Source organism: Prionailurus viverrinus, chromosome B2 (genome assembly GCF_022837055.1).
Source record: "Prionailurus viverrinus isolate Anna chromosome B2, UM_Priviv_1.0, whole genome shotgun sequence".
Taxonomy (NCBI): domain Eukaryota; kingdom Metazoa; phylum Chordata; class Mammalia; order Carnivora; family Felidae; genus Prionailurus; species Prionailurus viverrinus.
In genome coordinates, this window is record NC_062565.1 from 128,724,533 (window position 1) to 129,012,890 (window position 288,358).

The 288,358-nt window shown below is 38.7% G+C and overlaps 1 protein-coding gene and 1 pseudogene across 5 annotated transcripts; one reads left to right on the forward strand and one right to left on the reverse strand.

The window, feature by feature from the left end:
• Window positions 1–8,378: 8,378 nt before the first annotated feature.
• LOC125166371 (tubulin alpha-1A chain-like) lies at window positions 8,379–9,742 on the reverse strand (annotated as a pseudogene).
• Window positions 9,743–30,972: 21,230 nt separating this feature from the next.
• On the forward strand, window positions 30,973–172,546 carry ADGRG6 (adhesion G protein-coupled receptor G6). Of its 5 annotated transcripts, XM_047859927.1 has the most exons (26): window positions 30,973–31,531; window positions 39,242–39,342; window positions 98,117–98,458; window positions 102,312–102,935; window positions 111,193–111,261; window positions 113,498–113,581; window positions 119,208–119,293; window positions 121,972–122,024; window positions 122,994–123,056; window positions 126,146–126,288; window positions 129,538–129,649; window positions 130,987–131,051; window positions 131,499–131,709; window positions 132,944–133,115; window positions 134,527–134,667; window positions 137,040–137,159; window positions 138,820–138,865; window positions 140,511–140,617; window positions 144,350–144,477; window positions 145,433–145,701; window positions 147,363–147,459; window positions 150,039–150,322; window positions 163,752–163,853; window positions 164,486–164,638; window positions 167,219–167,264; window positions 169,636–169,767. In XM_047859927.1, coding segments are annotated over exons 1-25 (3,588 nt in total). In that variant the 5' UTR covers window positions 30,973–31,529; the 3' UTR covers window positions 167,233–167,264; window positions 169,636–169,767. The 5 variants fall into 5 exon arrangements, with proteins under 5 accessions (XP_047715883.1, XP_047715879.1, XP_047715882.1 ...); XM_047859923.1 differs by lacking the exon at window positions 167,219–167,264 and having other exon boundaries at window positions 169,636–172,546; XM_047859925.1 differs by lacking the exons at window positions 30,973–31,531; window positions 167,219–167,264 and adding an exon at window positions 31,870–31,948 and having other exon boundaries at window positions 169,636–172,546.
• The last annotated feature ends 115,812 nt before the right edge of the window (window positions 172,547–288,358 follow it).

Here is a 288,358-nt window from a genome sequence, read left to right on the forward strand (position 1 = left end):
AGTCAGCCTGATGTGGGAGGAAAATAGATCAAAGGGCTGCCTGCAACTAGTTTGCTCCAAAAGGCCAGAGGAATCCCTTTTAAGTAGCTTCTGATTCATGTATGCTATATTCTAATGGCCAAGTCCTTCCTCAGCTCTTCAGGTGTCAGGATGAAGTCCATAATGCACATACCTAACAGAGATTTTATTGACTCCCCTTGTACTCCCAGCAGGCTTGAAGGCATATATCCTGCCTTAGGAGCTTATATTTCAGTTGAGTAGACTTGAAATGACTCTTCCCTAAGACAAACTTGCAAGGCTTGTTTTGACTTAATATCAAGTCAAATGCATTTAGACTCCTAGATGATGAAGTGTGGCCATGAGACAGAAGTGGGAGGGTTACTTGGGTTTAAAGTCAAGAGATCTGGACTTTTAGGCCAAGTTTGTCTCAAACTTTCTAGATCACCTAGGGCAATCACTTTATGTATTCTAGCCTTTGACTTCTTTGCTAATAAAGCCCTGAATAAATAATCTTTAAATCTCTTTCAGTAATCTATTTCTACAATTCCAAGTGCAAATTATATAATTCCAGGCAACAATACTGTATGTAGGAACCTCTAAGCACTGTGCATCCTGTCCCTTGGAATGGTAGACTGAGGGATGGATGAGTCATAGATCCTATGGACAAGGGCTTACTTTCTATTAGGCAAACTCGATGTGCATCCAGTGTGGACCTGTGGCTATAGAACAAAGAGGGCTACATGTTCTAACAGAGGCCCAAGAAAAGTAAGACAAGAGTGTCTGGATATATTCATTGATTTTATGTCTTTTACTTTCTCAGGAACTGGAAAAAAGCCAAAAGGTCATTCATACCAGATTGATAACTTCTCCCTGACCTGAACCTCTGTTACTATTTCAATCTATATAGAGATATTTCTCTCTCTCTCTCTCTCTCTCTCTCTCACACACACACACACACACACACACATCACATCACATTGTACATCATGGGCAAGATGTGTTTAAATCGTGTTTTGTTTTGTTTTTATATTAACCAATGTTCTAGCTGCACAGGGGAAAATGGAACCTTCATCAGGGTTCTTCAGTTGCAAGCAGAGTAAACAGACTCTGTACAATTTAAGTAAAAGGGAATTTATTGTAAGTTGCTGAGATCACAGAATTAAAGAAGTATAAGACCCAGGGTAAGAAAGTTCAAGAAGCAGTTAGCTCCAGGGGTCCTTGTGGCCATAAAAACCCTATTGCCTTTATCAGTGAACCACCCAAACTAGAAGGTGTAAGCTCCAACAATCTTTTCTGACTTTAGGCTCAAGAGTCAAAATCCTTAGAAGACAAAAGCTCATTAGCATAGTTAAGGCTTTCGGCTAACCTTTTGGCAAGTCAGGGAGGGCACACTGTTTTGTGATAGCTCCAAGACTGCAAACAATGAAAGGCTATGGGAACTTCGGAGATGTAAATATCCAAGGGAAAAAAAGAGTGAATGGGTGCTGAGGAGTGGACACCAACATCCATCCACTGTAGTAAGCAATTTGAAGAAAGCCTGAATTTTTCTTTAATGACCAATCACCCTTGAAGTTTTCCTTTGCCAATGCAAAATGAATAAAACTTGTAGAGATTTTAGAAGAGAGTTTTATTCTAGCCCAAATTAAGATAGCTGCTCAGGAAACACAATCTTCACAAGGAAGAAAGTGCTCTGGGGAATGAACAGTTTTTACAGGAGTATATACCTTTTTACATCTTGTAAAAGCTCAAAAGGTTATAGATTATCATACGAGCAGGAATCACAAGATTTAAGGCAAGGCATGCAGGGAGTGGGAATATTGATCAATATCTTGAGACCAAGATGGTTTTCCTTTAGGGTACTCATTTACAAACAGGTGCACAATGTATGCTTGGTGGTCATAAATCAGGCTTATGGTTTAAACAAAGTTTATGTGCAGTCATGTTGACTTAGAAAGAAATCTAAAATGGCCACCCTTATACCTCAGGCCTTTAGAGAGCTTTTTGTCTCATCACCTTAAAGACCGAGGTTTGATTACTTTTTTCATTTATTTTTAAAATTAACGTTATTTTTAATATATCTGTGATTTTTTTTCAGATTTTTTTTGGTGGGTAAATGGATATTCCAGAAATATATACCATGTTTATTCTTGGCTGTCAGTAACCCTTAACACATCCTGTGAAGCTCCTGAGAACAATTATGGTTATCTAGGGAAAAGGAAATGTTAAGAGCTGATGCTGGTGTCAGAGAATCTACATTTGAATCTCCATTATCTACTTGGTGTACAACTTTAGATAAATCATTTGACTTCTTTGAGTCTCTGATTTTTAAAGTATAAAGTGCAAATAATCCCCGACTAATGTGTAACGAATATAAAACACATAGAACAGTTCCTGGTAGCTACAACATGTTAGTTATATTGTAGTTGTTACTGCATCGATCGATGATAGGTCAAAGGAGAGAGGTGAAATGTGTATTTTACTTTCTAAGGAACTGGAAGAAGTCAAAGACCTCTCAGGCAAGACTGATAATATCTTTCCCCTGTTTTAAAATGTTCCATAAAATGCGGGTTTCATCATTCTCTATTCTTCTTAGAATGTGCCATCTAGCCAGGTATATCTCATATTTCCTACTTATATCAACTGCAATACTTTTTGATGATAGTGTCTTTGCCTAGAAGTATGTTTCCTTCCCCCTGACCCTTTTCACATTTATCTCATTCATACATCCAGATGAATCACATCTTTCACTTCTTTTCAGCTTTCCAAAGAAGCTGGCCATCTGCTAAGTGCATTCATGGGATGTCAGTCACTAACAATTGAATTCCACAAAAAGGAAGAAATGGGAAAGAATTATATCTGAGGAGTCAGAGAACTCAATGTTGTTCTGGGCTTTTTCTTTTCTAAAGCGAATCAAACTTGAATATGTATCCAACTGTTTTAGCTTAGAATGTTCATGGAACAGAGATCAGAGTGGTCCCAGAGATGGTCATTACTTGTCATTCGTGTTCTGTTTCAGAAACCTCAGGACCTCCATGAACCACCCCCCACATAACTTTTCAGTATGTTATGGGCAATTTGAGAGGCTGCCTCTTTAGTAGCTCTGGGATCATTTATACCTTTCTCTTTTTTTTTTCTTAGTTAGGAGCTTCTGAGGCAGCAGAAGTCAGAGCTCTGGCTCCTTACTCTAACTCAGCAGTAAACATAAATAATCAATCACAGAAAAACAAAAAAGTCAACAGGTCGTCAGGGGTTTCACATCTTTGTATCCAGGCAGAATTCTCCTGGGATGATGATTTATACCCATATCAGCATTCTTATTTTTTAAAAAACAAGTTCATTATTCCCCTTTTATCAGTAATTTATTTTTCACTGATTTACTGATTTAGCTCGATGACATTTCATGCTTTTTTCTATCACCTGTTGTTGTTATTTACCTTTTAAGCCAAACGACTAAAAACTTCATTCTAAGACAACATTAAATTTACTTTATAGGATATTTAGAAATATATATATTATGTTTATTTATTTATTTTGAGAAAGAGAGAGCATGAACAGGCGGGGAGCAGAAAAAAGGAAAAGAGAGAGAATCCCAAGCATGCTCCACACTGTCAGCATAGAGCCCCATGCGGGGCTCGAACTCATAACCGTAAGATCATGACCTGAGCTGAAACCAAGAGTTGGACACTCAACCTACTGAGCCACCCACGCACCCCTTTACATTTTCTGTAGAAGCTCCCTGTCCAACCTGGGTCTTTACATACTTTTATCTCTAAGTATATACATCGTGTTTCCTACAAGAAACAAGACGCTTTTCAGTTTGCTCTGGTTTCCATTGTGACCACCGACTTGTACCGACCACCCACCAGATCCTTGTTTTTCATGCATAAAAAATTTTAAAACCACATGTTTCAGCGAACATTTCTGGTAGAAACTCCTACCTCGAGGGAGGGAAATTAGGTATTCTTTTGATTTATTAATTAGCCATTAGGCAAACGCATTTACGGGAATGCAGAGAAACACATGCTGCTATGACGTCCAGGTGGCTAAAGAAAAGTTTCCTGCAAACAGAATAAAAGGAAACAAAAGGAAACCTCATAGAAACCACATTTAGGGAAGTTCCAGAGGGCATATCTTTATTAGCCTCAAGTACAGAGACAGTATACAAATTTCTAGTGGAATTCTAGGCACTTATCAAAATATTCCTTTCACTCAACCCATGGGATATTTTAAGGAGGAATTTAATAACGACTTGGCCGTGAACAACTGTGGGGCATAGCTACCAAGTTAACATTCAGGTTTGTCAACACTTCAAAAAGCAAGTGTCCATGATGTGCATTTCTGTATACCTGGGAGGTACGTAAATGGTTTCTGTTTTGTTTTGTTTTGTTTTGACCTTGTAGTGCTCCAGACACAATCCAAGCGAAAGCCTTTACAGTCTTTTTTTTTTTTTCACATCCTCTTATAAACTATTCGGGTTCTGTATCGACATGGGCATGCTGTATAATAACAAGGTGCTGTTTTCTTTTGATCTTTTTAAGGATGACCACCCCCCCCCCCCAAATGTCACATTCCAGTTGCCATTGTGATATTTTTCTGACTCACACTAGAATGTAGCTGCAGGTTGTGAGCCACTTAAAATTGGTAGACAGAACTGATTTCCCAGGTGCTGGCAAAAGCCTTCTCCTAAAAATTACCTTTGCTAATATTATCAATTTTTGAAATTTTACCATTAGATATTTATCAATTTTGTTCCCTATGTGTTAAACTATAAGTACCCAGGGAAGAAAGCAGCTGTAACCCTTCTGGTTTTAGCACTTACTTATGGTTCTCTCAACTTTCTAGTTGGCAGTGGATTTTGATGAGGGGAGAGAGAGAAACAGAAAGACCGTGAGGTACCCTGGATCAGAGGCATGCAGGAGATGGTATAAGATAAAGAAGGAAAAAAAGGGGAGGCTTTATAAAAGGGAGATTAGTATGAATGTTCACTTTTTTTTAAGAGCTCATTTAATGCCACTTTCTCCCTGAAGTCTTTCTCGTGTGATCCAATCAGAAGCAAAATGGTGCCTCTCTCCTATCAAATCCAGGAGGATTCAGCAACCAATGTCATGATATTCACACATACTCCCTTGCACTGCAGTCACTTTTGCAAATGTTTGATCTCCTGATTTGTGAACACATGTATTTTGTAAATCTCTCTCCTTCTTTTCCCTCCACCCCCTGCTTCTAATTCATAAGAGAGTTGGCCTAAACCTGGAGCAAGTCATTTTCACAGTGTTTAATTCTGAAGTCAAGAGATGAGGAGAGAGAACAAAGTGTTCTCTTTCATGAGAACAAAGGATGCTTCCCTGAACTAGGACTTTAGAGAACCCTGTCAACACAGAGTCTGCCTTTGGCTATAAGAAAAGTATGCTCTACACCAGAAAACAGCCTGGCTTAAGTAAATGCTCTATATGACTAGATTATGTCCATTTGAGTAATAACAGTAATATTCATGTTGACATAGGTCTTTATCCTCACTGCAATATAGCAATTCTGGGATGATGTCTGGGGTTTGTTAATTCCTCTCTCTCTTTTTACATTTTCTGTTTCAATAAAGAATGAGTCATCTGAAGCTTAGACAAGTTAAATGACTTGTTTAAAGAGCAGAAAGTTCTCATGTCTGCAAAGCATACTATACCCAGAAAGGGAGAGTCGGATCACTTTAATATCATGAGTGTCTTATTGAACCTTTTTTTTCTTTTGCCTACGCGTCTTCCTCTATCTCATTTTATAATGACCATCTTTCTGTTTATCCAGATACAAGCTCAGAACCATTTTGTCTCTTTCTTTGTCCCCAGAAAGCAAGATCCTTCTCTTCTGTTTAAGGTCTGTTTCCTCGCCCAAACTACTGAAATATGCACACACTAATATCTTAACTTTCCCCCCCATTATCTACACTTGTCAGACTATTCTTAAAGTTTTGAATATTTTGCAACCTGCTTCAACTATCCATTGATAGATGTGGGATAAAATGCACATTCTACTTAGCAAAATCTTCAAAATATGGCCTCTTATTCCCCATCTCAAGAGTTGATTCCCTTACTTCACGTTGAGTCATCCAGGAAAAGAAGAATGTATCTTGGTCTTTACCAAAACAGGTCCGTGCTGTTCTAATTCTGTGCTCCTTCTCACGCTTTTCTCAGCCTCATTTCTGTATCTAAAACTTATTGAACTTCTTCCATAGCCTGAGGTCTGTTGTAAGTAGTGTTCATACATTATCTACTACTTACTTCTCACAACAATCCGATGACGTGAGTTTTCTTCTCCCCATTTTAGAGTTGGTACACAGAGTTTTAGTAAGCTTCCAGAGTTATAATGCAGGCAGAATGTGAATCTGCCTCTACCTGACTTTACAGTGATGCTCTTCATGTTTCTTCCTTTCATTTGGAATTTTTCCAACTTGCATACTTCATCTCAAATGCAAATATTTTGTTCCCCTTCTTACACTCTTTGTGTCGCATTGTATTTAATTGGCTGATGTCATTAAGGATTTTTGCAGCTGAACTTCTGGGGAATATTTGTAGGGTTTTTTGTCTTGTAATTTTTTTTTTCTTTCTGATTTTTCTGCCAGAGGAATAATGCAAGTTGGTACATATCCCCCTTTTTCATTTTCTGATAGCATTTGTGTAGGATTAATATTATTTCTTTTATGTTTGGTAGGATTTATCAGCCAATCCATCTGGGCTTGGAATTTTTTTTGTAAAAAGCATTTTAGTTATGAATTCAGTATTTTAATTGGCACTGGGACATTCAGATTTTCTGTTCCTTCTTGGAGTCAGATTTTAATAGTTTCTTTTGAGGAAGTTATCCATTTGATCTAAGTATTAATTTATTGGCATACAGTTTTTCATGTATGATCCTTTTAATATCTATGGAAAACTCTCTTTCATCTCTTTCATTCCTGATACTGATAATTTGTGTCTTTTTTTATTGATCAGGTGAGCTAGGGTTTTACCAATTTTATCAAAATTTTTAAAAAGCCACCTTTTTGTTTCACATATTTTCCCTATTGATTTACTCCTATTTCATTAATTTCCACTCTTTTTTTGTTTCATTCATTCTATTTAGATAGGGTTTTATATTAGCTTTTTAAGTTAAAATTTTATATCATTGATTCTAGATCTTTCTTCTTTTCTAAGATAAGCATGGGTTGCTACAAATTTCCCTTTGGCCCTGCTTTATTTTCATTCTACAATTTTGCTATTATGTGTGTCCACTAGCATTCATCTCAACATATTTTCTACTTCCCCTTTTGATTTAGTTTTTGGCTAATTTGTTAATTTGGTTTCTAAAAACTTATTTACTTTCCAAATTATTTAATTTCATAACATTTTGACAAATTTCCACATATGTTTATGTTTGAATTCAAGTTTCCTTTTGTTATTAAATAATACACTTTGTACAATTTCAATCTTTTAAATTTATTGACAGTTGTTGTATGGCCTATGGTCTGTATTGGCAAATACTCCATATATGTTTAAAAAGATTGATCTTCTTGGTTTATGTGGTGTCTTCTGTGTGTGTCAACTAGTTGGTTGATAGTGTCATTCAAGTCTTCTATATTCTTCCTGATTTTCCTATCTATTGAATACTGAGAGAGGAATATGAAAATGTTCTACTATGGTTTTAAATTTATTTCCTCTATTTCTCCTTTTATTTCTGCCAGTTTTGGGAGATCTGTTATTAGATGTATGTGCATTTACAATTGTTGAATTGACTCTTTCAACTTCATAAAATGTTTCACTTTTTTTGCAGTCACATTCCTTGGCTAGAAGTTTATTTTGTCTTATATCAATACAGCAACTCCAGTTTGCTTATGCTTGCTGTTTGCATGCACATTATTTTCTATCTTTTTTCTCTCAGCCTATTTGCATCTTTGTATTTAAGGGTGCCTCTTTTAGGCCACATGGCATAGAGTCCTGCCTTTTCAATCCAGTTTCACATTCTCTGTCTTTTATTTTGTGTATTTGGTCAATTCACATTTAATAAAATTATGTCTATTATGGACTTTAAGTCTGCCACTTTGTTGTTATTTTTATTTGTTTCATTTCTATTTTGTTCCTCTACTCCTCCTTTCCCTGCTTCTCTCTGTGTTGAGCAAATATTTTGCATCCTGTATTTACTTTTTAACATATATCTTGCCAATTTGTTAGTGGTGGCTCTAGGGATTATAAATGCTACTTTTATTTTTTAATTTTTTTTTTCACTTAAGACAGGGAATACTTTATTCAAATCCATGAGAGAAATGTACAGCTTGGATCTATAATGAAGCATTGTGTTTTAATGCATAGGTCAGAAATTGTATATTAGAGAATACACTGCTACATACAAATTAGCTGATCAGAGCACAACTTTTCAATATTCAAAACAGAATAAGCTTCCCTGTAAAAGCAGCACTTTTGTGACATTTTTAACTTTAGTATTCCTCTCCTTCCTCTTCACCCTCTCCTTCAACAGAATCCACACCAACCTCCTCATAATCCTTCTCAAGGGCCCATGTCCTCACGGGCCTCAGAAAACTCTCCTTTCTCTATGCCCTCACCCACATGCCAGTGAACAAAGGCACGCTTGGCATACATCTGGCCAAGCTGGTGGTCCAGGCGAGCCCAGGCCTCAGCAATGGCCGTGGTGTTGCTTAGCACACACACAGCTCTCTGTACTCTGGCCAGGTCTCCATAGGTACCACAGTGGGAGGCTAGTAATTAACACCAACTTTGAAGCCAGTGGGGCACCAGTCCACAAACTGGATGGTATGCTTGGTCTTGATGGTGGCAACGGCAGCATTGACATCTTTGGGAACCACGTCACCATGGTACAACAGGCAGGAAGCCATGTATCTACCATGGCGAGGGTCACATTTCACCATCTGGTTGGCTGACTCAAAGCATTCATTGGTGATCTCTGCTACAGAAAGCTGTTCATGGTAGGCTTTCTCAGCATAAATGACAGGGGCATATGTGGCCAGAGGGAAGTGGATGGGGGATAGGGCACAGGTTGGTCTGGAATTCTGTCAGATCAACATTCAGGGCTCCGTCAAATCTGAGGGAAGCAGTGATGGAAGACATAATTTGATGAATCAACCTATTGAGGTTAGTGTAGGTTGAGCGTTCAAAATCAAGATTTCTACCACAGATGTCATAGATGGCCTCATTGTCTACCATGAAGGCATAATCAGAGTGCTCCAGGGTGGTGTGGGTACTGAGGATGGAGTTGTAGGGCTCAACTACAGCAGTGGAAACCTGGGGAGCTGGGTAAATGGAGAACTCCAGCTTGGGCTTCTTGCCATAATTGGCAAAGAGACATTCCATCAGCAGGGGGGTGAACCTGGAACCAGTTCCCCCTCCAAAGCTATGGAAAACCAAGAAGCCCTGAAGACCCATGCTCTGGGTGGCCAGTTTCCGAATTCGATTCAAGACAAGGTCAATGATCTCCTTGCCGATGGTGTAGTGCCCTTGGGCATAATTATTGGCAAAATCTTCCTTGCCGGTGATGAGCTGCTCAGGGTGGAAGAGCTGGCAGTAGGTGCCAGTGCGAACTTCATCAATGACTGTGGGTTCCAGGTCTACAAACACTGCCCTGGGCACATGCTTGCCAGCACCCGTCTCACTGAAGAAGGTGTTGAAAGAGTCATCTCCTCCCCCAATGGTGTTGTCACTTGGCATCTGGCCATCGGGCTGGATGCCATGTTCCAGGCTATAGAGCTCCCAGCAGGTGTTGCTGATCTGAACACCAGCCTGGCCAATGTGGATAGAGATGCATTCACACAAGGTTGTTGCTTTGCGGCTGCGGAGAAGATGGCAGAGAGCAGGTGGAGAGGTTATTGCTTCTTACAACGCGACTCTTAGGCGGTGGATGTAAGAGAACCTCTACTTTTATTTATTTAAAAACCATTTTTTTAATGTTTATTTATTTTTGAAAGAGAGGGAGAGAATGTGAGGGGCAGGGAGGGCCAGAGGGAGAGGGAGACCTAGAATCCGGAGCACACTCCAGTCTCCAAGCTGTCAGCACAGAGACCGACGTGGGGCTCAAACTCACGGACCGTGAGATCATGACCTGAGCCTAAGTTGGACGCTTAACGTATGGAGCCACCCAGGTGCCCCTATAGCATGCTACTTTAACTTATCAAAATTTACCTATTCCACAATGACTGACTTCTAGTTGAATATAGGAAACTTCCAACAATATGGTTCTGTCTACCTCTCCCTTCTTTGCATTGTTTTCATCTATATATACCATAATTTCAACAATATAGTAATATACATTTGGTTTTAACTATGCACATATTTTTTTAAAGAAGCCAATAAAAAACCAAAAAATACATATATTTATATGAACTCACATGTCACGTACTTATCCTTTCCAGTGCTCTTTATTTCTCCTGTTATATCTGAAATACCATCTGCTGCAATTTTCCTCTGCTCTGGAAAACTTCCCATTTTAAATAACGCAGTTCTGCTAGCATTAATTTCTCTCTATTTTAATTGAAAAATGTCTTAATTATAGCTTTAATTTTGAAGAATAATTTCTCCATGAATAATTCTGAATAATTTTTTTTCTTTCACTACTTTTAATATGTCATCCCAATATCTAGCCTCCATTGTTTCTGATGAAAGGTTGAATGTTAATCATACTGTTATCTCTATGTACTATGTCATTTTTCTCTTACTGCTTTCAAACTTTCTATTTATTTTTGACTTTCATTAGTCTGAATTTGATGTGGCTGGATATGACTTTCTCTCTTTTTATTCCAGTTAGGTTTCACAGAGCTTCTTGGACTTGTTAATTTACGTTTTTCAACAAATTTAAGAAAGTTTAAAACATTTTTTCTTTAAATGTGTTTTTTTCTCCAGCCAATTTCTTTTAGTCCTTTCCTTCTGGGTCTCTGATTACATGTGTGCTGTATCAATTGATAGTGTCACAAGCTTTTTTCATTTTCTTCAATATTTTCTTCTTTTCTATTTGTCAGACGAGATAACTTTTCAAATACATGGGTTTTTTTTCTCTTGCATCATCTGAAATCTGCAGTTGAGTTTATTGCTAGTTTTTAAATTTCAGTTATTATATTTCTTTGATTTGGATTTTTCAGTTTCCTAAAAGTTTCCATTTCTTTTTTGGCATCCCTACATATTTACTCATTAATATGATTTTTTAAAATTATTTGGACAGATTTCCTTTAATTATTTGAATATATGTACAGTAATATTGTGAAGTTTATAACTATTAAATTCAACCCCTGGGGCCACTTTAAATTAGTGTCTATCTATATCTTTGTTCCTTGATTTTTCTGTATAACGCTTAAATTTTTTTTTTAATGTTTATTTATTTTTGAGACAGAGGGAGGCAGAGCATGAGCGGGGGAGGGGCAGAGAGAGAGGGAGACACAGAATCGGAAACAGGCTCCAGGCTCTGAGCTGGCAGCACAGGGCCCGACGTGGGGTGGAACTCGTCGAGATCATAACCTGAGCTGAAGTCCTACGCTCAACTGACTGAGCCACCCAGGCGCCCCTGTATAACATTTCTTTTATAACTAATAAATTTTAGTTGAAAATTAGACCCAGTGGCAGCTATGGAATCTGTTTTGCTTTTCTGAGGACCTTCAGATTTATTGCTTCGTAGCCTGTAACTTGCGTGGATTCAAATTACAAAACCTGTCTTCATGTAGTGTATTGTAACTGAGGTTTCTGCTGCTTAATTTTGTGGGGTTTTAGTTGCTGTCTTTTTTTTTTTTTTTTGGTTTGGTTTTTGTTTTAGTTGGCATCCTGGAAATCGCTATTGCTCAGGAAAAAAATTCATATGACAAAAGACGTGTGTGTGTGTGTGTGTGTGTGTGTGTGCGAGAGAGAGAGAGAGAGAGAGAGAGCACACCTGCGTGTGCACAAGTGACTTGTCTTGATTTTATCTCCAGTTTGCTTAATGAAAATTGACAGTTGAAGGACTATAATGCACTGAGAGTCTCTCCACTACACTGCCATGCCAATGGACTTTTTCTTTCCAAGTTGACATGTTTATCCGTTTCCTCATTCAGTCTTGCTTCCACTCCCAGATGGTGCCAAGGGGGTTCTAGGGTGCTGCAGAATCCATCCGGTCTACCCCACTCTGCTTCAAACAACAGGCTACTGGTTTGGGCCATGAGTGTTCTGCTTACACTGAACCACCTGAGCTCTGCCAACTCGGTTCAAGGTCTTCTGTTTGTAGTCTCTTCTATAAAGGCAGGATTTTATCACACTTAGAGGCCCTTCTTTATTTACTATGGTTCAACATTCTAACAGTGTGCCATACTGTCACCAAAGATGAAGTTGTTGATGTTTTTTATGACATTCTAGACTAGAAATCTGAAAACAATTTCAATCACCTGGAAAATATTCAAATAATAACAGACACCCAACACGTCGTAGTTTTCAAGGCATTGCCCCATCTCTTATTTAATGTGATCCACACAATATGTGGAACAGGTGCTGCTATAATTCTAATGTTACCAAAATTAAGCTAAATCTTCAAAGTCTTTTCAATAGTTACGATGTAGATTCACAGAATGCAAGAGACAATGCTTTAATATCCCCATGGTCCATGCCATACTCCATTCAACTTAGCTTCTCTGAAACTATGGCAAGGGTCCATATTAATTTTCATGCCAAAATTAATGCTTCTTTCATTTTAAACTGTTTCCAGAGACTTAAACATCGTAGGACTAGTAATTATATCAAAAAATATTAGTCTTATAAATCTTACAATTAAACCTAAAGGACAAATATTGAAAAAATATCCTTACGTTTTAAACTTAGATTAAATTTGAATCAGATAAATTTATATATAATTATAAAACATAAGTCTTACACTTACATTTATGTAACATATAGTTCATCAATTTAAGCCAAAATATTAATTTTACCATATCATTATTTTCAATATGAATATTAAGGAAAATACATAATGTAAATAATTATAAGCCTCATAATATATGCAAAGTAAAATGTGGCCAAAAAGAAAAAAATATGGTATAAACTTATTAATAAATTGTCTATAATGTCAGGGAGCAATTTGGGGTTAAGTTTGATTGAAGGAAAGAAATTTACATTTTTAGGAGTAAATTTAGTTGCATAAAAGAATAAATAACAAATTATCAAAACATTGTGGTCAATCCTTTATTTTAATGACTGGAGAGTATTTCGAAGACAAAGTAATACTAAATGTAATACTTTTGTTAACAATAACAGCTATTGTAATTTATTGAATCCTTAGTCTGTCCCCGGGTACATAATTAATAAATGTTTTATATTTACTGCTTTTTTTTTCCGTTAGGTCTAAAAAGGAAACTTTATTACATTGTTAAAATCTGATTAATAAATTTGAAAAGTGACTTTAAATATGAGCACACACATAAAAATAATCTTGCAGTCTGGGACTATCATTCCACTTTCCGTGAAATATTGAATAATATCTCTCATTAAGTTTTTCACACATGAGACGCTCAAGAAATGTTGATTTGCTAATAACTAAACATAAGAAATTCCCAGTTGCTTCATGACTCTTGCTCTGAGGGTTGCATACTAATAATTACAACAAATTATTTTACATTTTCTCATCTACTTTCATAATGATTCACTGAAAGGGTAATTTGTTCCTTAAAAGACAGTGACCATTCTAAATATGTTTGAAGACTAAATCTAACCACTTCAGAATATGACTTTATGTTTACTGTGTTAGTGCGATGAAAAAGACTGAATGAAACCCAAGCAGTGCTTAACAGGAATAGATTAATAGTTCTCTTGTGCTCCATTGGAATCAGTTCCTACCCAAAGCAATGACCTATGCCTTGATTATAAGAGTAAAAGCTTGTTGAGTCTAGCTGAGTTGGGAAAGCAAGATCTGTGATTCAGGGTCATTTGGGGAAAACATAAAAATGATCAGGCGCTCTCAGACATGAATCTTGTTAATTTTGGCACAGATTTCCTTCCATTTAAATCAGTGGCCAGATTAAAAAAAATATATATATATATAAGTATGTAAGCTAGTGTAGCAATTCTGTAGATCATAAGTAGTATTTAGCATTTAAACAGTAGCCATGTTAAATTTCACATATGTCTATGGGGATGCTGACAAAGTAAAACAAAAAAAAACAATTTGTGGTTGTGAATGGTGATTTCTTTGATGCCAGCCATAATTTTTTTAAATGGGTGAGGAGAAACTGATGATAGATTTATTAATGTGGTACAGAAACAATTAAGAAAATATCACTATGGGTACCGTTAAATATACTGTTTAAATTATTTTTAATAAAATACATTAAGAAATACTTTATTGGTTGAATTAGTTTGGATTCTAGACATAGTTGCCCATGCCCAAATGCACTAGCATTTTCCATGTCAAAATATTTTTTTTCCTGAAACTACCTATTAGCAGCTGTCTATGTGAGAATAGAGGGAGGATTGTGTTCACTTCACTCAAAGATTAATGATATTTTACAGCTTCAAAAGAAGTTTTTAATTCTGGCTTTCACAGCAGGCACCTCCTTCTTGTCTCCTTTAACTTTCCTGCCATTTTTAAAACATAATTATTCATTCTGTGGCCTATTAAAATGGTCTACAAAGCAAAAGTTTTTATTGGAAGTAAGATTTTGCTTGCTGTTAGCTCTGTAGAAGTACACTTCCCTCTTTCTCTCATTTACCAGGTAGCATTGTAATCATTCCAATCATTTTTTGTTTTTATTTTTGCTCAAATATTTAATGCTGGCTAATGGAGACAGGGAAAAGAAGCGAGAGAGAGGAGTTGAACTTGTTCTATTTTCCTCTAGCTTCTCCAAAAAATATGTCGCAACATTTCAATGATAAAAATGAAGTTCTGAAATAGTGAAATTCTTTTCCGCATCCACCATCTCTGATCTGTTATCAGAGCTGGAATCGGGTAGCAGAAGGCTCATCAACTTGTAATCCGCATGGTCTCCACCAGCACCGTCCTGTTTATGATCACCACTTAACTCCATCTCAAAAGCCTGGGGTTTACCGGCCACTTTGTAACGTTATGTGTGATTTCTGCAGGACACGCTCTAAAGCTTAAGAATTAAACTTTTAAAAATACATGTAACTATCAATCACAATCTCAGCAAGTTACTCTGTGGATGTTGATAAACTCATTCTAAAATGTATGCAGAGAGGCAGAAGACACAGACTAGCCAACACAAAGTTAAAGGAGATAAAGTCACAAAACTGACAAGACCTGATACTAAAAAGAGACAGTGATTAAGAGTGTGGTAGTAGTGAAAGAACTGACAAAGAGATCAGGGGCACAGAGGAGAGAGTACAGAAATAGACCCACATAAACATAGTAACTGATCTTTGACAAAGGAGCAGGTACGAGGGGGACGAGATACTCTTTCCAGTTAATGGTGCCAAAACGGTTTTTTGCCACATGCAAAACAACAACAAACATCAATTCTGGACACACCATACACCCTTCATAGAAATTAACTCAAAATAGATCACAGACCTAAATGTAAAACACAAAACATTAGTCTCCTAGAAGATAACATAGGAAGCATTAGATGGCTTTGGGTAGAAGGATGACTCTTTAGTTACAACACCAAAGGCACAATCCAGGAAAGACTTCATTACAATTAAAACTTCTGCTCTGCAAAAGACAATGTCAAGAAAACGAGAAGACAAGCCACAGACTGGGAGAAAATATTTGCAAAGGACACATTTCATAAAGGACTATTATCCAAAATATATAAAGAACACTTAAAGCCCAATTGTAAAACAACTCAATTAAAAAATGGGCCAAGTCCTTAACGGACACCTTAGCAAAGAAGGTATACAGATGAAAAGTTAATATATGAAAAAAATGCTCAATCATATGAAATCGGGGATATGCAAATTAAAATGAAATATCACTACATACCTATTACGCTGGTGAAAATCCAGAACGCTGATAAAACCAAATGCTGGCGAGGATATGGAGCAGCAGGAATCCTCATTCACTGCTGGTAGGAATGCCAAATGGTGCAGCTACTTTGGAAGACAGTTTGGCAGTTTCTTACAAAACCAAATACATTCTTACCATAAGATCCAGCAATAATGCTTTTTGATATTTATGCAAAAGAGTTGTAAACTCACATCTGCACAAAAGTCTGTACGTGGATATTTATAGCAGATGCTTTCATAATTGTCAAGACTTAAAAAGCAGTCGAGATGTCATTCAGGATGGCTAAAATAAAAAACACAAGAAACAACAAGTGTTGGCAAGGATGCAAAGAAAAAGAAACTCTCTTGCACTGATGGGAATGCAAACTGGTGCGGTCACTGTGGAAAACAGTATGGAAGTCCCTCAAAATGTTAAAAATAGAACTACCTTATGATCCAATAATTGAACTATTGGGTATTTACCCCTAAAATATTACAAAATTACAAAAACAGTAATTCAAGGAAATATGCATCCCTGTGTTTATGATAGTATTATTTACGATAGATGAATAAAAAAGATGTGATATATATATGTTATATATATAATAAAATATTATTCAACCATAAAAAAAAGAATGAAATCTTGCCATTTGCAATGACATGGATGGAACCAGAGGTATAATGCTAAGTGAAATAAGTCAGTCAGGGAAAGACAAATATTGTATGATTTCACTCATATGGGGAAGTTAAGAAGAAACAGGAAAAAAAATGAGCACAAGTAAACAAGAGAGAGAGAAATCAAGAAACAGATACAACTATAGAGAACAAACTGATGCAGAACATCTGGCTGGCTCAGCCAATAGAGCACATGACTCTTGATCTCAGAGTCATAAGTCCAAGCCCCACATTGAGCATAGAGCTTACTTTAAAAACAAAAAAACAAAAAACCCACACTAACAAAGTGACGGTTTCCACAGGGGAGGTGGTGGGGGGATGGGTGAAATAAGCAATGGGGATTAAAGAGTGCACTTGTGATGAGCACTGGGTGATATATGGAAGTGATGAATCATTGTATCATATACGGGGAACTAATATAACACTGTACATTAACTGTACTGGAATTAAAATTTAAAAGAAAGATGTCCTTCAGTTGGTGAATGAATAAACTGTACTATATCCAGACAATGGAATATTATTCAGCACTAGAAAGAAAGAAGCTATCAAGACATGGAAGAAATTTAAATGCATGTTACTAAGTGAAAGAAACCAACATGAAAATGTTACATACTGTATGATTCCAACTATATGGCATTCTGGAAAAAGCAAAACTATGTAGACAGTAAAAAGATCAGTGGTTGCCAGGGATTAGGGAAAGGAGGGATTGATAGATGGAGCACAGAGAATTTTTAGAACAATGAAAATACTCTGTGTGATATTATATAATGTATCCATTAGACATTATGTATATGACATTATGTATGTCATTATACATCAGTCCAAACTCAGAATGTATAACAAGAATGAACTCTAACATAAACTATGGACTTGGAGGCGATTATGATGTGTCAGTGCAGTTTCATAGTTTTAACAAATGTACCACCACTCTGGTGGGCGGTACGATAATGGGGAAGCCTGCGCCTGTGTGCAGGCAGGGGATAGATAGGAAATCTCTGTATCATCCTCTCAATTTTGCTTTAAAAAAAGTTCTATTAAAAATAAGGTTAATTGGGGGGCCTAGGTGGTTCAGTCGGTTAAGCATCCAACTTTGGCTCAGGTCATGTTCTCACTGTTCCTGAGTTTGAGCCCCACATCAGGCTCTGTGCTGATGGCTCAGAGCCTGGAACCTGCTTCGGATTCTATTTCTCCCTCTCTCTCTCTCTGCCCCTCCCCTGTATGCCCTTTCCCTCCCTCTCTCTCTCAAAAATAAACATTATTTTTTTTAAACAATAAGGTTAATTGATAAATTATGCCTTTGGAAGTGAAAAAAATAACATAACTTTGAAAGGAATGAAATTCTTTTTTTTAAGTTTATTTATTTATTTTGGAAGAGAAAGAGAGAGAGTGAGAGAGAGAGAGAGAGAGAGCAGAGGAAGGGCAGAGAGAGGAAGAGAGAGAGAGAGAGAGAGAGAGAGAGAGAATCCCAAGCAGGCTCTGCACTGTCAGCATGGAGCCCAACTCAGGGTTCCAACCCACGAACTTCGAGATCATGACCTGAGCTGAAATCAAGAGTCAAACAATTGAGCCACCCAAGCACCCCAAAAAGCAATGAAATTTTGATACGTGCTACAACATAGATGAAACTTGGAGACTTCATGCTAAGTGAAATAGCCAGACATGAAGGGGAAAATACAAGATGCACCTGGAATAAACAAAATTCATAGAGATAGAAAGTAGAATAGACATTGCCAGAGTCTGGGAGAGGTGAGAAAGAGGAGTTACTGTTTAATGGGTATAAAGTTTCAGCTTGGAAAGATGAAAAAGTTATGAAGATAGAAAGTAATGACGGTTGGCTCAGTCAGTTGAACATCCAACTTTGGCTCAGGTCATGATCTCATGGTTTGTGAGTTCGAGCTCTGCATCAGAATCTTGGGGTTCTCTCACTCCCTCTCTCTCTGCCCCTCACTTGCTCTCTTGCATTCTCTCTCATTCTCAAAAATAAGTAAACATTAAAAAAAGAAAGCAATGATGGTTGACAACAATGAGAATGGACTTAATGCCCGTGAACTATACACTTGGAAATGTTGAAAAGGTAAATTTGTGTTATGTGTACAGTAAAAAAATTGATATAACTCACTATATTCTTTTAACTTTAGTTTAAAAAGGAATTTTAGAATGTTTCAACAGAAGAGATAAGAAATTATAAAAAGCTATATGTAATACAAACGGCAAATATACAAATGGCACTTAAAGGGAATCATGAAAGCAAGTCTTGTAATTTTCTTGTCAAAAACAGGACTGGTTTATAAAGGACCCAGAAAAGGTAGTTTCTGGTGAAGGTATTGCTCACAAGATTATTGTGTTGGAAGGGTTTCAGTTCAAGTGTGCTGAATACCCAGTTTACTTGGTTTGTACATTTGTAGTAAATACAGAAACATCGAACAATCTCCAGTGGATTTGTCACACTTCCATAGTCCAAGATCTCCGTCTTGACTCCATGGCCGTCAGCCAGAACATGAACATTTGAGATGGCCAAATCTGTTACACCGCTATTCAAGGAATGCTTCCTACAAACTATACATAGGGTGGGAACATATGGACACTAAACAGAATCACAGAATCCAACTCGGTTTGATTTAACAACAAATTTTTGCTATTTATTCTGTTAGTGAATCTCGCCTTCTTCAGCGAGGGGATTTTTTTTTTCCATAGAAAGATCTGATTCTACTTCTAATTATTATTAATAATAATAGCTTCTGTCATCTCTAAGTTCCGACTCTGCCAAACATTTTACAAATAGTGTCTCTAAGCATAATAACAATTAGTGAAGGTGGGCATCGTTTATTCCCATTTATAGATATGGAATTGGGATCGAGACCGATGTTTGCCCAAGGCCACCTAATGAATGAGTGATAGAGTCCGGGTTTGTATTCCTGCTCCTGGGGTTCCCAACTGTGTGTTTTCCCACTGTGCTGTGCTTTCTACTGGAGTCCCAAGTTCAATGCTCATTCTGCTGGATCCAGGTTCTAGAACCTCTTGATTTCTTATTCTTTGAGAGTAAGGTAACTTTCAAAGGTAAGTTCAGTGAGTAGTTATTCTCTGGGCACCATTTTAAACAAATTTGACAGCTCATTCATTTTTTTAACAACCCTTATCTACAGTCTAGACCTGTCTTATTTTCAGTCATATTTCTTGGCCTGGAATTGTGCTTTCCTTTATTCCCAATTGTTCTGGCCCTACCAGGCAATTCAAACAAGAAAATTAGGTTCTCCAAGACCAGTATATAAAATACAAAGTTACCACTAAAGAAAAGAAAAAGAAAAGTTCAAACTCTGGCAATATTCCATACCAATTAGCATACTAAATATCAAAATCGATAATCAATGATCTAGTTTGAACTCAGGCAGGCATAACTTTTAGAGAAAATATATTCAAAAGTTTACAACATGTGAATAGATATCTTGGACTGAAAAATAATTTGTATAAATCTAATGAAAAAAGCTTATTTTTTCAAACAGTTGAAATTTTAAACTAGTCACCATTTTACTAAGGAATTTGTAGATTCAAAAATCTAAGATCAATTTTTCCTTCCTAAAAAATCCACAAAGTTGACTCTATATAGACTAATATGTCTACTGAGTTTTTTCTTTAAACACTAAGACAGGAATTTAGTCAACTGTGTACATGTTTGATGTATTTTGTGTGTGTGTGTGTGTGTGTGTGTGTGCGTGGCATTTGTTAGTGTTCCCAGAAATATAAGCAATATGCTGATTTTGATTTTTGTTTTACATCTTCGAGACTAAAACTTGAAACAAGAGCTGGTTATTTCAGAACCATTTAGTATCATTGCAATAAAATTTAGTAGGATGTAATTGTTATGTTTTAGAAACTAGCAAAGGAAATGGTAGCTATTGTTGTTCTTGACAACTCATATACTTATTTATGCACTGGGATGAGATTACAGCACATAGGTATGTTAAATAAAATGTGCTAAATAAAAAATATAAGGGGTGCTTAGGTGGCTCAGTTGGTTAAGCATCCAACTTTTGACTTTGGCTGAAGCCATGATCTCATGGTTGTGAGATTGTGAGATTGAGCCACAAGCTGGGCTGCACGCTGGGCATGAAACCTGATGAAGATTCTCTCTCTCTCTCTCTGCACCTCTGCCCCTTCCCTGCTCATGCTCTCTTTCTCTCTCCCTCCAAACAAGTGATATTAACTCCATCAATGTTAAGAACGTGCACTTAATTAAAAGGTATGGCATAGAAAAGGTATTATTTGTCTCGGAGTATAAATTCATTTGGCTCAAAAGGGTGAGGAGTTTACATATTCTGAAACTTACACTGTAACTGAGTTTTTAAGCATGGTTTTTGAAAAAAAAAAACAGAACAGATGTACTAAAATTCAACCTTTTAATTAATTCTCAATAAATGTGGTCAAGTTTATATTCTTCAATTCTTAAATAATCATTTCCACCATTGAACCCACCATTTACATTTTTTTTTCATGACCATGAAACATTGTATTATCAAACAAACTCCACCTTCAATGAGAGTTGGAGATACCTGTCCTCTGAAGATCAGTATGTGAGCCTGGAAAGCTAATGGAAGAAATAGTAGTCATTTCTCAAATGGAGGTCAAACCTAAATGCTTGCTGAGATAGAGACCACTAGCGAGCAAGCATTACTGTTTTCAATCCAGGAAGGCTCAGAAATGGGAGGCATGCAATTCCTTTGATGTCACAAGCGAGGTAGGTGACTGCTTTAGGATCTATATAAGGAGCAACTTAGGACCACAGACCTACTAAGAGGAAACATCAGGGGTAAAGGGGGATTCTGACTAAACCAACTTGACAGGATCCTTGTGCAGGAACGTTAGGATGATCAGATACTACCTGGGGAATGACAGGGATGCATAATTTGAAAAATTGGTTGTTTGTTCGCCTCTATATTTATTCTTGGCCATATACTATATGTGGCCACATATATTCATATCTAAATGAAATGGCATGATGTCTTTTGTGTTAGAGAGTGTGTTTATTTTTTTAATTAATTGGCTTTTCAAAAAAATTTTTTTAATGTTTTTATTTATTTTTGAGAGAGAGACAGAGGGTGAATGGGGGAGGGGCAGAGAAAGAGGGAGACATAGAATCTGAAGCAGGCTCCAGGCTTCGAGCTGTCAGCACAGAGCCCGATGTAGGGCTCAAACTCACAAACTGAGATCATGACCTGAGCTGGTCGGATGCTCAACTGACTGAGGCACCCAGGCACCCCATAATTAATTGGCTTTATTAATTAATTATTTTTCTCCAATTGTAGAAAACTATCTCAGATATTAAGCTCTGTAACAGTAAAGGATATTAGTATTGGTTTCACAAAGTGTTTGCTTCCTGTCCCTATTTGTTTTTCTCCCATGAGGAACCTGATTTTCCCCTCTCTCATGCACACACCCCCACATGAACACACACACTTACACTTTCCATTTAAATTCCTGGAAAATTACTTTGATTTAAAAAAAAATCACAGAAAACTTGTATAGAATCAACTCAGGAAAGCAAATACATAATAAAAACTATTCCTTCCTGTTTGCTTGTCTCTTTTTGGCCTGAGTTATGAGTATCATTACAATTCACATGCTATAACTATTGCTCAATACTTTTTTTTTTTTTGAGCAGCAGGCAAAAGTTTATTAGAGTAGAAGTTTAGGAAGTAAGAATAGTAGGAAAGCTCTCTTTACAGAGAGGGGACATTCAAAAGCGAATGCCTCTATTGCTTAATACTTTTGAAATGAAAAGATAAGATTGCCCAGATAAAATACGTTCCTTCAAGTTATTTAAATATCTTCGACATTTGATTGTATAATACTTTATCAATTCTTTCGATAACAGTTGTTACATCAGTCAGGATCAGCTAGATTATACCCTCGTAACAAATAGCCCCTAATCTTAGTGGCCTACAGGAACAAAAGCATATTTTACCCACTCTCTTCCCTAAAGGTTTGCTACAGGTCCAAACATCCTCACTCAGGAACGGATGAAATCAGTGGACGAAATCTCCACCCTTTTGTAATATTGCCAGTTGCTGCATCAGGAAGAGACAGTGACAAATTGCACTTTGCTTAATAAAAACTTCTGCCCCAAAGTGATATATGCCATTTATGCTCACATCCTATTTCCCAAAGCAAGTCCACATTACCTGGCCTGACATCCTAGGGAAAGGAAAGAGCACTCCTACCACGTGCTGAGAAAGAGAACCACCACCCTGGTAAACATCCCACAGCTATAGCATCTGAAAGTAGCAAAAGATCATGTATAATCATGTAAATTAACAAAAACACAGTCAATCCTATGTTGTCTTCATGATGCCAAGCATCAAAGAGCTCAGATGTCTGTTATGTAGGTTTGGACTAGATAAGAACCATGTCTCCTTGACTTCAGAAGTCTCTGGAGCCTGTTCCATGTTTTCCATTTCCATTCCCACAATATTTATTTTCTCACTTAGGGCTACTGCGGTCCTCCCCTGGCATAAATCTTCTCTACTATAGTCCATCCCAATTAATTTATAAACACTGCTTTCATCCTGTGGCTCCCTTGCCAACAAGCTGAACAAAAACAGAAGACAGTTAAAAATGAGTCAAACTCCTTAGTCTGACCCTCCAAGCCTCCCACAATCTGCCATCAATTAGTTTTTCACTCCTTATCAGCCTCCAGAATCTGTAACTGCAGCCAGACCATTTGCTCACTTGCCCTCAAATGTTTATCACCATTTCCTATATTGTGGCAAAAACAGTCTCACTGCTTCAAATTCTCGCTGTTTTCCTCTTGCACTGAAAATCAAACCTATTCTTTAAGACTTAATGGAACTTCTCACTCCTCTGTGAGAGGCTATTCTACCATTGCCAAGGCAGCTTGACAGAGATTTTTAGAAAAATCTTAGAACGCAATGCTTGTGTTAAATAATTAACTTTTATCAAGCACCTAATATATTGCAGGCAGTGTGACAGTTGCATTCTTAGATTGTTTAACACACATCTCACATTCACCATGTCCAAATCTGAATTCTTGATTTTCCCTCCTAAACCTGCTTCTCCCTCAGCCTCCTCCTTCAGGTGTTAGCAATTCCGTTCACTCATCTATAGAGGTGAGAACACCAGAATACTCCCCACCTCTGTTTTTCCTCATACTCTGTATCCAGTTATCAGCAAATCATCTCCAGAATATCACAAGTTGAAGAATTTCTCACAAATTCCATTTGTCACCCTAGTTCAAACCATTATTGTCTCTTTCTTTGATTATGCAGACTGCTAAATAGTCTGCTTCCATTTTTGAACTCTTTAGATTCTATTTTCCAATATGTCAGACCATACTTTTGTCTATTCAAAATTACTCCAGTATTTACTTATCCTCCAAAAAAAAAAAAACTCCAATGCCTGTTATATTGCCTGTAAGACAAAAAAAAAAAATTGGATTTTTGTTATCTCTCAGATCTCATTCCCTCTTTTTCCTTCAAGTCCTGCCTCTCTGTTTTCCTTGCTGTGATATGCAGGCCAAGCCCATCCTACCACAGAGCATTTGTACTTTCTTGTCCTTCTTGTTTGGAACACTCTCCCTTCATATAACTGCCTGGTTCTATTTTCCACTTAATTCAAGTCTCTTCCACGATGACCTCTTGTTCGAGAGGCTTTCTCTGACCACTGTGCAGAAAATAGCACCCGTCATCACAATCTCTTTTTTTTTTTTTAATTTGAAACAGAGAGAGAGAGAGTGCGCACGCGGGGGAGGGGGGGAGAGGGAGAGAGGGAGAGAGAAAATTCCCAAGCAGGCTCTATGCTATCAGAGTGGAGCCCAATGTGGGGCTGGAACTCACAAACACGAGATCATGACCTGAGCTGAAATCAAGAAACAGATGCTTAACGGACTAAGCCACTTAGGTCCCCCATCACAATGTTTTGAAACAACATCACAATGTTTTGAAACCTCTCCTTGCTTTTATTTCATGGAACTTATCACCACCTGTATAGCACTAATCTATTTTTCATTACATTACCATCTACCTCTCCTCCATACCAGGTGGAATTTAAGCATAATGAAAGCAGAGACTTTATGTTTGTTTATTGCTGTAATGACAGCACTTAATACTTGACATGAAGTAGGCAATAAATATTTTTCTTGATGAATGAATACATGAATGAAAGGGAAATTAATAATTACATGAATAAATGTGGCTCTTATTATTGCATTCATTTATGCTTGGTCTTCTTAAATAACGCAGGATTGTTTCCCAGTTTTTGGAACTGTGAAGTTTATATATTCAGCTGGATTCTCAGAAACACTAATTCTCACCATGCTAGTGAAGGCGGGTTTTGGAGTGCTTTTAACATTTATTTATTTTTGAGACAGAGAAAGACAGAGCATGAGCAGGGGAGGGTCAGAGAGAGAGGGAGACACAGAATCCGAAACAGGCTCCAGGCTCTGAGCTGTCAGCCCAGAGCCCGACGCAGGGCTCAAACTCACGGACCGCGAGATCGTGACCTGAGCCGAAGTTGGACGCCCAACCGACTGAGCCACCCAGGCGCCCCTGGAGTGCTTTTAAAAGCAGGGTGATACAATAGCCGAAACACCTGTATGCTTGTACTTCCTGGATCCATATCTTTTTTCCTTGCATTTCTTCTGACCAGACTACACTCAAACCTCTATGTAAATGCTCCAGGCAAGTATAGCTGCACTTGGTTTGGTTGGGCAGGGGTGTAAGTGTTGACTTAGAAAAAATTGCATTTAAGCTCTGGTTGCCTAGATGCTTTTAGGCCAAATGTCTGTATAACGCTGGCATGAAGACTAAAGGAGGTGCTGCATGTAATTATCTCAATAGAGTTTCAGGTGCATAGGCAGCTCCAATGGTGGTAATTGCTTTCAATCATATTTTTATTATGAGTGGAAGACTACAGAGCTGTCAGTACATGAAAGTCACAGCAGCCTACATGAACCACCGAACTAGGAGAGTCAGACTCACAATGTATGTCATGTCAGCTTTAAAACAATAACTAATTTGTTTTGATTGTATCACAGGAAACAAGGGTTTGCAGGAAGTAAACTCTAATGAACTTGATGTTTCTCTTAGACATTGATAGGAATGGATTATACAAAGGATAATTTTTGAGCACTTGAACAGAATGAAGTATTACTAAGAGCCAGTAAAAGCTCACCAAGAACAAGTCCTATCCTCAAACTTACATTCAGGGTTGAAAACCGAATGTCTTGATTGGTAAGTAGATTAGGAGAATATAAAAACCATATGAATTTTCTGACGTACATAGTGACCTGCGATCACGTGCGGGCTCCCGTTGAGGAAAATGTATAGGATCAGAGTAAGGCAAGACAGATAACTGGTCGAAAACGTGTGTCTTCCAACACTAATTATTAGTAAATCAGTACTACTAAGTAGCAGGCCCCTCGTGGAATCCCACAGGGCTTTGCTTGGGCCAGTGTTGTCATTTATAACTCCAATGTAGGAAATAGAATTATTAAATTTTCAGGTAACAAAACTCGGAAAATACTGCTGACAAGATTAATAAAGGAATCAAATTTCAAATTGTTTTCTACAAACTGATACACTGGTTTGAGTGCAACAAACTGACATGTGCTGTGCCCCCTCACGTGGGTTCAGATTATTGCCTTAGGGCAGGATGGGCTGTCTGACCTGGAACAGCTCATGTGAAAAGACATGGGGCCAACAGTGAGGAGAGGCCATGGGGGGAAGTACAGCACTGGAAGTCAGTCAGACATTGGTGTGGCCTCAGCTTTCTCTTGTTTGCTGTGTGATCCTGGGTAAGTTGCTCAACCACTTTGAACTTTAATTTCCTATCTTTAAATAGGAATAATAATCATTTGCCAAGCATTTGAATTTGTAGAGGCATCGTATTTTTGTGGGATTAACTTTTTGTTTTCTTTTTTCCCTTTATTTATTTCCCCTTCTGCTTCTTCCTGCACAAGCTTCTAGTTGCTGTATGTTCACAACTTCTGGAAATAATGGGGCAGAAAGAAGAAGAAGAAGAAGAAGAAGAAGAAGAGGAAGAGGAGGAAGAGGAGTAAGAAGAAGAAGGCGGCATTTAGGATCCCTGGTGGACTGGTTTTACAGACCCTAAAGCAGAACACCAAGAGAACTGACAGGATTGGAGGGATGAATGAAATGTTGAGACACAGCAGAGAAAGACAAGCTATCTCCCTTCTCAGGATAGAAAGGGAAGTAAGAGAGATTGTGGGCGTGTTAGAGTGCTGAGCCCTTTCTTTCCTGCCTGCCGCCTCTCTGATCTCTATGAGATCCCAGACAGGGGCCAAGGGTCCAGAATGGGAAGGGCCAATCAGGCCCATCAGGAAGTCAAGAAAAAGCCACAAACCTGGAGGGGCCTCACTGACAAGATTGATAACCTTTGCAGACTGATGACCAAGCACCGAGCAGGTTGATATCTGCTGACATAAATAAATCAAGGACCATATTTTTTTCTACTCTCCCTGCTGAAGAAATCAACTAGCCTGTTGAAATGGAAGGAATCGAACTGGTTAAGGCAGCATGAGAGATTAAAACAGAAATTGGACTGAAGAATTACTTATAAATTAAGATATATGTCTTGAACAACTAGATTTGTAGTCTAAAATTTATACACTCCCTGCCATGTAGTAGATCAACATAATAATAGGTACTCCTATTCCTACTATAATTATGTTATGTGGTTGCTCAAGTGGTCAACATTAACTTTTATTTAGACAAGAGTACTATCCAGTTCAGGAAAGGTAAGGATCTCACTGTTATCAAGGGCAACACGTAGAATCCACTTTGAGTACATTGTCAAGAGGGTTGATACTGGCTCCTGTTTTGATAGCAAAGGGTGAATCACATGTGTAGTGAGGAGTCAGGCACTGAATGGTTAAAATAGCCATGGTTGCGGAAACTGAATAAGGAAAAGCTGAGTGGAGAGAGATGATAGCTGTCTTCAGATATTTGAAAGGCTTTTTGTGGAAGATAGAATGTCCTTGTTCTGAATGGAAGCTGATGGCATGAATGTTTGATTCAATCAACAGAAAGAGGAAGTTTCTCATAGCGAAGTGTTCATCAATGCTAAGGATTCAAACAGATGTTCAATATTCATTTTGTCTGGAATGTTGTCAGAGGATTCCTGTGTGCAAAGGAATGTGGTCCTGGCACTTTCAGTTTTAGGATGATATATGAGGCAGGCAGAGGCAACCGATATTACCAAATTCCAGGAAATACGCGGGGTGCTCTGTATTGTTAGCTCACTGCCTGACGACCCCATGAGTTAAACATTGTAAGTATTATTACAAATCAGGTTTATAGTTTACATAGTAAACTACCAGACTTCATAGTGCTGATAAATTACAGGAACAAGTTTTGAACCCAGGTTGTTTCATTAAAAGATCATGTACTTTCCTCTTCACACTCTATTTCCCTAACATGCTCTTTTAAAGAAAAAGAACAAATCCTTAGTTTGAGGACAGAATTACCAAAATACACAGATTTTACTAATGTACTGATTAATGACAGGCACTGTCTCCAGAAATATTTTACCTATGATTCATGTAAACATATAGAAATAACAAAAGATACATTTATGAACGTTGTAATGTATAATAGCACACGTAAATACACATGGCTTTTAGACATTAGGTACATTTGTTTCAGTTACTATGATGGTTAATTTTTTTTAAGTTTATTAATTTATTTTTAGAGAGAGAGAGGGGGAGAGAGCATGAGCCAGGAAAGGGCAGAGAAAGAGGGAGAGAGATATAATCCCACTTGAACTCACAAACCATGAGATCACGACCTGAGCCGAAATCAAGAGTTGGCTACTTAACTGACTGAGCCACCCAGGCACCCCTATGGTGGTTAATTTTATATGTCCACTTGACTGGGCCATAGAATCCGGATATTTGGTCAAATGTTACTCTGGATGTTTCTGTGAAAATGTCTTTTAGATGAGGTTAACAGATCAGTAGACATTGAGTAAAGCACATTCCTTGCCATAATATAGGTGGGCCTAATCCAATCAGTGGAAGGTGTCAACAGAACAAAGACTAACCTCCTGCAAACAAGAAGGCACTCTGCCAGCACGCTGCCTTTGGACTTCCATGGCAACTCTTCCCGTGAGTGTCCAGTATGCTGGCCTACCCTGAAGATTTTGGACTTGTACCTCCATAATCATGTGGGCCAATTCTTTAAACCTCTCTTTATATGTGTATATACATCCTGTTTGTTCTGTTTGTCTAAATCACCCTAATACAGTTATGTCTATTTCCTTGTCTGCCCTTGTGTTTCCAGCTTTAAAATTCTGAGTGGAACAACCAGATGTATGAGTTTGGGAGCAGCTCACGCCTCATCGAGCCTTCAGATGAGACCACAACCGTAGCCAGTCTTGGGAGACACAGTGGGCAAAGCTGCCCTCAGATGTCTAAATCTGGGGACTGTGAAAGAGTAAATGTCATTGCTCAAAAGAAAATTCTATGAGTAGAACGTAAATGTCCTCGGGACATTCTGGCGTTAATAGAGACCGATTTGAATTGTGCAGTCCTCACATCTCTGGGTCTCATTTCCCTTTCTGTCACAAGGGAGCGCTGGACAGAGGAACTTCGGTTTTCCTTAAGTGCTAAATTCAACATCTCTATTAATTATACTGTTTATTCATCAAAATAAACATTGATAAAAGTCATAAGAAGAACACACCCTGGATTTTCAGGCCTCTGCATTTGGTGGCAGCATTCCAGCTTCCTTTCTGCCAGGAGCTGTCTGTGCTCAAGTCCTGCTCTGCTGCTGCTGCTTCTTTTTTTTTTTTTTCCACCCCAACAGTTTTCTATCACCAGCCAATCAATGTTATATAAATTTTTTGGCACCTCTTTGTGTGGCCTGTGCATGCATACGTGTGCATGCTCACAGTTCAAGTCGGGCTGAACTCTGGATGTGTATGTTGCCCTATCACCGGGAAGATTTGCCTCCAGCATTTCACAGATTAACTCCCGCAGTTCACAAGGGGAAGGGAGCTACTTTCCAAGTGTGAGTCCTTTTTTTTTCCCTCTTCTCATCTCCAAGGAGGTGTGTCCGGATCTTTTTGCCAGTCGGCTACTTTGTAGGAGCACTGGAATCCAGGCAGTGGACTTTCCCCAGGGAGCAACCGGATTTGCTTTGCAAATCGATTCTGCTGAATGAAATGTCATGGGAACACGTTCCCAGCCCCCCTGTTAATATCTCTTCAATTTTCCTATCTCTAAGTCCCAGAGGAGCAGTTCTGGTAGGTGGGTCTCAGCCAAAACTGTGCACCAGTCTGCCACTCGTTCTAAGTTTTGCTTTCTCGGGATCTCTATGCACCCACTTTCAGCCCCCCGAGTCTGTTCCTGCCTGCTATCACACAGTACCCACTCCCCTTTCAAATACTTCTTTCCAGAAGGGATGTGAACAGTTCAAATTAAGGGCAATGGCAAAGAGTTTAAGTATTATCACTCTATGGGTTATGGAGAGGCATTTAATGAAGAAGACTAAATTCTAAGCCCAAAGGATGAATCTCTGTTTGTGGCACTGAAGGCGGCAGCAGATCAGGGGCAGAAGGCGGTGGGTGTATTTGTCGTGGGTGCGGTGGTGGCCACTGCGACTGCCGCCTTCTCGGCCTCTTCTTAAGTCCGGTCTTCATCCTCCCTGGAGAAGGGTGTGGTGGGAGAGCATCCCCTTTCCCCCGCAGAGACCAGGGGATGCGGCGCCGGTATGGGGCGGCCGAGGTCGTTCGGAAGACAGACGGACTCCCCCTTCACTCCGATTATTAGAAAGAAAAAGAACAGAAGAACGAAGAAAGAAAGACTAGAGGAGAGAGGTGAAAGAAAGGAAAGGCAGAGACCAGGGAAGAAAAGGACAGAGAAGAACAAGGAAAGGGGAGAGAAGGAAGCCGGCGGCCCCAGAGCTTGGCGCAGGGACCCGCTGGGCTGGGGACACGGAATCCCAGCAGGCGGGCAGATGCCCACATCGCCGCCGCCGGCATTCCGAGCTTCTCTTTTCTTTTTTTTTTTTTTTTTTTTTGCGCAGAGTCTCCCGAATTCAGGGCTCGAGGCTTTCTGCTGACCTCGGGTCTGCCCCGTCCCCTCCCCCGCCTGGGAGCAGAGCCCGGCCCGACGCCAATCGCCCACCCCGGCCCGGCCCCCGCAACTTGCGCCAGGGTGCCCGTCGGGGGAGCGCCTCTCCCGCCCCGCAGCCGGACTTCTCCCTCTCTGCCCCGGGGCAGGCGATCCTGGGTGGGGCGGCCGCGCTTTGGGGACGGCCCCCGCCGCGGAGCGTCGAGACTGGGGCCGCCCCAGGGCCGCGCGGGGCCCGGCCAGACGCCGCGCGCCGCCTAGGCAGCCGCACCTGAGCCCCCCGCCCCCCCACAGCTCGGGCCGAGCGGACTGGCGCGGGGAGCAGCCCGGGCCCGCGGGCGGGGGTGGGGGGGGGTGGGGGACGAGAGCCCCGGCGCGGTGACCACGTGCCGCCTCCCGCGGGCGGGGGCGAGGACCTGCCGGGTCGGACCCCTCCACCCGCGCGCGGCCCAGATCAGCCCGCGCACCCAGCACCGGCTCAGGGGCAGCCCCGCCTGCCCTCACCTTCTCGCCCTAACTTTTCTTAAACTTGTCTGGAAGGAGGAACCTGCCGCCCTGTCCGCCCCCTAGCCGCCGCGATCCGCACTTGAACTCCGCAGCGCCGGCCTTCCACCTTGCGCCGCCCCGGGCGCGGGCGTGGAGTGGCTGCCGGGAAACCCCGATGAACTCTCCAGAAAGTGCGTGAAGGAGGGTCGGGCAGCCGCGCGCGGCTCGGCGCGGGGCGCGCGGGGTCTCCATCGGGGAGCTCGCAGCAGCAGAGCCGGGGAAGAACTGTGGACCATGACCGTGCGGCCCCTGCGGACCTTAATGCCAACATGTAAGTCTCACCTTTCAGCTGAGAATTCCTTCACACCTTTACCTGTATCTACCTCCTCCCCCCCCCCACCCCCCCACCTCAACTAAATGATTTTGCAAGGACTTCAACTGCATTGACAGAATAAACCGGTTTGTCTTCAGTTTGACCCCCGAGGCACCGAGGAGCGAGCAGGTATTGCCAGGCGGAGCTGTGACTTGCGTGTGCGGCTTCCTTTTTTTTTTTTTTTTTTTTCCAGCGAGAGGTAAACCTCACATTTGGGCGGTGTAAAGCGTAATAAAAAAGGGCAGGGCTTCAAGAATGGGGAAAACGTGTTTTCGAGTCAAATTAAACAAGGAGTAACCGGCGTCGCTCCTCCATCCAGGGGCCTTGCCCTGCCAAGAAAGAGCGCTCCTGGATCAACACCTGGGGGCTTGGAAGGTACTGGTTATACCGGGAAAATGTTGACTTTACACATTGTCACCCTTGACTGTAGAAGTTATTCTTGGATCTTTGGGTTATATGAATGGTTTAAAAAAAAAAAAACGCGCAGAAAAGTTTCTTGGTTGTCTTGTGTAGATTAAAAAGTAATGAAGGACTATGTCATTTTACGGGATGGGATGTGGGAGGCTTCTTGTCTGGAATTAGAAGCGGGGGATATAGGGTTATGAAGGGTCAGAGAAACCTAAAAGGTTTTAATTTTACGCAATTACCATCGAAGTTCTGAGGTTTCTCCAAGCGACCCCGCGAAAGGGCCGCTGAGCGCAGCCTGGGCCTTCCAGAATGGAAAAAAAGGAAGATAGTTCTAAAAAGGCCCTGTTTTTGTGTCTTACTGAGAAGCTGCCTTTTCTTGTAATATGTAATTTTCCCTCTGATGTTTTATTTAATCTTGGGCAGATACGCTGACATTTTACTCCCTTCCACTAACATCCAAGAGTTTCTAGAAGTTGATATTCATCCTTCCTCCTCCAGCTACCGGATCCTTATGTGTTTCCATCATAATTTCCTCTTTAGCTTAATACCTGGGTAGAGACTCGCGCCTCAGGCCCTGTCTTTCCCTTCCTTGCAACTTCTACCCAGCATTTTTAAAACAGGAAGTGTAGTACCCACAAGCCTAGCCCTCTGCCCCTGTGTTCCTGGTGGTTAGCAGTAGAATTAGAAAAGAACTACTTATTTTTATTAAAAGTGCGTGTGCAGTAAATCCACACCTGTGAATTTTAGGGTTTCATTTATGCCAGTGGATTCAGCGAGGTACAACATGAAATAATTTATTTTGAGATGCAGCCAACAGGCTCACAGGAGACTTGTTCTCATATACAGGCGACGCATTTTGAATGAATGTGAATTTGTGTTAAACTTCAGTTTTTCCTAAAAATATAGGAAGGCTTTTAACAGCAGATATTTGTCTAGCTTCCTTCAGCTTTCCTAGGTAATTTAGATCTTATGGGAAATGAAATAAACGTATGAATACCAATTTTTTAAATATAACATGAAACTGATCCACAGGTATTGTAAAAATTTCTCCATGAAATTATTTACTCCACTTGAATTCCACGTGTTTAGAAACTCTTATGTCATAGAGAGTCAAAATATGAACATTTGATCACATAAAATATAGTTTAATACCCTGATTTGAGTTTCTTTATGGAGCTATTCTGTCTGAAAGTTTTTCCATGTCTTGCCAGATCAAAATGGTTTCTTTTTTCCATTTTGCTGTTTATAAATCATATGGAATGGTTTAAGATGATCTGATTCTTTTTAGATATTAGTATGTCAGAATATATGGAAGTAATACCAACCTTTCCAAAGTAAACGTTCTTACTGTCTTGTTGAAAAATGCTAAAATGGGGAACACAAACGATATTATCTTTTAAATTTTTATTTTAATGGGTTCAAGCACACAAACTAAGGTATTTTCTGCCTATTCTGTGGGGGGAGAATGTTAATATATTCTTACATTCAAGTTATGAAGTTATAGATTTCATAAATATATTTGGAGTTGTACTGACTACATATTTTTCATATCCTAAGAAATTTAGTAGATTTAGCAAGACTTGTGTTAACTGATCTCAGGCTGCATGAAACTCCTGTTCCATTTATGGCTTATATAAATTACATGACACTGTGCTTTTCCAATGTGAATGGTGAATGAGGCTATTGTCTCTTGGCTTATGGGAAATATTAGAAGCTTGTAGTTTTACTGCCTAACTGGACACGTCACTCTGATTTCTGGAAATAATGATTTGAAAGAGAATCAGTTTATACATTAAAAATAAACTGACAACTACTTCCTTAAACTTGACCATTTTTCTAACTGCCCATCTCTTCCAGAGTTTATATTTCTGATGGGATGATTAAAAGTTTCTAGAGACTATTTAGACTTTAGACTAAATAGAATAAGGCTTTGTTCAATGTGTGTGGCATGCTTGGGCAAAAACCTGTATCTTTCCATTTCATTTCTGGTGGGATAGCATTATTGCATTATCTATATTGCATGGCATTAAGATGCACACTTAGTGCCTGGGGTGACAGCATGTAAAGGACATTTCAGTGGTAACTAAAACACCAATAAAACTTGAGCCTGGTTACCTGAGTATCATCTCACTTTCATTTAGAAGCATCACTCAGGATGCAATTATTTGGAATGCCTAGGGCATTCAAGATTACTGTATTTAAAATATTTATAGTGAATATGACAAAAGCTTAGCATATTTAGTATAGCATTTGTAAAAAGAAACCACAAATTAGGAAGAAAAATATTCCTATTGTGATTGACAACTACAAAAACAATTTGAACATGCCAGTCCAAATAAAGGAAACCCAAATGAGATGCTACTTCTACCAAACTGGCGATGACTAAGGCACTCATACTGATGGGAGTGTCATGAGATAAACATGGATACACTTCAGTGTAAATGTGTGTGGGTGTGTTTACATTTATTTGGAAATGATTTTAAACTGGGATGCCTGGGTGGCTCAGTGGGTTAAGCTTACAACTCTTGATTTCCACTCAGGTCGTGGTCTCACGGTTCTTGTGTTCGAGCCCAGCATCAGGCTCTCTGCTGACAGCGCGGAGCCTGCTTGGGATTCTCTCTGTCTCGCTCTCGCTCTGCCCCTCCCCCACTCGGGCATGTGCATTTGCTCCCTCTTTCCCTCTCTCTCTCGAAGTAAATAAATCAACATTTTAAAAAAATAAAGCATTTTAAATCTTCATAAAAGTTGCAAGAAGAATACGAAGAGTGCATGTATATTCTTTAATGTGGAATCACTTAGTGTAAATGTTTATCCCATTTGTTTTATTGTCCATCCTCTCCTCTTCCCTCCACCCTCCCCTCTCTGTACATGCACCACAATATTTTGCCTGAATCATCTGAAAGTAAGTTATATATGCCCGGGCTTCAGGGTTTACTTTTTTAATTGAACATTTTATTGAGATAGTTGTCGATTTACAGGCAGCTGGATGAAATGGTAGAGATCCTATGTACCTTTTACCCAGTTTCTCCCAGTGGTAACATTTTGCAAAACTGTAATACAGTATCACAACCAGGAGATTGATACGCTATCCTTTTTTCACATGGAGTGTATGTGTGTTTCTCAGGGTTGCCTTTTAATTTCACCCGGGGTACAAGCCATGGTGCAGTGGATGCTTCTGCTCACATAAGAGTCAAGATTTGTGCAGATTTGAAGAATAAACCTTTCTACCTTTTTGAAATGGGGGTGAGCCAAACTTAATAAAAGAACTTGAGTGATAGAATAGCACTTTTTCTTTTTGTTCATTGCTTGAGATCAGGAACATGATCTTTAACCAAAAGGAGAAATACAATTCTGCTTAGACTTGAATGAACCAAATTCTATTCTTTTCATTCTAGAAGAATTAAGGTACTCTCTTTGCCACTCCTCGCGGTCCTTTGTGAAAAGATTTGACATAGAAATACGGTTGGGATCTGAGGAATAATCTGTAATTCTGACTATTGCTAGTAATGATAGAATTAGTGCCGTGTCAATTTCTCCACTGATTTTAAATTTTCTTCATCAATTTCCCCTTAAGTTGGACTTTTAAGGAGTGAAAAGGTGGAAGACGTTCGGTTTTCTAGACTACAGATTATTTCAGTGATGCGTTTGGATTGAGTCACGTTCATAAGGGGTCATTCTGACATTAACAACAATTCAATAACAGGGTTAGGTTCTAAAGTTCCTGAAATAGGACTCAAACATATTGTATGTTGTGGCCTGTGCCGATTGAAAAGTGGAGCAAGTTTGCAATGGACGTGTCTTGGTTCTCAGGGACAGGTGAATTGGAAGCCAGGTGGCATCGGGATGTGTTAGCTCTCACACCACTGATTATGTGATCTTGGGCAAGTTGTTTAGTATTGTACTTTCTTTTTTCTTGCCTGTGAAATGATAGGTTTTATTGCTTGGATTTAAATTTCATGCTTAGATGGTTTTCAGGTGACAGAAGTCTATGTAGGACTCTCCTTTACTTAAAAATGTTCTTGGTCTCTTCAACAGAACTTTGAGGCTACGACTCGAGTAATACAAGATTGTATTATATTTTTTTGTAGCTCCTATTTAGAACCTTAGTAACCCTGATCTGGATTTTCCGTTCTTGTGAGAAAGTTATTTAAATCTCAGGGATGTGTCTTTGCTAAGCGATCCCCTGAGAAGACACATAGTGCTTTCCTTCCTCTGTTCTATTCTTAATTTGTTTGTTTCTGTTCTTCAGTAAACAGTCAAGTGGATGAAAGTTGACCAGTCATGAGGTTTAACTTTGGTTACGAGTGCTTGCCTTGTGCTGGGTTCCTTTTCAATATGAAGTGATGGAGTCTTGGGAACCAGAATGCATGAAGCCCTTGGTCATTATTTGCAGCTATTGTCTGAAAGGATACAGCTTCAGGATTGACTACGGAATCCCTAAATAAGAACCTGTTATAGCAAAAGAAAGTTGCGTTATGAAATAATACTCAATGTTGCCAAGCTAACAAAGATGATTCCTTAAGGATTTTTTTTAAGTTTATATATTTATTTTGAGAGAGAGAGAGAGAGAGAGAGAGAGAGAGAGAGAGAGAGAGCATGAGAGAGGCAGGGGAAGAAAGAGAGGGAGAGAGAACTCCAAGCAGGCTTCGTACTCTGAGTTTAGAGCCCAACACGAAGCTTGAACTCACGAACTGTGAGTTCATGACCAGAGCCGGAATCAAGAGTTGTATGCTTAACCGGATGAGCCACCCAGGAGACCCTCCTTGAGGATTTTTTAGAGAGCACATAAATTTGAGAGGAGACCATTCTCCAAGTATTGACGAAGGAAAATTGTCATGTGCCGTAGAGATTAAGAGGCTGGGAGTTCTCTCGAGCTGATATTCTCGAATATAAATGGTAGGGCCGGTAGCCAGGTTTGATTGCTCTGTCCCTTTATGTTTCTGGGCCTCAGTTTCCTCCTCTGTGGGATGTGAAGGTTAGACTTCATCTTTGATATTCCCAGCTCTAAACTTCTTTGAATATATAATTGTGTTTGTTTGTTTGTTTGTTTGTTTGTTTTAGAAGCATGCTAATTCATCCATGACCTGAATGGGAAACACCTCATTCATCCAAAATGAATGGACCCATTCTTCCAAATGAGTGAGCCTTTCATGTGATAGAAGTTTATCATCTCCCCTTTTTAAAACACTTACTAAGTGCCATGCAGTAGTGACTCTGTCTTTTCAATGGATGACATCCTATACACAGAAGAGAAAATAGTCTCAGCATTTTAAGGACTTGCCTCTAAAGTCACACAATAAGTTGAGGCACCAGGTTGTAACTCTGTGCTATTCCAAAGCTCACATCCATTCTTATTATATTATTATGATGTACTGTGGCATATTGCTTCCCATAAGCAGTAACATTGCTTCAAATTTCAAATATTTTGGATGGATGTATTTTAAAACATACCCTCCATCCAGAAAACTACTCCTCAGATCTTAAGCTTTACCTGGTTTAGAATTTCTATCAGGAACCAAGTGATGCTAGAAATTCTAGTTGGGTGAATATAAAAACATGGCATGAATATCAGGTACCGCTCAGAATTTCTGGATTAATGGCAGGCATGAGTAATCCATTTCATTTCTGTTCCCAGGTGATCCAGAAGTAGTCACAAAGTCAATTGATTGGTGTTAGTTTAAAACATCCTATGGTCCATTCTTGTTTAAGGCTTTTCTTTTGATTTTACTGTGGACAGAGTAACCATACTTACATTAGAATGCCCAGGGTAGTAGTAACAGTAATAGCTAATATTTGTTGAGCACTTGCTAGGCAAGTGTCAGGCACTGTTCTCAAAAGACATGCTCTAATTTCATCATCCAGCAGCTCTGTGGATTGGAGTTTCTGTTTTACAGGTGGAAAGTTGGAAGTGCAGGGAGGTCAAGTACATTTCCAAAGGGGTGCATAGTTTACAAGTAGCAAACCCTGGTCTAGCTCACTCTGGCGCCTGTTCGCCCTGCTATGTAGGTGGTCTCTAACAGTAAAGGATGGACTGGAAACATCAAAAGAAATCATTTGATGTCTATTTTTTTCTCCTTTGAGTATTTCCTTCCCTGCGTATCTGGTTTTGTGATTAGTATTATGTATTTTACTCCAGATAAGCAACCTTCAGGTAAAGAAGGTATTACTGTGATCCTAAAGTATCTGATTAGTTGTTTCTCTTTTTAGAAATAAAGATTCTCAACTGTCACCTGGAACCATGGAAACTCCCTTTAGAGACTTTTAAGATCAGGAGTTTTTGTTTTTATTATTGTTTTTGTTTTACTGCTATGTAACCATTTTCCTGCTTCATGGCTCTCTTGCTAACCAGTCCTTTTGTGGGCCCTTACGGTGGCTTGCTGCCCCATTCACTGACTTGTCTCTTTTGATGGAGGTGAGTCAATGAAAGGTTTCATACAACTGTTTTAAGCCAAGATAATATGGATGTTCCTGTCTAAATTATTGGTAGGTGCCATTTTGAGTTTAAAGACGAGACCACTGTAGAGTTAATTGTAGTTTCTATAATACTTGGTGTTTGGTAGCCACTTGAAAACATTGATAGCTATCATGTACAAAGTAGTTATTCTTTTTGGATGTTAATGCTTCATTGCTTAATTTAAAATAATTTTTTTAATGTTTATTTATTTTTGAGAGAGAGAGAGAGAGAGAGAGAGAGAGAGAGCGAGCACCAGCCAGGGAGGGGCAGAGAGAGTGGGAGACACAGAATCTGTAGCAGGCTCCAGGCTCTGAGCTGTCAGCACAGAGCCCGGTGTGGGGCTTGAATTCACGAATCATGAGATCATGACCTGAGCCAAAGTCGGACACCTAAGCAACTAAGCCATCCAGGCTCCCCTTCGTTGCTTAATTTTAAGGGAAAGAAGGCCATTGGGCACCTTATTTTCATTTTAAATTGTTTCCATTTGTAACACAGCAGATGTCATAAAACGAAAGCATTTCCTTGAAGTCTACATTTTTGGGAGATTATAGGAGAGGTTGATATAAAAATCCTCCGGGGTAAGATGGGCATGTGACTGGTGATGCTGAAGGTTGAAGCTGAAATTGCTTTATTTTTTGATTAATGAATTTGAATTATCTGAATATTTCCCCACCTTCATTGGGAAACCGCCTATTCTATAACGATTGCTTTTTTCCAATCTCTGCTGAAAACCTGCACTTTGACTGTATTGTCCTACTGCCTTACTGGATGCTGAATGTCCTGATGGTTGCTTTCTTCCATTGCAGGATGATTCACTCAGATCAAATGTGGAACTGTCGTTGGAAATGGAAGTCAAGTTCTCTTCCGTTCTTCATTGCTCTGTGTCTTGTGTATGTTCCTCTTTCAGGTGAGTAAGACCCTTTCTCTTTCAAACCCTGAATTTAAGAGTGGTCACATTGCTTTTAGTTTCAGTGTGCTATTCATTTATTATCTTTTTCTGTTTCCATTTCGGTCCTTACAGGCTTTTACTGCCCGTGGCCTCTCTGACTTCTGTACGAATAGTATGACTTTGATCATTGTTCTGTTTTCTAATGAGTGTATTTCTTTAATCTTTGCTGCATTTCTTTTAGCTGTATTTATTTGTGTAGCCCATATTGAATGATGAGATAGCTACATATCTGACATTAAAAATGTGCTAGCTGTTTCTTCAACCATTGAATAAATATACAATATTCAATTCTTTCTCTTTTCAAGTTTTCATAGAATCATTTATGGAAAGTAAAGACTTTACTGTTTTTATTTATCCTGATTTTCTTACCATGTTGCAGCATGAGATAGGAATTTGAAATTAAGTTTTTAGATCGTGAGGTTTATTTAGCTAGCCTAAAAGGATATGAAAAAGTTAATTTTAATTACAGTATTTTTGGAATAAAAATATCAAATCTGTGTAATTACAGTTTTTTTCTGAACTTTGAAATAAGGTCCTTTTAGTTATGGTTGCAAGCTACATTTTCTATCGTCAGCTAATTGTATGAATGAGCCAATCAGAACCTGAGGAATGGGAGTGATGTTTAAAAGTTAACTGTTTCTTCATTATCTGGTTTTGTTCCTGAGCAAACTGCATTTCTCTTAGGTCCATTTTCTTTTACTCTTTTTTTCTGTAATTGCTGTATTCATTCAGTTTACCATACTTGTTTTTAGAGGAAAATTGTTACTCATATAGTGTTATGTATTACATGTGCTTAATCAAGATTTTATACATTCCATATTTATGTTATATATCTATACATTATAAACAATACGTTTAATGAATCATGAAAATAGATTACTCTAAAATTGTTTATTCACAGGTTAAGAAATTCAACTTATGTTTAATATATAAATATTTCTTTGCAAGCCATCAAGTATTTTAAGAGTTTCAGCTACTCGGAAAATTCCTGGCACGTGGTTTAATGGCCTCAAAACAAAACAGATTCTTTGAAGTTTCTTTTTTTGTGTGTGTATTTGTTTCAATTCCATGATAAAGCCACTCTTTCTTTGTTTTACTTTCATTGCCAAAAGAGGAAAAAAAAACTTGTGAGGAGAACTGAAAATTAAATATACATTGGATTTCTTTGGTTACAGTGTTGAGCTTTTTCTTAGCTTTCAAAAGTGACTCACCAGGAACCCATCACATGATGTGAAGTAAGTTATGAGATTAAAATTAGTGGAAGTCTAGTTACTTTCATTTGTGTTAGGTCATGGCATTTGTCAATTTTCAAGGCTCCTTCAAACCTTAAATTGAGACTTTTATTTTCATGTCAGTGTTTTAATTGATATATCCACACTCATCATTTTAATCACTGGAATAAATGAAATGAAACACATGTTCTCAGACTAATTAAAAGGAGTCAGCTGACTGGGGCTTGGATGAGGCAAGGGAAGCACCTAGGTTGCAGAATTGAAGGAGGCACTCGTTATCAGGGTCTTGGGAAACAAAAGTCCTTACGTTTGTTTTTAAGTTACCGTCTCACACAAATCTTTTTTGAAACTTCCTTTCATTACTCCACACTTTATGTGTATCACGTAAGGCTTTGTGACAGACAATATCTGTGTTTACTCATGAAGCCAGAACACTTTCTACCTATTTATCTGGAACCATGACTCACTCACAATGCCACCACTTTACCCGTGAGGATCTGATACCACAAAAAATACGTTAGGGATTATTATTGGCATTTTAATATAAAATGTTTGCCTTACAGCTCAATGTAAGTTTCCCTAAAATAATGCATATCAAAACTTTAGATGTATGTAATATTCAGAGTCCTATCTTTAAGTCCTAGGGTAACTCTGAATAACCTGTATTTTTGAAGACCGTGTGGTGCGTACCTGTGATGTTGCATCACAGTGTATGCACCCTCTGACTCTTTCACTTCTCTGCGTGACCCCTATGTGATCTTTTGGAGTCCAGTGGCTTTTAATGGCATCTTGATGCCAAATCCAGTTTGTCAGCCCTGGCCCCTTTCTTGACCCTGGAGTCACCTCTATGGTTGCTTATATATATCTAAAATGGGTCTCAAACTTCACGTGTGCAAACAAGACTCTTGATTGCTACCTCCTGTCCCCAAATCTACTTCGCTTTCAAGCTGTATAATCCATACCACTACATCCTGCTGTTCTCCTCTTCACCTTACTATTTTCTAGACCTATTGGCCCACCTGCTTCTTGACCGTGCCTTCCTAGGACCCTCCTCTTCCTAAGCTGCACACACCTGGTTCTTTTTTTTTTTTTTTTTTTTGACACTCAGATCTTAATCATTACCACCTCAGATAAGCCCTCCTGTCCCCGAATTCAAAGATGCCCCTTTCCACTCTCTTACCATGTTACCCTTCAGTCATAATCTTTATAGATTTTGGTTGCTCCCTTGAGTGTTAATGTTTTGGTAATTTGGCTATGACAGCTAGAGCAAAAGGTTGGCAGAAAACCTCTTTTGATTGTTAAGATTGACACCTAGGTGAGAAGATTAAAAATTAGAATACTGTAGTTTAATTTGGATAACATCCTTAGTTCAATTCATATCATAGAATTGCAAGAAGTCTTCTGCTAGGTATGTTAATGTCTGTAGTTTCACGGGGCATTTACCAAGCAAGTAGTATAAAGTTTTATGCCCTTCAGTATTTAAAAAAGCAAGGTCTCTTGACAAGTGATGAATATAACTTTTAATAGGAACTACAACCACATTACGGCTGAATATTGAAACTAGTCCCACAGAAGCATAAATTAAAACAATAAGACACGATTTTTTAATACACTGGCTCTATACTATTTAGAAATGTTGATAATATCCACATCCAGTATTATTGCCTTTGTTGGGGAGAGGGCACATGCTAACATGGTTGGCTCTGTCCTTTGGGAGAGTTAAGTAGGCAACATTGTTTAAAAATTAAGAATTTGTATTTTCTTTAATATATCACTCCCCCAGAGTGTAGGTATCTATCTGACAGAAATTTTAAAAACAAACAAACATAATATGTAGAGAAATATATACCAGTATGTTAACTGTAACATTATAATAGCAAACATTGTTCTTCAACAGGGGAATGATTTTGTAAATTATTTTACATTAATACTATGAAATACTGTACAGTCATTCCAAACAATGTGGTCAAACTGTGTATATTGGCTTTGAAAGATGTCAGTGATAATGTTAAGAAACAAACTGCCAAACAGTATCCCAGGTTTGTAATAGGTTGTATTACAAAACTGAAATGTGTTATGTATGTGTACGTTTGTATCAGACTGTATAAAAATCATAGTAAAACATAGACGCATGTACACGTCAGGCTTTACAATGGGTCACCCTCAAGAGCATAGGTTGGAGCGAGAAGGGAGAAGGCAATGGAACTTTATACAGCTCAGAATTATTTGCCTTGTTACAATGAACGTTACTTTAATAACTTGGAAAAACAAACAGAAGAAAATCTGATAATTTTTTTTTTTTTAAAGTCACATTAAAAATGGCCAGAGAGGCTGTGGATGTACACAAATGTTACAATTTTCTGTTAGACACGTAACCGTTACTCTGGCTCTTCCCTTACTTGATAGGCATCTCTTAAAGGTATTTCAAATAATAACCTCTTTTTATGTAGCATGACACTCCATGACTCTGAAGATGAATGATGGCATCTCAGGCAGACTAAAGGTTACCGCTTCAGAAACAGCCGAGAGCCAATGAATTCCTAAGCAACCAGGGGCCTGTTTCCATACAGATAGCCTTAGTCATGAGCGCTGAGGGAGGGGCCTCCCTTCTCTCCTGAAAAATCGATGATATCAGCAGATTATTTCAAAGCTCAGTGATAGATCAACAACTAAAAGGGGGAATGTTTTTGAAAGTGCAATCTGGCCTGAATTGTGTACTTTCTAGCCCAGAGCGCAGCGCAGTTCTAGAAGGCAGGTAGGTAATTGGGTAAAAGCAATCTTGTGCTGTTTGTTGATTTTTCTCATGATCAAAGAAGAAGCAATTATTCTATAACATCAATTACATTGAAGTCTGTATTTATGTGTTAGGCATATTACTTTATACTATTTTTGTATTTGGTCAAAGAGGCTTTCAAATGCATAGAAAAATAATCCTTTTATAAATCTGCCATGTGTTTTTGGCCATTTTATTATTAATGTGTCTGAAAGATAAAGAATAAGGTTCTGATTGTGCAAACCATTCTTTTTTTTAAATTACAGCATAGTTGGGGCACCTGGGTGGCTCAGTTGGTTAAGCGTCCGACTTCAGCTCAGGTCACCATCTCACGGTCCGTGAGTTCGAGCCCCACGTCGGGCTCTGTGCTGACCGCTCAGAGCCTGGAGCCTGTTTCGGATTCTGTGTCTCCCTTTCTCTCTGCCCCTCCCCCGTTCATGCTCTGTCTCTCTCTGTCTCAAAAATAAATAAATGTTAAAAAAAAATTAAAAAAAAATAAATTACAGCATAGTTAATATACACCGTTCTGTTAGCTTCAGGCGTACAATGTAGTGATTCAACAATCCCATACATCACCCAGTGTTCATCATGACAAGTACACTCCTTATTCCCCATCACCTATTTCACCCATCTCCCAACCCACCTCCCCTCTGGCGACCATCAGTTTGTTCTCAGTAGTTAAGAGTCTGTTTCTTGGCTTGCCTCTCCCTTTGTCTCCTTCCCTTTGCTCATTTGTTTTGTTTCTTAAATTCCACATATGACTAAAGTCGTGAGGGATTTGTTTTTCTCTGACTGACTTATTTCACTTAGTATAATATATTCTAGCTCCATCCACATCATTGTGAATAGCGAGATTACATTCTTTTTGATGGCTGGATAAGACTCCGTTGGATGCATATACATCCCACATCTTGTGATATACATAGCATGTATCATACCGTACCAAATATACATATCACATCTTATTTATCCATTCGTCTATCAATGGACACTTGGGCTGCTTCTATAATTTGGCTTTTGTAAATAATGCTGTGAATCACTCATCGTCAGGGAAATGCAAATCAAGACTACAATGAGGTATCACCTATCACCTGTCAGAATGGCTGAAATCAAAAACACAGAAACAACAAGCGTTGGTGAGGATGTGTGGAAAAAGGAACCTTCTTGCACTGTTGGTGGGAATGCAAACTGGTGCAGCCACTCTGGAAACAGTATGAAGGTTCCTCAAAAAGTTAAAAATAGAACTACCCTACGATCCAGCAAACTGTTTCATCAAATGAAAAAAAAAAAAAAGAATAATGATCAAGTGACTAACAGAAAATTACACTATCTAGTAATAAAGTTTTTCAGTTAGAGTCAAAATGCTCCAAATTACAGTTCCTAGGTAGCCTTCAGCTGAAAGGCTGTTTTCTTATTCTGCACTTGAGATTGGAGGAGCCAATGTGATCGAATAAACAAACCCCCAAGTTTGTACACAGAAGTTTCCTCAACGCATCTTCCAGATAATTTCCCATGTGTACCCTTGAGGAGATGATCTGAATTTGATGTAGGAAACTATGAAATCCTACTTTGGGGTCATAAAGCCAATCACATAGATGTGGAAAGAGGATGACTAGTCACCACGGTGACAATTTTACGTGACTGGGCAGCGTGATGGGGCCACTGATGAAACGGGCCCCACTTAGACGGCATCAGGAAAAGAGGGTAGTCCGCTGAGTCCTGCTGCTCCCTGGCCAGGTCACACCGTCTCTGGGCATGGTTGCCGTCCTTTAGACAGAATCCGTAAGCAGGAGCAAGAGCAGGCAGGGCCGCTTGGTGATGAGCCTTGAGCGGTCAGAGGAGCGTTTCGGGGCATCTCTGTCTCCCCTGTGCCGTGAGAAGCCTGTGTGGGGGTGGGCTGCCCCTGGAGACTGGAGTCCTTTGTCGGATACCACATTGTTGCTTTTGTGTAACAATTTGTTTTGTGTTTTAAAGAGTAAAACTCCTGCGGACAAACAGAAATCAGAGAAATGTCACATTTACTTTGGAATCCTGAAGTCAGTCAGAGTAAGGTAGTGGTCTTCAGATATTTGAAGCGTGGTCCTTTGGAAGTGATAACGGACTTTATCTTATCTCCCAGCAAAGATAAGATGGTTGAGGTGGTCCTCCAAGTACCAAAGGACTCTCCTAGCGATTGGTTGCCAAGAACTAAAACCAGCTATCCTTCACATTCCTCATCTCTGGAAATCAGGACACAAAGAAGGAATCTTAATACTGAAGAAGAATTGATACTAAAAATCTTGAAGGGCCCCTTGGTCTACTGCTTAACTATAGAGAGAGTGTGTGTGTGTGTGTCTAGTTTTTTGAGGCACATATAGTCTTAATTGTTTTACGTCAAAAGTTTCTTCTGTGTGTGTTTCCTTTCAGTTTAGCAGGGAATTTTTACATGGAACTGGAGATTAGGCAGGAAACACCCTCTGACAGGAGAAGCCTGTGGGAACTCTAGACTTTGGCAGGTACAAAATTTTCCTCAACTTTCAAATTAATAATTCTTTAAGGAGTTTTCATTTTATTTTCAGCAAGTGGAACATGTGCTCTTTGACCCCCTACTCACTCCGACTGCAATGTCATAGGATTCTGTAAGGAAGGAATGTGGAAAAGAACAAAATGGAAAAGAACCAAAGAGGGGGGGAGAACTTATTCCAAATTTAAGAAGTAAATATATCTTGCAGGGTGGGGCAGCAAAGGAGGGAAGTATAGAGGTTAGATGAGAAAACAGATTAATTCCACAATGAGCATGAAGTCACAATATTATAAACATCCTTTGTCTTCCGCTGAACTAAGACAGTTAAACACCTGAAAGGAGAATAAGATCTTTTGCCAGCACACAGGTAGGGCTATCACCAGTTCAGATAAACCTTTCTAACTATTAAAAAACAAAACAAAAACAAAACAAACAAAAAAACCCCAACTCTCTGAGAGGAGTGAATTAGTCCAGTGGGGGCTACAATAACTATCCTATTTCTATGGTTAAGACTAATTATCTTGTTTTTTTTTTTTTTCAAAAAAATCTTTTAAATTATGTATAGCCAAGTAATCTCTCTTTTTAGATGAGCTCATTTCTTGGGAAAATAGGGTGAATTATGATGCATTTCACGTGAAAATATCTTAGTTTGCAGTCATTCTTAAATCAGCTTCCTCTTGTGGTTTAGAAATGGTACACTTTTTAAAAAAAATTTACAAAATTCTTTTCAATACAACTCTTATGTAAGAGTCAAAAAAGTTGTTTCTAACGCAGTCTGCTTTGAGCTTGTGCTGCTAGTTTAGATAAAGAACTGTTCACACTAGAGCTCAGATGATAGATTGTGTCTGCTCAATTAAAAATCAGGTTCTCTTTTTCTTCTCTGTAATTATAAAATTACACGAGTAACTATTATTAGTCTGGGCAAAGCTACAGGAATCAACTACTTTTTGTACTTTTTGCAAATCTCTAAACAAAGAGATCTTTTTAGAAGATTTCTTTACCTGGTCAAAACTTGAAAGAATATTGTCAGAGTGAAATTACAGATCTGAAAAAAGAAAACATTCTGAATGGTAATAGTAATCACTGCTTTTAAACACATTCACAGTTTTCTTTCTTTCTTTCTTTCTTTCTTTCTTTCTTTCTTTCTTTCTCTTTCTTTCTTTCTTTCTTTCTTTCTTTCTTTCCCTGAGGTATGTACAATGAATACTGGCCTGTATTGACAGGTTACCAGTTTTGCTGCATTACTGGCTTTATCAAACAGAATTGTAAGGCACATGATGAGAGTTTTCTGGTCCTGCTGATTTTGGTGGCCTCAGTGATTGTGCTATAGGGGGGAAGAGTGAGACTTTTAAAGATATTTTGCCTTGGCATTAGGTATTTTACAGAGAATGAGCTCCAAGTATGCTCACTAAGGGCATTGTGGACTGTGGCCCCCACCCGTCCTGAATGCTCTTAATCACCCTGTGTCTTAATCACTCATCTCCTGGCTGGTCAATATTAGCTTTTTACTTGGACTGCTCATCACATCTCTTTTTAGAAGGGGAACCTGAAAATTCTGTTACTTGGAGGGAGCTCATGACCACAGCATTTCTATTCCAATACTGATGTCTCAATAAACAATGCAGTTTGTGGCTTTTCTCCTGGAGCCTTTGCTAATTTGACATCAGACATTTTCCTTCCAGTTCCCCCTTGACGCTTTTGCTGGTGTTTGGTTAGGATTCTCATGACTCACCATTTGACCTGCTTACATATCTCTCACACACATATTAGAGAGGTCTGCACCTTTTAGTCAGGATGTCAGAAGAAAGTCCTCTCTGAATTTTCAACCATTTCTTACATTTAAGGCGCTGTCTGTTTATACTTATAATGCTATGATTGTGTGGCCCCAGAAGAAGTCTTCAGTAAATGTGTAGTGAATGAATCAAACTGCTTTCCAAGCTGCCCATCTGTGATGGGATTTCCCTTAGCAGGGAGAGTCTAGCTGATTTAAGAGTTAGACCTTCTTAATCAGAGCCTTTCCCCTCCCGCTAATATTATTAAAATATGTTAAACATTTGTGAGAGCATTATAGTATTTAAATACCAGACAGAGAACACAGAGTTAATATTGCTTCTCCTAAGTGCTTTTAAAAACTAAGGGATATATTATGGTAATATTTGAGTGGTGTGTGTGTGTGTGTGTGTGTGTGTGTGTGTGTGTGAGAGAGAGATATATTAGAGAAAAATCATGGTCCTTGATGTCAAGGGGTTTTTGACATTGTTGATGAGGAGACTGACGTGAGACAAATAGGAAGTACTATGATATATGGTCTAATAGAGTTACAGAGGTGATATCAAGGGATAGCAGAGAAGATCTCAGAAAAGTTTTCATGGAGGGAGCGATGTTAAAACTGTGTCTTCTGGGGTGCCTGGGTGGCTCAGTCGGTTAAGCGGCCGACTTCGGCTCAGGTCACGATCTCGCGGTCCGTGAGTTCGAGCCCTGCGTCGGGCTGTGTACTGACAGCTCAGAGCCTGGAGCCTGTTTTAGATTCTGTGTCTCCCTCTCTCTGACCCTCCCCTGTTCATGCTCTGTCTCTCCCTGTCTCAAAAATAAATAAAACATTAAAAAAATTTTTATTTGTAAATAAAAAAAAACCCTGTGTCTTCTAGCAGGGGTGATGAACAAAATATTTACAAAGTGGTGTGGCTTCCTACTGACCATTTGAAGACATTTCCCTGCAATCAGATTGTGTGGCTGGCTGTAAAAACTGAGGCAGTCGTGGGAGTGGTTTGTACCCATAGGGTATCCCCTCTGGTGGTAACAGAGAGCAGGAAGATGCAAAATGAGGTTGGCAATAGAGATGGGCAGCGTAGGGGGGAGAAAGGGCCAAGGCAAACCCACGGATACATTGAAAATGATTTTCTGGAAGGATAAATACTTCTTTTACTAGAATAAAGGGTCTCTGCAGAAGAGAGTAAGGAGTGAAGCTAGGTGATGGGAGGCCAGATTGTGAGGGATGTCAATGGGGTCTGCGCTGAAAAAGCTGAGGGACGACTGCCAGCCCAGGAGGGGAGAGAGACTTGTCACCACAAGCTCAGATCAGGAGGATATGTGCCATCAGAAATGCCCGTGGAGGGAACAGAGGTGAAGAGCTTCCCCGGGATTGTAGTTAGGTAACTCAGGAGCAGACTGTTTTTTTGTGGTTTTTTTTTTTTTTTTTGAATCCATAGTTTATGCTTTTTCTCTATCATACCATTTCGCTTCAGAAATGGCAGCCTCACTTTTCTCACTGATGTGAACAGCATTGATATGCATATCAAAAAGCTGAAGATAGAAGTTTATAGAATTCCAGCCACCCTTGGTGTTTTTCTTGGTCAACCCTATACTTGTGACCAAGAGTTGCTGAATCTGCATTAGAAATGTGCCTTCCCTTTAGAGTAACTGCCCCCAAGGTGCTCATCTCCACCGGGTGTGTTGAATGGGCTCCTAAGTCATCTCCCTGCATCGTGTGTGTGTGTGTGTGTGTGTGTGTGTGTGTGTGTGTGTGTGTGTGTGTGAAACTACGACTGGAATCTTGCCGCTGCCCTGCTTAAGTTCCTTGAAGATTCTTGTCCCCTACAGGCTACAGTGCACAGTCCTTAATTTAGGTAATTTCATGGCTCCCTAGCCTCTTATGCCCTATCCAGTGTCTGCCAAATAGTAGAGCCTCAATTAAATGTTGAATGAGTGCTGAAGGTAAAGAATTTGTGTACTTTTGCTAAGCAAAATTAGGATTTAGCCACGGATATTCAGTTATTGAAGAGAAGAAGTTTGTGTGTGGCATAGATGCTGTGTTGAGTTTAAAACTAGTGAGTCAACCCTCCTATCTTTGTGGAAAACCAGCTATTTGAGAGAGGAAATTTCATAAAACTTTACAAGAATTACGTGTGCCAAAAGAAGAAGGTGGTCACTGTAAATGTGTACAATAACCAGAATAGTTTATTTTCACTTGCTTCAAAGACTGAGTTTCTGGTGGAAATACATTGTTTTAGCTCTTTTGTAAAAAACAGATACCAGTCTTTTTAAAAAGTGTCTGCTTTTGTTGAAAATGCAAAGAAGGTGATTATTGTCTTAAAATTCTTTAAAAAAATTTTTTTTAACGTTTATTCATTTGCGAGAGACAGAGAGAGAGCATGAGCAGGGGAGGGGCAGAGAGAGAGGGAGACACAGAACCCAAAGCAGGCTCCAGGCTCTGAGCCGGCAGCCCAGAGCCTGACACGGGGCTCGAACTCACGGACCACGAGATCGTGACCTGAGCCGAAGTCGGACACTCAACTGACTGAGCCACCCAGGTGCCTCTCCCCCGTTTTTTTAAAGAAGGCTCTGAGCCCAGTACAGAGCCCAACGTGGGGCTTGAACCCACAAAGTGCGAGACCCTGACCCGAGCCCAAGTCTGACGCTCAACTGACTGAAACATTCAGGCGCCCGGGTCTTAAGATTCTTTCAGCTAGTCTCTTCCTTCCTCTTGGTCTGTCTTTTCCACAGCTGTCCCCACTATTACCTGTAGCTTAAAATTTGATCTTGCTTTATGCCTTCCAGCTTAGTTCGCAAACATATTCAGTCTTGTCTTTTCAAGACAATTTTCCACCTCCCCTCAACCCTTCTGTTCTTTTAGGCTGTCGTTTTCATTTGTTACTTCCTTCACTTCGGAATGTCTTGAAGGAATACTCTACATTTGGATTTATTACCTCCACACCCTTACAAAATAGATGATTCTGTTTTAGAGATGCATTGACAGGTATCGATTTGAGGGGTGTGTGTGTGTGTGTGTAAATAATTGTGTTGTTTTTCTAAAGCCCTAAAGGTCTCCTGAGTTTTCTGCTGTTTTCTGAAGGTTTTTTATTTTTAAGAAATTTTTGAAGTAGGTGGAACATATTTGCTATGATGATGTTTGTTATTAAGGGAAGAAGAAAACACTTTCTTCATAGAAAGTCTGTCTTAGGGTGAAATTGTGTCACAAAATGAATGACTAATGATTTGGAATTTAGTTTATTTGCATTTAACTTTTGCAAGATACCATTTTCCATATTCTTCAAATTGTTCCTTTAGATGCCTCTGACTTCCTATCAGCTTATATTCTCCTTTTTTTCTCATTTAAATCAAATTTATATTCTGATTTACCTAATTGCTTCTGTTTTCCATTCCTGTTTCTTTCCTTTTCAATATTCCCATCATATCTTAAAATTTTCTGTTATTAGGATATTAGGCAGTTCTGAGGATATTTATTTCAAAGTGGTTGGTTCAAGTGAAACAAAAAAAACATGTCTTTAGTGTTTGTTCAGTATGTATGCTTGGCTTCACTTTACAAAGACCTTTATTTTTGTTGTAATTATATTCGAAAGAATTTTAAACTGGGAGGTTTTGGTTAATTTACATTTGAAGCCCCCATTTGTGGGAAGCAGAGATATATAAACTATAAAAAATATAGTGCTGAAAAGTCACAACTATTGTTTTGGTCAGAAAAAACACAGAGTTCATTAGGCATTGTTTAAATAGGTTGGAAGTCTTTTAGCTCTGAAGGCAGAATATGTAAACAAGTCTGATTTTGCTATTCATATGGAAGCAAAAAATTAGATTTGAAATCTAATAATAAAATTGAATCGGTGTGATTTTGTTTTCTGTATTATTAAAGGAGGCCTTGTCATTTTTTCAAAAGTAAGACCATACTGCCTTCTGGGTATTTTAATGTTAGTAATCCTAGTTAGAAATAAAATCAGAAAACATGCTATGGGCTATTTCAGGTTAAAAAAGCTAGTGAATCTTGTATTATTTGACAGTAAAAATGTGCCTCTGAGAAACATACTTTAAAAATTCAGACCCATGTTGGATTTTATTTAAACTTGAACTCCATGTACTGGGACATCAAGTTATTTTTAGAATGCATCTAAACTAACTATGATAATGAAAAAGTTGGTGTGCTGTGGGCGGAACTGCTAACTTGATCAATCAGTAACATGAGTTAAATGCTGGCTCTGAAATTCAGTTTTACAAAGATGCTCATTTGCAGTCAGAGATACCTTTTCAGTGTGTTCTGGGGCTTTGTTATAATTACTAAATATTCAACATAGCCTAAATATCCCACAATATGTGATTTGATAAATTATGGTATGTTTCTAACTTTATTTTTTCAAATATTTAGTGAAATGTGGAACGGGGGGATCAAGATTCAAATGTAATTAAAAAGGGCAGGGCATCAAACTATGACTAGTATGATTTTTTTTGTTTAAACAATGGTCTGAATTAAAAAAGAAATAGGAAGAAATACAGATAATTGCAAACTCCGTGCCCTTCAGATTCAGGTGTTTCCTTTTTCATCATATTTCAATGTTTCTAACAATAACATGCATTGATTTTATATTATTATGAAATCGATGCATACTCAGCATTTTTATAGTTTTATGTATGGATATGATTATAAAACACCATGATTTTAAATTGGCATATATATATATAGGCATATATATACTTATAATGCTCATTAGTTATATGTACATAAAGTTCCCTAATCTAATTCTACTGGTTAATGGTTTTGCATAAGAAAACTGGTTTGAATAGTGCTAATATCATCCTGAAAACTGGAGTACACTTCATCTCCACTAGGTTAGCTAGAATTTAAAAAGACTGACCCTACTAGGGGTGGTGAAGATGTGGAACATTTGAAGCTTTCATACATTGTTGCAGCAAGTGTAAAATTGTACATGCGCTTTGGAAAACCAGTCAGTAGTTTCTTTAAAAAGTTACATACACACAAATCTACACTGTGATTTAATAATTTTATTATCGGGTATTTATCCAAAAGGAATTGAAACAGTTGCCCACAAAGCCTCCATAACTATTCCATAATATTCACAGTATAATATTCACATATATTCACATAATATTCACAATAGCCGCAAACTGGGAAAAATCCAAATGTGCATCAACAGGTAATTGGACAGATTTTGGTATGTTCATACTACAGAACAGTACTTGGCAAAAAAGAAATGGAACTGCTGACATGTGCAACAACATGAATGGGGATCTGTAAAACATGTTGAACAAGGAAGGGACATAGAGTGTATTCTCTGCGATTTTATTTATATGGAGTTCTAGGACAGGCAAAAGTAATCTCTAATGATAAAAAACAGAACAGTGGTTGCCTCCAGGGAGCCACGGACTGGAAGGAGACACAGTAACATACACTGGGTGGATGGAATTGTTCCAAAGTTTGGTTGGGATATAGTTATATAGGGGAATTCATCTATCAAAACTCCTTGAACGGGACACTTAAAATCAGTGCATTTTATTGCATGTCGGTTATACCTCCAAACAAGGAAATCTCTGCTAACTGGAAAAAATGCCAGTTAATAGTTCTAGGGCACAATAAATAGAATTCCAATGCCCTCAGAGCTATCAGGATTTTACTAGTTATATCAAGAATTAAATAATAGCTTTTTGAAAGCAGAAATTCTTTGCTGTATTTGCTGTGCTTTTTTTAAATTTTTTTTATAATTTTTTTAACGTTTTATTTATTTTTGAGACAGAGAGAGACAGAGCATGAACGGGGGAGGGGCAGAGAGAGAGGGAGACACAGAATCGGAAGCAGGCTCCAGGCTCTGAGCCATCAGCCCAGGGCCCGACGCGGGGCTCGAACTCACGGATCGCGAGATCGTGACCTGAGCTGAAGTCAGCCGCTTAACTGACTGAGCCACCCAGGCACCCCATTTTTTTTTCCAGCAGGAAAGGAATATTCAATATTACTATATATGGATTAGTTATAGTATTCAGATATTTTTAGTACTTAAGAATATTCTTTTGTGTGTGTGGGAGAAGAAATTTCTACAAAGGATATGAACTTCACCTAGCTCAAGCATAAACTTGCATTTCACCCTTCTCTAGCCCCTACACACATTCTCAAGTTCAAGTTATTACACCTTTGCCTGGCTGCATTTTCCCTTGAGAGCTTCTTTCCTCCATCTAATAAAACGAATGCAATGACTAGCAAATCATTTTTTCCTGTTATATTTTTCACACCTACATTGGATTTTGCCTTTTAACTAAAACCTTATGGTAGACATATTGTATTTTTGGCTTATTACCGTTAATTAAAATTAAAGATAAAAAAGGTGGCCCAGGAAAACCAACTCCAATTGCTGTTGTTGGAAGCATGTTTTCTTCTATTTTGTCCTGTCTTCACTGAGGTGTTTATTTATTTCAAAAATTCATGGATCTTGTGAAAAACTTCACAAATCTTTTTTGTAAATCTGATTGCTCAGCAAATATAAAGCATGAATCAGAAAGTAAATTTCAAGCAAACACTTGAAAATTCCGACCTAGAGTAGAGTCAGCACCTGGCGAGTGGTTTCTGAGGGGTTATTTGTTCTGCCCCAGCTACTGACTTGAGAGGTTTACCTGGGTAAATAGTGGGTTGAAAGCATCAGTCAAGACGGTCTCATTTCTGGAGAAGCACCTGCTATGACTGTATCCCTGCATGAAGGTTGCTATTTGCTCATGAAGGGTGTAATGTGAATGTGGCCATTGATTGAAGCAAAGTAATGAGACCCTAATCATCGACTGTTAATATTAAGATCCAAGATGATGCAGCAATTATACAAAAACATCTCTTGAATGCAAGAATGTAACCTTATTGGATGGATAGTTTGAGGAAGCGCTATGTATAATTCAGTAAATCTAAAGGGGGAAGAGTGGTATAATTTCAAACTTTGATAAATATTACAAAAAGGTAAAGCTCAACTTTTACATCTTAAATTCTGATCTCACTTCTGAGTTTCCTACAAGTTTAAACTTAAGCTGATTTGGCAGATATTTTGCCATGTAGGACCTGTGCTAATAATTATAATAACATTGGTGTAGCCATTGAATAGGACATGTTATTTTCTTAAAAATCTTCACACATTATTAGGGTGCCAGGGGCACCTTGAAACCAAGCTTATAACGTGGTAAAGTAAGAGAAATTTTATAGATCTTCTCTCTTGTGAAGCCACTGCTCTCTGTTTGAGTTCCAGTTACCTGTGCAGGGGCTTGGAAAGTACTCTCAGACAGACATATGGGGCTCACCTCATGTGTTAATGTGTTTCTTTTCTGTCAAAGATCAGAGCCCTTTTCTGTCAGTTTTACAATGTTTCAAAGCAATTGTTTCATATATTTTGTCCTCTTCTAGTTTTTCTTATGCTGGGAGAAGTCACATACTTATTACTTCATCATGGCTGGAGCCAGGAGTCCTTAACATTTTATTTGAATTTAATGTAAGCTTGAATTTATTTGCTATTCTTTTCATATAGCACCAAGTCCTTTGAGGATAGATCTGAATTAGAGCTCAGTGTTGTCTCTCTTGCTTAAATCATGCCCATAATATGTCCGTGATTTTGAATTTTCCTTCCTTTACAGCAGAGAGAGATTGCTTATGAAGTGTTCTGAACAGAATCTTTCAGGTTCCCCACCAGTCAGTCACTAAAGACCATCTTCCCCATAACTAATTGAATGGCTATTCCATTTACCTTTATAAAAAACTTTCCTAACCATTCAACTAAGTTTTCATGGACTCATATATCCTTTTACTTTTGTATTAATATTGCTTCATGTAAAATATAGTACGTTTTGTAACTACAATAGGAAGTACAATTACTAAAAAATAGTCTGAGGACAAACATAATAAGCACAACTCCACTAGTGAGAAGCAGCTGACTTCAAACCTCACAAGACTATTCGCTTCCACCATTCAGCTTGGATCTTTCTTCAATCTATGCTGCTTTTTCCTGGTTTCAGTGTCTCACTAATCCCAGTATTTTTCTTCCATCCAGAATCTAACTTTCAGAGGTATCTTTGTCTCTTTTTTAGCCACTCTTCTCAGAGATCTTATCCATTGGTAAATTTGTGAGTGTCTCTTGTATCCCCCCCCCCTTTTTTTTGAGTCCTCTTTATTTAATGCAGACTCTTAATTGCTTCTTGCCTCAACTTTTGTAATAATAGAAAAAACTGATGGCTGTTGTCTCCTGTCTTCCTCCGTCATCTAGTAACAAACCACTTTCAAATAAACCTTTAAAAAGTGTAATTTTCTTGGGAACCTTGGAGAGCTTTCAGTTGCTGAATGAAATGCTGCCTTTATGGATTGACATTCAAGGTTCTTCACCAGGTAGCTGCAACCAGTATTTTCTAAGCTATTTTTGAGTTTCCTTATTCCTAATCTAAGAAAAAAAAATAATTGTAAAACCTGTTTTTCTCTGACATGCCACTAATTTCCCTACCTCCAAGTCATTCTTCATACCTTGTCCTCAACTTAAATCTCATTCCCCTTTGCTACCTAATAAAGCACCTCCCCATATCAAGACTGATGGTAAATGCATGCTCTTGATGTCAGAAGCATTTAAAACGAGGCTAGTAAGATGGGCAGTTTCTTTTCCTTAATTTTCATGTATGTGAATACCCATGTAACCACATATCAGATCCCATTTTAAAGGTAGAATTGGAGCAAGAAATCATTTTCTAAATCTACAATTTTTCTCCATCTCTCCTTTGGGACTCCGTAACAGTTTGTACTTACTCTGTGTTTTGTTGGCGTATTGTGTTTCATGATTGTTCATGTTTATATTTTTTCCTTATTAGTTAAGAGGTAGGGACCATGCCTTCTTTGTTTTTTTTATTTGGCACAAAACCAAAAGAATGTAGGTACGACAATATGAATGAACTAAACCACATTATTTAAAAGGAGACATTTGAGACTAGGGTAACCCATCCCCATCCTACAGGTTTGATGTGAAAGGCACAGAAGCTGTGTGAAAGGCACACTCGTGCATTTCACTTGTACTGGAACACGTTCACTTGAACTAATCAGATTGCTGCAGACCCCAGGTGGCCCATTCTGCATTTCATTCATTTTGACCTTGTTGATGTATAGACAAAATGACATCATACTTCCTCAGAAGTTGGTAACATAAAAACCGTGGACTTAACAAAACAACGTGTCTAAAAGACAAATATCATGAAGCTTGCCTCCTCCTGTTCTTTTTTTTTTGACCAAACTATCCCTGGTTTGTGCTCCAAGAACTTCCTTCTGCTGTCACCCATGTTCCTTCCCTTTCCACAGGAGAGGAGCAGAGGTACCAGAGTTTTTCCTACTCTTTACATCTCCCATGAGGCTCATAGCTTAGCAGAGTCTTGGGCTGAAGTTCCAGGGTATGAAGTGGATTTGGGATTCTGGGTTGCTATTAATTTTGTTTTAGCTATGTTATGAGTTGGCCTGGGATTTTAACGGGATTTTATAATGTTATTTCCATGGGAAAAAGAATTTTAAAATCCAAACAACCAACTAGGAACTTATTTTTTGCAATATAAGAATTAGTACATTTTGGACTTGGTATTTTTGACTTTTTAAGACCAAATATGTCAAAATCTGTTGTGTCTCTTCCTTATTTTTAAAACATCAAGTTAAAATGCCCTTATTGTGAATTATTAAGAAATGTGATATAATAAATGATTTAAACTATCAGTTTATCTAATATGCTTATTTGAATGAGATTTTTATTTTATTTATTTATTTATTTATTTATTTATTTATTTATTTAATTTTAAATATGAAATTTATTGTCAAATTGGTTTCCATACAACACCCAGTGCTCATCCCAAAAGGTGCCCTCCTCAATACCCATCACCCACCCTCCCCTCCCTCCCACCCTCCATCAACCCTCAGTTTGTTCTCAGTTTTAAGAGTCTCTTATGCTTTGGCTCTCTCCCCCTCTAACCTTTTTTTTTTTTTTCCTTCCCCTCCCTCATGGTCTTCTGTTAAGTTTCTCAGGATCCACATAAGAGTGAAAACATATGGTATCTGTCTTTCTCTGTAGGACTTATTTCACTTAGTATAACACTCTCCAGTTCCATCCACGTTGCTACAAAAGGCCATATTTCAGTCTTTCTCATTGCCACGTAGTATTCCATTGTGTATATAAACCACAATTTCTTTATCCATTCATCAGTTGATGGACATTTAGGCTCTTTCCATAATTTGGCTATTGTTGAAAGTGCTGCTATAAACATTGGGGTACAAGTGCCCCTATGCATCAGCACTCCTGGATGAGTAGCTTTTTAAAAAGGATTTATCTCTTATGATTAGTGGATTTATTATACTAAAATTAAATGTATATATTTGATTTTTAAAAATAGCCTATGATGGATGCATCCAGGAAGATGATACTGTACCTTCTGATTAATTACTGGGAAATTTACCTGTAAATTTAATAGAAACAAAGGCTTTATACATAAAGATGCTTATTTAATACCATGGATGGTAGAAAAAAAAATCCACCTAAAGTTCCATTAATATAGAATAATTTTATTAATTATGTCAAAATGAGTACAATTATAATGTAGAAATACAGGGTTTGGAACAATAAAATATCAGCACTAATATTATATACCATGTTTGCAAAGTATGCATGCATATGCTACTGGGAGGTAGTAAGCAAATATTAAAATAGGGGAAAGAGAGTTAAGAATAATTAGCTTTATTTTTTCAAAATGTGTCTTCAAAGTAATTCTACTAAATTTTAAATGGATTGCTTCTGGAGCAGTAATGCAGGTTGACTTAAAGCAGTATGCATCTGGATGATTTCAGAATTAGGATGTTGTTTCTCTGTATTCCCTCCTAACAAGAAAAGTGACTGTTAATAAGTGATCCTTGTTGTTCCCTGCATTGCTATTCCACTTGAGAATTTTCAAAACTCCCATAAAAAATACATGGGAATTAAAAGTCATAATTTTAGAAAGATAATTGGCATATCTCATCAGGCCTAATTATTTATAATATGCAGTGTTAAATCATAATTTTTCAGACTCTCTGCCTTTTTTTTTTCCTTTTTGGTCTTGAATGTGGTTCAAGATAAGTGTCATGCTGAATGCTGACTCCTTTTCCAGAACAGAGTTGTTTTGTTCTTATGTACCCCTTGACTGTTCACTGTTCTTTTAAATTAATGGTGCAAGGACAAACTCATTCTATGAGCCTGAGATCATCTGTTATCAAAACTTAGTTATTAGGTGGGGACAGAGACCTCATGGCTGAAGTGATCACAGAAGCATCTGTGAAAAGGGCCATACAGTCAAGTTGTATAAGGGTAAAGTGTGTGTGTGTGTGTGTGTGTGTGTGTGTGTGTGTGTGTGTTGGGCAGAGGGGAGGGATCAGTGGTGAGTTGGGTGTGAACCCTCTGTAGACTTACAGGATCTGTATTTGCATACATTTGCTTTTTATTTAAAAATTTGTTCCCTTTTTTTGTTAAATTTTTTAAAAATATTTTTATTTATTTTTGAGACAGAGAGAGCATGAGCAGGGGAGGGGCAGAGAGAGAGGGAGACACAGAATCTGAAGCAGTCTCCAGGCTCTGAGCTATCAGCACAGAGCCCGACGTGGTGCTTGAACTCACAGACTGTGAGATCATGACTTGAGCTGAAGTCAGACGCTTAACCGACTGAGCCACCCAGGTGCCCCTAAAAATCGGTTCCCTTTAAGAATCCTTTTCAGATTAATTGACATAGTCATTCTTTCAGAAACTGTCACCATCCAGAAAAATCTTAGTACATTATTTAATGATTCAGTACCAAATTGTGGACATTATGAACATATAATGTTTCATCTTGATGTGATTATGAAAGACTAGTGGAGGGGCAAAAAAATGTTCCCTTCTTCTCTTCTAGGTTCTTTAGGTGACTGATAGTTAAACTGATATAAGATGGGTTCACAAGAGAAAAACAAATTTAACTTTGTACCTACTGGATCCCTCAAGATATGATGCTCAAGGGCAAGTCCGTCAACTGAGGCTTATATACCATCCTGAGCTAAGGAATGGTCTTGGAGCCCGGGGCTTCAGAGGGGAGGAGGGTGATTCATAGGCCTGATAAGAAGAGTAGATGTCTGGTAATCAGATGTCTGTCCAGCCACATCAGGGCAGATCCCTGTCTAGATTTTTTTTAGGTTGTTAAAGGAGAGGCAACAATTTATCTTGAGTCTGCTGGGTCTTGATTTCCTTTTGTTCACAATAACCCACATGCTAAAGTGGCACATTTTGGGGTGGCACAGTCAGCTTCCCCTCACTTGTATCCCATCTTGTTTTAATACTTTGGGTATTTATATTTTATTAATTGTTTCCAGATGTAATGCAGTCATCAATGGGATATTTTTCTAAAAACGTTTTAATCTTTAAAGCGTCATAAAATAAAAGACGAGGCAAATAAACCATGGCTTCGACTAAAATAATGACAGAGAAGAAGAGAAAAAGAGGAATTTAAGCTTTTTTAAAATTTATTTTCTTTTAATAAATCATTGACAACTAGGAGGAACTGGAAGTACTATAACAGCAACTTTCTGTGCAAACTGGAAACTCCCCTAATTCAAATTTAACAACTAAAGTCCACCTTTTACATTAAGAAATGTTTGTTTCTTTTTTTAAAGGATGTTATTTTTAAGTAATTTCCACACCCAACGTGGGGGCTCGAATTCATAACCTCAAAATCAAGAGTTGCTCACTCTACCAACTGAGCCAGACAAGTGCCCCAGGAAGTGTTTCTGAACACAATATAAAGATCGGTGCCGGTAAGAATCAAATTTTGTTAGCACTGACCTCAAATAGACTTCCGAGGCTCAACAGTGTTCTTCAGTTTGACTTAAAAATAGCTATTAGAGAGGAGTGACTGGGTGGCTCAGTTGGTTAAGCATCCGACTCTTGAGTTCAGCTCAGGTCACCATCTCCCGGTTGTGAGATCAAGTCCCGAGATGGAGCCTTGGGTCTGGCTCTGGGCTGACAGCTCAGAGCCTGGAGCCTGTTTCAGATTCTGTGTCTCCCTCTCTCTCTGCCCTTCCTCCACTCACATTCTGTCTCTCTCTCTCAAAGGTGAATAAACATTAAAAAAAATTTAAAAAAAAAAAGAGCTATTAAATACTTTTAGGAAATATATATTACCTTTTCTTGATAATTACATAACAGCAGAACTCCTTTACCTGTGTCTAGCAGTAAATGTGGAGGACTTCTTACCCATCACCTTTCTCTCAAGAGAAATTTATTTCTGTTCCTTCTCCTCAAGAGAATTGTGTAATCAGTTTCCATTCATTTTATTTCTCAGAACTTATTTTTATAAAGGATAAACGCTTTTTCATCTTTCCCACTAAGTTCTTTTCCATGGTTTCCTCTCTTCAGGAAATTTTTGAGTTAAAATATGTTCTAATCATGACTCACAGTGATCAACAGTCATAAATTGGTATAAAATTTAATTTTCTCTGAAGAAAACAAGTGTCTTACATTTTGAGATTAAATCAAGTGTAATCAGAATCACAATGTTACATTATTTTGTGTATTGTTCCTTGGTGTTTGAAACATTTTTATTCAGTTATTTCATCAGATGCTTATAGTGTTCCAAAAAAGAAGAAGGGGGAGGGGGAGGAGGAAAGGAATGATTTATTCCTGTGTTGCACTGAAGGGGGAACTGACTTCAAGAATAAGCACAGCTATGTAGTTCATCTGGCTCCTAGTCTTGATTCTTTCCATGTTGTTGGAGGTAAATCCACAAAGGGCCCACAAATACCAAGCAAGCAAAGGTTGTGAAGGTTCGCACAAGCTCACATGCCTGTTCTTCTCTGATTAAATGTACTTCATCTCCATAACCATGATTCAGGGTATGTATTTTATGCCTAACTTTTATTCATGAATAGTACTTAACAAAGTATCTTCCACCATGTTTCAATTTATGTATCCCTGCTATGATGGTATGCAGTTCTTAAAGTGGGGTCCTATCCTGGGACTAACAGTTATCAGCATCACCTGGGAACTTGGTAGAAATGCAGATTTTTAGGCCCCATTCCAGCCCTACTGATTCAAAAACCCTGGGTGTGAGGTGCAGCCGTCTATGTTTTAACCAGCCCTCTGGGCCATTCTGATGGAAGCTTAAGTTTGAGAACCACTGTTTTAAACTCTTGTTCACCGCATTTGAAATTCAAGTTAATTTTTTTTTTTTCTGAGACATGTAAGGAACCCACGCGGCATTTATAATATATTTTTTTAATGTCTGCACCCCCCACTTGGGCTACCTAAAATGGTAGAGGGTAATGGTTCAGAATGTGGGCCCTCAAGACAAACTATGAGACAGAGTTCTGGTTCTATTATTTACAAATCATGTGGTTTGGGGGAGAAGTTACTTCTGTGAAATGAGGTCATGACAGTTTCTACTTCCTAGAGTTGTGGCAGTTAAATAAGGGAATCCATGCAACGTGTTTATCAGAACCTGATCCCTTGGAAAGCACCAGTGAAATGTTAGCTATAATTTTTATCATTAACTCAGAACGGTGGTTTGCACAGCGAATTATTATGCACCAAGTAAATATTATTTTGGAAAACAGTATTTTGTTTCAACCACGGATCTTAAAAATGAACTTTTGAGGAAATGACCGATTTAGAAGACTTTCCAACGGCAGTAGTACATAATGTGCGTGTCTCATTAGCAGCTTTTTTCCTTTCTAAATATTTGTGATTTCATCTTAATAAATAATGCATTAATAAGTAAAAGTAGGCACAAAGAGATTATTATCCCCCCCACATCATTTGAAGGTAATATTCCTCACTTTCTTTCCTCTAATATTTTACTTTTGGAAGGGAAGCAAAGAATAAGCAAGCACATGACTGCTGGGCATCACCATCTACTTTTGTTAACCCATGGTTTTCATGATCTTTACCAAAGGAAAACTCTAACGAAGTAAATTTAATCTACAACTTCGAGTGTTTCCTCCTTGCTTCAGTGACTAATTGTCGCTTGTAGAAAGTTCCCATCGCTGAGTCATGGCTGTTGTGATCCACACAAAGGGTGGAGGAAAGGACCTGTAAGTGACGGAAAGGCGTGCTTACCCTGAAGGTTTCTTTTTCATTTAACCATCGGTGCTTAAACATTGAGGTAGTGAAGGCATTCCGAGTTTACCCCTTAAGATTGCTTGCTCCTCCTGTACTTTTGCGATAGTGGGGAGTTTGCCACCTGTGGTAAGAAGAGGGGCGAAGAGAAGCCTACGGCAGGGAGAGGCACCTGCGCAAAGGTTAGAAGCCAAGTGCCGCAGTGCAACTTCCTCTTCAGGGCAGCCCACGGCCAGCAGCTGTTTTTCCTTCATTTTCGTCTTTAACAGCTTCTGGCAAGAAATAATCATAATAATTTTAAAAAATGTTCTGCTGGAAGAAATTTTTTTTTTCTTGCCACTGTAGCTTTTTTTAAAAGCAGAAAAACAGGGTAGAGGAGGGCCCAAGAACTAGGTGGTGAGAACATTATTTTCTTGGTGGTATTCTCAGCCAGAAGGAGCTTATGCAAGCCGGAAAGATGTAGGAGTAAATATGGTAATGTCATTCATTAATCATGAAAACCATATTAAGAAAAGGGCTTCCCTACCCCTCAGTGTCAGATACTAGGTCACTGGATCCCTTTTTGGACTGAGTTTTCTATGTACTCTGTTCGGAATCAAGAAACAGCTAGTGTAGCATTTTGATACCTTGCCTTTCCCTCCAGGAAAAGAAATAACATGTGCTTGAGAAGAAGGCAGATTTGATTTACTAGAACCTAGTAGTGTTGAATGCATTCAGTGGGCTGAAAGTTGGAAACGGTTTATGTGCCTTTTCCCCCTAATGGTCATTAATTTGGGATTTTGAGGAGGAGGAATTTACAACGTACTGTTTCCATTTTCATTACCAGAGTATAAAAAACATGCTCTTTCTCTCTTGAAAAATCAATTTTCAATTTATTATGCATCAGAGGAACTACAGCCCAGTGTTTTTAAAGCATAGAATTCTTGCCCACGTAAAAACATTTCGGAATTGTTTTCAAAAAAGGGGTTTTCAAGCCAAATTTGTGTAACTGGGCCTGATCAACAGTTTTGTCTGTGGGAGCTCAGAAGCAAAACTCAAAACTCGCCTTTGCCCGGAAGTCACCATCGGGACCCAGGAAGGCCAGGTCTCCTTCAGAGTTGAGCTCAGAAATGCCTGCGAGGGAGATGGATATTCTAGAGCATATAGCAGGAAAAGAAAAGAAAAAAAAAAAAACCACACAACTATCAGACTAGTGTTTTTCGGTTGTCCTGGATTTTTTAGTGTTGCCCCACTAAGTTCTAACCTTTGCCACCCCTCTCCCTCCACTTCTGAGAAGATACAGTGCCTGTTCTTTCTCTTCTGCTTCTACCCCCTCCCCGCCTTGAATCTTATGGCTCCTTTAAAGTGTGTAGTTCAAAGAAAAGCCACAGTGAAAAAGGGCTGTGTCTTTTTAGGTCCAGTGAAACATGTCCCGCAGCCCATGAGCTTTGTGTGAGGCTTTCTGTGATCCCATCTTGCAGGGTCAGAAATGAAAAGAGATTCCTCTGTTCTGTTTGCCGGTATAATCATCACGCTGTATGACGAAAATGCAGTGGGAATCCAACAATGACATGACCCTCTGAAAAGGATGCTAAAAGAAAACTTTTTAGAAATGTCATCAACTTGACCTTGCTTTATTTTCATTGATGAAAATAGTTCTGAAATGCACTGTATTCACAGACTGTGGATCTAGAGTGGTTTATTAAAAAAACCACTTTTTAAAGCAAGAATATTGATCACTATAGGCAGGGTTAATGGAACAGAGTAGTTGATAAAAACTTTTGCCCTATGTTCTTTTTTTTAAACTGCCTTTTTTTTTTTTTTGTACTTCTGACTAAGTAGGAAAGTATGTGTCACTGCTTCCCCCATCCCTTCTCCATTAACTAATCAACTTAATTCACAGCTTGTGGAATTTGGCATGTTTTCATGTTAACGTTTTTGTCTAGAATGTTAGACCATCTTTTAATGAGATGTGAAGAAATATTGTTACAGCAAACAAGTTAACGGCAGTTTTACGATTCAGGACTCGATTGATATCTTGTGTTAGCAAGAGCTTCACAATGGGGCAGTTAAGTAAAAAACCTTTAGACCTTTAGAATAAAATACTGTCAAAGCTAAAATTTGTATCATTGGTGTTTCAGAAAAAGAGAAAGCATATATAAATTCAGGTATGACATACTATTCTTCTTAAAGTAGATGTAACAACTTGATGTCGAAATACCGGTAGATTACCCCTTGTTGATTACTTTAAAATGACTACATCTCTGCGGTAAAACATAGGTTCCCATCCTTCATTTCAAAAGACTTAGATACAGAAGTGTTGTAGCAGAAAGGCTATGCTTGTTAGCATAGTGGTGAGTAGGTAGCATGTCCTCGAATATTAGTGATAACCTCTTCGCATTCAAGTCACAAAGAAATTTAAACATATGTAAATATTAGAAGACATGCCAGAGATGGAAAATTTTTATTTTTAATAAAATTAAATTATGTAAATATTAGCTTGATGACCTTTCTGTGTTCTCCGCTAAACCAGAATGTTTTTAACTAGGATGTTTTTTGCCTCATTTGTGAAGGAAGTCTGGGTTAAGCACAGTTGACATTCTGCTGGCTTAGATAATGAGCCACCTCATTCCAAGGCAGTTTCTCTAGGAAATGATTTCCTTTCTTTATAAATCTTGCTGTGAGGCTTGGATGTTGTGTGGACATAAAACATTATTATTTACTGAACCAAGATGGGATAGCTTTTTTGAGAGAAATAAAGATAGGTTATATTTATTGTATATACATCTGTTTGGTTTATCTTTGGACTTTAATCCAGATCTTCCTCTGTAAATTATTCTGTGTAAATTAGTGAGAATACCCTTGAGCCCTTTTCCTCCCACTCCCGAGAAGCAAGTATAGAACCACAATATGGGCTGAAGGATCATGGCAGGAGGAACAGGCCAATAGGAGTTCTTGAATCTTCCAGGGAAGGGCTTCTGTCCAGAAGCCTGGAAATTTAAGCATATGGCAATGCCAGTGTGCTGTCTAGTTAGGATCCTAGCTCAGCTACACTAGGAAATTGACTGAGCATAAAAATAGCCTGGCACTTACCTTACTGGCTGAGAGGTATTTGAATTGTTCCAAAAGCTAGAGAGGAGAGATGGTCACAGACTTCCATCACCCAAATGGTGATAACATTACAGAAGTATGATCCCGTAGTTTGCCTCAAATTTCAGAGCAAAGAGAATATATGGGACTTGACTGAAACAGATTAGTTTATTTTCTTGCTTGCGTTTGTTTTTTTTGTTTTCTTTTATTTTTATTTTTAATATGAAATTTATTGGCAAATTGGTTTCCATACAACACCCAGGGCTTCTCCTAACAGGTGCCCTCCTCAATGCCCACCACCCACCCTCCCCTCCCTCCCACTCCCCATCAACCCTCAGTTTATTCTCAGTTTTTAAGAGTCTCTTATGGTTTGGTTCTCTCCCTCTCTAACTTTTTTGGGTTTGTTAATTAATCAGTGTCTCAGGAATCACACCTGCCTAGGGAACACCATTGGACGGGATGGGAGGCCCAGGTGGTTAGAAAAAGAGCATTGTTTGTTGACTCATTTGTTTTAATTCATGATCAAATATATTTAATGTTGGTTTTTCAGGCTTATATTCCGTCTTAACTATTTTGTTTCCTTCAGTGTTTGCATCCATCATTAGAATCATAAAATAAAAGACACTGGATATCAGGGAATTCTTCTTCCTCATTTGAGTGTATGATATACTCAAGAGTGGGGGTTGGGGTCAGGTGGACTAGAGCCCTTAACTCACCTTCATCACCTTTAAGCTTCAGGCTCTGGGAACTTGGAAATAGTACTTCAGGTTCTGATCTTTTGAGGATAGGATCAAAAAATACCTATGTTACACTATGGTGAGGTTGAAACAATATAACAGACGGCTGTGAGACATTGTAGTTTATTATTATTTAGGGATGAGGAAGTTTGAGTTGCAGAGAAGTTCATGGATTTGCCCATCATCACACAATAGGAGTTAGTGGCTGGGTAGAGCTTAAATTCAGACCTTCTGTCTCTAATCCTGTGTGTCCTTTCCACCTATCATTCCTCTTAATTCAAATAGATTTTAGTGACTACAGTCTGTTCCAGGGGATTGTATGTATGTAAACTAATGGTGTTTGCTGAAGGAGAGCTGATACAAATTACCACCAGTTAATGATGTTAGATCATTGACTTGGGGAGGAAAGTGGTTTTCCAAAAATTCCCAATGAATGGATGTGGCAGTCTGTTCTGTGGTAGTTTCAGGATATTTCCAAGGTGAGCCCCAAGGTATGGCAGCTCAATCTGAAATTCTAGGAATATGAACGTTAGAAGAAACACAAAATTCCTAGGTGAAAGATGGAAAAAAATAATGAGGAAGCTAGAAACAATAGCGTTTCATGTAAGAATCAGGGAATCAAAACAGTGGCTAAAGGAAGAAAGTGGTAAAGAAAGGAAAAACAAGACGAATTCTCATTATCAGGTATACTAGACAAATACCACATAGGTTAGCAGCTAGGAGATCCGGACTCTATCAGCCAGTGCCCTCTAAAACAATAAAGTAGATTTGCAAACATTAACAGATTGTAGAAATAACAGAAGCCCAAGTGTTTGTAGCACTAGAGTTGGGAGTGATGAGGAAAAGTTACCAGGAAGTATGTCTTGGCCCAGAGTGAGGAAGAACTTTCTAACAATAAGAGCTGCCAACAATGGAATGTCCCATTCCCCAAAGTAACGAGCTTCCTCTCACTGGAGAGTCAGACAGCAGCCAGAACATTGTCTGGCAGGGGTACCATCAGGGGATGTAGCACTGGGTCACAATTTAAATCGGATGAACTCAAAGGTCCCTTGCCAACATTCTGTGATTCTATGACTGTTTTGGTTACACCTTATTTCTCTTTCATACTCAAAGTTGTACTGTTTTTCATAAATATCCTTTGATATGCACAGAGAGAGACTTAGGCTTATGCAATGAGATTAGCTGTGACAGTCCTTTAAAAAGAAGTAACCGAATGAAATTCAAAATAATGTATGTTTCAGGAAAATAAGCAGAATGTGGGATTCTTTTGAAAGTCATATGGTATAGGGGCGCCTGGGTGGCACAGTCGGTTAAGCGTCCGACTTCAGCCAGGTCACCATCTCGCGGTGCGTGGGTTCGAGCCCCGCGTCAGGCTCTGGGCTGATGGCTCAGAGCCTGGAGCCTGTTTCCGATTCTGTGTCTCCCTCTCTCTCTGCCCCTCCCCCGTTCATGTTCTGTCTCTCTCTGTCCCAAAAATAAATAAACGTTGAAAAAAAAATTTTTTTTTTTAAAAAGAAAGTCATATGGTATAAAGCCTATGGGAGTGTTTATAACTCTCAGTAGGATTAATGCAATTTGCAGTGGACACAAACACATGTAGGAAAAGAGTTTATCATCGCATTTAGTATTTGGTATTATTCTGGCAGAGACAAGAGCTTACACAGAGCAGGCAGAAGGTTGTATTAGGAGCTACATGCAAATATTTTTCTCTAGTATAGCTGATGCGAGGACAGTATTAGTAAAAAGGCAGTCAGAAATAGTGTCGGTATTTCGGTTCAGATGTTTGGCCTTTGGACACCTGATTTCTATCGAAGGGTTTTTATTTTTTAAATGGAAGCAGACATGCTATGAGGTTTGTTTTACAAATACTAATTTGGTATTGATGGGGAAAAAAGGTTTAGGAAAGAAGGATCAGAAGGGAGGGATACCAAGTCTGGGTGAAGTAAGTTGAAGGCCAGAACAGAAGTGGGAATTCAGGTCCGAGGAAGACAAAGTTGCCTTTTGCTAAAATGGGAAAGCCATGGAGAGGAAAGGGTTTGGAGGGTATCCGTGAAGGCACGTTGTCTTCTTCATTTGACAGCCACAAATGCAGAACAGAGGTCAGGAACTGCAACGGAAGTCAGGAATTGGAGCAGAGATCAGGAACTGAATCTCGGATTTCTAATCGTATTTCATAATCATGTTTGATGAGATTCCAAAAGGAGAAACTGTCAGTGGAAAAGAGACCTCTAAGCTGAACTTTGGGGGACAGCAAAATATGAGGAATGAGAAGGAACAAAATCAGAGAAGGCAGCAATAAAAGAATAATGAATGAGGAGAATAGCTGAGAGATAGTACTTCTTGGAAGCCAGGAAAGAAGAGAATTTCAAGCAAATGTAGTCAGGGACCATCTGAGAGACTATAAAGGTGGGAAGGAAGAAAAAAACCTAAGTTGGAAGTTTCCAGAGAGGGTTTGAGCAACCCTTCCAGAGCTTGGAAACTGAGGTGACCGTATAATTTTTTAAGTGTGAGAGAATAAAAAACCACCACGTTATAAATTAGTTACAATTTCGTTTGCTACTTGCAGTGACTTTTCATGATGTCCTTTTTTCCCCCTTCTGGGTGATAGCAGTGCCTTTCTATGAGTGGTATTCTGCCCCACACTGCCGCTCACATTTCTATCAGGGATGAACCTTTAAGTCAGACTTAATTCATAGTTTTGGATAAGCTCCATTGGAGATGGTGTTTCTCTTGTTTTTCTTTCTTGGAGGAAGTAGGCAGCTGGGGCGTACTAACTCGGGACTTCCAGTTATCTCTGAAATAAGGTACAGGTGATAGCATTGTTGGAAGACTGACTTTGGTCTAAATAATTGAGAAAGGCCAAATCCTTATTCACAACTGGTTTCACTATGCATATGGTTAAGACTGGAATTGAGGACTATTTACAGGGTTTCTTTTTTTTTTTTATGCTTTTCTATTTGATATGATAAAAGTAAATAACTGCTTTAGTTGAAACTTAAGTACTTGATTCAAAAAGTTACCTGCCAGGTCATAGCAAATGTAGTATATGTGACTGGTAATCTAATACACCCATTCTATTAATATCAATATAGCAGCCACCACATGCTGAGGCATGCTCTAAGAGACTTTGGTATACATTATGTATTATCATACACACACACACACACACACATACACAAACGTGCATCTTCTTTTCTTCTTTTATGTCTTTTCTTCTTTTCATATTTTCTTCTTTTATGATAATCTTAGGTGCTATTATTATCATTATACGGATGAACAAACTGAGTTTGTAACAGTCTGTTTTCCGATCCAATATTCCCTATCCCTGTGTCATGTTGCACTTCCTGGGATATGGAGATATTAAAGTGGGGACCACGCAAGGACTTCACTGCCAGGGTGTGAGAATGAGTGAGCTAACATGCAGAGAAGTTCAGGACCAGCCTGGCAGGTCCTGCATCACCCAGTGCAGCTTCTCTTCCACTACAGTGTGCCTCACTGGACACAGGGGCAGGTTTTTCTCTTAAAAAAAAAAAAAATTAAGTTTATTTATTTTGAAAGAGAGAGAGCAGGGTAGGGGCAGAAAGAGAGAGAGAGACAGAGAGAGAGGGAGGGGCGCCTGGGTGGCTCAGTCAGTTAAGCGTCTGACTTCGGCTCAGGTCACGATCTCACAGTTTGTGAGTTTGAGCCCCGCGTCGGACTCTGTGCTGACAGCTCGAAGCCTGGAGCCTGCTTCGGATTCTGTCTCCTTCTCTCTCTGCCCCTACCCACTTGTGGTCTCTCTTTCTCTCAATAATAAATAGATATAAAAAATAAAAAATAAAAATAAAAAAAGAAAGAGAGAGGGAGGGAGAGAGAATTCCAAGCAGGGTTCACACCATCAGCACAGAGCCCAATGTGGGGCTCAGACCTACAAATCTTGAGATCATGACCTGAGCCGAAACGAAGAGTCAGGTGTTTGACCAACTGAGCCACCCAGATGCCCTGATTTTTTTTCTTTCTGAATACACTTCAGAGACCTTTTTGTCCAGTTTTAGTCTTCAAAATTCCTTGCCATTAGTATTCTCTAGGCTCATATGCTGTCATTTTATTATAATTCTATGTGTTTTCAAGAATTTCTTGTGGCCTGATATTCTTTGTGAATTTGGGAATGTGTGGTACCAAAAAAAAAAAAAAACAAACCTGCAACTCTTAGAGTGAACAAAATTTCCACTTCCTAGAAATATTTCAATGGTGTCAGAGTTTAAGAAAAATTTCTCACTCTGTCTTTTGGAAGTTTTAATTCAAACAAAATAAATTGTGGTTCTGTTTTAATTTTCTATGGACTGTTTTTAGTGACTGCTGCATGACTCAAGCAATGAAACCAAAACCAGAAAAATGACAACAGTGATAGTGTAGGTAAGGGAGAAGCATATCTTTTCGTCTGATGGCTCCTCCCTGTGAAGAGAGCTCCAGGTTTTATTACTGGAGGTTTTAAATGATGGGCGATTTGTGGAAGGTATAATGACATGCTCAGCTCGACTCCGTCCTCCTATGTGGACGTGACTTCCTACCTGAAGTAGGAGGCATCCTATAGCATAGTAGCAGATCCCTCGGAACACCTATCCATGTATGCAAAATGAATGTTAGTGAGTAGTTAATATCTGATTGTTCACGTAAATGTCTAACACTGAATTTAAATATACTTCTCATGTTGAAAATGAACAAATATTCTAATAATAAATCTTTCTTTATGCCTTGTGTCTCTTTGATACTATATTGAAATTGAGGTAAATCTGTGCTTTCAATTATATTAAAGTTGTTTCTTAAACAATGTTGCGAATATCTAATCTTTGGTTGTAGTTCAGTTAGAGCACAATTTAATTCTTAATGAAGGCTCTGAATAAAATATTTATTATATTACATAAATTTAGAAATTTAGAACAAATGCTTGGTATTTAAATAATGGCTAATATGGGGCGCCTGGGTGGCGCAGTCAGTTAAGCGTCCGACTTCAGCCAGGTCACGATCTCGCGGTCCGGGAGTTCGAGCCCCGTGTCAGGCTCTGGGCTGATGGCTCAGAGCCTGGAGCCAGTTTCTGATTCTGTGTCTCCCTCTCTCTCTGCCCCTCCCCTGTTCATGCTCTGTCTCTCTCTGTCCCAAAAATAAATAAACGTTGGAAAAAATAAATAAATAAATAAATAAATAATGGCTAATAACTTCACATTGATATGTAAGATTCATCTTAGCCATAAAACTTTAAGTTATCCAAATTAATTTTCTTTGATATAATTTTCATATAAAAAGTTCTCAGCAAAAATTTTACTAAGGTAATACCATTTCATAGACAGTTATAGTTAACATCATTAGATTTATATATTCAGCCCTATAAATAATCTAAAAGAAATTAAGCATAACTCATAATTTTGTCTGGTATGTAATTAAACCATTTTAATTATTTTTTCCAATTCAAATAATAATACCTATCATTCATTTATCCATCCTTTCGTCTATCCACCCCCCGCTCCCCGATTCACAAGCTTGGAAGCAACCCAAATATAAATGAACTTTTCTCTCAGTGGCTAATTATTCCAAAAATTTGTCAGCTCCCCTGACAGACACAAACACAGTCCACATCCCATTGGATATGACTTACATTGTATTAACTCTAAGCTAACATAAGGATTTTATCATTTTATTCTTAAATCTTCATATTCAGGACAATTATTAATTTGTAACCCTGCCTTAGCCAGCTAGTGTACAAATCTCAGGTATTAATTTAAGTATTTATATTCATTAATAGTGTTGTTCATATTTTTGAGCCAGAGACCCTGTGGAGAATCTGACACTTGATATGCGCAAGCTTTTACAATCATTTGGTGGAGGTTAGTTGAGCTCTTAGAACTCATGCAAGGACCAACCAGGTGGAGAATCCCTTCTATACTATAAACCGCCCATTGTCATCAGAGATATAACAACAATGCGAATGCCTCCAAAGAAGCGGAAATCAGCAGGCAATCAAAACTGACACGAAGCACTGCAACTAAGGATTTGATTTAGGAACTATCAAGCATGGTTATATCAGGACTGATCTCAGAGCTTTCTAGAAACCACACTAAAACTAGAACCCCTTCTTTCCCTCTGCAGTGCCAAGAATGAGTACTGATACAAACTTTTGGTCATTTCTTTTTCTCTTCTCCTGCTTTGCTAGAGTACCCCGATTTATCATTCTTTGTTATTCCTGGCATTGTCTTATGTTAAAAAGCATAATCCTTTTGTGATTTGCAGGGGTGGGTTTGTGCAACACTCTCTCACACTTGGCAGTCATGAGCAGGCCTTCTTCAAGACTATCCATGCTTTTAGGATGTTTTGACTTTAAGAATTATTATGTGCCTTACTAGAAGTACAGAATAAAAACCACTATGAAATTACCTACATAATCTTTTCATTACAGCTGTCTATATTTAATGCCAGATAATTGTTTCTGGATTGTCTTACATCACTGAAACTTTAGAAACCAGGTGCTTCCCCCACCCCTCCGCACCCCACACCCCCCCGCTTTTATTCTCGTGTATTACTTGCTCTTCAACATAATAGGGTAAGTATTCCCTTCTGTGCTGCACTGTTATGTGGCATGTGTGCTGCAGGGGTGGTTGGCATTGGGAATTCTGGCTCCTGATCTGCAGACAGAAAAGCTTTCAAACATTAGATGCAGAGTTAGGTGATGCTAAGCCACTCCTGTTTGATAAATTTAACTCTTTACATTGGCTTATTAATGCTAAATGTTGCCTATTAACAGTAGCTTGTATGCACAGTGGGATTGGGCTCTTGCCTGTATGTAACTCTACCTCTGTGGAAAGAGGAATACTAGAAGTGGGTGTTACATTAATATGTGTTGTGATGCTGACATACCAACAACCACTGCAAGTTATTTTACAAGGAAGACAATGTGAAATGCAGATGTATTCCCAAGAACGAATGTCCATCTGTGGCAATCTGTACATCATGAAATATTTATTGCCTTATCCACCAGGTACAAGTCTCCCTGTTCATGAATAACCCTGAATTTCTTCAATTCCCAGTGTGTACATTTAACTCACTGTAGGAGGTTTTATGATAGGAGCATCACTTGCAAGAATTTAGAAGTGCTCATAGAGATTTAGGTATATGACATTACAGAGCATGTAATCGTAAGTGCTCCATGTATGTCATGTAAAACAAAAACTTGAATGTGCTAAGAAAAAATTCAAAAGTATATCTCCTTACCCTTTAGTTAGGAACAAAACAAAGAGATAAAGAGACTTCCATTCTGTCTGGACTTTTTAGGCTCTTTGAGTCATAGACTTTCCCAGAGAGAGAAGCATCCTGTCTCCCCACCTATTCCAGGTAGAATCAGAGAAATCTTTATCTTAATCAGTGATGCTGCTGAGTCACAAGTGGGTAGCTTTTAAAAACTTGGAGTATCTATTTGAAGTTTAGATAATGCATGTTTCTGCTATCATAAGGTCTCTGAGGATACTGTCATAGTAAATTAAGGGATTTAAATGAATAGAGTATTGCTCTACTATATTACTCTCTCTGTTCATCTTCAACTGCAAGGCACTGTAGGATGACTTAGGCTGTAACATTTTTAATCTTTACAGAAAATAACAGTTTGATAAAATCTGGAGGTCGGAATTGGTATAGGAAGTCATTATGGAAAGATGTATTAAAAATTAAAAGGAACGTGATAAGAGAGTCTCCTTCTTGCTGGTGTATTTTGAGAATGAAGGGGTCTTCAGAATGAAGAATGATAGCCTAGAATTGACTTCTGTATTTGAAGGTAATTAATAATGGGACTCCTAGAGTGACAGAGAAGTCCTGGAGTGGATTTCTTGAGTCTGATTCCTGGTTCTGCCACTCAGAAGCTTTGTGACTTGGGTACAAAGCTTAATTTTCTTTAATCTTTGGTTTTATTAACTCCTCAATAGGGTTATTAATAGTGTCTGCCTCATTGAGCTAGTTAGCATATTATAAGAGCCTAATACATTTTTTTAATGGAAAACTGAGATCTTCGTTTATTACTTGCTTGGAAATATGAATGGAGAGGTCATTGGAGAGCAAGATTCTAATCATAGTTGTACCACTGACTAATGTGTGAGTAACGGTGTGAGTAATTATGTGGCCTTGGACAGGTTACACTGTCCTCCTTCCCTTTCTTCCTTCTTCTATTTTATAAAATGAAATCGTGGGTTGTCTGGTCTCTAATTCTACTCCAGTTAGCATTCTGTAATTCTATGAGTATTTTATCAATGAATACCAACTTTTTAAAAACCTCAGTCACTCAAATTTGAAATGTCCCCAAAACTGTTTTTGTTTTGTGAATGTCAGAAGTAGAAGCTGGTGTCAGATCCAGCGCCTAGAAGGTGTGCCATTTAGGGCTAATCTAGAAAACACATTTTTGGTGTTTGGTGACTCAACTTGTTATAAAAGCCTGCCCTGCAAGGACCTGTTCGCAAAGAAGGACTAAAATAAAGTGAAAGGGAAGCAGGGCAGTGGGAGTTTTGGAAGGAGGAGCAAGTGGTAAAGAGGCAAAGTGTAACTGTGTGGAAAAAACATTCCCCAGAGACTAGAGAAAATTGTTGAAAGGAAAAACATTAGGAAACTAAGTTTATCTCAGGGATTTATTCCAAAAATCAAATTCCAGAGGAGATCCATTTTTACAATGCCTTTGCAATCCATATTTATGCTGTAGTTGATTATTATTCAAAATGAGAAATTATAATATCCTGAAGAATCAAGGGGGAAAAATGGATGATTTTTATTCTTTCGTGGCACATAGTATGTTCTGCTAAAAAGAATTTTAGGAGAAATGATCCTTGTCATTAACTTGAGAATATTGATTATGAAACCTTTAATTTCGTGAGTATTCTTATTGAAACTTTACCATCTAAATAAAGCCTATAGAAGTGTTCATAATTACCTGGCCATTTCAGCTGTTCTTTTACCGAGTCAGAATAATAAGCCACAAAGCTGACAGTAGTGTTCTTTCCATTGAGTTTTCTTTTTCATTTTACTAAGTTTATAAGCATTTCTTAAAAAATTTTTTCAAAATTTCTTAGAGCCAACCATATAGTAGAAAAATGAATGAAATCATTTTCATTCATACTCATCTGGCATGAATTATCTCCCTACACTAAATATGTTAAATATATTTAGAAGAGAAAAGTGATGGAAAGGACCAAATTTTATTTATTTTAAAATATATTTAGACAAGTAAATTGTTTGCTGAGAGTACAGATGAGATTCCGACTTCTAACTTAGTCATGTACTATTGCTTTTATATGTACCTCAGTGTGGCTCCCAGATACACATGAATGGGTGCTTTGTATTAAGCTGGATAAAAATATAAATATTTGTCTGTAAATCTATTCTCTGCATTTTCTGTAAAATGAGATTTTTTGACAAGTATATAAAAATATTGCTTGCTATTCCTACACTTTTATTTAATAATTAAAAAAATTAAGTTTATTTTGAGAGAGACAAAGACAGCATGAGCAGGGGAGGGGCAGAGAGAGAGGGAGAAAGAGAGAATCCCTAGCAGGCTCTACACTGCTGGCACAGAGCCAGACGTGGGGCTCAAACTCGTGAAAACGTGATATCATGACCTGAGGTGAAACCACGAGTCAGTCACTCAACCAACTGAGCCACCCAGGTGCCTCTATTTAATAATTTTTTAAGTTTATTTATTTATCTGGGGGGAAAGAGAGAGTGTGTGTGCAATCATGAGTGGGGGAGAGGGAGAGGGAGAGGGAGAGAGAGAATCCCAAGCAGGCTCCCTGCTGCCAGCCCAGAGCCCGACATGGGTCTCGATCTAAGGAACCATGAGGTCATGACCTGAGCTGAAACCAAAAGTTGGACACTTTACCAATTGAGCCTCCTAGGCACCCCTCACTTACTTGTTTTAACGTGGTACAAAAAGTTAAGACTTTTTGTGAATTATTTGGCAAAAGAAAAAATTCAAAAAGGGGAGTTCTCAATTTATATTCTGCTGAACTGAAACATTAAGATTTATGATACCCCATCATATTATATATTTAGTACACTTCATTAATTTAAAATTCGCAGCACTGAATTCCTGTTTCTAAAGCTTATCTAAATGCTAAATGAAATATGTGAAAGGTATCTCTGCTGAAGAAGAGTTACATGCCCTACTGGAGTTTTTTGTATTTTTGTGTGTGGTTTGTTGTTGTTGTTGTTGTTGTTTTTCAGTTGAAAGGCTGAAAGGGTGTTTAGACAGAAATCAGAAGGATCTAGCTTGCATGCTAATACATGATTTATTATTCTGGACTTAATACTCTGTGAAATGTGAAAGGGAAAAAAAAAAACCTTCTGTAGATGGTGTCACTGATTGTTTTGTTTCCAGAGTATTAGTGATAAGAAAAATATTGCATGAGGTCAAAATGGTAAAAAAAAAAAAAAAAAAAAAGAGAGAGAGAGAGACAAACCATCTAACAATGTGATAAACCATATAAATATGTTTTTCTTTATACTGTAACCTTGTACTAAAATATGTGAAATGCTTTATTCATACTATCTGAATATTTTACATGAGTTTTAGCATATCATACAGAGCTCTCCTAGGTCATGACTTGAAAGGCATAATATGGTTTATCCTTTGCATTTAAGATTAACTTGGCATTTAATTACAAACATTTTAAAGAAAACAGTGTGGAATAATATTTAAAGAGAAGAAAACTTCTGAGGCTAGTCTAATAATTTACAATTAGCTAATGTTTTCTTTAGACTTTTGATATTATGACAAGAGGCACTGCCTCCTTCAAAACTTTTGTTAAGGTAGTTAGGTGCCTTAAAATGGTAACTAAAAACTGTTTCCATTTCTGTTTCCACTCTATTTTAGGCAGTAATTTGTAGGTAAGATTTAATGGAAAGGAAACAGAAGAGATACCGCCCCACACACACCTTGTTTAACATATCTAACGTTGTGATACTCAATTAGTTCTCTAGTTGTCATTGTGATAAAATAGATTGATGAATACAGGATATTTGCAAATCTCTTGAAATGACAGTGATATGAGGAAATGAACTGACTCTACTCCCTCTTCAAACAATTCCTGGTACTCAAGGGTAGAATGAAGCAGAAAGGTAAGAGACAGATTAGAAAAACTGAATCCTGTCAGTCCAAATAAAGATAAGAATTAGGAGTCATTCAGTAACTGCATTGTAAAATATTGTCCATTACAAAAGCCAAAAGGGACGTAAGGAATATTCCTTTTGCATTTTAGAAAGCTTTGCATGATTGAAAAATTTTCTACAGAGTGGCAAAGGAGAAAAGAAATGTGTGCTGCAGATTTGGTGATGTGTTGAATTTTTGATATAAAAATGCAGCTGTCTCTAATCTGTCTTCAGTTTTCAGTTAGGAACTAGATGAGGGGAAAATGTATATCACAGGAAAAAATCCCTTAGTATCCTTGGCAGAGTCTGTTCTGCCCATACTTGTTGGCTGATCTCTATAAACATTGTATACATAATGAAAATATGGAACAAAAGTTTGGTTTGTAAATATGAAATTAAACATGGTATTCAACCTCTTGCGTTTTTGGTTAGAAATCCTTTTCACAACATGATCAACTGTGTTTGGATTCAAAAAGTCTTTCTGGTTTACATGCCAGCTAAACACATGAATTTTTAGTGGGTGTTTCTGACATGCAATAGAGAAAGAAACAATAATCCTAAAGATTAGCCCCTCACCCTGTAGGCATGTTCTGAATATGCCCTCTAAGCTGGTGTATTTTATGTTTCATGCAAATTTATGGCCAAGTGATTTCAAGTAAAACTGCACTTTTCCCAATGGCAACATGGCTAATAGTCTGGGAGTAAAGCGTAACAAAGTGAAAAAGAAAGTTTTATTATTTCATAATTAAATTGACTGTTTCAATAAGCAGACTTAGAACTACGAGCCAGATTTTCATTTGCAGCAAAATTGGCTTATTATCTTAATCGTTAAATTAGTTGTTATGTCTTAGATTTGTGTTCAGAAGGCAAAAAATGTAAAGTTGTTTTCTTATGTTGGTAACCTCACTGTAGGTTCTGTGCAGGGAAATCCTGTGGTGTCTGCAGGGCTGAATCAGAATAGTGGGCTATCTGTAGGGAGGTTGATGAAACTTTCTCAAGAGACCTTTCCAAAGGCTACTCTTTGCCATGGTGACTTGGTCTAACCTGCAGTCTAGAAGGCTCAGAAGTTTTAGTTTAAACCCACTGTGAAAGTATATCTATCTCCTAACAGTAAATTCATCCAGACTGTTTGTTTGTTCATCCATTCATGCATTCTCAGAGCTAATGCCAGGACCAGGAATTATACTAGGGTTTGGAAATATTGTACTAAATGAAACAGTCCCTGTGCTCACTGACCTCACAGTATAAGAGGGAGGGAAAATATTAAGCAAGTAACTGGAAGTATACTTACAAGTAAAGGTAAATGCAGAAGTTACAGTCAGAACTGATATTCAGCTGTTTTTAATGCTCTGCTTTCCTGGCCAGTGTCTACTCTGATTGACTGGGGCCCATGTCTAATTGTTATGGGTTGTTAAATATTTTTGATATTGCCCCTGTTTATATTGCTGTCATGGGGATCTCTCTACTTGAGAAGCCAACTTGTAATGAACAAATTTGTTGATATGTAATGAGTAATATCAGAGGAACCAGAAGAGTAGATGGTCCACCTGTGTAAGAAACCAGACGATGGTCTGAACATGACTTAGAACACTGTGATGGCTCCCATTTGTAACCTTTTCAATCCAAATGAGCCTTGTGTATCCATCTCCTGAAAGACTTGATCTTATTAGTGGCACCCGGTCTCTGGGCCATTTTCTAAGATTTTCTTGCTGGCCCATTATAGTACTTAGATAGGTCGTACCGTTGAGTTTGTATTTTATCATATGAACTCATACCCTTATACCATACTCATTGTTTTTCTCTGCATTCGTTCTAATAGTCAAGTCTTAGGAAGACTTTTTTCTAAGATGATTATGTCTGTTAGTATCAATACAAAAGAGTTAAAATCGAATACTTTAAAGAACAATCTGATTTCTAAATTCTTGGGGAGCTCTTCATCATGGCACCCAAGTACCAACGAGAGTTTTTATTTGAATAAAGTTGCTGAATATTCTCCTGGATTCCTGTGTTAGTTTCTTTTTATATTCTGGACCAAACTACCATGTTTTTTCTGGCCAACAGATTTAAAATCTAAACATAAAGGTTTATTTTTCATAAATATGTTTTGAATTTGACCTTCACAGGGAACATTTTAAGTGTTGTGATCAATGAGGTTTCAGGTACCTCTTTACAGAGAACTACTGTGATTATGTTTTTGTGGTTGGATTTTTCTGAACCCATTAGCTACATGGTAATGGAGTGGTGAAGTTAAGGTTTTGAGAATCATTACACCACCCGCTTACCAGAAATTCAATAAAAAAACAAACATGAGTGATAGCTTTATGTTCTAGTACAGTATATTTTTAAAATGGTGTTCGTTAAACCCTCTAGAGAATACATCAAAGGAAATATAAAAATCCAACTTTGAACAACCGAACCTTCTTATAATTGGACTCAGCATCAGATGTTAAAAGATCAAATGGAAGAGGCAAATTTAGATACAGGCATGAGATAGGTCATTTTTCCAGCAGAAAAAAATGTATGCCTTTGGATTGGTAAAAAATAGGATATTAGGAAAATGTCATTTTCTAATTCCCTAGATTATTTAAAAGTATCCTTCCACTGTTCATTCCTGAATCATTTGAAAGCATCTGCTACTTCACTGTGCACAAAAGTGCACTTCAGTAACTAAATAACTTCCTCTCTGTGCTTCAAAAAATTCATGAGTCATGAGCACAGAAATATTTAATCATGGAGTTTTCTTTTGAAATACTTAGCAGGACTAGTTTCCTCAAACTTACTTTCAATCTTAATGGTAATATAGGAAAGTATACTTACCAATAATATGTTTTTATTAATGTTCCATAATATATTATTTAGCAAATTTCTACTTGGTTAGATTAATCTGGAAGGTTCTGCATTCCAAATATGTTAAGAAAAACATCATAATCTTTATTTTATTTTTTTAATATTTATTTGTTTATTTTTGGGGGGAGAGGGGCAGAGAGAGAGAGAGAGAGAGGAGGGAGAGAATCCCAAGCAGGCTCCATGCTGTCAGCATAGAGCCTAGAGTGGGGCTCAAACTCATGAACCGTGAGATCATGACCTGAGCTGAAATCAAGAGTCAGATGCTTAACCAACTGAGTCACCTAGACATCCCAAGAAAAATATCACAATCTCTGTATTCATTATCTTGGGTCTGTAAATTGATTAGGAATTGATAAAAATAAAAGTATTGATTTTTTTCAGTACAGGTAATTTTTTCCTTGGCCTGGTAGAAACACTAGGGCCTAAAGACAGAACTAAAATGAGGGAACTTAAACTTTGTGTCAGAGTTATAATCCATCACATTTTAAACCATTAAAACTGAGACCTTAAGCAACCCAACATACCCAGGTAGTGACTGGCACCAGGCTTACATACATCTTTTACTTCTCACTTCAGTATTTTTCTGTCACATCAGTGCAGTTTGAATGGAGATTTCTTTGTTGCGCATCCTCAATGCCTGTTGTTTCATTCGAGCACAAGACAATGAGATGATCGGATGTTACAGGTTGAGTTCTTGCAGCTCAAACTCTGGGATGGAGATTAGCATGTGTACTCTTCATTCAATGCCTGTGAGGAAGGGAAAGAAGAACAGGGCAGAGGGAGAAGCTGGGCTTCAAATGGCCACAACCATAGCCTCAGCAGACACTATAGGCAGCTCGGGAGCCAGAGTGCCCTTCAGAGTTGGGGCAAGGAGGCCGGGCCTTGTATTGCTACTTTGGTCAGTCACCAGATGGGGGTCTGACTATGGGTGAGGTGTCTGTCTTCAGCTGATGGCGGTCTTCTGAGGAAGACTCAACCGTGAACTCTCAGTAGCTCACAGTCCTAGCATCTGAGAGAAGGGGGATCTCAGGGGAACCTGGCTGCTTCTTTGCAGCATCCATTACACCATTACAGGTGCTTTGCAGCATCTGGCTGGTGTAATGGATGGAATGGATGGAATATATGGATGGGATATAACTATGTCATATTCCAGCTGTTGCATAAGGTACTTTGTATAGAATTTCACTAATCCATTCAGTAGCCACAAAAAAAAAAAAAGGAGGTGATATCTTTCCTTTTCTAAGAAGAAATAGAGGTTTAGAGGTTAAGTAACTTGCCCAAGATCACATACAAATGGCAAGTCCCCCTTACTCCAAAGCTCATGTTCTTTTCATGTTGCTGCTTCTTAGGGTAAGAAACATGGTGGAGTGGGTTATCTAAACTCTAAGATTCCTTGAAATCCTTTGGTTCTAAAGAAAGTTTGGATTAAATTCATTGTTATTAATACTGTGACCATCCATACTACCACCACTTAGAAGTAGATGTAGCATGCAATGTTGACTAAACCAAGTTAGATGTGATCCCTGGCTTTGAGAGGTATGGGCTAGATTGTAGAAGTGAAGAAGTACATTCAAACAATATGCAGAAATGTCCATTTTCTCATTCACAAAATAGTGCAATTTGCAAGATTATTATAAGTATTTAATTTATACATGGAAAGATAATTGTGCATGACCTCAGGTACTGTAGGCACCCCAAATTTATTCACTATGTTTAAATTGAATAGAAGCATACAGATATTAGACAATATTTGCATTAACCCTAGTTGGGAAGCAGAAACAATTCCATTTTGATTTTCATTCATGGTGTTCTCGTGGGAAAGACTCCTGGGCTTTAACTTCCACATCTGTAAAATGAAGGGCACGAGGTGGGTGAACTAGAAGCAGTGATAGCCTACTGAATGTTACAATGATAGAGATCCAAGTGGTTCAAGTTGAAGAAGCAGCGCATGAAATCCACAACTGTCCTGAAGTGAAGCAGCCTCCTACATCAGCAAGTTTACGGCATCTCTGCTGTGGCTTCTTGTTATCCCCAAGGGAAATAATTTTCCTCTTTAGTACCTATAGTGTGTGCCTTACACATAGTAAGTAGAGATTGACTAGAGTGTAGCAAACATATTCTATGAATTCAAATAGAATCTCAGCCTAGAACAGAATTCAATTCAATTTTTATCATGAGCAGGAAGGGACAAATGACTTGATGCTCTTCTATCATGTAAGACTCATGGTTATTAAAAATTATCTTGTAACACATATTTTAAAATATATGTAAACACATATGTGTTAATGTTGTGTATACTTTGAAGTATACATGTGTGCAGTATGTATGTCTGGTTTTTCTCAATTTCTGGGTGTTTGAGTGGTGAATCCTTGCCACGTGCCATTGTGCACTAGAGATTTAGAAGTAAATCGGGGAGACATGCTGTCTGACCTCATGAAAATTGTCTACATATATACCATATATAAATCCAGAATGCATACACATTATGTTATACATGTAGAACTTTGCCCTTTTTATTCTTTACTGTTTTGTTTTTAGCTTGACTCATCTTATGAATTCATGGTATTTAATCCAGGAAAAAAAATATTTGACAAAGAAAGAAGCGACTAAAATTCGATGAAGGATGCCAAGAAAAATAGTCTTAAATTTCAGTGGTAGCACCACAAGATTTTCAGATCCCCCACCCGCCAGATGCAGCAACCAAAAACAACCCAAAAAACAAGCAAAAAAGAAAAAACCCAAAACAACAACAAAAAAAACCAATCCTTTCTCTATGTGGGATGAAGGAAGTCTGTAACTTTGTGTACTGGCATTACACAATGTCACAGTCTGCACTCAAGATAAGGGAGGTCATCTTAGAGATACCATTTCTTTTTTTTCTGTCAACTTCCATTTTCATTGGATAGAACCCAAAGAATCAAAGGGGAAGCAGACAGCAAAAGGCTCCCACCCAAGCTGTGTCCAGAATATATTTTATTTTACTTCTTTGTATTTCTTATTACCAGCTACCAAAGGAGGATGACAGGAAAATGTAATCGTTTAATCTGCCGTAACACATTTCCACTTGTGGCTAACGAGATACCACTCGCCTTGCAATGATTCAATCCCATCTTCTATCAAACACTCTTAGTGTAACATATTCCCTCCCGGCCTTTTCCTAAAACTCTGAATCACATAAACTGAGCATTGACATTGTCTTTTCTTTTTCTGTTTTTTTAATCCACAAAAGATAGCAAAAGAATAAGCACATTAATATTACTTGGATGATGTACCAAGTGGGGGACAATCAGATGTACTTTTTTCATTAAAATTTCATTAGCATTCACATTTGCCTTTATTAATGGTTTTATTTTTATTTTTTAAAAATTTTTAATGTTTATTTCTGAGACGGAGAGAGACAGAGCATGAGTGGGGGAGGGGCAAAGAGAGAGAGGAGGACACAGAATCTGAAGCAGGCTCCAGGCTCTGAGCTGTCAGCACAAAGCCTGACACGGGGCTCAAACTCACAGACCGCAAGATCACGACCTGAGCCGAAGTCGGACACTCAACCGACTGAGCCACCCAGGCGCCCTTATTAATGGTTTTAATAGACCAGTTACTCCAACTTAGGAGATTTTCTAACCAAAGTCCTCATATTTCTGAAATGAGTGTATCCCCGGAGGTAGATGTACATCTTTTTAAGTGACTTGTACATCACTAGAAGCCACATAAAAAAATCAAACTGAATTGAAAGGCTGTACCTAAGCATGACATCATGAAGAAAATTGATTGAATGGAACAGGATATAGTGCCGCCTTTGTCTTTTGCATCGGCAGCCCAAATCTAATTGTTGAATAATGTGCTTTAGAGGACAGTAGTGTCTTTCACTGAAACGCTGTGCAGAAAGTTCCAGCCAGTCAATGTGCTATTTCTAGTCAAGTGTATGCAGGGTTTACATACTGAGAGCAGCTGTAAAGATGTTGGCATAGGAGCAACTTCAAAGCCAGTTCAACTAGAAATTTAGATTGGTGCCCAAAAGAACTTCTGTGAACTACAGGTGTTTAATTTTCAGCTTTCCTGGGAGCAAGTGTTCAAATATAGTAAACAAATGGCAAGACAGGCTGTCCTTTAAGGTTTTGCTTTCTTTTTTTTTTCCTCGTTCTGTGGGCAGGGCTTTGTGGTGTCTGAGTTGTTAATGACCACATGTGATCCTCCGTTTGTCAGCCCTATGTTGTCTTCCATCCAGGCACTTAGAACCTTTGCTCTTACATTTTAACCAGGAGCCTCTGGCCTGCATCTTAAGTTCTGTGTGATACGTATGTTTCTTACAAATTCTGTTTGTTATGAGACAAATAGCGACTGAGGAACTTCACCCGCCTTGTCTTCTTTTGAATCGTGGCTTAATTTTATAGAAAATAAATTTGTAAAGTGTCATAAAATAATATCCATAAAAATGATGTAGAGAAAAAAGTATTTTTGGTAATTTAAAACACTATTCCTTTCAGGCAAAATCGCATGTATGTAAGCTATTTCCACCACTTTACAAGCAAATATTAACTTTTATTAAAATATCAACTTTGCTTTTTGGCCCATTTTGCATTGTGAGGCTAACAGTCTTTCCACACAGAACAGGGCCACGCTGGCTGGGTGGTCCTTCACAAAAATTCCTAGTGTCTTGCTCATCTAAAAGACTGAAAGTCAAGGGGCACCTGGGTAGCTCAGTAGGTTAGGTGTCCAACTCTTGATTATGACTCAAGGCATGATCTTGCAGGTTTGTGGAATCGAGCCCTGCACCGGGCTCTGCACTGACAGCATGGAGCCTGCTTGAGATTCTCTCTCTCTCTTTCTCTGTCTGCCCCTTCCCCTGCTCACATGAGTACGTGCATGCTCTCTCTCACTCTCAAAGTAAGTAAATAAACATTTAAAAAAGAAAACAAAAAACTCTGAAAGTCAGCTGTGTATATTGGAGGGAGAAGAAAATCCTTTTGATTTTCTTGAGTAGAGACTCAACTCAAATTATCTTAGTAAGTAACTTTCAGAAAGATATGTTATCCACATATCTCCTATTTAATGCATTATTAAAGAATCCCCAGATCAAAAGTTTCTCATCTTTTGGGGGGCTCAGATTTGATGCCAGAAGGACAGAGTCTTCCCATCATATATACCCTTCCCTAGAAAGATGTATATGTATCTAAAGCTTTGTATTTACATTGGAATCCCAACCTGCCATTATTTGAACTTTCCCTTTCAGTTTTTCTGTAAAATGGACTTCCCTGTGTCATTGCAAAATTCTCTGGGGCTCAGTCTGCCTCTTCATCAGTGTTATTACAACACTCTGTGTTATAACTTGCACTATCCAGGATAGTGTTATACCTATTATTGTTCCAAAGTCACTTCCTTAGTGAACACCCTCCCAAAGTTGTCTACTTGATATTCTACATGGGATCATGAAAGGAATCTGTATGTTAAAAATAATGTTTCCCTTTTTTCTCAAACAACACTGCAAAGCCAAATAGGAGCATAGAAGCAATTTGACAGAAATTTCGAGTGATCATTAAGCCCTTCAAATAGTTGAGCAAAACAGATGTTTGCAGCTTGAGCACTCCTAGGCTCTCCAGTGACAGTCAGTTTGCCCCAGTTTAGACCTCTACAAACTTCTGTTCTTAGGTCTGTGCCTCCAAAAGGAAACACACTGCACTGTTTGCTCTGTAGACCACCCAGCCCGCCCACTTTTGGTGGTTTGGCCTTCTCTCTGGCTTGCCTGCAGGTGCGACCTTATTCACCCACCTATCACAAGTCACTCTCCCAGTGTTCTGGAGTTTAAAAACAAAACTGACTAACAGACAGGAAGCAAGTAGATTCTTATACTATCCTGGAAGTTTGTGATTACAAAGTTCCGTGACCTTCATGAACTTTTTCAAGTGTGTTTTTACTGCAGATTGTGTGGTTGATGTGGAGGGTCCCCGGGGTAGAGGTGAAGCAGTGTAGATGTGGAGAAGTTGTTGGAGTTGCCTGGATGTGCATCGCCTGCCAGAGGCACTACAGAGTTGGTGCCCACACCACCTCGTCCCCAACCCGGAGCAATTCAAAATTAGATAAACATTTTGGCAGTGGTGTGGCAAACCAAAATTCAACTTCACTTGTCAATAGGTGTATTAACTTTATAAAAGTAATTAACTGGTTTTTCTTTTGTAAAGTAAGCTTGTAGGCATCAAGAACACACTAAAGCAGCTACATTAGGTAGAAAGTAGGTGATTCCCCCCCCCCCCGATGTAACCATACTCTAAATCTTCACAATCTGAGACAGCTTGCTGTGTAATTTTAAGCCAGCAATATTCAAAATAGCACAATAACTACTGTTGGCAAGATGTGGAAATTTTCTTGAGCAGTCGAAATATATCCCAGAAGCCAGGATGTTTGCTGACCATTAGGTCTAATTCCATTCAACCTGTGTTGCCTGATTTACAGCTCCAGAGCGGACAAATGAACTCAAACAGGCAGGGACTCGTGAATGCTCAAAAAGACCCTGTTGCCTCATAATCTGGTGAATTATATATACATCACATTCTTTCCCTTCCAGAAGTGTCAGATATCTCCATGACTCTCCCGGAAGCTTCCTCCTGCTAAAGGGAGCAATTGAAGCTCTACTGTGTGTGAGGAACTGAATCTATCACCAAACTAGGATTTTAGAACTAGAAGAGACATTTTTTTTTTCACACGTGGATACCAAGGCCTCCATGGCTAGTGACTAGCCCAGATCCCATGGTTGGTTAATGGAAGAGTCAAGACCAGAATCTACTGTGATCCACTTGTAGTATTACCAAATAGTCACATAAACAGATTATTTCAAGAGGAAGCCAATGTACTTTTCTCTCACCTGGCACAAAGTAATCACTCACCAAATTCTAGTGGTTATTATAGTTTTTGTAATTATCAATTCTCTGCTTCTGTGTATATGGAAGGATTGTTTGGCTTGTACTGAAATTTTAAAGAAGTATTTTACCTTCTTGGAAGGTACAATTTTAGATCTGGAGGGGATCTTGAGAGAGCTTCTAGTTCAGCATCACGAGTCTATTGTTCTTGCCACAGTGTTGTTTTTCAAAAATAATAACAAACCATTTTTTATTAGATCTTTGATTTAGCTAGAAAGGAGTTGGAATAGAAGATATCCTTTTAAAGTTTAATTTCAGAGAGTGTTGAACAAACTTAAGATCATCTATTTCTCTTCCTCCCTCTCTTTCAGACTGTCCTCTAATATATTATTCTTGAGATCTGTGTGCAAAGTTGACATTATATAAATATTTTGAAAAGTAATTAATTCCAGTAATGGATTAAGTTAAGGCAGTGAGACAGCGTATTTAAACAACCTATTTATGTATAAAATGGAAACTCTTACTGAAAAAACATTTTTATTTTAAAAATCTATATTATGGAATTTTTACATCAGCCCTTATTACTAAAATGTTTACATAAAAAGTATTCCATAAAGGGACAAAATTATGCCAGTTGCATCTATAATTTACTTTTCTCTAAGCTATCACTATTTAAATGGCTGTCATTTATATGTACAAGCCTGAATGTGTGTGTGTGTGTGTGTGTGTGTGTGTGTGTGTGTGTGTGTGTTTAATGCCCTGAAATTAAAGACTCATTTGGAAAAATTGAGCTACAGTGCACATTTACTCTGCCACTGCCATCTTCTTCCCAATATATTCTCCCAACTTATTGGGAGGGTAGGTTAAACCAAAACTTGTTCTAGCTATTAATTTCAGGTTCTTCACCTGCACCACATAACATGGAATAAATTGGAAGCAATAACTTTTCACTCCTACCTCCAACCCTGACCATCCTCTGATAACCATATGTAAAGATACCTAAGACAGAACTAGAAACGAATGAAAGTAGGGGCCCAGAAAATTGAATGAATGAACAAATGATCTGAAACATTGCTAACATACTCCACTATTAATAACCACAATCACAGCACCAAAAACTAATGTTATTTGGGCATCTTACTGACAACCAAGTGCAGTCCTAGTATTTTATATGGATTATCTCATTAGCTGCATTCGTGCTCAAGAAGTTAGTAATGTGCTGATGAGCCAATAATGACATCATTGCCTTCATGGCTATTAGAACTATAATTAGCTGTAATTAGGATAAGATATTCTCCACTTCTGTTGGTTTTATTTAGCACTATTTTTCTGGTTTAGTGCCAAAACAAACCAGTTTTACTTTGCAGCACTGCCTCGATAATCCATATGGAAAGGTTTTCTGTGACATTCTCAAGTGAAATGAACATTAGGTGGGTGCTTGTTTTTCATAGTTCCCTCAGTTTTTCGTCAGGGGTGATAAAACACGGAAGATCAGAGTAAAACAGATCTTCGATGAACATGGGATTGGTCGCTTTGCTGCTTTTATATCTTACCCATCGGCAGTTAGGCTCTGCTGCAGGAAGTCCCTGTAGAATTAGTCTTCCTACTGCTGGGACTGTTCTTTGCTCTCCCCAAATAAGCTGCCAGGGTAGTTCGCTGTCTTTTTCTTCTGGTCCTCTGTCAAGTCCCTTGAATGAGGCTGCAGTGATTCTTACAAAGATCTTTGTTCACTGGTAGTTTTCTGTGGTTTATGTATGCAAGAGTAAGGATTTAAAAAAAAAAAAGATCTGTGTTAAATACAAATCTGATTGTTTTGCTTTCCCATAATTAAAACCTTTTCATTTTCTGCTTTTACTATAATTTTTCTTTTTTTTTTTTTAGTGTGGCTTACAGAATTCTGCCTACCTTGTCACTCTTTATCTCCTATTTCACCCCACTTTAGATACTACATTTCCACAAAACTAAACTCTTAGGTTACTTGAACAGTCAGCTAGCTCTTTTACCTGCTGGTCTTTGCACCTGTTGACCTACTGCCCAGAACACTTCTCTTTTTCTCCCCTGCCTCCCTCTTAACTTGGCCCACTTCCGTGCTGCATATTTAGGTCTTAGTTTCTCTCATCTGTTAGAAATGGCACTGTTTCTACGAAGTCTACACCTAGGTGATTGCACTCATCTACCTGCTCTATCAGAGCAATTTGCACAGTGTGCTATTGCTATCTATTTATCTGTATTTGAAATAATCTGTATGTTCCATAAAGTCAGGGATTATATCCTGTCCACGATATGCTTGGTATTCCTAGCAGCCAGCACAGTGCTAGGTGCAGAGATGCTTACTTAATAAGTATTTATTGAGCGAGTTGATATGGGGATGGTAAGGGATGAGTTAGACAGTGTGAACAGGACAGTATAGAGTGCTGTATGTGTCATTCAAAGAGGGCTTGTCCTTTTGGATCCCAGAGAAGATTTTGAGTTAGAGAAAACATTTTTATCCTTACATTTGCATTTTCATAGATCTTTCTTGTAGTGATGTGGAGGATGAGTTGGAGGTGACAAGACTATTGACAAAGAGGCTAGCTACTGAGCTTTTGCCAAAAGAGAGAAAAGATGTGAAACTTAAGCTAAGTAGCCATGGGAATGGGATAAGGAGATGAATTAAATAACCATGGATAAGATAATGTCATAGTCCTGGATAAAAATTCGAGAAGGCGTGGGAGAAAGAAGACAGAGGAGGATATTCAGAGGTCTAGTTTGGATGTTTCTCATGCTACTAACAACTATAAAGTGGATAAAAACAAATAATTTGAGGAATGGTATTTGAATTGAGGGATCTATGAGACCTTCAAGTGGAGACATTGAGTAGACATTCACAAGTGTGGGTGTGGTGCTAAATAGGATATGCGTGTCACCAGCATTTGAACATAATGAAGGCCTGGGTTTGGATGACATCATCCAGAGAGAATGAGTGTAGACATACAAAAACTGAAGGGAGAGGAGAGCCCTGTAAAGTAGTGCCTTGAGGCACACTTGGTTGTAAGGAACAGAAATCTACTAAAGCCAGATAAAGAGAAGTGAGATGGTAGGTATAAATTCTTGTCCTAGAATTCAATGAAAAGCCACAAAGAACAGCTCCTTCCATTGATTTCTGGACATGGAATGTCTAAAATTAAAGTCTCTGTGTTTCTCACAGTTTTGATTTTCTCTCACCTCTCTTTTTTTTTTTCAACGTTTATTTATTTTTGGGACAGAGAGAGACAGAGCATGAACGGGGGAGGGGCAGAGAGAGAGGGAGACACAGAATCGGAAACAGGCTCCAGGCTCTGAACCATCAGCCCAGAGCCCGACGCGGGGCTCGAACTCATGGACCACGAGATCGTGACCTGGCTGAAGTCAGACGCTTAACCGACTGCGCCACCCAGGCGCCCCTTACCTCTCTGTTTTCTACATCTGTTCTCTTTCTCTTTTCTCTGCCCATCAGTGCCCTTTGTTTGCAAGTGGGCAAGGTAGCCACTGTTTTTCAGTTTGTATAACTTTGGCATTCTATTTTTCATCATTCTCTGAATAAATTATCTGTGTCCCTAACTTCACTTTCTCAGAGAGAGAATCTGACTGAGTAGCTGAGACTGTGATTTGGTTCCCTTCAGGTCAGGGATCCTTCCCTGGGGTGATGGTTACCAATATGACTGCGTGAGATGTGGGAGGGGCAAATCCCTTTGGGAGAAGGTGTATGCACGGAGATTGTGACTGGCTTCCGTAGTATGTTGTGATTTAAGGGAGTACCTCTCAGATTTTGATGTACTTATGAGTCACCAGAATATCTTTTGTAAAATACAGATTTTGTTTTGTAGGTCTGGTTGATTCTGTGTGTCTAACAAGCTCCAGGTGATGCTGAAACTGTGGATCTGAGAATCACACTTGAAATAGAAAAGAGTGTGAGTGCAGTTAGAGCAGGTGCCTATGAATTGATATGGGGATGGTAAGGGATGAGTTAGACAGTGTGAACAGGACAGTGTCCTGTGAGAGAGTGTCCAGTGAGAGAGGGCTGAGAGAAGGGCAGGAGGAGAATAAGGAGAAGGTAGGAACTATGAGTGAAAAGACTACTAAAGAATCTGGGAGTGTTCAGAGACATCAAGTGTTGAAAAGGGTGAGTGAGGGGCGCCTGGGTGGCGCAGTCGGTTAAGCGACCGACTTCAGCCAGGTCACGATCTCACGGTCCGTGAGTTTGAGCCCCGCATCGGGCTCTGGGCTGATGGCTCAGAGCCTGGAGCCTGTTTCCAATTCTGTGTCTCCCTCTCTGCCCCTCCCCCATTCATGCTCTGTCTCTCTCTGTCCCAAAAATAAATAAACGTTGAAAAGGGTGAGTGAGATACAATTGGAAGCCGCTATAATATAAACAATCTGAACAATGTTGTGGATTCTTTTCAGCAGTGTTCAGAAGCCCATGTATTAGAGAGGAAGAAGGTCCATGGCTGGATGAATACAGAGTTGGGGTTTGCAGTGCAGGAATATGGAAGGGGATAAGAGACTTGAACATACTAACCAGAAAAGATAGATTAAGTGATCGCCCCTACAGCTTTAGGTTGTTTCAAATTATGCATTGCCTTTAGATTGTTTTTTTGTTTGTTTTGTTTTTTAAACGCTTGGAGAAGGATTCAACCACTGGTTAAGAGAGAACAGTTTCCCATGAACATGTGTGTGGGTGTGCGTGCATATGCATGCACATGTGCTTGTGTGTTTAATCCTCTTGCAAGGGAGATATAGCTACATAATAAAGTGAATCTGGAAACATTTCCATCATTTCACTCATTGGTTCAGAAAATGTTACCTTTCAGAGTTACGTATGGAATGTTCTTAATGCTCCAGTGGTTATGGAAAGGCAAGACTTGAACAATACTATAGAAGATAGAACAATCTTAAGATAGATTCTATAGAAGATAGAACTTAAACATGAACAATACTATAGAAGATAGAAATGTATCTGAAGGTGTGGTGCATATGAATCGGTTTGAAGATTCAAAAAAAAGTTGTCAAGCTTAATGGTGCTTCATCAAGGAACTTTCAACTTCTTGTTAATTTTCTGGCCATATCAGACTTAACTGATTCAAGTAAAATGGTACCCTTTTGAACTAATGTGCAAGTCATTGCGATAGCTTCATATTCGTGGTGCCTCCAAAGAATGTTTTGAGGCTGAAACATCACAGTGGGAAGTCAAACCATTTTCTGGTTAGCTCTGGGGAAAACAGTATTTTAGGAGGACTTTGGGAGTGAATTGATATCCTTGCTTGGTTGCTGGAAATTCCAGCAGGAGATTGGAATGACCAGTATAACCCTGGTTTAGGAGGGATCCTCCCGTCCATGGAAATGCTATCTTTGAGTGTAGGGTTTGCAGAGGCGGGGTGGGGCGGGCTGGGGAGGGGGAGCTTGCCAAGTGTGTCACATTGACAGAAACGCAGATGTCACAGCCAGACTGCCTTCAGATTCTCTGCTGTCCTGAAAAAATATGCACAGAGGCCTGAAATCACTTAAATTTAAACACTTCACTGTAATGACTCTGTATTATGTATAGTTTTGTATATTATCAGTCAATCAATATATGCCAGCATCTAAAGTATTATTTCTATTTGACATTTTAGCGGCGTTACATCTGGCAGCATTTTACTTGATCTGGAGCAACCCTGTGTGGCTCTTCCTGGCTTTGTGAAGGGTTAGGCATTAGAACCGATCCTGGAATTCTCAGTGGTTGGCCTTTACACGTCATCTTCAGAAACCACCACGGCTACTAAATATTTTAAACCTTTTTAAGCAACTAATAACCTTTATTCATTAGAATGTAATTTATTCACATAGATAATTCAAACAATGACTCCAGATGGATGCAAACTGAACAGGCGACTTAAAGCATCATTTTCTGGAGATGATTTTCACCAGCTAGGTTTTCCAGCAAATTCATCAGCGACAGTTTTTTTTTTTTGGGACAGAGAGAGACAGAGCATGAATGGGGGAGGGGCAGAGAGAGAGGGAGACACAGAATCGGAAACAGGCTCCAGGCTCTGAGCCATCAGCCCAGAGCCTGACGTGGGGCTCGAACTCACGGACCGCGAGATCGTGACCTGGCTGAAGTCGGACGCTTAACCAACTGCGCCACCCAGGCGCCCCGATCAGCGACAGTTTTATACGCATTCAAATAAAAAAAATAAGATTTAAGTGTATGCATTTTGTTCACCACTTAACACAGTATAGGAAAACCAGTTATCCCATCTACAGATCTGTGTTGAAAGCAGCTAAAATGGATTTCTTTTGATTTATCTTTTGGAGCCGGATACTCCTGCCTTAAATTTTAAAGAACATACTATTTGAGTTACAGGCAAGTACTTGAAACCAGGTTGGAGTAAGAATCCAAATCTCTGAGATTAAAAAAAAACAACAACAAAAAAACCAAAAAAACAGCAGAACAAAAGATAACGATTATTAAATCTGGATCTAAATGCTCTTTATAAATCGAAATAGGCTTTGGCATGACTGGGAGGTTTTCAATCTTAGATTGGAATTTCTTTGAAGAATAAAGTTTTGCAAAATAAGGGAAGTAAGCGTAAGTAAATTCTTGCTAAACCTTTCCAGGCATAGACAAGAGCTAGGGGTGGTATTTGGTTTGTTGTTTAGATTACTGGAAAACTTTGCTTGTATAAATTTATAGGTGTGAATATGTTACTGTATCCGTCTTTGAAAACCATTTGAGCCAGATATTTTGAGTTGAGTATTGTTGAGAAAATATGTTAACTCTGGTTTTATCGAGACCTCATTCAGTGGCTACTTTAGGAGCTATCTTTTTAAGTAGGTGTGCCTTTAAATTTTTTTTTTGTTTAACATTTATTTATTTTTGAACGACATAGAGAGATAGAGCTCAAGCAGGGGAGGGGCAGAGAGAGAGAGACACAGAATCTGAAGCAGGCTCCAGGCTGTGAGCTGTCAGCACAGAGCCTAACATGGGGCTCGAACCCATGACCTGTGAGATCATGACCTGAGTGAAGCTGGCCATTTAACCAACTGAGCCACCCAGGCACCCCTTACTTAAGTAGCTATGCCTTTAAGAGAGAACTAATCAATTTCTTTTAAAAAAATGTTTATTTATTTTGAGAGAGAGAGAGAGGGAGAGAGCGTGCAAGCATGGGCAGGGGAGGGGCAGAGAAAGGGAGAGAGACAAAATCCCACACCCGCTCTGCACTATCAGCACAGAGCCCATTGCTGGGCTCCATCCCATGAACGATGAATCATGATCTGTGCTGAAATCAAGAGTCAGATGCTTGGGGCGCCTGGGTGGCGCAGTCGGTTAAGCGTCCGACTTCAGCCAGGTCACCATCTCGCGGTCCGTGAGTTCGAGCCCCGCGTCAGGCTCTGGGCTGATGGCTCAGAGCCTGGAGCCTGTTTCCGATTCTGTGTCTCCCTCTCTCTCTCTGCCCCTCCCCCGTTCATGCTCTGTCTCTCTCTGTCCCAAAAATAAATAAACGTTGAAAAAAAAAATTTAAAAAAAAAAAAAAAGAGTCAGATGCTTAACTGACTGAGTCACCCAGGCATCCCGAGAGAGAACAAATTAATTTCTTAATGAACTAGTTCATTGTATAGGAATCAATTAATTGTGACATATGATTGCTCTAAATGGGCAAATTCAAATCACCATATTTTAGACTACCTAGTATTCTTTACTAAAATATTTCAAAATTAGTTTCTTAAAATATATTGATATCAGGGTGATTACACTATGTTTAAGAAATTGCCCACTAGAAAACATTGTCTCTTAAAATAGTATTTGAGCCCACCACTTTGCTGTCTTTTGTTTAGTTGTGGAAACTTTTTTTTTTTCCCTAAGAAAACACTAGACTTACATTCGGAAGAGCTGGTTTGAATCTTGGTCCTCTTATCAATTAGATGTGTAACTCTGGGCAAGCTACATAATCTGTATCAGCCTTATTTGTTTCATCTGAAGATAGAGGTGGTATTAATTCCCAGGGTTGTTATGATGTCAGATAGTATATGTGAAAGCCCTTTACCGTGAAGTTATCTATAAATATGATTAACATGATGATACTATACCTAGTTTAACCAATTTTTCATCCAGCTAAAATAATCTCTATTTAGTAGCACTATCTCTAAATGCTATCTTGCAACTATAGATGAAAATCATATGGAAGAATGCTGTAAATGTTTTTTTTTTTTAATAGATATTATGGGTGTCTTCCCTTTCTCTTTTTCATCCTAAAGAGGGCCTAAGGGAAAAAGAGATTCTATTAAAGTGGAGTGCTGTTTTTTTTTTCTCTCTTAAATTATTGATGCACAGATTCTGTGTTATAGTAATGATTAATAATAGTTAACATTTATATAGTACTAACTGTGTGGCTCCAAGGACCTTGCATTAACCTATCTAATCCTCTCAATAACCTTGGGAGGTAGGTGCTTTTATTATTGTGTGAAGATAGTGAAACTGAGGAGATTAACTTGTTTGAGATTACAGCATCCATGTGGACAGATTGAACTTTCCTATACCTTTCATTCAGCTCTTAGAGAAGAATTTGACCAAAAATATGTACATCAGGCTAAAGGAATTCATGAACAGTAGTTGGGTTTTGGATGTAGTGGATAGCATTTTATTTTGGAAAAATGCTGTTGTTTCATGCATGTTGAGATGACACAGAGATTGTATCTTATTTTCTTTTCTCTTTTTCTTTTTTAATCTTCAGTGCCTTTTACTGGATACATTCCTGTTAATCTATTAGGATTATTTCTCTCTCTTGAGCCCAAGGTACAGTAACAGGAAGCTAAAGTGTCAGGCCCAGTGTTCTCAGTCCTATACTATGAGTGAAATAACTGGAAGAAAGAGCCCTAAAGCCCCATCCAAAGAGATATTCCAGAGTTCATGCACGCTGTCTTTTTCTGACTTAGACTTTGTTTGGCTTATACCGTACTTCATCCTTCTTTAATTGAGACATGTTTCCATTGATTTAAGTTATTCATTTATTTGTTCATAAATTTAACAAATTTTATTGAAAGTCTTCCATGCACCAGGGATGCTGTGAGGTCCTGAGGAGTAAGATAGTGAGTATAACAGTACATACTCTGCTTGTTGGGCTCAGAGAAGCCGACAAGAAGCAAATAATGTCACAAGTGGAAGTAATACACTGCTCTTATTAAAGCTACAAAGGAGACGAATGTGGTGGCTCAAGGATGGATGAGAGAAGGCATTTGGCCAACACTTAGTGATCATAAATTGTTTTCCTCTGTCTTCAGCCCTGTACAAGACAATGGAGACCCAGGGAGGAAAAGCAGACGGAGGGCAAGTTAGAAAGAATTGATGGGGAACAGAGTTGTCAAGGATACAGCACATAACACAAGGTGGCCACAGGGAAAAGAAAAAAGAAAAACCTAACTTGAGCAGTGTAGTGTATCTGATAAGTCCTTGTTTCTTTCACTGAATCATGGAAGAATAAGCAGTATTTGTAGTAACTACCATGTTTAAAAAAAGTTATTGCCTATTTTATTCAACCCAGTAAAAGAGGGAGGAGTACAATACATTTAGAGTGATTTCCATTAACATGGCCAAAGTATTTTACTGTTTGAAAGTGTAAATGTCAGTTTTATGGCACTTTATTTATCCAGAATGTTGAATACATGAAATTACCGCCTACATTTATACAACTATAGAAAGAAACGTGAATATTAATTGCAAAAGCATGACTAGATAGAAAGACAGGAGACCTTGGTTTCTGGTTCCAACTGGTGATTATGGCCTGGAGAGCTAATAGTTGAGAAATAAGTGATTTCTTTACTTTTCTTCCTACCTCATATTACCTTCTGTCATTATATTGTATTATTTATTTGGGCCCCAAACTGAATTGTAAGAATCATTCTGGCATAGACTTTGTCTTTCTTGTTGACTAATCTATACTATTTAGAATAGTGCCATATAACAGGCACTCAATTATCATTCACTGAATGAATAAGAGATAATCACACAAGTATATACGTAACAACTGTAATGAACAAATGAAACAAATGAAAGTATTTTCAAAACTATAAACATTCCACACATGCAAGGTGATGCTATTTATTTGAATTTTAGAAAAAAATACAATCTGCCCGAATATAACCTGTTTGCTTGTTTATTTTGTATTGGTAGCTTTCTCTTTAAACATGTATTTCCTAAGTATTTATCTTCCCTTATATCTATGGTTATAATATTGACTTCTACCTTTGCGTTTCTATAACTCCTTCCAGCCTGGTTCAATTACTGTCTAGAGTAGAAATTCTTAACCTGGGCCAGTGCACCTTTAGGAAATCCATTGTTGCCTCTTGAGGCCTCATATACTCCCTAAAACAATGTACTGGCTTTCATGTGTTTTACTAGAAAGAGTTCCTGTAACTTTTATCAGATTCTTAGAGTATATGACCCTCCCTCCCTGCCAAGTTTAAGAATCATTGCTCTAAAACTTTGTATTTTTCTTTTACTTTTTTGTTCCTTTCTTGCTTTTTCTCCTTGAGATGGCTTCATTCTCCTTTTATTTTTCATGGTTATATTTTGGTATTTTAAAATGTTTACTATTTGATTGTCCCCAGTGTGTGGTATTCTTGGTTTATTGTATGCCTCTAATCCCCACCCTTGTCTCTGTTTCTCTTTTGTCTGGCCAACAGTGTGGGGCTGTGCCAACTGCAGAGTCGTCCTATCCAACCCTTCTGGGACATTTACTTCTCCGTGCTATCCTAACGACTATCCTAACAGCCAGGCTTGCATGTGGACCCTGCGAGCCCCCACCGGCTATATCATTCAGATAACGTTTAATGATTTCGACATTGAAGAAGCTCCCAATTGCATTTATGACTCATTATCCCTTGATAATGGAGAGAGCCAGACTAAATTTTGCGGAGCAACTGCCAAAGGCCTATCGTTTAACTCCAGTGCGAATGAGATGCATGTGTCCTTTTCAAGTGACTTTAGCATCCAGAAGAAAGGCTTCAATGCCAGCTACATCAGAGGTATGTAAACCAAAGACGACGCCAACCTTCTGCTTTCATTTAGCATGTTCAACAATAAACACCAGGACCAGAAGACAAGAGTTATGCTCTTTTATGTGAATGTGAATGATTAGGATTAGAATTTAAGGGCAAGAATCTGTTAATATCCTTCAGCATTCTCATTAGCAATATATAGTTACCAGATCCAAAATCTGGTTACAGTAGAGCTGAATTCTTTTATATTGTTTATATGCAGAGCATTTAAAGGCTGCTTGGAAGATATTGTAGATATTCCACAGCTAATAATTAAAAGCTGTACTTCTAACATCACTGAACATTTAAATTTTCCTATTCAGAAATCATTTTATTTTAGGCTTTTAAGATGCTGCCCTTTTAGGGAACTATGCTACGGAACAAATATAAAAAATTAGCATATAAATTAAAGTTAGTTATTTATAACTTAAGCTAATGAACAACATAGCCTGAGGAAAACACCTTAAAAATTTCTTTCTTTCTTTTTTTTTTAGTTGCTTAAAATTTTTTTAAATTGTGGTAAAATACATATAACATAAAATTTATTATCGTAAAACAGTTTTAGGTGCACAAGTCCATAGTGGTAAGCATATTAATACTGTTGTGCAACAAAGCCACAGAACTTTTTCATCTTGCAAAATGGAAACTCTATCCATAGAACATCAACATCCCATTTTCCCCACCCCCAGCCCTTGACAAACACTATACTTTCTGCTTAAGAGTTTGAATTCCCTAGACTATAAGGGGAATCATATAGTATTTGTCTTTTTGCGACTGGATTATGTCACTTAGGATAATGTCTTCAAAGTTCATCTATGTTGTACCATAAGTCAAGTTTTCTGTCCAGTCTGGGGCTGAATAATATTCCCTTGTATGTACATACCACAATATCTTTATACATTTATCCATTAAGGGATGCTTGGATTGCTTCCGCCTGTTGGCTATTGTGAGTAAAGCTGCTACGAACATAGGTATACAAATATCTCTTCAAGGGGTACCTGGAAAGCTTGGTTGGTTAAGCTTCTGACTTCAGCTCAGGTCACGATCTCACAACTTGTGAGTTCGAGCCCCACACTGGGCTGTGTGCTGACAGCTCAGAGCCTGGAGCCTGCTTCGGATTCTGTGTCTCTGTCTCTCTGTCTTTCTCTGCCTCTCCCCTACTTGCGTTCTGTCTCTCTCTCTCTCAAAAATAAGTAAACATTAAAAAATTATCTCTCCAAGACCCTTCCTCAGTAGTTTTGGATATAGCCAGAAAAGGAATTTCAAGATTATATGGTAACTGTAATCTTAATTTTTTAAGGAACCCTCTTACCGTTTTTTTAATGAACCAACTGCAGTGGCTGCACCATTTTACTTTCCCACCAGCAGTGCACGGAATTTACAACTTCTTCACATCCTTGACAGCACTTGTTATTTTCTGTTTTGTTTTTTTTGTATGTTTGTTTTTTATTTATTTATTTTTTAACTTGTTTTATTTTTTTTATTTTTTTAAATTTATATCCAAATTAGTTAGCATATAGTGCAACAATGATTTCAGGAGTAGATTCCTTAGTGCCCCTTACCCATTTAGCCCATCTCCCCTCCCACAACCCCTCCAGCAACCCTTGGTTTGTTCTCCATATTTATGAGTCTCTTCTGTTTTGTCCCTCTCCCTGTTTTTATATTATTTTTGTTTCCCTTTCTTTATGTTCATCTGTTTTGTCTCTTGAAGTCCTCATATGAATGAAGTCATATGATTTTTGTTTTTCTCTTACTAATTTCACTTAGCATAATACCCTCCAGTTCCATCCACGTAGTTGCAAATGGCGAGATTTCATTCTTTTTGATTGCCAAGTAATACTCCATTGTATATAAATACCACCTCTTTATCCATTCATCCATCGATGGACATTTGGGCTCTTTCCATACTTTGGCTATTGTTGATAGTGCTGCTGTGAACATGGGGGTGCATGTGTCCCTTTGAAACAGCACACCTGTATCCCGTGGATAAATGCCAAGTAGTGCAATTGATGGGTCATAGGGTAGTTTTATTTTTAGTTTTTTGAGGAACCTCCATACTGTTTTCCAGAGTGGCTACACCATCTTGCATTCCCAGCACCTTAAAAATTTCTAATGAAAGGAAAAAATATATTTCTATTAAATGTATTTCCCAGATTCTGGCATATCATAACATTTGAATAATCTTGGGCTCTCTAAAGCCTCTCTTTACTTAAGGAAAATTCAGGATTCAAGACTAGCTTCTTAAGTAAATATCATGTATGAAAGAAAGAACAAAAAAGAAAGGCACCATTATGAAAATGACTGACCCTCATTATTATAAACTTGGGTTTTGGTGGTAGAGTTATTTACTGTTTGTGAGTCTCAATCACAAATGTGATTCACATTAGGTGCGTGTGTGGTTAATTGGAAAACATGTGCTTTAATTTTTCAAATAATGTTTTCAAAATTATAAAACCCTACAGGAAATTAGAAAAAAAAAAGAAGCAAGTTAGAATTATCCATACATCTGTCATCTAGCCATAACTACTAATAAAACATTGATGGACATATTTCTTTCCAGCCCTTTAAACAATACATGTAGTATACTGGGTTCATATTACTTAAGTATCCCTTTGGGTAAATAGACCTATAAAGTGCTTTATATTTAAAAAGTAGACTGAAATCCACAATTCTATTAAACTCCATCATGCAGTTTTTACTAGAATATTTACATGAAAATGATGCCTTTACCATAGACCTATATTAAAATCTATTCAATCTAGCATTCCTTGAAGCCAGCATTAAAGAGAATTTTTGAGGAGAGCTACTTCTGTCTCAAACCGGTACATGTTTCACAGTGTCTATTATATTAACATAGGGTGAAATCCATTGTATTACTTAATAATTTCACATGTGTCACAGAAGGACTAGGCTAACGCATTTTATTTTGAATATATTATGCAGATGATAGTAATCATTATTAGTAATCAGTAACATTAGTAATCCGTGCTAGCTCTATACTGACTATAGCAGGCACTGTTCTAGTGCTTTCCAGGTATTATTTGATTCCTATTGACCACGTGTGCAATAGGTGTCACCGTCCTTCATTTTATGGATGAGGAGAAGAAGGCAGAGAGAGGTGGAGTAACGTGTCCAAGGTCACATTGCATTTTGTGGAGGAGCTGGGATTGGAGGTGGCTGTGTCGCCCTTTTTACCTCTGCCCCTTGCCATCCCTCACAAAGGAACTCAAATACCCAGCTGTAAAGGAAATATAGCTTAAAATTCCATTTTTATTTTTACTTTTTTACTAGACTGCCTCTCCTTCATAGAATTATCTTTACCTTTGCTCCTGAAATAGCCTGGTGATGGGGAAAATGAATAGGATAGCAGAGGGTCGCAGAGGGTATGCAGAGGACGGTTTGGGAAGAGTAAAAGGCAATTGTTAATGAAAAAAAGAACTATTAGCTATTACGTTTAGAAATTATTTGAAAACTAATATATTTTTGAAAATTTTAATGTATAAACAGCTTTCCTGAAACAGTAGTTTCCTGAATTTGGGTTTTTGGGATTTTCTTTTTCAGTTCAGGGATTAAAAAAAGATATTTATCAACTGGGTTGGCTATAACTCAGAAGTTTTGCTGTGAGATCCCACATACTCTAACGATTAGAGTTAATATGGATGGGATTACATGTAGTTTTACTGATACAAGGTAATGGGTTTGTGACAGTCATGAAGGAGGTGTGAGGCAAAAGTCAGTTGATCCAGAGTGATGGGGGTGGGAGGGCATATCAGATGTTTTGTGTCTCATTAGTTCATATTTGACGTTAAAACATTTTGTGTGTTATTATGTTTTGTCCTAGTTGCTGTGTCCTTAAGGAACCAGAAGGTCATTTTACCGCAGACACTAGACAGTTATCAGGTATCTGTTGCCAAAAGTGTCTCTATTCCAGAGCTCGGCGCTTTCACTCTCTGCTTTGAAGCAACCAAAATTGGCAAGGAAGACCATGAATGGACAGCCTTCTCCTACTCAAATGCGTCCTCCACACAGCTACTCGGTTTTGGAAAGGCCAAGAGTGGTTACTTTCTTTCTATTTCTGGCTCAAAATGCTTCCTAAACAGTGTGTTACCTGTAAAGGATAAAGAAGACATTTTCACAGAAAGCTTTGAGCAGCTCTGCATCACTTGGAATAATTCTCTGGGCTTTATTGGTGTAAATTTCAAAAGAAACTATGAAGCAGTTCCCTGCGATTCTACCATTAATAAAGTGATTCCTGGAAATGGGAAATTGCTGTTAGGCTCCAGTCACAATGAGATTGCCTCTCTAAAAGGGGACATTTATAACTTTCGACTTTGGAATTTTACCATGAATTCCAAAATCCTCTCTAACCTCAGCTGTAATGTGAAAGGGAATGTGGTCGACTGGCAAAATGACTTCTGGAATATCCCAACCCTAGCTCTGAAAGCAGAAAGCAACCTAAGCTGTGGTAAGTCTGGGCATATTCACACTTTGTTTTTTAAAGCATTGTTCTATGGATGTTGGTCAACAAGAAATTATACATAAACACACACACACCATATACATATATATGTATATGTATATATATACATATACATATATATGTATATACATACATATGTATGTACATACATATATATGTATGTATATACATATACATACATATATATGTATATGTATATGGTGTGTGTGTGTGTGTGTGTGTGTGTGTGTGTATAGGTAGTTGTCATTAATGAGCTTTTTTTTTTTTAATGTTTATTTTTGAGAGACAGAGTATGAATGAGGGAGAGGCAAAGAGAGAGGAAGACACAGAATCCAAATCAGGTTCCAGGCTCTGAGCTGTCAGTACAGAGCCCAGCGTGGGGCTCGAATGTATGGACTGTGAGATCATGACCTGAGCTGAAGTCGGATGCTTAACTGACTGAGCCACCCAGGTGCTCCTGAGCTTTTTAATTTCTAAAATTTTGTATGCTCAGCCATACACAGCATACATTTGATTACAAACCATATTTATTCAATCAAAGCTTTTGGTCCTACCGTATTAAAGTTTTCCTTATGTCATAAAATGTCACACAGTTTATCACTGATGTAACAAGAGTGGTAACTAGGACACCTCAAATAGAAATGTTTACACCAGGACTGAAATAAAAGAAATTAATAAGTGATTGTTTTTAATCACAAAGATATCGTGAAAAGTTGATCTTTATGACATTTCTAGTACCTTATTTAAATAAACAACCACCACCTAAAAGAATGCTGTTTACTCAGCCAGGATAAAATGCCAAAGATATCCATTTTATGGAAAAATCTTTGATAATCAGGAATTATCAATTTTTTCTTTGAGCTTTTTTTCTCTGTTTGAAAATGACTATTTGTCATCTGTTGCCCTTTATGGTTGCTCTTTGAGAGACTTAAATGTGATATTACTGGAAGTAGCTAAATGCAAAATATTTAGGAAAATAATTCTATACAGCAACATTATATTAAAATAGACTGCTATCAAACATTCTTTATGTGCATGAGTTAATTTTAGAAATCATTATTTTATTACAAGACTGGTTAAAATACAAAAGTAGAAGTTTCATCATCACTTTTGAATGTCATATGACTAAATTGTTGATAATAGATACTTTTTAATCACAGGATAACTTTCCTTAAAAGAGGAAAGAAGTGGGGGTCGCCTGGGTGGCTCAGTTGGTTGGGCATCCGACTTCAGCTCAGGTCATGATCTCGCAGTTCGAGAGTTTGAGCCCTGCATCGGCTCTGTGCTGACAGCTCAGAGCCTGGAGCCTGCTTTGGATTCTGTGTCTACCTCCCTGTCTGCCCCTCCTCCGCTTATGCTCTGTCTCTCTCTGTCTCTCTGACTCTCTCTCAGAAATAAACATTAAAAAAAATTTTTTTAAAGGGAGGGGGAGAATAAGGGGTCTAATATTAAAAAGAAATTCTCATGTGACTTTGGAGGGGATTTTACCAGAAATACATTCCCGATAATTTGAACAAAGTGGGACCCATTTGAAGTTCCGGGACCACCTCCCCGGTTTGCGACCGGTGTGTATCCTTCTGCTCTGGGGAATTCTTGTCCCCTAACCCTCAGGGTAAGTCACTCATTGCTCTGTGTGGTCCATGGTGCGTCTGCAAATGGTGGGAGGCTATTAAGTGGTGTCATTGGAGAGATACCTCCTTGTGGGTTGTTGGACAGAGGGTAAACCACAACCGTATTCCAGAAGACCGAAGAAGTTTGCAAAGAAGCTAATGGTGTTCCTCAGCATCCCCTCAGTCTGCTTAGCTACAGAGGATGTTCAGGGACTCCTGAGAAGTCTTTCACTCGGTGAGGAAATGGAGAAGATCAAGTGTGTGGGTTTGGTGTGAGATGGTGAGCGGTGAGAGGGCAGTGATGTTCTTCCTTCATCCAGGGTGATTCTCTTTACTCCAGGGACCTGTTTTCACCATAGCCCATTAAAAAGTCATAATACAGACCATTTAATAGTTGCCTTTCTATGGGGTTATGTTTGAGGACTGTGGCAACCAAAAAAAATTTTTGAGTAGATATATTAATAATTGCTTATACTTAAGTTATACACTTAATTTGAATACTCAATACATATTATGTAGTAGGTACTGTTTTAAGGTCTTTACACATATTAACTGTTTTCTACAACACAGATCCCATGATTTAGGTTTTATTACCAACCCTATTTTGCAGACGAGAAATCTGAGGCACAAAGAAATTAAGTAATTTATGCAGTGTTACTTCATTAATTAGTGGCCACGCCAGGAAGTGAACTCAAAAAGTTAGGTTTTAGAGCTGTGCTCTCTTATAAGTGTAAATTAGACCGTCTTTTGGAAAATGCAGCACTAGAAGGTGAGCCACACTAGAGTAGGTGAGCTGCTTCTTGCCTGGATGAGGAGTATGATGGTTCAGGTGTGATCGGTGGGAAAACACTAGCTTTCCAGGATATGAACACTGTATTTGTTTATTGGTTTTTTTTTAGACATTTATTCATTTTTTTTTTTTTTTTTTTGAGAGGCAGAGACAGTATGAGCGGGCAAGGACAGAGAGAGAGGGAGACACAGAATCCGAGGCAGGCTCCAGGCTCTGAGCTGTCAGCACAGAGCCCGATGTGGGGCTCGAACCCACGAACAGTGAGATCATGACCTGAGCCGAAGTCAGAAACTTAACTGACTGAGCCACCCAGGCGCCCCAACATTGTATTTGTTTTAAGCAAAATTAATAAGATTTCTTTCCTGTGTTGCTTCTTGGATACATTAGTATGATAAAATGTGAAGAATATACATGGATTCCTAAACTTCTGTAAGAAATTCTCTAGACCAGAGGTTGGCAAACTAGGAAAGTTTTATTGCAACCCAACCATGCCTAAGAGGTTTTGTATTGTCTAAGGCTGCCTCTGGGCCACAGTGACAGAGTTGGTGATTGTGAGAGACAGAAACATGGCCCGCCATCCTAAAATTTTTCTGTCTGGCCCTTTAAGAGAAACTTTGCCCATCCTTAAAACTAGTCCAAAGAATCATGAGGGTCCAAGTTTCTGAAGCACATACTTGGGATGACACTGGAAAAGATCTGCTAGATCTCCTGGACCACATGTAGTTAAACCAGCCACTTATGGGCTCATTTAGCCTTCAGACATTGATGATGGCAGTGGCCTTTACCTGTTACCCTTTATTTGTAATTGTTCCACATAATGCTTTTAAACAATGATTTATTACCAACATTAAAAAATTAGACTTGAAATAAAGATAAATTTTTGGATTCTCTGGCAAACAAGAAACTAAACCTGGGTTAGTATTGGTGCCTGGCCAACACAGCTGGGGGGAAGTGGTATCTGCTTCTTACAGAGGGAGAGGACTTCTCAACCCTTACCATTCTTTGTATTCTTTCCACGCCAACCCCCTTCCATCTTTAGATAGCGTTCTGGCCCCAGTAGGCATTTCTGCTTGGGAATCCCAACTTAAGCTAGTCTCTTCACTTAATATAAGGCAGGAAACTGAAATTTTTTTTTTAAAAAGTGGCCAAGGCAGTTGGTGAGCTAAAATGTAGATCTCCTCTCTCCCTTCCCCAGGGTTCATTTATGGATATTCTTCAACACTGTCTTTACAACTCCTTTCCCAAGGCTTAGGATTACTGGAATGCATCAAACACATGCTTGGGTAACTTAGCCATCTGTAAGTTTTCAAAATGATTTCATTGAAAGAGCACAAGTTACAGAATCCGTGTATTTGAATGCCTTTAATTTTTATGGTGGTCCTCTTGACATTCCATGATGATGCAAACACCCCATTCCATGGATTCAGATATCCTGGGCTGTGTTTCAGGAGTCATAACGGGAGAGGGAGTTTCCCACTGCTCAGTCATCAGCTTTGGGAGTTGAAGAACCCAAGTCACTTATTAACTGACAGGAAATACCTGTCACAGAGATCATATCTAAGCTTGTTAGCTATGCAGAACTTCAACACATAAAAAAGTTTGCTCTATTAACATTTTAACCTTTCTTTCTTTCTTTCTTTTTTTTTTTCTGGAACATTTTGGCTTGCTCTTTATGGTAACTAATTTCCAAAAACTAATGATCGGTACAGTAACCAATGGGAAAATAGAATTTCATGCCTGACATTCCATTGGACTGACAATATCTGTTAAATATGACCTTTAATTCCAGAATCAACTTGCGGTAGAGGAATGAATAGATTTTCCAAAGGTCTATTGCCGAGTAAATTATAATGTGAAAATACGATGGTAAAATAGAACTGATTCCATCTAACGTTAAAACATTCTGTCATTTGTTTCAAATAGTAAATATCCTAGCCTTCATGTAATCAACGTATAATTAATTAATGTTTCAACAAGTTCAGAATTATACTTTTTTTGTTTTCCTACACTAGCCTTGTTGGGGAATTATACCTTAATTAAGAAATTTTCAGCAGGTCTTTTTTATTATTAACATAGTTAATCTTGTCAGCCTTTTCCAGAAGGAAATGCTTTATTTAGCAGTAATTCTTTTTCATTTTATAGCATCATTCTTTTTCTTAGAACAATTTTATTAAGCATATTCAGTTTTATGACCTCTATGGATAGACGGTTTTCCTAGTGGACTCTTTAATTATAATGGCAAGTATTTGCCTGTGTTATGATTCAGTTTAGATACTGGCTAATGTCCATCACTTTTCACAAAGAACAGACAGTGCCTTCTATACCAGTTTTATTTATTTTACTGATGACTGCTCTTTCCTGAGGAGTGGTACAGTATAACTCCGTGAATAGTCCAAGTTCAAACAAACTACATTTAGTTAATAAGCATTTATTAACCACTTCCATTTATTAACTGCTTGGATGGAGAGATAAGACACAATTCTTAAGTACCCAACTTGGTTGTTATTCTTTTCTAGAAATTTTTGGATTGGTACTGATTTTTCTTTTCACTTCCAGCATTTTGCGCTTAATTATCAAGGCTTCATCAACTCTTGGATTCATACCCTTCCATTTTCAATTATTACGGTTCTGTCTTCCACAGCCATAAAATTCTGACTCATTGTTGGCTCCTTCCTTTCATCTCTAAAAAAAAAAATTACTGAGTGTAGCATTTTTAGATAACTGAATTATTTTTTAAATAATAAAATAAAGATGAAATTACTTTATCTTTACAAAGGACTTTATTCTTTGAAGATGTCCAAACTCTTTATGAGCATAAATAGCTTCCAGAAATAATGTGTTGTAAATATATTTATGAAAATTTATAAAATTCTATTTAGTAATCCTGCAAAGAGGACTTGAAAGCAATTTTTTTTTTCTCAATGTTGCAACTCACTGTGAGGATTTAGTGCTACTGTTATTTGGATTATCATTGTGTAGAATGTCAGATGAGCTGTTAGGTGTGCATCAGTCTTTTTTACCACAACTTGTGTAAATAGTGACTCCTTTCAAAGCGGCAGGATTTGGGAAGAACAACAGAGAGAGAAGAAAGATTAATAGCTTTGCAGCTTTTCAGTGATTACGTTCCCCCCCTCCCAGGGAAATTTGGCTCTAAATGTTACAGTTAATATTAAGTAAATACCCTTAAAAACCTTTCTGGTATCCATAAACATCAGTGAACACACATAGGTCACATTTTGAAAATAATTCCTTGATACTAATTATATTATTATCCAGGAATGAGAATTGGTTCCTCTTCCTTAACAATCTGGCCTATAAATATGTCCACCTAGGAAAATTAATTGCGAGAGTAACTTTTTTTATGCAGATGTGCTGAAAATGGAACCAGGTGGGATAAAGAGTTTGTGTGCCCTTTTTATATTTTAGGTATTTGTTTATGTAATTTGGTATATTTGTAATGGAAGCTTTCATTTATCAGTATAATTTCCTTTTGATTAAATTTGTCACTTGTACTTACACTATTTAGTCTTCAGATTTAATTTCTGTTGCCATAGTGAATTGTCATAAACCAGTGTTTATTGAGTGTTTTATAATACAGTATCAATTTGCTAAACTGTGAGTACCCAAAAAAGGACAACTGATCAGTTTAAATATTGAGAAATGTTACTTTTTCCCTGACAAGGATGTCACATATTGGAACTTGCTATCATACAGTGAAACTGAGGAAATGTTAAAGAAAATTGTTAAATATCTTGCTCTAAATCATAACTCTTCTGATTTTCTTTCCTCATTTCTACCCTGAGTCCTTCAATATACTGCAGTGGAAGTGTAGTTAGCCTAGAAACTTCTTTCCCACAGCACTGTCTCCTTATCTTTCTTTGTCTTCCAGAGATACTGTATCAGTGCCAGAAGTGGCCTAAGGAACCTTTGACTGCCAGCATTGTGCGTAATCTGAGCAGCACAGGAACTCCATCCAAGGGTCTCTCTCTCTCTGTCTCTCTCTCTTATGTTGCAGTGGCTGACATTTTCTCATTTTGAGTTTTAAAGGTTTTTTAATTTTCAGAAGTTCCTCACTAAAATATAAGTACCTAACAGAGAAGTGAGACTCTTCAAGAAGGGGGGAGAAGTTGAGTGTGATAAGAAAGAATAGTGGACAGAAAATATTGATGGTAAAATCCTACCTGAATCCTGACTAAGGCAAGACTCAACTTCTGCCTCTTCAGATGCCTTTTTCCATAGTCCATTTGTCTATGTTTTCAATCTTTCAAACTCGCCCTCCCTGTCTCTGCTTCCTTTCATAGCCAACCTTCCTCTTTTTGCATTCACATCTCAAATGGCGGTCATTTGTTCTTCATTCCCACGCTACTGAAACTAATTCCTGTACAGCTACTACCAGAATTCCAATGTAAAGTTAAACGTCTTCTCGGTTTTGATCATTCTTGACTTGACACAGCCACGCCCTCTGTGAAATTTCTGTAAAACCACCTTCTACCAGAACTGGTTTTACTTCTCAAATTTAGAGCTCTTTTACTTTTTAAATAGTATGATACTTAAATATAGGAATGTCTATGATTCCATCAAATCTACACTGTAGCTTGAGTCATCCCAGACACGTCTGTAGATTCTGTGGCATAGTTTCTTGGCTAGACCTCTCAACAAAAATGTGTACACCTGCCCGCGTATCCAGATGTCACATAGGCACCTCATTTCTCATTACTGGACTTACTGTTCATTCCACCTCACCTAAGTTTTCTTTTAGTATTTCCTCTTTCCTTTTATGAGATCATTATGTACCAATTTCTCAAGCTGGAAACCAGAAAAATGTCCCCTAGTCTATCCCCTAGCCTTCTCCTCCAATTAGTTACCAAATGTTGTACATTCTATCTTCAGATGTCTTGTATCCATCACTTTCTTGACATCCTCACTGTACTCAAGTCTGAATTATTAATATTATTTACTATTATTGTATCTTCTCTTTTACCTGTCCATGGAGACTCAAAGGCGGTTTCAAATTTAAAATCTAATTTTCTTACTTAGTTTCCTTTCATAGTTTCCTTTAAGAAAGAATTCAAAATGTTATCAACCATTGATGATGTATCTAGAAATTTGTTCAGTAAAGCTTGAGTACTTATCTACTAGGTGTGTGGGATTCACCAGTGGAAGACAGAGCCCCACCGTTCATGGGGCCAGCATTCTATAAGGCCCTCCACAAGTATCTGTTACCTATATATCTGATCATTCCTACTCTACTCCAGTAATGCCATGTCACCCAGGTTCCCAGAACTTTTACTAAAAAATCAACTCTAAACTTCTTTCTTGCTGAGGATGTGTCAGTAAAAAAAAGTTTGAAATGAAAAGACACAGAGACCAATTTGAAGTCACAGAAGCATATTTCTGGGATTGCAAATAGCATACGCTGGTGCCTGTGAACCAGAAATATGCATTTTATGAATATTAATAATATCCAAATTCACTTTTGGAACTTACCTTTGATGTTTATATTACTTTATTTATATGGATTTCTAAATCTATTCTATGAAAAGGCCCCGGACTTTTTACACAAACTCTAATGGGCAGGAGCACTTCTCTTCCTTTCATCTGTGAAGTGTCAATAAATGGAGTTACAGATTTTGAGGGAAATGTTGGTAACTTGATTTTACATTTGTGGAAATGAAGACCCGAAGATTGAGAGACTTTCTTGATGTTGGAGTGTTATTGCTGGACACTTCTAGGTCTGCTCCTATTATGCCAACCAGAAGATTCATGGATTTTTTTTTTTCTTGGATAATGCCATTAAATCCGAAATTTAGGTAACTTGTGTCATCCTTTTGTATTGATCAAGGTTCCTACCTGATCCCACTCCCGGCCACAGAACTAGCCAACTGTGCAGATCTGGGGACCCTCTGCCAAGGTAGGGAGCCAGCGTTGTCCTCTGGACTCTGTGTCCTACTTGCTATTTTGGGTAATGTGTTTGAAGTTATTTTGATTATTATCTTAATTTTCACTTGAGAAGCCAAAGCCCAGCAAAACAGAAGAATTTCTGGCTGTGTCTTAGTTGTGTGGGTGCATAGTACATACACTGTGGAGAAAGAATGCATTCACACACTAGATGACCGTATTTCCATAAAGCATGAGGTTTTTAAAATGTGAATGATTATATGCTATTAAACAGGGATTTATTTCATTTTTTTCTCTTTTTATTTTCAAGATTATTGCAAAGTTCCGGTATAAATATAGTCACGCACTATTTTGAAAAAAGTATTCATGTGCGACAAAGAAGGGGATAATTAAGTTAAATATTCAGTTAAGCTTATGACAAGATTATAAGGCAATTTATGGTGTATAATATAACTTAAATATTAAGATGAAAATACTTATATTAAACTAATTTTAATGTAATTTTATTATTATAATTCACATTGACTATATTATGGCCAGTATTCCAATTATATATTATTATTAGATAGTTGCATGCTAATAATATATAATTAAAGTAATGTAAGTTTTGAGATAATAATATAAATAGTTTGCTTTAATTTTATCATTGCTCTTCCTAATTACTCATGACCCATTTCATCCATTTGTTCTATTAAATATTTCTTTATGACGTAGCATGTTCTATGTACCACATTAAGAATCATGACAGTGCCTTTGAAAAAGCTGGATCTCTTATTAAGAGAATCAGAGAATGATTCTCCGATTATAGAAGGGGTTATAGAAGGGCTTCGAAGTGGATCAAAACCTCAGCTCTCTTCTGTGGTTCTAGTGTAGGGGTAGATGTAATTCAGTATTATCTTTGCTTCTTTTCTGATACATTATTTCTTGATATCATTACTGATGAATAACCTAGAAAAATAAAGTCATTTGAACGACCTATAAAAATAAAGTCACTATGTGGTGTCCAAAATCAGCATAGTTTTAAAATAGTTATATAAAATAGAAAGAAACATTAATTGTGCTTAGTTCAAGATCTGAAGGGTTTAAATTTTTTTTTCTTTTAATCTGAGACGTCTATAAAACTGATTCCTGAGTCTCTGATGCTGGGCAGGAAAGCCCAGCATTTTCCCCCTCGTGTCCTAAGTGACCAAAAAGCATTTTCATGTTCATTGATGTATTTTGCACTACGATAAATATAGTTGATTGTCCATTATTTTAAAAAATAAATTCTTAAGCATTATTTATTATTTTGAAATGGAAAATCATTTTAGTTAAGGATGTATATTTTGAGTCAAAGAATTTAGCTTTCAGAAGGTAGTCACAATCACTTAAACGTTTTTAAATTTAGGTAATTGTAAATTGAGATATATAAGAAATGGCCATTGTACATACAAATGTACATCTAATATAAGCATACTCCTAAGATAAACTGATACTATTTTACTACATATATAACTCTTTGAGTCTCTTAGAAAGCTATTAAAGCACTACATAAAGGTTTAATCTTGGATGTTTTAATAGTATAAAAAGCATAGCTATGACATAATTCCTTGAAAATGGCCACCCTGTAAGGCTTGTCCTTATGAAATTCATTTTATCTGTCAATGTTTAGTAGAGTTACTGAGATCTGTAAATGGTTGATTCTATACATTTATATTCCATATAGTGTATACATTTTATTCTCTTTGTTTTGTTTACATTTATCTTCTCAAGGAGATATACATTTTCTTCTGAGACTTTAGTTCTCTAGCCTCAGCATATCAGGAAGACTAACTTAGTTTAGAAAGCTGACAGGTGAGGTGCAGACTGCCTTCTGCGACCTTCTTTTTTTCTTTTTCTTTTTTTTTTTTTAATACAAACTTAGGAAATCGAGTTCTAGAAAGATTGAATTAGTAAACCACTACGTGGTCATTAACCTGTTAATGGCAGACCTGGGTCTAGAACCTCGATGTTCTTTCTCCTGTTCCATTGTGCCAACTCCAGACTCCTGTGCATTCTAATACCAAAGGCCATATGAAGTGATTCTTAATGTGCCATAGGAAGCATTGCTTCATTTTACGCATTATAACCCTAGAGTCTGTTGTAGTTAGTAGCAAGAAATGGTTCCTATTCCTCCTCTATATATTTTCAAGCATTAATTATAGAGTGCTCATCCATATTAACTGTCATTGCTCCTTGCAAAATTATATCTCTCTCATCTTTATTACCAGCTACTGTAGACTCTCCTAGTACTACACCACCCACTGTCACCACTAACATGCCTGTTACTAATAGAATCGATAAACAAAGGAATGGTAAGAAATCACTACCTTTTATATTTGTAGTATGTCTGATGTGATAGCAAATTGTATTCTAAGAGTGGGGATACCTAAGCGTCAAACAAAATTTCTGTTTGTGGAATAATTGGGAACATTTGTACATTTGTAAGGTTAGTAAAATAAATCGATGTCCCTTGAATCCCTTGAGTTCCTTTTTCTAATGACCAGTGGAATGACCACATTTCCAGTACTACTCTCATGCACTTTTCGCTAACATTGCTTTCAAAGGAAGCTCTAAGAGAAAGGCACTTAATTAAAAGGAATTAATTTGCTTTATATGAAATATCTGAAAAAATATTCATGGTATTTTGTCAGACTATTCTCTTCACGAAACCAGTTTTTTAAGGAACTTTATGATTTCAAAAAAATTAATGCTGGTGATGTAATTTCTCACTGAAATCAACTTTTATGTTTAAGCGTTCGTGACATTTAGATCAATTTATATGGTAATACGTTGCTGTCTGTTTTTATTTTTTGAAGAATAATGGTTAGAATGTGATTGTGTATCAACTAAGTCCATTTTTGGCTGACAAAATTTCAGTTAAGTGCCAATACTTCTTGACTTTTTTTCCATATATACTTCACTATATATATTATTTGTAATTTGCAAATATGTCAGTTAATAGGATATAAGATATGAGCAGGGAAATGCCAGGTAACTTGAATTATTATTTAGTCTGCTACCTATATGGACCACATAGCCTTTTGGTAATTCGGAGTAAATGATTTAAGTTTCTTCTAGAAAAGAGAAATTCCAATCAGCTGACCACAGCATTGCCTTGAATACAGTAATATTCTCAAATATGAGCTATTAGAAACAAAGGAATTTTCTCAACCCCAATCATTTCACTTGTGAGGCCAAAACATCTGCAGTATATCACCAAGGACAAAAACCCAGAGAAAAGAAACCCACATAGTTCATTTTTTCTTTGGCTTCGGGGGTTATACCAACTTCCTCTGTAAGGACATTTAAATTGGAAGTATGGAATATTTTACATGAAACATAGATCTAAATTTCACTACAGTTATAAAGACATCGATTCAGGGAAGTGTTTATGGTTATTCTGGTAGTTACACCAAGGAGATTTATGATGGGGCAGACATTCCAGCAACCCCCAGGAAAAAACAGCAACAGCTGAAGTTTCCAGTGCATATTTCACATGGACTCCAGCCAGTAGATGGGAATATTATAATTCTAACTAAGTATTTTGCTCTTTGTACGAACATACAAAGAGCCTCTGTGGCATTCTCCCTCCAGGACTGGCACGTCCTCTACTGCCCAAGAACGTTTATATGATGCTTCAGAGTCCTTGACTTTGGTAGAGTGGAGCTGTATTCACTCAGTCATGTCATTTCTGACATTCTTGAAGAGAGCCTTGTTCAGCCATCTCTCTCTGCGTCATAACCTTCAATGGGGTTTCAACAAAGCGAGCAAATGTTAGAATCAGTTAAAATGGTTTGACTTGACTACATTAGAGGGAAAAACCTAATTTAGATGATTCTGGATAAAAAATGCAGTCCTGGCATTTAAAAATACTCAAAAGTCATCATGTGGTAGAAATATTCTCAAAATCACGTCCTCCAATCTGTGTACCATCTGAACAATTTTTACCATATATTTAGCCACCTATACTATTGATTTAATAGGTTTTGTTCCTAAATCGACTCACATTTTTACTTAAGCATTTGTGTTTATTTGGGAAAATTGATATTGCTGTTGTAACACTGTTGTAAAATAGAAATGAAAAATGAAAATGAATATAATGAAAACAATGTTATTAAATTCTCTCCATCTCCTATTGTTTTCTTGTATCTCTACACCTTCACTACACCTTCACTATCTTTTTAAAAAGGGAGAGTAACAAAGTGTTAGAGGCAGACTGTAATCTAATTAATATTTTTTCTTTGATGTAGTCAAGTTAGAAATAATTGGAAAGAGAATTACTTGTTCACCTTGTGAATAAATGGAACTTAAGGTCATGTCTAAATCATTCACATACTGTCAGCAACTCCAGATACACTTCTCTTATTCCTCGGGAAATGGATACAGTAAACATTCTCAGGCTTATCATGATCTGATATATTAGAGAATCCTATTTTGTGGACTGTAAGAAAGATAGGTACAGCTATCAAATCTGTCATCTATCTATCATACCCAATCCTTTAAACTCCAGACTATCGAAGAGTTTTACTGAGTCTACCAATGATGATATGCTGGTGTAGGGGGTGGGCAGGGATGGAGATTGACAGACAGACTTCTTCAGTGTATCGATGAAATGCGTTTTCCTAGACTTTGTGAAATGTTCCTATGTAAACTTCCTTTTGTTATTTTCAATAGGACTTTGATACCTCAGATTGTATACTAGGAAAATCTTTAAGTTACTTTTCATAAACAGATATTTCAGTCTGTAACGGATAACCGAGGTATTCCCACAAATAATTTTTTTGTGCCTTTTACATTACATTCTTAAGGAAAGCTCTTGAGTCAGTTATTATTTGCATACCAAATCTTATTTTCTGTGCTTGAAGCATCACTCCAGTGCCCCTGGATATTAAATTTTGTGGGGTCAACACAAGTAACCCAAGCAAGGAACTAACTCTGTTAGTCCTTATTATTGTTTGAAAAAAGCCTAGCTTACAAGTATTCATTGTACCACTGCTTCTAGTTCCTTAACATAAATTTACTCTCTGGGTGTATGTATGGACCAGACAATCATTCTAGCTTTACATTCTTGTTATCTAAAGAAATCGTGTGTATAGGATGAGCAGGACTCTAGTCTTCTTATAAATGCTACTTATGTGTTATAATTGCCTCATCACTGGTCCAAAGACATCATTTTGACTCTAAAATAACATTTGGTTTATATTTTAACATCTGTCTTTTCAAATAAATATTTTAAAATCTGCCTTTCAAACCTATACTTCACACCCTTCAATATAGAATAAAGTAGTCTCGTTTCTATATCTTTTAAGAAACTCTGAAAAGGGTGTTAAGGACCAAAAAAATGATTAATTGGAGAAAGACCTATAGACAGCAATACCATTTTGATGCCACGTCTGTAATGATAAGCAATGATTTCTGCTTTGAAGTCTTGCATGGATGAAAGAGTTATCTAATTGGAAAATGGATATACTCTTAAATACTTTTTTTCCCCCCAAGAAATGTCTATCATGAATTCTTCTGGCTTGGATGCCATTAGTAGGATAATACGTACAGCTTTTGAAGTCTCTGGAATATATGAAAATTTGTAATAAGCTTTTCTAATGAGACACTGTGAGAGTTGTTACATCTATAGAGGACCACTTGACCTCTAGAATGACATGGGAAAGCCTGCCTTAGTGTGTCTTAATTGTGTATTTTCTGCAATGGCAATGCTTAAGCCAATTATTTTGCTGCAAACCAAAACCCTTCTTACCAGTTCTTTGGTGGACATTTTATCTAGTGTTGACAGTCCACTCCTGGGAATTTCTCATGTTTAGTTGTTGACTGTGTTATTCAGAAATTTTAAGTAAGTTTAACAAGTAGACTCCCTTGAGTATATGGATACTTCATTCCAAGGCTTCTGAAAAGAAATGACTTTGAAAGTGATCTATAACACAGGAGAATCTGTAACACAAGATGTTATGTTGTTTTCTGTGTTCACATATTTTATTTGCTGTAAGCAATATAACTCTAGGGAGAGTACTATATTTATAAATTCATTTAGATTATCTCTGATATGAGGTCTTTCTCCTTTATAAATAACAGCAAATTGAAAAATGAGGAAGCAGATATCTAAAATTTAAATAAAAACATCTTAAATGTTTCCAAAACATTTCAGAAATCTCAGTGATTAAAAATAATGATTTTTAGTATTTTGCAATATTTTCCTGAGAGGGAAAGAATACTGGTCTTAAACACATGCTTTACGTCTCCATCTAGTGGTGGCTTTTCAGCTACTCTGCTGGCACAAGTGAACATTCCCAGAATTGTCCTCAGGATCCTGGAATAACTCTGGGACCTCTGCAATTTGAATTTCTTCTTTCAGAATACCCATAATTTTATTTGATGAGATATACAGTCTGAATGGGTTTTGTTAATCTGAATTATTATCATTTGTTTTGAATATATTCCTCTAAGTATTTTAAATTCAGAATATTTTTAGAGGAACATAAAATCAACTTCATTAAAATACCTGAAGAGTTTTAGAAGCTGAAATAACCTAGTCTGCATTAAGTTAAACCCACTTGTCCTTGGACTTGTACCAATTTCATGTATTTATACTATTACCTCTGGGAGCGGCAAAAGTTTTAGTGTGAGATTCTGACCCCATGCTGGAAAAACATCCCTTTGGTAGTGGGACTGGAATTTGCATTTTGGTAGATATGGGGATTTCCAGAGGCAGAGTTTTATGTATTTTCTACTGACTTTCCAAATTTTTCATTAAATCTATTCCCCAACAGTATTTAAATTATATACTTTCTACATTTTCTATGCATACTTTCCTGAAGACTTACCAAAATATAAGCATGAAGAAAGATGATTGACAAAATAATGGAGAATCAATTCGTTTCTATATATAACCTAACATATTTTAAAATGATATTTTTCTCATTAGCTATTTATAGTAAGGTATCCTATAACACACATCTAGAGAGATTCAGCAAACCTTGGGTGGTGACTTTGATTTGCATTTACAAAAAAAAAAAATACATCAGACTACTTTAAAGATCCCCAAAAGAAAAAAGCAGAACCTTCTTCTCACATAAAGTTTTCTTTTTAAAGCAACTTAGTCCAGTTAAAATTCTATCTGCAAATATTCTTTCTTCCCTCCCCCCTTTATTTTGATACAAGCGACTATATTTATGGAATTTTGATGAAAAATCTGGTGAATGACTTAGAAGTAAACGCTGTGGGGGGGGGGCTGGAGAGTAAGGAGCAGAGGGCAACAAATATTTGTGTATCTGTTCTTTTTCAAGCTAACTTCTGCCCATCATCCCACTTAAGTTTTCACCCCCCAAAAACCTGTCATTCTTTACAAGGTACAAAAAAAATGATAATTTCTTATTACATGAGATCAAATTGTACATGAGAAAGTCATGAAAAAATTAGAGTAAATATCCAAAATCTATAGAATTAAAGAAACATATATAGGTGATAATGTAGGAGAAATGGGTTATTTCTCAGAATAAACTAATTGATAACTCTTGCTCAGCAGTTGCAAAGGTCAATGAGCATTAAGTCAAAATATCTCAACTTTTCTGTACCTGTGTAGAAAGTGTTTTTGTTTTTGTTTTTGTTTTTTTTAGTTTTTTCTTAATCGAAGTGTAGTTGACACACAATGTTAGTTAGTTTCAGGTATTCCACAAGTCTGTGTGTGATGCTGTGCTCACTGAAAGTGTAGCTACCATCTATCAACACACAACACTATTACAATACTATTGATGGTATTTTCTATACTGTACCTTTTATTACTGTGACTTATTCCGTAACTAGAAGCCTGTTTCTCCAACAGAAGTCATTTCTTTTACATTGTGTGAAATTGTGTGATTGTATATTTAAATTGATAATTGTAGGACTATAAAAGATAATTAACGGCTAAATCCTATTTCCAATGGACAGATGGAATTATCTTTAGAATTTCCATAGTGATTCAAAACATCCTTCATCACCCTGAGGTTAAAGTACAGAACAAGGTGGCAGAATGGGTAAGTGAACTTATATAATTTCTTTTGTGATTTGAAACCTTTAACCTCTGGAAACCTGCAAAGGAATCTACTGTCTGGGTTATTGAGTCCGTAGATCATACTGAAACACAAACACTGTTCCTTATGCTTACTATGAATAGACATAGAAGTAAGGTGTATGCTGATGCATAGTGAGGGAGTGACATTTGAATCAAGGACAAGCCTCATAGATGATTAATGTCTAAATAAGGAAAGTACCACACAAATAGAAATATATTTTGATAGTTATCTTTATTTACTATTATATCCCTACATTTTCAGCATAGCTTTTAAAAAGTAGATTCTATATTTTTTATTTAATTGTTTGAATGTTTGATTCATAAACCAAAAAGTATAACAAAATATATCGTGAAAGTATTCTGACCATCTTTGTAGCTCATCTCCGTGGATGAGCTTCTCTGCTTAGAAGTCATTGTTAGTTTTTCTTGTTTGTTCCCCCGCCCTGAATTTCTTTGTGCATATAAAAGAAAACAAGGCTATATATTCTTGGGGTATCTGGGTGGCTCAGTTGGTTAACTGTCCGACTTTGGCTCAGGTCATGATCTCATAGTTCATGAATTCGAGCCCTGTATCAGTCTCTGTGCTGATAGCACAGCAGAGCCTGCTTTGGATCCTCTGTTTCCCCTCTCTCTCTCTCTGCCCCTCCCCCCCTTTCTTAAAAATAAATAAACATTTTTTAAAAGGACTATAGATTTGTATTTTTCCTCCTGTTTTTCACTAAGAGCATATCTTACATATCATTGTACTTATTTTTGTAATTGCCAGGTTTCCATCAAAGTACACAGAGACCTTCCTTATCTAAGTTTTCTTTTTATTCTTTTTTAAAGGTGCATAGTATTCCATTATGTGACTGTCTGGTCATTTAAGTCTTCTGTTTTTGTTTTTGTTTTTGTTTTTTTTAATCTATCTTTATTTTTGAGAGAGAGAGACAGAGTGTGAGCAGGGGAGGAGCAGAGAGAGAGGGAGACACAGAATCCGAAGCAGGCTCCAGGCCCTGAGCTGTCAGCACAGAGCCCCATGCAGGGCTCGAACTCACAAACTGTGAGATCATGACCTGAGCTGAAGTCAGAGGCTCAACCGACTGAGCCACCCAGGCACCCCTTAAGTCTTCTGTTGAGGGAGATTTAGGTTATGCTAATTTATTGAATCAGTATTCTATTAATGAAAATTTTGGTAATTTCCAATTTAAAAAAAATCAGCATTTTATTTTATTTTCCTTATAGATACCACCTATCGTTTTTTAATTTTCATCTCCAAAACAAAAATTTTGTTTTCCATAGGCTTCTATTTTTTCTATTTTATTTTCTATCTATAGTATACAGTGGGACTTTGTACTGCTTTATATACAGCACTACTACAGTTCACACAGTTTTTGTGATTGAAGTCACTCGAGTATACATTTTGAAGAAAAATGGGTTTTCTTATGCTGAAGCCTGGCAAATATGCTGTTCATAGCAAAACAAGGCTAAATACGTTGAGAGGTAGTGGTGACTGTCTAATCTATCTGTCTGTCTATCTGTCAATCATCTATCTATCATCTATCTATCATCTGTCTATCTATCTATCTAAAGAATAACTGATATGACAAAACAGTCTTATTTTGAAGAGTCCATCATAAGAAAAGCCTTATTTTGAATATGCTTTAAAACAAGTTGACCACAGGAAACAATAGTATGTAATTAAAAATTCTGTTACAAACTTGAGGGGAGGAGTGAAATTGTCTAATAATGACAAATGCTGCTGTTGACTTTTTGGACTGGCATATTAAAGCCAGTAACGAATTGAAACACTAGGATATATGTATCATTTCTAAATGGAGAGCGGCTTTCCTAAAAATCCCTCTGGAGGTGATACACAAATAGGAAGATCTCATATCAGTAAAGAAATCCCATTTGTGATTGTATTGGACAATGTAATTGTTACTTATACTGAGAAGAATCTGTTCCTTCTTTAAAAAGTCTGATGCTCAGACCCATGAGGCTGTTAAATAGCCACACAATAATAAACATAGTTCCCAATAATATTGAACTCATTTTGTTTTTTTAAAAGGTTTGTATTGTTAATTTGTAATTATTCTTACTAATATCCTTATGAGATGATAGTTACTAGAAAAAGATGTGTTACTGCTACAGTGTTTGTTGAATGAGGAATACGAAGCTGTTTATTGTGCTAATCCTCCTATGTACCCTCTTACAACTGTGTAGCGTTCAGTCTGTGGGCTAATTTGAAGAACCATTATAGTGGAGCCCATTATAATACAGGCTAGAGAGGAAAGTATACTGTTTCCAGACAGACTTGGGATTCAGTCTGGGATCTGCTACCTCTTAGTTGAGGACATTGGGCAAGCTATTTCTCTCCATGAAGCTCAGTTTCTTCATAAATAAGGGTGAAGGAGTAGATAATACCTATCTCATTAGTTGTTGTGAGATCGAAGAAATAACCTTTGCAAAGTTCTTGGCATATAATGATCCAGTAACTGTTATCTTCACCTTTCTTTCACTCTGGCTCTCTGGGATTTTCCCAGGGCATTATTCCAATAACAGCTTATCTTTTGGGAGGGAAGAAACTCGATTCAGATTTTTTTTTTTTTTTTTTAGAAAGTGTTATCAAAGCTCACTCTTTCCCATTGTATTTTTCAGCTCAATTTAACCTTCCAAAATTGGAACTACACTGTTTACGTGGTCAATATCAGGTAATGACAGAATTAATTATTTAAGAAATAAAAAGTAATTTATTTACTTATTTAAGTAAATAAAAAGTCTCATTTAACGCTATGCTCTCTCTCTCTGGTTATACCCCCCACACACAGCACAAGTACACACACACATACACCATATTTATAATCTTTCTAAAACAACTCTATATTTTTTGATTTCTGTGCACAAAAATCTTTAGGGCTGTAGCAATTGGTTTTAATTTTTTGATCATGGATCTCAACCTTTAAAAAAAAATTGTATGTATTCCCAAAATATGTTTGCGATTTCAAATAAATTTGTGTGTGTGCATTACTTAGCCAGTATATGTTATAATATACCATAAATTAAAAGAAGATAATCACATATACCTAGAAGTCCTGTTAGTTTCATCTCACACCCCAGTGGACCATCTGTAGCACCCCAATTTGGAGACTGTTTTTCTGTTAGATGAGATATCTATAGTCTGCACCTAGCTTTTCAAAAATAGCTTTTACTATTATATTTAAATACTATAACTGCCTAGGAAATAGTATAATCCACATATCCTCCTCTGCACCTTGTTTCCATAGTTTTATTCTTAGTTTTCAAAAGTATGTTTCATGAAACCTAGATGTGTATTCTGTGAACCCGACAAATGTCGTTAACACAGAAGAAGGATCACGTTGAATTAGCCCGGAAGTACATTCTTAAGCTGAGTGCATCTCTATCTATATCTGAACATCTCATATTCTTTAGTATACTAACATGTGTTGTGAATCTTAAAATCTTGGCACACGGCTGCCAAACTTACTTGACCATGGAGCCATTTGTTCTCAGACATGTGAAAGAACTATACTTTCAGGACACATATTTGGAAATAGTGGCCTAGAATGTTCATTTTGCTTCTTTCTTTCACCTCCTCAAATTGTGTTGTTGATGATGTGGCAGATGAGGTTGATAATGAATGTACATATTTGTATTTATAGTTTTCACCTGAGCACTGGAGAGGACAAGATTAAAGTCAAGAGAAGCATTGGAAATGATCCAAGGTAACACTGACAAAGTCTTAACAGAAAGTGTAACATCCTTTCTCTCACCTGTTTTGACTGTCTGGTAGAGAAATGAGAATAATGAAATAGGAGGGAAACATTTTAATCAAGTAGCACTTTTATTTCTTTAGCACTAATACACACTGGTTTGTTTTTTCTTGTAGTCAAAACCATCAAATAATTGAGTGGATAGAAATGTACATCTGATGAAAAATAATTCAGAAGTAGAACACTTAAAATGTCTGAGTTTTTATATTTAGTATTTCTAGCTAGTTTATGATAACCCATTACATCTTATTTGAAATTTCAAAAAGACCATCAAAGAAAAAAAGATAGTTAAAGCTTATGTATGGTAGCATCTAATAATATGGGTAATAGCTACTTTTCAGAAGTTTTCATTTTAAAATTCGTATCAAAACCAGGCAGGTAATTTAACAGATCTGTCCACTTTGCAGAACCCACTGGCATTCACAGGCCAGCTTCAGAGGGTGGTATAATTAAAAACAACTTTAACTCCTAAATGAAATAAATTTAGTTGTGGTCAGGTAGTCTATTACATCTCCAAAGAAGAAAAAAAAAGTAGTTGAAAAGGAAAAGTTCATGTAATTCTTACTCCGTTTCAATTGACTGAACTGATTTTATAGATTTACAACAGTAATGATGGAATATACTTCTTTTAAGGTGATGTATTCTTACTAGAAGACAAAAATAGAATTTCATATGAAAGTTAACCAGAGAATTTCTTCTTACTTTTTTTTTGTTTTCTATTTAATATTAAAAAAGCAATTTTTTTTTAATTATAGTTGAGACTTTTCATTTCTGTGTATCTTCAACAGATTGGCTTGAAACATCCGATTAGGGAAAGAAAGTTCCTTTTCCTTTATGATCTAAAGAACAGAATAATTATGTTAATGCTATATTCTTGAATGGTGACTAGACTTCTCTGTTTGGCCAAATAACTTTTTCTCCAACCTGTGCTGCTAGATCATATTGAGCTTGGAATAATGGACGCATGATACAGATCCCTTTGTTGGACACTTTGTCTAACAATTGGGGCAGCCAAAGTTGCGGGTGTCCTCAATGGTATATCCTCTGTAGGAAGTCAGCATTGCCCTTTTTAGTGTACCTTCTGTGATTCTTCCACTACCCAGCAATACTGAAGTCTGCCATCACTGGCATACATCAGTACCTCGGAAACTCTTGCTTGAAAGACATTGACATTCATGACATTTCAGTTGTCTGTCAAACCAATGGGTAGCTTCACAGAAAATTAATATGGAGAGGGAACCAAGACCATATATATGGGAAAGTCCACATGTGTAGTTTTTATTTGGTATGAATCTTTGTTTCACAATTTTTTGAAACTGTTTAAAAGCTTATTGTTTGAAAAAAATTTTTAATCATTTTAAAGTTATTTACAATGTATTCTTACAGACATTCTCCCCTCTTTTTTTTTCCTACTCTCTACTTCTCTTATGTTCATTGATAAATTTTTAGTCTCTCATAGTGTTTTCTCAAAACCACAATCTACTAGTTTTACACACACTTTTTTTCCCCAAAGTTTTCCTTTCAATTTGATTGTAACACTTAACACAGACCATAACCTCAGATAATGCTATCCTCCTCTATCGCCCAGACAGGAAACCAAAGCCGCAGAGACTGGTTTATTCAAATAAAGGGTGATTGATGGTAACAACTGATGGAACTTTGTGGAACCATGAAACAGTTTCAGTTTTCAGGATGAGAGAGGAAAATACAGAGATAAGGCCTGTGAAAATGCATAGTCATTCTTGAATTGCTGAATTTGGGTATTCAGTATCATCCCGATACATTGTGTTCATTATGTTCTCAATATTCAACAGAAGTAAAAGGTCATGTTCCCAACTCTAAGCTGTCAGTAACTAGAGTGGCAAAGCTTATCTTCCAACAATAATTTAATCATAAGATACTTTTTTTATAGGCCATTTAAAAAATTATTAAGTGATGACAGTTCACCATTATATTTATAACTGTTTGTCTTGCTCATCCTGAAATATGACTTATATATGAACACTAAGCAGTAGATCATTTTAGAGATAAATAGCTTTTCAGACTGAATTATGAGAACAGTTCAGCACTTTGCCCTTGAGATGAGCAGATATTTAGGGGGAAAAAATAGAACTCTTCTTTAATTTCACCTGACCTTGAATAGCATAATTTCAAGGAATCTTTCTTTTTTCAGCACCACAAATATATCAGTACTCTATTTCATTTTTATTGATACCCACATAATTTTATAACTTAGATATGCCATGCCTCTCTCCTGGGAACACTTATTTCAAAAGCATTGCTACCACCTTGACTTCGACATGTTTTGATTTCTGCTATTGACTATGGCTATGATTACAGTTGAACAGAAAATTACATTATTTTGAAATGTAGAACCAAAGGTTTTTATGGGGCTTTTAGCATGCATCTCTGCTTCTCTTAGAAATATTTTCTTTTTAAAGACGTTCAAGGTCAGACAGTCTGTAGACTTCTGCAGGATGCTGGCCGATCATCATGTATATTTTAAGTATTTATTTTATAACTTTTCACCATATAACATACTTGGCAAATGCTTCAATCAAGATGGAAAATCATTATTACAGTTCGGGAGAAATTGGAACGTATTTGTAAATGGTAATACCCTTAATAATCTTAAAGTCAAGTGATCATTTTAGTCATATTTGTTGGAATTTAATTTTTCTAAAAAACTTTATTATTGGCTATAAAGAAACAATGTAGAATTAGTCATAAGTGTGGCCCTTTCTTGCATGTACACTATAAATATTACTTAAAACATTTCTCAAAAGAACTGAGGTTATATGATATGATATAATAGAATTATACATGCAATAATCAATATAATCTATTCATACGTAGATATTTTTAACATTCTAATTTATCCAGTAATAGGAGGTTTTGAGTGTCGTGGCCTGTTGAGTCTCCACACTCCATGGTCATCCCTCTTACTACCATATTCAAATATACTGTTATTCCACACCCCCCTGCCCCCCCCAAAAAATCAACCAACAATTCCAACAATTACATCTGAAATGTTTTTCTAGGTTGGTGATTTGGGCCCTTCTAGTTTACAATGCTACCAACAATCCCAATTTAGAAGGAAAAGACATTCAACAGAAGCTCTTAAAAAATAATGAGTCCCTGGATGAGGGCTTGAGGCTATATGCAGTGAGTGTAAAACAACTGGGTAAGTTCCTTTAATTTTTTAATAAGTATTCTATATAACTATTCAGGTTTAACTGAAACAGCCACAGAAATACTCTTCCATTGTGCATCGTTTGCTTATTTAAAACTATTTTTTCTGATGATGAAATTCATCCTATTGGTGGCGCTGTAACAAATGGGTGACCTGGTTAACGTAAAAGACAACAACTCAACGCGTATGAATCTAAGGGAATGAAAGGGGCAGAGGAGAGTTTATACTCTTGTGGGGGACATATTCTGGAAACGCTAAGAATATGAGCAAAGTGCCAGGATAGCCTTGACCAGAATTGGCTTCAGCAGCAGGAATAAAGAGTGTGTACATGTACATCTAATGAGGTAAATCTTGGAAAAGGCAATTCCATATAAGAAAACATCTTATGTTTTCTGTCTTCGTTAATGATACCACTGTCTCCACAGGGATAGGCCAGAAATCTGGGAGTCATCCAGGGTTTAGATTGAGTTCCCACCTAGACACGATTCACGTCCTGAGCTCCAGCCACACACGCGGGAACGCTTGCCCTTGCCCAGACATGCCATGCCCTTTTATGCCTTTCTAGGTCTGGCTCACACTGCTCTGCTCCCACCATCCACCTGCTTCTCACACCATTGTTTTAAAGACAACCCAAAGTCATCTTTTCTGTGATGTGTTTTATGACATCGTCATGTGTAAATAGGGTCATTTGAGCCTCTACTTCATGCTGTCCAGATACCTCGAGCACTGTACAAATCAGAAGGTCATAGTGTTTGACTGGACTTGCTGACATTCTTATGGATGCTTTCCTTAAACAGGAATCTCTTCTCACTTGAGCACACATGTTAGTTTTTTTCACACCCTCACTCCCCACCTCCCCAGGCACCTAGCACATTCCCAGCACTTAAATACTTGAATAAATAAATGAATGAACTTTGATGGAACTATTTTAGAAAAATCAGTGATCACAAATATGGACAACGAAAAGTAAAGTTATTACTCTGTTGCTATGTGATTATAATTATATTACGATTAAGTGTATTCATAGAGAGAAAAGGAAACTTTGAGACTTTTCCTTAGACATGTGCAGGAGGCTGAAGCGAGGGCAGTGGGCAGCCCTCAGTCTCAAAGAAGCTGGTGTAACTGAGGCCACAATCCCAGCGTGATAAAGAAGCAGACAATCTCTGTTTCTGTGAGGAGCTACCCATATGTAATGTGTCAACATACACAGTTACAGAGAACTCAAAGAGGGTGGAATGCAAACCATCCGTGTTGTCACCACAAATAGTTTCTTCCTCCTCCTCCTCCTCCTCCTCCTCCTCCTCCTTCTTCTTCTTCTTAAGTTTATTTATTCTGAGAGAGGGAGAGAACACAAGTGGGGAGGGGCAGCAAGACGCGGGGAGAGAGAGGATTCCAAGCACTGTCAGCACGGAGCCTGATGCAAGGTTCAGATGCGTGAGACCATGACCTGAGTGAGCCAAAACCAGGAGTCAGACGCTTACCCAGACTGAGCCACCAGGCGCCCCAGCATGGACAGTTCCTGAGCCTCTGTGGGAGAGTGCTTGCTTGTTCACAGATGGGCCACCCTTTCACACATGAGTCTCCACGAGGAAGGAACGTGAGGAATAGTAGCTTACATATGACCAGGAAGCCATGTGAGTGTCAGCTGGCCTCGTCTTTGTTCTAGAAAGCTGAGGAAACCCGGAAAACTGTCCGCATCCCTGGATTTGTAATTTCTACTACTTTAAGTTCTGCCCTTTACTGTTTTTCTGCCCAGTGGGCCTATGAGGAAAAGTTTGTACCAATTGAAAAAAATAAAGGTCAAAACCCTGGCAATTTGAAGCCTTAGAATGTAGGTGGGAGAGTTCTTTGAATGTTCAGTTGGTGACTATAACACCAGTTCCCAACAGTCTGTCTGGTATAACTTGCTGTTTTTCAGTTCTGAAATAACAAGATTTTGTTGATCTATTGCTCTTATTCTGGTGTTTTAAAAATCGAAAAGTCTGAATCGTTTATGTCATGACACTTGCCCAGAGAGTTTTCAAACAACAGGTGGGGTGATTTGAGGGTGAGGGCATGTGTGAGAGACATGTGGTGCCGGTTCACAGCTCTCTTTTTACTATCCTCTCAGCAAACTTCCAGGCAGAAGATGCTTTCCGAACAGCTGGAGATTTTTCCATAAAATATGCAAGCAACTCCATGACTACAGTATTTTATAGCCTTTTCCCTTTGGAAAAATATCGTACTGCATTTTGAATTTTTCAGGATCATCATTGTATGTAGGGTTTACTAATTTTTTTAAATATTTTTTATTATTACTTTTTTACCATTGATTCATTTTTGAGAGACAGAGCATGAGTGGGGAAGGGGCAGAGAGAGGGAGACACAGAATCCAAAGCAGGTTTCAGGCTCTGAGCTGTCAGCATAGAGCCCGACATGGGGCTCGAACTCACAAACTGTGAGATCATGATCTGAGCAGAAGTCAGACTCTCAACCAACTGAGCCACCCAGGTGCCCCTAAATGTTTATTGATTTATTAAAAAAAAATAATGTTTATTTATTTTTGAGAGAGAGACAGAGCATGAGGGGGAAAGGGGCAGAGAGAGAAGGAGACAGAATCTGAAGCAGGCTCCAGGCTTAAGCTGTCAGCACAGAGCCTGACGCTAGGCTCATACTCATAGCCCTGAGATCATAACCTGAGCCAACGTCAGATGCTTAACCGACTGAGCCACCCAGGCGCCCCTATTTTTTAACTTGAGAGAGAGCGTGCGAGTGAGCAAGTGGGGGAGAGGGGCAGAGGGAGAGAGAGACAGAATCCCAGGTAGACTCCCTGCTCAGCACAGAGCCTGATGTGGGACTCGATCCTGGGACTATGAGATCATGACCTGAGTCAAAATCAAGAGTTGGACACTCAACTGATGGAGCCACACAGGTGCCCTTGTAGTGTTAATTTTTTGAATAAACCTTTATTTTACTAATTTTGTCTGCTAATAATTTACATTAGAATAATGATGTATGTTTCATGATTCTACTCCCATACAGGTGTGACTTTGATTTGGATAATTTTTGTGTCTGAAATGTGCTAAGTGTTTCTTTTTCCTAATTTCTAAATTTTTGCAAATTCTGAACATAAAAGCTAGTATTTCAGTATTATGTGAAACAAATACCTAATTCCCAATGTCGTCATTTTGCTCTCATCTTGCACCTCTGCACTTCAAAGAATAGATTAACCTTTCTGTGTTGGTTGTTATTTTCACATAGGTTTATGTTATGCCGATGAGGATCCCAAAGGCTATCAATGGCCACTCATCCCACCGTCTGTATACAACTTCCCTTGTCCAGGGAAGCAAGGCTTTTATGCTTCAAGGACATGGTAATGCTTTTATTGAATCCTGCCAGTAAAGCTCCACATTATCCACCTCCACATTTGTGCTGTGCCGTTGTTCCCATGTGTCATATATTGATAGGAAAGGGCAGGAAAGTCTGTGAATACCTAAATCATTCACTTCAAGGAGGGCAAAGATGATGTTACCAAAAAAAGCTTTTTACTCTAAGCAACAGGCTGATTCAGGCTTTTCCAAAGAAAGATGGGGAGATCTGGAAACCAGAGTGGTCTGTAGAGCAAAGCACCTTGTATATGGATGAATAAAGCGCCTGCTCACAGCTTTGGAACATGTAGCTGAAATTCCAAGACTTTAAAAAAAATTCTTTTTTAAATGTTTATGTATGTATGTTTTTTTTGAGAGAGAGAGAGAGACAGAGTGCGACTGGAGGAAGGGGCAAAAAGAGAGGGAAACACAGACTCTGAAGCAGGCTCCAGGCCCTGAACTGTTAGCACAGAACCCAACGCAGGGCTTAAACCCATGAACTGTGAGATCATGACCTGAGCCAAAGTCGGACACTTAACCCACTGCGCCACCCGGGCACCTCTGAAATTCTAAGACTTTTAAACAATTTGGAGGGGGAAGGAGGCAGAAAAATAAAGGGAAATAAAGTCAGAATGCAGGTGAGGGCAGGCTGCTAATGGACACTGTCAGGGTGTAGATTTTCCCTAATTGTTTAATAGAAACCCCAGAGACGGGTCGGTGGCAGGGGATTCAGTGAAGAGCAAGTTGGACCCAGTTCTTCATGCTCTACCTCACCCCCCAGTGAAGAATTTTCTCGCAGGGGTGGAGGGGTTCAGAAATGGAAAGTGCCCAGACCTTGCACCCTCTGCCGCGTTTGGTACATGCTAGGGAGGAAAGAAGGGTCTTCAGAGAGTCACTGACCCTAGTTTGAAACAAAGCTGTACCTCTTCTTGGCTGTGAGACTGGAATATTCTTTGGTTTCTCTAAGTCTTTTTCCTCACCTATAAAGTATGGATTATAATCTGCTATACAGAGTTATGGGTAATCAATCAGATTTTATCTGAAAAGTTCTCAAAGAGGTATCTGACCTGTGTTACCAAATATGCTTCTAACCTCAGTAACCTGATATATTCTAGCTTAGGATGTCGGCTCTCACTAGTATTTTGTTTCTAGGATGCATGGCTTCTGGTTTCTTTCTAGTAAGAATTCTTAGTAGGAGTTTTATTTCAATATATTGCAGTTTTATTTTCAAATGAAATTTACCTAGCTATCAAGGCAGATTTAAAAACTTATTATTAACTAATTTTGTCAGTTATAATGTCATTTATGCCAAATAGTTGAACGATCTTGTTTTGTTCCATAGTTACCGTGACCTTGCCAACACATCTTTAGCCTACTGGGGGCCTCCTGACATCTCTAATTGTTCAAGTAAGTGAGCAATTTTTCTTCAGTTCTTAAAGGCAAAATGAAATGACTTCATCCTCTTTATCCTCTTCCGACATATTTTTCTGCTTTGTCATAGCCATTGTGATTAAAAGCTAAGCAAATGATTGTTTCACTTAAGGTAGAAAATTCTGTTTTTTCCTGTTTCTAACTTTCTGTTCTGTTTATTCTATCAGAGATTGAAAGTAATAAGACAGTTTTAGAGAAGACATAAAATATAAACTGATAGTTGTGTCAGTGTCTTATAGTTGTGTATTATTTTTAAACAGGAGGTATATACTTATTTTTTGTGATTCTGGGGACATTTCTCTTAGAACTGTATATGAAAATAGGTTCCTCCAAAGTTGAGACTATGAAGTGAAATATCATAATAGGTTTTAGATTCCTGAAATATTCAAAACTCTGTGTGTTGTTTTTCTGCCTTTTTTTTAGGGGAAGCAAATGAAGTAGCCAACCAGATTTTAAATTTAACTGGTGATGGGCAGACCCTAAGCTCAGCCAATATTACCAGCATTGTAGAGCAGGTCAAAAGGATTGTGAATAAAGAAGAAAACATTGATATAATGCTTGGTTCAACTTTAATGAATATATTTTCTAATATCTTAACCAGTCCAGACAGTGACTTGCTTGAGTCTTCTTCTGAGTAAGTGTTCTTTGATTCTTTTGGAGAGTAAAATGTATTGGATACATGTTATATAATTTCTCACTTATCTGAATGCTTGGTACCCAGCTTTCATAATTTATTTATTTTTTAAGTTTATTTGCTTTTGAGAGAGAAAACACATGTGCACGTGAGTTGCCAGAGGGGCAGAAAGAGAGGGAGGGAGAATCCCAAGCAGGCTCTGTGCTGATAGCATGGAGCCCAATGTGGGGCTCGAACCCACGGACCCATGAGATCATAGCCTGAGCTGAAATCAAGAGTTGGGTGCTTAGTTGACTGAGCCACCTAGGTGCCCCTCAGCTTTCATAATTTAAATGTCCATAAGACCCATTTATATTTCTCAAGATAATACACAAAGTGAACTTCAAAGTTCTCTATTTTCTTTTTTGAGAAATATAATCTACAAAATGAATAGGATTGTCCATCTGCCAAGATATATAAATAGCTGCAGGAAGACATAATCAATATTTTATTTTTCATCTGAAAGAATGTTTTCTGGAATTAATTCACAAGATAAGCTTTATATATATTAGCTGATGTCACTTTGCAAAGGAGACACTTAGTGAACAATCCACTCACATCTATTTGGCATAACTTGGTGACTGTCAGTTCTGTCCTACAGACTGACATAGAAATGCTGTAGCTGTGTGATCGTTGTACTTTGGGAATGAAAATGCCAAGGGCAGGGTGATCTGTACCTGTTTTTACACAACTAGTTTTCATCCATTTATTTCATTTAATGTGTTAATATTTCTTCTGTTTCCTTCCTTTCAAACAAATTTCTTCAATGAAAATTTTATGTTTTTACAACGTACTTTCGAACTTACCTTATCTATGTAGAGATAGCAAACATTTTTTTATAGTGTCTTAGAGTTTAAGAAATGCTTTCACACATTATTTTCTTTGATTCTCACTCCGTTATAAAGTAGAAAAGGTATTTTTATACGAGAAAAAAAGCCTAAGAGTTGAAAAACAGTATCTCTTTAGGATGATTTAATTGTTGGTATTTCTTAAAGCATAATATTTCTCCTGAGGATGCATTCATCACTATGATTCTGTGTTTTAACTGATATTATTATGATTTGGGGTGTCAGTATTCATGTTAAGATCAGAAAATTTAAAGACAATTTTATTTAGTTTCTATTTTGTCCTACAAGTCACATGTGTACAAGTTTGTAAAACATGTTACTTAAGAGTGGTGTTGTCATTTCCTTAGAGCTTTAAAAACAATTGATGAATTGGCCTTCAAGATAGACCTAAATAGCACATCACGTGTGAATATTACAACTCGGAATTTGGCGCTTGGAGTATCGTCCCTGTCCCCAGGGACAAATGAAATTTCAAATTTTAGCATCGGTCTACCAAGCAATAATGAATCCTATTTCCAGGTAATGAGCCAATGGTTTCTTTAATTCTAATTAATTAGACAAACAAAGACTGATCTGATCACTTGCCAGTTTCTACTTCAAGATCTTGGGTGGTGGGGTGGCAGGCAGGTGGGTCAGAATGTTTGCTAAGGTTGTCGGTAGCAGTAACCACAGTTATTTGGACACCGAGATGTCCTTCCAGAACCTGGGTGACAGGGTGGTCAGCTTATGTTCTACCAGAGGTGACACTAGAAGGAAGGGTTAAACCACGACTGGGAACTGCCCTATTGAGAGTGGGGGGAGGGCATCAGTTCAGTCAGAAGAAAGGGCTGTATTAAGGCCCCAGGTGGGAAGAAGCTTCATGTATTCTCTTTGGCGGTGGTTGTCCAGCTGCATTGTATCCCCTGGAGGACTTGTCAAAACAGATTGTAGGGTCCCATCCCCAGAGATTCTAATTTAGTAGGTCCTGGGTGGATCTCCAGAGTTTGCACTCTGAACAATTTCTCAGGTATTGCTGATTCTGCTGGTCTTTGAACGAACTCTGAACTGGTTCATGAAGCCTGGGAATGGTAGGCAGTGATGAGGCTGGGCCAGAAAGCTGGGCCAGATTAGTGGAGAGCCACTCTGACCTGTTGAAGCGACCTTTTAGCAAATATTTTTCAGGTTCCTACTGTGTGTGTGTGTGTGTGTGTGTGTGTGTGTGTGTGTGTGTGTGTGTGTTAGGGTCCTACTGTGTGTGTGGGCAAGTGAAATGTCACAACATCATCCTTGACATAGGAGAACACATTAAGGGGCATGCACTACTACTCAACTGCGGACATAAACCAAGATAAAATATTTTAAAATCTGGTTAAAAGGAAGATTCCTCAAGATTCTTCTTGAGAGTATGGGCTCTTTTGGATAATTCTGTTTCACATTTAAGGGTGAAAACTCGGTCAGCCTCAGTCTCATCCCATGTCCATTTGCGGGAAGATACTCTTTGGTCTGACCCGCGGGTTCAGGGAAAACGATATCCAAGAATATTCACCAAACTTCAGCTGCTTCCTCTACCCAGAGATACTTATTCTCAGCAATCAGACAAACTAACTCCAATCTTTTTTTTTTTTGTAGTTATTTCACTACGTGTTTTGAGAAAAGCTCAAAATCTATTAAGTGTAACTCTAACTCATTTTTTAAAATGTTAACTGATTTGTAGACTTCTCATTTTGCCTTAGTTAAAATCAGTGCATCTTCCATTTTTCCACCTTTGCAAAACTCAGATGAGACCCAGGCCTTTGTCTGTAGCCATTCATTCAGGAGGGCAGTGCCTACAGTGGAGGTAAAGGGGAGCCCTGGCCCTGGCCAAGTGCTGTTCTCCTGCCTTGTTCAGTATGTGGGGTAGTTATCACTGTGATTTGTCATTAGTCAATCAGTGTATCTCTGTGTGTCACAGATGGATTTTGAGAGTGGACAAACCGATCCATTGGCTTCTGTAATTTTGCCTCCAAACTTACTTGAGAATTTAAGTCAAGAAGATTCTTTACTAGTTAAAAGAGCACAGTTTACTTTCTTCAATAAAACTGGACTTTTCCAGGTAAGGTTCATTAAATTGTTTTTTAATTGCAGATTGATTTTCTTTGCTCCAAAGGCAAAATAAAAGTTCGGGTACCTTGAAAATATATCAAGGGGCTTAGAAAAGTTAATATATCGTATCTTCAAAAATGAAACATTTTATCATAATTATTTAAACATTTTATTTCAGGTAATCATATGCTTATTTAACAGATGTGTTCATGTAGGGGTTTTTTTTCTTAAATAAATATTGGATTGAGACTTGCATGGCACAATTAGAAATGGAATTTGTGGAGGAGCTACTATTTATTATTCCTTGTGTTAAATATTTTATGCTCTCCAGCAATTTAGACCTTCAGAGTTAAAGAAATTGTGTGCCAAAGGAAAGGTTTGCTTTTTGTTTCCTTTTTTTTTTTAATTCAGCAGGAAGCACTGTTTACATAATGAGCAGCATTCTTGGCTTTAATCAGCTTTCCCATTAATATTTCAAGTGGCCTTTGGCCTTCACACATCCCCAGAGTCAAATGGCATTGTGCAGAGCACATATTGTCATTTTTATTGGCATCATTTCTAGATACTAGAAAGTTCCCTGCCAGCAAACACTGGTGACCTCTGGTTGCCTTTGAAAGTACAACCAGATCCAGAGAGTTTCACTGGGCCCTTTTTAAAAAATCAAAGTTATTTATTAAATTAAAGATACCAGCGTATATGAAACAATGCCATCTATGTAAGAGAAACTAGCCAAGTCTCAAGGCCAGTAGAATTGTTTCTAATTGTTATGTATAGAGGTGTGGAGGTGTAAGTTACAGGTAAGAAAAAGGAATGCCATGAAATCATTTCCCAGAATTCTAAAATGTTGACTTTTTTTTTTTTAACGTTTTTTATTTATTTTTGAGACAGAGAGAGACAGAGCATGAACAGGGGAGGGGCAGAGAGAGAGGGAGACACAGATCGGAAACAGGCTCCAGGCTCTGAGCCATCAGCCCAGAGCCCGACGCGGGGCTCGAACCCACGCACCGCGAGATCGTGACCTGGCTGAAGTCGGACGCTTAACCGACTGCGCCACCCAGGCGCCCCAAGACTTTTTTTTTTTTTTTAAAGGTTTTAGAAACAAACTATGTAAAATTTTTGAGTAGATTAAGAATGTAATTACTAATTACTCTGAAGGATTTAATAGCTGTGTACACATAAAACTGCATTGGTTAAAATCACTTGAGGCTTATGACGTCACTTTTAAAAAAACAAAACAGAAATGCAGTAGGTGTCACAAAAAAGTCACGGGTAGCAGGGCTCTGTTCAGAGGAGAGGTTGCACCCAGTGGGAAGGATTTGGGTTAGAACTGTAAGAATCTGTTACTGTTTCATTTTGAGTCCGCCTTCTCCACGCTACCTTTCCCTTCTCCCTTGGCATCTCCCCATCAACGTATCATTAGGAAACAGATGCTTGGTTTTTAATATGAATGTATAGCAGAGTCAAAAAATGTTAAGGGTTCTGTGATACTTCCCTAACATAGTGAACAAGATATGCGTATTTTTTAAATAAAAGACAAGGTATCCACAAGCCATTGCCGACTTTATTGAGCGTGATCACGCTATATAGTATCCTGCATGCCGAGATTTTATTTGGCATGTAAGAAATCCTGTAATTATTCCCAAACAACTGATTTATAAGCTGCAATGGAGAAATGCAGGATGTTTGACAAGAATAACACAAGGGAAGAAGGAATAAGAGGTGATCTTGCGGAGAGAGACACTGTTGACCCCAGTCATTCTGTAGCACGGATTCACTGATTTGATTTCCTGACAACCTTGTCTCTGAAGGGGAAGCTATGGAGGATGGCAAGTGTACAAGCAGAGAAGGTAGAAGTTCTGGATGGGACCTTCACCCACCAGAATTACATTTAGTTCTAAGTTACTAAACACATCAGGCTATCGGCATGGATGTGAAATCCGAATTGTTAATTTTTGTTGTTGTTGTTGTTTTATTTTTCACACCATATTTCATTTATACTTCTGTAACAGCAAACAATTTCATGTAGTTTTCTAGGGCAGGGAAATGGTCTAATTGTTTCGTGGCTTTTTATGAGTTTATGTTATTTCTGGGTTCACATTGTTTCAGATGTTAACCGGCTGACATCAGTCACAGCAATCAAGAGTGAGGTTTTATGAACACTGCCTTACAGCATTGGCTCATAATGTTCCCTCAATGTATTTATTATAATAAGGGAAATAGCAAAGCTCTTTCAGGAAAGCCAGCAATTTAATCTTATAAACAGGATGTTCTATAATTGAAGATCTTAAATGTAAAAAGTGCTGACAGTTTGTGTGTTTGGGGGCACCAAAATCAAACAAAAGTGTACTGAATGATATAATACATTTTTGTTTTCTTTAAAAGGATGTAGAAACCAAGAAAGGCACCTTAGTGAGTTATGTGATGGCATGCAGTATTGGAAACATTACTATCCAGGGTTTGAAGGATCCTGTTCGAATTAAAATCAAACATACAAGAAACCAGGTAAGAAAATGCTACAAAGAACAGTGGAACAGAGGCAGACCGTTTCAGAGAAGTGTGGGGCCTTTGTTTTTTTCTACATGGTAAGAATTTTATTCTGGTACTTTCTCAACGAGGCAGTTTTCCAAAAAAGGGGAGAACGGTTAATCAGGTGGTGCCGTAATGTCACAGTAAATGGTGGCAAATGGAGGGATTCATCCCCTTTAGGATTCAGACATGGGGAGAACAGGAGTGAAAAAAAGGGCTGTGCTTTTTAAGGAACAAACAGTGTATTACTTCGAGAAATTAGATACAGATGCAGTTGCACAATCCTGCCATTAAGGTTTGGTTTTTTTTGTGTTTTTTTTTTGGTTTTTTTTTTTTTAAGTCAGAAATTATTGCTACTGGGAAAGCAGAAGGGAAAGAGGGCAGAGTTAACTCATTTTTTTTGAGAGGTTAGCAGTTATCTGAAATCTTGGCAAACGTTGCTTTTTTGTTGTTGCTTCATTACCCTTCCTATCATGTTTATTCGATAAAATTATATGGGGTTTCTTTTGGTCCCAGGTGAGGCTAGGCACAGTCTTTCCCCTCTTTTACAGAGGGTCCCTCTCTTGATTCTGCTATTTGTTAGGCAAGGCAGGAAGCAGGCAGGCAGGAAGCTGGCTGATAAGGACTCAGGCTTGGAAGTTAAGTCATCGAAGAACTAGCCTTGCTTTGTCACTGGGCCCTCTGAGACCTCGCCGTTCTACCCTTTGGCGTCCCTTGTTTCAGTGCCTTCATCCATGAAGAATTTTTTTTTATTGTGGCAAAATATGCGTAAATCATATTTACTGTTTTAACCATTTGTAAGTGCTTTCACATTCATGATGCCATCCACTTCGGGAACTGCTCTGTGGTCCCCAGCTGAAACCGGCAGACCCTCGTGTAACAGCTTCCCTGCTCCCCTCCCCTGGGCCCCACACCCACCATCTTACTCTCCATCTCTGTGAATTTAACTACTCGAGGCAGCTCATGTAATTGTAATCATATAGTATCTGTCCTTTTGTGACTGGCTTATTTCATTTAACATAATATTTTCAAGGTTCATCCATTTCATACATTTTTAAGGAAGCATGTATCAGAATTTGCTTCCTTTTTAAAGCTGGATAATATTCCATTATATATTTATATAGAGAGAGACCTAAATACCTCTCTCTATATATATCTCCCACATTTTTTATCCATACATCATCCGCCCATGGGTACTTTGATTGCCTCCATGTTGTGGCCATTGTGAGTAACGTTGCTGTGAACATGGATGTGCAAATATCTGTTTGAGTCCCTACTTTTAATTCTGGGCACATAATCTAGACATAAAGGAAAATTCTGGAGATGAAGTGAAATTGCAATGTAAAGAGATTTGATAAATGCCAAGAAAAGCTTTTTAGGACAGGACATATAGAGTAACCTTTAGATAAATGGAAGGCGTGCTTCCTTATGGGACTACGGTTGATTTGCAGTCAGTGTCTCGGGACAGGAGATCCTTCTGGACCGCCTGCCATTCTTAGGTGGTATTGGCATGACTAAACCTGGTCTATTTCTTTGCGAAAACCTCAGCATTTTGACTCCTTTCCCATATTCAAATCATAAGATTTTTCACTTATTTTAAACACAATTTCACATGTTTATTCTTATGTTAATATAGGCAGTGCCTCATCCCATCTGTGCCTTCTGGGATCTGAACAAAAATGGTGAGTTTTAAAATATTGGCTGTCTTAAGAACAACTGAATTTTAAACATTGTTCAACACCCCCATTTCCTTTCGTTCCATCCTAACCGGAGTGAGTCACCGTGTAAGTATGATGGCAACTGGACTGCAAATCTTAGTGTAGGTACCTTGGGAAGTGAACCTTAATTTCTGTAACTTTTTACTCATTGCAAGAAGAAATAAGTAAACTTGACTTTTTTTTTTTAAACCAAACAACCTCTTTGATTTCCATTATTTATAAAATACACTATGTGTTTTTATTGCCTGTTTTTAAAAACTTTTTTTTAAGTTTATTTATTTTTAGAAAGAGCATGAGCAGAATAGGGACAGAGAGACGTGGGGAGAGAGAGAATCCCAAGTAGGTTCCTCACTGTCAGCGCAGAGTCCAGTGCGGGGCTCGACCCCACCTAAAGTGAGATCATGACCTGAGCCAAAAATCAAGAGTCGGACACTTAACTCACTGAGCCACCCAGGCGTCCCTTATTGCCATGTTTTGATGAATGTCGATATGAGCTCATTCTTGGAAGGACATCTCTAAAGAGACTATTTGATATGTATGAGGCATGCAGTTTAGAATCCAGCTTCCAGGTCTCATATTACAGAGAAAGCGTACTAAAGGATTATAAATTTAGAAGTGGTTATATTACACACACACACACACACACACACACACACACACACACATAACTTGAAAGAAATGAACTCCTTCCAAAATGATGTTGGACAATTAAGAGAAAAAGGCAACAGTAACAGATGAGTTACTAGGTATAAGGTGTGGGGATCTCTTTGATGGGAAGGACAAGCTATGAACCTCCCACCTCTACCCCATAAGAGTCACCTTCCCTTGGGGATCTGCAGGGGGATTATCATGGCCACATCAAACCAGCCCCAGTACAGGCTGCTGCCTGGTAGAAATGGAGTCTGAAGGTGTCCAGACCCCTGTTTTTGATATGCCTTATCATACCTGGGAAGTTTTTTGTTGTTTGGTTTCTAGTTGCACAGTTTTGAGAAAGTCCTGATTTACTGGACACATAATTAAAAATGATATCACCTTGCAGTCTTAAGATATTCTTTAATTATATGAGTCGCTCATATTCCATATCCTGCCATAAAAGTCAGACAAGGTACGTTAAAGGCATTTATAATAAGTTGCCACCCTGCATGGTTGCTGTGTATGCAATAGTGTGTTACAAGAATGCAGACCTCTGTCCTCGTGTCTACAAAAGCAGAGGCGGATGCACAGAAACAAATGTTGATCTTCAGAGACTTCATTTGTATGTAATATGTTCAAAAGGGGATATTCTTTTCATGGAAGTTTATTTTGTAATACATACATTAAAACCTAAACTTGAATCAGACTTTTGCAGGACCCCAGAGGCACTTCAGTAGAACGCAGTTGCAAACCACTGACTAGGATAAACTCTCCTGCCAACCCAGCACTAACCTTCCATGATTCCGGGAATCTAAATCATGCTAAGTATTGGCAGAATTAAGAGTAGTATCTGTTTTACTGCTAAACTTAAGGCAAAAGAGACTGAGGCATATTTTCCTGAAGAAGCTGATGTCTGTTATAGAAAAGGAACTGGCCTGCTATTATTTTCACACTGTTTGTGGACTTCCTTTTACAGAAGGTTCTGGATTTTGGAACACATCAGGATGTGTGGCACACAGAGGTTCAGATGAGAGCGAGACGGTCTGCTTATGTAACCACCTCACACACTTTGGAGTTCTGATGGTAGGGGAGGAATTTCTAAACTCATTTTGAAATGATACAATTTGGGAAGGCATACTTCTTTTCATAAGTCAGCCTTTTTAGATGATGTGTTTGGGGAATTATTTCCTGATAATTGTAATCTGTGCCTTGAATCTTGCTAATTAGCAGAGACCACATATTTAAAATACGTAACAGTAATTATAGAAAAGAACCCTACCTTTTTTTTTCTATTGTATTAACAGTAATGATAAATAATCCTAGAAACAGAAAATCACCATGAGACCCTTGAATTAAGAGAGAAACAGAGTCGGGGAGACAGAGAGAGGAAAGGAGGAGGGAGAGAGAGGAAACAAAGGAGAAAGAGAAAATTTAAAGAAGAAGAAAATGTTGGTTTTACTAACATGGAAAAGAATTGTGAAAAGTTTTATAAAATATTGTTCTCGCGTTATCACTCATTATTTTGAATGTGACTTTATAGCAGGTACTGGGCTAGGTGATCCAGCGGTCACCCAAAATCATGCGCCTCCCAAGCCCTGCTGGAGAGCACAGCCTGTTAGGACAGACTAGGGACTAAGGCAACAGGGAGACCTCAGGCCTGCAAGAGAGTTGATGGGCATGACATGTCTCTTACCACTAGGCCCTCATACTTCTTTTTCCTTCCTTCCTTCCTTCTCTTCCGTGGCCCCGTTTTTATATCATTAGCCATCCCGTCCAACAGTTTTAAACCAAAATTAGATCACACTAACATGTTTTTTCTCATCCCACCAAATTTTTGAGAGCCACCCTACATGCAACAACTTATTTGAATTTTTCATCCACAGACTTAACACCTCTGCTTTATGTCTGATACACTTGTGCTCTTAGAGATAATTTTCTGGTGCAGAGCATTCCCTCCACACTAACAGAGCCACCGTTTCTGGTATCTGGTATAGTTCCAAAGGATCATTACCAAAGGATTTTTTAATGGTGATGGCAGCAGTGTGTGCTGAGTCAGTAAAGCTCTTTAAATTGGAATCACAATGGTTATGTTTCTCCCCTCCCTTAGGTCTCACCCCCACTTCCCACGGGACTGGGTGGGAGTGGTGAGGGGCTGTGGGGTGTGGCATTGGGCTCACGAACCCACTTGGCCTATGTACATGGCCACTGCCATATAGCAAGCCTGCAAGTAATTTTCCAGACCGTCCACTGCATAAATGGCCTGGGGGATAAAAACAAGGCCTTTAAAAAGGTGACAATCATAGCAAATCACTTTTTAACTTTTCCAAAATACAAATATTTTCTTTACTGCCAGAGCATCAAAATGAACAATTAAACTATGGTATGTTTTCCCTAAGTAATAAAAACAAAAAAACACCCTCAGTCTTAACTGCCATGTTCTCCTTTCTCCAAAACTGACAGTTGACATTCTCTTAGAAATCACTTACTTTGCATCATCCTCATTCAGGTATAAGCTTTAGCTTAATTCATTTAACTATTTGAACTGTGTACGTGTGCATGTACATGCATGTACGTGTGTGTATGAGCATGTGTGTTTGAGCATGACTGTGTATGTTGTAGGTATAAGTTAAATAGATAACAGTAATACAATTCACTTTACAGTGGTGACTTATATGTAACCAAAGTTTGGCTTACCATTTCTTTTCATGGTCAGTTTCTTCATCTATTGTTTGAATTTTACTGTGAATTTGTAATTGTGTCTTTTTCTGTTGCCATTTGATTAAATAATTAGTTTTACATATATGTGAATATATGCATTTTTTAGTACTATCCTTTCCACCTTGGCTGCTCTTATAAGATTATAAACTGCTGGAAGAAAAACTTTCCAGAATTTATCCTTCCTGGAGGTGTGCCCGCATCCTTTCAGCTTTTCCAGACCACCAGGACTTTGTTAAGAGTCTTTCTTGATTTACAAACTCTTTATTAACTTGTGTAAGATATTCCCAGAGTCTAAATTGCCCTATGACACATTTACCGTATGAGAAGTTAAAAAAAAATGCACCCCAGCCCCATAATTCCATCTTCTAATCTACTAACTCATATGATGGATTTACTGTCCCCTACTACATTTCTTCGTAGTTTAAGATTTAAGATTTTTCACATTAGTACATTTTCGTGTTGGCTAGTTCAGAGGAAAAAATATTCTCATATTCTTCATTCTCAGAAGTACAAAACAATGTCAGAGTTGTGTGTAAATGTATATTTAACTTACACTTTAAATTGTGGTTTCAATCGTGGCTTGCAAGTCTACTGCCTCACCTAGATGGGGGCCATAGGTTTTCAAGAGGTGATGACGAGTCACCTGAAGATTCCTCAAGACCATCTCTCTGTTTCATGAAATCCCGTGGTAACCAAAATGTCGATCAGGTGGCCTATCTGGTGAGTCCGCTGGCACCGACTTGAACCCCATCCCATGTGCCAGGGAAATCCCAGGTCCTCCCAGTGTTTGGAGAGAGTCCTTGGAGAGAAGGTTTGGGTGAGCCCCTTCTGACCCTGGGCCTCTGTGTCTGCTGAATTCGGCCACTGTGCATTTCTGGGAGCCACTGAAGTGCTGTTACCTGTTTTTTACTGCGTCAGTCAAACCTGAAACAATCCCACATCATCATGTCACATATACATACTCATATGTAGACACAACTTACTGGAGTCTTTGTGTGTGAGTAACAAATTTTATGGACATTTTGATGAAAATTAAAGGAAATTAACACATAGACTGAAAAGCCTATTAAAACAAACTTTCTTTTTCATAATTTAAGACCCCAAATTTCATATCCTGTTTGGAATATGGCCTTCTCCAAGAAGACTCCATTTTTTAACATGCTGCACATTGGAAGTATCTTTATCTTCCAACCAGGATTGAGTGAATGGTCTTAACTCAAGATTTATCCCTAACCCACTTCCCTATATAAGGAGGAAAATAAAGATTTCCCTACCAGGCCCAGATTTGTAAGTCTGCTTCTGCACAGTGAAATTAATACTTCATGTTAATATTCTAGGAAGTGTTTAATTCTTTCCATTCCACAGCCCCTAACACTTTAAACGGTGCCCTTTCAGGTCTACAGAGATTTAGATAAATAAATAAATAAATAAATAAATAAATAAATAAATAAATAAGTAAGTAAGTAAGTAAGTAAGTAACTAAGTAAGTAACTATGAACTAAAAATTTGTAATGCCTTCTCATTTATGAAAAAAAATAAAGACTACCTAACCCAGTACATACCAAGCTTTAAAATAACCATAGTTAAGATCCTCAGCACTAAGCTCAGAGGTACCTGACTCTGGGTGTCCACTGGCTGGACCCCCCCACCCCCACCCCGCCCCGCACTGGGCAAAAAGAACCCAATGTGTGCTGAGGGCGCACATTGGCCATGGTGGCCTCCATTTGTACTTGTGCCGCTAGCCCTGCAAATGTGAGGAAGGGGCCTGATCATTTGTTAGCCAAGGCAGTGACCTCCTCCCCAATTTCTGGTGGGCGACCAACCCGGTGGTTTTGCTCTTCATGCTATCCCGGTGTGCAAAGAGCTTCGATTACAAGGTAATGATAGAAAGCAACATGGAACTCTCTCAGTAATGCTATGCTTTGGTTTCATAGAATGATCTGTAAGAGTATAATAAACACAAGTTTCCATATTGATTTGCACTGTTTTTCCACCTAAGATTGAGCTAAGATTGTAAGTGCTAGCAATGAACTTTCTAGTAAAACACCATTCTCGTGAAAAGAGATTCTTAACAGCTGCTTCCCGTGTCTTATATAGGACCTTCAAGGAACTGCCTCACAGATAGATGCAACAAACACCAAAGTTCTCACCTTCATCACTTATATTGGGTGTGGGATATCTGCCATTTTTTCAGCAGCAACTCTGCTGACATATGTTGCTTTTGAGTAAGTATTTTTTATCTGTCAAAACCCAGTGCTTAACTATCCTAAAATGTGAATAAGAAAATTGCCTTTGTTTTTAAAGACACTTACATACTTTTTGAATCGTGTGGAGTGGTTCAACTTTAATGTACAGGCTTCTCATAACATATATCATGCAACACAAATTTTCTAGCTATAGAACCTTGATTTATAATTACTGTATTCCTATGGAAAAATGCACTTAAACCTGGAAGAGTTTTTTTTTAAGTTTTTTGACGTTTATTTATTTTTGAGAGACCGAGCACGAGCAGGGGAGGGGCAGAGAGAGGGAGACACAGAATCCAAAGCAGGCTCCAGGCTCTGAGCTGTCAGCACAGAGCCCAACACGGGGCTCGAACTCACGAAATATGAGATCATGACCTGAGCTGAAGTTGGAAGCTTAACAGACTGAGCCACCCAGGCCCCCAAACCTGGAAGAACTGATCAACATATAAATAAAAATTGTATAAAGTGCTTTTTTACCTGGTAGAAGGTGAAAACTTGTGCTTCACAGATCTTATAAAAGTAGTCCTGAATCAGAAACTTGTTTTTTTTTTTTTAAAAAAAAAAAAAAGGATCCCTACTTCATTAAAAATCAAGAAGCCTCCCAAAATTTTAGGGAAATTGTTTTTTTTAAACAAAAATCTCATTGTTATAACGAGAATTTTTCTTGAGTTAAAAAAAAATTCAATCTGTTGAAACTAATTGGAAATTTGGAAAACACTTAGAAACAGCTTTGAAATAAAATTAATATTAAAAAAAGTTATAATTTGCCAAATACTCATAAATATCTTTAAATACTCACAAGTCCCTTCCTCCCGGTGGGGCTGCATTGCAAAATGATGCTATGTAACCTATTACAGAGCTTTATAGAAGATATGAATTTACCACCTGTGCTTAAAAGATTATTCGTTCTCCTCTTCCTTTTTCCCCTTTGCAGGAAATTGCGAAGGGACTATCCCTCCAAGATCTTGATGAACCTGAGCACAGCCCTGCTGCTCCTGAATCTCCTCTTCCTCTTGGATGGCTGGATCACCTCGTTTCACGTGGAAGGCCTTTGCATGGCTGTCGCTGTCCTGCTCCATTTCTTCCTTCTTGCAACCTTTACCTGGATGGGGCTAGAAGCAATTCACATGTACATTGCCCTGGTTAAAGTATTTAACACTTACATTCGTCGATACATACTGAAGTTCTGCATCATTGGCTGGGGTAAGCCGCCTCAAAAGTTTTGGTTCTGTTTTTACTGTCACGGAAACTGCCAGGTTCTCAGAGGAAAATCCTATTTCAAAAGACTAGTGCTGCTAAAAGAAACTTCAAAATTGTGAATGATGAGGATTTGATATACACATCCCAAGGCAGGGATGGTATTTTTAATTATTTTTTTAATTTTATTTTTTATTTTTCAAATTTTATATCCAAATTAGTTAGCATCTAGTGCAACAATGATTTCAGGAGTAGATTCCTTAGTGCCCCTGACCCATTTAGCCCATTCCCCCCTCCCACCACCCCTCCAACAACCCTCAGTTTGTTCTGCATATTAATGAGTTTCTTCTGTTTTGTCCCCCTCCGTGTTTTTATATTATTTTTGTTTCCCTTCCCTTATGTTCATCTGTTGTGTCTCTTAAAGTCCTCATATGAGTGAAGTCATATGATTTTTGTCTTTCTCTGACTAATTTCACTTAACCTAATACCCTCCAGTTCCATCCACGTAGTTGCAAATGGCTATTTTTAATTTTTTTAATGTTTATTTATTTTTGAAAGAGAGAGAGAGACAGAACATGCATGCATGACTAGGGGAGGGATAAAGAGAGGGGAAGACACAGAATCTGAAGCAGGCTCCAGGCTCTGAGCTGTCAGCACAGAGCCTGACGTGGGGCTGGAACTCATGAACTGTGAGATCATGACCTGAGCCAAAGTCAGATGTTTAACCGACTGAGCCACCCAGGTGCCCCTTGTCTCTCTCTTTTTTATTTATTTATTTATATATTTTTTAATGCCAGAATGGTATTTTAAAAAACTGTGCAGCCATCCTTCTTTACTAAATTCAGGAGTAAAGGAAAAAAGCTTTAGCCTCCTGAGTCACCACAAACTTATTTCCTGTGACCAACGCCAGCCCACCCAAGTCTGAAGAAGCAACTGGCAGACAGTGGTGCCTTTCCATTATGTTTGAAAATATAAAGGCCAGCTCAGACTATCCTAGCTATCCTCACCCTCTAAACAAATGCCCGTGTTTTGGAACCAGTGAGAGAAGGTTATTTTTGTGTGTGCAACCAGAATACTAGCCAGAATTCTTGACTTGAACTTCTTAACATGATTCCTCAGCTAGGCATGGATGGTAGCATTAGCCTGTTTGGAATCTTCTAGATGGATTCCTTTCTTTATCTGGCCTCTTATCAGAGCAAGCATTTAGAGCCTTTTTTTTTTTTTTTGGCAGCTGTCGATATAGAAGTATAGGACATTTCCAAGGTGCTGCCACCATTCTCAGAGGCACTAAAAGCATTTTTCAGGGAATTAGGGTGGTGTGGCCTTCCCCAATGAAATATACATGAAAATGTGTATTTGCTTCAGGATTCAGAATAAACCAGATTTTGGCTCTCTCTTGAGTGCCAGTGGACAAACAGAATACTTAAATATCTGTCATTTAAGAGTGGGTTTTAATTGTTGCCCGTTACAGTTGGATGTTTGGTGTGAAACAACCAAAGAGGGAATTTTATTATTGTTTTGAATCAAGTTGTCAGTTTGAAAACATTTGTTTCTGTGATGTGGAGGGTTTTCTTTCTCTTCTTTTTTCCCCCTTGCCATTATCAGTCACATCAAACAGTTCCAGATGCTTCAGAAAAGTCACTTATGTCATGGTCTTTCTGTAACAGGTCTGCCTGCCTTAATTGTGTCCATTGTTCTCGCAAGCAAAAACCAAAATGAGGTCTATGGAAAAGAAAGTTATGGAAAAGAACAAGGCGATGAATTGTAAGTAATAAAAACTTGTTGGGAATTTGTTTGTGGTGAGTACATATCCTTTGCTTCCTAAAGTTTAGTACAAGTTTCCAGGCCAGTAGTGAGCCTCGTATTTTGGAAGGTTGGAATGCATTTGCACGCCTTAGCTGAGGTCTCTGTTGTCTCGCAGCTGTTCAGCTGGGTGCCCTGTCCTGTGAGCTGCTTTTCCATGGTGACCTGTGCTCTGTCACCTGGGAGACTGACAAGGAAGTCTGTTATATGCTCTGCTAGGCTCAGAAGACCCATTCTCTTTGAGGAGATTCTGTAAGGCTCCCTTTCCTTAAACTCGCACACATCTTCAAGAAAATCAAATCAGTGTTTGTATTTGGAAAATTCCCTTCACACTGTGGGATCGTTGAGGCCAAGATTTGCATATTGTTCATGTCTGGCAGTTCTCTCATACTTTATCTAGCCAATAAGAGGTCCTCAATAAATATCTGTTGATTGAATGAATTATTGATGCACGAAGAGCTTACTCCTGAGATGAGGCCTGTGAGGCCACATTTCTATGCACATTTCATGCATGGATAACTCGTTCATATCCAGTCAGTGTCCAATCTGTGCCCCGTTCCCTCATGGACTTCTTTCTCTTATCTTTCCAAAGCAGCACTCAAGAGACCCCACAAGAACTAGCAGAAAATAAAGGATCCAGGTCAGGCATTTCAGGATCCTAAGGGGGGACTTCTGTATGTGAAGGAATATTAGCTCCAGAGATAAGCAGCATCATTTGAGGGATTTTTATAATAAGATATATTAAAAGTAGAAGTCAATGCATCAGTTCCTAAACAAGGGAATTTTGCAAGTATGTTAGTCAAGTCTCACAGGACTTTAAAGCACATTTAGTAAGTTGCTGTGCCATCAACGGCTGTCATTTATCGAGCATTTATTCTATGCCAAGAATCACGTTAGGTTCTGGGATTCAAGCTTGCTCAAGATAGCCTTTGCCTTCGTGGCAGTAACGTGCTGGTGTGGGACACATAACCCAGAATGGTAGCCATTTACTTGAGAATTTTAAGTTGAATTTAATTGCTTTAAATAAATGATCCAATTTCTGAGGCACCTAAGAACTTTGATAGTGTTAATTAGGAATGGGGGCATCTGCAGATTGTGGTGTTTGTCGACTTTACTCATAGGACACTTTATATAAGTATGTTTTTTTTTTTAATTTTTCTTAATGTTTATTTTTGAGAAAGAGAGACAGAGCATGAATGGGGGAAGAGAGGGAGAGGGAGACACAGAATCTGAAGCAGGCTTCAGACTCTGAACTGTCAGCACAGAGCCTGACGCGGAGCTTGAACCCACAAACCGTGAGATCATGACCTGAGCTGACATCAGACACTTAACTGACTGAGCCACCCAGGCCCCTAGATGAAAGCAATTTAACACACATGGTATAGTTTTTAAATTACTTTCATCTCAGTGTGCCTGGGATGGCTCAGTCGGTTAAGCATCTGACTCTGGATGTCAGCTCAGGTCATGATCTCATGGTTCGTGACTTCAAGCCCCACATTGGGCTCTGCACAGTTAGTGGGATTCTCTCTCTCTCTCTCTCCCCTTCCCCCCACCCTTCCACTGCTCCTTCTTTCTCTCTCTCTCAAAATAAATAAATGTAAATAAAAAATAAATTGCTTTCATCTATTTTCTGATCTATATATACCATTCTGAATATCAAGTATATTCCTCCTCATCTCATAAAGATGTAATTGGTGTAAACTTTTTAACCGTTCATGAGAAGTGTCCCTGTGGGAATATCACAGTTCTCCAATCAGGTCTTGCCTCAACTAGGCTAATTATGTTTACAGGAATTATGCTGCAGCAGTAATGGAATCCATGATCATGTGTGTCTTAAGTAGGAACTGGCTCTTTCCACATGACAAGAGATGTAGAAGTAGGCAACAGCCAGCACCGGTTTCATGACTGAAAATGTCAGGGCCAGCGATTCTGCAGTGATCTTGGCCTTTGCCTCAGAGATGTAAAGGGAGAGCTGCAGCTCCAGACCTTGCATTCATGTTGGAAGCAGAAAGAACAAAGGAGGGCCTTGCCAATTCAGTTTATTGAGCATAGCTCTCCCAAAAATCCCGTAGCAGATTTTGCTTCCATATCCTTTTGTAGAACAAATGTCCACATGGCCACCACTTAAGTGCAAAAGCGATTGAGAAAATGAGTACTTAAATTTCCCACTCTCGGAATGCAGTCACATAAGAGAAAGGGGGGCTAGGCATGGTTTTGAGGGAGCCAAGAGTGTCTTCACATAAAGTCAGAATTCAAGATGCTACTTCATTTTCTTTTTTAACTGTTGATTTAAATAACTAGATATTAAGATGATGGCTATCTAAAACAACCCCCCCCCAAAAAAAAAACCAGACAAACAAAAAACCGTGTAAACATCAAAAAAGAAACTGCGGCCCGAGAAAATGAAATGACTGTCTGAAGACACCGAGAAAGGCCCAGCTGTGAAATCTGCAGAAGTCCAAACTAAGCCAGGAGAAGTCTTAGGTAAACAGAACATGGTAATAAATCTTTTTCTTTCTTCTTTCTTCTTCTTCTCCAAGCTGTTGGATTCAGGATCCAGTCATATTTTATGTGACCTGTGCTGGGTATTTTGGAGTCATGTTTTTCCTGAATGTTGCCATGTTCATCGTGGTCATGGTGCAAATCTGCGGGAGAAACGGCAAAAGAAGCAACCGGACCCTGCGCGAAGAGGTTTTAAGGAACTTGCGCAGTGTGGTCAGCCTGACGTTTCTGCTGGGCATGACGTGGGGTTTTGCTTTCTTTGCCTGGGGACCCTTAAATGTCCCTTTTATGTACCTCTTCTCCATCTTCAATTCATTACAAGGTAAGGTATATGGTACCTTGGTGATATCTGCATTCTAATGTTATCGTGTTTGCAAGCAGTTTCTCTGTGGGACTGATGCCGTGCTAAGTGTCCACTGCATTGTTCCAGGTGATGAACACAGTCCCAGGTACAGGGCACTCATTAAAAGGATCTTGAATTTTTTGCGGTGATGTGTATCCCAACCACTTGGAACAGTGCCTGACGGATAGTAAGCGCTCAATAAATCTACATGATTATATGACTAAGTGGGGGGTGTAAAGGGAGGCACAGACAACATTATCTTCTTCACAGTTTCGCTTAGTATCCATGTAGATGTAACATGGCCCCAAAGAACTTGTAGAATCTATGCAGGGACAGAGCAATTCACCTTGATTCCTTGGCTCCTTGGATTTCAAAATAAATACCAATAGTCTAGTTCAGAAATGCTCATTTTCTTATGAGATAGAGCAGTTAGTTCAACAATTTTGCAAACATTTGCCAATGGCCTTCTTTGTACAGAAGTCAAAGGCTTCCTTCAAGGAGCTTCCTGTCATGCTTCTGATTCCATAACACATACCCGAGTATACTCTATGAGGACTTCAGCGTTTAAACTTAAGTAAATATAAGTCATGGTTTTTGAAAGCTGAGTGACATTCTTTAAGATATTGGATGTCCCTTGGGTCATTGATAGGCTCCCTGATGTTTAGAAGCACGGTGAGGCCCACACTACAAAAGGAAGGAGGTGGCAAAGCTTGGGATTTTGAGTAGGGCAGTACTACAGGCTTACCAGCAGCACCTGGCCATGCCCTGGTAGGTGTGGGGGGAAGGAGGGCTAAGGAGAGCTGCGCTGATCTGAGCTAGGGTGGACAGCATGGGAGGATACAGGCTTGCTCATCAAACTCCCCAAACGAGATGTCTGGGCAGCTTCTCCCCTATAGGTGCGTTCTAAGAAAAGCTGGTATATACCAGCAGGGGAGTGTTTACCGTTTCATATCGTACTATCGTATCGTATTGATACTTCACTCTGCCTCCTAGTTTTCCCACCAGCTCGTGAGCTCCTGAAAAACAAAACAAAACAAAAATCTGTCATGAAGCAGGTGCTCAGTGATTGTTTGTTAAATGAATAAATGGATTGCTGGATGAAGAAAGGGGGGAGCAGCTTTGGAGATGGCTTAAATCCAACCTGAGACTCTTCTGGCATAAAGAGGCATTAGTTCAGCAAATTTTATTCAGGTTCACTGTCCCATAATAGAGGAAATATGTGGGCTCATTATCTTTAGTAAATAGAATAATCAGCCTGGAACACCCCTCCTAAAGATGGAAACTGGATAGGTAGCATTATGAACACATCTTCATTAGGATCTAGCTTTGTAAAGTGAGCATTCCCCTAGTTAATCTCTTCTATAATATACAACTTAAAGTGCCTAGATAAATATTGACAGAAATGTCCATTAACATTAGAAATTCCATGGTTTTATGTTTCGGGCCCATTAATCTGCCATCCCAACCTTGTTTTTGCTTTTAGAATTTCCTGGCAGTTTCAGTAACCTTCAACAGCTACAGTTGTCTGTTCAGCTCTGTTTCCATTAATGAGAATTGGGATGTTTTATTTTTCCCAGGATAGGTCTCCTGTCAGGAGGGAAAAATGTTCTAAACCATCGTCAAGTCACAGTTCTGCATGAATCGCTAACTTTTAAGACTGATGTTAAAATTACAAAAATCAGAACAGATTTCTGTACATCCCAGTGACATTAAAAACACTTCCTGAAAAGGAAATTTACATTAAAACACTGTGGTCCAGAGCACACGAGCCCACCAACAATTGCTTACTGGCCAGGTCTGTACAAAAACTTGTCAGGACGCTACAGAAAGTCGCTTGATGGTTTTTATTTGAGTCACTTTCTGAACCGTCTAAGGGAGGCTTGGCTGTTGTTGAAAGTATATGCTTTATTCAAAGATGCATATAGAACCTAGGCAGTCTAGAGAAACAATTCAGTGAACTCAGTAGTACTTAGGCAAACTACTTTGTCTTTTTTATTCTTTCTGATATTTTTTTTTATTCCGGCAAAAAAACCAAAACCAAAAACAAACAAAAACCTTGACACGATCCCACTTGTCTCACGGAGTTTCTGTTCTAGTAGGAAAGACCGACATTAATCAGATAGTCACCATATGAAATGTAGCTGGTGGTGTTGGGAGCACATGACAGAAGCCGTGGTGTCTAAGCTGGAATCTGAAGGACCGGCAGGGATGAATGAGGTGGAGGTGAATGTAGAAATGGAGAAGGGATGATTCCGGGTGGAGGACACTCCGTGTGCAAAAAACCTGCTATCATTAGTGATTATAGTGTATGCCCCAGGAATTAAAAGAAAGTTCCTATAACCAGAGAACCAAGAATGAGCTGTAGAGTGACAGAGTGATGTGCATGACACAAAAGGGAGCCTGGGGCTGGACCATAAGGCCCTATATTTTGATCTTTCTAAGACCAGTGGAAAGTCTTTGAAATCTTTTAGGTATGGAATGACATGATCAGATGTGCAATGTATAAAGATGAAGCTGGACCTATGGAGAAGGGATTAGAACGGCCCAGCAGTGGCTGTATGGCAAGCAGAGAAGAGGCTATTCCAATGGTCCGGGTGAGACAAGGCAGTGAAGTATTTTAGACTGCAGTGGGGATGGGGGAGCTGGAAATACATGAACGGAGTCAAGAGAAATTTTGGAAGTATGCTGCCCCAGGACACTCATCACTGGTTTGCTCATTAAAGTAAACTCTTGGGTGCCTGAGTGGCTCAGTCAGTTAAGTGTCTGACTCTTGGTTTAGGCTCAGGTCACGATCTCACGGTTTTGTGAGTTCGAGCCCCACATTGACCTCCACGCTGACAGTACGGAGCCTGCTTGGGATTCTCTGTCTCTCCCTTTCTCTCGCCCCTCCTCCACTTGTGCTCTCTCTGTCTCTCTCAAAATAAATAGATAAACTTAAAAAAAAATTATTTTTTTAGAATGGTCAGGATGAGTGGTCTTCTTGCTTAATGCGATATTCTAGCTAACTGAAGCCTATCGTTATTAGACTCAGCAGTGGCCAAAGATGTGGAGTGTAATACAATATTATGAAAATTAAGTTTATGCCAAACAGATTTTAATCTCAGATGTAGCTTGTAATGAAACATCTGAAAATCGGACCCCTCACCTTTTAGTGTTCTAGAGATCCTGTGTGCAGGAATGACAGGTGTCCAAGCTGGGTCTGTAGTCAGATCGGGGCATCTGTGTCACATGAGTGGCTTTGGCGAACAGGTTTCTTTCCATTTTTGTGTATGTCTTCAAAACTTTGGTTCAAACATGCTAAAAATCCATTTTATCTTTCAGGACTCTTGGAAATAAATGCATTTATGGATGTGAGGGTGCCCAAACACACATATACATGTATGATCATATGGGTGCTTACATAAATTTACATAGCCTACATATTAAAAGGTTATACATGCTTTATTTTTATATTTTATTTTAAGGGTCAGTTTTAATATGTATTTTTGTTATTATATGAATTTTTAATTTTTTATGTACATTTACAGCCATACAACTTAACTGCCAAAAATGGTGGTATCAGAGAATTATTATAATCTGTGTGTCATAGCTTAAATTTTACCTACTTGAATAAGCAAATGAAATCATGACTTGAATCCAGCTTAAGCCTAAGTCTATTATTTTCTAATTTTTCACAGTACATTGCTTTGTTCTTTTTATTTTTTCTTCTTCACTTGAGTAAGTTATATTTTAATCAGTCCACTGATTTTTTTTCTCTTAAGATGAAAAGATAACTGTGTCTTCTCTTGCCATGGTGGGGTTGCATATCTGTTCTTACTGTCTTTGCTGCTTTCACCAGATAAACTGGCAGATCACTGCACTTGAAATTTTAATTTTTTTCTGAAGAATACAACTTGAGAAAATGGTATGGTGTACAAATTGCTATTTAAACGGGAACAGATGTTTGACAAAAGTATATCATAATTCACATGCCTGAGAACATTAGCCTACACTTCAGGAAATACAATGTAACTCATTTTAAAGAAGTAAAAGGCAGTTCCCTGATTGTTGAGAAGGTCTTGGCCAGAGTCCCCTTGGGCACCTCTGTCCCTTAACCATATTGACATACTTGTAGGATTAGATTATTGTCTGTGATTAAATAAGTGCACATAGTTGCTTATAATAAAAGCAATAGAGGTTCCTGGGTGGCTCAGTCGGGTGAGCATCCAACTCTTGATTTCAGCTCAGATCATGATCTCACAGTCCTGAGATCAAGCCTCACATTGGGCTCTGCACTGGGCATGGAGTCTGCTTAAGATTCTCTCTACCCCTCTCCCTCTGCTTTGTCCCTCCCCCAGTTGCACATGTACATCTCTCTCAAAAACAAAATAAAAAAAAAAAAATTTAAGTGATAAACAATGGGGCGCCTGGGTGGCTCAGTCAGTTAAGAAGCTGATTCCTGATTTAGGCTTAGGTCACCATCTCATAGTTTGTGAGTTTGAGTCCCATGTTGGGCTCTGCACTGACAGTGCAGAGCCTGCTTGGGGTCCTCTTTCTCTCTGTCTGCCCCTCCCCTATTTGTGCTCTGTCTCTCAAAAAATTTAAAAAAAAATTAAGTGATAAACAATATTCAGACTGTATGTTTTTTTTTCATTAACTATACCAAAATATTTGATACTATCAACTAGATTAGGTTTTTTCAACACACAGGGAAGTTTAACACTCCTGGCAAATTTATCAAGATCTGAAATTAGTCCCATAACAAGAACTTGGTCTTCAATTTTCCTTTTCCAAGCATGTGAATTCAACAATATTGATTGCTGGTCTTGGGCACAATCAGCCCATCTTTTATAATTCTGAAAATAGAAGCTGCCATTGCGAACACACAAGGTTATTATCAGTTTACTCAGAGATAATGTTTGCCATTAATTTGAAAATATGAAGATACCCAGAGCAACAGAAATAATTTATATTTTCACAGTTGCATTATGGCTTACAAAAAAACTCTCACACAACATCCATGATTTGATGTAATTCTTAAAACAAGCATAGAAAGTCTGTACCCAAGAAAGAGGGTATTGTCTCCATTTTATAGATAAAGAAACAGGCTCAGAAGAGTTCATGACTCCCCTAAGATCAGTTGGAATCGACAACGTAGTATTTATAACATAGCATATTACATATTAGGGGATAAAGCATAAGAAAAATAAATCACTGCCCTTTCAGTTTTTTGTTTCAAAGTTTCTAGTGAGTATCTGTATCCATTGAGAAAAACCATTAGTAATTACATGTTTAATGAGTAAATGCTAATTTACTCTTACCCTTATTCAGAAAAAAAAACAATTTAGGGACATATATTTGTTAGTATTATTTTAACCTTATTGGTAAGCTAAGAAAATTAAATCAAATTAAGGGTCAGGAGCCTCCTGACTGTTAAACTGTGCTGTAATCACATGTGCAACATTAGGAAATCGGTGCCAAGGTAAATAGAGGAACCACCTTTAAACCCTAACATCTGAGACGACATCATGTTGGCTGAGACGTTACACACTGCAAGGAAATAAATTACTCATCTTTTGGCATGGCATTTTCTGCCACAGAGAAATAATTTTCTAAAGGGCATCTTGGTAGTATGAAAGCAGGATTCAGGAGGTTCCCAAAGAGAGCCATAAACCCAGCCCCGCAGCCAGCTGGCTATGTCTAGGTGACAACAGAATATATGAGCTGTTCAGAGACATGGACTCAGGCTTGCTGGGGGACTTAGAGGTAATCTAGACCATTCGTATCGAAAATCAGTTATCTAGAATATGCATCCTTTTTTGCCCACATGTGGTTTGATTAATTCTTGATTGCTTTTCCCATCAAAACTCCAGAACCACTTGTGCCTGTGGACCTAAGATACCATTCACTCTTCATTACTACCCGCACTGAATCTACCCTGCATCCCTGAACTTACCTACATCTGCAATCTTCCCCCTAATTGTGACTCTGGATCTTTATTATCCAGAGTAAGAAAAAGTTAACTGAGGCCATTTGTCGGAATTTGTTGATGACAGTCTTGCTCCAAGTGTCAGTTGCTTTTAGCTAATAAAGCACTCATTAGGAGCAGAGGACCTGAGGTTTTGGTTTTGGTTTGCTTTTTTTTTTTCCTCCACCACGGCTTCTCGAAAATGACCTTTTAGAGCCGCAAAAGAATGGCAATATGTGCTGTCCTGAATTGTACTGTACAGATTTCATTTTTATATCCAAGGGGAACTGTTCCTTGGCAATTATTTTTTTTCAACTTTTGATAATCAGGCTAAAGATCTGAGAACATCCCTTTGGCTACTCATTTTATATCTGCCTCAGAAAACCACAGTCTTTGCCAGAATCAGCCAAAGAGAATGAGTCCCATGTGGGGGCCAAATTCCTAGCCAAAATATTGAGGCTCAGAATTTTTTTTTTCTAAATACATAGTTAAATAGCTTTTTTAAAGACCAAGGTTAAACACAGACCATAACATCTGCAGCGAATATAGCGCCAGTACTTAGAAGGAAGTTTATTATTATTATTTTTTTTCCAACATTCTGCTTGAAGGTGTTCTCAGGTCAATGAAAGGACTAGATATCAAAAACCAGATCCACTTTTTTTTTTTCTAAAGAGCATGAGTGGGGGTGGGGGGAGGTAGAGAGCAGAGGAAGAGAGAGGGAGGGAGGGAGGGAGGGAGGGTGGGAGAGAGAGAGAGAGAGAGAGAGAACCCTAAGCATACTCCATGCTCAATGTAGAACCTGACTCGGAGCTCAATCCCATGACCCTGGGATCGTGACCTGAGCCGAAATCAAGAGCTGGACGCTCACCAGACTGAGCCACCCAGGCATCCTCCAAATCCACTTTTTGATGAGAGTTTTCAGAATGTCTCTCACTCCAAGTTTAGATGGTTCTTAGAGGTGTCACTGCATCGTATTTGCTGACCCAGCTTTGGCCTGTGGTGTGCTTCCCTGGGGGGATCTGAGGAGGTGGAGTTCCTTACCTTTTCCTCCTTGACAATGCCCAAGGGCAGCCCCACCCTCCCACACCCTTGGGACACCATCCTCTGTCAGGATTGAAAAAGTCATTTATTTTAAATAAGAAAATTTCAAAATTTGCTGAGAAGTAAGACATCTTGAATTTGCATAGTGGTCTAAATTTAAAGAAAAATTTTTTTAATGTTTATTCATTTATTTTTGAGAGAGAGAGAAAGAGAGGGGAAGAGCAGAGAGAGAAGGAGACACAGAATCCAAAGCAGGCTCCAGGCCCAGAGCTGTCAGCACAGAGCCCGACACAGGGCACAAACCCATGAACCGTGAGACTGTGACCTGAGCCAAAGTCAGACGCTTAACCCGCTGAGCCACCCAGGAGCCCCTAAATTTTTGTTTTTTTAGTGATCAGATACCTCTAATTAGCGAAAGATGGTAGTAAAAGGAAAACAAGGGTGAGGGGGGATGGGTGGGTAGAGACTGGGTTAGATATCTCTTCATTTAAAATTGGTTCAAGTTTTTGTTTTTCTTCTTGTTCCAGCATGGGATCTGAATCCATGTGAGTAAAATAAAGAATCAAGGCAGTATCAAGCTTAAGAAACTATTGCTAAGGAACTTTGGCATGGATTCATTAGAGCAGTGGTTTTTCAGGCTAAAATACACCCAAAGAGGGACTGACCATCATGAGCTCTGTTTTGTGAGACATGAAGGTCTCATGGAACTAGCACTAACCTGTCAAGATGAAGTAAAGGCTTTAATTCTGATTCAAATCTTTTCAGCCATTTCAGCTTCCAACTTTTGTGGACATTGTTCCCTACTCCCTGGTCAGTTAAATAAAGCTGTAAGTCAGTGTGAAGAATAAAGGCCAATTATCCTGGTCCCTGGTCACAGCTTAAAACCCTTCCCAGAAAGCTAGAAGAGCATATTTTTCCAGGTGGTGTGGAGATACTCTTTGAGGTGCTGTGTGGTTGATAGGAATATCCTCAAAGGGAAAATATTTGCTAGAAAAGAGAGCATAGACCGGGAAGAGAAATCAAACAGATTCCCTTGGATGTCAGTGTAGAAGTCTAAAGTTTTATGATTTTAGTTGTGCTTCTGGCACCAAGATCTATAAATAGATAAAAAAAAAAAAACAAAAAAAAACAAAAAAACAAAACACCAACCCTCAGAATTGAGGAGGGAATAGCCCTCTGTTTTCTCACTTTGGCCTCCAGATTCCCTTGGCTCTCCTGCCACATTTCTCCTCCTCCTTTCTGAAGTGTTTAGAATTTCTTTCCATACTGAGTATGTGCGTTCTTCCAGATGCACATACCTACCACATTTCCCACAGTTGAACTGTAGAAGGGATGGTTTGTCCTGTAAGAATTTGGGTATAATATTTATTGTCAGACTAATTTAAATTCACATGAAAAGGTCTAGTTACTATGACCAGCAAAATAACCTATTACGAGAACTCTGTTCCGATTTAAAATGGAAACGTATCTCAAGGCTAAAGAATGAGCATAATACTTTGCCATTTAAAAATATATTAAGTCATAAGAATTCTAATTTCTCATGCCTGTCATCTAATTTTGTCTCGTAGCATCACAATTCATAGTGGGGGACGGAGCATTTCAATGACTGCTATCACAGCAGTTTAGAGGAGATGTTCAGATTTTGAATCTAATTTGTATTCCAGTGTCTCTTGAATTTATTGGATGCCTGTATATTTACTGGCAAATGCAGATGCTTAAAAATAGGCAATGTCATCTAATGCCGTATAATTATAATTTAGAACAGCACTGCACAATCTAAAAAATTGTTTTATTAAGCCAGTTTTATCTTTAACCTCTTCCTCTGTGACTCTGGTCAGCATCAGACCCTCAAAATAATTCACGTTAGCATCCCAGTAAGGGTGACAAAGTGAATCCAAGAATTAGTTCTCTCCCAGTGTCCTCGAAACACCAGACATAACCTCTGAAGTTTTTTTTTTTCCTCCAGTAGATACATTTATAAAATTTGCTGAGTGTAACGCAAGGGAAGCAACATCTGGCAGCTTTCACCTTCTGCTCTCAACGAATGAAAATCATTTACTCAGTGGGAGGCCCTGTCGCCAGAGATGCTTGGGAAAGAAAGTTTCTAACCGAAGTTTATAATCTCTTCCAGCCCTAATATGTGACTTTGCTAAACAATTGTTTAAGAACCCATGGAGAACACATAGTTACCTGTATTTTCAGCTGTGTGTCAAAAACACGAAACCTACAGATTCTGCCCCAGTTAACAAAAATAGAGTAAACCGAGGCAGGGGCTCCTGACTCTGTCACTTGTGTTCACCTTTCCTCAGGCATCCATGCCTCTTGCTCCCTTTACTCAGAAACTGCCACCGCCTCTCGGAAACTTAAAAAGAGCTGTTAACCAGTTTGTATCATTTATACACCTTGACTGTTCACACTACCAATGATAGTAAAAGGCATGTTTACTTTTTAAAGGGATTCTGTGTATCAGCAGACTGCATAGGGAATTGGAGTTGTAGGTGCGGGAAGGCTTTGAAAAGCCACCCGATTTCATCAGTCAGTGTGAAGGTGAGATCCAAACCCAGTGATGTCTACCCCCTACTCCCCAGGAAGGTGGATTGCCTGCAGGTACCGACTCTGAGGGTTTCAAGTGTGGAAGAAAATCCTCCCCCTGCTCCGAGATTTGTCGTGCCTGGGCCAGGCCAGTCTGCAGGCAGGTCTCCTCTCTTTAGCTCCTCCTGCCCAACCAGACTGGCACCCTCCTGTCCATAGCACAGGACCTTCAGGAGCTGTGTGGGTGCCTGTTCCTTTGTGGTCAGAATGACTGGAATTTGGTTCATATTTATTAGAGGTTTCTTTTAAAGTTAAAACTTCCGGGGTGACTGGGTGGCTTAGTCGGTTAAGTGTCTGACCGGCTCAGGTCATGATCTCATGGCCTGTGAGTTCGAGCCCCGCATCAGGCTCTGTGCTGACAGCTCGGAGCCTGGAGCCTGCTTCAGATTCTGTGTCTCCCTCTCTCTCTGACCCTCCCCCTTTCACTGTCTGTCTCTCTCTGTCTCAAAAATAAACATTAAAAAAAAAAATTAAAAAAAATAAAAATAAAAAAAATAAAGTTAGAACTTCCCAGAGCGCCTGGGTGGCTCAGCTGGTTGAGCATCCGACTCTTGGTTTCAACTCGGGTCATGGTCTCATGGTTCAGGGGTTTGAGCCCTGCCTTGGGCTCTGTGCTGACATCATGAAGCCTGTTTGGGATTTTCTCTCTCCCTCTCTCTCTCTGCCCCTCCCCCAGTCACACTTGCACTGTCTCAAAAATTTAAAAAAAAGTTAAAAAAAAATACAATTAGAACTTCCCTACCCTCTCTGATATTCCAGACAAACAACTAGGTCACTAGGATATATTTCCTTCACTGATTACTTTATTGAGAATAAAGTAGTAATGGGGTACCTACGTGGCTCATTTTTACGTGTTTGACTCTTGGTTTCAGCTCAGATCATGATCTCAGTTTTCATGACATCTGACAGTGCAGAAGCTGGTTGGGATTCTCTCTCTCCCTCTCTCTCAAAATATAGAAATAAACATTTTTAAAAAGAAAGTATTAGTACTAAAAATAATAGTTTTACTTATATAAATATATATAAAAGATATAATCATAAAAAAATAATGAAATGGTAATATTACTGATGCCCAGTATTACTTCATTTAGGTCATTGTACATCTGTTTATACCCCTCATAGATAAATGCATTTGCATTTCCCAGGAGTTTTTTAATAGGCTACTTGTCCATTTGAAATCGGTGACCAGTAATTTCAGTAGGAAGTTATAGAGCACCTCCTAAGTGTCAGGCACTCACTGATGACCAAACAAGAAATCAATCCCAGAGGAAGAGAATCAGCCGTGGTCCTTCACTGCAGTCCACACCCATCCAGTAGGCTCCTCTTCTAATAGTTCATGATGTAATATATTCTATAATAAGATTTTGAGCCATTTTGAGTTACGATATTAAACCATAAAAACATACAAGCCTAACTTTAGACATATTTTGCAACTTTCACTGTATACATCAAAAGAGAGCACTTTCAGTACTTTTCCCAACTTTTCTGATTGTATACACTACAGTGTAGTTTACAGTTTTCTTGATGAATACAACACATTAAAAAAGAACAGATAAGTCAATGTCCCTTAAATGTACTGTCATATTTTTACTTTTATGCCTTTCCATGCTAAACATTTCACTTCATGAAAGCAATAATCGTCTACCTTGTTGACTTGTGAATATCCAGCTCCTGAAACAGTTCCTCCTGTTTGGCAGTGCGTAAGTGTCACTGAATGAATCACCCTTCTTAGACACTTCCCCTCCTCCCCACCCAAAGCTTTCTTCAAGTTCAGTTCAAGCCCCACATCCTCTAAAAGACCCTCCCTTATGTAGATGTTCTGCTTCATATGGTACATTACTAAGGCAGTACCTGTGCATCTAACTTGCATACTTTTTAGAAACTTTTGCCGTAAACATATTTTCATTATAGTCTATGGATCCTTAATTAGTGTTCTACTCCTGCGTTTCATCCCCCATCCCCAAATACATTTAACACATACAAATATACATATAAGTATTCAGCCAACTCATGTAAAATAGATGAGCAGTTAATCATACTATTCATTCAACAAACATTCATAGAGTTCCTGCTGAGTCCCTGGTATCCTTCTGGGAATGGCCACTACAGCACTAGGTGACACCTATCCCTCTGCTCTTGGAGCTTATTATCTACCAACAGGAGACAACCAAGAAAACAAATGAATAAATAAATGAGGAATACAAGAATATCAGGTACTGATAAGGGCCATGAGAAAAGTATGTGCAAGGGTGTGACTAGAGGTTAAAACATAAAAGGAAAAGGAAAAGGAAACAATCAGTTGATGATGTCCTCTGATGAGTTAGCAGTTGATCTGACACCTGAGCAGCAGGGAGCAGTACTGGAAAGATTTGAAAGAAGAGCCTGTGAAGTAGTTTTGGGTAGGAATGAGCTTGAGATATTGGTGTGAGGGTAGTGATGAAGAGGATGTCTGTGTAGAACATTAGTGGTTTGAGATGCTGCTAAGTAGAGATACAGCCAGTGAAGGTGTCCTGTAGGCAGCATGGGTTGGCATCCTGGTGGAGGTGATGGTGACAAGAGAGGGGATTGGGGGCAGGTGTAAAAATTAGCATATGGCACGCATACAACATGCCCAGAGGAGATGAGAACCTACTGGGACTCTACAGCCATAGAAAAGATAGAAAACAGGAACTAAGTCATGGACATGTCAACATTTACAGGTAAAACTGAGGAATCTGCTAAGGAGACCAGGAAGCAAATAAGGAAGATACCTAAGAGAAAACAGTATCAGGAAGGAGAGAATAGTCAATCGTGCTGAGTACTGTTGAGGGGTCTACTCAAATGGGAACAAAAAATAAGTTAGTGATGCTGGGGTTGTGCTGACCTTTACAAGAGCAGTGGCTTTGTAGCTGTGGGTAGTAGCCCGTTTGGAGTGAGTTGAGAAGAGAAGAATTGAGAAGAAGTGGAGATAGCAAAAGTTAACCATTTAAGAAGCTTTGGAACTAGGAATGAAAAAGTTGAAGCCGAAAGAAGATTGGGGGTTAAAGGAGGACCATTTTGTGTTTGATTTTTACAGAGAGTTACTAGAATATGCTGGTAAGCAATGGGAAAACCAAATATAGAGGAAATGAAGGAGAAATCAATTAGGGGGTGAAAATTCAGAAGCAAACTCCTTAGAAAGTTGAAAGTGGTTGGCTTCCAAAGCCAGTTAGTGATCCGGTTTGTTTTTGATGGGTTCAGGGAATACCTATAAATATGAAGACTGTTTCACAATACAGAAATATTTCTGTATTAAAATGTTGAGAAATTAAAGCAGGCCAGTGGAGCCACCTGAACTTGCTGATTTTCAGCCATTTTTTACATGCAAAAATACCATTTTTCTGTGGCCCAAACTTACAATAATACGTATATATAAAACAGCTGAGAATACACAAATTACAACAGATGAAGAATTTATGGATATTTTCCATTTTCTCTTTTCTCTAAGTTTTATGAAGTACTTTCGAATAATTTTAAAACAAGTATAAGGGAAATATTAAATGCCTCTTATACTGAATACTGTGCATTTCAGCTTAATCTTCAGGTTAAGTCATAATAATTGCTTAAAAGAACAGCAAAGGCAGAAGCAGCTCTGTGTAATTATCCTAGTTTTAACTGAACCTTTGCGTTCTGTTCTAAAGGATTAAACCATCTAGTACATACTTCAAGATTCCTTAGGATCTTTGTTTCTTAGTGACTCAGATGTAAAAACAAACAAAAAAGAACTTCAAGTGAATCTATGTGTTTTACAAGATTTATCTTTAAAAATGTATCTATTGGCTTAAATGTTTGCATTGTCTTTTGTCGCAGGCTTATTTATATTTATTTTCCACTGTGCTATGAAGGAGAATGTCCAGAAACAGTGGAGGCGTCATCTCTGCTGTGGTAGATTTCGGTTAGCAGACAACTCAGGTAAAGGGGCATGTTGGCAATCGGTTTTATACCTGAGGTCAATCAGAAACCTTTCTCATTTGGTCTTCCATTGTCAGAACAACCCAGTCCCGATGGCAGAAAATTGTAAAGGTGGAGGATGTGAAGATGCTTAGTTGGAGTCTCAGAACATTAGGACTGTAGGAGATCTGAGGGCTCTGGGCCTCACCCTTCTGTTCTGCAGAGAAGCATGAATTCCAGCCAGGTGTGAGTTGCCCAGGGCTCTGTGTCTACTTTAACAACTCCGACATCCAGGGGTTCCACTATAACATGTGCACCTTTCCATGTTTTTGAGGTCCTCAATCACATTATTAGGCACAGAGATTTTTCTTATTATAAAAAAAAATACTTGAAGAATAGTATTACTTTTTTTTTGGCAGTGATTGCTTCTCACCCTTACAAAATTAAAGTCAGATTTTAAACAATACGTGCAACGGGTCAAATTAAGAAACTTACTTCAGTTTATTATTGTTCATATGCCAACCTCTTCTCTGAGCCATTGCTAGCATATAAGAAAATGGGAGGCCTTGGATAAGTTTCTTAATGTGGTGATGATTCTTCACAGGACATATTCCCCCTAAAGCAGGTTCATGAAGAGATATTATTTCTTTCAGACTGGAGCAAGACAGCTACCAATATCATCAAGAAAAGTTCTGATAATCTAGGAAAATCTTTGTCCTCAAGCTCCATTGGGTCCAACTCAACATACCTTACATCCAAATCTAAATCCAGCTCTACCACCTACTTCAAAAGGAATAGCCACACCGGTGAGTTATTCTGGCGGTGGGAAAGATGTTCTCTGGTGCATTTCTCATCATATTTGTATTGCAGTTGCCATATCATGAAGATTGATAGATCACAGTGCCCATGAGGGTGCTTATGTTAGATTTATGAAAATCAAAATGTATTTGAAGACCTTATCCAGCACTTTTGTGAATATTTTGTCTTTTTTTAAACCTTTACAACCAAAATTGAATCCACATAGCCATATTATTGCCTCTGAATATTATTTACTTCATTTGATTCAAAGATTAGTTTTCTTTTTAAAATATGGTATCTGAGTTTAAAAGTTTTTTTTTTTTACTTTAAAAAGTTTTAAAGTTTTTTACTTTAAAAATATAGAAATTGAGTTGTAATTATTCACAAGAAAGCATATTTCATGTTTCATAACTTACTATGAAAGTTAATTGGCAAGTTGACATAGGAACAGGTGGAAACACCATCCAGGATGTATGTTACATTTGAGAATCAATTCCTTAACCATTGGATGTGTTATTGGAAGACGCTATGTAAGTCCCTGAATAAATATGATAGAGAACATAATATTTGGAAAGTGATACAGGATGGTGAGAAACACCATCTTTGTTCATCTCCTGGTACTACTTGATATTTACAGTGACCACAGGTTGTAACACTGAGCATGTGTATGACCAATCCTGAAGACAGTGTGGAAATAAAGACTCTCTTGCAGTACTTGATAGCCAGCAAATGGTGTGAAATGTTGCAATCTTTTAATAGTTCTAATGAAAAGAGAAGAATTTCCACTTTGAAATACTAAATATACCTCAAGCAAACAGCTGTCACCACTTAGCACCCAACACTTTCCTCATTAAAGATGCTTCTAAAAGGATAATAGAAATAACTTTTTAACTCTGAATTTGTTTAGTTATTAAACATAAGCAGAGGTGAATGGCACTGAAGAGATTAATATTTGGTATTTTGCAAATAGTATGATGTGCAGTGTATATGTAAATGTTCACATTGCAAACACTTAAATTTCAAATGACCTGCATATACATTTGAATCCTTCCACATGTCCCTGCTTGCACCACGATCTGTGTACCTTGCCACTGGAATGGCCACTGCCTGAGATTTAAGATAGCATTATGGAAAAATGTTTGAGGGTTAGAGAGTTTGTTAATTCCAAAATTCTTAAGATCTAAAAACTTGGAACAGGTTAGGACAGCAGTTTTCAAAGCTTCTTAGAGAAAGGACATTTCTGAGAATCAAATAAAAGCTGTGGACTCTCTTCCAGAATAAGATACAGCCTCTGAGTCCTGTATGCAAACAGTCTACCTCAAATAAGAGGTCTGTGTATCCTTCTTTAAATACCTCTGTAAGAAATTTGGTGACAGGTATATAGTCTGACATAGGTTATTCTACCTAATTGGTAGTTTCCTGGCACAAAATACATTTTACTTATAATGAATGAATTTTTTACTTTATTTAGTCAACCTTAAAATTAGATACATATATGATCATTTCAATGGATGCAGAGAAAGAATTTGACAGAATACAACATCAATTCATGATAAAAAACAAAGTAGGTTTTAGAGGAACATATCTCAACATAATAAAAGCCATATATGAAAATCCCACAGCTAACATCATACTCAGGGGTGAAAACAGAGCTTTTCCTCTAAGATCAGGAGGAACAAGACAAGGATGTCCACTCTTACCACTTTTATTCAACATAGTATTGGAAGTCCTAGCCATAGCAATAAGACAAGAAAAAGAAAAGGCATCCAAGTTGGTAAGAAAGAAGAAAAACTTTCATTATTTGTAGATGACATGATATTATATATGGAAAACCCTAAAGACTCTATCAAGATTACTATAAGTGATAAATGAATTCAGTAAAGTTATAGGATACAAAGCTAATATTCAGGAATCTATTGCATTTTCTATACACTAATAATAAGGTGGCAGAGAAATTAAGAAAACAATCTCATTTATAAGAAAAAAATACTCATTTTGCCTACCCTTCGAAAAGGCAAATAGCGTGTATTCTATATCAGTTATGAATGAATAGGGATTTGACCAAATTGTTGTCCTCTTAACACATGTGAGAATAGCTAGAAAAATGTCACCAGGGGAGAGATGATGACAGATAGATCATTTGGAACAGGGGACATTTTGGAAGTAGTAATGAAATATTTAGAAGTATTTAAGGATCATGGATAAAACTGACTAAAAGATAAAAGGAAATTCAGAAATTGAGGTACCAAAGAAAAACTTTGCTATTTTAAAATGTTATGTATGTTTTTTTAAGGAATGTATTCATGTTTTTCTGTTTCCCATAACAAAACCCTTGGGGTTAAATGAGTTCTTGTCATCTAGCATAAAGATATAGTCAGCTGTATGACATTACTTCTGCGATATAGTAATTGATGGTTTCCAATCAACTGATGTATGAATGACCTTTAGCTACATAGCCATTTCTCAGTAGGACTGCTGGTGTACTTGGGTCACTCAGAGTATGCAAAAAGTCACTGCATATTCATCATGGATATCTAGTTAATTTATTTCTTGGAATTGATCTAGAAATTCATATGTTTATGGTGTAGATAATGTCTTCTAAGAGCATTCCTTCAGCAAAAGTGGATCATTCAGGTAAACTTCTATTACTTTTTGAATGCATGAATTTTTTGCAAGGTAATGAAAGAATGTTTGCATGGATTAAACTAAGACTCTTGCTGCGCCAGCAAAATTGCTTGTTCTTTATGATACTTCTCGGCTAGCACAATGACAGTCCTGCACTGAGCTGGAATTCCTGAAATTTCAAATGGTTGTGGCTGTGCTGGCTCTTCTCTGCATGGGGGTGTCTGCAAGCTGCTCCTTCTAGGAAATGTACCATGCTCTGGAGTTAAGGGATCACATATAAGGTAGAATAGTGGGGGGGGGGGGGTGGAAAGCAGTACTTGAGAAGTTTGTTATAGAAGTTTGTTATAGAAACTCTTTACTCTTCCATTGCTCTTATGAATTACTGGATATGTCATGGTACATTAATAGAAGTCATAATAGAGAAATTATCAGTTCCAAGCCTGCTTTTTGAAGATTTTTGTCTGCTTGACGTTTCAGCCTAGGTCAAATAATAGTTCATTTCCCTAGCCCCTGGTTTTCAAACTTGCAGCTACAACCAAAATCTCTATTGTTATTGATGTAATATCTAACCAGAGGATTGGGAATAGCATATATACTGAAATATAGCCCTTGCTCAGAGTTTTACTTTATTGACTATGAAGACCCAGAAAATTGGGTCACATATTTGGAAGGGACCTAATCAAAATATCTAAAAGGTGTCAAGCCACTGAAAGTTGTCACTGAAGCAAAATGAGTGTATCCTTAAAGCTTCTTTGAGTATGTGTGGTTTTCTAAAAACGTTAAGCACAAATTATTTGTTACTGATAATCTAAATCAATAGAAAAATCCCCAGCAGAAAACCAATGGCTAGTGAATATATGAACTGAAAGAAACACAGAATCAATCAGCTTGCTGAGAGCTAAATGGGGAGGGGCCCTTCTACAATGACTCCCTAAACCTTTTTCTCACCAGTCCTGGTATGTGATCATTCTGCCGTGCTTCATGAGCCATCTATTCTCTCTTTCTTCCTTTAGTATGGGATGAACACAACATTTCCTCTTTTAGTCTTCATTTTATTTAGTGTCTGTTTCAACATAGGACAACAGTTAAACAATTTGAGTCATTTCCAAGACAACAGATACAGTGATGATGGCTTTTATCAATTACTGATGGATTTTTAATGTTGTGTCACATACTGGGTGCAGCTTACTCAAAGCATAAACATGCCTGCAATGAACATTCCAGATTTGGAGCCATGATTCCTTGAAGCAGTTTTTCATCATAGAGTTTTAGCTTCTTCTGCAGTGAATAGAGAAGATACAATGTAGAGAACTGAGTGCTTTGTAAAAGGTCACATTTGCTCCTTCATTTGGTGTGAAATCTCTGTGGTTAATTTTTGAGTAGAATTTTTCTCCAAAATGTGTTGGAAAGGGGAGGAGTGTAGATACTTACAAGAAGGTATTTATAGGGTAAATGAAAACAGCCATATGTATTTAAAAATAATAGAGCTTATGTGAATTTCAGAGACTATCTGAACCAATTTTAGAAAGGTTTTGGGTCTAGAGAAATAGTATTTAAATTGTATATGATATTGAGTGTTGAATCACTGAATTGTACACCTGAAACCACTATTACACGGTATGTTAATTAACTGGAATTTAAATAAAAACTTATACATAAATTAATGAATTAATTTGAGAAATTCAGAGCAGAAATGTATTTAGCAGTCCTTTATTACTATCAATTATTTTGATATTATTGCCATCAGCAATAACATCATCCTGAGACTATGGCATAGTTAATAAAATACCCTTTCATGTTTATTTTCATTCACTTTATTCCCCCAAATCCTTTAAATTATATTTTATAAAAACTCCCTTTACGAAAAGTGTCAAACATATATAAAAACTAGAGAGGACAGTATGATGAATCCCCTTGTGCCTGTCAACTCATGGTCACCTTCCCATTTCTCCCTCCCTGTATTGTTTGGAAATCATATCTTGGACATCAAACATTTCTTCCATAGATGTTTTGGCATCTTTTATTTGTTATATAATCTGTCCCTGCTTTTTTTGAGTTATTTGCCAAGTATATTTTTGTAGCAATTTTCTAATTATTCTATTCATTGACTCTGAAAAATACCACTTACGGTAATATTTCTTGAAACAAATTCCAACACAAATTACTAGAAGGCAAATTAGCATTCATTCATGCATGGGAATGCACTTTGAAGATGAAAAGCATAAAATTTTGGAGCTGCCTGTTACCTAACCTAAGAAAGAAACAGAGCTTCATTTTCTTTACGTATTTCTTTAATGTGCAAAATAGTGTCCAGTCTGGTGGCCCTTAGGCGTGTCACCCACTCATCTTGTAGCCTAACTCTTTGTATCATTTCTTTCAGACAATGCTTCCATGAACAAGTCCTTGTCCAAATTGACCCATGCCGATGGAGAACAAACATCAATCATCCCCGTCCACCAGGTCATTGATAAAGTCAAGGGTTATTGCAATGCTCATTCAGATAACTTCTATAAAAATATTATCATGTCAGACACCTTCAGCCACAGCACAAAGTTTTAATGTGTTTAGTAGAATAAAGAAGAATCTGTCTACAGAAATGTGAAAATCTGCAAGCTGTGGAAGCTATGACTGGCACTTGTGAACGTGCTATGACCTAGGTAACTGCATGTTCATATAGGAGGAATGTATTTTGTTAAGAAGGCTTTTGTAAAATTTTAAAATCTGTCTTTCAGTGTATTTCTTCCATGGGGGCATTTCCACCATCACTAAAACTTTAGTACTGAGAGTAACATGACCCAGTAGGTACAGGGGATATGAATTTTTTAAATATATAATTGGATCAGACTCATCAGAACTCGGGGAGCCAGGGGACATTAAAGTTAGCAGACAAGGGAGGGGCAGAGCTAGGAAAGTGTAGTTGATGGCTCATAAACACCCCACTTTTAGGTTTTGGATATGGCCATTGGCTACATCATCTTTCTCAACAGTGAGAAACATACAACTAGTCATAACTAAGTTCTGGTGCTAGTTTCTATGAATGCAGTAGCATTTCTACATTTTCAATAACATTTCAACCACAGATACAAAAGAATACTTAATGTCTGATCCAAAGATTGGGAAGGAATTCTTTCTTATTCTACCAAATGCTTAACCTTCAGGACATTAATATGCTTAAGAAAGAAAGAATTTCCAAAATTTTGACCCAGTTAATATGAGACCCTGTAAATTTCTACTATTTCACTTATCCTACGCCAGACACAAGGCTTAAGCGTCATCATTAACTAGAATTTAATCCCATACATTTGAATCAAGTATAATGTTGATTTTCCATTAATGTAGACTTCCCACTACTTGTTGAAGAATGAATCCCTTAGACCTCTGTTTTTTCTCCCCTACTGTCGTTTGAACCCAAAGACTTATGGGAGGAACAAGAATTTCCATTAAGCATATTGTGTATAATAGTCTCTCCCTTTTAGGAAATATAATCATTGAGACTCTATGGTCCTGTTCTTGCCCTAGAGACTAAGACATTTCCATTTGCACAATTAGAAAGCCTCTTCCTTTTCAAGCGCTTTGTTCCAGAGAATATAAACTGAGGCATAGGGGTAACTTGTCATAATCAAAATAATTTATAAGCACGTGGGTCTGCAATTGCTAGTCTAAAAACCATTTGTACATAAGTCCTCTGATTCTAAGAGCCAGAGCAGATCTGGCAAGATAGATGGTGTGTTTTTTATGGATTAGGTTTCTGTATGCAAGGCATGTATATTAAGCAGTTTTCTTAATTTTCAAACTACCCTAAGTAATATGCTTGCTAGTGAATGTGTTGGAGACGATAATTTAAATTGTCTTTAAGTGATAGAGTTGTATCTAGGTCCTTAGAAATTGGTCTCAGTACATATTGTACCTTTATATTTGCTCTGAGTTATCTGTGAAGTATCAGGTTCTGGGAGACATCAGCCTAAGTGACCAGGAGAGAAGACATTCTGGCACCACCAATCTACTTAAAGGCAGAAGCCAGGACTGAGCACTTGAGAGCCTTTCTCTCTGCTCAAAAAACAGGTGGCTCTCAGTCTGAGACCTAGGAGGGTTGTCAGGCTGTACAGCATCTGAGGGGCCTCTCACCTTTTGCTGATCTTTAGTCATAAAGCTATTTGCCAGACTTGACTGGATGGTAAGATAATATGGTGTGGGGTTTTATTACCATTTCATTTTGCAGCAGCATGGAACATTGCCCTAGGAGACATGAGCATTCCCTGGCTTGGCTTTCACAAGGGAGGAGTGTATATAGTAGGAAAGGATAATAAATCTTAAGGTCATTAAGATTCACTACAGGAGAGCCAAATCCTTTTCTATAGGCGTATTATTAACAGACTGCTTATTCTGGCAGAGGTTACATGTATATGAAAATCAATCATAAATAGTCACTGAATCTTCATACACTTTTCCCCAAGCCTTAGAGATTCGTGATAGAATGTCATTAGCTTTCTACTATATTTCTATCCCAAAGCTCCTATTTAATTAATAGTAACTGAGAGATAGCTTCCAAAGTGGCTTTGATTTCTACTCATATTCATTCAGATCTGGGAAAATGTTTTCTTTTTTTTCATATTTGACAACGATGTCAACTCTGAGTTAGAAATTTCCAGTAATCAGGTAAGGAGAGATGAAGAAACGGCTGAGTAAAAGCATTTGCAGGTGGATTTAAGACTGAGCCAAATTCTACGCTCCGTTCCGTGCATGGGCTTTGCACCTTCGTTGGGTTGCCTCAGAACAGAATTGCAGGAATTTAGCTGTGGAGCCAAAATTTAGGTTAGCCTAACCTTGAGAATAGTATCAATTCAGCTCCCCTGTTTTTGTTTTTAATTCTTTTTCCTCTTTTTTTTTTAACTGCATTGTGTCCATCTAGGGTCCTCAGATATCATCGTCTATTCTTATCATTGTTCCCTGCATCGTAAAGCTTTTCTTTGTCCATCATTGGCATAGACTCTTTTGTACATATTTATTTATTTGTGTTTATAAATGCCAGCTCGTTTCGTAACTTAGCTTTATATTGCCTGGATTTGTTATTTTTATAATTAACTTTCTTTGGGAGAGACTGTATGTATACATATGTTTTTCTGAATACTTTGTGAAATCATTTTCTGGAGCAATATCTTTGAATATGATGAATAAACATGACTGTGAGTGCAAATTAGAATTAGTAGTAAGAAGCTACTATAGCTGATTTGCCATTTTAATTAAATGGAAAGTGTTTTTCAAATAAATACTTATGTTGTTCATGTTCCAAATTATTCAATTCCTTTATGAGTAAGCATTTTGATTTCTGACTCTTAAATAGGAAAAGATCATTTGACAGCCGGAAAATAACCCGCCACCAATTAAACCAGTGACATGATGCTACTTTGCCAAAACACTGAGAATGAATATATTACAAAGATCCAGTTCACTGGGGATTAATGCATGTGGAAGTTCTTGAATTTTCTTAAAACGATTGATGTGAAGCCAAGCTTTGGAGGATGAGAAATAATGTAGGTTCCTTTCTGAGGGTGTCTTCAGCATCTTGAAAAAGAGAACCAAGTCAGTAATATTATGTGAAGTTAGGTCCTGAGGTGTTTTTTTCACATTTATAGTTGCTGTTTTCATTGTGGGAATCTTAGAAAATGACAGAATTTAGCCAGCTTCACTTGCATGATTAGAACAGAACCTCCCCACATCCCTTTAGTGTGGTTATTTCGGATAACTCTTTTCGGCAGAGGGCCAAGGCCAATTTGGCTCACAGCCCTACTCAGTGCTAAGTTGTGAGGCGTGTTGGCCGGTCACCGTGAAATCAGGTCTTCTGAGCCAATGTTCACAACTCCCGGCCAAGCCGTGGTAAGAAAACTGACAAGTGGTTTCTTAAGATTCATCTACAGTAATATAGAAGCAGGCCACTTCGGAAAGCCCAGGGAGTAGCCGCAGCAAGCAGACGGGAAACACTGATTTGATTCGCAGGCTGGCCTGTGTTTGTAACATTGTGAAATGTGGAGGAATTGGGCTTTACACACACAGTGTTTTGGAAGCATTTCTGTTTTCAGTTGAATAAAATTCTACTTTTCTCATATAAAGGCATTTAAGATCTCTCTTTTCACTCTCTCACCCTCCCTTCTCACAAGCTTCCTCCTTTTCTCCCTCTGCCCTTCTTCCCTCTCCCTTCTTCTTCCCACCCTCCCTCTGCATTTTAAGGGAGAATACTTAAAGTAACAGTTTTCTTTTTCTGTTTCCCTAGAGAAAAGTAAGAATAAATGTGAAATATTCAAATGTTTGCATTTATATTCTATAGCCTGTCAAAACAAAAAATGGGAAAAAAAAAACCATGATGTGCTTTATTACCCCAAGCAGCTTCAGCCCAACGTGGGTAATTTGGACTTGATAGGAAAAAAATCAAATTTATAAACACGTTTGGATACCAAATACTTCTTTACTCCCTCTTCTAATTTTCAGTAGTATTCTATAAGGGAGTATTGTTGTTCTAGTCTTCCATTAGGGGAAATTGTTGATTAAAGATGGTGAGTAACCTGCTGTGGCCACATGGGAGGTAAGAGTGGGTTCAGACCTAAGTCCATTGGACTTTGTGTTCACTATTCTACATCAGAGTGCCTTGTGGCCTTCTTCAAAGAACCTGCACCTTAATGAAGGAAGGCATTCCAAGGATGGGATGCATGTCATGAGATTGCAATGAAAGCTTCCAGAACTTCAGATAGAAGCTCTGGACCAGCAATATGTCAGTGACGTTTTGGTCTTTGAAGTTCCAAGAGATTCTGGTAGGCTTCTCCTGACAGTAAGGAAAGTCATTCCAGGCATGGAAAGTCCATGGCAGTGAGTGCAACACAGCTGAGGTTGGCTTGACTGTGGGGTGGGGAGCTGTGTGGAATCATCAAGAAGCTGAATCCAGCTCACAATGTAAGACTGGGTGTCTGTCTGGGGCAGACACAAGGGAGACCTACAGGCTCTAGGCAGGGAAGGAGCTGAATCCTCACTGCAAGGTGACTTTAGGATGGTGAGTGTAAAAAGCCATTTAGAAGGCACAGGGCCTGGACCCAGGAAGAACAGTGAGGAGGCCTTTGGAGAACTTGTCAGAAGAGCAAGGGAATTCAAGGAATGGTGTGTTGGCTCACAGGTTTTAAGGGAGTGATGACACCTTCCACAAGGCTTCCAAAGCAACACAAGCCCACCTTTACCAGGCATCAGCCCACTGTACTTAGAATGGTGGTGAGAGGTGCATGGGTGGCTCAGTCGGTTGAGCAGCTGACTTCAGCTCAGGTCATGATCTGGTTTGTGAGTTCGAGCCCCACGTCAGCTCGCTGCTGTCAGCACAGAGCCTGCTTCCCATTCTCTGTCCCCTTCTCTCTGGCCCCCCTCCACTTGCAGTCTCCCCAACATAAACATGTTTAAAAAGGGGGTGAGGTCCCCAGTTGTTCCAGATGCCACAGGGTTAAAGGAGCTAAGAAACAAAGTAAGTCTTCTATGAAACAAAAGCTGCTTATATCAAGAAATGTGGCAGAAGGGGGGAGAAGAAGGGGTGGTCTTATGTGAAGGAGTACAGTTGACCCTTGAACAAGATGGGTTTGAACACAGATCCACATACACATGGGTTATTTGTATACTGCAAATGTGTTTTCCTTGTAATTTTAATAACGTTTTCTTTTCTCCAGCTTACTTTATTGTAAGAATACATTTACAAACTATGTGTTCATTGATTGTTTATGTATCAGTTAGGTTTCTGGCCAACAATCTGCTATTAGCAGTTAGGTTTTCGGGGAGTGAGCTTATGGTGGTTGTCAACTGCATGGAGGTAGGCACCCCTACCATGTTGTTCAAGGCTCAACTGTACAAACTTAAGGGACAGGTGTCTCATGGAGTTTTGTTTCTCATTTATGAATGGAATACAATTAGTTGAAGGTGAAAAGGAAGGCAGAAGAGGGTGGATGTGTTTGTGGAAGGGTTCCAGAGGTGAGAGATTGAGAACTGCAGGGAGAGAGTTGACCTTGGCAAAGGGAAGAGACCGTGTCCTTTGAAGGTGGAAAAATGATTATTACATGAGACAAGGGGGAGGGGGGGATAACCAGACCGATAGTAAGGAAAGTTTGTTGAGTTTCCTGATTTTTATCAGTTAAAATAGTTAGAGGCTCATTTCACCTAAGAGAGGTAGTATCCGGATGAAGATCTGAGTAAAATTTAAAAGATTTAGAACAACCTTACAGGGAATGCAAATGCTTGGCTAGTTTACATTAAATAAATTAATAAGTGGTATTTGCCCTTAGAGTAGCTTTTACAAGTATATTCCCTAAGTCATCTCATTCAAATATTTTTATTTGATGTTTTTGAAAAGCTAGTTTATTTCAAGGTCATAACCAAACAATGTTCTGAAGTCTCAAACCTTATTGATCAAGGATTTACTTTAAACATTTATAAATAATTGGATGAGGAATTATTTCAGACAAACTCCAAAATCTTTTGAATCTTTCAAATGACATCTTCTGGTTGGCTTGACTTACTTTCATTCTGAATTCATTTAAATGATTTTTGTAAATTCAGGATGTAATTAGAATAAAATATTTGATATTCACATTAAATATATTTTAATATTAATATGGATAGTGTCTGGTCACAGTGCATTGAGAAAATAACAAAACAAAATAGAGTTTGAATACTCTAGGAGCAAAAGAAAGACCTATAGAGCACTGCAATATTTTCCTGATTTTCCTGTTTCATCGTCCTGAATAAAGCTCAATCAATGAAGGATATTAAGTGATTACAACCATGTAGCCTTCCTACAACGAATTCACTGTTCAGAGCTAACAGATATGTCATGAAACTCTTTTAACTCAAAAGATAATATGTTTACCTGTAAAAATTTGAAATAAAACCATTCCTGCCAAATTAGAGCTAATGGATCATCTTCCTTAACACGATAGCAATAAAATGCCCACATAAACTTGACACATTATATTATGCTGTTTTTTTTTTAATTTCACATGTGTATGGCTTTTCTACTGAATGAGGTTAATATTAAAGGTTATGTATATGCTCGTCATTTTCATAGGTGATAGCATATTGCTAGCCATGTAACAGGTGTGTGTTTTTAATGTTTATTAAATTAAGCTGAAATACATATGTAGTTTGCTGGGTCCATTTGCATTTTATATTTTGCAAAAGTGGATCTCCAAAGTACCTTGGATTTTGGTGGGCTTGCAAGAACATAGATTAGAAATACAAAGTAAAGAGGAAAAGTGTATTAGAATTATGCTATCCAAGACCTTTACCCTAATTACTGTCTGTCACCTTATATGGTACAGGCAAGTGCAATAAGAAGTTAAAAAAATACCCATCAATTTGGTATTAACTCTAAATCCTTTTTAATGGTATTAGAAAAGGAACTAGGTTCAACTCAAGTCTGAGATAAATAAACATATAAACCTGCTTTTGAGCAGTTGTCTTGGGAACTGTAATGGCTCAAACTAACTTCAATATTAGGGAATTTAATGTAAAAGCACAGAGGTACCCATGGAGCCTGGCAACCACATGTGCAAACAGACTTGGAAATCTGGGACCAAGGGATGATGGTTTGAACATCAAGCAGTAATTTTTTTTGTGATGCTATACTTGTTTGTTTTGTTTTTTAAGACTTCATTTTGTAGAGCATTTGTAGGTTCATAGCAAAATTGAGAGGAATGCACAGAGTTTCCCCATATACCCCTACCCCCTTCTCATACTCAGCCCCCACCCCATAATCAACATCCCCCACCAGAGTGGCACATTTATCACAGCTGGTGAACTCACACTGACACATCATTATCATCCAAAGTCTGTAGTTTACCATAGGATTCATTTTAGTGGTGCACATTCAATGGGTTTTGACAAATGTAGAATGGCGTGTGTCCACACAGAGGATTTTCTCTCTCCCAGAAATCTGTGCTCTGCCTATTCATTTCTTCATCCCCCAACACCTGAGAACCACTGAGTTTTTTACTGTCTTCAGTTTAACCTTTTCCAGAGTGTCATATCGTTGGGATCATATAGTATACAGCCTTTTCAGATTGGCTTCTTTCACTTTGGAATTTGCATTTAAGTTTCCTCCTTGTCTTTTAGCGGTCCGATAGCCCATTTCTTTTTAGTACTGTATAATAAATAATGCATTGTCTGGATTCACGGCAATGTATTTATCAGTTCACCTATTCAGGGCATCTTGGTTGCTGCCAAGTTTTGGCAATTATGAATGAAACTGTTACAAACATCCGTCTGCAGGTTTTTGTGTGGACATAAGCTTTCAATTCCTTTGGAGAAGTACCAAGGAGCGCGATAGCTGGATTGTATGGTGAGAGTGTGTTTCATTTCATAAGAAATCAGCAGACAGTAATGTAGTGAAGCTATGGTGTTTCATCTTTGCTCACTGATCCGTATCCACCGCAGACTCACTTCCTCTCAAGACCTCATAGCTATGTTGTACATGAGGTCTGAAATTATCATTGTGCCAATGCTGGCCTCAACCCTAAATGTGAATTTCCATCCCTGGTTCGGAATACCGTGTGACCTCAATTTCGGTATCTCTTCATTTAAATTCTTGAGAAAGACACCCTGATTGGATTAAGAGGTACAACCTTCCAGCAACAAAACAAATTACAGGAATGAAAGACACAGAATAGGAAACATAATCTATAATATTGTAATAACGTCACGTGGTGATGGATGGTATCTATACTTCCTGCGGTGAGCACAGCATAATGTATAGAATTGTTTTATCACTATGATGTACACCTGAAACTAATACAATATTGTCCATCAGCTATACTTCAATAATAATGATTTTAAAAGAATAATAAGAACCTTACAAATCAGAAAAAAAAATAATTTAAAAAGGCCCTAGTTGACCCAGCTTTATTCGGGGGGGGGGGGGGGGGAGCGGGTATACCTTGTCCAAGAACACACAATATGACTGGCCACCACAGGCTTACCCATCAAAGAGGCTGTGGATGGGAGAGGGGTGAACTTATTCAGACAGGACAGGTGGATTATGAAAAAAAAGCGAGTTATTACTAGCTCACTGTGTCAGCTTGGGTCATCCAGGGAGCAGTACGGATATAGAAACTCAAGTGATTTACTGGGAATAACACCTGTGAAAGACAAAGGAGCCTGAGAGGGAGAAGGAGGGGGCAAAGGAGCGCCTGCCTGCAGGTGTCACACCCATTTAAGGAGAGTTGGAGGGAGGAGGATGGTGTAGGAAGAGCCCTGGAGTGCAGTCCAACTCTGAGGAAGTCCTGGCAGCCCAGCGGGGCACCCTGGCACCAAGATCTCTCATCCCTGTGCTCATGTTGGGTGGACACGCTGGTCCCGCCACTCCCCCCCACAGCTACTGGCTCGGACCAACTAGGGAGAGACGGTCCTCAGCTCTACCCGGGCAGCAGACCTCTGAGGCGCCGAAACTAGAGGCCGTCAGCCGACGCTGCTTCTTGCAACAAGTTCTCTTTTGAAAGATCCAAGGGGCGTGCCCCTGGGGGCACCCGTCCAAATTCACAGAAATGCAAAATGGCTAGACAGTCTGCCTCGAAGGCTGTGCAGCCAGGAGCCACGCAGAGTCACCCTGGTGCAATGCTACCAGGCACCTTCCAAGTGCTGCTGACACGCGCCCAGCGGACACCAGGTGCAGGACACCACCAGTGAGCAGTGTCTTCAGCCAGAGATTTACAAAGAGAAGAGATTTTAGTAATTAAAAGGGGGTTTTAGAGATCAAATGGACTATTCGTTATTCATTTTTCTCTCTCTACGTTTACTGTGTGAAATCAAGAGATGTTTAGGAAGCATGATGAATTGAGCATTTGAAAATTAATTTTTATCCCCATCTTGTAAGCTCACCGGTTTTCTTGAATGCCTGTTGGGTTGCAGAGAGAGCAGTGGTGATTTGGCTGACAACACTCCAGTATTCTTTAGACTTGCTTTGTCTGAGCTTCTGGTAAATACGTTTTTGTTCTGGTTAACTTGTTGCAGTTAAAGAAAAGTCTGAGATCCCAAATAGCTAATTAGCCTGGGCTCTGTTACTATCTGTTCTAGCAGTTTCTACAAGAAAACCATGGTAGAGCTTGCAGAAAGGAGAGTAAGGTATGTTAGTGGTAATTCGTATGGTAAGAACTAGAAAAAACAGTCATACAGAATTAGTATTGTTTAAGGTTTAGAAAGATGTGTCGGTCCCATTTTGCTAAAGCCAACAGTTCTTCACTCTGAAGGAATCATACAATGTAGAAGAAACATCACAGGCTTAATTTTTAGGAAAAATTGACTCTTTTAACAATGGCCTATGCTGCATGGCTTTAGTCTGTCACCTATCTGCAGTGGGCCTCAGTTCCTCTGGTAAATAAAAGAAGCTGATTAAGAGCTCAAACGTTTTCAGCCCTAGAATGTTGTAGTTCCCTTTAATTTCTTTAAATATAAAAATACTCATTGTTTCCATTTAAACACAGAATCCGATGTCTAAAAACAAATTATCAACCAACACATCTGATCTTCAATCTGAATTTTTCAAAGGAATATATGTATTCTGTATCTTTTTATTTTCAAAATAAAAGCCTTTTCTATACACATACTTTAATATTTCCAAGGCACTAATGAAATCTTTAGGGATTAAATTAGTAAGAAGATTCACTCTCAAATACAAAGGAGAAGATGGCCCACCAGGAAGTCAGTACTCATTGTGAAAATCAGAGATAAAAACCCCAGTTTTCTTTGAACAAATCAATGGAATTAATGATCCCCCCCAACATGGATACAAAAAAATCCCATTTCTCCTCCCCAGCTGTGTTACAACAATGTGCACAGCCACAGGGGAAAAGAAGAGAACAGATCAACTGGAAACACAAAGAGAGCGAGGAAAACAGATTTGCCAGTTGCCAAGAATGGTCCTCAGATGTGCAATACAGGATCTCTTGCTGGGTGAGTGAGAAGGCAAAACCAATAGGTTTCATTTAATACATACACATGTACGTGCCTCACAGCAGAGAGGAGTATCTTACCTTTGCCCCTGGATGCCTAAGTCAGGTCTGTATTCAAATTAGAGCTGTTTGCATATAAGTTATGGAAGGCAGTCCTTAGCACAGAACGCTGCCAAAGATCCAAGATACACTTTGAAGAGGTAATATTTCATGTGATTCCCTTTCAAGGGCCCTCAGAGTCTCTTAAATTGTGAAATATGAGTTTACAGACATCATGACAATGGGAAATCGTCTATGGCAATGCAAATACTGGGGTGGAGCAGGGGAGTGGGTTGAACAACTTGGCAGTCAATACAGCTATTAGATTAGTATCTTTTTTTAATGTTTCGGTTTTTTGTTCTTGTTTTTTTCCTTGTTTGGAGAGAGAGTGTGAGCAGGGGAGGGGCAGAGAGAGAGGGAGAGAGGCTCTCCACTCTCTCCGTGCAGAGCCTGGAGGGGCTCGAACTCACGAACCGTGAGATCATGACCTGAGCCAAAATCAAGAGTCAGACGCTTAACCCTGAGCCACGTAAACACCCCAGATTAGTATCTTAATGTTAATGCAGGTATATTTCTGCAAACAGAAATTGTCACTAGTTTGATTAGTCTGCTTCCAGTTAACATTCTAACCTGAGGGTAAAAAAAAAACTTGTTTCCTCAACATTTTTGGTAGAGATCTATCTATGTATGAATGTGTATACACATGCACACAGACTGCTTTCCAAATAACGTACTCAGAATTGTTAAAAGAATATTTTCTTGGGGTGCCTGGGTGGCTCAGTTGGTCAAGCGGCCAACTTTAGCTCAGGTCATGATCTCACAGTTCCTGAGTTCGAGCCTCACATCGGGCTCCATGCTGACAGCTCAGAGCCTGGTGCCCGCTTCGGATTCTGTGTCTCCCTTTCTCTCTGCCCCTCCCCCACTTGTGTGCATGCGCTCTCTCTCTCTCTCTCTCAAAAATAAATAAACATTAAAAAAATTTTAAGGATATTTCTTCTCAGAAATAATTCCAAGCAAGTACTCCAAACATAAGAGTTAGAAAATGTTTGGGGCAACTGGGTGTCTCAGTCAGTTAAGCATCCAACTCTTGGTTTCGGCTCAGGTCATGATCTCATGGTTCATGGGACTGAACCCATAGGGCTCAGCACTGAAAATTTGGAGCTTGCTTGGGATTCACTCTCTCCTTCTCTCTCTGTCCCTCTCCCTACTTTCTCACTCTCTCAAAATAAATAAACATTAGACAAAAATTTTTAACAAAAAAAAAAGAAAATGTTTTACTAGACCTTTGCCACAGTTACAGAAAAATCCATCTGTAGTTACAAACACTTGAGTTTTTGTTTTGTTTTGTTCTGGTTTGATTTGTTTGGATTTTTGTTGTTGTTATTGTTGTTGTTGTTGTTGTTGTTGCTGTTGTTGTTATTGCTGTTGGTTTTATCCACAAAAGCTATAAAGGATTACTAACATAATTTGGCTTTCATTCTCAATTGATGCGATTGAAATTGAATTGAATTATTGATGCAATAATTCTCAATTCACTTGGGAATATTTTTCAAAGGATCTTTCTAACTTTTGTTCTGCTATCTTGCATAGTGTTTACTCAGTAAAAGCACTAAGCATTCTCTCCCGAATCCTTGATTTTTTTTCCCATATCTCGCTTCGAGTGTATTTGGAATGAAAGTGGTCACGATTAGCCTGGAGTCACAGTGAGGAGTAGGTATTTCCATAGCCTTTCCTTGTTTTCAGCTGCCTCTTTTATCCACCAATCTACCCAGTGTGAGTGACTGCCAGGGTCTCTAAGCACATCCAGAAAGATCTATAATGTGCAAACCCTTGCTTTCTTCTCCGTAGTCACAAAGAAGTAGCAGGGTAAATCCATTGCACCCTAACCCCTCCCTCCTTCTAAATTCTCATGAGCACAAACCTCTGTAAGTGCAGCATGGGTTTTGGGAAGGATCTGGAATATAATGTTTCCTGAATAATAATAGTGTCATATTCTAAAATTCATGAAAATGGGCTGTTAGTTTTCATGAAACATTCCTTCCTGTACAAATTGTTCCCTATTGTTTAGGCAAATGAAAATAGTCTGCTAGAGGACTGGAAGGCAAACTGAGTCCTTATCTGTTTCCTTGTCGGAGAAGGAAGCAACTGAGATTATTGCCTTCTCTCTTGAACCCTGAAGCTCAAACCTAGAGACAATCAGGGTGTGGTTGGCATCATCTTAAAATGATAATCTGTTTACTTGATCAGCACACTGGGTTTGATCTTATATGGGGATAGTAAAGTTCATTCATTCAATGGTTGCATTGAGTATACATAGATATGTGTGTCTGTGAGTTTGTGTGAATGTATTCATATATGTTAGAAACTATATAACACACCTAACATTATTGATTATTTAGAGTTCCCCAGAGAAACAAAACCCCCAGATACAGAGAGATTTATTTTGAGGAATTGACTCATGCAACTGTGGACACTTAGCAGGCCCAAAATCTGACGGGAAAGGCCAGCAGCCTGGAGACAAAAGAAAGAGTGGCAATCTGCATCCAAAGGTAGTCTGCTGGTAGCATTCATTCTTGCTTGGAAGAAGGTCAGTGTTTGTTCTATTAAAGCCTTCAACTGATTGGACGAGGCCCACCCACATCATGGAGGGCAATCTTCTTTTCTCAAAGTCCACCTATTTAGATGTTTATCTCACCAAAAAAACACCTTCACAGAAATACACAGAATAATGGTTGACCAGTTGGACACTGTTGGCCAGCCAAGCTGACATGTAACATCAACTATCACCAGTATATTAATAGAGAGGGACTATGTGCAAGGCGCTTTTTGCAGAATGGAGTGATATTAACCACTTCATATATCTCTTCTCATTCTTGGCCCCATATAGGATTAGGACATTTTTGGAAGGCAAATACTTTAGCACTTCCTGGAGTTTATAAGGGGCAGTGCTAGCTTATGTCTTTGGAAACTGTCTCTGAAAAGGCTAACCTCATCGAATTGGAAGGAAGTCATATGGCCCTGCCACCAACTCCTAACTTGTCTGGACCTTATTTCTTCTTTATACTATCTTTCCCTTCATTTGAGCTATGGAGTGCCCTCCAAAAGCTTTACTTTCCCCATATAAAATGTCATTAATTTCAAATAAAAATGTTAACAATACTGATGGTTCTTTCTGTCTCTTAAGTGTGATTGCCTTAAATCAGAAGTTGATAGTACAATGTTGTGAAAACATTAAAGGATTTGCCATTAAGAAATAAGTTTTGCAGTCCTGACTGTCACTTTGTAGGAAATATCTTTCTTTCCAAGCCATGGCTTTCTCATCTCTAAAGGGAGGTTGATTCTGATGATGATAAAAATACCTCGATTGGAAAGATTAGTTGAGATAAAGTCTGGGAAAGTATTTTATAAATGATAAAAGATGATGGCCTTGATTAGTATAACCAGTTTTCTATTAAGTCAAATTCCCTGAGTTGTAGAATCCTGAGCCTCATTCAAGGTCCCAGCTCTCTGAACGTGACTGGAAATTGTGATTCCTCACAGAAACAATCTCTTGTATCTCCATGGGTTACTAACTTGTCACTCAGGAATTTGACCTTAGACTTAGGGACTTCTACCGAGTGACTGGGTGGCCCTGGCCAATACACTGTCTCCTCCCTGGAATATGGAATTCTCTATTAGACAATCCCTCCCTTCAGGCAATGCTTTTCTCCTACAGCACAGCCAGCAGACTCTGCAGTGGCTGTAATGTTCTCAGAAAATTACCGGATATACCTTCTGTCCTGCCCGGATGGAATTAAAAGCAGAAATGTGAAGTGTCATCAGGCTTTGTTGCTCCTGGAGAAAACGAGTGTTCCTGATGCTGGTGACAACCTTGTGCCTCCAATGCCCAGGCTCTCGCATAGCAGTGTAAACATAAAATCTTAGCCGCATTCTGCAGACGTTGCCAACTTGTTAGTGGAAAAAAACCCGAAGTGCATAATGTCTCCAAAATTTATGATGTTTTCCTGTCAGAATCCGGGTTTCTAGCTATGCTAACATTCTCCATCTCTTAGAAGAATTTCCTTTTCGTTGTGGCTGGTCTAGAAGATATGTTTCTGTTTTACTATGATCTATCATGGCATTTTCATTCTTCAGTAAGACTCATTACCCTACTCTATCCTGATCATTTCTCAAAACGACTGTCAAATAGTAATACTCTATTACTAGAGTAATCATAGTAATCGCAGAAAACGTTCTCTATTTATTCTGCACATAAATTTCTATCTGTGTGTAAAATCACCCACATTTCTGTTAGATCCTGTAGCAAGTGTATATACCATATAGCATAACAAGTACTAAGATTTTGTGAAACATCATGTTACTGTTTTATCAACTTTTGTGGAGAACTCTTTTGCATTGATTTTTTCCTTTGTTTTTAAATTCTGAATTTGTAAAGCTGTATGTTCTAAAACTCATCCAACCAGCTTTCATTGAGTACATCATGTCGTATGTGTATTGAACCTCACACACACAGAAGCCTGATTAGTGTTCCTAAATCTGGGTTCTGACTGTATCACCACCTACTAAATTAGATCTGAAATCCTTTCCCTAGAATTCAAGGCTTTCCTAATACTCAGGTCCCATGATTTGTCACAGACTCTAAGTCTAAAGTTCTCTCTTGTCTAGCAAGAGAGCGGAACGCAGGATTAAAAGCGAGAGATGGCTAATGTCCAGGGAAAGACAAGAGCCCTCAATAAGGGTCCTTGCCCCGTTTTTATCAGGATCAAAGGCTCACAAACATGGCGATGGACATGCACAAAGAGACAATGAATGTGTGAACATTAACTCATGGACGTGAGGGAAAGGGGGTCTTGAGGATATTAGGGGTTAGGGGTTTGGGTTAATACAAAACAAAATCCTGGCGCTGGGCAGTCAGGTGGAAGGTTGTTTACAGGGGACATGAGGTACCACCTCTGTTTATCTTAGCTAGCCTAGGGGATGAGACAGGTAGGACAGGAGATCTCAGAGTTAACAAGCCACCTTTCTTTTGTTAATCATCTCCACTCTGGGCTGCTTAACCTGCAGTGCTGCGGTCCAGGGTCTAATTTACCTGTTTACCTAACATGGTTCTTCCCTCCTGTGAAAGCATCTTTCTGCTATAGTACCAAATTGGGGGGCACTTCTGCCCTGAATACCTAATCTTGGTTATTTCATATATCTATGTTCTATAGTGAGGACTTTGCCCCACCTTTTCTATGCTTATTTACCTAATCTTGTGTACCCAAACTTGGGTGTGAGCATCCTATGGCTTTGTACTTCTTTATGCTCAATGGTTAACTTCTTGTTAACCTATTAGTGGAAGCCCAGGGAATTTCTAAGCTTATTCCCCACAATGACTGATATATATCTATATGGAAATTTGTTATGGGAATTGGCTTACATGATTATGAAGGCTGAGAAGTTTCAGTAGCTGCTTTCTACAAGCTGAAGCCCAGGAAAGCCAGTCAAAGTCCAAGTCTGAAGGCCTGAGCACCAGGGAAGCCAATCGTCCACATTTTGTTTCGTTTAGGACCTTGACAAATTGGATGATGACCACCCATACTGGGGAGGGCAATTGACTTTCCTGAGTCCACTAATTCAAAAGCGCAGCTCATCCAGAAACATCCGTACAGATATACCCAGAAATAATGGGTAATCCGGGCACCCGTGACCCTTGCAAGGTAACACATAAAATTAACCATCACACCAGCCCTGATGAAGAGCAATGCAGTTAGTGATTGTTGAATTCCAATAAGAGAGGAAACACCTGTTAAGAGGCCTCATGATAACCCAGAGTCATTGTGAGAAACCTGTGGTAAGGAACTTAACATTCCTTAAAGACACATTTCTGGTTTTGGATTAGTATACCTGTGTGCCTTATATCTATTTTCTTTCCCCCTGAATCACCTTTATTGATTGCATTCAAGTGCCCAATTCAGTAAGATTTGACAAAAGCATAAACCCACGTAACCACTATCACAAACTACGGAATATTCCCACCTTCCTGAAAGGTCACTCTTACCCTTTGAAATCTCCTTAATCACAGAAAACCACATTCCTGTCACTACAGATTCATTTTGTCTATTCTAAAAATACAATACTTATTACATAGTATACAGTACTTATTACATACCTATTCAGTACATACATATTTATTTCATTCAGCACGTTTTTGAAATCCATCCACACTATGGCCTCTATCAGTAGCTTTTTCCCTTTTATTGATAATGTTGTTCCTCCAAATCTTTTTTCTTTTTCATAGTTGCCTTACCCATCATAAGTCCTTTGCATTTCATAAAAATTTTAGCACAGATTGGCAAATATTTTCTAAGGGCTGGATAGTAAATATTTTACGCTTTGGAGGCCATAAGATACGATTTCTGTTGCGACTACTCAGCTCTGCCATTGTAGCGTGAAAGCAGTATTAGGCAGTGTAGAAATAAATGTGCACGGCTGTGTTCCAGTAAAACTTTATTTACTAAAGCAGATGGCTGGCCAGATTTAGCTGGCAGGCTCTGGTTTGCTGACCCCGAGATTTTTTTAATAAGTTGGAGGTAGATATACGTATCTATACTTACATCTATCTATCTACACACCACACACACACACACACACACAAATACACACACACATAACATACACATATGCCTGCTGGGATTTTAAATGGAGGTGCATTGAATCTACAGGTCAATTTTGGATACTTGACATCTTAAGAATACTGTCTTCCAACCAATGAATGGTGCACATATCTCCATATCTAAAGAAATTACTTAATTTCTTTCGTTATGTCTTATTTTTAGTGTGTGTATATATGTATATCTCATTTATATCTTTTGTCAGAGTTATTGATTCATATTGTTAATATTATTATAAATTGTATTTTTAAAATTTCAACTTCTTATTATTAATTGCCGGAATATAAAAACACAATTGCTTTTGTATCCTGCAACATTGCTAAAGTCATTTATAAGTTCTAGCAACAATTTTCAGGATTCTATTGGATTTGTCATCCAGAAATAAAGCCAGTTTGATCCTTTGTTTTCACTCTGGATGACTTTTACTTCTTCATATTTTATTTCACTAGCTGAAACCTTCAGTTCAATTTTGAATAGGAGGGATAGCCAAGATGAATTTCATCTTAGAGTAAACAGAGTCAGGTAGAAAAGTCATATGGCCATCTCCATAGATACAGGAAAGTCCTCTTTATCATGAACACCAGTTGTCAAGCTAGGGATAAATGGAAACTATTCTCATCTAAGACATCTACAAAATAAAAGCCACTGTAAATATCTAACTTCATATTAAAATATTAAAAACTTTGTTTTTACATTTGGGAGCAAGACAAAGATGCATGCTAACATCCATTCAACAGGTCTTATCAGGACACCAAGCCAAGAAAAGAAAAGAAATTATGAGGATTCAAAAGAAAGAAATAAAAATGTAATTATGTGTAGATGCTGTGATTCTGTACACAGAACATCTAAAAGAATCATAATATAAATTCTTAGACTTCACGAATAAATTTAATAAAATTACTGCATAAAATGTCAAATAAGATATCAAATGTATTTCTCTATTTTTATATATCTGCATCCTATGTATATCTATATATAAGCAATAAGTTACATGAAAATAAAATTATAAAGAGTGCCACTTGAAATAGCATGATAATCATAAATGTGGAGGAAAATATCCAAGATCTTTACACTGAAAAATATAAAACATTGTTGACAATCTTGAAGATGGCCTGGATAGAATAGGGATGTATACCGTGTTCATAGATTTAAAAAGTCATTAATATGAAAATATCAGTTCCCCTCAAATTGGTCTATACATTCAGTTCAATCCTATTTAAAATCCCAGCGGGCTTTGTTAAAATCCCAGTTTAAGACAAACTTAAAGATCCAAAACTAACATTTTCTATCAAGTCTTATTATAAAGCTACAGTAATTAAGACAATGTGATATTGACATGAACAATTGACAAATACACAAATAGAATGGAGTCCACATATAGACCTGTACATTCATTATGGTGTCTTGATTTATGACAAAACTAACAGCTTACAGAGCATGTTTTTTTCAATAAATGATGCGAAATCAACTGAACACCTGTATGGAAAAAAAATAGAGTTTGACGCCTACTGCACACACAAAAATTAAATCTAGGTGACTGATAAATCTGAATGTTGAAGATAAAACAATACAGCTTCTATACAATAACATGCAAGACAGTCTTTGTGACCTTGGAGGAGGTACATATTTCTTAAAGAGACCACACAAAAATATTGTTAAATTTTTGTCTTTATGTTTTGAATTGTGAACTTCCATTTATTAAAAGCACCATTTAAGGCATTGAAAATGCACACTTATAAAAAAATGAAATATATATACCCTGAACATGACTTATGTCCAGAAGATTTTTAAATTCCTACATAAAAAAAAAGAAGTAACCTAACAGAGAAGTGGCCAAAAGACTTCAACAGGAACTTCACAAAATGAAAATGAAAATTAAAAAAAACACCGAGATATGCTATATACCCCATAATGGCTACAGTGAACAAACTGTCAATATCAAAAGAACCTAGAACTCCTGTGCATTCTTGGTGGGAATGTAAATTGATAGAACAGTTTGGAAATCTGTTTGGTAGTAATTCCCAAAGCTCAACATACACTCACTTTCTGCCCAGCTAGTTCATTGTTAGATATGTAACAAATAGAAATACTAATTGTGTGCACCAAAATCTGTGCACAAGAATGTTTACCACAACCCTGGGTAGAAGAACCCCAAACTGGAAACAATATTAATGTCCACAAATAGTGTACTAGGTTAAATGTTAAACTGCCTTATAAACACATAACAAAATATTGTTCAGTCGGGAAATGAAGAAACTCTAGCTATGCACCTCAAAAACATAATTTTGAGTGAAAGAAGCCAGAGAGAAAAGAACACCATTGACTTCTTTTATATAAACTTCAAAAATAAGTAAAAGTCAAGATAGATACAACTTTGGGGGAAGGCTGGTAGTGACTATGAGGTGACTATGCAGAAGCACAAGAGGGGCTGCCTGGGACACTCTATTTCCCTTTTTTTTTTTTTTAAGTTTATTTATTTTGAGAGAGTGAGAGAGTGCAGGTGCATGAGTGGGGGAGGGGCAGGGAGAGAGAGGGAGAGTGAGAATCCCAAACCAACTCTGTGCTGTGAGCACAGATCCCGACACGGCTCGATCTCATGAACCATGAGATCACAACCTGAGCTGAAATCAAGAGCCAGAGTCTCCACTGAGCCACCCACGCTCCCCTGTTCTATTTCTTGATGGATGCTGATAAATCAGGAATACCCACTTTTTCAAAATTCACCAAGCTGCAGTTACAATTTATGAGCTTCTTTCAGGTACATTTTTTTTTTTAAAGAAAACAATGTGATGGTTGCTAGAAAGCCAGTTCTCATTCTTCTTGGAATATTCTGGAATTTTCCTGAGGTTCTGTAATACAACATCTGCTGTTAAAAGACAATGGAAAAATTGATTTGAGATGCCTACGTACTTTTTGGGAGTATTTTCTGAAGCATGCCTTTACTATAAACTGAAGTACTCCTGCATTTAGAGATAATCTCTTTTACCTGTTTCCTATGGCTGCTCTAACACATTGCCACAATCTTGGAGGCTTAAAATGATTATTGTCTTATGATTCTGGAGGCAAGAATTCCCAAATCAGTTTCAGTGGGTTAAAGTCAAGGTGTCAGCCAGGCTATGCTACCTCGGGGCCTCCGGGGAAGAATCTATTTCTTTGCCTCTCCCAGGTCCTTCTGCATTCCTTGTGTTCTGGCCTCATGAGTTTTTCCTTCATTTCTAGAGACAAATCTTTCTCTGCTTCAGTCATATTGTCTTCTTGTCTGTGCACATCATTCCTTCCGCCTCCCTCTTGTAAGGACATTCGTGATTATGTTTAGGGCCCACAAAACTAACCCAGGATGATCTCCCCATCTCAGATCCTTAATTCAATCACATCTTCACGTCCTTATTGCCATACAAGTTACCATTCACATATTCCAGGGTTTAGGACTTGGATCTCATCAGGAAGCATACTTTAGCCAACCACCGTGAGCAAGGGGAAGAGTGAAAAATCTAATTGACATCCAGGAGCCTTACCATAACACAGCCTTTTAAGGGTTTTATCTTGCTTTTACTGCAGCTGATACTTTTGTGTGTATGAGAATGACATTCATTCTTACTCAATTGTAATTCAGGAACTCAATGACATTTTACATTAAATATTAATCATCACTTTCCAATTTGCCCAGCTTCAGGCACTCTCTCTGCCAGTCTGTCTCCACCCACAGTTCTGCCACGTGAATTACAGCAAGCAGCAGTTTTGTGGCCCAAGCGTTCATGGTTTATTCCCTGTCCCGTTTGCTGTTGCACCCTGCAACTCTCTAAGTGGTAGCTATTCACGAAGAAGGTGGGGTGGCTCACTACAGACGTCTCTAGAATTTGAATCTTATCGTGTTAATCGCCTGTTGAGTGACGTTACTCCAGTGACTGACCTCAACATTTCAGTTTGACCAACAACGGGCATACCTTGGAGATGCTGCAGGTCTGGTTCCAGACCATCTCAACAGAGCTAACCAAGTGAATTTTGTTTCATTTTGTTTTGTTTTCCAGTGCATAAAAAAGTTATGTTTGCATTATACTGTAGTCTGTTAAAGGTGCAATAGCATTATGTCGTAAAAAAAAAAAAAAACAATGCACGTAAACATCATCATCTGGCTTTCAGTGAGTCATAATCTTTTTGCTGGTGGAAAGTCTTGCCTTAATAGTGACGGCTGCTGACTGACCAGGGTGTGCTTATATGCGTGTGGTTCCTGATGCCCCCAAACTATTACCATAGTAACATCAAGGATCGCTGATCACCATTACACCATAACAGATATAATAAAAACGGAAAGTATGAAAAATTTCGAGAATTGCCAAAATGTGACACAGAGACACAGAGTGAGCAAGTACTGGTGAAAAAATGGCACCGATCAGCTTGTCTGACACATGGTGGCCACAAACATCAATCTGTAAAATAATGCCGTATCTGCAAAGCATCGTAAGGTGAAGCACAATAAAATGGGGTGTGTCTGTGTATATGTATGTGTGTGTACATGCATACCTACACACACGTATATACACACACATTAATATATATGTGTACATACATACACACACACATATATACGTATATATAGAAGTACTACCCATTTCTCAGAGCTGTTATAACAGTTAAATTTAAAATGACACATAAAAAGAGCTGTCAGGGGCACCTAGGTGGCTCAGTCAAACATCAGACTTTGGCTCAGGTTATCATCTCATGGTTCATGAGTTTGAGCCCCACATCAGCACAGAGCCCACTTCAGATCCTCTGTCTCCCTCTCTCTCTGCCCCTCCCTGCTTGCATTCTCTCTCTCTCTCTCTCTCTCAAAAATAAACATTAAAAAAAAAGAGCTGTCAGATTGGCTACTCAGTAAATAGTAACTTTGTGTGATGTCTTTCTGATTTGGTGTATACAGTATAGTCATGACAGGGATGATGTAGTTTCAGTAATTTACTATCAACGCTATCATTGCTGTGATCAATTTCAAGTTAACCCGCTTTTATTAGTTGTCTACTATCTGCTATGACCTGGGCACTGTAAGGGATACATTGCTGAACAGCATCAACCCCTCTTAATAAGCTCATGTCTGGTGAGGAAAGCAGCTGTGTTAAACAGGTGATGACAATGCACAGCGATTGAAGCTACAAACTTAAGGAAATTTGAATATGGCATTTGGTATGAAGGAATTATTAACTTTGTGAAGTCTGATACTAGCACCATGATTATATTAAAAGTCATTACTGATTAGAAATATGTATGGTATTAGTTTCTTATTACTACTGTAACAAATCAGTACAAATCTGGTGACTTGAGACAAGTTTGTTCTCTTAAACGTCTGGAGATCACAAGCCCGTCATTTCAGAAGACTCATTTGTCTTCTGGAGCAAGGTGTCGGTATGGCTGATTCCTCCTGGAGGCTCTGGGGGAGAATCCACTCTGCTTCCAGCTTCTAGAGGCTGCTAACACTCCTTGCCACATCACTTCAGTCTCTATTCCTGCTGTCACGTTGCCTTTTCTGGTTCCCCTTGCCCCTCCTGTGAGGATACTTGTGATTACATTGGATCGATCTGGATATTTCAGGATAATCCCCCAATCTGAAGATCTTTAACTTAATCACATCTGCAAAGTCTCATTTGCCATGTACATTCTCATATTCACAGGCACTGCATCCCAGAGAAGGGAGAAATGGTGATGACACTTTTTCAACAAGAAAGCTGAAATGCTTAGCAGATTTAATGGGTTTCAGAGCTCTAATTACTTATAAGCTCTCTAGGACAATCCATATTTTATAGGACAAACTTTCCCAGAGAAATCACACATCACAGTAACCTACCCTGGCTTCTAAAAAAACAAACTTTGCTCACAAGGGCTTATATTAAATATGGTGGGAAGAATTTAGGAATGCCAACGCCTATTTTTTTTCCTAAAGGACCAGGCCCCATAGCAACCGAGACTTGAGAATTTTCTAGGCAGTCAGAAATCTTAGTGTTAATTTGAAATTCTCTAAAAAACAGAAAAAAAAAAAAGTCCCATCTAACCAATGGCGCCTTCATCCTCTCAACCCAGGTAAGCCTGAGAATGTCCACAGGGGGGCGCCCCTCACCATTGTTCAGTTCCTTCTTCAGCCTTCAGGTGTATTTGTTCCCTTCCAGCCTTTCTGTTCCTAGGTTTGCTGAGATTTCTCATTATAAGTGAGGGTTCATGTTTTGTCATTTTGCAGGGAAAGTGAAAAGATTTTATGATCTACAGAGATCATATTTTTTATTTTATTATAAAAGACATAAAATGTTCCCACACTATTTTCTCTGTTAAAGCAATACAAAGCAAAAAAGGAAAAAGTCCCTCAAGATTTCATTTTCATGGTGCAACTGTAATTATAGACACTGCCAGCAGATGGCATTGCACCATTAATAATAGCTGAGCATATGATTAGAACGAGGTGAGTTCAATTTTTAGAGATGGATAGATCTATCTGCTTGGGTGTTTATGAATCTCCCAGTGTGTGCAAGGTTCTTATCAGACTCTGGGTTGCACTGGTTAATAAGCAAAAAGTGCTCTGACAGAGGGTCGTCCTAGTGAAGTAATGTGTGTCAACTGGAAGAAAGAATAGTCCAAGCTTCTCTGTTTAAATTTCATCTCTCCCTTCCTCACCTTGTTGAAAGCCACATTGCTGAGACAAAATGCTATAGTGAAAAGAAAACAAAACACAGCTAAACTCCTCTTGTATATAAGGAGACTTAAGGGAAATGATTTTTCTAGACCCAAAACTAGTGATAATTAGATACATATCAGTTGACCCAACATTTTCTCTAACATTTTGCCACATTGATTTTCAGAGTCACAAATTCAGTGTTAAAGAGTTCTAGCCCTGGGGCACCTGGGCTGGCTCAGTCAGTACACCATGGGACTCTTTATCGCCCAGGGTCCTGAGTTCAAGCCCCATGTAGGGCGAAGAGCTCACTGAAAAAAAAAAAAAAAAGTGTTCTAGTCCCATCACTGACCCTGGCTTCCTAAGCAAGTTATTTAATCTCTCTGGGTCTAAATGTATTTTTCTGTAAAAATGAACGCATTGGACTAGGTAAGTTCAAATATTTTTCCCAGTGGAATCTTTTTTTTTTAAAAATCTTAGCTCAGCGTGTCTGTGTGGTTCAGTTGTTTGAGTGTCTGACTCTTGATTTTAACTCAGGTAATGATCTCATGGTTTGTGAGATCCAGCGCTGTGTGTACAGTGTGGAGCCTGCTTGGGATTTTCTCTCCCTCTCTCTGCCCTTCCCCCACTCATGCACACGTGTTATCTTTGGCTCTCAAAATGAATAAACTTAAAACAAAAATATTATCCAAAAGTTCAATATATAAAATAAAGTGCTGGACTTGAAGGAGACTTGTACCCCACTTTGTTTCCATCTCTCTTTGAACTTCCTCCCCTTGAATCTTGAACCTCCTCGGAGCACAATCTGGAAACTACCAGCCTGAGTGATCCTGCAAAATCCTTCCAGCTCTAAATAGCCATTGTTCCCCAAATTCGTCGAACTAAGTGTGAGGTAGTAATAATCTCAAAAAAAATACTTGCTGCTTGGTAAAAACAAAAACAAAACCTAAATCCTGATTATGACAAACTGGTGCCATTAGTCATTAAGAACAAAGGGAAACTGATATTTAAAGCATCTTTGATATTTTGCACACAGTATCTTCTGAATAACGACATTATCTTCATGCTTCACTGTGCTCTCAAACACACTCAGCCAGATTTCAGCTGTGACCCCCCCTCTGGCACGTGCTCTCAGAGGTGAGGCATTTGCCCATGGAGAATGCTGGTTCCTCTGCAGTTAGGCATCGACCACACAGGCTTTTGGCTGAGGTAAGTGCCAAAAGCCAGAGGTATATGGCTTACTGCTAAATCAGAGTCGATTGAGCCAAAGAGTTCTGGAAACCACTGAGCCACATAGCCATAGGCAGTGATGGGAAGGGCGACTTAAGGTCGAAGGATGTCGGGAAAGTGGCTAACACAGACTTGAGAATTGGTCGTTCCTGGGTTTACATTCCAGCTCCCTCGACTGCTTCATAGGAAATAGATCTTATAGGGCGAATTGCGGTAGTCAAACAAGAGGAGGATATGGACATCAGGTAAAAGGTTCAGCTGTCTCTCAAGGATTCTTGCAGATGTGTCCAGGCTGGGTCCTCACTGCCCCTCTAGTCACCTTCCGATCTGTTCGCCATGTAACAGAATGCATGACCTTTAAATTATATGTCAGGTCACATCACTCTGTGTTTAAAACCCTGTAGTGTCCCTTCTTTGCACTTGAGGGAAACCTAACTCTTCATGCTGACCTACAAGCCCTGTATGACCTTTCTTGACCACTCTCCAACCTTCCCTCACCACTTGCTGGTCACACTCCAGCCCTACCAACCCTGCCGGCGGCTTCTGGAAAAGCGCGTGCCTTTCCCGCCTTTTAGAACTCTTATGCTTACTACTTCCTTTCCCAGAAGACACTGGCATTTCCTAGAGCCTCAGCCAAAATATTTCTCCTCAGAGAGGTCTTCTCTGACCATTCTGTCTAATGTATCAAGAATAAAGTGTGCTTTATTCCCTAGCACAGGGTTTGGAAAATTTTGACCCGTGGGCCGAACCAGCCCACATCCTTTTTTTTTTTTTTTTTTGCATAGAGTTTTATTGGAACACAACCATGCTCGTTCATTTGTGTATCATCTATGGCTACTTTGGTGCTCCAATGGCCAAATTTAATAGTTGCAAAGTTTAAGACAAACTATGATCTTTACACAAAAAGTTTATTGACCCCTATTTAGTGTACTATCATGTTTACTCTCTTCACCACACAGATCACATTGCTGGTGTTTTACTATTTGTGTGCTTGCTCATTTTCAGGCGCCTCTTTTTCTCTCCATGAGGCTGAAGAACGTTTCTGTCTTTTTCTGTTATATGTCCAGGACAGTGCCTAAGACAAGTTCTAAATCTGTTGATATTATAAATCACATTGCTTGAGGAAAGCGATACTTGTTGGAGAAAAATAACAGAACCCAGAATCTCATAACTTACCATGTCCAGGATGCAATCCAAAGTACCAAGAAAAAAAATAATATATAACTGTATCTCCCATAAGAAACTCATTAATTAAAAAGGTTAAAACAGTGGGGCACCAAAGTGGCTCAGCTGGTTATGTGTCGGGCTCTTGGTTTCAACTCAGGTCATGATATCACGGTTTGTGAGCTTGAGCCCTGCATCAGGTTCTGTGCTGACAGTGAGGAACCTCCTTGGGTTTCTCTCTTTCCCTGTCTCTGCCCCTCCCCTGTGCTCTCTCTCTCTCTCTCTCTCTCAAAATAAATAAATAAACTTAAAAACATTTTTAAAGGTTAAAATAGTAACTTCACAGTGAAGAAATCTGAAAATACTACCTTAACCTGGTGATTATAGTTAATATCACCAGTAATAGGGTACATATTATGTGCTTCCCAATATAATGTACTGAGAAAGATGAAACATTCTATGGTATTTTTGTCAACAATATGAAGGCTGAATCTAGCTGTAAGGAAACATCAAACCAACTTCACTGGAAGGATGTTCTACAAAATAAATGGCCTGTGTTCTTCAAAAATGGAGTAACCAAAAAAGGAAGCCTGGGTTTTCCATAGTAAAGAAAATTTTAAAAAGCTTGGCAATTAATCGTAGATTGAATTCCAAACAAGAAACATTAAATACACACACACATACACACCCCTATAATTTATTTTTGCTATAAAGGGTATTAGTGGAACAATTTGGAAATAATTTGAATAAGGCCTGTAGATTCTATAATATTTCTGTATCAATGTTAATTTTCTGATTTTGATAGTCATGTGTGGTTATATAAAGAGAATGCTCTTATTTTTAGAAAATACACACTGAAGTATTCATCAATAAATGGGTACCGGGTCTACAACTGACAACTTATTCTCAAACAGTTGAGGAAAAAAAGCTATCTATCCATCTACCTATCCACTCATTTATTTATCTGTCATCTGTAATCCACAGACGAGAACCTAAGACAGGTTGAATGATAAAGCAAACCCGGTAAGATATTGACATGTGGGGATCTGGGTTAAGGGTGAACAGAAATACTTCATACTATTTTGTACTTGTTTACAAAACTAAAATTGTTACAAAATATTATGCTAAAATATGAAGAATGTAGGTTTTAGGGTAGCCTATGGGAAATGTTATAATTCAGTCCTCACACTTCAACATCATTTCATGGTCGATTATAGTTACCTTTGCAAGATGAAACACAATAATTGTTAGAAAGGCTTGATAATTTCATGCCTTCCTCCCCCTCCCACACACAGTAGAAACGAGCTGGAAGGCTGTATAAAACATATTAATAGTGTTGATCTGTAAGCTGTAGATTTCCCGGTGCCATTTATTTTCTTCTTTAAACTCTCCCATGTTTCAAAGTATCTATGATGACCACTTACTACTTTTATTATTGAATCTTTGAATTTCTTCATATTTCCCACAGTCTGAGAGAAACAGAAGGGGTGGAGGGGGGAGACAGACAGACAGACAGAAGGACAGAGAAGCCCTGAGATCTTCCCTGGCTGCCTGGGAGCTACTAAATGCACCTGGAAGGGAAACTTCCTAAAGTTGCATAGTGTGGGCTAATGCTTGCAAACTGGGGCCTGAAGCCCTGTCATGACATGATCTGGCTGGCCAGAAGGGAATGTAACTGTTCAGCTCTCCAGGCTTGACCACTTAGGAGTCATTGACATCTGTCTGGTGGCTAGCCTCTAACTCCATTCCTCTTCTCCTCATACCACCCTACAGAAAGAAGCTCAAGTCAAAGGCACGAAAGCAGTAATATCCACACACAAAGTCAGTGATGACACTGCCAGCTGGAGCCTGACACAGCGAGGTAGGCGTGAAGAATTGAGACTGGCACAGGGCTGGACAGTGACAAAGGAATGCGTGCGAACTCCTGGAATGATTCAGATACTTGCGTGGTGGATGTCTGTTCCGCGTTCAAACCCTGGAAGAGTACCAAGTACCGCAAAATTCACCATTTCCTTTTCCAGGGACAATTTATTTATTTAATAGCAGCCATGGCAAGCTAAAATAAAGCCTTTTATCCACTAGCGATTTGACTTCTCTCTTACTCAAAGGCACGGAGAGGTGTCTTCCTCCACCCCTGTCTCCTACTCCTGTAGATAGATTTACACCCCACACCTGGCATTGCTCAGCCCACTAGAGTGTGGCACGTTCTCATTAATAAAGCCACGTGCGAGGGTGGGAGCAAGTGCGGGAGAAGGGATGTCGCACAGTTTAATTATTTGGTGGGGGAACAACTCAAAGTGCTCTAGTCTAGAGGGGTCTTCATGGCATATGGTAAAGAAATGCCTGGACTCATTAGGCACTGAGCTCTCTGAGTCTCGCCATTCTAGAAGACACCTGTTCTGAAGATGTTTTATAGACTGTGGGGTGGGGGTGGGGGGCATTGCCTCACTTCTGAGAGGCCACGTTGCTTCCTGTTTCCACTTTCTTTCTAGCTACATTTCACTCATTCACCCACTGGCCATTTGGAGCCATGGTGTCAGGAGAACACACATCATAAAAAATTATTTTTCCTGTCATGGCTCAGAGAGAGACAAAAAAGCCAGCGTGCAATGCCTCCTTAGATTCAGTTAAACCGAATACTTCAGGGAATCAACGATTTGGTCTGGCGTTAAACAGTCTTTTCTGCAATCACTCCATTTTAAATACCAAATCTACCCTAAGCCTGCCCTCTGAGTTTCTGCGATAGGCCGCATGAGGAAGAAACATAGATTTTGCCTCCATGTGCACCACACTTCTGATCCCAGCTCTAATCCAAGGTCGCTGTGTGACCTTTAGCAGGTTCCTTGCTTCCGAGAGTTTCACTCTCCTCATGTACAAAATGAGATTAACAACAAGTACTTGTTAGAGTGTTTGTATTAGGATTAGAAACAGTGCATAAAAAGAATCTTGCACACATTAGGTGCTTCACCAGGGCAGTGCCTCTTATAATTATTACTACATGAGAATGTGGCTTATCCTTTGACAAGTCCCAGGAAAAGAGGTTTTGTTTTGTTTTGTTCTGTTCTGTTTTTAATATTCTGTAACCCAACTGGCAAAAAGAGTTGAAAGGAAATGTTGGAGGGAAGAGGGGAGGAAGGAAGGAAGAAAGGAAGTGAGGGAGGGAAGAAGAAAGGGGAGAGAGAGAAGGAAGGAAGGAAGGAAGGAAGGAAGGAAAGAGAGAAATGGGAAGGAAAGAAAGGTAGAGAAAGGAAAGAGAAAGAAAGGAAAGAGAGAGAAAGAGAAAGAAAGAAAAAGAAAGACAGAGAAAGAAGAAAGAAAGAAAGAAAGAAAGGAAAGAAAGAAAGAAAGAAAGAAAGAAAGAAAGAAAAAGAAAGAGGAAGGAAGGAAGGAAGGAAGGAAGATTGATTCAAGAAAGAGTCTATTAGGATATTCTGGAGACCTGAGCTCTGTTCCCTGCAGAAATTTAGACATAGCCCCTGGGGCTGTGCATTTCATTTTATACAAAATGAGGGCATCTCTCATTGAGGGAGCCAGTTTTTGAGGAAGCAGTTGCTGGGCGCTGGCTTGAGAAAGAGTACACTGCCCCTGTGGGCTGAATGGCCAGCACTCTCTCCTCTCCCCATCCCCGGTGTAAACTCTGCACAATTTACCTGAAGGTACTTCATTTCTCAAGGTGAGATTTCTCCCACAAGAAATTTCCAACTGAGAATTCTAGCATCCAGAAGCCCTCACCTGCAGCCTCATGATAAGAAGCACTCCCTGCATTTAATCTGTGTCAGCTCAGCACTTAGTTCTTTGAGAGTTAAAAATATTTTATTCAAAGGAACTTGTGGCCATTTCCTGCTGCTGGGTTTTCATTTCGCCTGGTAAAATTTTACTCTTTTATCTTGTCTTTCTATTTGAGTACTCTTTACATTGTTTTATTGCCTTTTTTTTAAAAGTATATTTATTTGGGCCTGGGTGGCTCAGTTGGTTAAGTGTCTGACTCTTGATTTTGGCTCATGTCATGATCTCACAGTTCATGAGTTCACGCCCCACACAGGGCTCTGTGCTATCAGCACAGAGCCTGCTTGGGATTCTCTGTCTCCCTCTCTATCTAACCCTCCCCCACTCCCTTGCTCTCCCTCTTGAAAATAAGTAAATAAACATTTTTTTTTAAAGTTTATTTGCTTATTTTCAAGAGAGAGAGCACCTGAGCGTGAGGGGGGTGGGGCAAGAGAGGGGGAGACAGAGAATCCCAAGCAGGCTCCACCCTGACAGCAAGGACTCAGGACCCTATGGACTGAGCCACTCAGGTGCCCCTGTATTTTTAAATGAGGTTTAGGAAATGGCTTCAGGGAGCAAATAATCCTGAGAAAGGATCATGCCACAACACGGATGTGTCTTCTTTCCTGTTTGCTATGCAGAGATCTACACAGCCAGCAAGGGGCACTGAGATGCCCACCTTTGATAAAACTCTTAGGAATGATGTTGAGTTTAGAATTGGTTTTCAGGGGATTTCAGGAGAACAAGAGTCCGTACCACCACCTACAAAGAAAGACTATGGTGACTGTGAAGAGAGTACTGGGCTGGAAGAGGATGAAGGCTTTGTTTTCTGTGTTCTCAAACTCAACAGCAAATAGCAGTACAGTTTAGGGGGTGAGAGCATGGGTTCGGGTCCAGGCTGCTGCATTTGAATCCCAGCCCTGCCATTCACCAGCTGTGGGACCTGAGGTCTCTACGTGATGTATACTTTCTGCACTCCGTGGCCTCAATTGTGAAATAATACCACTCCAACAGTTGTTAAGAGGATAAATGAATTAATTTATAAAACTCTAAGAACCAGGCCTGACACATAGAAAATGCTATATTTGAATATTAGCTGCATAAAAGCCACTCTCGCTAATAAACATAATCAGAGTTTGGATCTTCCTCCTGAGCTGCCTGTTCCATGGAGAGTAAAGGACGTAAGTAGGGGTCTTTGTTATTCCTTTTCCTTCTTCGTCCATGTGTACATGTGTCTCCACCCTTGCATCTCTGGCTTTACTGCTCTCCATTAATTTGCTTACCAACCATGTGTGATTAGCATTGTCACCAGTTGGCAGATAAGGGTCACAGAGGTCAACTGATCCCTCAGGTCACAGCGCTTGTAGAGAGCAGGGACAGGATTTGCATTCCTGTTGCCAATACCCAGGGGCTGTTCCTTCTCCATTTTCCGCAATGTGCAAAGGTACAGACACGCATCCTCAAGTTCTATTTGTAAGAACAATTTTGGGGAACAACCAGGTGCCTTTTCACAGCAGAGGTTCCATGACATAAGATAGGCCGAAAGGCCCAAAGTGGTTTTATTAGAGTGGGAGGGGATCACAGACTTTTCTATTTTCTCTACTTTTTCAAAATTTTGCTTTATTAAATTGTATTCCTTTTACATAAGATCATGTTTATTTTTAAAGCATCAATTATTGGTAGAATTGTTTTAATGGTCTCTACTTAGACTAACTCTGGCTATTTGCTTTTAAGGAAGAGATTCAAAGACTTCCCCCTCCCCGCCCCCAGACATGAGAACCCAAGAGTCTGGGCTACGGCTGGAAGTGGTAGGATGGGGCAGTAATACCTAGACGTATGGGAGTCCCCTTTTTCCAAATCAAAACCCGTATGCTATCTTCTCCCTTTCAATCTGAGAGGCATTGTTGACCATCATCAGTTCAGGGAAGCTGCTTTAATTCACAAACAGGCCAATCCCCAGCGTTTCCCATAAACATTCCGAGCACGGAGGTAGCTGTGCAGCTGCTGTGGAGATGGAAGGTGGGCCAGACGCCTTCAGAATACAATGGCCAATAAGGGGCCTCAGGCCCTAGGTAGCTCAGTCATTCCAACTGTTGAACTTATCAACCTACACTCTTAAGCATGAATCACTTTGCGGAGCAACTCACACAGGCACCCTTGGTTCTGAAATACACCTGACCTTAATCCCATCCTCTTATAGGGGATAAAACATTGAAGCTGATCAGCATGTCATTTTCCTTGCTGTACTTGGGATTTTCCACCCTATGAGTCACAGTGGGTAGAACCGACTCCCATTTAGAGAGTGAAAAGTGTGCCTGCTCAACTGGGCCCTGCCACTGATCGGAGCCATCTCTTCAAAACTCTGAATTGAAAGACTGACGCAAACGAGTAGACAAAGTGAGAATTTATGCCTTCCAGGAACGGCAGCAACTCTAGGCACTTCGAAGGGCAGCCAGGGTGCCCAGGCTGTATCTGCTGGCGTCAGCAGGAAAGTTCTGGCCAGTGATTTTGGAGCCTTTCCCCTGGGCTCCACATGTTCCTGCTTGCGGACCAGCCTGTGTCTCCATCAATTCCATGAGGAGTTGACATCACTCGTACCTCATCCCCAATTCTAATTACATCAGTCAAGACATGTTATGACCCTTTATAGATGGATGATTCCTTCAATCCTTAGTGATCCGTCTTAGAAACCTTATCAATTCTTCCGACACCAGTAGTGGTAATCACAATGGCTAACATTTATAGTGGCTGTACTATTCGCTATATACTTTCTGGTATTGCATGAGGTAACACTTAGGAAAGACAAATATGGGTTACTTCTTATTGCAATACCAACTTTACTGATTAGGAAGTGTGCCAGGAGTGATTACACAAGTGTCCAGTGTGCACAAGCCAGTATGTGACAGAGATGGGGACCGAATCCAAGTCTGTCCGATTCCAGCCCCTGAATTCAAACCACGTCACTATCACAACTCTGGGGAACCTGACGAACTGTGTTCTACTGCAGCCTGGAAAACTGGGTCAGGCTACAAATCAATCACTATAGAAACATTTCATCCAAATTTCAAAAGGCAAAAAGTAAAAGTTTTGCGAATCTGAGAGATTTGCTGAATCATATTCTACAATGATTAAAACATTTTCTCTTTTTTTTGCAGAGACGGAGGGAAACATTGGAATGTTAACATTCCTTTGTAGTTTCAAGAGTCAAGAAAGAAGGAATTTAGAGAAAAAAAATTTTCTCTTGCTCTAGGTGTCAGGTCCTCTTGCAATATTTCCACTGGGCAATGTGACTTTGCTAGAACACAGGTCAGTGTGAGCATACCAATTTCTGTCAATTCAAAAATCAAAGCAATTCTAATCAGTGCAACTTTTTAGTGCCAATTGAAGGCATTATGGGTCAGGCAGAATAACCCAAAAGACTAGATCTGATCTAAATGACTTGAACAGTAAAAATATATATTTTTTTCCTCTTTCCAATAGGACGCTGATAAAACAGACTTGGAACTCTTAGTGTAAAAATTCTTTCCTAGTAAGGAAGATATTGATAGACCCCTAGTTCCTCCTTCATAGTCATTTAATACATATTCAGATAACCCTTTAGTGGACCAAAAAAAAAAAAATCAACGTCAGGCTCAGAAGTGGTACTTCTTGAGTCTCATTCATTGGTGCTTATCTCCTTAAAGGCAATTTTAAAATTTTCTTTTCTTATGTTTTTGGTCTATCACCATTACTTTCAGGCTGTACCTATTTTTTGATGATGGTGATAATTAAGAACAGGGCAGCCAAACTCTAGAAACCACAATAAACTGCACTGTCTTTCCTGGCAGGAGGGAAACATACTAAGTCCAGCTAGTAAGTGACAGCACATGAGTTGGGCCACAATTCCATATAAGGCTTTGGCTAAATGATTTGGTTATATCATCTATATTTTCCCAACCAAAAGCTAGGAATGGTACCCTTGTGTCCTACAACTCAAAAGTATTGCTCAAATTAAGTGACTATGTGATGTGTTGAGAGTACATTTATAAAAGAGAAGATTTATAAACTTGTCTAGTATCTTCCCTCATGTTTTTCTGTCTTGAAGAAATTTACTATGTCATTTATGCTTGCCTTACTGTAAAATGATGATGTATCAGCTATGGCAGGAGAACAAGTTTGATAATGTATTCTTCAAGAAGAACATTACCACTGACTTATGCTATAACCAGCCTTCACAGGGCAAACTAATCCATATTCCATTAGAAGCCCAGAGGAGCTAATGAAACATACCATTGACCTTCAACCCTTATGTTCTCTGCTTGTTACTTTTTTTTTTTCCTTCAAGTTACTATACCCAGTTTTATTTCTAATGAGTCTCTTCTCTGCTAACTGCCTTCCTACCTTTTCCACTCTGCCTGTCCAAAGTAGAAACACAGAGGCTTCGAAGTGGCCACCATGACATGAACAACCCCCAGGGAGGTTGTGAGCGGCACCTACAATTCTTCACAGGACTCTGCTCCAACACTTACCAGAGCTTCACTGTGGGTAACAAGAAGCAAGAGATGGGCAATTCTGCTTCCTTGTTAGGGTCAATATTACCTCTGAACTAAACTTTGTTTCCCTGAAATTAGCTTTAATTCTGCCTGCTTTTTAAAATATTTTTAAATGTTCATTTTTGAGAGAGAGAGAGAGAGAGAGAGAGAGAGCAGGTTCAAATGAGCAGGGGACGGGCAGAGAAAGGGAGAGAGATGATCCAAAGCAACCTCTGTGCTGAGAGCAGAGAGCCCAGTGTGGGGCTTGAACTCAAAAACTGTGAGATCATGACCTGAGCCAAACTTGGACACCTAACAGACTGAGTCACCCAGGTGCCCTCCCCCTACTTTTGAGGAGAACAGACTCAACATACAGCAGTAGAATGCAGAAACTTTTCTCAAGATGAGAATCCTGTTTTCCCCTCTAGCAGCTGTAGTGTAGACCATTAAAATAAGCACAACTGGGATCGAATCATCCAGGTTATATGCCACTTTACAATGTGACAATTTCCTTAATTTCTTAGAACCTCGATTTTCTTTTTATTTCTCATAGGATTGCTCATATCATGCAAAATCCTCACGCACCCAATAGGCACTCATGGCATGTTGGGTCTTTCCCCATAATAATTTTGGAGAGCTAGAGCATTTAAAAATTAATATACCAACGTCAACTGAAGAATATTTTTATAACAAGCACAAATCACACACACACACACACACACGCTTAGCACTCACAAAGCTGTATATTATGTAAAATATTTAAAAAGTGTAGTCACACTCTGAATGCTTTTCATGATTTCTCTGGGAAGGGGGTGGGGTGTAGAATGCAATGCAAATGAGAAGAAGAAACAAGGATTTTTTTAAAGATTATTTTTTAGAACAATTTAGGTTTTATAACAAAATTGAGAGGAAGAAATAGGATTTTTTACTTCTAATGTTTTTGAAAGGGAAATATTAGCACAAGGCTGATGTTTTACAGAATAAGATCTTCGGGCCAAAATATATCATCAACAACTGTTCTCTGTCCCCAGTAGAATTAGTATTGTTTGGATCATAAAGGAATAAATATTATGAGTCCCAACTGACCAATTAATAGCATGCACAAACCAGCTACTGAACAAATATAGATCAAAAAAACATCTGGCTTTTGGCAATAGGAGGGGGTATACACAGCGAATGCAGTGGGAAATTACTCAGGGAACTGTGGAGAAATTAACTGTTTTGCCTTTTCTCAAAGAAGCCACATCCAAGGTCATGTTATGCAAAAAAAGTATTGGGATGCAACCATCCCGTCTTCCTGATACAAGCTTCAATTCTATTCAATTCTAGGAGTACTTACTGAGTACCTACTATGAGAATCCACTAGATACATCAACATTTCAGTTGATATTTGTGGGAAGCAGGGACACAAGAACGGTGACAAACACAGACTTTAGTGTCAGGCAGAGAGGGTTTGAAACAAAACTACATCACTTACTAGTTTTTTGTTTGCTTTTGCCTTGGGGAGTTTGATAGTTTTCTCTGTCTAGAAACAGACACTGAGGAGGGTGATGTCCAGCCAGATGGACATTTATGGGGACACGATGATAAAGAGGTAACAATAATAAAGACCGTTGGTTGCCTGATGCTTGGTAATTTGCTAAGTACATTTTATACACTATTTTTCATTTTGATAGAATACTGAGGCTAAAGAAATCTAACTTTCCATTCTTGTTTCTACATCATGAATGATTAAAGATGATCCAACCATAAAGAAGCTATTGTTTGTTTGTTTTTTTAGAAGCTATTGTTAAATTTAAAAGAGTGTCTTTGGATCATTAGCAATGAAATGAGGACTTTTACAGAAACAGTGGCTGACACATAGCATGACTTCATGTCACATGGCTCTACTTGGCTCCAATCACAGTTGTAGGAAGCAATACCATTTTAGCAAGGATCAGAGGTGAAGAAGCAATAAAGCTTTTAACAATATGAGGGAGTACGTGCAAAATTAGCCTAAATACAATTTGCTGTGACTAAACTGGAGGTGTATGCCTGGATCCAACTACCTTAGAAGGTAAAAACACCTACCCAGGAACTAGTGGGATGACCAGCTCTTCTTAGAATTTTCTTTTGAGAAAATAATTTTTTATTTCACCTATTAATTAAAAAAATAAAATAAGTATGATTATAAAATAAGCTTTTTATTAGTCATGTTGGGTTTTAAAAATCTAAAATGCTTTATTACAGTCTTTCGTCTACTCTAACAGGGACACATACTCAGGATTTGTTTGAGGTGTAATTGACATGCAAGCAACTGCACACTTTGGAAATGGCCAATTTAAAATTTTTGTATAATCGTGTACAAAAATAGTACAATTTTCAAGGTTTTGGCCTATGTATACAACTGTGAAGTCATTACCACAAACAAGACAGTGACCATATCCCTTACTCCCAAAAGCTTCCTGTCATTCTTTCTAATCCATACCTGCCTCTCTCCGCGCTCTACTTCTGCCCCCAAGCAATCACTAACTTACTTTCTGTCAGCGTAGGGTAATTTGCATTTTTTTCAAGAATTTTAAATAAATGACATCATACAATATGTGTTTTTTCATGTCTGGCTTCTTTCACTCAGTATAAATATTTTGTGATTCACCAATGTCACTGCATGTGCCAGTAGTTTGTTTCTTTTTATTCCTGAGTAGTTTTCTATTACATGGATAAATCACAATTCATCTAGAGATGACATTTGAATTATTTCCAGTTTGAGGATATCTTTAATAGGGCTGCTGTGAACATTTGTATTTAATTCTTCGCATGGGAAAATGCTTTCTTTTCTTACAGGTAAAAATGTGAGGGGACTGGCTGGATCATATAGAAGGGGTGTGTTTATCTTTTTAATAAACTGATGAATTTTTTCCAAAAAGCCATACCATTTTACATTCCCACCAGCGGTGAATAAGAGTGCCCATTCTTCCATATTTTGTCAGGGCTTGGCATTAATTTTAGCATTCTGACAGGTATCTAATTATGGTTTTAATTTGGGTTTCCCTGATGACTAAAGATGCTGAGCATCTTTCTGTATGCTTTTTTTGCCATCCCTGTGTCTTCTTTGGTGAAATGTCTGGCCAAATATTTTGATCATTTTTTTAAGTAGGCTCCATGCCTAATATGGAAGTTGAACCCATGACCCCAAAATCAAGAATCACATGCTCTACCAACTGAGCCAGGCAGGCATCCTGATCATTTTTTAATTGCCATTTTTTCCTTACTGTTGGGTTTTGAGGATTTTCTATATACTGGATACAAGTTCCTTATCATGTATATCTTCCAAATACATCCAATTTCTAGTGTGTCTTTACATTCTCCTAATAGCATGTTTTGAAGAACTAAGGGTTTTCATTTTGATGAAATCTGGTTATCATTTTTTTTCTTTTATGTTTGGGGCTCCGAGTGTAGAATCTAAGAAATCTTTGTCTAACCCAAAGTCACCATAATTTAGCCTATGTTTTCTTCAGAAAATTTTATCATTTCAGGTTTGACATTTATTTCCATGATTCACTTTGATCTAATTTTTGTATATGGTGTGACGTATAGCTCGAAGTTCATTTCGGCGGAGAGAGCATGTGGATGTCCCATTATTCCAGCACGATTTCTTGAAAAGAGTATTCTTTCTCTACTGAATTGCCTTGAACCTTTGTCAGATACCTGTTGCCCATATATGAGCAGTCTATTTCTGGATTCTCTATTCTGTTCCCTTTATCTACTTATCTGTTTTTAGGTTAACACCACACTATGTTGATTACCATCACTCTATAAAAAAACTTGAAAAATTATCCAAATTTGTTTTTTTTTTCAAATTTGTTTCACATATTCTTGGTTCTTTGCACCCGCATATGAATTTTAGAATCCGATTGTCAATCCTTACTAAAATAGACTGCTGGAGTTTTGATTGGGATTGTTTGCAAACAATCCCGAGTTTGTTTGGGATTGTTCCCAAAATTGTTGCAATTTTGAGAGAATTAGTATCTTCATATTGAGTCTTCTAACACATGAACAAGGTAGTATGTCTACAATTATTTAGATATCCGTTATTTAATTTCTCTCAGAAACATTTTATAGTTATCAGTATACAAGTCTTGCACATATTTTGTCAGATTTATCACTAAGTAGTTCATGTATTCTTTAAAATTTCAATTTCTGGTTGTTCATTGCTTGTGTATAACAATACAGTTGGCTTTGTATATTGAGCTCATCTACAGTTGTGTAAAACTCAGTTCTTGTTCTCGTGATGAGAGTGGACATCACATGTGGTTTTGTTGAAGAATGGAAGATTGGTTAACATTTGAAAATCAATCAATGTAATCACCAATTTATTAAACTAAAAATATATTCTCTTAAACGATCAAGGAAAAACATTTGACAAAGTCTAATATCTATTTCTGAAAAAAAATCTCTCGATACGCTAGAAATAGAAGGGAATTTCCTCAGCTTGAGAAAGAATAACTAGGAAAAACAAAGAGCTAATATCACAGTTAAGTGTGAAAGATTGAACGCATTCTCCCTAAAATCAGAAATAAAGGTGCTGTCACTTCCGTACTGAAACCACTACCGCCTTTCACATGGAGGGCTTCAATGACCTAACCAGCCTTGTTGCTTCCACTATTTCTCCTTAAAAAGGATTCTCCACACAGAACTCAGAGTGATATATTTTAATTTCTTTTTTAAACTAACTCCAGAGTTAGAAAAGAATTCCAGTAGTTCAATAAACTCCTGCTTAACTTTACCCCGATATATGAATTTACTAATATTTTGCCACATTTACATTCTTTCACTCCTCTTTATCCCTAAGTGCTTTAGCATTAGTTTCCTAAGAACAAGGATATTCTCTGACATATATACTGTGCAATGACCAAATTTGGGACTTTTGCATTGATCCTGTAATAGTATTTAATAATACATACTTAAAATTTGCCAGTTTCCCAGTGATGTTCTCTATAGCAACCCCACTGCCTTCAATCCAGTATCCAATGTCAGTACTGCACATTGCATTTCATTGTGTTGTTGTCTTTTTAAATCTCTTTTAATCTGGAAGTGTTCTCCATCTTCCTTTGTTCTTTGACTTTGACATTTTAAAAGATTACATATCAGAATCTGGGCTTATCTTTTCTTTCCTCGCAATTAGATTCAGGTAATGTATTACCAGCAGAAATATAGCATGATGTATAGTGACATGACACATATATAATGACTCCACATTGGCTGGCTTCTTTTCCCTACTGCACCCAGTCTCTTGCTCACTCTACTCCAGCTGCCCTTGCTCTGCCCACCACAGAGCTTGGGTCATTAGATTCTCACTGCCCGGACCCTCCTAGGATAGGTTTCTTGAAGTCCCTGTTTGAATATTCTCTCAGATCAGTATATACCCCATAATATCAAAGTAGCACGACCTTGCCCCCCACCCCCAGCCATTGCTTTCTCTCTTACCACCCAATTTCCTTCATGATGTTTCATATGTTTGAAATGATTGTTTTTATCTATGTGTTTACTTCTTTGCTGTCTCCCCAGATAAGAAGCTCTTTGGGAGTGGGAACTCCTCCGTTTTATTAACTACTGAGTTTCCAACATCTAGAATGGAGAGAAAAAAAAAAAAAGTTGTGACTTTCTATTTCTCCTTCTGCACTTTGCTGTCATTTTTATTTCAAATATGAAATAAGAATGGGCAATACATTACTGAAGCAAGATTTAGAGTTCGATGCCTAGTATTTAAAACATCAGGCAAGGGGCGCCTGGGTGGCTCAGTCTGTTACGTGCTGACTTTGGCTCAGGTCATGATCTTACGTTCTGTGAGTTTGAGCCCCTGCGTCGGACTCTGTGCTGACAGCTCAGAACCAGGGGCCTGCTTTGGATTCTGTGTCTCCCTCTCTCTTTGACCCTCCCCCGTTCATGCTCTGTCTCTCTCTGTCTCAAAAATAAATAAACATTAAAAAAAATTTTTTTAATGTTTAAAAAAATTTTTTTTATGTTTAAAAAAATTTTTTTAATGTTTAACAAAAAAATTTTTTTTTCAACGTTTTTTATTTATTTTTGGGACAGAGAGAGACAGAGCATGAACGGGGGAGGGGCAGAGAGAGAGGGAGACACAGAATCGGAAACAGGCTCCAGGCTCCGAGCCATCAGCCCAGAGCCTGACGCGGGGCTCGAACTCACGGACCGCGAGATCATGACCTGGCTGAAGTCGGACGCTTAACCGACTGCGCCACCCAGGCGCCCCAACAAAAATTTTTTTTAATGTTTTAAAAAAAACCATCAGGCAAGATATCACAGTTGTTGATGTAACCAAATTTGTATTTCCATGAAATTTTTCTCTTCTAGATGTTCCTAAGTGTCTTACAACCACTTCTTTTTCTACTTTGTGCCATAGCAAACACACACTTGGCAATGAAAATGAGACAGTAATTTTCTTTTTTATTTATTAAAAAAAATTTATTTTCTTTTACTTTAGGGAGAGAGCACGCACGAGCAGGCGAGAATGGAAGAGGGAGACAGAAAGATTATCCCAAGGAGGCTCCAAGCTCAGCACAGAGCCCAACACGGAGCTTGATCTCACGCCCCTGGCATCATGACCTGAGCCGAAATCAGGAGTCAGTCGCTCAATGAACTGAGCCACCCAGGTGCCTCAAGACTAATTTTCTTACCCAATTCCGATTCTATTACAGACAAAGTTTTGAATAGTTTTATAGTTTTGAATAAGTTACTTTCTATAGCTTTAGTACTTAACTCAATCACTGGATTTGATGGAAGGAAGGAAGGAAAAGAGAAAAAGAGAAAGAAAGAAAGAAAGAAAGAAAGAAAGAAGAAAGAAAGAAAGAGAAAAAGAAAGGAAGGAAGGAAGGAAAGAGAGACAAAGAAAAAAGAAAAGGAAAAGAAAAGAAAAGAGAAGAAAAGAAAACAATTTTCCCAATCATAGGTATAAACATTCATTTACTTTAAAGACCAGAACATTTTGTCTGTCTGTTTCAGGATAAAATCAGGCCCTCCAATCACTTCCTGGACCCAGAAGTTTCTTTAGAGTTTTAAGCATAGAGTATAGAATAGCAACCTGAACATATTACAAAACGTCTCTGTTGGAATCATTCTGGAAATATACACTTAATGTGTTGGGAGTCATGCTCAGTTGCTAGGAAATAGGAGGTTTAAAAATATATTGGAATAGTGTAACTATAGAAAATTTCCAAATACTGTGTTCAAATGCTCATTTAAAAAAAGAAAGAAAACCTGGACAAAGATTCACTTATTTTTTTAAAGTTTTTATTTAAATTCCAGCTAGTTAACATATAGTGTAATATTGTTTTCAGGTGTACAATTTAATGATTCAACACTTCAATACAACACCTAGTGCTCATCACAACAAATGCCTTCCTTAATCCTATCACCTATTTAACCCATCTCCCATCTACCTCCCTTCTGGTAACCATCAGTTTGTTCTCTATACTTGAATCTGTTTCTTGATTTGCCTCTCTCTCTCTTTTTTTTCTTTTGCTCATTTGTTTTGTTTTCTGAAATTCCACATATGAGTGAAATCACATGGTATTTGTTTTTCTCTGGCTGATGTATTTTGCTTAGCATATTATTCTCTAGCTCCATCCATGTCATTGCAAATGGAAGGATTTCATTCTTCTTTTATGGCTCAGTAACATTCCCTTGTGTATATACCGCATCATCTTTATCCATTTATCAGTCGATGGACTTCTGCACTGTTTTTATAATTTGGCTGTTGTAGATAATGCTGCTATAAACGTTGGGGTGTATGTATCCCTTTAAATTAGTGTTTCTGTATTCTTTGGATAAATACCTAGTAATGCAGTTGCTGGATCATAGGGATCTTTAACTTTTTGGGGAACCTCCATACTATTTTCCAGAATGCACCAATTTACATTCCCACCAATTATGAGAGGGTTCCCCTTTCTCCCCATCCTTGCCAACACCTGATGTTTCTGCTGTTCTTGATCTATTCTAAAGAGATGAATTTTAATTAAGATTGTTGCTTATCCTTTCATTTATAGTTAACTTAATCCATTTATTTCCTAAAATCACCATATAAACTCATCAGTACTCTGGGTGCTTGTGCATTCTTTAAGTCATTTCTCATTTGTAACTGCTCCCAGTTAACGGAAACTGGACTAAAGCTTACCTGATTTTTTTTTTAGTTCTAGCATTGCAATTCTTTATTCACACACTGACCTGAGAAAAATCTCTTTAAGTTGATAAAATCATGCTATCTTCTCTTATCAACTTATAAACATGTTTCTAAGATTTTTTTACCTCCATAGACAAAGGATGGAGGCAACTTTTTTCCTCCTTCATTCGTTATTCAACCAATCATTCAAGAACACGCGTTGAGTATCTCCTATAGACATAAGACCTAAGTCTGTCCCTTGTAAACTAAGAATCCAGGACAGTTCAGGCTTGTGCACAGCATGGCAATTACTATGACAGAACTATGGGTGAGTTACTCTGGAAAGTCAGGAAAACAAATGGAGCTAACTGAGGCAGGGAAAGTAGGAAAGCCATCACAGAGGAGGTACTGGACTTGACACACGATGTATGCGTTCATCAGAGGGGAATGAGGAAAAAGTAGTTCTGGCTGACACCGCATAAGAAAACAGACATGAGAAAGGGCAGTCAGTGACACGGCCACTTACTGAAATTAGACAACAGATAAACTGGAAGATTAACATGTCAGTTAATCTCCAAATAGTTGTGTAACACCCACTAATTGAAAGCTCTGGGCCAAGTGCTGGGTGTGGGGAAAGTGGATTGTGGGAACCATTCCTGTCTTCCAGGTTATATTCTAAATGGGAAAAGAAGACATCAGGACATTAAACGTAAGCAATGACACAAGGCTATAATGAATGCTAAAACATTTAGGAAAATGGAAACTATACTGATTAAAGCAGTTGGTTCTCAATGTCCTCATTACTCATTCCTACCAGTAAGAAGTGTTTGAGGGTGCATGCCTTTAGATGCGTATTTATTTACTTAGAAACAGTGCACTTACACTATTGCCCCGATTCATTGAGATTAATAAAGTTTAGTTTTTCTTTTTAGATGAAAGCAAATAGAAATAGAAATTCTCCAGTGGATGTCCTTGTACAACTCTTAGGCTGCACACACCTCCTTGGAAGACCACTAACTTTGAGCATTTAGACAGAGTTTCACAGAGAGCATATTTTTCTTTTTCACAGCATGGCATAGATTTGGCCCAGAAATGAGTGACATTTTTAAGGAAGAGTGAAAATGGGAACAGGATGTGTTCTAGAAAATTCAGGAAGAAAGAACTTACTAGATCTTTGATTAAAAGAGCCCATTATATGAAGCGTAGTACATATAGCACAGGATTTCTCAAGTGCAATCCATGTACCCTCTGCATCAGAATGACTTGGGCCCATTTATGATACATGCTGACCCCTGGGTCCCAGCCAAGACTCACTGAATCGGAATATCTGGAAATGGGGACAAGGAATGTAATAAGCTGATTTTTTTTCATCACTAACATTTAAAAACAAATAATCTTAATAATTTTTTTAAGTTTACTTATTTATTTTGAAAGAGAGAGAGAGCAGTGGAGGGGCAGAGAGAGAGAGGGAGAGAGAGAATCCCAACCAGGCTCCATGCCGTCAGCGCAGAGCCCAACGTGGGGCTCAAACTCACGAACCGTGAGATCATGACCTGAGCCAAAAGCAAGAGTCAGATGTCTAAACGACTGAGCCACCCAGGTGCCGCTAAAAACAAATAATCTAAACAATAAAGACTTCAAGTAGCCTAAATGACATTTCAGTTATGTAATCTTAAAGAGTCACAGAGATTATAGATATGTAAAAACAGTCTCTCACAGAATCCATAGGTCACACTCAATATCGAATCTGTGAAAAAGACCTCTTGTCATTGTTTAGTTTTGCCAAATAAGGGAAAACTTGCTATTTTGATCTTCACTCAAAATAAAAAATACTTTCTCTGAGAGTAGTGTGCACATTTGCAATTAAGGTTATACTTTTTCCTGCCCCCCCATCCCCCCCCCCCCCCCCCCAGCAGACAAGATGCTATATTATGCAGGAAAGTGGTTTTAAGTCTTTGGAGCTACTTGCTTTTCACGTAGATGAGTATAGGCAAGTAGTGATGCCTGATTGAACACTTCTCTGTAATGATCATTAGTAAAGTTTAGTCTTTGGTTTATAGCTCTTGTCATATTTTAGAAGTTCTGGTACAATTATACTTCAGATTCTCTGTCTCCCTCTCTCTCTCTCTCTGCCCCTTCCCTGCTTACTCTGTCTCTTTCTGTCTGTCAAAAATAAATAAATGTAAAATAAAAAATTTAAAAAGAAGTTCTGGTACCATTAGCTCTAAGGCTAATTATATATGAGATAATGGAATTAGAACCAAAATTTCTGATTTGCTCATTTGATCAGTATATTTTGTTGTACATTGGAACTTTCACGCAATAATACAAACTGATCTTTTACCTTAAATTGAGAGGAAACCAAATATTCATGTTGCTATTCATGACCCAATTCTAATTTGTACTCATATGTCCCCTGATTGAATTGGAACACACACCTTGTTTGTGTCTCAATGACTCCATATTTAGATATAGATTTTGTTGAGTTTAGAAAAACTGTGAGCAGCTTTTTAAAAAGTCACATCTCTACTACCTCCAACTGAAAGTAATGACTTACTAAACTCCCTTAACGCTTTATCTATACTTCTACGACACATGTCACGTTCTCACTTGTATGTCCCTGTATATATATGTCTCTGTGTATATCCCTGTGATGATGTATGCTTTACAGAAGCAGTGCTTGGGTTTATTCACCTTTGTAAATCCCACCATAATTAACAGTAACTTAAAAGATAAGTCTCAAAAGTATTTATTTAATATGAAATTCGCCCCCAACGTCTAATCAAGGGTCAGAGAAAATCAAGTTCATACCTACAAAAGTAATGCCTGCTTTTAGGTCCTATTTTGTACCCTCCAAGTTCAAACCATAAGCCTGCAGCTCTACGCCAGGCAAGGCAGGGACTTGAGTGTACCACGTACCCACTCTTGGCCACCCATTTATGTCTTAATTACTAAACGATAATTAATCTTTACTGTGTTACTTTATAGAGTTGAAGAAACTGATACTTACGGAGTTTAAACAAGTTGTAAGGGTCACATAACATAAAGTGGACAGAGCCAGTCTTTCAAACCAGGTCTGTTTGCCACCAGAAACCACGACCATATTCTACCTGTTCTCTGTTGTTGACTCATCCATTTCTCTATTCTGGTCTATGCTGCTTCCTAAATTTACACAACAGAAGCAAAACATATTTACAGTATATTTACAGTGTTTAACACCGAATCATCATGGTCGGCGAGAAAATGTTATTTATCAATTAACTTGTGCATTACATTGGTTTGCTCATAAAAAGTGAAGAACGTTGGCCACATTAGACAAACACATAGCAGAAGCACTATATTATTTACACCCCGAAGTCTGAGAAACACCCCAAGCATTTGCTGGGAAGTTATATTTAAAGGTATGAACATTCTCTGAAATAACTATAGGTACTATTTGTTGAGCATCGATCACACATCAGGCATTATACTATCCATTTTCAGAGATAACAAAACTGCAAAGAGAGAGTGGATAAATTGCCCGTTTTATATAAAAGCAAACAGACTCTGGTTGAGGGTGGGGTGGGAGAAGGCTTTGTGCTCCTTGAGGCACAGTTGGGAAGCGATTCTCAAATCTTTCCCCCTCCAAAGCCTTCTTCCCTCCAATAAACCACATTCTGCTCCCCCGCATGTGTTTCTCTTTCACTCCAAAGTCCTCCCTCCTCAGGGCGGAAAGGGGTGCCATCCCTGAACATTTGCTGTGCATGAAGTATCAAAACTCTCCTGTGCTCATTTCTTAATTTTCTACATTGGAGAAGTTCTGTAAATCTTTAGTGTGTACTTCTTTCCCTCTGACTAAGACATATATTTTCTCAATTAGCTGGGCATCCAACATCTGATTAATCTCATAATCTTGTTCTACTCCGTTTTTTTCCCTCTCTGGCACGTATTCCCCATATATTTATAATTCTGTGCGCCCCCCGCCCCCAAGAATGGGCAGATCCTTCCCATTCTCTTTTGCTATTTTTGAAAATCATTTTTCTGCTGAGTCTTTCCTTATTGCATTTCTTTATTCCTCACACATTGGCATTCTCCTCAGCACCAGTACCAATGAAAACAAGCAGTATGAGGCGAACTGCGAGCCTGCCTCCCATCACCTGGTCTATAGAGAAATCCACATCCTTGCTTAATCAAAATCCATTCTAGGGCTGAAGGAACACTGGCCATATAAAATATTAACAGTCCAAACCCCTGCCAGTTACACATCTAGAGTAAGTTGCTCTTTTCCCCAAAGGATTCAAATTATGCTTAACATGCTCTCACAGGGAAGACTTTTACTGAATTCTCTCTCCTCTGATTGTGACCAAGAAGAAATAGGAAAGAAAAAAAAAAAGCTTGCTATTTTAGCTCTGGTGGAGGCTATATTTGGAGAGGAAGCTTGTGTTCTATTGGAGGCTAATTTTGGAGAAGATTACAGTGGAAATTAAAGATAACTAAGATGGAGGGCATTAAGTGCATAAACTTTAAAATGTTACTTTCCCTTTAATGAGTCAAACTGGGAAACACTAGTACCTGTGTGTAATACTTCTTCAATGCCCTTTTGGAGATGCTATAGATTCTGTATTAGAGATATAATGCATTCGCCAGTTTTTTAATTTTTTTTTAAGTTTATTTATTTATTTTGAGAGAGAGAGAGAGAGAGAGAGAGAGAGAGAGAGAGAATCCCAAGCAGGCTCCACAGGGCAGTGGGGAGCCCGATGTAGGAGTCAAACCCATGCACCATGAGATCATGACCTGAGCCAAAACCAAGAGTTAGACACTTAACTCATTGAGCCACCCAGGCTCCCCTCACCAGTTTAAACCCTCCCATCCCTCATTCAAAAAACTGAAGCCTACTTTTTAAACAGCACACTTGCATTGGAGAAGATGAAATATTCTGAGAGGATAAATGAATAGTAATTTACCACCCAAAGAATAGGTGGTAGGCAGGCTAGGCGGGACACACAATGGCCATGAACATCTACTCCTGACATACTCAGACCACCTGTACATCTCCTGGTCTGGAATGGAAAATATGAAATGTTTGCCACACCATTTCACTCCTCCCAGATGAATACTACACTGCGTGAACAGTGTTTTACTTCGGGAGAGATTTAACACTGGAGATTTAACTGCTTTTTGCTTGTGAAGGGTGGAGGGAAACGTGGTCCATGAAGGATGTCAGTGATGGAGAATTATAGGCCACGTAAGTAGAATGTTGTAGGAGCTGATAGAATACGCAGCAAATGTGTATTTTTCTCAATTAAAATTGATACTTAAAATCAAAAGCAGTATTTTTTATTGCAAAAAACTAGAAAATTTAGATAAAAAAAAGAGAGAAAAGAAAAAAACACCTATGATTTTTCTTATATGTAGAGAAAATTATATGATATTCCAGGAATTTTCCAATGCATAAATATATATTTTTCCTAAAATATTTAACATATGATTTGCAAATTGTTTATTTCACTTAAATATATATCATAAACAGGCTTTTAACATTAAATATGCCTATTCTCTTATTCATTAATTTCATATTTAGCAATATATTTATATATTTATATTATATAGAATATATTTAGCCATATTAAATTTAGTAATTTTTAAAAAGAATTAAAATTTTATTTATTTATTTTTGAAAGAGAGAGAGAGAGAGAGAGAGTGTGAGCTGGGGAGGGTCAGGGAGAGAGAGGGACAGACAAATCCGAAGCGGGCTCCAGGCTCTGAGCTGTCAGCACAGAGTCTGATGTGGGCTTCAACTCACGAGCTGCGAGATCATGACCTGAGCTGAAGTCAGACGCTTAACGGACTGAGCCACCCAGGCGCCCCAAAACTTAATAAATTTTTTTTTTAATTTTTTTTTCAACGTTTATTTATTTTTGGGACAGAGAGAGACAGAGCATGAATGGGGAGGGGCAGAGAGAGAGGGAGACACAGTATCGGAAACAGGCTCCAGGCTCTGAGCCATCAGCCCAGAGCCGACGCGGGGCTCGAACTCACGGACCGCGAGATTGTGACCTGGCTGAAGTCGGACATTTAACCGACTGCGCCACCCAGGCGCCCCAATAAATTTTTAAATCTAATTCCTTTGCTTCCAGTTTTTAAAATTATTAATAGTGTTGTGATGAATAATTATATAATTTAATCTTTCTACTTAAAAATTATTCTCTTTAGTGGAATTACTCAGAGCAAATATTCAAAATCACAAAATTTGAGGGCTTCTCTATATGCAATAAAATTATTAATTATTTTGAAACAGATAATTGTATAAACAGCATTTACAACCCCCTTTCAAAAAAGTTGCAAAATTATTTAAATCCATTTCAAGTCAAATTGTTTGCAATGAAGAAATTCAGAGGTAATTTTCAATTTACAAATGAGTGTGCTCCAAAGGACAACTTCTAATCCAGTTATTCTTTCCTTTGGACATGTTTTGTGTTTTAGGTTTGCACAGACTAGTGCAGTCTCTAGGTCATTCCTCATTTATTATTCATTCGACAGATCTATTCCTTTGGGCTTTCTGCTTACAGAGGTATGGTTAAAGTCTTATCTCTGCTGGGGAAATGGTAACAAGAGCTTCTGGAAAGATGAAAAGGAGTAAAACAGAGGAAGAGGCAGACATGAGGCTACTGTAGATGAGCCCCCCTACCACCCTATGCTCCAACCTTGGCCCAGCCTTTCATTTGTGTACCGCACCCTGTCTTCTCTTTTAGTCTCAAGGCTACCGCTTTACAACTCTCCCCTCTAATTGTGCCATCTGATTACTGCTTCTTTATTGGGTCAGTGGGTCACTTACACCAATACACAAACATGTTTTCCTATTTCCCATCTTAAAACAAACAAAGCAACACACACACACACACACACACACAAAATAAAACAAAACAAAAAAAACCCAATCCTCTTTTGACTCAATTCCCTCAGGGCTTGTGCCCTATTTCTCTGTTTTCCTCTACAGAAAATCCCTCAAAAGCATTGACTATACTTTCCAATTGCTCTCCTCCATCTCCTCCTTTAAAACTCAGCTCAGGCATCTCTTCAACCCCAAAATCTCATACATAGGACTCTCTGAATTTGAGATAGATGGTCTTCCCCTGTCTTCTTCTGCCCATCATGGTTCCTACCACCTGGTGTGGTAATGATCTGCTTACTGGACACTTCTCTCATTAAACTGCAAGTATATCCTGAACAGATACAATGTCTTATAAAATATTGAGTCCCCAGTGCCTATAGTAGTGTCTGGGCAATTATAAGCAACCAATAAGTGTTGCTGAATAAATGGAGTCTTGAAAGATGATCCGGAGTCCACAGTGAACCATGAGAAGAGTATTCCAGACAGAAAGAACAGTATGTGCAAGAGAAAAAGGCCAGATAGAACATAGCAGGTACAGTCAGTACAAGTCATTCGGTTGTGGTGGGAACACAGGATGGTGTGTGAGGACACAGAAGAACAAAGTCGAATTTATTCCATCATAGGTCGTTAAGATTCTAATACCCAATGGTAAGGAGATTAGGCTTCATCTTATTCACAATAAAGACTCACAAATGAAGTATAAGCTGGCTAGTAATGTGATCAAATTTTTATTTTAATTGTGTTAACATTTATTGAGCTGTCCTATGCTTATTTTACATAGAAGGACATTAACAGAAAACTTATTTGAGTTACTAGGGTACATAACCAAGAAGTAGGAGAGGAGGCATGCAAAGCCAGATCTCTCAGAGTACAGAAGACTCTTTAATCTCCATATTCTGTACAGAAAGATCACTTTGGCAATAATAAGGTACATTGGAGAAATGCACCCGTTAGGAGGCTATTGCCTAGGTTGGCGAGACATCATGACGGCATGAACTAAGCTAAGCACGCTGAGGGCAGAGACCACATGTTTGTCACCATTGTCTGCCATGATGTTCCCGACACATTTATATGTTTAATAAATATTTTCTTAACTAAAAAGTGACTGAGAAGAGGACAGCATAAATTTACTTAAGAAGTAGAGTTGACAGGGGTGCCTGGGTAGCTCAGTCAGTTGGGTGACCAACTTCGGCTCAGGTCGTGATCTTGTGGTTTTTGGGTTCAAGCCCTGCATTGGGCTCTCTGCTGTGGGCGTGGAGCTCACTCCCTTTCTCTAAGAATAAATAAACATTAAAAACAAAAAGAAGTAGAGCTGACAGATGGGAGGTAAACTGTGAGGGTTACTGAAAAGAAGTTGAAGAGACTAGTTTCTAGTAGAAGCCATGAAGTCAATAGTGATATCGTTAACTGAGATGTGAAGCCCCAGAAAAGGAGCAGCTTCAGTGTTGTTGAGGAGGATAGCTCCATTTTGGGTTTTAGGAACTTGTGTAATGCTTGGATGGAGATGTCTAATTTGTAGCTGCAAATACAGATCTGGAGTTTGGGAGAGAGGTCTGAAAATAGTCATCAACATATTGGCAGGCATCAGTATAGATTACAATATAAATGAACATGTGTGGATAGAACTTTATGGGCAAAATGTGCAATAAAAGAAGTCTTCCAAGGATCAGATCTGAAGTATGGAAACAGTTTACGAATGGGCACAGGGTGCTGAACCTGTGAAGGACACTAAGAAGGAGTAAGAAAACTCAGAAAAGAACAATGCCATCAAAGCCAAAGGGAGAAGTTCAAGGAGAGAGTGGTTCACTCTGTCAGATTCTGCAAGAGTCCTTACTTAAGTGTATCATCCAAAGAAGGTAACAGAAAATACGGCAGGTATTATAAGCAAGAAGGGATGGAATTCAGGGCGCCTGGGTGGCTCAGGTGGTTGAGTGTCTCACTCTTGATTTTGGCTCAGGTCATGATCCCAGGGTTGTGGGATCAAGCCCTGTGCTGAGCATGGAACCTACTTAAGATTCTCTCTCTCAGGGTACCTGATTGGTTCAGTCAGTTGAGTTTTCAACTTCGTCTCAGGTCATGATCTCATAGTTCGTGAGTTCGAGCCCCGCGTTGAGCTCTGTGCTGACAGCTCAGAGCCTAAAGCCTGCTTCAGATTCTGTGTCTCCCTCTCATCTGCCCCTCCCCTCTTCATGCTCTGTCTCTCCCAAAAATAAATAAACATTAAATGTTTTTTTTAAAAAAAGATTCTCTCTTTCCCTCCATCCCTCTTTCTCTCTCCCCCCCCCACTCTCTTTCTCTCTCTCTCTCTCTCTCTCTCTCTCAAAGAAGAAGAAGGAGGAGGAGGAGGAGGAGGAGAAGGAGAAGGAGAAGGAGGAGGAGAAGATGGAGAAGGAGAAGAAATAGAATTCACTGAATTAGCTACTTACAAAATTGTGGGAAGAGCTGAAGCAGTAAATTCTAGGCTATGCTTTCCAATCAATACTGGAACTGGGTCATGTCTCTTTATCCTGGGACCCAGGCTGATGGAGCATCTCTGGTTTGGCAAGGGGGAGGGAACACGGACATAGGAAACACTGCTTCCTAAAACTTGGTCCAGTAATGGCATATGTTGCCTCTATTCATATTTTATTGGACAAAGCAAGTCAAATGGTGACACCTACCTTCAGGAAGCAGAAGTGTGCTGACCATGCACTTTGGAGGGGAACTGTAGTAGTGGTGGACAGACTTAATGACTCCCATGGGGAAGTTATTTAATTTTCTACACCTCCCCTTATTCATCTGTAATAATTCTACTGTACTTCTCTTTTAAGGTTGGTAGAGTATTAAATGAAGCAATGTGTGTAAGATTCTACAAACTGATTATTATAGATATTATAGATCAATATAATAAACCCAAATAACTTAGGCATTGTTTTGTTTCTCTATTCTTTTTCCTTAATGCTTCCCCCCTCCGGTGCCTTCCTTTCAGCCCTGGACTTGATCTGGCCAATGTGCATTTTGTTCTGTTCTGCCAGTGAATTCATCCTCCAAATGAGAAGAGCCCTTCTGTCCGTCCCCTACCCCACAAAGCCACTGCTAGGGAAAAAGAGGAGAGCAGAAAATTCCTCTTCTTCCTTGTGAAAATAAATCAGGCTTATTTCTTAAAAGATGAAAACTCAAGGAGATTGTAAAATGATATCTTGGAAACACCCTGTACCCTCTACATCCCCTAATCAGTAACAATGGCTTGGCGCAATGCGCACTGAACAAGAATTTGGGGCCACTTGATCCCTTACCTAGTTAGCTCTATGATAAGCCACTAAGAGAAATTTTACTTTTCAACGTTTATTTATTTTTGGGACAGAGAGAGACAGAGCATGAACGGGGGAGGGGCAGAGAGAGAGGGAGACACAGATTCGGAAACAGGCTCCAGGCTCTGAGCCATCAGCCCAGAGCCCGACGCGGGGCTCGAACTCACGGACCGGGAGATCGTGACCTGGCTGAAGTCGGACGCTTAACCGACTGCGCCACCCAGGCGCCCCGAGAAATTTTACTTTTAATCAACCCTGAACGGCTTAGAACTGCATATTCTCTGAGGCAGTATCTCAGACAAGGTAGAATGGGTGTGGACAATCTTTCTCTCACTGTGAATTCTCTCTTTCTCTCTAAACCAGGGAATTGTCCCAACCTATTTCTGTCCTCTCCCTGAGAGCAACAGAATCCATCACAGCTATAGCCTGGAAGGGGAAGTATCCTGAGTACAAACAGCTGTCTGAGCTCCTCAGACTAGGAGAAATGCGGAAGAATTTACAGAGCCACACAAGGTCAGGGAAGGCCATTGCCCTGAGCCTGAGATCTTCTTTCCTTCCCACCCACCCCTTCTCTGAATCTCCAGCTCCGTAGCAGTCTAAGGCACACTGGGTGGTCCCCTGATGCCATAAGGTTTTTTTCTTTTCCCTAGTCTCTTGGGAATCAAAAGACTGATGAAAAGTGTCTGGCAACAAAATACCACTTCTTGGTTCTGACCTTGCATTCTTAATGAAGGAGGGATGGTGATATTTTTCTCCATACTGTCATCCCCTTCAGAAAGACATTGTCTGGGATGTCTGAACGTTCCTACTGCTTTCTTATAGAGTGCTTCAGAATGAGTAAAGACATCAGTCATAAGGCTGTCCCTACCAACCCTGCCCCCCTCTTCTTATAGGCCTGAGTGCCCTACCAGTTTATCTCCTGCAAGGCACCTGCCATAGCACACACTCTAATGGCATCAATTAGTCCACTGGTTGACTAGGCACCGAATTAAGCATCGACTACATCAGCATGCCCTAGATGCTGAGGATATGGAAGAGACATGATACTTTGTTTTGCTCTCAAGAAATTAATTTTTATTTTAAAATAATTTAAGTAGTCAAAAAATACACCAATTAATATAATACTAAACAGATATAAACATCAAAATTTGGCCAAATTTTCTAAAGACTTTATATTGGTAAAAAAGAAAATGTAACCATGAGAATCAAAGAGCCAACAGTTTAATTTTCCTTCCTCCCTCTCTCCTTCCTCCTCTCCCTCCATTCTTTTCCCCAAGGTAACTACTAGCCTAGTTACCTGGTGGTCATGTGTTACAAAATGCATGATTTTGGTTTTTAAGGATATATCAAAGTGGTATCTTACTTTATAAGCCCTCTCAGACACTACATCTTCCATTCAAAATTATGTTTGTGACATTTTTCCAATTTGACACATGTAGAGTTAATAACAGTATATTCTGCCAGTTTACTGTTAATCTGTTCTATGAGTTTACCTTAATCTATCCTTTCTACTTTTGATGAATATTTACAGATTTAAAATTTTTTAATGTTTATTTATTTTTGAGAGAGAGAGAGAGACAAAGCATGAGGAGCAGAGAGAGAGCTGGACACAGAATCCAAAGCAGGCTTCAGGCTCTGAGCTGTCAGCACAGAGCCCAACATGGGGCTCGAACTCATGAACTGTGAGATCATGACCTGAGCCAAAGTTGGACACTTAACTGACTGAACCACCCAGGCGCCCCTGAATATTTACACATTTAAAACTTTTCACCATTAAGAATAGTGCTGTAGTGAACATTCTTGTATATGTCTCCTTGCTCATGTGTGTGAGAATTTTCCTAGGGTGGTATTTTTCAACCTTGTTTTGACAAGGACACAGTTTGACTACATTTTACATCATCATCCATAAGCCCAAGTGCAAACACACATAAACATATACATGTGCATCTAACTTAGACAAAATTGAGGTGCAATCTGATACATTTCTATTCTATTCTATTCTATTCTATTCTATTCCTTTCTATTCCTTTCTAAATTCTGAGAGTGACTTACTATATTGATTCTATAACCCAGCAATGAATCAATGCCTAAGGTTTGAAAAGCACTGGCTTGTTTTCAAAGAATTGCTCACAGAGTATGATTGTCCTCAACTTTATTAGGTATTATAATATCTATATAATATCAAGGTATTATAATATCAAACTGTCCTTTCAGTAGCAAGGTGTATCCAGATTTAGAGATATTAAAATATGAGAAAATGTGTATTTTATAATTTAGGTTATGTGAGATCTGAATGCTAATTCTTTGCCCATTGTGTGAGTTTCCAGCATTTTGTTTACTTGCTTTTTACTTTCTTTACATGCATTTTTTTTTAGTGGAAGTTTTTAATTTTAGAGTAGTCAAATATATACTTTTTTTCTATAAAGCTTATTTATTTATTTACTAGGCGTTAAGGTATTCCTACTTGGTATCATAAAGATAATCTCCATCTTTTTCTGAACTTCTTCAGCTTTAATTTTTTTACTGTAGATCTTTAATTCATTTGGGGTTAATGTTTTGTTACAGTGTGACATAGGGATTAATGAGAATAACTAATTATCAGAAAAAAAAACCATTTTGAGCAAACTATCCTTTCCCTATTCATTAAATATTTTTTTAACTTTTATTCATCTTTTGAGAGACAGAGACAGAGCACAAGTGGGACAGAGGCAGAGAGAGAAGGAGACACAGAATCTGAAGCAGGCTCCAGGATCCCAGCTGTCAGCACAGAGCCCAATGCAGGGCTTGAAGTCATGAACCTTGAGATCATGACCTGAGCTGAAGTTGCCTGCTTAACCGACTGAGCCACCCAGGCACCCCTCCTCATGCATCTTTCATGCCATCTCAGTCATGTACCAAGTACCCCAAATAATGTGAGTTTGTTTCTGCCTCATTTTTTTCTAGTTGATGTATTTATTTATCCCCACGCCAATATCACAGTATTATTTAATAAGGCTTTTAAAAAAAATCTGTCAAATTGTGTTGTATCGTCTTGATGATTCATTTTATCATAATCTTTTAGAATCAGTTTGTCTAATTCCATGAAAAACCATACTGAGACTGACTGGAATTACATTGAATTTATAGATCAATTTCATGAGAACTGTCAGTTTAACTATTTATTTCTCCAGTCCATGAATGTAGTATATTTCCTTATGCATTTAGTTATCCTTTTAGGTCTTACAATAAAGTTTTTATAAATTTCTCCATAAGTCTTGCATATTTTTGTTAGATTTCCTTCTATTGTTTTTACATTTTGGTAAGTGACATCTTACTTTGTTATTGCATTTTCAAGTCAATGCAGTTGAGTGAAAATATGATATTTTTATCTTTTATCTAGCAAAATTGCTTAACTATGTAATTGGCTTTAGTAGTTGGTCTGTGCACTGTCTTTGATTTTCTATGTAGATAAGCGTTATCTATGAAATAAGATAACTTACTGTATTCATTCCAATTCTTAAACTTTATTTCCTGACTTACATTGTCTTGTTGCTCTGACTAGGCTCCCATTATAAATATTAAAAGCACGTCTTCTACAAATGGATATACTGAACCATTTGAGGCACTGAGAAGGACACAACCTTATTTCTGTGTTAATCGTACCAAAAATGCATAATCTCAGCCCAATTGTTAAAACAAACAAAACGGAACAGCAAACAAATCCAAACTAAGGCACATTCAACAAAATAACTGATCAACATTTGTTAATGTGTCCAGATCGTGAAAGACAAGCAAACACTGGGGAACGAGGGCAAATTGCTGGAGACAGTTATGTCTAAACAAGGAAGTGTGACAGAAACCTCTTTAGGAAAGTAGACCAGAAAAAAGGGTATTATGGAGAAATCTGAATAAGGTCTTTAGTTGATAGCATTATACTGATGTTAATTTCCTGGCTTGATACTTGTACTCTGGGTCACATAAAATGTTAGTATTAGGGGATCCTGGTGAGAGATATAAAAAAAATTATGTACTTTTGTTTTTCAACTTTTCTGCAAGCTTAGAATTTGTTGAAACTAAAAAGTTAAAAAATCATAAGGTTGTAAATCGGCATCCTTGTGTTATTTGGGACTTTGCAGAAATACCTTTAATGTTTGACAAATAAAGTATGTTGTTTGCTATTAAGTGTTTGTTAGGTAGATATCCTTCACCTGTTTAAGGGGTTTCCTTCTTATTTCTAGTTAGCTAAGTGTGTCTGTGTGTATTTGTGTGTGTAATAACATCTGAATATCGATTTTCACCTGATACTTTTTCTACATCAACTCAGATATTCAAGTACTTTGTTTTCCTCTTCTTTTTCCTTTTAAAATGTGGTTACTACACATTTCTGATCTTACTACATTTGTTAATATCAACATAGCCTTATCTTTCTGTGACAAGCCCTCTTTTGTCACATGTATTTCTTTAAGATGTCAGTATTTTAGAGAAGTTTTCGATTCATAACAAAAATGAGAGGAAGGTACAGGGATTTCCTACGTACCTCTGCCCCCATGTGAGGATAGCCTCCCACATAATCAACATCCCCCATCATAATGGTACATTTTTTACAATTGGTGAACTTACTTTGACACCATATTATCACCCAAAGTCTGTAGTTTACATTAGGTTTCATTCTTGGTGTTGTGTATTCTATAACTTTGGACAAATGTATAATGACATGTATCTATCACTATCCATAATGACATGGTGGTGAGTATTCTATAATTTGTGACAAATGTGTATTCATCCCATAATTTCACTCCCCTGTACTATTCATCTTTTGCCCCAATCTCTGTCTTTATTCTTAACATCCACTGCTAGATTTGGTAAGCTAATGTATCATGCACTGTTTTTATACCTATGTTGATTAGGTAGATTACTAGTAATTTTACTTTCTAAAATTTCTATTGCTTCATGGGCCATGGTCCTACTTTTTTTTTTCCCCCTCCCTGGGTTTCATTTTACTTCCTCAGTTATGGCTTTCATATTGCTTATGACTCATTCTCTGATGGATTGATTGATTGATTGATTCATTCATTCATTCATTCATTTATTTAGTAGTTTAGCCTTCTCTCACCCTCCTGCTTGAATCACCTGTTGTAGAAATCTAGTTGACTGTATTTTCCTTGGTGCTTTAAAGGTATTATCCTATTGTCTCCCGGTCTTTACTCTTACTGACAATAAATTTTGTTGTCAGTCCCATTGATCTTTCTTTTTAGGTGACCTGTTCTTTCTGTCAAGTTAGTGTGTTTGTTTAAGATTTTTTCTCTGTCTTTGATAGTCCACAGGCTACTGAGCATCTGTGATGCTCAGGGATGAATCTGAGGGTCATAACTTTTCTTAATTCTAGAAAATTATCAGTCGTTATCTTTTAAAATATTGCTCACATACATTAATTCTCCTTTCTTCTCTGGAATTATTTGAATATATATTAGATTTCTTCTTCAGTCTTTCATGCTTCTTTCTCAGTCTTTTAAATATTATTTTTATGTTTGGTCTGTTTGTGCTTTTTTCTGAGCACGTGCACCAGACTCATCTTCCAATGAATTAGTACTTTCTCTCCAGTTATGGTTAATCTATTGTTTAACCAATTTATTGAGTTTGTTAGCTTAATAACTACATATTTTTATTTCTAGAATACCTATTTTCTCTTTTCTAAGTCCACACTATTCTTCCTCCCCTCTTTATTTCCTGTTTATATATATCTTAAACACTTCAGTAACTATTTTATGGTGTATGTTTTTCATAATTTCGGACTCTGGGGATTTTTTTTTATCTTTTCCAATTCTTGTCCCTCATTGTTGTGCTTGCTATTTCTTCCTTGTGGTAGATCATTTCCTTGTGAGCTCTGTAATGTTTTTTTTTACTGTTCCCTCATCTTTAGGTGTGGGTTTGTATATTTTGTATATGCCTTGATAGGAGGAGATTGTTCCAGTAAGATATTTTATATTTGTTTTGAAGTAGCATTATAGGTAATTTACTACTCTGGGACCAAATTTCGTATTAATGTTCTTGTTAGTGGGTTGAATTGTGCCCCCTCCCAAATGATGTGTTTTAAATCATAACCCCTTATATCTGTGAATGTGACCTTATTTGGAAATAGGATCTTGATAGATGTAATCAAAATAAGATGAGCTATACTGGATTAACATGGACCCTAAATCTAATGACTAGTATCTTTATAAGCGAAAGCAGAGGGAGATTTTAATACAGAGTCCCAGAGAGAGACACAGAAAAGAAGGCCATGTGACAATGGAGACGAGGATTGGGGTGATATGGCCACAAATTAAGGACCACCAAGGATCACAAGTCACCACCAGGAGTCAGGTGAGTGGCCTGGAACAGATTCTCCCTCAAAGCTTTCAGAAGGAGCCAACAGTGTCAGAACTTGGATTTTGGACTCCTGGCATCCAGATCTGTGACAGAAAGACATTTCTGTTGTTTTAAGCCACTCAGTTTCTGCCATAATATGGTCATGGCTTGAAATTTCCTGTAAGGATATTAAACTTCCAGTTTTTAGCCTTTAGAGTTTTATCTGGGTTAGATACTCCCTGGCATCAGCTTAGACATTCACTGCTTTGACTTTAAAATCTCATTTTACTCCTAGCACTTGAGGGTTTCCTTTTTCCTTATGAATGAATTCTATAGTATTATAATTTTGTTTTAAATATTTTATCCGGTAGAAACAAGTGCATCTAAAAGGAAAGATATCTACGTGTGGTAACTCAGTCTTCCGTATTTCTGGGCCCTGAATCTGATTCTCATTTGCAGGCTTAAAAGAGAAATCCCAGTGGAGTGCTACTCAGGAAGAGTAAAATGCCCTATGGATACAAAGAGGTAGAAAGAGGTGGAAAGTAGGAAGTGGGAAGGGATGTCATGCACCTCCCCAAAGTCTTCCACGCCTTCAGTTACTCTCATGTCAGAGAAAGCACAAGTTCCTACATAATCTCTAAGACCCTGCCTGCATTTCCTGCCTCGCCTCTCACTGCCTCCTCCCTCTCATGCAGGCACAGAGGGAGTGTGTTTCATTTCTTCAAATGTACCATTGTGTCTTTCACTTGCTTGTCTCACATGTGAATTTCTTCTGAGAACATGCTTAGTTCCCTTGAGGAGTCTAAGTCCTGCATAAGCTTCAGGTTTTGTCCAGATGAGAAATGCCCACCAGCTACTAATTCAAGAATGGACAAGAGAGAAGCAAGACTGGTCAGGAGACCAGTCAGGGCATATGCAGTCGAAACTGAGGTTTGGGGATAGAGAGAAATAGATGGCACTTGGTTGGGAAGCATCATTGACTTCCTGTTATTAAACATGCGGTGCTGTCCCATCAGCAAATATCTTCCATATATTTTGTCTTTACCTTTCTTAACAGATCAGAGATTCCTTTAGGTCAGGATTATTATGGAAACACATTTTTACCCTACATAGAACCTATTCCAGGACTTTGTGCTGACACAATAAACACTTTTTGAGCGAGGAGATAAAAGGATAAGTTCATGAACATATATTCACAGAAAACATATTTTCCCGCATATTCTAGTACATGTGGTCTGACTATCAATCAATGTGCCTCACTAGGGGGTTGCATTTTGGTTTTTATTTGGGGAGGAGTGGTATTTTGTGTTGTTTGGAAAATGGCTGGTGGAATTCATTGTATAATTCTATAGTTACGTCTCTCGTTTTAATCTTTTATTTTTCTAACCTCATTGTGTCTTGTGAGACCTCAGAGAATGGGCTTTGCTCATTCTATGTAACCGCGGAGGGCTTAGCGTATTTTTGGCCCTCATTAAATGTTAACATCAACAAGAGCATCATGAAGAACGATTACACAAGAGGGAAGTAAACAGAAAGCAAGAGTTGGCAAGCGCCAAATGGATACACCCACTTCTGTCCCCAAACTCATGATTATAGAAGGTATTCATGTTTTCAGCATCTTTAACTCTCTCATTTCTGGCTACAAGCACGGAACTGAACAGATTGCAAAACTCGTTTTTCTAAAGAATTCATCAAGAACTCAAACTATTTTTTCACAGCAGCAGCTATTCCAAGAATCATAAAACAACATTTATTCTTTTGAAACCTCCAAGGTCAGCAGCATCCATATTGGTAGGAATAGTACACGCAGCTCTAGTTTTCCTTTTCCTCTAGTTTTCCTTTTGCTCCAGTGGGAAAGAAACTCTCTGGTGCCAAAGGACTGTGCTTCTTCCCTCCCGTCTGTAGCAAAACCAGGGAAATTATATATATATATATATATATATATATATATATGCAGGATCCAGCTACCAAACACCTTGTCTCCATCAACAGTTCTGGCTGGATCAGCTGCTTTCTGATTCTAATTAAGTCTTTCCCAAAAAATTTATATGTCAGCAGAAGTGAGAGAAATAAAGGAAGCATTTTTACTTGGCAACGGTGAAACTTTTCGTTGGCCAAAAAATATGTGAATGAAGTAAGCTTTTAAGGGCTTATGGTTTCTCTGTCAACATGAGCCTAATAAATTAAAGTTGGAAATATTTTCTGCCATTCCCCAAGATCTCATCAATCATTAGTGTTCTTGGTCTCCCCACATCCTCCCTCCAATCCAATGAGGAAAGATACCTGGCAGGCTCTGGGGCTTAGATAAGTCAAGCCACATTTTTAGTAAAGAAACAGGACTCTTGCTAAAGGAAGTTCGAAATGCTAGCTGCAGGTTTACTTAATTTTTTTTAAATTTTTATTTATTTTTGAGAGAGAGAGAGAGAGAGAGAGAGAGAGAACGAGCATGAGCAGGGGAGGGCCAGAAAGAGAGAGAGAGAGAGAGAGAGAGAGAGAGAATCTGAAGCAGGCTCCATGATGTCAGTGCAGACCCCGACAGGTGGCTCAAATTCATGAACTGTGAGATCATGACCTGAACCAAAATCAAGAGTTGAACGCTGAACCGACTGAGCCACCCACACACCTCAGGCTTACTTTTTAAATGTGCAAATGGAAGAAAGGATGTTTTTGATGAGACAGGGGGAGAAAAAGAAAAAAGAAAACCTTTGGAACCTTCAAAGTTGGTGTTTGTTGAGCTCACAGCTCAGTATTAGCACAAAACCCCCAAAGACAAGAAAATGCGAGTAATGAATTAAATATTGTCCTCACATCTACATCCTTCTGCTTGAATGGTGCATCGCATCACCCAGACAGAGAAGTAGGTGTTCTCTGAGGATAAATGTCAAAAACTATTTACTAGGTAAAATTTACACTCTAGTTAAATCATAAAACTTTTTTTCCCCTCCCAAATATCTTCTTAGGCTCCAATATCATTAACCTGTTTGTGTATAGTGTAAATATAATATGGACTGAAGTCCTCACTGCCCCCCTTGTTTTTTAAAAAGGAAAAGAAATGAAATGGCTTTTTTATTTGGATCACTTGGATATTAAGCACTAAACCTATCGAACCGTGAAATTCAGAACATCATAAGAATTATGGAAGGCCTAGACCAGGAGTTATAAACCGACGTGTCTGCAAATCTTAAATGAGTGCTGCTGGGCCAGTACAAATTATTGCCAAGTGTTGAGGAGTATGTCCAAGTGTAGAGCCCAATTCTTATCTTCAAGGTGTGATTCTTAAAAGTTATCAAATAAGTGAAAAGTGTTTTAGAAAGTACATTGAAGACCAAGAAAGACTCATCTGCAAAGTCTCTGGCTTTTAACTTATAACCTCTGATCTGATAAAAGACCTGCAGAGTTTCTGACCATTTTCAGATTTCCAACCAGAAAGGCCAGTTTCTTAGAAGGCTGGGTAGAATACTCTGATGCCAACCTGGCTTTTGCAGCCACATTTGCTCGTCTTTATAACTTATATATATTCTAATGCTGACATATCAACCAAAACAAGAGATTTTCTTTACTTCTCTAGCTAAAATAAAATCTCATGTTGCAAAAGCCCTTCCCTACTGAGAAATCCACAATTGTCTTCTACACTAAAGAGAAATGATTATATCCTAGTAACACTGCAGCTGCTCCATAGGAAACCAGAATGTAGAACCCAGAGTTCCCATTCGAGCTCTGCAGACAACATTGCATGAGGAAATGACTTCCCCCAGTGTACATATGTTAGCCAACATTGAAGAAGTAATGATGTGTGTTCAGTAGACAGATCATTGGCTATGAATAGGACAGATGTGAGTTCAAATTCTGACTCTGCTTACCATCTGATGAGCATGCATATCTATCTAACTTTATGGGTTTAGGAACATAACTTAAGCCCCAAACTTACTAAATGTGGAGCCTGGGATATTTAAATGTCTTACATATGGTTTGGTCCTTGTCTGGAGAAAGGTTGAGTCTGCAAAAGACAAAACCCATAGTAAGGAATTTGGAATCTAAGCTGGCAAAGACCTGGAAATGAGATGGGGGCTGGCATCAGCTCCCTTGCAAGAATTTAACGGGAACATCATTTGCCCAGTTTTTGTAGCAGTTTTTGATAATGCTGTTTCTTATAAATGCAGTTGCATAAAATCTCATTTAAAGAGCTGGCTTTGCTATGATCTAAATATTTTCCCTTCATATTCAAATAAATATTTCCTTTGATCTCCCTTTGCTTGTATATTAATTAATTGACACTGATAACTCAAATTAGAAGTCACACCTTAGGGGTGCCTGAGTGGCTCAGTCAGTTAAGTGTTTGGCTTTTCTTGGCTCAGGCTCTTTTCTATATCAGGCTCTGCACAGCCGTACTTGGGATTCCCTCTCTCTCTGCCCCTCCCCCACTTGCTCGTTTGCTCTCCCTCTCCCTCTCTCTCTCTCTCCCTCTCTCAAAATAAATAAACATAAAAAACAAAAAGAAGTCACACTCTATCTCTAAAGAAGAAGTATGATTTACTTTGCTTCCTGGAAAAAGGGATAAAAGAAATCTTTAGCATAGTCAGATGGGCTATGGTAGAATTTTCATTTGCCCCTCCAAACCCACTCTTTAACTTTTTCCACACATTGTTTGGTACCCTAGGAGGCTGACCTGTATGGAGTAAACAAAGGAATCCATTGACCTCTGGCCTCCAGGTTAGTTCTACCAATGGTAGGAACCAGCAAAAGTTCAAAGAGTGGGGGGGATGAGAGTTGGGGTTGGCTGGTCTTGGCCTTGTTCTTCTGCTAGAATTCTTACAACCTATCAGTTGCGTTTTCCTATCTAGCTTTTATTCCAGGCTCCTTTTCTTATCCCTTCAGGCCTGGAAGTGGTAGCAGCTACCCTTTTACTTCCCTAAACCTTTCTTCTATCTTTGTAAATTGATATGTCCCAGGGAACGGCCCCTGGGAAGCAGACTCCAAGATGGAGATGTGTTAGCATGAAGTTTGTTAAGGAGTGATATTAGGATCAAAGCCTGTGAAAAGGAATAACAGAAAGCAAGAAAGGACAGAGGAAGAGATTGGGTCAACCCAAAGCAATTGGGAGCTCAGAAGCTGGGAGGGACATTCACTTACCTCGTTGAGGAAGAGGGGTAAGTCCTTATGCCCCTGTGCTGACAAGTTACGGGATACAGACAGCCCCAGTAAAGAAGTATGACACTGGGTGAGTGATTGGCTTCAGCCTATAGGAAATAGGTCCTGCAAACCTGACAAGAAACTTGAGCAGGGCAGTGCAACAACCATGGAAATCCACTCTTTGTTCTTCCTGGATCAACGTCTTTTTATAAATTATGGAGAAGCTCCTCCAGGATACCAGTTAACCTCTTTTCCTGGGTGAGACTTATAAGAAAGCTAATGGGTAATAAACCTTTGTTTCAGCTGGCCTCAGGGTCACATTGTGACTTACTATCTTCCTCTTTAATTTTACATTTTAGATTCCCTCTCTCTTGGTTAGCACTTTGGCTGGTCTAGTTGGCAGGTGGGGTGACCAAGATTCTCGTTCCTGAGGACTCCAAGGCCCTCATCACCACGGCTTTATCACATTAAGGCTGTTGCCACTGTACATTTATCACCAAAATGGGAAAGGAGATTCTAAGGGACACCCAGCTAATTTGCTTAGGTGCCAAATATAATTCCCCTCTACTCCCATTGTGTAAAAACAGCCCCATCTCCTTTTGAAGGTCAGTCCGATCTCTTGACGGGGTAAAGATTCCTCTTCTTAAATTCAGGTCTCTTGACATGAGAAACCTAATGTTTCCAGATGGCGGCCTTAGCTTAATATTCAGTTGGATGCTTGTTGTATTCCTTGGTGGAAACATGTCCCCTTTGGGCACCAGGACCTCTAAACCCACAGAGCCTAGGCACAAACTACCCAATATGGTTGGTTATATTAATGGGAAGTGAAACTATTACTACTTATGCCCCTTGGTTCCCAGACACATTTGTTTTACCTGTTGGGGACACAGCACCATATAATGGCTGTTTATTTAGTGTATATACTACATCTGGGAGTATGGTGCTCCATCCTTACAAGATAATGGCTCCATGATGGCACATCTGCTATGTCTTCAACAAGCCTTTCCATCACTCGCTAGTCTGGCAACTCCAAGATGGTGCAGTATGTGATAACACCCATAGATCCCATCATGGTCACTTGCCCATTATTTCACCTCTTTTCCTGTGAAGTGACTCACTTGTTTTGATGGAACGTTATATGAGATACCATGTTAATGGATCAACCACTCCCTCAGCTTTCAAATAGTGGTGCCAGCTGAGTCTCTTCAGGCAGGAAAGGTACACTCAACCCACAAATATAAATCAATTCTCATAAAAATAAATCACCACTCTTTCTAACATAGATGGTATCCAATGTAGCCAACTTTCTGCCAAGTGGCTAATTGGTCTCAAAATAGAATTCCATACCAAGGGAGAGTGTGTATGTGGGGAGTAGGTGGGAGGGAGTCATCACTGTTTTCTGTTACTGGGAGGTTGGATACTTGTCAATATCAATGGCTATATTAGCACTGGAGAGTGGATCTCATGTTGTTGGACCTATGCAGAGCCTCCATTTCTGCCACCAGGGCATTCACACATTGTTTAGCACTGACATCTGATGATAGAGACTGGCTGTTACCAACTGGTCAAGTTATTCTTTCCTGTCTACTTCTTGAGTTAGTGATAAACGGGTTTTATTTTGTTTTGTTTTGTTTTGTTTTTACATAATGGATGCTCTCAGATGATCATTATCATGGAATACAAAGATCTTTGTACTTCCTTCTTACTCCCATAAGTTCATACATAGCTCTCTGATCCAGACCCTCTTAATCCTGATCTTTCCACTTGTCTTGACCCACTGGCAAAGTCATTTGCTTGTCCATGAATCTGCATATATTCTTATCCAGAGAAGAAAAAGGATGAAAGAGAAGAAAGGAGGAAAGAAAGAGAAAGAACCATTGAAATATTGGTTACTCATTTCATCACAGCGCTATGGCAGGTATCGCATATTCCCACATAGTTTAAGCATCTGAAGACTCTAAAGACAAATATTTTTTTTTCATACTTGAAATATTCAGCAGGACAAATAATGCTGATATTGAAGTTACTTCAAACATGAATTATTTGACACATCCATAAATCATCTTCTTTTTTAAAATTTCCAACAAATTAAAAACAGGCAGATAGAAACAGTGTTCAGAATGAGGTAATTCCAAATAAATTTACATGAATTTACAGGAAAGAAATACTTCCTCCTTTGTAAAATGTTAAAGTAGAGAAGAGGAGGAGGAAGAGGAGGAGGGATGAAGAAATGTGCAGGACTTCACTCATGATGTAACACACCTCACCCTCCTTCTGCAGCTCACAGTAGAAGGGAGCAGAACACAGAGAACTGCCACTTCCTTCCCAGGTCCAAACATTCTGAGCAGCTCGGGGTTTTCGGCATGATGGTTCCTCTGGCATTTTCAGCCTTCTTCCCCAGTATCAATTATGGCTTCAGCTCTTAAATCAGTTTTTATCCCTGTGAAAAAGCAAGCACACACTCTATAGAGAGAGGATAAAACTTTAGTGTCCTTTTTGACATTTATTATTAAGATTCTTAATAACTTTTGGTTGAGTGTCTCATAAAATGTTGGGTTCTGGGCGTGTATGGATGAGCAACACAGCCTGTCCAGTCCCAAATATAACAACATATCTTGCGCATGATAAAAGAAGTAGAAGGGATTATAGAAGCAAATATTGGGGCATTTGTTCCAGTCTGGAGGGCATATAAGTGTGGGGTCAGAGACTTGAAATTGAAGCTGAGACCTGAAGGGTAATGAGGAGTAAGACTAGAAGGAGGAAGAGAGCTATAGAGGCAGCAAAAACAGGTAATAAAAGACTGGAGTCTATCACAAAGCCAGTAGGAAGCCACTGATGGGTTTGCAGCATCTTTCTTTCTTCTCTCCCTCTTCCCCTTCCTTTTCTTCCTCTTCCTGATTACCTTCATTCTCTCTCTCTCTCTCTCTCTCTCTCTCTCTGTTTCTCCCTTTCTTTCTTCCTTCTTTCTTCTCCTTCTTCTTCTTTGCGTGTGTGTGTGTGTGTGTGTGTGTCCTTTTAAGTCAGCTCCATGCTGGGCGTGAGCTCACAACCCTGAGATCAACACCTGAGCCGGAATCAAGAGTTGGATTTGTAACCAACTGAGCCACCCAGGCGCCTCCTTTTTCTGGGGGGGGGGACATTTTTGAAAAACAGCTCTTACTGACCCTTTGAAAATGGAAGAAGTGCATCGATTTAAGAGTTGTTTTGAAAGTGGATTCAACAAAACTTGGTTACAACTGATGTTGGAGTAAAAAAAACAGGCAGGTACAAAGAAGAACACTCTGGTTTCTCTTTCCGTCTGCGAGTAGATGGCGGCTTTGCAGACTGAGATTGGTAGCAGAGGAAGAGGAGCGGGTTCCCTTTCTGTTCCCCATCACAAGTATACATGCACCGTTTATATGACAGACTAGAGTGAGGGTTCTTTCGTTCACGTGTTTTTGCCCTCAGCACCTAGTCATAGATCTCATTTCAGATTTCATTTCAAAACGAATTGATGTGGAGCCTAATTCCTACGTGATGGCAGGGAATAAATTCTTTTCATTCAAAAGTCTATTAAATTGAAAATTCACTTTCTCATTTATGTATGTATTTATGTATGTATGTATGCATTTATGTATTTATTTATTTTTTAGAGAGAAAGCACAAGCAAGGGAGGGGGCAGAGGGAGGGGGACAGAGAGAGAGAGAGAGAGAATCTTAAGCACAGAGTCTGATGAAGGCCTCTATCCTACTACCCTGGGATCATGACCGAGCCAAAATCAGGAGTTAGATGCTTAATTCACTGTGCCAGCCTGGCACCCCCAAAATTCATTTTCATGTAGAATACAAGTGTGGGATAACCTAGAGAAGAAGAAGAAGAGAAAAAATAACAATAAGAACTAAATAAACACTATGGTGCATTTACACTGGGCCTGGGAAATAATGTCTTTTAGTTTTGGAGTGTTCCAGGATTTGGGCTTGGATTTCCTTGTCTTCAATACCTATGCTCATATTCGTCTGATTCAATATCATGGATTTTAATACCATCCACACTTTGAGAACTCCTAAGTTTGTATCTTCAGCTCCAATCTGTCTGTTCAACTCCAGAGTCATATATTCAACTCCCTAATCAATGTCTCCACATGACATCTAACAGAGGTCTTAAACTTAGCATGTACAAAACCTTGTCTTCCCCCAGATTCCACTTCACCTGAATTCTGCTCCATTTCTATTCTTAGAAGGTAGAGGAGGGACAGTAAACTATCCCCCAAATTGAGAAGGCGCCTTGAAACCAGAAAGTGAAGCAGGTCACTCCATACAGTTGACACAGAGTTTTATTCGGGGTAGCTTACTGACAGCAGGGCTCTGGCAGAAGACAATCTATGGCAGCTGTGTGGTTATCCGCCACAAAATCGAGACCTTGGCCCACAAATTTTACAGAGCAAGGGGACGTGTGGAAGAGTATTGCAGCAAGATTAAAGGGTTCACACACACCTCGATGGGAGGCTTGCATGCACCTAAATACCAACTAATCTTCAATTAGATCTATGCCACAGACCACCTATGCCTCAGGAAGGGGAAAGATGATGACATATCTCACAGATTCATGGGAGGCCAAAGCAAGCCTTCCCCCATCCTGGCCTTGGTGGCATTCCTAAAGTGTATATATTTATGTCCAAGGGATCCAGAACACGTAGTGCCAGGAGAGGTCATTGAGCAAACATGAACAAGACAGAGGACCAAAATGGAGTCAGTATCATCAGCACTCCTACACTAGCCATCTAGTCTTTGAAGACACCGAGTCTTCAAAATGACAAAATGACCCGCCTGTCCATTGTTTTGCAACCAGTGGAGACATTCTTAAAGCCTACAAAGAGCTCAATTTGATAAACTTAGAACCAGGGACTAGTTGAGCAATGGATGGCTATAGCCCCAGACCAATTACCTCTAGCCGTGGGCAACTTTATTCAATTAGCCCAATGATTGATTCAAATATTTTATTTTTTTGTGCATTTTATGAGCTGAAAAAATCAGAAATGATTACATAAATTGTGATAAATTTAATATAAATTTAACTCTTAATATAAATAAAACTCTTCAGTACATAAACTTTCCCTCACATCCCACATTCAGTCCTTCCCCAAATTTGTTGTCTCCACCTTCAGGAAATGTCCAGACTCTGACTATTTCCCAACATCTCCAATGCTGCCACGCTGGTCTGAGCTGCCGTCATATGTCACCCGGATTCCTGAGATAACTTTCTAATGTGTCGCCTTTCCTTCATCCTGAAACATACAGTCCATGTTCAACAGAGAACTTCCTTTTAAAACAGAAGTCACATGGTAATGCCACTTCTTTGTTCAAAGCCATCAATGGTTTCCTAACTCACTCAAAATGAAGGCCAAGGAAGCCCTGTACGACCATATATACACTTAAGTAACTCCCTGACCTACTTCAAGTTTTTGCTGAAGTTTTACTTATTTGGTGAGTTCTTCCCTGACAATTTTATTGAAAATCACATCAAAGGAGGCTCAAAGGAGGCTCCAATATCCTGGCTTTCTCAGTGTTGATGGTGAAGAGGGCCCTCTTGCAGATCATCATGGAAATGCAGTTTAATGATAAATGAACTTTGGTGTTATAAACTATCCTCCCTGATACAGAATCAAAGTCTGGGATCTTCATACTCAAGTTTGATATTATGGGGTGGCCGGACTGCATTGTGTTCTATTAACATTTCCGTGTGTTATGCTCTCGCAGTTAAGGTAGAATATCAGAGAGTTCCTCTAGACCTTTAGAATCGAGGGTGATTGGAATGTAGGTAAGAAAAGGTTTACATGTTTTCATTGTCTCTTGAAACATCAGTGTGTATGGAGACTGTGATGCCAGAGGAACTGCAGTAGTGATTCACTTCCCAAGGCAGCGTGCACATAGTGGCCAGGAAAAGGATAAACCAGATGTGGCAGTTAAGCAATCACAGTGTAAATGAACCTTGCCTAGATTGGGATCGATGTGTCATCAAGTCAATTCAGGTCTCTACACAATGACACTTTTAATCTGTTTGCAGAGCATTGTCCACCTGTCAGTGTTCCACACTATGCTTATATAAGAGGGACACCGAGTCTTCAAAATGACAAAAATGACCTGCCTGTCCATTGCTTTGCAGCCAGTGGAGACATTCTTAAAGCCTACAAAGAGCTCAATTTGATAAACTTAGAACCAGGGACTAGTTGAGCAATGGATGGCTATAGCCCCAGACCAATTACCTCTAGCCGTGGGCAACTTTATTCAATTAGCCCAATGATTAATTCAAATATTTTATTTTTTTGTGCCTTTTATGAGCTGAAAAAAAATCAGAAATGGCTACATAAATTGTGATAAATGACACAAGGACATAAAATACTTTAGAAGTCACAGAGGGACAGCCCATCCATATACCTTGATTTCATTAAAAAATTAAAAATCAAAATTTCTGTCTGAATCCAACCATAGTGCAACTGTACATGACTTCTCAGGAGTTTACATTACAGCCATTTGAATTCTTGTCAAAATCTTTGCTTAGTTTTTAAAATTAAATAGATAGATAGATAGATAGATAGATAGAATGTGATAGGGATTCTAATGAAAGAGCATTCCAGAAACGTAATTGAATTTATCAATGACTAGAGAGGAAGTTTTCCCAGAGTTTGGAGGACTAGTGGACAGAAATCTTATATGCAGAAGTCTGTAACATCATCAACAGCCATGCCCCTCTAGTGTGCTCATGGCGGCCAGATGAACACTTCTCCGTCAACCAACAACAGTTCACTGAAGGCTATGACCCTTCTGTTTGTAGCGAAGTTTCTACTCTCTTCTCTCCACCATTCCCATCCTTATCCATTACCGCTTGTCCAAAGGTCCAGAGAACACATGTGACCAGACATTTTGGGGCAGTACAAGGAAGAGGACCTGCACTCATGTTTCCTTCTTTCCCCACCTCAAGCCTGACCCAAGAGTCCCAGGGGGTGATCTTCCCTACTCAAAGTGGGGCAAAACCCCAGGTGGCCACAGGCTGCTGTCACACTTATTCTGACACATCTCTGCTTAGTGTGGGTGAGAATGTGGGAGAGTCCCAAAGTGGTATCCAGTCTCCTAACATTGATGCAACATCTGTGAAACATTGTTGGATAATTGGAAACATTGCTGAGATACAAAGACCTTGGAGCACATGTTGCTGCCTCAATGTTCAACAAAAGGTCTGGGAAAGGTTATATGGTAATTCACTTACCTATAGCCTGTGTTGGAAAGTAAGTAAAGGATGCACCCACATTTTAAAAAACAATATATGATAGTTCCCAGGGACTGTGAGCACTGAGACATAGGTGGCTTCCCTAGAAAAAAATGGTCAAATTGGGATGGGGCATCTTATGACACTCCCCTTCTCACCTGATCTTTGTTATCAGATAAAGTAACATACCATCTGACCCCTTCAACATCCCAATTGGGTAGCTTCTCTATGCCTCACTTGGGCTTCTGGAAAAAGCACATTGTCTGGGGCATGAAGAAGGGCTGCAACATGTTCACCTCTTGCTAGAGCCATGCTCATTGAGACATATGGGATGGCCATACACTTCTGAGCTCCAACCCCAGTGTGAAAACAAGGTTCTGGTTGAATACACACACACACACACACACACACACATACACACACACACACACACACACACACACACACAGTGCTCAGAAAAAAAATGTGAAAACCCTGAAACTTGGGCATTGTGTATAAATCTATGTGGGATGGAGACTATGAAGCAGTCACGTCTAGAGATACTTTTGAATTCAGCCAACTTCATAACTTGCTGGAGAGGTGTTCCTGTATTCTGTATTCCTTTTCTTGTACTTCTTTGTAATGTGTAGAACATTTTTCTCATATACACCCATTCACTAGTGGTGAATGTCTTAAACTTCAAGGTACAACATTTAATGGCATGGTTTTTTTTATTTTAAAAGAACATATCTATTCAAGTGTTATTTATTGAAGAGACTTTACTGAAACCTCTCTTGGTTTACTGGGGCTCTGTAGGTATTCTCTCGGAGCTTATTTAGAGTGAGCCTCTCTCTCCAGAGTCCTTAAAAGACAATCTCTGTGGGGGACTTTGGTAGAATCTGTGGTAACTGTCATCCATTCTATTGTCCCTGTTTCAGGATCATCCACCAAGCAGGACAGGCCTACCCTCATCTGTGTGCTCACTGGCATGCACACACCCATATACAGGCATAGACATGCATTCGTGCACATGTATGCACGTGCACACACACACACACACACACACACAAGGTGCTTTAAGGATAATGCAGGCTTTTAGTATGTAATCCCACTTCTGAATTCAAAGCATATGGTTAAGTTCTGATTTTTTAAAAAATGGCCAATTTGTATGCTTGCTGCGCGCAAAACTGGTTTGACTTAGCTTGACTTTTTCTGGCTGAAAACTTTCAGTTGCTGCCATCAATGGGAAACAGATTAAGAGACAAATTTCAAATGAACGCTTGAAGCCCTTTCTTGAAAGGGGGAAAACAGAAGGGGAATGCTGTGCCGAGTCTGGTTTTTGCAAGGCTTGCTGTCATCAATACCGGCCTTATTCCTCCACAGTCACAGTATATATTTAACTGGTGCTGAAGTGTGCTGGGTTGTGAAAATGTGATTGAGCCCACCCCAGGAAAATTTCAGGGTCACATCATTTACTGGAATGCAATGATTTTTTTGCACAGAAGTTACCTATGTGTCTTTAGATTAAATGTACCAACTCCCCCCCCCCAAACTATTCCACATCATTATTGAATTGCCATTTCATGCATTTAACCTGAAATTTCCATTCAGTCAGTATCACTCATATTACCCACAGCTTCAAAAGACTAAAATCATTTGCACTGTAACTATATATTTTTTTCAATACTAACCCAAGGATAAATGTGGTTACATTGATTTCTCACAAATGAACCTCAAACCCCTGATTTAAAATGAGAAAAACATTGCTCACCATCATTTTCAATCTGAGGTCCCCTTAATTGGCTTTTAAAGAAACATCGCCAACTCATTTGCAAAAAAACTTTTTGGACTGGCTCTCACTCCCAATGCCCTAGAACAAGCTTGACCATGAAATAACCTCTCCTTCTCCCCTGATTTGATCTACTTCATCCTTGCGGTTGTTTCTCTAGGAAAGTGAAAGCCATTGACCTCCTGCTGGATTCCCTTCTGAGTGTCCCATACGCTTTGGCCCAGGGTTGTTAACGTACAAGCCACAACTCGAATGGTCCCAGCCCAGACTCCAGATTCAGACAGTGATGTTTACTCTTTGATTCAGAGGGTGTTATTAACAGCAGATCTCTGCTCCCAGGAGCCATTCGTTTAAAGAATAATTATCAAATATTCTTCAGTCAGATAGGACTAGCATTGGTCCACCAAAAAAGTCAATTTGTCTTAACCTCACTCACTGCCATCAGCTGCACTGGGCACTGTCTACCCCTCAGATGCACTCCCCTTACCTGCTCCTGATGCTCTTGGAGAATGACCTCCATGTCTGCATCAAAGGGTCTCTTGACATCTGGCTTCCGATTGTGTTTAGGAACGGAAGCACCGGCTAGAGATGAGTGAGGGGGTAGAGTAACATCAGGGTGGGTATGTTTCCCTGAACTTGGTCCTGCCGGGTCATTACTAGGGTTGCTTGAGTTTTTTCTTTTCTTCCTTGTTTGTTCACTGAAGCCTGCAGCTCATGTCTGACAACTTGTTTACAAAGGCCTAACCACTGCACTTTCTTTAGATTCTGTTAGCTTTTTAGTATCTTTGTCCCTTAGACAAAGTGTGGTGATATCATGCCTGGGAGCTTTGTAACTGTGTTCCCTCAGTCCCACTAATTCCCTTTTTTTTTTTTCAACGTTTATTTATTTTTGGGACAGAGAGAGACAGAGCATGAACAGGGGAGGGGCAGAGAGAGAGGGAGACACAGAATCGGAAACAGGCTCCAGGCTCTGAGCCATCAGCCCAGAGCCTGACGCAGGGCTCGAACTCCCGGACTGCGAGATCGTGACCTGGCTGAAGTCGGCCGCTTAACCCACTGCGCCACCCAGGCGCCCCCCACTAATTCCCTTTTAAAACTCAATTCAACAGCTTCTTTCAATGACTTCTCTGTTTCTGACGAAGACAGCACTGATTTCTTACTGTAACCTACAACCAGTTCCTTTACCTATACCTTCCCAGAAATTAGAATGCAGGATATACCTGCCACTCACTAACAAGTAAGTTCATTCGTCACTTAGAGATACAAAACCTGATAATTACCCACGCATGCATAAGGGAAGAAAAAGACATGGCCAACTCTCACGGTATTTCTTGTTACCTATCTGAGGATGCCTGGGCTAACTGCTGCACTCCCTTTAAGGCTATTCTTGAATGTTTTTTGTTTGTTTTGGTTTTTTTTTTTCCCCCTTGGGAACTGGAAATAAAGCTTATTTATTTGTCTGATTAGCATTCCTTCTCAGAAGATTAAAAGATCAATGATTAATTTAAGAAAGGTACACATCATTGAATTCGAAGCTACAAATTTGAAGTGTGGCTGATCTGGGTAACATAGACAGATATATGAAGGGAATATCAAACACCTCAAGTTTCTGCTTTGAAAGGGGATCAAACAATGACAAAGTAGTTCAGATGCAGATTGTTTTAATGTGATCTACAGATGGAAGCAAACCAGAAGCAAGGGATCCAAAATTAGTATTGATATTTCAGAATCGGATCATCTGGGTTTAGATGCTACTCTTAACAGCTCTATTTTTTTTTGAGTTTTTATTTATTTTTGAGAGAGATAAAGTGTGAGTGGGGGAGAGGCAGAGAGAGAGAGAGAGTCCCAAGCAGGATCTGCCCTGTCAAGGAAGAGCCCAACTCAGGGCTCAATCTCGGGAACCTGTGAGTTCATGAATTGAGCTGAAATCAAGAGTTGGATGCTAAACCCACAGGGACATGCAGGTGCCCACCAAACAGTGGGATCGTAATCATTGCATTCCCTACTCTATACCATAGCTACTAAAACATATGTTTTGATTCCTGTAATTTAAAACATTTAAATTAATAGTAGGCTTTTGTTTATGTTTCTAGAATACCTAAGACCAAATTCCAAATATCTCATATTGACATTTAATCTAACCTTTCCTCTTCACCAGATCAAATGTCCTCCAGTCTTCAGATTTCTGGCATTCTCACCATACGCAAATACATTGACAGGGACATTTTAAGAGAAGGCTAACCCTAAACCCTCCTTCCTACTCATTTCTCTCACTGGTTAGAGAATAGGGATCCCCCCAAACATCTTATACTTGATTTCTTCTACACATTCCACTCTATTAAAATTCTGAAGTCTCCAGTATTCTTTGCAATGGCCTATCTCAAATCATTGGCTTCCTTCATTAATAACAGTTACATCAAATTGAGGGCCCTCATGGGGGACACTGGCAGCTTGTCATGGCTTACTGGCTTTCTCCTTGATCTTGTTCACATGCGCCATGAAGGTTTTTAGGAAATAAGTCTTCTGAATCAGGGTTTATAGATTGTATAATAGAAAAACCTGCTGGCTCTCTGAGGTAATGCTGAAAAAGCTGACTTCATTTTACTATTGACAAATATACAAGATAGAGCTAATAAGTTAGCCAGTGAGTTTAATAGCGGTATATTTCTTTATAAACAAACCAACAGATGAATAAGTATAGACACATGTGCTAGGGGCCAGTTCAGACCTATCTATTCACATTTATTACTCCAGTAAATAGAGTATTCACAACTTACTCCATAAGAGCCACCCTGCTGGGAAAGAGGCATCCTTCCACACACACACAGGAACAGCAAGTCACAAATCAAGAATGGCCATTCTGTGGTCATTAGCATACCTCCTGGACCCTTTTGCTTGTGCTTACTGACATTGTTGCTAATTTGCATAATCAAGATCAAATCCATTATTCACAATTTCTCTCCCCAATTCCTTAATTCTCATTGAAATCTCCATCATCCTGATCATCCAGAATGTGTTGCCTTTTTCATATTCCTATCTTTCATCCACATACCTATTTCATTACTGGTCCTGACATTCTTACAATCAATGAAAAGTTCTTCAAAATATCTATCATATTATTGCTGAAAACAGCCATGATGTAAGAAGACTATACCATTTTTAAGAGGCTGTAAGCAAGAATGCCATTCTGAAAGCTGATATTCAGGAATAGAATTCCAGAGTCTTTCAAAAATAAATACCAGCTGCCAGCTGAATTATTATATTTGCATGTGGCATATTGATAAAATAAAATAATTTTAAATAAATATTGATTAAGATTTTATATCTCCTTCCATATTCTTTAGTGTGGTATCTTTGACAATAGTTTTTCTTTCTATATATAGTTTTAAAATTTTTTAATGTTTATTTGAGAGAGAGAGAGAGAGAGAGAGTGAGAGAGTGTGAGCAGGGGAGGGGCAGAGAGAGAGAGGGAGACACAGAATCTGAAGCAGGCTCCAGACTCTGAGCTGCCAGCACAGAGCCCAACTCAGGGCTCGAACCCACAAACTGTGAGATCATGATCTGAGCTGAAGTCAGACGCAGCTTAACTGAAGTTGGACACTTAACTACTGAGCCACCCAGACGCCCCCTTGACAGTGGTTTTCCTTAAGCCTTTGTGTGATTTCCATTTTACTTCCTTCAGCTCTTTTGCAAGGTTGGCTCTCTGTCCTATAAGCACTGACAGTTTTGTTTTTTTTCTCTTTTTTGAAACGCAAGTGCCTGACTTAAGCTTTGATTACATAACATTCACTTCAAAGAGGCATCCACTTTAAGGATGGTTATCTCAAATAAACACTTGGCCAGCCTCAGGACTAGACAAGGAATCAGCCTGCCTTCCCACATTGAAGTGCCTTTGGTTTAGATGTTGGTTGATTTCAATAACTGATCATTTAGGCCACTTTTTTTTTTCTGTTCTGCTTTAAACTCCTGCTATTACACTTTAAATTACACAATAAAGCGTAAACCCAGAAATGCTAAGTCCCCGCCTTGATCCCAATAAAAGCAGAACCCCAGACCCACGCACACTCTCCCACTTTTTCTCTTTCTCTTTCTTTCTTTTTACCCTTGAACTTACTGTGTGAACTCAGGTGTGCTATGTAACTTCCAAGCCCTATAAGCAATAAGCCTTTGTTTTGTAAAAGTTACCTGATGGTTATTACTGCAAAACATCTTGCAATGATAAAAAGAACCACGAGGGCTGGTCCAGCCACAACACTGGCTATCGACGGGCGGTGACCAACACATAACAACTGGTGTAGTTGGCAGGATCACACCATTGCCCTTGGAATTAACCAAGTGGAATGCCCTTTATTGCAACTTGCTTACGAACCACCTAACTCAGGTGGGTAACACCATCTGGAAAAGGAGCCCCACTTGCTATGGGTCTGTCACACGCTATGCGTTTTCGCATACGGCCTCCATTCTGTGTTGCCTGTGATAACCAACCCAAAAGGTGTCCCAGTAATCCAATGGTCTCCCCAGAGCAGCATGATCAAGGCCATAAGATCTAACAAGATGATTAGGCTACTAATAATAAAGGCCTTAATTGACTATTAATGTGTGCAAGTGTTCTCAAGGCCTCAAGGCCAAGGAGAGCTAAGGAGAGTGGATTGGATTGCAAGGCTATTGTCTGTCACCACCCAAAGAGAGGTTCTGGGGTTGTTATGCCCAGAATTCGTGATCCCCAAAGACCGCCAGGGAGCCGAGTCTGATGTAAAAGCAAAAGAGCCTTTATTCCAGCTAGCTCGAGCTCAATCCCCTACCTGCACCGCTGCAGCGGTGAGGTGAGATACCCGGGAGAGAGAGCGAGTTTCAAAAGGACAAAGGTTTTATTGGGGCCTAGGGGCAGTTGGTGAGGTAATGGCTGTGGCCTCAGCCGATTGGCTGGGGAAGGGTCCGTGTCCTGTTAGGCAGGTGGGGGAGGGGGTTACTCAAGGGGAGGAGGTGTGGTCAAGGTGAAGGACAAAGAACAAGATGGAGTCTGCAGGCATAGGCCTGCCCTTTCAGGGTAAAGGCCCACAGAAAAGACTTCCAAAGGTGAAAAGGACAATGGGAGAATTTTACCAGCAGCCACTGAGCTGGTGGGTCATGCCAGGACTACATGCCCTAAACCAGAAAAGTAAAATAGTCTTGCAACTGGAAACTAATAACATCTCTAAAGGGAAAATATCTCCTAGGCCAATGGTCTATGTGTCACCATTTCACTCACTGTTGTTGTTCTTTGCCCTCTGACCCGCTGGGATATCGTGGGTCCAATCCCTGCTGTGATATTGCTAAGAGATTAATGGATAAATACAAATGTCCTAAACCTCTGGTGCTAGCATCTCCTAAGAACCCGGAGGAGATACACCAGCTCTTTGATAAGTGCAAAACCCCACGAACACTTCCTGGGTGCTATTCAGTGCCATGCACACCAGCATCCCCAGACTCGGATATTATACTCCAGACGCCTAGGAGCTTTTCCCAAAGACTCTGTGCATATCTCACTAATGGAGATGGACCCTAATCCCAGAGCAGTCTCTTGGGACACCCTAAAAAGGAAAACATCTACCTATGAAGAAGGTTCACAGTGAGGGAGGTTATCCAAAATTTTCTGGTAATTACACATAAGATTAAGGTAACAAGATAAAAACAAGAAATAGAAACTGAGATCAAAAGCTATAGCTTACCTGAAATTCAAACCTTTCTTTAAGATTTTATGCAGCAGGAAGGAGAGAGGGGAACTAATTGCCTAGTGTGGGTTTTCTCATTTGTTTGGAATAGGCTCTGAATTGTTACAGCTGCCAAAATGCAACCGACCAATACCTCTAAAGACCCTAAAATCCGTCATTTTCCTGAAGATCCAACTGGGCTATATGCTTGTGTCCTCTGAGATACCACAGATGCTGAGCCACCTCAGGTTTCCCTTTAACAGGGGAGAGCCAGAAGCACACTTCACAGGGCATCAACCCGTCACCAAGAGAAGAGCTGACGGGGTGATTGAGGCTTCTAGTGAGAAGGAAGGCAAAAGCCCTGGGGCCACTGATATTCATAGCAGGGCCCTCCCTCTGCTCATTTGGATATTTATTACCGGTGCACTGTGCCGATTCCTCCTTCCCAATGACTGCTGCTAAGGCTCACAGGGAAGGAAAAACATTAAGATGAAGCCCATCTCCTGTTGCACAAAACTGACACGGTCCAGGGGATTTATCATTTTCATGACCACAGTGACCCAAAAGACCCGCTCTTTGTTTCTAACCCTGAAGAGGTCCCATCGGACCTGGAGTCAAGAGAATTACTTTTATAGGGCACTCTCCCTTGCTACAAGGCAGTGCTACCGCGTTTTATTGGGACTGCTGAAACCATCCAAAAGGCCATAAAACTCCTGGGAGAACACTTACATTGTTTGGCTGACCCTTTCAGATGTAAATCTTACAATGTCTTTGAAATGTAACCACCTCAGAAAGTAACAAAAACTGCCCACAGTTGCTGGAGACCGAAGGAAAAAAAAAGGTGGGGTGAGAGGAGAGGGCTAAGGGAGAGGCCTTTTAAATTACAAAACACTGTGAGCACAGCATAATGTGTAAACTTGTGGAATCACTGTGTTGTACACCTGAAATTAATGTAACATTATGTGTCAACTACACTCCAATCTACACAAAATGCTATGAAAGTTTTTTGCCTCAAATTCAGTCCTCAGCCTCCTCAAGATTGCAAGTACAAATCTTGAAAGTCTTCTCTGCGAATATTAGTAAAATGCTTTAGCCATAGGAGGAGATAAGCTTAACTTGTTTCATCTGGAAATTTGGAATCAACTGTTATTACAAACTTCTGAGTTTTATATTATTGTACCTGATTTGTGCTGAAAAGTTTGGAATGCAGGCTATAGAGTCTCTGTTTCTGCTATGTTTACGCATGTCTATGGATGTATGTTATGTATATGTGCTTCGTCCCCCCTTTTACTTCCAAAAAGTACTACCAGAGTTAATTTGTAAAAGAGCTCTAATTGGCTTAAAAATTAGTGCTTATGAGCCATAAGAGACTCTTAAACACAGAGAACAAACAGGGTTGCTGGAGGAGTATTGAGTGGGGGGATTGGCTAAATGGGTGACCACTTGTTGGCATGCACACTGGGTGTTATATATAAGTGATGAATCACTAAATTCTACTCCTGCAACCATTATTATATTATACGTTAACTAACTTGGATTTATATAAAACTTTAAAAAGGTAAAAAAAAAGTGCTTATGAATTAAGTATTTCTAAAACTCAGAAATATAGAAATTAACTCAAATATTTTTCAAGTTCACATCATCTGGGATAATCTTTGGCAAATAAAATCTAGTTTAAATTTGTTTTAATTAAAATAGGTATGCCTTCAGAGTTATAAATATTAAATATTATGCAGAGAAGCAACTGTAATTCTACCTGTGTTTACTAGTCAAATAAATTCATGCTATCTCTATTACAGATCTTGTCAATAAGAAAAGTAGCTTGGGACAATGGCTGGCTTTGGCTACTATTGTAATAAATTTTCACTGGTAGTCAAAACATAATCTTTGGAAACAACTGACTTACGTAGATTTAAGTGGCATAAGAATTTAGGTAAGCTTTTCAGCAATAATTGTATGTTACGCTATATCTACTTCAAAATAGTTTCCTAAATCTCTTTGATAACTTGAAACTTTAGAATTTTGCTAAATTAATTGATGGGAATTCCTTGAATGTCTAGATCATTTCCAAATAAAATTAAATACAAAAACATTAGGGGCGCCTGGTTGGCTCAGTCAGTTAAGTATCCAACTTGGGCTCAGGTCATGATCTCACAGTTCGTGGGTTTGAGCCCCACGTCAGGCTCTGTGCTGACAGCTCAGAGCCTGGAGCCTGCTTCGGATTCTGTGTCTCCCTCTCTCTCTGCCCCTTCCCTGCTCACACTCTGTCTCTCTGTCTCTTAAAAATAAATAAACATTAAAAAAATTTTTTAATCTCTTGTCACCTTGGTTAGGTAGATAATTAAGTATTGTTTAATAATGAGCTGTGATCCCATAGAGTCAAGTGTCCAAAACCTTTAATACTTTTCACAGACTTCCCTAAATCAAATCCTAAATGAAATCTTTTTGACCTGTAAATAACTTTGTGATTTTCCAAAGGGTCACTGGAACGTCTCAAAGGAGTTGTGTTCTCTCCATGTAAAGAGACATTAAACTAATTAGGCTTATTTGATATGTTAAGTTACATGGGAAGCATTGTCACATAAGTGCATACCCTGTGGATATGTGTAATTAATATAAGTGTTCCAAAAATTATATGAAATTCTTAAAAATCTGATATGAAATGTTATTAGTTGTAATCCCAGTTATCTTGAAACACTGTGTGTCACAGCAATAATCAAATTTCCCTGTTAATTGCATTATAATGAACTCTCATCAAATCTTTAACCATGGATGTTTTTAAGTCTTTTGTCATTTGCAGTTATGGCTTTACGCTGATGCTTTTTCAAAAGTATTTCATCTGCAAGGAGATTCATGAAAAGGACTCTGCCAGGTACAATTTTCTGATAACTTTCAGAAAATACCACTGCACTGGGTAAGAATTTACAGAGCTCTAAGGAAATTTTGGGTTCATAAAACTGCTAACAAAAGATTAAGATCAAGAATTAATTACATAGGGATGCCTGAGTGGCTCGGTTGGTTAAGCATTGGACTTCTCAAGGTTCTGAGTTCAAGTCCCAGACTGAGCTGAGAGCACAAAGCCTGCTTCAGATCCTCTGTCTCCCTCTCTCTCTGCCCCTCTCTCTCACTCATGCTCTGTCTCTCAAAAATAAATAAACATAAAAAAATAATAAAAACAATTCCATTAAAGAAAGAATTAATTACATAGGGCTGGTTGATCTCATGAGGATAATTATAATTTTTATGACTTTTGAAAAAACTTTGTTGGTAATCAGTCTGGTACCATGCTTACAGGGTTCCCAGCAGCCTTGCTTCCAGGAAATTCACTCCCTTCCAGGTTCCTAGACCAAGGTTCAGAATATCTTGGAGGATCTCAAGAAGTCATCCAAATCTATAGGTACTGCAGGCAAGGTCTGATGGGAAGTCCTTGGCTTGGCTTCCTAGCCTGGAGAGGTTTGTTTGTTTGTTTGTTTGTTTATTATTTATTTATAGAGTGCACAAATGGGGGACGGACAGAGAAAAGGAGAAACAGAATCCTAAGCAGCCTCTGATGTGGGGCTGGAACTCACAAACTGTGAGATCATGACCAGAGCTGAGATCAAAACTCAAGACACTTAACCAACTGTGCCACCCAGGCACTCCATGGAGACGTTATTAAAAGTTGAATCTGAGGTTTGTTATGAAAGATTCCAACAAAGCGGACTTAAAAGAGCCTATATGGTCAATCGCTATTGTTGCAGCACTTACGTAAACAGGCCAAGTTTATTTAAAACTAAACTTAATTTGCATACAAGTTAGTCTTACTGTGGGTATCTTTGACAGAAATGGGGATGATTATGAAGAGAAAATTATTTTTCAGTAGAAATTATAATATATGCTTGTGAATATTAGATTCTAGTTCTGTTAATTGTCTGTAAGATTTTGTTTTCCACCTGTAACCTGGACTGGACTCCTCTTATTCCTCCAATATCTGGCTGCAACTCTCCAAACTAATGTTTCCAATTCCCACCTTAGCCCCCCCTCCCCAACCCCACTTATGACTTGGAATCCTTGAGAACTAAAACTGCCCTTTCCCAAATCCGTGGAAGTTAAAGTGGCACAGATTGATAGCAACTTCAGAGAAATCCCCACAACAGCTCCTGGATGGACAGTCTTCATGCCTGTTGCTGTCAAGTTGACTCAGAAAGATCACCAGACATGGGGCACCTGGGTGGCTCAGTGGGTTAAACGTCAGACTTTGGCTCAGGTCATGATCTTGCAGTTCATGGGTTTGAACCATGGGTCGTGATCTCCCAGTTTGTGGGGTCGAGCCCTGCATCGGGCTCTGTGCTGACAGCTCAGAACCTGGAGCCTTCTTTAGATTCTGTGTCTGCCTCTCTCTGCTCTTTCCCTGCTTACGCTGTGACTCTGTCTCTCAAAAATAAATAAACATTAAAAAAATTGTTTTTTCCAAGAATGATCACCAGACACATAATCTATCAGATTGTCCCTGTCTGCCATCACTCCATCTGAAGAGGTTTCGAGCCATCTGACATCTAGAAATATTCTCGACTGGCTGTCTTTAGAACTCAGAAACTGGGATTACTAACCTCTGTGGGGTTTTTTCTTTTGTTTCTATAGAAATGCCTCTTATTAAATACCTGATGCAAATACTTGCATCATACAGGCCTAACTTTGGAAGCCCACCGTCATCAGTGCCTCTTGAAATAAGACACAATGCTTTAACTGAACTGACCAGTTTTTAAGACTAAGAGATTAGTTTGATGAGACATGAAATAGTCTATCAACTCAGGGCAGGTTCAAATCTCCTTATACCTGATGGCTCAAGATGTTAAAATATTTCACATTACTTAGATCTTTGTACAGATTCCCAGGGCCAGCCCACAAGATCACTGGCTTGTTTTCACGGCTGAACACTTTCAAGTTGGGGACAGTGGCTACAGACTGGATTTCAGACTATTGCCTGTATAATGGTTACAGGATTTGTAATCATGATGCTATTTAGATGTGCACTTTCTGGGTTACAATGTGCCCCACCCCTGACTTTTAACATATCAGCTACCAGGCAGTCGATGTCCTCACCATTGACTCTTATGCCATGGCATCACAGTGTAGCCAAGTGTAGCCCATTATACTGTAAGCCCTGACTTTACATCTTCTTTTTTTGTAATGTAAGTGCCTAACTTAAGCTTTGATTGATGAGGCATCCACTTCAAAGATGGCTATCTCCAATAAACACAGGGCCAACCACATGATTAGATAAAGAACCAGGCTGTCTCCCTGAACTGAGGCTTTTGGTCTAGAGATGTAGGTTGATTTCAGTAACTGATCATTAGGTCACTCGTTTTTTTCTCTTCTGTTTTAAATTCCCTCCCCTGTGTTTTCAAGATTCCTTTTTTTGTAAGTTCATCTATTTGTTTTCAGAGAGACAGAGAGAGCGAGCAAGGCAGGGGCAGAGAGAGAAGGGGAGAGAGAATCCCAAGCAGGCCTGCACTGTCAAAGCAGAGGCTGACACGGGGCTCGAACCCACAATTTGCAAGGTCATGACCAAAACCAAGGGTCAGATGCTCAATCGACTGAGCCACCAGGAGCCCCTCCCATTCTTACATTTTAAATTCATCAATAAAGAGAGAGCCTGGGAAACCCTAGGCACCAACCCTCAACCTCGGGTCCATGCAGGTCTTTGTCTCTACCTGAGACCTTGCTATGTGGCCCCAGGTGTGTTGTGTAATTTCCAGGTCCTGTAAGTAATAAATCTTTATTTTTTTCAAAGTTTCCTGATGAGTATTGCCAAAGGCGTCTTTCAGTGATAGATCCACAGGGCTGGTCCAGCCATAATATTGGTTACTGATAGGCTGAGACCAGCACACAACACTCACTTTATGGTCCCTTTGCAGAAATATTGGGCCAGGGGGCATCCAGAGAAGGGAGCCAGGTTTTAGTAATCATTGGTTTGCGTCACCATGTGGCCACGTGGAAATTCTAACCTGCCTTTATCCTAACTCCCTCTGCACCTGGAACACTTGAAACATGGCAAGCATGATTCACTTGGACCTATGTAAACTGACCACTTATTTCCTTTAAAAAAAAAACTTATTCCCATTATATCTACACTCTTAGTTTAATATCAGGGAATTATAGAAGGGAAAATATTGTAATCTTCGATTAAAGAAAAAACTCGTCAGACAAGAACCTCATTATCTGCAAATGTATAATAAAATAACCTCTCGGCTGTCCCAAGCCCTGAATTCAGCTTCTTTAGACTCAACTTTTCATAATGTTTTCAACACCTAATAGCTATGCCCTAGCATCTAAAGTTCAAGTCTTGACATCTAGTTGTTAAGGCCCACCACAACTGAGGCTCACCCTACTTAATCTATGGAAAAATAATGAAAAATGATGGAAAAATAATCCATCACTTCTTGTTGTATGTTTGTCAGCCAATCTTCTAAATGTCCTCTTCTCTCCCAAGAAACATGTCCCTGCTTTTTTTTTTTGCCTCTATTTAATTGTTCCCCTTCCCTATATGCCTTGCTCTTTTCTTCTCTTCATTAAATCGTCTAGTCCTCAGAAACCACCATTGCTATATTACTGACACTGTATCCTTCTCATTCTTCCCTATACTTCTTGGTTTCTTATTGACAGTATCATGTGATTTAGCACCTAGCTTAGCACCCTTACATTATTCCAGAATTAATGAATGTGTGCTAGTCTTGTCTCCTCAAGTAGACTGCAATCAGGGACTGTGAGGAAAGTTATTTGTTTATACATATCCACGTGTGAGGTCAAGTTCGTTTTAACATATGTTGTGCATAAAACTAACTTTGGTATTTTTAAAAGATGCCAAGTGATGACATCATTCACCTAGTATCAGACTTAAAGATTTGCAAGACCGAAGTCATCGGCGCTGGCCAGCATAGGCATGGGGTACAGAAAACTATCTCGGAATGTAGAGTACCAGTTTTGATCAAGGGGAGGGTTTTTAAGGTTCTTCTAGGAAGGGGCAACAGACTTCTTTGCAACCCAACAAATAAGCAAAACTGGGATAGAAGGTATTTGAACTCTAAGCGGTTTTAATTTATAATTTTTATTGGGACTTGGATCATTTAAAACAGAAGATAGTAAGAAAAATATGATAAACTGGCCAGGGGCCCAGATGGAATTAGGTCAAAATAAGCAATTACACATCCTGCAACAGGCAATATGTGTCGGCTTTCAGTTGTGTGTGTATCGGGGTGAGTGGCCAGGGTGTGCAAACCCAGCAGGGGGAAATGAGAGGAGATGAATACCGGGAGGCAGAGAGGGTACCATGAGAGCACGCTGACAGGTGAGAGGCGGCAGACAGGTAGGCTGGGAAGCAGCTCGAGGAATGTTTGGCGGCAGGTGCCAGGTAACTATTTATGTGAGTGAAGGTAAGAGGCAAAATATGGTCTCTCCATGACCTCAGAAGAGGAAACAAGAGGCTAGTTCCAAGGAAATTTGGTCAAGGCGAAATGGTCAAGGTAAGTGTCTGCTTACTTTTTTTTGGAATGCAAGGTCAGGTTTAGTGCAGAGGACTGATGGCCTGTCACTGGCTAAGGACCCTTGGAGTGCTTGAACCAGGAAGAGGGCTAAGTCTTAGGTGTTAAGAACACAGACTGGTGTAGGAGCTGGAAAGGATGCAAAGACAATTGGTAAAACCACTTACTTTGCTTTGCCTTTAGATATTATTCATGCCCGCTGCCTTTAGAGTTGAAAATAAACTAATAATTTTGCTTCTTTTAAGATCATTTTTCCCTTACTATGGGTAATGGTGGCTTGGTACTTCCCCAGAGGATTTTAACTCGTTCAGCACCACATCATCTGTCTTCCCTTCTGCACTCTGTTCTCCTTTCTCATAGATGGCACTATTTACCCTGGAGGGTCGTGGATGGGGAAAGGGCTGCATTCAGAAGAAAAACTCTGCTGCACTGTCAGGGCTGGATTCGGCCCTCACTGTTCTGGCAAAGTCACGGGGGCCCTTCTGTATGCTGTTTCTGAACGCAGCCTCTTCCCACCACCAGGCTGAGCACATGGCAGGGGCTCAGAAAACACTTGGAGGGGTTGATTCGCTCCACGCAACTGTTAAAAGATGATCTCATTTGCAAAGTTTACTTGCAGGAGTCCCGTTCATTGAATAAAAGATTTTTGCCTTAGTTGCAGGAATTTAAACGTTACCATCTTCTTTCAGGGGTGCACATTTTACTTTAAACCAGCCTGCATTTGTCCATTTTGCTTTCATTCTGTGAGGCTGACCTTCGGATTTCATGGCCCTGCAATTCTACTGCGTGCCGAGGGGCTTCTAGGAATAAGGGTCAGTCTGAAGCTTAAAATCACATAAAACCTCGGCCATCTTCATCTTCTGCTAGCTACTTGGGGACACTTCACAGCCTTTCATAAATTCATCTCTCCGCTGGTAGAGGAGATAAATCTGCGGGCACAGCTCTTAGCAGAGACTATGTTCCATCCCTGAGAATACACGTTTAAATATTTAATAAAAGCATACATTTGAAGAGCGTCTAGCAGCTGTGTAGAGAGCAACTGAATAGAAGGCAAAAACAGTCCTCATTGGGGGAGATTAAGAGAGTGAAGGAAATGGCCGAGGTATTACACAGCTCTATGGGAAACAAACACTCCAGGCAAACGGGAAAGGGAAAAAAATACATGGAATGCTCGCCCCACGCAAGGGAGTGAAGGCAGCACAGAATATTCCGGAGGTTCAAACCTGAGGTAAAATCCAAGCTACGACAGTGCCGAACACTGTCTGTAGCCTTGCTTGTAAATCAGCCTGGCCCCTCGGGAAGACAGATGGCTCGCTGGATAACACTTACGTAACCACAACCTGAGCTGAGCTGAAGCTGCCAGAAGCAACAGAACAAGGATGCCTCTGAGAAAAGATAAATCGTGGTCTCTTTAAAACCCACTGGAACTGCTCTCCCTGGCAACCCGGGTTTCAGCAGGGGGCATCCGAATCTTCCAACACACAGGCAACCAGCTGTACAACCTTGGCAGAGCAGCCCGTTACCACAGCCAGGCGGTTGTGTGTCATTAGCTCGAGCCTCCAAGCCCCAGGGAGGCTCCCCTGTCCCCCGGGGCTGTTCAGGGGTGTGGCAGGAGCCGCCTTCCGAAGGTGGAGAGAAGTGGGCATTCCGGTGCCTCCGGATGGGGAATGTTAGTCAGCCTTCCCGAGCACAGGCAGTACCAGACTTGCACATTCCCAGTTTATAAAGAAATGATCCAAGAGAGACACAGAGGGTCACTCCTGCCCAGGCTGGAGGCAGCACTGGCGTTTCTGTTTCCAGGAAAGTCAGAGTGAAATAACAGAGCATTGAGAGACACTGTGGGTCCTCAAAGCCAGACAAAATGTGGGAAACTGGAGAATAGTTTAGAGGATTCACCTCAATCACCACTCAAGAGAGCAAGCGTCTCACAGATAAGTCGTTCACTTTTGTGGGATTCATTTGGATCAGCTTGTTTTATGCTGAATGCAAGCGTGAGATGTTGTACAGTAAGAAAATCTGTGTTATGATTGAAGTTAAAGGGGATATTTTTAAAGTGCAGCATTTTAGGAACTAGGACAGATCGAGGATGAGGCAAAAATCATGTTTTAAGATAAATGGGGAGAGTCTCAAATATTCCCTTTTCCAAAATGTTGCCAAGGACCAGCCCAGCCCAGATGGGAGAAGCTAGGGCCCTTCTCTTCATTTCTGCCTTATGAACCCCCCACGTCCAGACTTCAGGCTTGTGACATGTGTCTTTTGATGTGGTGACATTCGCTGTTAGGTCGAATTTTATAGCTTGAGTGGGAACTTACCCACCACATATAAAAAATGTTTCTCCAAAAAACCCTTTCCAAGCCTTCCACAACTGACTTGATAAAATGAACTTTCGGAAAGCCACGTTTGTAAGTTGGGGGTGGCCTATCTAGTCTATAACATACCAGCTTCTCATCTGTTGTGAATAAAATACATCTAATAGAGGAATATAATAAACATTCTCCCAATTTTATATTCTTCATCAACGGCCATTTGATAGTTTCTTGGGTGCTTGCAAGATAGCTATGCAGAAGTGTGTAAGACATGATCCCAGCTCTCAAGGAGTTTATCCGTACTCTAAAAAAGCAGTTACCACATGATACATGAGAGCTGTGGTTGAAGAGAGAGTAAGATGCTTTCTTGAGAAGGGGGGAGTGGGGATCGGGGGCAAGCATAACAGAAAACTTTTAGGAGGAAGTGGATCCGGATTTGTACCTTGAAGGACAAGTATATTAGATTTCTCTTGAGGAATGTCTCAAATGATACTCTCTTAAAGGGTGGGTCTTGAGTCTGTAATTCTAGTGACCATTTAAAGCAATTACTAAGTGCAGCAATGATCTGAAACCCCCCTAGGCAACACCTTTTAGCTACTTTCCTCCAAGTCTCCCTCCCATGCCACCATGTCCAGTGGGTTGTTTGATTTACTTTTTTGAACTTAGCTAAGATTTATTTCAGTGGAGGTAACTAAATAGAAACATTTCTACCAAGTTCCTGGATACTCTGAAAACAGTGGGTCCATGGTTTAGAGACATCTGGTAGTAATGAAACCTTGACGTATTTTGTGACGGCTTCCTCTTTCCCCTTCAGTCTGTGTGTGCCTTTAGGTCAACTGAACTGCTAGAACTCGTGGAGAAGCAATGAGTGGAATTTAGCATTTTGTTAAATATTCAAATGCCTTCATTAATTTAGGGGCATAGAATCTTCACATATTATAGGCACAGAGTTTTGTCAGTAGGTACACATGTGTTTCACCAATATAAGTAATGTAGATTAGCACTTCTCAACTGGTAGATAGTAGCACAATGCTGTGCCATGGACCAAGGGAGTGCCGAGATACTGCTTTCCTTGCCTTATGACAGCCATGTGTGACCTGGAGTTGCCAAAGTTCCTGGACTGGTGGCCTCGGGCCAAAAACATCTTTATGCATTTATCCAAATGCCATAAAATATTACCATTTTCTAATTTTGCATGAATGGAGAAAGATTGGAACGGCTTCATTGGTACTCTAAACTTGGTAATGGGACTTGACCTCACATTGTGCTGGACCGAGGGCAAGGTACAGGCTGACTGTCGTGCCCCAGAACAGTTCTCAGAAACACTGAACTGAGCATTGGGTCATTCATTCCAACCATGCACCAACAGTGCTTACAAATTGTGTTTGGTGATGATGATGGTGAAGACAAACATGTAATTGTGTTTGATGATGATGGTGAAGTCTAGATTTCACACTCCCCACTCACATACTCATCTGAGGCCAAGGAGCTCAATGAGTTGCTATCCACTCTGTACTCTTCCATTTGCCTCAAACACCCCCAATTCACAGAAGCAATTTCAAAAACCTGCTTCGGATTCTGTGTCTCCCTCTCTCTCTGCCCCTCCCCTACTTGTGCTCTGACTCTCTCTCTGTCTCTCAAAAATAAATCAACATTTAAAAAAATTTTACTTTGTTCTGACTTGTGAGCAATCAAATAAAAGATTGAGAAAAATACACAATGACAAAGATAGGGATAATATTCATATAAACTTGAGGCCAATATAATGTCAAAGCTCAGGCTTAATGATCCAATGGGAAAATTAGTCATCAAAATCCTGGCAGGGGGGTGCCTGGGTGGCTCAGTCGGTCGTGCACCCAACTCTTGATTTTGGCTCAGGTTGTGATCACAGGGTCATGGAATCAAGCCCCATGTCGGGCTCGCTCCACACTGAGTCTAAAATAAAATAAAATAAAATAAAATAAAATAAAATAAAAACAATCCTGCCAGGGACAACAGTAAATAAGAGAAGGAAAACCGTGGTACTGTTCAGTGTAGATGGGTGTTACCGGTGGTAATGATGGCTCTGGGGCAGCCTATGGAGCCCTTGTAACAGAGTGTTTCAACACTGGAACTCTGGACATCTGGCATCCATTTGCTACAGAGTCCAGAGGTGTGAGGGACAATGGTAAGGTAGCTACGTGGAAGCTACCTCATCTAAGCTATTTTATGCCAGTTTTACCCACATGTGTCTTCTACTTCAGACTGAGGAGTTGCCCCAGCCACACAGCACTTCTCTTCCTCAACTTGTTTAGCCGTCCCAGTATTGCCTCTGCAATGAGAAGTCGTAAGCTTAGGACGCAGGAGGTCACCAGAGTAGGCTTACAACCAGGAAGACTGGCTCAGCAGGTGGGCAGCATATTGCCCTGAGACACGTGCTATAATGACAAGTGGACAAATCGTGCTTTTGAAAAATAGAGATCTGTACATCATGTAGCCCTAGACTGATGGGGAATATATTTTCCTAGGTCTTAAAAGGTAGCCATATATAGGAATTTTCCTGGAACAGAAGCCTAGATGGTCCAGGTTTTAAGATGACAGTTGACACTTAAAGGAAAATTCTCAGAAAGTGCTGTTCAATATTGGTTCTGAGTGAGATTAGTGTATATTTTGAAACAGAATGGAAAGAAAAATACTATTTTGGGTGTTCACAAGAGCTATAGAGGAGTCAAAAGACAAATCAAAGGTTTAAAAATAATGATTTGTTTCACATTGATCTTATTGAAAATGCCTCTAGAGTATATATACATATGTAGATATGTACATATATATATGCTCTACATATGGGCATATATAATTTACATGTATGCACATTATATGCACATGGATGTGTATATATATATATATATATATATATAATTCATATATACATGAGATGATTTCATCTACAAGAGAAATAAAGTCATAGGAATAAGTAGCCTTACTTCTTTACTGTAGATGTGTGTGTGTGGGAGGGTGTGTATTATAGTATATTTATCCATAGGTGGTTCATTCATCCTTAAGACATGAAAAGATACTTCTTTCTGTTGTGAAAAAAAGAAAGGCCTGTGAACTTAAAAGAAAAAAAATGCAAAAAAAAAGAAAGAAAATAATAAAATTCAATTGCATTAACTCAAAAGCTAAAATAGAAAATTTCTAAAACCTTAGAAAAATCATATGAGTGAATTATGAATGTTGTTACATGACATCTTAAAGGCAAGAATTGATTAAAATTAATTTGTATAGGCTACTAGACATTAGGTACAAGGTTCACCCAGACCTCTTTTACATGTGTTGCTCTTGAAGCCAAGCAAATAATTAAGTAACATCAACTAAATGCCAAAAGTAAAAAAAAAAAAATTAACAGTTCTAAACTCCTCTCACCCAATTTACACTACCCGTAGGGAGGCAGCATCATGTAGAGAACAGACATAGGTTGGCAGATCAGACACAACGGACTGAAATGATGGCTTCATCATTTACTAGCTAGATATGGATATTTAAGTATTTTGAGGCTTGGCTGATCTATATAAGTTACAGACTATTACCTCGCAGAGTTATTGTAAATAGTAGATGAGACACATAGGTATTTCTAACATGTGTATGTATTTCAAGTACTCGCTAAATGTTCATTTTTTTCCCAGAAATCCTTCACCTCAAAATGATAAAGATACACTGATTTTTCTCTAAGTGACCAGAATAGCATAAGGAAAAATCTTCAGGACAGCATTAGGCAGTAAACTAGATGCTTTTCCAACTGCAATGACCTATAGTACTATTTAATATGTCCTCCAATTATATATGTTTCCATATCCCATTTTATAAATGAGTATGCTGAAGCACTGAAGTTCTGTATTCAAAATCTAGGTCATTGCAATCACAAAGCTTTTCTTCTGTTTGTATCAAGGTACCCTGACTTTCTGTTGAAGAGAAAGTCCTATGGTAGCATTTGCTCCAATAGCTGCAGGAGGTGTCAACAGTGTTAGGCTGGGGTTTCACAGCCTTGGATGCAAAGAGTCCTCCCCAAGCTCTGCCTAGGCTAAACATTCCTTTGTCACTCTTTCAACAGACATTCATTGAGCATATCCTATATGTCAGGCACTGCCATAAACACTGAAAAACTAAGGGACTCGCCTCTTAAGATACTTAGGTAATCCAGTAGGTTGGAGCTTAAATCTTTAATTTTTTCATTCTACTGCTGTCCTTCCAGAGCATAATGGTGGCTTTGATGGTAACCATGGGATCTTTCCATGATCAACATTGCTGCACACCTTGTGACTCTACTGTTTCCTTAAGCTTCTGTGGATGCCACGTAATAGCAAACTTATTTCAGATGCCACTTTGAGAACTGGAACTCAGACTCTTAAAAAAAAAAAAGCTTACTCTTTTCTGTAGTCCGATAAGTTCTGAGTGAAAAATTGCTTGGATAATGGACTTAATGCAAGTGGTTAATGCAACATGTAAGTGCAGCCTCTAGTGCATGGGGAACATTAAGAAATGAATAGACATCAAACAGCAATGCAACATTACAGAACACCTTTTTCTTGACTATCAAGCTCAAATCCCAGTAATGTGGCAAGGGATTTTAGTGAACAGAAACCCAGGGTGCTCCTCACAGCAGATAATGTTAGCAAAAGTACAACACAAGTTATCATCCTTCAGAGTAAGAGTTATCATCAGTCAAGGGGAACTTCTGGCACTCAGTTGAAATTCCAAGGTGCTCTTAGCTCGTGGGGTAGTAAGTGGATGAAAATGATTACAGAATTTGTAGTGACCCAAAATTATCATGGGAAGGATTTTCCAGCCTGAAAGCTTTTGGCCATATGCAACAGCCTCAAACCCTTTTTTTTTCTCTCCATGGGAACTCTACCAGTATCCTAAAGTTCCTGGAATTCTATGGTTCCCTCACACCATACTACCCTAAAGAAGTCTTCTTATCTCTTTCTGATGAAAACAATTCCCCCTGGTTGCCAGTCAGTCTTAGTCAACGCATTGGGCTCTTTGGGAGAAATATCTGCCTAATAGCCCAACATGCCCACTAGCCCAGAAGTGAGTATCAGAAGCGTAAGAATCAAGGGCAATAAAGAAAATCACCACAGCCCACTCAGAACATTCCGTGAGCAGGACTCTAATTTTAAGTGAAGAACCTTCTTTGCCAGTTGTCTCATCACCCTTTTTGCTTTATGGATGCTTCAAGTATTGGCCCCTTTGTTCCAAATTCTATTCCTGAAAGCTCTTTGACATGGCCCGTAATTTCTTCCATTTGTTGGATTAGTGTGTACCACATAAACCCACATATGCAACTGTGGGAAATGAACAGGAAAATGATGTCACAAAGGAAAGGAAGTAAGGCTGCTGCAAACCACAAGTCAATACAGAAGCATCAGCAAACCATTTATGAACAATCATTAGTTTTTGTCTCCAGGTAGAACAGATATGGAAAAGACAGAGAGTTCTCTTCCTGTCTGTTAATCAACTTACCTTAATCGACATTTCTTTTAGTAGAGGAAAAGAAAAACAAAAAATAAACAAAACCTCTTTTTCTGTTTGATTTTCTCTAGATTGTCTCTCTGTAACTTTTTACAGGATCAAATAATGTTTAGCATGAGAGCACAGAGTTGGTGATACAGATAACAGGAGATCTCTCAAATACTTAAGGACTATTTAGAAAGGTCTCTGATGCAGGCAATATTATGGGTTGTGATGATTTTGTATTCAAGTCTTGAGAGTTGATGAAGGAGAGTGGATGTAATTGAAAGGGATTTAGGGTCAATCAATGCAGAAAAGTCCTTTGACAAAATCCAGCACCCTTTCTTAATAAAAACCCTTGAGAAAGTCGGGATAGAAGGAACATACTTAAAGATCATAAAAGCCATTTATGAAAAGCCCACAGCTAACATCATCCTCAATGGGGAAAAACTGAGAGCTTTTTCCCTGAGATCAGGAACACGACAAGGATGCCCACTCTCACCGCTGCTGTTTAACATAGTGCTGGAAGTTCTAGCATCAGCAATCAGACAACAAAAGGAAATCAAAGGCATCAAAATTGGCAAAGATGAAGTCAAGCTTTCGCTTTTTGCAGATGACATGATATTATACATGGAAAATCCGATAGACTCCACCAAAAGTCTGCTAGAACTGATACATGAATTCAGCAAAGTTGCAGGATACAAAATCAATGTGCAGAAATCAGTTGCATTCTTATACACTAACAATGAAGCAACAGAAAGACAAATAAAGAAACTGATCCCATTCACAATTGCACCAAGAAGCATAAAATACCTAGGAATAAATCTAACCAAAGATGTAAAGGTTCTGTATGCTGAAAACTATAGAAAGCTTATGAAGGAAATTGAAGAAGATTTAAAGAAATGGAAAGACATTCCCTGCTCATGGATTGGAAAAATAAATATTGTCAAAATGTCAATACTACCCAAAGCTATCTACACATTCAATGCAATCCCAATCAAAATTGCACCAGCATTCTTCTCAAAACTAGAACAAGCAATCCTAAAATTCATATGGAACCACAAAAGGCCCCGAATAGCCAAAGGAATTTTGAAGAAGACCAAAGCAGGAGGCATCACAATCCCAGACTTTAGCCTCTACTACAAAGCTGTCATCATCAAGACAGCATGGTATTGGCACAAAAACAGACACATAGACCAATGGAATAGAATAGAAACCCCAGAACTAGACCCACAAACGTATGGCCAACTCATCTTTGACAAAGCAGGAAAGAACATCCAATGGAAAAAAGACAGCCTCTTTAACAAATGGTGCTGGGAGAACTGGACAGCAACATGCAGAAGGTTGAAACTAGACCACTTTCTCACACCATTCACAAAAATAAACTCAAAATGGATAAAGGACCTAAATGTGAGACAGGAAACCATCAAAACCTTAGAGGAGAAAGCAGGAAAAGACCTCTCTGACCTCAGCCGTAGCAATCTCTTACTCGACACATCCCCAAAGGCAAGGGAATTAAAAGCAAAAGTGAATTACTGGGACCTTATGAAGATAAAAAGCTTCTGCACAGCAAAGGAAACAACCCACAAAACTAAAAGGCAACCAACGGAATGGGAAAAGATATTCGCAAATGACATATCGGACAAAGGGCTAGTATCCAAAATCTATAAAGAGCTCACCAAACTCCACACCCGAAAAACAAATAACCCAGTGAAGAAATGGGCAGAAAACATGAATAGACACTTCTCTAAAGAAGACATCCGGATGGCCAACAGGCACATGAAAAGATGTTCAGCGTCGCTCCTTATCAGGGAAATACAAATCAAAACCACACTCAGGTATCACCTCACGCCAGTCAGAGTGGCCAAAATGAATAAATCAGGAGACTATAGATGCTGGAGAAGATGTGGAGAAACGGGAACCCTCTTGCACTGCTGGTGGGAATGCAAACTGGTGCAGCCGCTCTGGAAAGCAGTGTGGAGGTTCCTCAGAAAATTAAAAATAGACCTACCCTATGACCCAGCAATAGCACTGCTAGGAATTTATCCAAGGGATACAGGAGTACTGATGCATAGGGCCACTTGTACCCCAATGTTCATAGCAGCACTCTCAACAATAGCCAAATTATGGAAAGAGCCTAAATGTCCATCAACTGATGAATGGATAAAGAAATTGTGGTTTATATACACAATGGAATATTACGTGGCAATAAGAAAAAATGAAATATGGCCTTTTGTAGCAACGTGGATGGAACTGGAGAGTGTGATGCTAAGTGAAATAAGCCATACAGAGAAAGACAGATACCATATGGTTTCACTCTTATGTGGATCCTGAGAAACTTAACAGGAACCCATGGGGGAGGGGAAGGAAAAAAAAAAAAAAAGAGGTTAGAATGGGAGAGAGCCAAAGCATAAGAGACTGTTAAAAACTGAGAACAAACTGAGGGTTGATGGGGGGTGGGAGGGAGGAGAGGGTGGGTGATGGGTATTGAGGAGGGCACCTTTTGGGATGAGCACTGGGTGTTGTATGGAAACCAATTTGTCAATAAATTTCATAAAAAAAAAAAAAGAAAGGGATTTAGGGCAGTGGCTCCGCCATACACACACACACACCCACCCCCCCCCCCACACACACCTCAGTCACCAGAAGTGTCGTCAAGAAATTTCCAAGGTCTTCTGACCAGTTTCACACCTAGAACACCAACTAAAAAAAATATTTGGGGACAAAGACAAAATCAATAGAGCAACACTTTCCCATTTACACACAGGTCATTCTCACGATGTGATCTCAGTGGCCCTAAAATTTATTTTAGTTGCCACCATTGCAAACATTTTACCTTAAAAAAAAAAGAGGGGCTCCTGGGTGGCTCCGTCGGTTAAGCTTGTGACTCAGGTGAGATCTTTTGGCTTAGATCATGATCTCACAGTTTGTGAGTTTGAGCCCCCATTGGGCTCCATGCTGTCAGCGCAGAGCCCAATTCAGATCCTGTCTCCCTCTGTCTGCCCCTCCCCAACTTGCACGCTCCATCTCTCTCTCTCAAAAATAAATTAAAAAAAAGAAAAAGAAAAAGAAAGAAAGGACTGCTTGGTCTCTAATCAATTTAATCACAAAGTAATTGTGCAGAGATAATCCCCAGGAGACTGGAGAGCATCCTAATACCCTGTAGGGCAAATCCAGTAGTGAGGGATGAAGGGGAGCAGCCCAAGGCAGCCACACAGGCACTGGTGAGCTTGTCCCTAAGGCTTGGGACACTGCAGTTTCTGGGGGGGGTTATCACTTTCGCTCTCTGTCTCACCTGCAGGTCTCTTGCCTAATCCAAGTAACCGTTTCAGATATCGGGGGCCTTGCTAATATTTCCCATCAATTCTCTGTCTTCTTCCCTTTGGAGGTACTTGCTGCTCTGATCTGAGGGCAAAACCTCAGTGAAAATCTCCCAATGTTCACAGCTTTATCAACCAATCCTCCCCATCCCCAAACTGGATGAGGCTCCCAAGGCTTTCTAATGCTCAGGGACACTCCTCAAAAGAAAAACAAATGCAAAAAAAAAAAAAAAAAAAAAAAAAAAAAGCCTAAAATTGTCTCCCTCACAGGATGCTCAGAGCATTGAGAGAAAGATGAGACTTCATTAAGATTATGTGCAAAAGGACCTCCCTTAGGGGCAGGCTCAGTGCTGGAATTCACGGGGCGTGACTTCATAATACTAGAGGGAGCAGTCCTGGAGTTTGTAGTCAGATAAAACCAGGTTAGAATCCTGGTCCTATTTATATGTTTGTTTGTTTGTTTTTAGCTATGTGACCTTGAGTAATTACTCAACTCTGAGATTCAGTTTCCTTATCCATAAAATAAGAATAAGAAAATTTATCTTCCTGGATTGTTGCACGGACTTAATTGAATAATAACTGAAAAGTACTTTGCATTGTACCTGCCATACAATGGGTACTCAACAGATGATAACCACTTAAAAAATAGGATCTTTGGTGCTTCTCAACATGTTGGTTGAAAAATGCTAATGGTGGTATTCTATGATCTCAACTCATACAGATATAGAATTATAATAATAGCTACCACATAGTGTTTCTGTGTGCCTCGTGATAGTCAGCACTTTACATATGTAAAGCATTTAATCTTTATTTCAAATAGCTAGTTTTACTCTCATCCCCATTTAAATATGAACAAATGGGGTCAAAGGGAATTTAAGTAGCTTGCCCAAGGTCCCATGGTTAGTACGTATTGGAAACCAGATACATTTATGGGTAGTTTGACTATAACTAAACTCAAAGCTTTTAATCACTACATCCTCACTACACTCTCAGAACACCTGATGGTTTCAAATAAAACATCTATTTATTGCTTTCAGATCTACCTATTATAACTGTCCATAGACTTCTCTGACTTTAATTCTGATCCTTGGACTTATAAATTTATTCCTGCTCCAGCCTTCTTATACAAAAACACATACAAATAGTTCACCTTCTTAGGTGTAACTGGGAGTCAGCTGTCCCTGCTGCTTTCAAATAGGCAATATTTTGCTTCACTTCCATAGTAAAGCTCATTTTTTAAAAAAAGTTCTACCCAATTGTATGACTCCTTTGCCCATAGTGATAAAAATCCTAAATAGGTATCCTCTCTCTCTTTCTTTTGTGCTGCTTGTCATTCTCTTTCCCGTATGAATAGACTTAAAAGTTATAAAGTGAGAAAGCTTGAGTATAAAACATTTCTTAGAACACTCCAGAAAACAATCACTTCTTAAATTCAAAAAAAGAATGACTCCAAGGTAAAATGACTGCTGTGTTTAACATACTCAATAAAACCTAAGAATCTAGGGGCTCCTGGGTGGCTCAGTCCCTCAAGCATCTGACTCTTGATTTCGGCTCAGGTCATGATCTCACCGTTGTGGGATCTAGCCGTGAGTCAGGCTCTGTGTTCATAGCACTGAGCCTGCTTGGGATTCTCTCTCTCCCTATCTCTCTGCGCCTCCCCTGCTCATGCTTTCTCTCAAAATAAATAAATAAACGTTTTAAAAAATTATTTTCTAAAAAAGAACTTAGGCATCTAAAACTACCTTTTGCCTGGATCTTCCTGGAAGACGGGTCCTGCTACTATCTCTGCTAGGACATAGAGTGCTCTAAGACGGGCACTGAAACATCTGCCCAATGCTCAGGAAGGACTCTTGTGGATTCAGATCTTCCGTCTGACTGATGGTCAAGATACTGTCCAGTTGGCATGTTTCCTTTCTTTCTACTTTGTGTTAATTCCTGTGGTAGATTTGTATTCTGTCAATTTAGCTAATCTACATTTTCTAGAATTTCCATCACTGCATAGTTCTGGATTGGCATGAGCCACATGAGACATTTTGCATGAGATCTGACAGGTAATACTTTTTTTTTTTTAATGCTTGGAAGGTTGGCACAGACCATGAAGGATTGTTGATGCTCAGATATATTGTCACTTATCTGCTGGGTCATTTAGCATAGGGCAGGAGCCAGACCCACAGCCCCTTTGGCTTTGCCAAATCTTTTCCACTTTGCCAAGTGCACGTTTAGGTCTATGACAAAAGGGTATCAGCTGATTCTTTAGATCATCTCATCATCAAAGTTGGTGGCCTACAGGTGGTGAGGGACCAGCAAGTCCCGGAGCATCCCTGGGACTTCTAATTCATCTTCATAGTTTCTAGTTTGTCCTTGCTTTTTTTACTTCATGCCTGTCTTTTCTTCCTGACTACAGACTGCATTATCTGCAACTTTAGGATTCAGCACCAGATATAGAAGCAGTAGCCTCATATGGGTTATTTAACCAGTTCCAATAATTGTGTTTGGAGAAAATTATTACATATGTTAGTCTTCTCAGGCTACCATAACAGAATACTACAGACTGGGTGGCTTAAAGAAAACACTTATTTTCTCAGTTTTAGAGGCTAGATGTCTAAGATCAAGTGCCAGTAGGACTGGTTTCTGGTGAGAACTCTCTGCCTGGCTTATAGACCTCCACCTTCTCTCCGTGTTTTCAAATGGAGTTTCCTCTATGTGCGTGTGTAAAGAGAAAGAGAAAGAGCTCTGATATCTCTTCCTGTCCTTACAAGGACATGAGTCCTATCAGGTTAGGGTCCCACCTTAATGACCTCACTTAAATTTAATTACCTCTTTGAAAGCCCTCCTCCCAACTACACTCAAATTGGAGATTAGGCTTCATCATAGAAATTTTGGGTGGACCAAATCCAGTTCATAACATTCTGTCTTCTGGTCCCTCGGGATTCATGTCCTTGCATATAAAATACATTCACCCCATCCCAACAGCTCCAAGAGTCTTAACCCATTCCAGCACCAATTCCAAGTCTAACATCTCATCTAGACATCACCTCAATCAGGTATGGGTGAGACTAAAGGTGTGATTCATCCTGAGACAAAATTCTTCTCCAGCTGTGATCCTATGAAATCAGTCAAGTTATGTGTTTCCAAAATACATTGGTGGGACATATATACATTAAGCATTGCTTTTCCAAAGAGGGGAAATGAGAAAGGAGAAAGAGGTGACAGCTTCCAAGCAAGTACAAAAGCTAGCAGGAAAAATTCCATTAGGACTTAAGCCTCAAGAATAATCTCTTTAGGGGCGCCTGGGTGGTGCAGTCGGTTAAGCGTCCGACTTCAGCCAGGTCACGATCTCGCGGTCCATGAGTTCGAGCCCCGCGTCAGGCTCTGGGCTGATGGCTCAGAGCCTGGAGCCTGTTTCAGATTCTGTGTCTCCCTCTCTCTCTGACCCTCCCCCGTTCATGCTCTGTCTCTCTCTGTCCCAAAAATAAATAAACGTTGAAAAAAAAAAAAAAAAAAGAATAATCTCTTTGAGGGCACCCGGGTGGCTCAGTGGGTTGAGTGCCTGTCCAACTCTTGATTTTGGCTCAAGTCATGATCCCAGTGTCATGGGATCAAACCCCATATTGGGCTCCATGCTCAGCCTGCTTAAGATTCTCTCTTTTAAGAGAGAATCTCTGTCTCTCTCCCCTGCTTATGTGTGCTCTTTCTCTCTTTTTCAAATAAAAAAGTTAAAAAATTAAAAATTAAAAAAAAAGAATAATCCTCTTCGGATAAATGCTCTCCCCTTTGGGATCACTTCATAGGGGGATGGCATTGCCCCCTATGGCCCTAGGCAGTGGCCCTATCCTCATGGCTCTTTCCAGTGGCTCTGCTCACATAGATCTTTCCTGGTGGCCCTGCCCCTGAGGCACTAGGTGGGCATGTGATGCATCACTCTCTGAAACCAAGGAGAACCAGTGCTGTCCCCTGGGCCTTTACAGTCTGGGCCTGTGTTATAAGTGACAGACCCAATGATCTCTAAATCACCTTGAGAGTCACTCTTACCTTTGCTTGAAGAATAAAGTATGTTCATAGTTAGATACTTCTTTTGTCCTCTTCTCTCTCTCCTCTCATGTTTTACAGTAAGAAGCAAGAAGAAGCCAAGCTAGACCTTCAACATTTGCTTACAAATCTCTTCAACCACTGGGGTGCCGGAGGGGCTCAGTCAGTCAAGTGTCTGACTTTGGCTCAGGTCATGATCTCCTGGTTTATCAGTTTGAGCCCCATGTTGAGCTCTGTGCTGACAGCTCAGAGCCTGCTTTGGATTCTGTGTCTCCCTCTTTCTCTACCCCTCCCCTGCTCTTACTCTCTCTTTCTCTCAAAAATAAATAAAACATTTTAAACATTTTTTTTAAAAAAAGAAATCTGCGGGGCGCCTGGGTGGCGCAGTCGGTTAAGCGTCCGACTTCAGCCAGGTCACGATCTCGCGGTCCGTGAGTTCGAGCCCCGCGTCGGGCTCTGGGCTGATGGCTCGGAGCCTGGAGCCTGTTTCCAATTCTGTGTCTCCCTCTCTCTCTGCCCCTCCCCCGTTCATGCTCTGTCTCTCTCTGTCCCAAAAATAAATAAACATTGAAAAAAAAAATTAAAAAAAAAAAAAAAGAAATCTCCTCATCCAAATATCCAATTTTATCATTTGCAGATTCTACCTTCCACTGAACATTAGAACCATTCAGCCAAGTTCTTTGCCACTTTATAAGGAGGCCCACCTTTCCTTCAGTTTCCAATAGTGTTTTTTTTTTTTTGGTTACCATCTGAGTTCTTACCAAAATCACCTTTAATATTTCTATTTCTACCAGTAGTGTCTTCAAGGCAGTCTTGGCTTTTTCTAGAATGCATGTTAGATCTCTTCCAGCCTCTCACACTACCCAATTCCAATGCCATTGCTGCATTTTCAGGTATTTCTTATAGCAAAACCCCACTTCTTGGTACCAAAAACTGCTCAGGTTGCTCAGGCTACCATTAAAAAAAAAAAAAAAGTAGCATAGAGTGGATGGTTTAAAAAAACAGAAATTTATTTTCTCACAGTCTGGAGGCTGGAAGTCTGAGATCATGACCTTGTTTAATCATAATTATTTCCTTCAACATATGGAATGGGGTGGAATGTGTGTGTGTGTGTGTGTGTGTGTATGTGTGTGTATGTGTGTGTCTCCATCTCCTGGTGATTCTGCTTTTCTGATCAGATACTGATTGATACAGTTCCTTATGCCCCAAAAGGAGTTAACTTCTCCCACTGTAGTGAGAGGCGTCCGTTCCTTTCATCCCTTTATTCCCAAACCTTAACTTTCTTATCCATTGAGCCATCCTTAGCTACAGGAGTGGACCCTGACTGACCTGAGCCAATCAGTAAATTCCCAAACTCTTACAGCAGAGATTGACTCAGGGCTGTGACCATTAATTTAGTTAATCTAGTCAGAGGGAAGCCTAGGTCTTTTATCGAATAATATGAATGAGAGAGCACATAGCCCTGGGATTTTTTTTGTTTTTAATTTTTTTCTAATGTTTATTTCCGAGAAAGAGAGAGAGAGAGAGAGAGAGAGAGAAAGAGCACAAGTGGGGGAGAGGCAGAGGGAGAGACAGAATCCAAAATAGGCTCCAGCCTTTGAGCTGTCAGCACAGAGCCCGACGTGGAACTTGAACTCACGAACTGTGAGATCATGACCTGAGCGGAAGTCAGACGCCTAACTGACTGAGCCATGCAGGCCCCAAGCCTTGGGATTCCATTGCAGCCATCTTACCAGCATGTGTGAAGTCAGTCTGAGGGCAAAGCATGCAGGAGGGGGAGGGCAGAACCAAGAGCACCAAAATCGAGCTATAGCTCTAATGACTTTGTGACTTCTGCATCCTGAACCCCATCTTGGCTTTCACTTAGATAATTCATTCCCTTTATTAAGAAAATAGGGGAAAATAGTTGAATGTTCTGTAATAAGGATCCTTTCTGGTACACTCATCCTTGTGGGAATCATCAATATATAACCTCATCGCTTGATGCAGTAGCGAATCTCAGTACCAAACAGAGCCAAACAGAGTCTTTTTATGGATGGGTAAAGGTGGTGGGGAAGGAACAGAGACTCAGCCAAAGGGAAAAAGATGTCTCTTTTATGAGAGTCTAGCTTTATCTACCATGCAGACCTGGATGTCTTCTTCTGCAGCTCTGTGGAGAGAACTTACAGGATATAGACAACAAATTTTAACCAAACCTGAAAGATGAAAAAAGAGACAATTCCTGTTGACATTTTCTGAACATCTACATCTGGTCCTACTTCAGACCAGACCCTTACATTTTAAAGATACATAAACAAAAGATTCTCATTTTTGCTTTAGTTAGAGTTGGGTTTCTGTTGATTCCAACCTAACGATTTTCTGATGAATGTATATTATTCTCAAGATGGCTCTGCTTAAATACAAATATAGCCTTTAAGATACCAAAGAGGAGTCCACATGCACAGTGAGTTTATCACAGTAGTTGCTTAACTGCTTCATGGGGCTGCCTCCCCAAAGAGGCCAAATGGATATGGCTGCAGGTTCTCCTCCATTCAAGCTAAGCAGTACTTCTGTTTTACGTACTGGGCTTCTGCATGAAATGCTATCTGGAAAAAGGATTTTGCAATTAGAAGTATTTGAAAATAGCTTGTCAGATTTAATAGAAGAGAGCAGAACAAGAAGACAATGGGATGCAGAGCAATCTGTTTTCCAAGGGAAATTCTGTAGACTTTCTGCCTAGAAGAGGCAGCAGTACAGGCAGGGACAGCCAGAGGGCAATCTAGAGACACAGGAAAGCTGAGCCCTGGTTATAAAAAGGTAGGCTGGAGGGCATTGAGAAAAGGGCTGGCTCAGACTGCCTGCCTTATAATTTTTTTTTCTTAATTTTATTTTTATTTATTAGTCCTATGGTGATTCTCTGAATTCAACTATAGTGAGAACAGATGCCACAGTATTTTCCGCTGCCTTTGTTGTTAGTCATTATGCTTCTTGGCATATATTGGCCAAAGTAATTTATGTGCATTTTTTTTTTCTGCTTTACCAAAATCATCATTCTGGCAAAAGGGCAAACACCTCTGTACCTGTATGTTGTTCTTTCCAAATTATTCACCAGATTTTATGTGTTTGCCTAAGCCCATTTCCCACCACAACCCATATTGGATAATTAACCACTCTGGGTTCTTCTAATAATGGGGACCACAAAATCAATCTCTCAGCCATTTCAACCTAAGATCCAAATACTCAGGCTGAAGCCAAGGTTTTTAGATTTCCTATAAATCCAGGCAAGTTTCCCCCTGGATGTTCTTCAGTCTTGGAAACACCAATTCAGCTGGAATGGTTTCTACGTAAGTGAATAAAAGTCTGTGATGAGAACACTAATTTCCCAGTCACCTGGCTCTCCCTGTGTCACAAGGTCTTCTAGCAGAATAAACATTCTTGGTCTAACTACTGACAGGAGTATGGTGCTCTCTCTCTTTCCCTTGGCTCCCCAAATCTCCATTAGTCATTTCCTCACTGAGACCATTTGCAAAATTCTCCATAGCTTGAAAGTTGAATCTATTCTTGCTGCTTAATAGGCCATCTTATGATCTGGTTTTCTTTTCAAAAGCTTTTTATGTTCCCTCTTCTCAAAATCATTTCCACTTTGCCAAATGATACTATTTTGAATAACAGTAAGAGCATTCTAGAAGTAAATTATGATTCTAAAATTGGCTTCATCAAAATAGGAGCAGATGAAAAAAAAAATTAATGGGTCTAACTCAAAGAACCTGAGCCAAGGAGGAGAAGCAGAAATCAACTGAATTTCTAGAACTTAATTTCTCAAAGAAGACCACCTGCTTCATAATCTCCTGGACTGCTGGTAAGAAATGCAAAGTTCTGGGCCCGACATCCAACTTTTTATTTTTTAATTTTTTATTCGCTTTTACATTTTTATTATTGAAGTATAGTTCACATGCAATGTTATGTTAGTTTCGGGTGTACAACATAATTATTGGACAATTCTATACATTATGCAGTGCTCACCATGATAAGTGTAGTTACCATCTGTCAACATACAACATTATTACAGTTATTGGCTGTTCCTTATGTTGTATTTTTCATCCTCATGACAGTGACATTTATTTTACAACTCGCTCAACTTTTTAAATCGAAATGTCTGGGAATAGGGTCTAGACGTTTGCACTGTGAACACCTTCCCCAGGGGCACTATTATTGCATGTGGACTTTTGAGAACCATTGTCCCAACAGCTGGGCCCATGCCTGCTGAACCTTCATTATGTGGCCCTTTCCTCAGCTGGATAGCTACCACACCCAGAGGGCCAAAAACAAGACTTTGAGCCCTCTTTAGCTTAATACTCTTTCATGACCACAGACTATGCCTGAGCTACCCAGAAATCCTATTTCAAAGATCACAAAGAGGGTATTGTGATGCATCAGCCAAAAGCCATCTCCAGTATTGGAAAGACCATGTGAGAACATCCCCTCCTGATCACAGGGCACTGGTATCATGAGAGAATACTGTGTAGCTGGCTATGCAATTCAGCATGGCCCTGTGTGTATAGGGGAGTCTAAAGAACACCTCTCTCAATTCTTATATTTTCCTATCAAGTGATCATACCTCACACATTTCTCTCTGCATACCAGCATCATTCTCAGCTTCTTCTCACATCATTATTGTTTCTTAGACACCTAATTTGAATTCACATATTTATTATTACCTACAGTAGATGTGCTCCTGAAGAATTTTATGAAAAGGTGGGGGTTTTTTTGTTTTTGATTTTGCTTTTGTTTTGTAAATCAAATCATTCTCCACTGACTCAAAATTTTATACAACCTCAAGAAAAAATATACTTCAACAACCATTCTAACTTCATATGTTACAAATGAGGAGAGTGAGTTCTTCCTAGTTCTAGAATTATAGGATTCTAGATGTCTTTGCTCTTCAGTTAAAAATTTTATTTTTAAAGACTAGTCTCTTTGTAGAAATATGTGGGTTTAGTTTATTATTTAGATATCCCTGGATCTTAAGCTATTTTTTTTATGATCTGCACCTTTAAGGAGGTCTTTTAAAAGGCCAGATTTGAAGGGCACCTGGATGGCTCAGTCAGTTAAGTGTCTGATTCTTGATTTCAGCTCAGGTTGTGATCTCACGATTCATGGGTTTGAGCTCCACATTGGGCTCCATGCTGACAGTGCGGAGTCTGCTTAGGATTCTTTCTCTCCCTCTCTCTCTCTGCCCCTCTCCTGCTTGCATTCTCTCCAAGTAAATAAATAAACTTAAAAAAATAAATAAGAGGCCAAATTTGAGACAAAGAGAGAAAATGCTAACCCCTGTCTCTCCCTACCCACAATAGTCCAATATTAACCCAGAAACTTTTACAGCCTTAAGTCCTTAGGCTTTATAATTTCCAAAGGTAATTTGCCCATAGGCAAAATAGCTCCTTTCTTTCCTAAAAGTCAATTGATTTGATTCCTTTTGGTGGAAGGGCTTAATATTTCAATATATATCTACTTCTTATTCTAAAATTGACAATGACATATGGCCTACCTCTGCCTAATCAATTCTTTCTTCTAAATTACTCTTCCCATTTCAGCCTAGAATCACTTTTTAGAGTATGCATTATCAAAACTCAAAAGTTCCAAAGTTCTATTTCCCTTGAGCCTGTGAGCAGGAAAGGTGAAGGAGCTGGGCTTACTGGTGGGGCAGAAGAAGAGAAGAAAAGTGTGATTGGATATCTAATGACATAAGCAGTCGACCTGTGGGGTAGCTCATAGTACTGCAGTATTATCTTCTTGAGCTCTTCAACTGCAATGCTATGCACTTAACACAATTCATTAAACAATACTTCCTTCCATCTACCTCTGCTCTAGGTCCTGGGTGATGCCGAAATCAATAGGCAGTATAGTCCTCAAATGACGCATTGTTAGTGAAAAAGAGAGACATATGAGTAGTAACACAATGTGATGAGTGACATTAGAGTTTGAAAAAAAGGAACTTCAAAGCAAAGAAAGAACTCTCTTCTCAAGAAGAGACCAAATGTTTCTTCAAATAATGAATAACAAAAAGAAGGGGGACTTGGGAGGTTTTGAGATTTTTAGATGATACAGAATAAGCTGCAACAACCGATGGTTAAGGGTAAATATGGGGTAGACAAAAAGGTATGTTAACTATTGCCACTGTTTATTCAGAAGGTATTTGAGACAGGCTGATGTCACATACAGGAGGATAATGGAAGTTGAAGTACATGAAAACATAAGATAAAATGGACTTTAGAGCCAAGGAGGGATTGGGTCACACATAAAAAGATGTCAATTTTAAGAATACATAGAATGTGTTACACTCTTCTACTTCTCCGAGCATTGCATCAAATAACTTTATACAGCAGACTGGCTGCTACTGAGAAGCCAGAATCTTGAAAGAATGAATGTTGATTTAAAAAAAAAAATAGATTCTCTTATTCAGGGACTATGGTAAGTCACAAGGAGAAGATGGCCATTCTAAAATGCAATTCAACAATTTGTACATGGGTGACTAAAGTAAAATGTTTCTTAAAAAAGAAAATAAAAATAAACTAAAAGGCTTCTTACAATCAAGTGACCAAAGAAATTCTAGGTCAGTTTTGGTCTTGACAATGTCTGGTGTCCTTTTCATTGTCATGACTCGGGGGGTGGGGGTGGGGGGTGGGGAGAAGGTGCTACTGGCATCAAGCGGGTAGAGGTCAGGTATGTTGCTAAATGTCCTGCAATGCACAGGATGACCCCCACAACAAAGAATTATTCAGCCCAAGATGTCGATAGTGCAAAGGTTAAGAAACCTTGCTCTAGAGTTTAACCAAAATACTATGGCATTGGTATATTAACTCTGTTGAATTTGCATGTTTATAAAGAAAATAAAAATTGTCACTAGTAGATAACCTGAATGGAACATTGGAAAAAGGCCTGTGTTAGAATTTTGTCAAGAGTGTATTTGGAATCACCCAAGTGAGAATATTTGTGGCCTTTGGGCTATAAGTACCTTATCCTATGAGAAAGATTATCCCTCTTTCAGCTGAAGGACTCTTTATGAGATCATCTGAATTTTTTTTTAATTGACCTCTGTGTTCACCTAAGAAACATTCTGCTTATGATCTTGCTTCTTACATAACTCACAAATAGAAAATGGTGAGAGTTTGCCTTCTGCATTCTGGAGAAATCCTTTACCTTCTTCAGTTTTAGCCAATGACATTTTGGTCTCCCTTTGATTCAGAACCCCCCCCCCCCCACCCCGTAAGTTCTTTAATAAGAGCACTACATAAGGATGCCTGTGTGGCTCAGTTGGTTGAGTGTCCTTTGGCTTAGGTCATGATCTCATGGCTTGTGGGTTCAAGCCCAACATTGGGCTCTGTGTTGACAGCTCAGAACCTGAAGCCTGCCTCAGATTCTGTGTCTGTCTCTCTCTGTGCCTCCCCACTGGCGTGCTCTCTCTCTCTCTCTCTCTCTGTCTCTCTCATCCATAAATAAATAAACGTTAAAAAATTGTTTTTAACTAAAAAAAGAGCACTGCATAGCATTAAACAAAAACTTCTGGGCTACCTCTTTCTTTTCTTTGATTTCTTTTTTTCTTTTCTTTTCTTTCCTTTTTTTTTTTTAGTTTGCTTCTGACTCATCAATGGGTGTGAAATAGAGCTGTAGAAGAAAAGAGATAACAAACTCTAATCAAACATCAAGTATCACACTTTCTTGAAATTCACAGAAGACACATAATGAGGTATCACCTTACATATTCTTCACAACTTGCATTTACCCAAAAGTACCAAAATGCAAAGCAGTCCCCAAAGAACTCCTTCCTTCTTATAGGCTGCACAGCCTCAGAGACTAAATAAACTGGGAGCATTTGAGCTTCAACTGAAACCTTTAGCGGGCATTTCTACTTCTCTAAATTAAGATTTGCCACTGAATTCAAGCATCTATTTAAATTTCAAAAACTCATGATTAATATCTAAATTGCTGATTGGATATTTTTCTAACCCTGAACACTGCTGAACAAACGGCCTGACATTAAGAGCTGGAAGAGCAAGATTTATTTTCTAAGGGACTGTACTCAGAACTGAGAGGGAGGCAGGAAGGAAAGACGAGGAAGAGCCTAAGCAGCTGAATGATAAGTAAAGAACTCTTTTGTTCTTGGCTGTGCGCTATGGAATCAAAGGCATCTCAGCTCACTTCCCACACCTGAGATGTTGTCATTAAGCCACTTCCTTCTCTCTGAAGTGGTTTTAGACAGTTTGCCTCTCTACAACTCACATCCTATTCTTTTTCCAAACCACATCCATCCATGCTTTTCTCAGCTCATCCTCCCCAAAAACACTCTCACGGAGAGTTTGCACATGCAAGCGTAGAGCCTTCTACAGCAGATAGAAAACAAATTAAACTAGGGGAAAAAGTCTCTTTCCAAGGAAGTTGTAAGACCTTTTGAAATGCAGCCTCTTTTGCCAGGTTTCTGATCTTTGGCAGCTTGAGGGCCAACCAAAGCAAATTACGTTGTGAAAAATATCGTCAATCCCATTGAGTTTTCTTTAAACTGAGAATGTTGATAGAAGCTGACAATTTCACCTTGTTTCACTGGGATGCTTACCCGAAACTCACCTCACACATTCCAATTACTGAAGTACACGACAAGTTTTGACTTGTTCATAATTTTCTCCTGAGCTTTGAAGAGTAGAAACCTGGTATTTAACTTTGTGGTTTGCTAGGGTTTAAATTTCTGTTGCTATTGCAGCTGTCGTAGTATGGCTAATCCCAAAGCACAGAATGATGCAAAAAATTCATGCTTATTTTGAAAGTGTTAGAGAAAAAATTTTTAAACGTTGATTCCTTGGACTGTACAGGAAATGATGTCATCCAGTTCAAACAAACACCACTTTCCACAGAGCTGTTAGTCAAAGGCACACGCTGTTCTATGTTCTTGGAACTTACTAGGTTGGTGTTATGAAAGGTGGACAAAGCCATTAATAAATAACAGCAAAGAAAGATTCCTAAGGAATTTGGGGGATGGATGAGTTCTTAAGTGATTATCTAATTCATTCCCTTAACTTCAAACAGTTCTATTGATAAACTATCTCTGAAAAATATCTTTCTATATTGTTTTCAAATATTTTTAGGGAATATCTGCCTTTTGGGTTAGATAAAAGAGGGAGTCAACCTTCAGATGGGCACTAAATGGATTAAATATATCCATTTTTCGTGTCTGTGAGCCAATTCTAGATTTGACTAGATACCTTTACATTCAAGAATATGTAAATAGATCTTAGAGAAATGAAAATTATGAGAGAACACAAACAGGGGCACCTGGGTGGCTCAGTTGGTTACGTGTCAGACTTCAGTTCTGGTCATGATATCATGGTTCCCGAGTTCAAGCCCCGCATTGGGCTCCGTGCTATCAGCTTGGAGCTTGGGATTCTGCTTGGGATTCTCTCTCTCCCTCTCTCTCTCTGCCCCTCCTCCACTCATGCTTTCTCTCTCTCTCTCTCTCTCTCTCTCTCTCTCTCAAAAATAAATAAATAAATCTTCAAAAAAGAACAGAGACTAGAAACGTAGTTCCAAGACTCAGAGAAAAACTTGTCTATAAGAAATAACTGTAAGAAAGAAATAATTTTAGACAAGATTTTCTTAATGTCATTAAAAGAAGTAAGACTACATGGCAACTGTGGAAGAGAAAGAGGAAATTACAGGGAAAATTCATTAAGATTAAGACAGAAATTTTAAAAAAACACTGAAATCTGTTAACAGAGAACCAAAATTAATATCTAAATTAAAGGCATTAATGAATAGAATTGAAAATGCACAAAATAAATGGGTCTTATGGAATATCAACATAAATGTTTCCCAGAATGTCAAGTAAAAAATAAGAGTTTAAAATATTGAGAGTGAAGATGATGGATGATCCCTATTGAGTCCTAGGGAAAGAGAGTAATACAGTCATAAGTGTTCCAGAAAAAGATATGTGACTAACAGGAATAAAATAGAAATAAAAGATTTAATAAAACACTATAAATACAAGAGAGGTCAAAAAGGAGAAGCATAAAACAAAAATAAAAGAAGAAAAAAACAAGTGAGACAGTTAAGACAAACATAAAGGTAAATGGGAAAAAATTACTTTCTAAAAGGCAAATACTTAGGATAAACAAAACTACTTAGGCTACTAGGCTCTTAATATATACACCAAAATGACAAAGAAATATTAAATATAAAAGAATAAAGAGTTTGGGCAAATATTAAACATTTAAGAGGCCAGCTTATGGTATTTCTATCCAGAAAGTGTAAAACTATAATTACAAGGAGAAAGGGAATCTTTTCATAAATTTGTAAAAGTTATAATCAAGAAAAAGATAAAACAATCAGGGACATTTATGTGACAAACACAGCATCAAAATACAGAAAGCAAAAATATTAGACGATCAAAAAATTATTAACAAAACCCAAACACAAGCTTAAGATAATGGTGCATTGAAGAAACCATAACCATCTATTAACTTCTGTACTTTATAATAGTTTCCTTACATCCTAGGGATGTCCTAGGATCCCTATGTCCTAGGATCTCCCAAGCGTCAGTCACTTGTGGAGGTTGGGATTGCTGGAAGCTTCAGGTTGGCCACCTCCAACCTTGAGCAGCTTTTTCTGGGACTGCTCTGGGAATAGCCTGAACAAAGAGTAATCTGACAACATGGCCCACAGACCCTGACACCAACGAACACAATAGCAATATCTCTCTGTACCGCGAGATGCAGAGCGTGGTCAAAGAAATGCTCACCCCTTAGGCATCTGAGTCAGCAGCCACCTGAAGAGGGAGCTGCTGCTGCCTGTCATAGACAGAAAGCCATGAAGCTGCTAACAAGTTCACGTGGAGATGCCTGAGGAGTAGCTTGTGCATCTCAGATTATGGCTAAAAGCTAGGTGAGACGAACAAGAACATGACCAGACAGCAGTCCTAAATCGCCATTACATGCCTTTGTGGTTGATGTGCCTTTCAAGCCAGCAGCCAGCACAGAATGACTGCTCCAGCGATGCATGCACACACTGCAAATTAGAACTTCATTATTATCTTAAGATTTTGATATACAAACTTTAATTACATATAACTCATTTGTCTTATCACAATTGATTTCAAGAATGCATTTGTCAGGGAAATGAAAGGGAGAACTGTTAGTTTCTTTGAATATGATTTTAACTGCTGTAAATTAATTTGGGATGGATATTTTTAAAAATTTAAATTTGTGGGGTGTACTGGGTGGCTCAGTGAGTTAAGCATCTGACTCTTGATTTCGGCTCAGGTCATGATCTCACAGTTCGTGGGTTCGAGGCCTGCGTTGGGCCCCGTGCTGACTGTGTGGAGCCTGTTTGGGATTCTGTCTCCCTCTCTCTCTGTTCCTTCCCTGCTCGGTCTCTCTATGTTTCTCTCTAAATAAATAAACATTAAAAAAATTTTCTTTTAAGTTTGTTATTGTCTATTTGTGTAAACAGTTTATTGCCAATGGTAATGATAAATTATTTGAAGAAATTATCCTTAAAGAGTTGTGGCTAAAGATTGCACGTACATTTAACCAGAGAATAAAAACTAATGTTCATAGGAGTAAGTTCAAGGGCTCAATAAAAACGTTTGGGGAATATTTTAAGTTTAAAAATACCTTACCAAATTAGAACTAATTTTCTTTTATAATCCTGGTATTCTATTTTGCTTATTAAAATTGTATAATGTAAAGAAAAATGTACTGTTTTCCCACCAAGCCCATACACACACACACACACACACACACATATATATATATATACACACAAAATCATTCCCTTATTTCCTCAAGTTTACCCCACTATGTCATAGAAGTACTTACCTTTCTCATGTGTCATTATATGTACAAATTGGAAAGTATTGCCCTGAAGAATAATCTTTTTTTTTTTTTTTGGAAAAAGAAAAGATGTTTCTTCATGATTATTATCCATACCTAAAGTGAAATGTTATTAACTTAGTTGTTGTTTCTTTCTTTTTTTTCTTAACTTAATTATTGACTATTGCACTTGCACCTTCCTGAGAAGAGAGGATCTGTCATCACAGGGACCTTTCCTGCATGGTTCGTTGTTCATTGCTGTAAGCAGAGAACATGCAACAGGGCCACATGTGTACTAAAGTGAAAAACTTTTTGATTTGTAGACTCAGTTCTTCTATGCAGTTTCTTTCTCCTGAATTAAAAAAAAATTTTTGTTTATTTATTTTTGAAAGACAGAGCAAAAGAAGGAGAGGGACAGAGAGAGAAGGAGACACACGATCTGAAGCAGGGCTCTGGCTCTGAGCTGTCAGCACAGAACCCCACGCGGGGCTCGAACTCACAAACTGTGAGATCATGACTAAGCCATCCAGGTGCCCCTCTTGTATTTTTTTATTATTGCTTCTATTCCAATCATCTGCATTTCTTTCTTTAGAACAAAGAGAATTCTCTTTTGTTTGCTGTTCTTCTTCCCCTGTGATGAAAGTTCCTGTTACTGTTTTCAACATGGTTGACCATCTGGGAATGTTTCAAACTGACCCTCTACATTATATTACCATCTTGGTCCATTTGGGATGCTAAAACAAAATACCACAGACTGGGTGGTTTGTAAACAACAGATATTTGTTATTCACAGTTTTGGAGGCTAGAAGTCCAAATCAGGGTGCCAACATGGTTGGGTGGAGGCCCCTTTTTTTGGGTTGCAGACTTCTTTTTTTTAAGTTTATTTATTTATTTAAAATAAATAGAGAGAGAGAGAGCAAAAGTGTAATTGGGGAAGGGGCAGAGAGAGGGAGAGTTAGAATCTCAAGCAGATCCCGCACTGCCAGTGCAGAGCCCAAAATGGGGCTTGATCCCATGAACTTGGAAGATCATAAACCTAGCCAAAATCGAGAGTCTGACGCTTAACCTACTGAGCCACCCAGGCACCCCTGGGTTGAAGACTTCTTGTTATAGTATCACATGGAAGAAGTGAGAGATCACTCTGGAGCCTCTTTTATAAAGTCACTAATCCCATTCATGAGTGCTCTGTGATCATGACCTGATCCCTGCCCCTCCCCCACAAGGGCCCCCTAACCTAATACCTTTGGAGGTTAGGATTCAACCTTTGATACTGATACATTCAGACCATAGCAATTACTGATTTATTTTCTTGTCTTCTCAGTTTTTATGGTTACTGCTTCAAATGCATACACTTTGATTTTTGCTACGACATTTGGCATTTCCTTGCATTCCTTGTTTTATCTGAGCTTCCTTAATCTGCATGTTTGCTGTGATCTCATCTTTTATCTTAACTTGCTTCTCTTTATTGCTCCTTGTTTTTCAATCAGTTGCCATGTATTCTTGCTTCTTTTGGAGACATTAAGCCCATATCACTTGAATGCATTATTTCTAACATGGCATATGGATTACTATCATGGGATTTTATGATCATCTTCTGTCTTGTCTCTGCATCAAGGATCTATGCAAGGAACTCAAATTCAAAACTTATTTTAAAATTTTGGTAATAGATTAGTAACATATCAGGCAAACCTTTCCACAGGAAAAAAATATGCTTTAGATAAAGCATTTTTAAAAATAAATGATTGAAGGTATTGTAGAATAAACAAAATATTTAAAAAGCTAGAGGAAAGTTGAACAATGAAAGAAGAAAACTTTACAGGGTGAGGTTTGTGTTTATATGGCTTTTCACCTGAAGGATTCTCCTGTCTACACAGTGCAGAGATATTGGGAACTGCAGCATAAAGATTTGGTTTTACTGGCTTAAGGGTCAAAGTGCACAGGTTTCAAGGATGCCAGAGCAACTGGAAAATATGAGGATAATTCCAGAAAGAAGAGAAGTACAGAAGAGGAGACTCTAAAATCTGAGCATAAGTACCCTTCAATTTCATGGCTGAACCCTTATTCATGTATGAGAGACTTCAAGAAGTTCAGAAAACAGCTTCAGTGAAAAGACAAAACAGCCATAACAACAACAAATTGAGATAAGGTTTCATCCTTCTCACTTCAGGAAAGAGAGTTTGGATTTGTTTCCAGACAAGATTACTTTTTTTTAAATAATAAATCAACATTTTTTCATAAGAAGATGACAGAATCAGGAGTTCTAAAATGTATTTTTTATTATATTCATTGTTATGGGCTGAATTGTGTTCCTTCAAATTTTAAGGTATCACAGAATGTGACTTGCTTTGGAGATAGGATCTTTAAAGATGCCATTAACTTAAAATGGCTTATAAGAGTGAGCCCTAATCCAGTAGGACTGGTGTCCTTATTAGAACAGGATATTAGGAGTCAGACAACATAGACAGAGGGAAGACCATGTGTGGACACAGTTAGAGAGTGACTATCTGCAAGCAAAGAGAAAAGAGGCCTCAGAAGAAACCAAACTTGCTGAAATCTTGATCTTCAACCTTTAGACTACAGAATTGTAAGAAAACAAGTTTCTGTTGTTTAAGCCACCTATTTTGTGGTATTTGTTATGGAAGTCTTAGGAAACCAATGCCAAAATCATGCAATAAAAACTACTAGACATGTAAGGAAATGAAAATGTGACCCACAGGACAGAGGGGAAAGCAATCAATAAAGCAAATTCTTGAGATGACAGCTGTTTTGCAAAAGAGCAGACAAGAATCTTAAGGGAGTGGAGGCACCTGGGTGGCTCAGTCGGTTAAGCATTGGACTTCAGCTCAGGTCATGATCTCACAGTCCCTGAGTTTGAGCCCCCCGTGGGGCTCTGTGCTGACAGCTCGGAGCCTGGAGCCTGCTTCGGATTCTGTGTCTCCCTCTCTCTCTGACCCTCCCCCGTTCATGCTCTGTCTCTCTCTGTCTCAAAAATAAATAAAAATATTTTAAAAATTAAAAAAAAAGAATCTCAAGGGAGTGGTTACAAATATATTCAAAGACCTATAACTGTATGGAATTATAACTGTATGTAAGACAAATTTGTAAGACAAATTGGGCCATAATAAATGTACCTACAGGGAATCTCATCAACAGAATTTCTAAAATTGTTAAATATAATGTCTGAAATGAACAATTCACTAGATAGGCTTAACAGCAGAGTAAAGATGGTAGGAAGAAAAAGGAAGTGAACTTGAAAGTAGAAAAACGAAAATTATCCAATCTCTGGAAAAGAGAGTAAGGGACTATCAACAACAACAAAGACACAGAGACTCTTCACTCTGAGGCAATATAAAAACTGATACACATGTAATTGGACTTTAAGAAAAAGAGAAGAAAAGGAAACAATGGGGGACATTTTAAAGAAATATTTATGAAAACCTTTCCATATTTGGTCCAATACATGGACTTAGCAATCAAAGAAGTTTAGTGAACTCCAAGCAAGATAACTTCGACACAGACACACACACATATATGCCTGCATATATGCACACACAACTTGGCACCTCATAGTCAAACTGCTGGGAAAAAAAGGTTAATAATGTTTTGAAGGAAGTCAGAAAAAAAATGGCATATGGCATAACAGGGACCAAGATACGAATCATGGGTTCCATCTCAAGAGCCATAATGGAGGCCAGAAGACACTTAAATTAAAATCTGTTAACCCAGAATTCTATACTCAGAGAACATATTCTTCAAAACAATGCTAAACAAAGACTATTGCACATAATACAGAAATAGGGGAATTCACTACCAGTATAGCTTATTTACAAGAAATGCAAAAAGGAAGTTCTTATTTCTTATCTGAAGGTAAATGACATCATATGAAAACTTGTCTCTACATGAAGGAATGAAAAGCCCTGGAGATGATAAATTTGTGGCAAAATATCAAAGGCTCCTAAGTTTTTCTTTTCTTATTTTCTTTAAAAGGCATATGACTGTTTACTGCAAACATTATACCACATTGTGGGGTACATAATGTATGTGGATATATTATATATGAAAAATTCACACAAATAATGGGGGTAAAATAAACTATACTATTACAAGGTTCTTATATTTCACATGTAATAATATAGTATCAATTCTAAGTATATACAGTAAGTTAGGAATGCATATCATGATCCTTACAACAGCTTATATAAGTAAATAAATGGCGCAGAGAAATATACTAAAAACCAATAGAGAAATTAAAATAGAACCCCACAAAATGCAACAAACAATTATCTTAAAAAAGACAAGAGGCAGAAAAGGAAAAAATGGCACATTAGGAAACTTATAGAAAACTAGTAGACATAGTCCAACTATATAAAACTTAAATTAAATTGAAATAAATGCTCTAATTAAAAGACAGATATTGTCAGTGGATTAAAAATACATAGGCTCAATCTTTTGTTGTGCATGAAGAGCATTTTTTAAAGGTTTATTTACTTGAGAGAGAGAGCAGAGAAGGGGCAGAGAGAGAGGGAGAGAAAATCCCAAACAGGCTCTGCTCTGTCAGCACAGAGCACTACTTGGGGCTCACTATCATGAACCGCGGAGATCATGACCTGAGCCGAAACCAAGAGTGAGACATTTAACTGATTGAGCCACCCGGACACCCCAAGAACATTTTAGATGTAAAGAAATGGAAGTTGAAAATAAAAGAATGGAAAAAGGTATACCATAAAAATAGTAAGATAATAAAGTTAGAGTAGCTATAATATCACACAGAATAGGTTTCACAACAAGAAATATCTTGAACAACAGGGAAAGACATTTCAAAATGATAAATGATCAATTCATCAGGAAAAAAATCATGGTTGTGTAGATGTCCAAATAACAAGGCTTCAAAATACATGAAGGAAATAACCAACAAAACTAAGGGGAAAAATAGCCAAATCACAGATAGAGATTTAACAACAGTCTCAGCAATTGATCAAACAACTAAATAAGAAATCAGTTAGGATATAGAAGATTTAAACAACATGATCAATTATTATGACCTAATTGACATTTGTAGAACAAATTACCCAATAATTGCAAAATAAATATTCCTTTTAACTGCACATAGAATGTTCATCAAGAATGGCATTAAAACAAGTTTTAATACATT

Bases quoted from the DNA above. Each gene is read 5' to 3' on its own strand.
- ADGRG6 (XM_047859923.1), top strand. The intron at 122,025-122,993 runs GTAATGACAGAA...TTGTATTTATAG, and splicing joins GTTTACGTGGTCAATATCAG to TTTTCACCTGAGCACTGGAG. The intron at 131,710-132,943 runs GTAAGTGTTCTT...TCATTTCCTTAG, and splicing joins TTGCTTGAGTCTTCTTCTGA to AGCTTTAAAAACAATTGATG.